Source organism: Pseudophryne corroboree, chromosome 6 (assembly GCF_028390025.1).
Source record: "Pseudophryne corroboree isolate aPseCor3 chromosome 6, aPseCor3.hap2, whole genome shotgun sequence".
Lineage (NCBI taxonomy): Eukaryota > Metazoa > Chordata > Amphibia > Anura > Myobatrachidae > Pseudophryne > Pseudophryne corroboree.
The window spans coordinates 357,238,485-357,520,744 of NC_086449.1; the positions used below are offsets into that span (position 1 = coordinate 357,238,485).

General features: G+C 48.0%; 1 protein-coding gene across 1 annotated transcript; it reads right to left on the reverse strand.

Moving 5' to 3' along the window:
• Positions 1-5,713: 5,713 nt before the first annotated feature.
• CHKB (choline kinase beta) lies at positions 5,714-184,716 on the reverse strand. Its single transcript, XM_063926626.1, has 11 exons — positions 184,145-184,716; positions 134,148-134,256; positions 133,013-133,126; positions 114,362-114,495; positions 113,525-113,629; positions 101,083-101,141; positions 73,739-73,826; positions 69,711-69,819; positions 69,302-69,399; positions 59,223-59,304; positions 5,714-7,843 (listed from the first exon to the last, which is right to left on the reverse strand). The coding sequence occupies exons 1-11, from the start codon at positions 184,549-184,551 to the stop codon at positions 7,787-7,789; spliced, it is 1,362 nt and encodes a 453-aa protein (XP_063782696.1). The 5' UTR covers positions 184,552-184,716; the 3' UTR covers positions 5,714-7,786.
• Positions 184,717-282,260: the final 97,544 nt, after the last annotated feature.

Consider the following 282,260-nt stretch of genomic DNA (forward strand, 5'->3'; position numbering starts at 1 on the left):
GCTACTTGTTTAGATAAACGTGTGAGCGCTTTATCTACTCTAGGGGGTGTTTCCCAACGCGCCCTAACCTCTGGCGGGAAAGGGTATAGTGCCAATAATTTATTAGAAATTAGCACTTTTTTATCGGGGGAAACCCACGCTTTATCACACACCTCATTTAATTCATCTGACTCAGGAAAAGCTACTGGTAGTTTTTTTACTCCCCACCTAATACCCTTCTTTGTGGTACTTGTAGTGTCAGAAATGTTCAATGCCTCCTTCATTGCCGTGATCATGTAACGTGTGGCCCTACTGGACATTACGTTTGTCTCCTCACCGTCGACACTGGACTCAGTATCCGTGTCTGGGTCTGTGTCGACCCACTGAGGTAACGGGCGTTTTATCGCCCCTGACGGTGTCTGAGACGCCTGGACAGGCACTAATTGATTTGCCGGCTGTCTCATGTCGTCAACAGTTTTTTGTAAAGTGCTGACATTGTCACGTAGTTCTTTAAATACAACCATCCAGTCAGGTGTCGACTCCCTAGGGGGTGACATCACTAATACAGGCAATTGCTCTGCTTCCACATCATTTTCCTCCTCATACATGTCGACACAATCGTACCGACACAGGGATTGCTCTGATAGAGGACAGGACCCCACTAGCCCTTTGGGGAGACAGAGGGAGAGTTTGCCAGCACACACCAGAGCGCTATATATATATATATATATATATATATATATATATATATATATATATATATATATATATATAGGGATAACCTTATATAAGTGTTACTCCCTTTTATAGCTGCTGTTTATAATTTAGCTGCCAATAGTGCCCCCCCTCTCTCGTTTTTACCCTGATTCTGTAGGGACTGCAGGGGAGAGTCAGGGAGCCGTCCTTCCAGCGGAACTGTGAGGGAAAATGGCGCTTGTGTGCTGAGGAGATAGGCTCCGCCCCTTCACGACGGCCTTATCTCCCGCTTTTTTCTGGAAAACTGGCAGGGGTTAAATACATCCATATAGCCCAGGAGCTATATGTGATGTATTTCTTTTGCCATCCTAAGGTATTTCTGTTTTTATTGCGTCTCAGGGCGCTCCCCCCCAGCGCCCTGCACCCTCAGTGACCGGAGTGTGAAGTGTGCTGAGAGCAATGGCGCACAGCTGCAGTGCTGTGCGCTACCTTAGTTGAAGACAGGAACGTCTTCTGCCGCCGATTTCACCGGACCTCTTTGTTCTTCTGGCTCTGTAAGGGGGCCGGCGGCGCGGCTCCGGGACCCATCCAGGCTGAACCTGTGATCGTCCCTCTGGAGCTAATGTCCAGTAGCCTAAGAAACCCAATCCACTCTGCACGCAGGTGAGTTCGTTTCTTCTCCCCTTAGTCCCACGATGCAGTGAGCCTGTTGCCAGCAGGACTCACTGAAAATAAAAAACCTAAAATAAACTTTTACTCTAAGCAGCTCAGGAGAGCCACCTAGCATGCACCCTTCTCGTTCGGGCACAAAAATCTAACTGAGGCTTGGAGGAGGGTCATAGGGGGAGGAGCCAGTGCACACCAGCTAGTTCAAGCTTTTACTTTTGTGCCCAGTCTCCTGCGGAGCCGCTATTCCCCATGGTCCTTACGGAGTCCCAGCATCCACTTAGGACGTTAGAGAAACTCTTTTTTGGTCTGTGTCTAGAATCAGGCCCAAAAAGGTCAGACGCGTTCCAGGTACAAGCTGGGATTTCGGTAAATTGAGAATCCAACCGTGCCTCTGCAACGTCTTCACGGACAGAGACACACTGTCCAGCAACTTCTCCCGAGATCTCGCCTTTATAAGGAGATCGTCCAAGTACGGGATAATTGTGACTCCCTGCTTGCGCAGGAGCACCATCATTTCCGCCATTACCTAGGTGAAAATTCTCGGGGCCGTGAACAGACCAAACGGCAACGTCTGAAATTGGTAGTGACAATCCTGTACTGCAAATCTCAGAAACGCCGGGTGAGGGGGGAAAATCGGAACATGAAGGTACGCATCCTTTATGTCCAGGGACACCATCCAATCCCCTCCCTCCAGGCTGGCGATGACCATTCTGAGCGATTCCATCTTGAACTTGAACCTCTTCAAGTACAGGTTCAGGGATTTTAGATTTAGAATGGGTCTGACCGAACCGTCCGGTTTCGGTATCACAAACAGGGATGAATAATAACCCTCTCCTTGCTGGAGATGAGGAACCTTGATTATCACCTGTTGAATGTACAATTTGTGAATTGCCGCTAACACTAGCTCCCTCTCTGACTGCGAAGCTGGCTGAGACGATTTGAAAAACCGGCGAGGGGGCATGTCTTCGAATTCCAGTCTGTATCCCTGGGAAACAATCTCTATTGCCCAGGGATCCACCTGTGATTGAACCCAGACGTGGCTGAAAAGACGAAGACGTGCCCCCACTTGATCTGACCCCCCCCCGGAAAGCCCCAGCGTCATGCTGTGGATTTTGCGGAAGCAGGGGAGGACTTCTGCTCCTGGGAACTAGCTGAGTGCAGCCGTTTTCCCTTGCCTTTACCTCTGGCAACGAAGGACGATCCACGTACCTTCTTGTTTTTATTGGAACGAAAGGACTGCATTTGATAATGCGGTACCTTCTTAGAATGCTGCGGGGGAACATAAGGTAAAAAATTCGATTTACCAGCCATAGCAGTAGAGACTAGGTCCGAGAGGCCTTCTCCAAACAACTCCTCCCCCTTGTACGGCAATGACTCCATATGCCGCTTCGAGTCGGCGTCTCCCGTCCACTGTCGGGTCCACAAGAGCCGCCTAGCAGAAATAGACATAGCGTTTATTCTAGAGCTTAGTAAACAAATGTCTCTCTGAGCATCCCTCATATACAAGGCAGCATCTCTGATATGCTCCATGGTCATTTGGATGGTATCCCTATCTAAGGTGTCAATCGCCGTAGATAAGGAGTCTGCCCATGCCACGACAGCACTACAAAACCCAGGCCGACGCCATGGCCGGCCTAACTATAGTTCCTGGATGTGTGTAAATGTGCTTCAGGGTGATTTCCTGCTTGCGATCAGCAGGATCCTTAAGGGAAGCTGTATCCGGAGATGGCAGTGCCAACTTCTTGGATAAGCGTGTCAGCACCTTGTGTACTTTAGGCGCAGATTCCCATCGTATCCGATCCTTCTGTGGAAAGGGATACGCCATGAGAATCCTTTTGGGAACCTGTAGTCTCCGATCTGGAGATTCCCAAGCCTTTTCGCATAATTCGCTTAGCTCAAATGAGGACGGAAACGTGACCTCAGGCCTTTTCCCTTTATACATGTGAACCCTCGTGTTAGGGACAGGGGGTTCCTCCGTGATATGCAAAACCTACTTTATGGCAATAATCATGTACCTAATACCTATTGCCACCTTTGGCTGTAATTTTGTATCCTCATAGTCGACACTAGAGTCAGTATCTGTGTCTGTATCTGCGTCAGCGACCTGGGATATGGGGCGCTTTTGAGACCCTGAAGGTCCTGGCTCCCCAGGGACAGGCACGGGCTGGCTACCTGACTGATCCCTAGCTTCAGCCTTGTCTAATCTTTTATGCAGCAGATTTACATTTGCATTCAAGACATTTAGCATATCCACCCAGTCCGGTGTCGGCGTTGCCGACGGCAACCTGACATTCAAGCACTCCCCCTCCACATTTAGCGAGCCTTCCTCATCAAACATGTCGACACACCCGTACCGACACACTGCACACACCCAGGGAAACTTTTTCTGAAGACAGTATCCCCTGAAAGGCCCTTTGGAGAGACAGAGAGAGAGTATGCCAGCACACACCCCAGCGCAACAACCTGGAGACCAACACAGAATGTTTTCCCCCCAGTAGCGCTGTATTATATTGTATCCGCCAATTATGTGCCCCCCCTCTCTTTTTAAACTCCCTTCACCGTGTGTAAGCAGGGGAGAGTCCGGGGAGCTTCCTCTCAGCGTTCTGTGGAGAGAGAAAATGGCGCTGGCGAGTGCTGAGGGAGAAGCCCCGCCCCCTCGGCGGCGGGCTTCTATCCGGCTCAAAATCGTGAAAAAATGGCGGGGGCTCAATTATATACATGTACAGTGCCCAGCTGTACATGTATATACCTATTTGCCATCCAAGAGGTGTAACTATTGCTGCCCAGGGCGCCCCCCCCTGCGCCCTGCACCCATACAGTGACCGGAGTGTGTGAGGTGATGTGGAGCAATGACGCGCAGCTGCAGTGCTGTGCGTTACCTCTGTGAAGCTGAAGGCTTCTGCCGCCTGAGACGTCTTCTTGCTTCTGCTCTTCTGGCTCTGTGAGAACGGCGGCGCGGCTCCGGGGGTGGACGCCCAGGACGAACCTGTGTTCACCACCTCTGAAGCTAATGGTGTTCAATAGCCGAGGCAGCAGATCCCATCAGTTAAGTAGGTCTGCCCCTCTCTCCTCAGTCCCTCGATGCAGGGAGCCTGTTGCCAGCAGTGCTCCATGTAAAAAAGTGAAAATCCAAAACAAAAATGCTTTCTATAGCAAAGAACTCAAGAGAGCTCCCTGCAGTGCACCCTTCATCCTCTGGGCACAGGATCTAACTGAGGTCTAGAGGAGGGACATAGAGGGAGGAGCCAGTGCACACCCAGAATCCAAAGCTTTCTTAAAGTGCCCTATCTCCTGCGGAGCCCGTCTATCCCCCATGGTCCTTACGGAGTCCCCAGCATCCACTAGGACGTTAGAGAAAAATTCTAACAATCTAGGGTGTCGTGATTCAAAAAAGTTTGGGAACCACTGGTGTAACCTACAGTATAACGGTAAAATCCCAAAGCTACAGTAGTGACACAATGGTGAGATAGGCAGTAAAATACTCTGCGGGTCACAGCTAGGGAGTGCGGTGATGAGTGGGAGTTTTGAAAGCTGTGCGGTGTACTGATTTGGGTGTGGTGTGTTCAAACTGAAATCTAAGTGTAAAAATTAAGCAGCCAGTATTTACCCTGCACAGAAACAATATAACCTACCCAAATCTAACTATCTGCACATGTTATATCAGCCCCCACCTGCAGTGCAACATGGGGGGTAATTCTGAGTTGATCGCAGTAGCAAGAAAGTTAGCAATTGGGCAAAACCACGTGCACTGCAGGTGTGGCAGATATAACATTTGCAGGGAGAGTTAGATTTGGGTGGGTTATTTTGTTTCTGTGCAGGGTAAATACTGGCTGCTTTATTTTTACACTGCAATTTAGATTGCAGATTGAACACACCACACCCAAATCTAACTCGTCTCTGCACATGTTATATCTGCCCCCCCCCCACCTCCCCTACAGTGCACATGGTTTTGCCCAACTGCTGCGATCAACTTGGAATTACCCCCATGGTTTTGCCCAATTGCTAACTTTTTTTGGTTTGTGCAGTATCTCGCTACTCACGCAAGATCCCATGCGCAGTTGGGAGCCGAAACCCGCCAAAGCAAGGGGCAGTTCTGTCCCTGCTGAGGAGATAGGGCATAGACAGCTGCAGGTATTGGAACAGTCAGACCCTCATATTGCTGTGCTATCTGTTAGATCGCAGCGCCAATATGGACAGGGGCTATGCACCCCTGTCACTGAGACCACACCGCCCCGGTAATACATGGGGGAGAAGCGGTATCAGTGCACATAACGTGCGCTGATACTGCTTCTCCCCATAGCGACATAATACATTTATCCCATAGTGCTTTATATAGAACAATGAAAATATAAGTAAAGAGACAAGAAAGTTATATTTATAGGTCATATTTTTTATTGACTAAAAATGCTGAATAAATTATACTGGCATAATCATACAGTACATCAGTTAGGATGCTGCTGAAGACTGAGGATTAATGAAATAGTGTATATATTTTACTGTATAATGCAGTACAGTAGCTTCAGGAGTCCTTTCAAACTGGCAAATAAGACTAATCTCACAAACTATTTCCAAACAGCCATCAGCATACTGGCTTCCTAGATTTAGTAAATTTATTTTTACAATAAAACCAAAATAATGCAATTTAACCGTAAGAATTCTATGTAGATAAACACGCTTGAAATGGACAGTGTTACATAACCGGTGAGTCCATGGCAATAACAGTATCTCAACATGGCTAGGTCAGAAATGTATATGGAATTATTATCTTTGTATAACTAAAATAATTAACAATAAAATAGCATTCAATTGAAAAATTCTAGAAATTAGTGCAAAATGTGAATACTAGTAACATAAGAGATGTACAGAAGGTGAATACTTAGAAAACAAAGACGTTTGTAACTGAATGAAGCCAAAAAGAATGATGGCAAAAGGAAGGTAAGGCAAAAGAAGGTCGAAGGTTTCAAATTAGAGATGTGCGGTTTGGTCCTACAGAAATCCAAATCCACCTAATTTTGTGGACCTGAACCAAACCAAAACCCAGTTCAGATCTTCCAGCGGTTTGGAATTTGGATTTTATATCCGATGTTTGGGTTTGAGATTGCAAAAACTTTATGATTTTATCTGTTTGCTGCTAATTTTTAGCAATGATCAGTTTTTTTTTTTTTTCCGGTAAAACAAAAACACTGTTGTTTTGCCCAAACCAAAACACAATGATGAATTAAGGTGGCCATACATTAAGCCAAGGTATCGCATGAACTTGGCAACTCCCCGCTGGCAGCTATATCGCATATGACACATCGTATGCCGTTATTTTGCATGCGATCCAACTGCTCCAGGATACAATATATCAGAGCTGGCCAAACCAGTCCTCAAGATCTACCAACAGTTCACATTTTCCAGAACACCTAGCTGGTGCTCAGGTGTAGTCATTACTAATTAAGATGTGCTGCATTCATTCCTAACTGACAATTCTACAGATCTCCAGGAGGACTGGAAAACATGAACTGTTGGTAGATCTCGAGGACCGGTTTGGCCAGCCCTGCAATATATCCTTGATGCAGCAGCGACAATCTCCGGATCTGGTCCAATGCGCACGGGACCGCACATCGGATCGGAAGTCAATGACACACTTTTTGACACTTTTCACACAACTTATCGTCTCGATGGGTCGAAATAGAGTAGAAAAAGGCCATACTAGTGTATGGGGCCTTTAGATCCAAAACCACAACACAGGGATCCACTCACATCTCTAGTTTAAATATCAGATAGCAGTCAGTACAAGATCAGGAGTGAGTGTAGTGCAAGGCCTGAGATGTACGGACGACAGTGAAAGTTACAGTGGTGTGATTTCTGAAGCACTGGTGCACATGGGAATGCACTTCTCTACCATAATGGTTCTCATTAATAAATGATCTCTGCCTGCTCTGAACTGGTGCAAAATTCAAGTCTTTTCACGGAGTAGGAATAACTGTGAACCCATTTAAATATTAAGAAATGGACCTTTAAATGCACCCACTACACTGCTCTGTATTTTAATAATCTCTTACGCAAGATAAAATCATATTTATGTACTGCTCAGCGAATTGAGAATCAGTGGCGCCGACTCAATACATGATTTGGAACAGATTATCTCCATTTCTCTTCTCTGCCTGGCATTGCAAAAAAGGATGATTTGCGCTTCGTAATTGAGTCTGTGTATACCAGTTGGAGTAGTGAATATATAGGGAATGTTAGGAGATAAATATGAAAAACAGGATGGAAGTTTTAGGCTCACTAAATATTATTGAATACATGTTGGGCTGGAGTCAGGTGTTTAAGGAACAGTGGGATCAATTGCAAGCAGGAAGCACATTCTTTGGTGTGACTATTAATTGCAACATCAGGAAAAAAAAGAGAAAAGAATACGGAAGGATAACCATATGGATGGACGTCCATTTGAAATTCAAGACCAGAGGAGTTTCTGTTCAAAGTACGCATCAAATCGTGAGAGGGCATAATCCTGTAATAAAAAAAAGAGAGAATGTTAAAAGAAAAGATCCAAGTAACCTTTGGCTACTCCATAGCTTTTGTGAAACTACAAGTCTCAGAAGTGTAACTTAGGACTTGCAGTTCTAGAACAGTTTGAAAGCCACAGGCTGCTCATCTCTACTATAAAATCTGCACCTAGGATCACCAGCCTCTGTGGAGTGATACACACTCCCCACGCTATTATATTTTCAGTAACGGATTCACAATCTGGAAGTTTTCCTGCTATGACTTTTAGTCAATTCAGATATGTACAAGGATTCCACACACCTGCTGAATCTACTTTACACAGCGCACTGTGTCTAGATGGCCCTCCCAGAGTGCTACCAATCTCTGCTCTCAGGAAACACTGCCACTATCTACACCTGCTTTCTTTTGCCAGGAGGTAGGACAACACCAAGAAGCACAGCGTCCAAAATCCTGTGACAGTCCAACCTATGCTCGATTTAGTCTCATTATTAAGGCTAAATTATAACAAGGGGACAGTGCTGCTTTTTATTACATGTGCTGTTTTTTTACATAAGGCAAAGTGCACCTAACAATATGCCTCTCCAAATTATAGGCAGAGAAGCTTTAGACGTAAAGGATCTGATGTCTCCAGCTCAGGGATGCTATAGAAATCATATTCTTTTCTCCAGCACTTTCAATAATCGTCTCGCGAGTGCATAACTACTACGGAGCAACCGCTCTACCCAGTCCTGCAAACATAAATGAGGTCTAGTATGTTTTATATATTTTCTTGCATTCTCTCCTCTAAATCACAGTATGCATAAGATAAATTCATTACAGTGCAAGCTCATCAGGGCAAGGCCTTCATTAATCATGTCTTTTTTATCCCTTGCACTTCTTGTAATCCCTGCTGAGCTCATGTCATTTGGTAAATCCTCTTATTTTGTACAATCTCAGAAAGACGCAGAGTACCTCTTATAGCAGACACTCTCATATATAGTTAATACCAATTTGGGAACATGAGGCCCCATCCTATCAGTAGTAACCATGCATGATTCATTAGGTGTACGGAATCTGCAAATACTTGCATACAGGTGCATGGAACCACCATGGTCTGAAAGAATCTCACAATTTAACAGTCTGAGATAAACTTAGAAGAACTGTTCTACTAGTTAGTGAACCCAGATGGAATCTTATACTAATTATTCTGGTAATGGAAAACTCTTAATCAGATTATACAGCAAAACAAAATTTGGAAATGTAAACAATTTCTTGATGTTTGTTAAAATAGAATCAATAATAGTAATAATTACCACACAACAAATGCATATTTAAATAGGCAATGTGAAAGCTAAGTACAAACATGTTCATGCTTGCCCTTTTATTAACGAGTTTTAATAAGTTATGATAAATGATGCTCTAGCCAATCAGCTCCTGTCATGCGTTGAAAAATTAGTCTATAGTTTGAAATAGCTAAAACTCGTTGATAAATGGCCCCCTTAGTCTGCTAAATATCCTGAACACCTCAGTTGTGTTTATAAATATCTTCAATCTCATGTTTCTCCATCAGGGTCCACAGTAGATCCACAGGACATACATTGGGTTATTAGTGGCGTTAGAGTATTGGCACCAAACGGTTAAAGCTTTTGGACTCCCAGGAAGTTCCGGCCCAGCCTCCTTATAACCCTGCCTCCTGGCCCAGGAAGTCATTTGCTTGTTTTGTGCGGCAGCAGCCGGACCACTGTAGACGGTGTGGTTGTGTTTTTTTGCAGCCATAAGCTTTACACTCTCCAGTATCCAGACCCGAACACCTCACAGAAGGTACCATGCGGCCCTCACACCCCACCAGAAGAGGCCAGCACAGAGCACAGGAATCCTGGCCAGCAGAGCTGTTGCCATGTAACTGCCTGCAACAGAGCTGGACCCGGAAGAGCAGGAACACACTTGTGCCGTACAGTTAGTATGTGTGAGAGGCTGCGCCCACACTGCCTACAGTTAGCTTACCTATTAGGGCACATCCTGCCAGGCAATAAGTGTCGTATCCTTGGGGCCCAGTACAGGTGTCCCCTTTGACCCCCCCCCCCCTCCGTCGGCCCTGATAACTGGAGCAGCATCAAATAATCGTCCGTCTGCTTCTCCCCATATATCCTTCTATCTCCTGTGGGCTACATATAGGGCGGAGGCCGCCTTTCAGTTATCTATTCTGCGTGTGACCATGAGTAGCGCTGTTCCATATTGTGTAATTACTGATGCTTGGACATCTCGGAGGGCACCAGGGCAAGTACAGTAATTGGAAGAGTGGAGTGCTGGACTTTTTCTCATTCTCCCCACAGAAGGAAAGTGGTTTGGCCCCATGGGGTTACTCGAAGGCCGATGGTGCGACTGTTTGCACAGCGCAGTGGGTTACAGCCGCAGCTGGTGGGCGTCTCAGTAGACAACCCATCACCTGCCTCTTTAGTGCCCCACTCAGAATCAGGCCTTATGTACTTATACAAATAATACTCTGTCTCCCTTTAAAACCCATAAAAGGACTTTGGATGGGATGTACTAAAGTGATTCCCATATGTACCAAGCTCTGGAAAGAGATACTCTCCAGAGCTTGGACCCTGTAAGCAATGTCATCTGTAGCTAGCCTTGCCTAAGAGAAGCCTATGGGCTTCTTATTGATTCCTGAGAAAGCTCTAAATGGATCCCTCCCAGTGTCCCCTGCGGTACAAGCATCATTCTGTGCATGAGCAGAAGGACTCCTGGGTCCTAAACTCGGAAGTCCAATCATTGCACTTACTGAGTGTAGAGAATGATCTTGTCAGAATCACCCTATTTCTTTACTGGATCCATAATACACTGCTCAAAAAAATAAAGGGAACACTTAAACAACACAATGTAACTCCAAGTCAAATCACACTTCTGTGAAATCAAACTGTCCACTTAGGAAGCAACACTGATTGACAATCAATTTCACATGCTGTTGTGCAAATGGAATAGACAACAGGTGGGAATTATAGGCAATTAGCAAGACACCCCCAATAAAGGAGTTGTTCTGCAGGTGGTGACCACAGACCACTTCTCAGCTCCTATGCTTTCTGGCTGATGTTTTGGTCACTTTTGAAAGCTGGCGGTGCTTTCACTCTAGTGGTAGCATGAGACAGTCTACAACCCACACAAGTGGCTCAGGTAGTGCAGCTCACCCAGGATGGCACATCAATGTGAGCTGTGGCAAGAAGGTTTGCTGTGTCTGTCAGCGTAGTGTCCAGAGCATGGAGGCGCTACCAGTAGACAGGCCAGTACATCAGCAGACGTGGAGGAGGCCGTAGGAGGGCAATAACCCAGCAGCAGGACCGCTACCTCCGCCTTTGTGCAAGGAGGAACAGGAGGAGCACTGCCAGAGCCCTGCAAAATGACCTCCAGCAAGCCACAAATGTGCATGTGTCTACTCAAACGATCAGAAACAGACTCCATGAGGGTGGTATGAGGGCCCGACGTCCACAGGTGGGGGTTGTGCTTACAGCCCAACACCATGCAGGACGTTTGGCATTTGCCAGAGAACACCAAGATTGGCAAATTCGCCACTGGCGCCCTGTGCTCTTCACAGATGAAAGCAGGTTCTCACTGAGCACATGTGACAGACGTGACAGAGTCTGGAGATGCCAAAGAGAACGTTCTGCTGCCTGCAACATCCTACAGCATGACCGGTTTGGCAGTGTGTCAGTAATGGTGTGGGGTGGCATTTCTTTGGGGGGCCGCACAGCCCTCCATGTGCTCGCCAGAGTTAGCCTGACTGCCATTAGGTACAGAGATAAGATCCCCAGACCCCTTGTGAGCCCATATGCTGGTTCTGTTGGCCCTGGGTTCCTCCTAATGCAAGACAATGCTAGACCTCATGTGGCTGGAGTGTGTCAGCAGTTCCTGCAAGACGAAGGCATTTATGCTATGGACTGGCCCACCCGTTCCCCAGACCTATGTCCAATTGAGCACATCTGGGACATCATGTCTCGCTCCATCCACCAATGCCACGTTGCACCACAGACTGTCCAGGAGTTGGCGGATGCTTTAGTCCAGGTCTGGGAGGAGATCCCTCAAGAGACCATCCGCCACCTCATCAGGAGCATTCCCAGGTGTTGTAGGGAGGTCATACAGGCACGTGGAGGCCACAGACACTACTGAGCCTCATCTTGACTTGTTTTAAGGACATTACATCAAAGTTGGATCAGCCTGTAGTGTGTTTTTCCACTTTAATTTTGAGTGTGACTCCAAATCCAGACCTCCATGGGTTAATAAATTTGATTTCCATTGATAATTTTTGTGTGATTTTGTTGTCAGCACATCCAACTATGTAAAGAACAAAGTATTTAATAAGAATATTTCATTAATTCAGATCTAGGATGTGTTTTTTTAGTCTTCCCTTTATTTTTTTGAGCAGTGTATTTGCAGGTACCCCCAAAAAACACACATTAATAAATATACCCCTTACAACCCTCTGACTCAGGCTGCTTTCACCCCCCTCTTTGTGAGAACAGATTAAGGAGCATTGTACAAACCCCTTTAATCCCATTTATAGCTGTAGCCTTGCTGATGCTGCCAATTATAAGTATCTGTGCCCGCATATCTGGGGGCGAGTTATAAAACAGCAGTGCTAAAGGTGATTTCTTATTTTCATTGCCTTCTTTTATTTTTGAAGTCTTTTGTCAATGCAGTTCACCCTAAGAGAGATTTAAGGATTGATTTACTGCTTTGCTCAAAAAGTAAACCCTGTGTGTACATACATCTCTGATGTTTTTAGATATACGCATGTGCAGATCAGGGAGTGCGATGCCGCAGCGACAGGCAGCGTTGCAGAAAATGGGGGCATGTTGCACAGTGTCTAATCACCGCTGCTCTACAGCAGAGCAGCGATTGATAGGAGCCTCCCAACTGCCTGCAAAGTGTCAGTTGAAGACGACGGGAGGGGTCACTGAGGCAACAAGGCCTGGAGGATAACATGCAGAAGGTAAGTTACCATACTTGTATAATTGTGTGTGTGGTGGGGAGTATTGGGAGCACAGTACAAAACAGAGACTATGGTGGGGGGGGGAGCGGACAATACAAAACAGGCAGATAGAGGCAGCTCAGTGTAGGACATACAGTTGGTGTTCACCGCCCCCTTGCAAACTATAGATTTGAGCCCTCTCATATTTGTCAAGTGACAGCAAGCGGCCTGAAAAAGGGGTGTGATCTCTCAGAGAAGGGGCGTGGCCACAAAATAGTACTTCCAATTAAAATTACACGGCACAAAAGCACAATCTTATTCACATTACACCACACGTTGTGCCCCTGATTCATAGTATGCCACATAGTAGTGTCCCTTATTCACAGTACGTCACACAGTAGCGCCCTCTAGTAAAATTATGCCACACAGTAGTGCCCATTAAACACAATGCCCACAGTAATAATGCCCCTTATACACATAATGCCCATAGTAGTAGTGCCACTTATATGCATAATGTCTTCGGCAGTAGTGCCCATCATGCATATAATGCCCATAGTAATGGTGTTCCATATACACATAATGCCCATAGTAGTAGTGTCCCTATACACAATGTCCACAGTATTAGTGCCCCATTACACATAATGTCCACAGTAGTAGTGGCCCTTGTACATAAATGCCACACATTAGTGCCCTTTATACATAATGCTTTATACAAAATGCCCATAGTAGTGCCACTTATACATAATGTCCACAGTAGTGCCCCTTATACACATAAGGCCCATAGTAGTAGTGCCCTTATACATAATGCGCACAGCAGTAGTGCCCCTTATACACATAATGCCCACAGTATTAATTCCCCTACATTGTCCTATCACTAGGGAAAATAAAAACCTGGAGCAGATAACTTGGGTCTCTATGAGATAGTCCGTAAAATAGATAAAATTGCAAATTAATAAAATGTAAAAGTACATAACAAAATGTAGTAGTATAATTATACACATGGTATGTCTGACCAAGAAATTCTGGTTGTTTAGATCCTCATCTGGCAAAGTTCTGGCAAAGAGATTTGCAGAGTGTCGGGTGACTGGCAAAGAGATCTGCAAAGTGTCAGTTGAAGACGACGGGAGGGGTCGCAGAGGCAGCAAGGACTGGAGGATACCATGCAGAAGGCAAGTTACCATACTTGTGTAATTGTGTGTGTGGTGGGGGTATTGAGAGCACAGTACAAAACAGAGACTATGGTGGGGGAGAGTGGACAATACAAAACATGCAGAAGGGGGCAGCTCATTATGGAACATACAGATGGTGTGGGGGCAGGAGCGGTGCTAGGGTGTCCAATGCCCCCCTGCAAATTATAAATTTGAGCCCTCCCATACTTTGTGACAGCGAGCTGGCTGAAAAAAGGGGTGGGGTCTCACAAAGGGGTGTCACCCCACAATAGTACTCCCAATTAAAATTACGCCACACAAAAGCACAATCTTATTCACATTACACCGCACGTAGTGCCGCAGATTCATAGTAGTGTCCCTTATTCACATTACGTCACACAGTAGCGCTCCCTAGTCACGTTATGCTATACAGTAGTGCCCATTATACACAATGCCCACAGTAGTAATGTATATTACAAATAATGCCCAAAGTAGTAGCGCTGCTTATACACATTATGCCGACAGTAGTGCCCCTTATATGTATAATGTCAACAGTAGTAATGCCCCTTATACACATGATGTGCACAGTAGTAGTGCCTCTTATACACATAATGCCCACGGTAGTAGTGCTCCTTATATGCATAATGCCCACAGTAATAGTGCCCCCTATACACATATTGCCCACAGTAATAGTGCCCCCTATACACATAATGTCCACAGTAGTAATGCCCCTTACAAATAATGTCCACAGAAGCACTGCTTATACACATTATGTCCACAGTTGTGCCCCTTATATGCATAATGTCAACAGTAGTAATGCCTTTTATACACATGATGCGCACAGTAGTAGTGCCACTTATACACATAATGCCCACAGTAGTAGTGGGGAGCCTGTTTTTCTCCGTTTGTTTCCCCTAATTTCAAAACTGGAACAGCCGCTCCTCTGGAGATCGTGAAATGGGTGACCATTTTATCAATGAACCGGAGGCATATATATTAAGCCTGGAAGAGTGATAAAGTGGAGAAAGAAAAACTAATAACCAATCAGTTACTATCTGTCATTTTTCAAACTCAGCCAGTAACAGGGCAGTTAGGAGCTAAATGGCTGATACTTTATCTCTCTCCACTTTAACACTCTGCACAGCTTAATACATCTCCCCCATAGAATAACCAAATTATGAAATGGGACAAAATGGTATTAATGATGTAAAACAGAGCTGTAACAAGTGACTATTTCCCTATCTTTGCATATAATAAAGGTGATATAGCCTTTTTCCTAGAGTCCTTTTGCTTACCGCACAGGGGACCTGATTCAGATTTGGACGCAAAGCTGCTGTTGCATGCAAGTGGCTCAATGTTTTTTCACTGTGCATGCGTGTAAGCTGCACTGCGCACAAGATGCGATCAAGCTCACATAGAGGATCCCATTGCAAAGTGACTGACAGGAAGTTGGCATTTGGGGTGGTAACAGGGGTGGCTAACTGTACACAGGCGTGTCAGTTCTGTTCAAACACCTTTCCGTGTGCGTGTATAAATTACACATTGTGACCCGTGTTGCTGCTGGAGAGACCTCTGTGTCTAGGAGACTTCCTCAGCCTACGACTGCTCACACTCACTCATGGTAGACTGCGATGCAATTGCGAACGGCTATAGATTAAAGCAACGATCGCTTTAACAGCTACAACTGAATCAGACTCACAATTACACCATTATATTTTACAATTTTATCACATTTAACAACTAAGGGGTCAATTTAATTAGGTGCAAGTTTTGTCTTACAACAGCCGCACTTTCTGGCAGCCCAAACTCGCTCAAAAGTGCCCGCAACCCTATCTGGCCACGAAGAGTGCGAGTTTGGGTGCTGTTGTCAATGATGAAACATCGCAGAGAAATGTTACGTCCTAGAGGATGCTGGGGACTCCAAAAGGACCATGGGGTCTATACCAAAGTTCCAGACCGGACGGGAGAGTGTGGACGACTCTGCAGCACCGATTGAGCAAACATGAGGTCCTCATCAGCCAGGGTATCAAACTTGTAGAACTTAGCAAAACTGTTTGAACCCGACCACGTAGCTGCTCGGCAAAGCTGAAGTGCCGAGACCCCTCAGGCAGCCGCCCAAGATGAGCCCACCTTCCTGGTAGAATGGGCCTTCACTGACTTCGGCAACGGCAATCCAGCCGTAGAATGAGCGTGCTGAATCATATTACAAATCCAGCGTGCAATAGTCTGCTTGGAAGCAGGATTTCCAATCTTGTTGGAAGCATACAGGACAAACAGAGCCTCCGTTTTCCTAACAAGAGCCGTTCTGGCGACATAAATTTTCAAAGCTCTTACGACATCGACAGATTTTGGCACCGCCACGGCATCCGTAGCCACAGCACCACAATAGGTTGATTTATGTGAAATGAAGAAACCACCTTCGGCAAAAATTGTTGACGAGTCCTCAATTCCGCTCTATCCACATGGAAAATCAAATATGGGCTCCTGTGAGAGAAAGCCGCCAATTTCCGACTCCCGTCTGGCGGACGCCAAGGCCAAAAGCATGACCACTTTCCAAGTGAGAAATTTCAACTCAACCCTTTTGCAAAGGTTCAAACCAGTGAGACATAAGAAATTGTAACACCACGTCAAGATCCCACGGGTGGCACAAACGGAGGATGGATATGCAGCACTCCCTTCACGAAAGTCTGAACTTCAGGAAGGGCGGCCAATTCTTTTTGAGAGAAAATAGATAAAGCCGAAATCTGCACTTTGATGGAACCCAATTTCAGGCCTGCATCCACGCCTGCCTGCAAAAAATGGAGGAAACAACCCAGCTGAAACTCCTCCGCAGGAGCTTTCTTGGCTTCACACCACGACACATTTTCTCCAAATACGGCGATAATGCTTCGCCGTGACCTCCTTTCTAGCCTTAAGGAGAGTGGGGATGACTTTCCCGGGAATACCCTTTCGAGCTAGGATTTGGCGTTCAACCTCCACGCCGTCAAACGCAGCCGCGGTAAGTCCTGAAATACGCATGGCCCCTGCAGTAACAGGTCCTCTCTGAGAGGAAGGGGCCAAGGATCTTCTATGAGCAATTCCTGAAGATCCGGATACCAGGCCCTCCGTGGCCAATCTGGAACGACGAGTACTGCCGGAACCCTTGTTCGTCTTATGATCCTCAACACTTTTGGAATGAGAGGAAGTGGAGGGAACACATATACCGACTGAAACACCCACGGAGTTACCAGGGCGTCCACTGCACTGGCTTGGGGGTCCCTTGACCTGGAACAATACCTCGGAAGCGCTTCTTGTTGAGGCGAGACGCCATCATGTCTATTTGAGGAATTCCCCAATGCCTTGTCACTTCTGCAAATACCTCTTGATGAAGAGCCCACTCTCCTGGGTGGAGATCTGCTAAGGAAGTCTGCTTCCCAGTTGCCCACGCCTGGAAGGAAGACTGCTGACAGAGCACTCACGTGCTTTTCCGCCCAGCAGAGAACTCTTGTGGCCTCCGCCATCGCCACTCTGCTCCTTGTTCCGCATTGATGAATCGACACTCTTGCCTGTTTCAGAATCTCCTTGACCATGCATTGGATTTCCAGAGCTTTTTCCGCTGGAAGAAACACTCTTTGCAGTTCCGTGTCCAGGATCATGCCCAAGAAAGGCAGCCGAGTTGTCGGAATCAACTGAGATTTTGGCAAATTTAGGATCCAACCATGATGTTGCAGAACCGTCAGGGAGAGTTCCACATTTCTTAGCAACTGCTCCTTCGATCTCGCCTTTATCAGGAGATCGTCCAAGTACGGGATAATTGTGACACCTTGCTTGCGTAGGAGTACCATCATTTCAGCCATCACCTTGGTGAAGACCCTCGGGGCCATGGAAAGCCCAAACGGCAACGTCTGAAATTGGTAATGATAATCCTGCACCTCAAATCTCAGGAAAGCGTGATGTGGAGGATATATCGGGAAGTGTAAGTAGGAATCTTTTATGTCGACTGACGCCATAAAATCCCCCCCTTCTAGACTGGAGATCACTGCTCGAAGAGATTCCATCTTGAAATGGAAAGTTTTCAAATACAGATTGAGGGATTTCAGGTTCAGGATCGGTCTGACCGAGCCGTCCGGCTTTGGAACGACAAAGAGGCTCGAATAAAACCCTTCTCCCCGTTGGGACGGGAGTACCGGGACAATGACACTCTGTTGACACAGCTTCTGTATCGCAGCGCTCACTACTGCCCTTTCTGGGATAGAAACTGGCAAGGCTGATTTGAAAAATCGGTGGGGGGAGGGGGCACCTCCTGAAACTCCAGCTTGTACCCTTGGGACACTATGTCTAACACCCAAGGATCTAGGCCCGAGCGAAACCAAACCTGACTGAAGAGTCTGAGACGCGCCCCCACCGGCACGGACTCCCGTAGGGGAGCCCCAGCGTCATGCGGTGGACTTGGCAGAGGCCGGGGAGGACTTTTGGTCCTGGGAGCCTGACACAGCAGGCGCCCTTTTTACCCTTCCTCTACCTTTTGAAGCAAGGAAGGACGAGCCTCTTCCTTTTTTGTATTTATTAGGCCGAAAGGACTGCATCTGATAATGGGGTGCCTTTTTCTGTTGTGCTGGAACATAAGGAAGAAAAGATGACTTACCCGCTGTAGCGGTAGACACCAGGGGGTATATTTACTAATATTCGTGTTTTAGCCGTTTTTAAGGGTGTTTGAATTCGAATGGTATCGGGTGCATTTTACGGCAACTTTTTGAATCCTGATACGGTCATTTACTAAGCTGCCGAGTTTGCAACATTCGTCTTTTCCGATGTCGATGTGATTCGTAATGTCAGGCAGTGTTTTACGGGAGTGATGAGTAAAACACTGCCTGACAAAACACAAGGAATTCCGTCCGGATCTGTGAGATCCGTGCAGGGCTTCATTGTGCACCTTTAAAAAAAAAAAATTTAAAGTGTTAAAAATCAAGAAAAAAATTGCATGGGGTCCCCCCCCTCCTAAGCACAACCAGCCTCGGGCTGTTTGAGCAGCACCGGGCTCCAGTAGTCAGAGAGATAATGCCACAGCCGGGGGACACTTTTATATAGGTCCCTGCGGCCCTGGCATTAAATCACTAACTAGTCACCACTGGCCGGGGTACCCTGGAGTGGGGACCTCTTAAATCAAGGGGTCCCCCCCCTCCAGCCACCCAAGGGCCAGGGGTGAAGCCAGAGGCTGTCCCCCCTATCCAAGGGCTGCGGATGGGGGGCTGATAGCCATGTGTAAAAATAAGAATATTGTTTTTGTAGCAGTACTACAAGTCCCAGCAAGCCTACCCCGCAAGCTGGTACTTGGAGAACCACAAGTACCAGCATGCGGTGGAAAAACGGGCCCGCTGGTACCTGTAGTACTACTACAAAAAAATACCCAAATAAAAACAGAACTCACACACCTTGAAAGTAAAACTTTATTACATACATGCACACCTACATTCACACATACTTACCTATGTTCACACGAGGGTCGGTCCACTTCTCCAAGTAGAATCCATGGGGTACCTGAAAATAATAGGATTTTGGTACTTACCAGGTAAATCCTTTTCTTTGAATCCATAGGGGGCACTGGAGTACTCTTGGGATATGGACGGCTTAGCAGAAACAAAGGCACTGAATATTTAAATTTAGAACTCTCCACCCCTCCATATCCCAGAGTACCTCAGTGTACGACCTCAGTGTTTTTTACTGAGCGAACAGGAACTATAGAGAGGTTGACAATGGAGAATTCCTATAACATAACGGACAACAACAAAGTTGACACATAACGTTACTGTCAACTAAACAGTTGACACCATAACCGATAGACCTTTATAAATTGAACCAATCGGTGAAAATAAGATTTTACTTACCGATAAATCTATTTCTCGTAGTCCGTAGTGGATGCTGGGGACTCCGTCAGGACCATGGGGATTAGCGGCTCCGCAGGAGACAGGGCACAAAAATAAAGCTTTAGGATCAGGTGGTGTGCACTGGCTCCTCCCCCTATGACCCTCCTCCAAGCCTCAGTTAGGATACTGTGCCCGGACGAGCGTACACAATAAGGAAGGATTTTGAATCCCGGGTAAGACTCATACCAGCCACACCAATCACACCGTACAACTTGTGATCTGAACCCAGTTAACAGTATGACAACGTAGGAGCCTCTGAACAGACGGCTCACAACAATAACAACCCAATTTTTTTGTAACAATAACTATGTACAAGTATTGCAGACAATCCGCACTTGGGATGGGCGCCCAGCATCCACTACGGACTACGAGAAATAGATTTATCGGTAAGTAAAATCTTATTTTCTCTAACGTCCTAGTGGATGCTGGGGACTCAGTCAGGACCATGGGGATTATACCAAAGCTCCCAAACGGGCGGGAGAGTGCGGATGACTCTGCAGCACCGAATGAGAGAACTCCAGGTCCTCTTTAGCCAGGGTATCAAATTTGTAGAATTTTACAAACGTGTTCTCCCCCGACCACGTAGCTGCTCGGCAGAGTTGTAATGCCGAGACCCCTCGGGCAGCCGCCCAGGATGAGCCCACCTTCCTTGTGGAATGGGCCTTGACAGATTTAGGCTGTGGCAGGCCTGCCACAGAATGTGCAAGTTGAATTGTGCTACAAATCCAACGAGCAATCGTCTGCTTAGAAGCAGGAGCACCCAGCTTGTTGGGTGCATACAGTATAAACAGCGAGTCAGATTTTCTGACTCCAGCCGTCCTTGAAATATATATTTTCAATGCCCTGACAACGTCCAGCAACTTGGAATCCTCCAAATCGCTAGTAGCCGCAGGCACCACAATAGGCTGGTTCAGGTGAAACGCTGACACCACCTTAGGCAGAAAATGAGGACGCGTCCGCAGTTCTGCCCTGTCCGAATGGAAAATCAGATATGGGCTTTTATACGATAAAGCCGCCAATTCTGACACTCTCCTGGCTGAAGCCAGGGCCAGTAGCATGGTTACTTTCCACGTAAGATATTTCAAATCCGCCGATTTGAGTGGCTCAAACCAATGGGATTTGAGAAAATCCAAAACTACATTAAGGTCCCACGGAGCCACTGGGGGCACAACCGGGGGCTGTATATGTAGTACTCCTTTTACAAAAGTCTGGACTTCAGGAACTGAAGCCAATTCTTTCTGGAAGAAAATCGACAGGGCCGAAATTTGAACCTTAATGGACCCCAACTTGAGGCCCATAGACAATCCTGTTTGCAGGAAATGTAGGAATCGACCCAATTGAAATTCCTCCGTGGGGGCCTTCCTGGCCTCACACCACGCAACATATTTTCTCCAAATGCGGTGATAATGTTGTGCAGTCACCTCCTTCCTGGCTTTTACCAGTGTAGGAATGACCTCTTCCGGAATGCCTTTTTCCCTTAGAATTCGGCGTTCAACCGCCATGCCGTCAAACGCAGCCGCGGTAAGTCTTGGAATAGACACGGTCCCTGCTGAAGCAGGTCCCGTCTTAGAGGTAGAGGCCACGGATCTTCCGTGAGCATCTTCTGAAGTTCCGGGTACCAAGTTCTTCTTGGCCAATCCGGAGCCACGAGTATCGTTCTTACTCCCCTTTGCCGTATAATTCTCAGTACTTTTGGTATGAGAGGCAGAGGAGGAAACACATACACTGACTGGAACACCCACGGCGTTACCAGAGCGTCCACAGCTATTGCCTGAGGGTCTCTTGACCTGGCGCAATACCTGTCCAGTTTTTTGTTGAGGCGAGACGCCATCATGTCCACCTTTGGTTTTTCCCAACGGTTCACAATCATGTGGAAGACTTCTGGATGAAGTCCCCACTCTCCCGGGTGTAGATCGTGTCTGCTGAGGAAGTCTGCTTCCCAGTTGTCCACTCCCGGAATGAACACTGCTGACAGTGCTATCACATGATCTTCCGCCCAGCGAAGAATCCTTGCAGCTTCTGCCATTGCTCTCCTGCTTCTTGTGCCGCCCTGTCTGTTTACGTGGGCGACTGCCGTGATGTTGTCCGACTGGATCAACACCGGCTGACCCTGAAGCAGGGGTTTTGCCAGGCTTAGAGCATTGTAAATCGCTCTTAGCTCCAGTATATTTATGTGAAGAGATATCTCCAGGTTTGACCATACTCCCTGGAAGTTTCTTCCCTGTGTGACCGCTCCCCAGCCTCTCAGACTGGCATCCGTGGTCACCAGGACCCAGTCCTGTATGCCGAATCTGCGGCCCTCTAACAGATGAGCACTCTGCAACCACCACAGAAGAGACACCCTTGTCCGTGGCGATAAGGTTATCCGCTGATGCATCTGCAGATGCGATCCGGACCATTTGTCCAGCAGATCCCACTGAAAAGTTTGTGCGTGGAATCTGCCGAATGGAATCGCTTCGTAAGAAGCCACCATCTTTCCCAGGACTCTTGTGCATTGATGCACAGACACTTTTCCTGGTTTTAGGAGGTTCCTGACAAGTTCGGATAACTCCTTGGCTTTCTCCTCCGGAAGAAACATCTTTTTCTGAACCGTGTCCAGAATCATTCCCAGGAACAGCAGACGTGTTGTCGGGGTCAACTGAGATTTTGGAAAATTCAGAATCCACCCGTGTTGTTGCAGCACTACTTGGGTTAGTGCTACTCCGTCCTCCAGCTGTTCTCTGGACCTTGCCCTTATCAGGAGATCATCCAAGTAAGGGATAATTAATACGCCTCTTCTTCGCAGAAGAATCATCATTTCGGCCATTACCTTGGTAAAGACCCGAGGTGCCGTGGACAATCCAAACGGCAGCGTCTGAAACTGATAATGACAGTTTTGCACCACGAACCTGAGGTACCCTTGATGTGAAGGGCAAATTGGGACATGCAGGTAAGCATCTTTTATGTCCAGGGACACCATAAAGTCCCCTTCTTCCAGATTCGCTATCACTGCTCTGAGTGACTCCATCTTGAACTTGAATTTTTGTATGTACAGGTTCAAAGATTTCAGATTTAGAATAGGTCTTACCGAGCCGTCCGGCTTCGGTACCACAAATAGTGTGGAGTAATACCCCTTTCCCTGTTGTAGGAGGGGTACCTTGACTATCACCTGCTAAGAAAACAGCTTGTGAATGGCTTCCAATACCGTCGCCCTGTCTGAGGGAGACGTTGGCAAAGCAGACTTTAGGAACCGGCGAGGGGGAGACTTCTCGAATTCCAACCTGTAACCCTGAGATACTACCTGCAGGATCCAGGGGTCCACCTGTGAGCAAGCCCACTGCGCGCTGAAATTCTTGAGTCGACCCCCCACCGCTCCTGAGTCCGCTTGTAAAGCCCCAGCGTCATGCTGAGGGCTTTGCAGAACCCGGGGCTGGCTTCTGTTCCTGGGAAGGAGCTGCTTGCTGCCCTCTCTTACCCTTTCCTCTGCCTCGGGGCAGATATGACTGTCCTTTTGCCCGCTTGTTCTTATAGGACCGAAAGGACTGCGGCTGAAAAGACGGTGTCTTTTTCTGTTGGGAGGGGGTCTGAGGTAAAAAGGTGGATTTTCCGGCAGTTGCCGTGGCCACCAGATCCGATAGACCGACGCCAAATAATTCCTCCCCTTTATACGGCAATACTTCCATATGCCGTTTGGAATCCGCATCACCTGACCACTGTCGCGTCCATAAACTTCTTCTGGCAGATATGGACATCGCACTTACTCTCGATGCCAGAGTGCAAATATCCCTCTGAGCATCTCGCATATAAAGAAAAGCATCCTTTAATTGCTCTAAAGTCAATAAAATACTGTCCCTATCCAGGGTATCAATATTTTCAGTCAGGGAATCCGACCAGACCACCCCAGCACTGCACATCCAGGCTGAGGCGATGGCTGGTCGCAGTATAACACCAGTATGTGTGTATATACTTTTCAAGGTAGTTTCCAGCCTCCTATCAGCTGGATCCTTGAGGGCGGCCGTATCAGGAGACGGTAACGCCACTTGTTTTGATAAGCGTGTGAGCGCCTTATCCACCCTAGGGGGTGTTTCCCAGCGCGCCCTAACCTCTGGCGGGAAAGGGTATAATGCCAATAACTTTTTTGAAATTAGTACTTTTCTATCTGGGGTAACCCACGCTTCATCACATACATCATTCAATTCCTCTGATTCAGGAAAAACTACAGGTAGTTTTTTCACACCCCACATAATACCCCTTTTTGTGGTACTTGCAGTATCAGAGATATGTAAAGTCTCCTTCATTGCCGTGATCATATAACGTGTGGCCCTACTGGAAAATACGTTTGTTTCTTCACCGTCGACACTAGATTCAGTGTCCGTGTCTGGGTCTGTGTCGACCGACTGAGGTAAAGGGCCTTTTACAGCCCCTGACGGTGTCTGAGACGCCTGGGCAGGTACTAACTGGTTTGCCAGGCTTCTCATGTCGTCAACTGATTTTTGTAATGTGCTGACATTATCACGTAATTCCATAAACAAAGCCATCCATTCCGGTGTCGACTCCCTGGGGGGTGACATCACCATTACCGGCAATTGCTCTGCCTCCACACCAACATCGTCCTCATACATGTCGACACACACGTACCGACACACAGCAGACACACAGGGAATGCTCTATTGAAGACAGGACCCCACTAGCCCTTTGGGGAGACAGAGGGAGAGTTTGCCAGCACACACCCAAGCGCTATAATATATATGGGAACAACCCTATATAAGTGTTGTATCCTTATAGCAGCTTAAATATAGTAATATCGCCAAAAAAGTGCCCCCCCTCTCTGTTTTACCCTGTTTCTGTAGTGCAGTGCAGGGGAGAGTCCTGGGAGCCTTCCTCACAGCGGAGCTGAGCAGGAAAATGGCGCTGTGTGCTGAGGAGAATAAGCCCCGCCCCTATTTCGGCGGGCTCTTCTCCCGGAGTTTGTGAGATCTGGCAGGGGTTAAATACATCCATATAGCCTCAAGGGCTATATGTGATGTATTTTTAGCCATAAAAAAGGTATTATACATTGCTGCCCAGGGCGCCCCCCCCAGCGCCCTGCACCCTCAGTGACCGCTGTGTGAAGTGTGCTGACAACAATGGCGCACAGCTGCAGTGCTGTGCGCTACCTCATGAAGACTGAAAAGTCTTCTGCCGCCTGTTTCTGGACCTCTTCAATCTTCGGCATCTGCAAGGGGGGTCGGCGGCGCGGCTCCGGGACCGGACTCCATGGCTGGGCCTGTGTTCGATCCCTCTGGAGCTGATGGTGTCCAGTAGCCTAAGAAGCCAATCCATCCTGCACGCAGGTGAGTTCACTTCTCTCCCCTAAGTCCCTCGATGCAGTGAGCCTGTTGCCAGCAGGACTCACTGAAAATAAAAAACCTAAAAACTTTTTCTAAGCAGCTCTTTAGGAGAGCCACCTAGATTGCACCCTGCTCGGACGGGCACAAAAACCTAACTGAGGCTTGGAGGAGGGTCATAGGGGGAGGAGCCAGTGCACACCGCCTGATCCTAAAGCTTTATTTTTGTGCCCCGTCTCCTGCGGAGCCGCTAATCCCCATGGTCCTGACGGAGTCCCCAGCATCCACTAGGACGTTAGAGAAAATGTGGTACCATAAGCTCCTCTGAGCTTAATACAACCCAGGTAAAACTGCTCTGGGTGGGCGTCCAGTGCCCCCTATGGATTCAAAGAAAAGGATTTACCTGGTAAGTACCAAAATCCTATTTTCTTTTTCATCCACTAGGGGTCACTGGAGTACTCTTGGGACGTACCAAAGCTTCCCTCGTGGGCGGGAGAGCTGTTTGACACCTGTAACAGTAGGCGGCCAAAGCTAGATGCTGATGCCGCAAACGTTTCAAAACTTGTAAACGCGCACAAACGTGTGCACTGAAGACTATGTAGCCGCGTCGTAGAAGCTCCACGACCAGCTGGTCATGACATTCCCACAGAACCTGTGGGATGAGCTATTACGGACGTAGGCGACTGTAACTTAGCCTTAAGGTAAGCCTGACGTGTAGTCAGTTTTATCCAACTGGATGATGTCTGCTGAGAAACTGGCTAACCCCAGTTGGCAGCATCATAGAGAACAAACAACGTATCCGTATTACGAACTGTAGACGTTCGGGACATATAAACGCGTAATGCGCGTACCACATTCAGAATTCTAGAATGTGCTGTCAACACAGGAAACACTATTGGTTTATTGATGTGAAAAATAAGAAAATCGGAATTCGTCCGAAGTTCCGCTCTGTCATGAGGAAACCCAAATACGGTGGCTTGGAATACAAGGCACCCAAATTTGAAAACAAAACCCTTGCCGAAGCTAAGGCTAGAAGAAAAACGTTTTCCAAGTGAGAAACTTAATCCCCATTTGTTGTAAGGGTTCAAAATATGAAAACTGTAAGAAATTTGAACCCAGCTTCAAGTCGCATGGCTCTGTAGGTGGGATAAATGGAGGCTGCCCTCTGATGACACCTTGTAGAAAGGTGTGTACCGACGCAATAAAGTCAAACGTCTTTGAAAATAAATTGACAACACAGATACCTGCACCCTCAGTGTAGATAAACGCAGTTCTCCATCCCACCCAGTCTGTAAAATAACAGAATACGGGTAACTTGAAAGATGATGTCGGAAACTTCCGAGCTTCACACCAACCTATATAGGCACACCAAATTCTGTAATAATGAGCTGCCGTAACCGGCTTCCTAGCTCGTAACATGGTTGGTATAACCGATACTGTAATGCCCTATCTCTTTTCTTAAGAGGGCGGTCTCAACCACCACCCCGTCAACCGCAGCCGCGGTACATAGGTAAATAGGGGTAAAAGAACGGTCCCTGTTGTAACAGGTTGGACGTAGTATGAGCGGGCAAGGATCGTGTGCGAGTATTCCTTGGAGATTCGAGAAGCAAGCTCTCCGAAACCCATGAGATATCACTAGTATGACTGTGACGAACTGTCTTATGATCCGTTTTAGCAACGGAGAGAGCAGCGGAAAACGGTGGAAACAGATACACGAGGCTGTACGACCACGCGAATGTGAGAGCCTCCACCGCCACTGCCCTTGTGATCTGTCGTTCTGTACACATACTGAGCGTTTGTAATTGTGGCGAGATGCCATCATGTACACCTGAAGGTAACCCCACCTGTGGACCCACATGTGAAACACCTCTGGATTTAATGCCCAGTTTTCTGGATGAAAATCCTGACGGCTAAGATCATCTGTCTAACAGATGTCCACTCCCGGAATGAACCCCGTCGACAATATCACCTTGTGGTATTCTGGGCAATTGAGGATTCGAGCTACCTCCCGCATTGCCATGCGGCTACTCGGTCCTCCCTGGATGTTGTGTATGCAACTCCCGTTGCGTTGTCTGACTGCACTTGGACAGACTGAAAGCGAAGCATGTAGTGCATTGTAAATTGCACGGAGTTCCAGGACATTTATAGACAGCAATCTGTCGTGATCCGTTTTAGAACCCCTGTCGCTGACCTTTTTAACTACAACTCCTCAACCTCTGAGACTCTCGCCCAGAGTATAGACACCCTCGCCCCCCTGTGGGAAACGCGAGTGAAACCCGGCGAACTAAAGCGCTTCGAAAACACATCATTGTTCCTAATAGGCGAATACACCAATGTACCGCTAGTGTGCGTGGCTTTTGCACTAATTGTACTAGATGGTATAATCTGTTCTTCCTGGTGTAGTAGGTAAATCTCTTTGATTTACCGTATCTATACTCATACCTAGGAATTGAAGTCGTTCAGACGGAATTAGATGCGATTGTTTTTGAACTTGACACTGCAACCGTGGTGTACGTTAGTAGCGCAAGTAAGAGGAACCTCTGTTGAGACAGAGTTCTTATGAGCAGATCGTCTAAGTATGGAACGATTGTCACTGCCAGGGCTCTGAGATGAGCTATCATCACCAACCTCACTTTGGTGAATACCCGAGGCGCTGACAAGAGGCCAAACGGTAGAACCTGAAACGGTTAATGGTTGTGGCGTATTGCAAAACGCAAGACCTGTGATGTGGTGACCAAACCGGAATGGGTAAATACGCATCCTGAAGATCAAGCGCAATCATGCAATCTTGTGGCTCCAAATATGCAAATACTAACCGCAGAAAATCCATTTTCAAACTGTAGTAAGTGACTTGCTGATTGAGACTGCGACGGAGCCCTCCGGCTTCGGTACCCCAAACAGAGGGAAATAAATAACCCTGACTCTGTTGGTGTACCAGGCCTGGAAATAAAAACAGCTGAAACCAGCAGAGACTGAATGGCAACCTGCCAAAACGCCTAATTTCGTCCGACAGAGGCAGTCTTGTCTTTTAACCTTTAAATGGCGGATACATCCATGAGTGGATGTCTGGAAACCCGGCAAATGTAACGTGTAACGGCGCGCTTCCACAATTGGAAATTCGATATGGCCTAAGAGGCCGTCAAGCCACTGGCTTGTTGACTTTAGCGCCCTGGCGTTACAAGTCGTGACTGTTTTTGTACCCCAGCCTTGAAAAGACTGAAGTCTAAAGGCTTTAAAGGCCGGACCAAAGTATTTCCGTTTTGATACCGGAGGAGGCAATGGCTAGACATTCACCCCCCCCCCGCCTTGGCCTGAATATCAAATTTAGGACCAAACAACTTCTGGCCTTGTCGTGCTGAAACTAGCGACGATGAAAAGCGAGAATCGAGGTAACAGGCGTCAGCAGAAGCTTTACAGAGATACTCTGCAGCTTCTCATTAACGATAAGTCTAACGTGATCGTCATTGTTTCCATACATAGAGCGCCTAGTGACCCAAATGTATCTTGGGTTTTTATAATGTTTGACACAGACGAATTCACCAATGGCGGATTCTCCCATTTAGATGTGGAAACGGGTAAATAGAGTAAATCTTAGTCAGATATTCTAAATAAGAAACTCATTGAAGATCTGTCGTTTATTAAATTCGACGGATTAGATGTTAGAGTCTCCTTAGTCTCTGTAAACATTGAGACATTGACTCACTGGTCATTAGCAATGTATGGTTGTCAAAACCCGCACTACCTGACTGCTGGTTTAATGTGCCCTTCTCACTCGTAGTTATCGCTGTGAGGTTTGACATAGAATTGTCAGACTGCATCAAATTATAAGACCAGTTAAATTAACAGGGAAGTTGGACCTTTGGAAAGGCTGAGACTCCTCCGTTAGAGCTGGCGGAGTAACTTCCGAGACTCCGATCATACCGCTCCTGTCGAGCGGAGTCAATTTGAATTGCCAATGCTTAACATAGGATCTGGGACTGACACGGCTTCCGGAGTGGAAACCTACAAAACAACTGAATCTGTGGTAGATTTATGTACAGACATTGTAGTAAACCTTATATTTAGTCTGTGTTGGAGCCTTACCCCTTATACAGACAGACACCACAATAGCCAAAGAACAGACACTTGCACGACTCAGTAAAATCTTTACTTAAGGTGCGTAATATATATATATATTTATGGGCGAAATACAGTTCACATGGGCAGCCTATGTGAAACCTGAACCAAAATTCCCACTAACACCCCTGCGCCTCCGGTGGCGTAGAGATGTAGGGCAGGAATGTTCTGGAATTACCACTGGAAGAAACAGGAAACATGATTAAAATGGCCCCCATGTGCTTACACTGATACTCACAGGACAGGTTACAATACCTGCTGCAGTTAATATAGGCTCATAGATTATTATACAGTGATAATCACAGTCTAGTACACACTGATAATCACAGTCTAGTATACACTGATAATCACATGCAGGTTACAATACAATCACAGGCAGGTCACCTTTAATATAAGCTCTGCCTGCAGTTAATTTTGTATTAATATCTTCTATAGATATGGCAGCCTGTTAATATTAATATCTTTTATAGATATGGCAGCCTGTTAATATTAATATCTTCTATAGATATGGCAGCCTGTTAATATTAATATCTTCTACAGATATGGCAGCCTGTTAATATTAATATCTTCTATAGATATGGCAGCCTGTTAACATATATATAGGCTCAACAGCCTATTATACAGTGTTTTTCCCCTTGCAGCATTAATACCTTCTGGCAGCTGCAGCCACGCTGTAATCAGCCAGGTCCCCCACCCCCCCCTTCCCTGTACTCCCTGTAGCGCTGTGTCTCAGCGGGGAGCCAGGAAGCTCATTGCAGGGAGGCGAGGGACACATAGTTCAGAGCAGCTGAGGTCGGCTGGCCGGAGCGCGGCGTCGCTAGGCAAGCTGCGGCGGGTCTCCCTCTCTGAGCGGTGTACCGCTGACGGAGCGCCTGGCGGGAGGACGGAGCGCCTGGGGCGGGCGGTCGGAGCGCTAGACGGAGCGCTGGACGGAGCGGCTGGGGCGGCTATCACGGCAGTGAGCGGTCGGCTTTACCCACGGACCCCACACAGCGGGGCGGCAGCCTGCGCTGACCGCCCCGTTTCCCCAGCATACCTTTTGTAGGGAGGTCTGCGACGCTTTCCGGTCATGGCTGCGACGGGGCTTCTATCTGTAAGCTCCGTCCAGCTCCTCAGGTCATGGCTGCGACGGGGCTTCTATGTGTAAGCTCCGTCCAGCTGTTGCAGGAGACAGTGGGCTGCCTGTGGCTGTGAGGGTGCTCTTTGTGAGGACCGACACGCCATGCGCTGCCCGTGCAGCGGCACTATCCCGGACCCATGTTTTTCCAGAAACTGGGAAGGGATGTGCTATAGTAAAAAGTAAAAATGAAAAATTAATAAAATCTTCCACCAAGTGTGGGAAGTCCCCACAAGCATTGTTATTGCTGTGAGCACGGAAAAAACACTGAGGTCGTACACTGAGGTACTCTGGGATATGGAGGGGTGGAGAGTTCTAAATTTAAATATTCAGTGCCTTTGTTTCTGCTAAGCCGTCCATATCCCAAGAGTACTCCAGTGACCCCTAGTGGATGAAAAAGAAAAAATTATACTCCCAAAAATCCAGTGTAGATCGGTCCTCTTCTGAGCTTGTAATCCACGTACTTGGCAAAAAAAACAAAACCGAAAAACCCGAACCACGCACTGAAAGGGGTCCCATGTTTACACATGGGACCCCTTTCCCCGACCCCCCGTGACTCCTGTCACAGAGGGTCCCTTCAGCCAATCAGGGAGCGCCACGTCGTGGCACTCTCCTGATTGCCTGTGCGCTCCTGAGCTGTCACTCAGGCTGCGCACGGCAGAGATACAATGTAGCGCATAGGCGTTCCATTGTATCCAATGGTGGGAATTTTGAGGTCAGCGGTGAGGTTACTCGCGGTCAACCGCTGACCGCAAAGTTCCCACCATTGGATACAATGGAGCGCCTATGCGCTACATTGTATCCCTGCCGTGCGCAGCCTGAGTGACAGCTCAGGAGCGCACAGGCAATCAGGAGAGTGCCACGACGTGGCGCTCCCTGATTGGCTGAAGGGACCCTCTGTGACAGGAGTCACGGGGGGTCTCGGCAGTCGGGAAAGGGGTCCCATGTGTAAACATGGGACCCCTTTCAGTGCGTGGTTCGGGTTTTTCGGTTTGTTTTTTTGCCAAGTACGTGGATTACAAGCTCAGAAGAGGACCGATCTACACTGGATTTTTGTGAGTATAATTTTATTTTCAGGTACCCCATGGATTCCACTTGGAGAAGTGGACCGACCCTCGTGTGAACATAGGTAAGTGTGTGTGAATGTAGGTGTGCATGTATGTAATAAAGTTTTACTTTCAAGGTGTGTGAGTTCTGTTTTTATTTGGGTATTTTTTTTTGTAGTACTACTACAGGAACCAGCGGGCCCGTTTTTCCACCGCATGCTGGTACTTGTGGTTCTCCAAGTACCAGCTTGCGGGGCAGGTTTGCTGGGACTTGTAGTACTGCTACAAAAAACAATATTCTTATTTTTACACATGGCTATCAGCCCCCCATCCGCAGCCCTCGGATGGGGGGGGGGGGCAGCCTCGGGCTTCACCCCTGGCCCTTGGGTGGCTGGAGGGGGGGGGGGGGGACCCCTTGATTTAAGAGGTCCCCACTCCTACAGGGTACCCCGGCCAGTGGTGACTAGTTAGTGATTTAATGCCAGGGCCGCAGGGACCTATATAAAAGTGTCCCCCGGCTGTGGCATTATCTCTCTGACTAGTGGAGCCTGGTGCTGGTGTTAAAAATACAGGGGATCCCTACGCTTTTTGTCCCCCGTATTTTTGGCACCAGGACCAGAGCCCGGTGCTGGCTGTTAAAATATGGGGGAACCCCTGTCAATTTTCCCCCCATATTTTTGCAACCAGGACCGTCTCAAAGAGCCCGAGGCTGGTTGTGCTTAGGTTGGGGACCCCACGCAATTTTTTTTTTTTAAAGTTTTTACACTAAACAACCCTTTCCCATAGATAACCATGCACAGATCTCACTGATCCGTGCATGATTATCCAAACTCGCCAGGAAAAAGCAAGTCTATTTTTTTGCTGCTTTTTTTAACGAATCGCAAAAAAAAAAAAACACCCGCACTTGAGCATTCAGAGACTAACACCCAAATACGAATTAATAGTGAATACCCGTGTTGTATGAAATAACAGCAGCATTTGACCGATGGTCTATTCATTCGTATTTCTGAACTTAGCCTTGAAAACCATAACGAATAGCCCAAACACTGCCGAGATTTGTGCTTAGTGAATTCCCGTGTTGGGACTTAGGAAAAAAAAACATAAATCGTTCAAACTAGGATTATTAGTAAATATAGGCCCAGGTCAGCGAGGCCGTCACCAAACAAGACACTACCTTTATAAGGGAGAGCTTACATAGCTTTCTTGGAGTCGGCATCAGCATTCCATTGATGAATCCACAGCGCTCTCCTGGCCGAGACTGCCATGGCATTGGCCCTTGATCCCAAGAGGCCAATATCCCTCGCCGCATCCTTTAGGTAGGCTGCAGCATCCCTGATATAACAGAGTCAAAAGAATGTTATCCCTATCCAGGGTATCCATGTCAGGTGCTAAATTATCAGCCCACTTAGCAATAGCACTACTCACCCATGCCGACGCCACGGCGGGTCTGAGGAGTGCACCCGTAGTGACATAAATGGCCTTTAATGTCGTTCCCTGCTTACGATCCGCAGGGTCCTTGAGGGCAGCAGTGTCGGGAGACTGAAGCGCCACCTTCTTGGACAGCCGGGACAGGGCTTTGACCACATTGGGAGATGACTCCCACTTTTCCCTGTCATCAGATGGTAAAGGATATGCCATAAAAATTCTCTTGGGAATCTTCCACCTTTTGTCAGTCAATTCCCACGCTTTTTCACAAAGAGCATTCAGTTCATGTGTTGGGGGAAACGTCACCTCAGGCTTTTTTCCCTTATATAAACAAACCCTTGTATCTGGAACAGCAGGCACTTCAGAAATATGTAAAACATCTTTAATTGCCACAATCATGTACTGAATACTCAACCACTTTTGGATGTAAACTGGCCTCACTAAAGTCGACACTGGAATCAGAGTCCGTGTCGGTATCAGAATCCGCCATCTGGATAAATGAACGCTTTTGTGACCCTGAGGGGGCCTGTACCTGGGATAAGCTGCACCTGTATACGCTATGCATCCCGCTTCCAGTAGTGAGGTTATATAGTAATAATATCTACCTTAGAGTATGTGTAGATTGTATACATTCATTTGCTAACGCATTAATACTTTTTTCTCATTGTGATGTCTGCTAGTGCTGCTGTCTGACTTTAAACTAATCTTTTAGTCTCTCGCTATCCCTCTGTTTTTTCATACCCTCAATGCTGGTGTACATGGGGTAGGGTTCTGATTGTACTTCACTTTGATGTTTCATAAGTGTAGACTATCACATCACATAACTTTTATTACACTATTGTGTGAATATTGGCCCTCATTCCGAGTCGTTCGCTCGGTAAATTTCATCGCATCGCAGTGATTTTCCGCTTAGTGCGCATGCGTAACGTCCGCACCAAGTAATTTTGCAATGAAGATAGTATTTTTACTCACGGCTTTTTCTTCGCTCCGGCGATCGTAATGTGATTGACAGGAAATGGGTGTTACTGGGCGGAAACGGGCCGTTTTATGGGCGTGTGGGAAAAAACGCTACCGTTTCCGGAAAAAACGCGGGAGTGGCTGGAGAAACGGAGGAGTGTCTGGGCGAACGCTGGGAGTGTTTGTGACATCAACCCAGGAACGACAAGCACTGAACTGATCGCAGATGCCGAGTAAGTCTGAAGCTACTCTGAAACTGCTAAGAAGTTTGTAATCGCAATATTGCGAATACATCGTTCGCAATTTTAAGAAGCTAAGATTCACTCCCAGTAGGCGGCGGCTTAGCGTGTGCAATACTGCTAAAATCGCCTTGCGAGCGAACAACTCGGAATGACCTCCATTGTTACCATGTCCTCACAAGGCAAAGATAACGATTTAGCACCTATATTAACATCTTGTTTGTCCTGTAAAGCAGGATTGGGTCCTCAGGACTCAGTGTAGGATGGGTTATGTGCAAACTGTTTTAGGCTCATTCAAAGCCTCAAACAGGTTGAGCAATCGACTTCAAGTCAGGAATCAGTGCAAACGGAACCCCCTTGGGCTTCATTTGCAAAAGTTCTGTCAAATATAGCGGATCGCTTGTCGATTCCAGCTATATGTCTCGTTTTGGGATATTCACAAAATTCTGCTGCATTTATATCCATGGTTGAATATGATGCCCCTCCCAGTTCAAGATTTGCCTCAGACCTCGGCTGCCTTTCAGATGTTATCGGCAGATAAGCCCAGGGATTTGAATAAGGGTGGACATGAGGTATCTCCCTCACAGTCTACTTATGTTTCAGAATCTGAGGACACTGCAGATGAAGCTGAATCCTCTCTCTCCGAGTCGGTTTCAAAAGAGGAGCAACATACCTCAGTAGATATACCAGAGTTAATTGGTGCAGTAAAATCTATACTATCTATGGAGTGTCGAAGTCGAAAAATATTGCAGTACACACATCACGTACAAACTACACACAGATGGCCTCCATGCGCGTACTTGTTCTGCCGTGCGTGCGCATATTCGCAATTTGCGTATGGTCGCTCCCGCGGTCCTGCGTATTAGCGCGTGATATGAGTAATTATGGTAGTGTTTGTAGTCGCATGGAAAAGCCATAAAAACACATTACATATTTAATCCAAATAGTGCACAATGTACACAGTCTCCCTGCACCACACCAGCAAGTTACACTAGTTTAAATGGTATAAGAACAAAGAGATTCCCCTTTACAGGATAGGAGGGGACAGAACTAAGGTTATAAGGTGGTGTTTGGTATCCAGCTGTAGGGTATTTGAAGAGCAATATTTTGGTGTTAGTTTGCAGAAGATCGCACGCTCCTGCGAATAGTTATGCGCAGGAGCAGAATATAGGTATAAACTGTATTTACTGTACAATTGATATGCGGCGGGAACCCAGAGGAGACCATCTGCAAGTGCACCTTGAACAGACATCGCCCACCTATTCAAACTGACCTATGACCTCTCCTGTACTGTAAATGACCATCCCTGTGTCCAATGGACAAAGAGATTACAGTTTCCATTGTGTTATGGTTTGGACTATTGTATAAAAAGCCAGATGCATGCCCGGTCACACACAGACTCTGAAGGTCATCTCCCTTGATGACTGAGGACCAGACGGGAAGCGCAGGCGAAACCAAAACGTATGTACCATTGACTGTAGCCATTTTTCTATTGTATTGTGGTTTATTGTAACCCCCCTTTCAGCAATTATATGTTGGTGTGTCGGAACCCAGCATCTTCAATACAATCTGGTGTTGTGTCTCTTTTCCCTGCTAAGGTTATAAGTGTATTTCAGAGTGCTCACGGCGTGTCTTTGGGTGTGTACGCACTGCGTGTACTTTGTACGGCCAGCGCGGCGTTTGTATGCAAAGTACGTACACAGTACGGGGCTTTGTACGCTAATGGTGTAAAAAGTACGTAGGCTAAGGTTGATCACAAACGGTCGCAGCGGCTCCATTTTAAAGTGTATTTAATGTGTTTCTAAAGTGTTGCTTTTAGTCCTGTATGTAAAATCGACGTTTACAGGAGGAAAATGAAGAGCCTATACTGAAAAAGTCTAAGGCTCCAGTTTTCAAACGTCCCAAAACAATTAAAACTGAATTTCCTAACTCAGATCAGTTGACAGAAATTATACAAGAGGCATGGTTGACACCTAGTAAAAGGTTTAATGTACCAAGAAAATTGATCTCTTACTATCCTCTTCTACCTGTGGACTGTTTAAAAAGGGAAGTTCCTCCCAAAGTAGATGCTCATGTAGCTCGATTGGTACGCAAATCTACATTACCTCTGCCTTCAACATCATTAATACCCCTTTCACACCGCAGCTTTAACCCGGTAAATTGCCGATTTTTCAGCCTTCCTAAACGGTTCTAGCTGCGATGTAAAAGGGCCACCTTGAATTTACCGTTTTCAAAATACTGGTATTTTGAAACGGTTAAAAAGCAGGGTCCTACCCGGTTCAGAACCGTTTCACTGTGCAGTGTGAAAGGCTCTGAAACGGTATTTCCAAGCCACAGGAGGTGATAGGCTGTCTCCATGTGTGATGTCACCAGGCAGAAGCAGGAAGCTGGAGGAAAAACACATCAGACACATGAGAGTTGCTTTTGAAGCGTTTTCTTACTGCAAATATATTATACAATGGCAACTTGGAGTGATGAAGAGGTGAGGGAGCTGCTAAGAATCAGAGTGGATAAGGAAATCTGTAGACAAATAACTGGGACAGTCAAGGATGCACTCATATATAAAAACATGGTTAAAATGCTTCAAGCTGCTGGGTTCCATCGTACGACTATCCAAATTATTAATAATTAATTAATAATTATTAATAATGTGTGGGCCAGAAAAGTCCATTTATAATGACAACCACTGTTTCCTATGGGTGAAACGGGTTCAGTGTGCAAGGTACCAAAACGGTAATGAAATGGTAATATACTGGTCAGTGGCGGAACAAGCGAGCGGTGGGCCCAGGTGCGACAAAATGCTTTGGGCCCCCCCCCCCCACATATCCCCACACACACACATCCCATCCAAGTCCACCCCCTCACCCCTGGAGAGGATCTGGTGAGGGGGACCTGCTCAGGGCCAGAGAAATGGATACCTAGCAACAGTGCCGTAACTAGACATTTTAGCACTGTGTGCAAGAAACGGCATCGGAGCCCAACCCCTGCATGTAAAACAGGGGCAGTGCGCGCCGTAGGCGCGCGCAAAAATACATAGTGGCGTGGCTTCGTGAGGAAGGGGTGTGGCCACAAAATAATACCATTTCATAAAACGGTACACAGTAGTCTCCATTATTCAAATTACGTCGCACAGTAGCACCACTACACCAGGTAGAGACCCTTTTACACCTTACAGCGGACAGATTCCTCTTTTTACACATTACAGCAGACAGCGTGCACTTTTTACACATAACGGCAGACAGCGTGCCCTTTTTACACATAACGGCAGAGAGCGTCCCCCTTTTTACACATAACGGCAGAGAGCGTGCCCTTTTACACATAACGGCAGACAGCGTGCCCTTTTTACACATAACGGCAGAGAGCGTCCCCCTTTTTACACATAACGGCAGAGAGCGTGCCCTTTTACACATAACGGCAGACAGCGTGCCCTTTTTACACATAACGGCAGAGAGCGTCCCCCTTTTTACACATAACGGCAGAGAGCGTGCCCTTTTACACATAACGGCAGACCGCGTGCCCTTGTTACACACAGCGGCAGACAGCGTACGCTTTTTACACATAACGGCAGACAGCGTGCCCTTGTTACACATAACGGCAGACAGCGTACACTTTTTACACATAACGGCAGACCGCGTGCCCTTGTTACACATAGCGGAAGACAGCGTCCCCTTTTTACACATAACGGCAGACAGCATCCCCATTTTTACACATTGCGGCAGGCAGATTACCCCTTTGTACACATAGCGGCAGGCAGATTACCCCTTTGTACACATTGCGGCAGGCTGAGTCCCCTTTTTACACATTACGTCAGGCAGTCCCCCCTTTTTACACATTGCGGCAGCCAGATTACCCCTTTTTACACATTGCGGCAGGCTGATTCCCCCTTTTTACACATAGCGGCAGGCAGTCCCCCACTTTTACACATAGCGGCAGGCAGTCCCCCACTTTTACACATAGCGGCAGGCATTCCCCCCTTTTTACACATAGCGGCAGGCATTCCCCCCTTTTTACACATAGCGGCAGGCATTCCCCCCTTTTTATACATTGCGGCAGGCATTCCCCCCTTTTCATACATTGCGGCAGGCATTCCCCCCTTTTTATACATTGCGGCAGGCATTCCCCCCTTTTTATACATTGCGGCAGGCATTCCCCCCTTTTTATACATTGCGGCAGGCATTCCCCCCTTTTTATACATTGCGGCAGGCATTCCCCCCTTTTCATACATTGCGGCAGGCATTCCCCCCTTTTTATACATTGCGGCAGGCATTCCCCCCTTTTTATACATTGCGGCAGGCATTCCCCCCTTTTCATACATTGCGGCAGGCATTCCCCCCTTTTTATACATTGCGGCAGGCATTCCCCCCTTTTTATACATTGCGGCAGGCAATCCCCCCTTTTTATACATTGCGGCAGGCATTCCCCCCTTTTTATACATTGCGGCAGGCATTCCCCCCTTTTCATACATTGCGGCAGGCATTCCCCCCTTTTTATACATTGCGGCAGGCATTCCCCCCTTTTTATACATTGCGGCAGGCAATCCCCCCTTTTTATACATTGCGGCAGGCATTCCCCCCTTTTTATACATTGCGGCAGGCATTCCCCCCTTTTCATACATTGCGGCAGGCATTCCCCCCTTTTTACACATAGCGGCAGGCATTCCCCCCTTTTTACACATAGCGGCAGGCATTCCCCCCTTTTTACACATTGCGGCAGGCATTCCCCCCTTTTTACACATAGCGGCAGGCATTCCCCCCTTTTTATACATAGCGGCAGGCATTCCCCCCTTTTTATACATTGCGGCAGGCAGGCCCAAGAAAGAAAGAAAGTAAAAAAAAGAAAGAAAGAAAAAGAGAAAAAGAAAGAAAGAAGAATTATACTTACCCTCTCCGCCGGCTCAGGCTCCTCGGTGCAGCGTCTGACGATTCCCGGGCTGTAGAGAAGAAGGAGGAGGGAGGTGGTGGAGGGAGCCGCAGCAGCGCTTTGTTACTGGTGGAGGCGCTGCTGCTGCTGCTGCTCCTCTGCTTCCCTATAGGCTGTTCTCGGAAGACAGCCTACAGGGAAGCAGAGGAGCAGCAGCAGCAGCGCCTCCACCAGTAACAAAGCGCTGCTGCGGCTCCCTCCTCCGGCTCCCTCCTCCTTCCCCCGTCCGTGCCGCTGGCCCGCTGCTCCTCTCCTCTCCTCTCAGGGCGGCTGTGCGCTGCGGGCAGCGGTTGCCTGCAGCGCACAGCGGCATGTAATGAGTCAGTTTGACTCATTACATGCTTGGGCCCCTGGACAGAGGCGGGCCCCAGTGCAGTGCACTGCCGGTAGTTCCGCCTCTGATACTGGTTACAACATGCGATGTGAAGGGGGTTTAACTGCTAAGACCTGTTTTAAGAACCATTTAAAGAACCGTTTCAAAAGCAGGTTTTGCGATGTGAAAGCAGCATAAATGATGTAACGGACAGAAAGATTGATGGCTATCTTAAAACTGTGTTTTACCTAACAGGAGCAAGTACAAAACCAGCTATGGCCACAGCATGGGTGGCGAAAGCCTTAACAGGCTGGGCAGAAGCCTTGGAAATTTATCTTTCAGTTCAGGGAACAAGAGAACAGATATCCCATATAACAAATATAAAACAGGCAGCTGCGTATATGGAAGAAGCAGCTCTAGATATGGGGGTATTAGCTTCTCAGGCTTCAGCTTCCTCAGTAGCAGCTCACAGAGCATTATGGCTACGTTCATGGAAGGCTGATTCGGAATCCCTACCCTTTGTTGGAAATATTCTGTTTGGAGATAAATTGTATGAGATTCTAAAGTCTGAAGCAGACTTTAAAAAAAACTAATAAATCAGGGTTTCCTTCAACATCAACACCTAAACAGAGATTCCCTGCTTTCCGGTCCTTTCGGCCTCAAGGTAAAGCAAAAGTCTTAGTTTAATAGAACTGTTAAAAATAAGGCCAAACAGGTTTGGTCAACCAGATGCCCTACTGCTAAACCAGAAGATAAGCCCTTTGCCTGATGGCGTGGGCCTCCACCTGGGGGATCCCAGGGTGGGATGCAGACTTCTTCAATTTGCATAAAAATGGCAACATTCCACCACAGATGCCTGGGTGCAAGAAGCGGTGTCTCAGGGGTAGCACCCTCAAGAAGCACCCTCCAAATCAGTTATTTTGTACCAGCCCGCCCTTAGTGGCAACAAAGGCCAGGGATCTACAAGAGGTAACACAGAAATTGCTACTGTCAGGTGTGACAGTATCAGTGCCCTCAGCACAACGAGGTCTGGGGTTTTATTCTACTCTGTGACGGTTACAGAAACCAAATGGGTCATACCGGCCCACTCTCAATCTCAAGGTGCTAAACAAATACATTTAGGTGTCGTGATTCCATATGGAAACACTACGGACTATTATTCTGGCAATAGAGCCGGGGGTTTTTATGGTGTCTTTAGAAATTCAAATGCTTACCTTCATGAACCGATAGCAGTCTCCCATCAGCGTTATCTCAGGTTTGCAATCCTCCAGCAACAATTTCAGTTTCAGGCCCTACCATTTGGACTCGTTACAGCTCCAAGGGTGTTTACCAAAATTATGGTGGTGATGGCAGCTCACTTGCATCGTCAGAGAATAAGGATTTTCCCTTACTTGGACGACCTATTAATCCTGGCACAATCTCAAGAATCCCTCCTCTGCCATCTACAGGTGACAATAGCCTGCCTACAGGATCACAGCTGGCTCATAAATTTGACAAAGTCCTCCCTAGTTCCATCTCAAAGGATGACACACCTAGGGGCTGTATTGGATATCAGTCTACAGAGAATCTTTCTACCTCTGGACAAAATATCCAAGATACAGATGAGAATCCGAAGATTACTTCAAAGTCGGAGAATATCCATACATGCAGCAATGAGGATAATGGGATCAATGTGGTAGAATATGCCCAGTTCCACTCAAGACCTCTTCAACATCTGATTCTCTCCAGGTGGAATGGACAGCATCAGACAATAAAAAGACAGACAATGATGCTTCCGCAGGAAGTACGCCAGTCATTAGCCTGGTGGCTACAAACGTCTCACTTAAACAAAGGTCGACCTTTTTGGGTTCCAGACTGGAAGCTGCTGACAACCGATGACAGCCTCAGAGGGTGGGGAGCCGTAGCAAGACAGTTCTCTCTTCAGGGCCCTTGGACCAGGGAAGAGAGTTGTCTGCCAATCAATCTCCTGGAACTTTGGGCTGTCTATATGGCCCTCATCAAAGCAAAAGAAATGCTTCAGGGCAAACCGATTCAGATTTGGTCAGGTAAAGCAACAGCAGTAGCGTGCCTCAACCACCAGGGAGGCACACAAAGTCGGATGGCAATGTAGGAAGTAAGCCGCACATTAGGCAGAACTTTATCACCCGGCCATATCAGCAATATTCATACCAGGAGTACTAAATTGGGAAGCAGACTTCCTCAGCCGGCAGGACATTCAGGCAGGCGAATGGGCTCTGCACCCAGAAGTCTTTCAGATTCTGGTAAACAAATGGGGATTGCCAGAACTGGACCTTATGGCTTCACGACAGAACAACAGGGTACCCGTATACGGGTTAAGAACACAGGATCCCGACGCATTCTTTGTGGATGTGTGGTCAGTAAAACGAAAATTCCACCTGGCATATGTCTTCCGACCAATCGCTCTGTTGTCCAGGGTAATTCGGAAATTCAAGCAGGAAGGAGGCTCCGTGATATTAATAGCACCGGCGTGGCCCAGACGAAATTGGTACACAGATCTGCAAAGGCTATCCGTGGACATTCCGTCCTTCTGCCTCAACGACCAGATCTACTGAGTCAGGGTCCCTGTCTCTACGCACACCTGGAATGGCTGTCTTTGACGGCGTTACACTTGAAACATCCATCCTAAAAGCTAAGAGTATTACACAGGCAGTAATTCAAACGATGCTTAAAGCAAGGAAACCATCCTCAGCTTGCATCTATTACCGAATATGGCATGCTTATTTTCAATGGTGTCTATTAGAAAGTATGACCCAAGGTCTTTCAGAGTGTTAAGAGTGTTAAGAGTCTTAGCATTCCTTCAAGCTGGAACAGACCAAGGTCTCCACCTAACCTCCCTGAAGGTACAAGTGTGAGCATTGAACGTAGGTTGAACAAAGGAAGATAGCAAATCTACATGTTGATCGCACTTTTTTCCAGGGAATGCTTCACATTCAGCCTCTGTTTGTATCTCCAACTGCTCCTTGGGACCTGGGAATAGTCCTCAAAGCACTTCAGGGTGCTCCATTTGAACCTATGAAAAAGGTGGACCTCAAATGGTTGACAGCAAAAAGAGGATTTTTGTCTTACCATGGTAAACCCTTTTCTTTAAGTCCATAGGGGGCACAGGCGAAGGCTTAACGCTGGGTATAGGCTGGGCTGGGAGCAGGCTGACACCAAAAGGGTTACTTAAAAGTACCCAGCAGGCCTTGCCTCCCTTGTCCTCTATACCCCGCCCCCGGGCCCACCAGTTTTAGTAGCAAGCCCAAGGCAGGAGTGGAAGGAGATGAAGGAAGAACACCACACACAGAGAGACACTGCGAGGATGGTTGGCCACACACCATCCATACAGGAACTCAGATCCGCATTACAGGGGAGGGCGTCTTCTATGTGTCCCCTATGGACTCAAAGAAAGTATATACCAAGGTAAGACATAAATCCTCTTTTCTTTTTCGTCCACTACGGGGCACAGGAGAAGGTTTAACGCTGGGACGTCCCAAAGCTATCCCCCAAAGAGTGGGGACGCTCCTGGACTGTGCTCAGGACCCTACACCCGAAGGCAGCGTCATGTGACGCAAAGGTGTCGAATGTATAGAACTTAATGAAGGTCTGGGCAGAGGACCGCGTAGCAGCTTTACAAAGCTGTTCAGCTGAGGCCCCACGAGAGGCCCAGAAAGCACCCACAGCCCATGTGGAATGCGCTTTGACCACCTGAGGTGGGGGAAGGTTCGCCGCCGTATATGGTCAACCGAAGCCATCTGGTCAAAGTCTGTTTGGACGCCGGCCACCCTCGATTGTGTTACTGGATTCACACAAACAGGGAGTCCGAGCGGTGTATATCCTTGGTTTTGTACACATAAATGCGAAGAGCGCGGACTACATCCAAGGAGCCGCTGTTAAGGCCGGCACCACGATTTCTTGATTCAGATGGAATCAAGACACTACTTTAGGAAGAAAACCGGGCCAAGTGCGAAGGACCAGGCACTGAGATCAGAAACTCTACGCGCCGAAGAGATAGCCAAAAGGAACAAGGTCTTCCACATGATCCGCCGAGTCCATGGGTTCAAAAGGAGCCCTATGCAATGCCCAGAGGACCAGGGAAAGGTCCTACGGAGCTACTGGAGGTACAAATGGCCGCTGCACAGGAAGCACGCCCTGAAGGAAAGTCCTGACCTCTGGAATGCTCGCAAGTTGTTTTTGAAAGAGCACAGAGACCTGGACCTTCAAGGACGACAAGCGGAGTCCCAGATCCAAACCTGATTGGAGAAAGGCCAAAAGTCTAGGTAATCGAAAGGACCGAAGGCTGAAGTGACAGGTATGCTTTCCAGATATGGTGATAGACCCTGGCAGATTATGCTTTCCTGGCCTGATGCATTGTTTTGATGACCGTCCTGGAAAACCCCTTTCGTCTCAGGACGGATGACTCAATAGCCACGCCGTCAAAGCGAGGCGTATGGGGTCTGGATGTACACAGGGTTCCTGTGACAGAAGGTCCGGGCGTACTGGAAGACGCCATGGGGTGTCTATGGACAGACTGAGAAGATCCGCATACCACAGGCGACATGGCCAATCTGGAACCACCAGCATCATCATGCCTCCCTGTTGCTTGAATTTCCAGAGGAGTCTTGAGAATCATGGAAATCGGAGGGAAGGCATACACCAAGGGAAACGACCAATGGGCTGTTAGGGCGTCCACCAGGAATGCTTGAGGATCTCTCGTGCAAGAACTGAACAGCGGACCTGCCTGTTGTGGCGGGATGCCATGGGGGTTATGTCCGGTAATCCCCACTGAGACACCAACTGGTCGAACACCTACGGGTGGAGTTTCCACTCTCCCGAGTGAACGTCTTGACAACTTAGGAAGTCCGCTTCCCAGTTGAGTACCCCTGGAACGAACACTGCTGATAAGAGCCAGAAGATGTTGTTCGGCCCACAGGAAAATCTTGGTTACCTCTTGCATGTCCCCTCGACTCCAAGGGGACATGCAACTCCGAGCCCTGGCGGTTGATGTATGCCACCGCCGCCACATTGTCCGACTGGACGTTGACTGGCCGACCGCAGAGTAGTGATTGAGCTGAAAGTAAGGTGTTCAGTATTGCTCTTAATTCTAAGACGTTGATGGGGAGCTCGCTTTCATGGGCAGTCCAGCAACCTTGGAACGTGAGAGTCTCGGAGACTCCTCCCCACCCTCGAAGACTGGCGTCGGTGGTGATCACGGTCCTGTCTTGAATCCAAAAGGATCGTCCCTTGTCGAGATTTGCTTGTATAAGCCACCATGTGAATGACAGCCGAACCTCTGGGGTGAGGACAATGATCTGTGAGCGAATGTGGAGAGGAAAACCGTACCATTTGCGAAGGACTTCCAATTGCAGAGGGCAAGAGTGGAACTGGGCGTATTTCACCATGTCGAACACTGCCACCATTGAACCCAGAACTCTCATACATGCATGAAACGATACGGTGCGCAGACGGAAAAGTGCTCGGATTCTGGTCTGGATGACCTTGATTTTGTCCGGAGACAGGAACACTCGTTGGACTTTGAAATTTAACAACGTCCCTAAATGAAGGATTGTCTGCGAGGGTGTCAAGGATGATTTTTTTCCAGTTGATTTTTCTAGCCGTGAGATTATAGAATCTCCACTGCTGCCTGAACGTGTTCCGAGAGCGTCTCCTGGGACTGTCCCAGAAGCAGAAGGTCGTCTAAGTAGGGTAGTATCCGTATTCCGATGAGTCTGAGATGGGCAGCAATCCCTGCAATAACTTTTGTGAAGACCCGTAGAGCCGTGGATAGGCCGAAAGGCAAGGCTCGAAATTGGTAATGATTGTCCTTGATTGCAAACCGGAGATACCTTTGGTGGCATAGTCGGATTGGAATATGTAAATATGCATCCTGGATATCTCACGATGCCATATAATCCCCAGGTTCCAGAGCCAAGATTATAGTTCTGAGAGATTCCATGCGGAATTTGGGGACCCTCAGGTAAATATTCAACTTCTTAAGGTTGAGCATGGGTTGATACAAAGCGTCCAGCCTCTGAACCAAAATTAGCGAAGTGTAAAAACTGTGTCCCCGTTGTTCCGGTGGTACTGGAACGACGACTTTGGCAGCAAGAAGGGAGCCGACTGATTGTTGTAACACTGTTGCCTCTCCGGGATCCCCGTTGTGAAGAATCTTCTTGGAGGGCGGCGCAAAAACATCAGACCATATCCATGAGCGACAAGTTCCCTGACCCAGGCGTCTGTTGTGATGTCCAACCATCTTGGGGCAAAGGACAGCAATTTATCCCCCAGGGGAAGGCCCGCCGCGTCACGCTGCAGGCTTATCAGCAGGTTTGGTGGTTGGACATCTGGTAGCCCAAGGCTGTTTTGTGCGAGATTTGGAACCTTTCGCTGGGGCCTGGTAATGGGAGGAGGCCTGGCCCTTAGACCTTCCTTGAAAACGAAAGGAAGGTTTCGGTTTAGGGGCTGCTGCTGATGAAAGGAAGGCAGTTTTAGCGGTCTCCAGTGAGGTTACAATGTCATTTAATGCTTTGCCAAACAAGGTATCTCCTGCGAAAGGTAAAACTTTCCAGAGCTTTCTTGGAGGATGCATCCGCTCTCCAAGTATGGAGCCATAATGAGCGTCTGTCCGCAAACGTCGAAACCTTAGACGTAAGGATAGCTGTATCCAGGGCAGCTTCGCCAAGGTAGGTATTGGCCTTCTGAATATTTCCCACCAGAACCAACAACTGTTTTCTACTAACAGTAGTCGACAGACCCTGGTGCAGTTGCTCCGTCCAACAAGCTATAGCCTTAGTTATCCAGGCTGAGGCCAACGCAGGCCTTCTAATTGCACCTGCACGTGTGTAAGCGGTTTTGAGGAACGTGTCTAACTTACGATCCGTGGGCTCTTTGAGAGAAGAGGTATCTAGAATTGGCAGCACTGATGAACGTACCTGGCATGCCACTTGTGCGTCCACTGGTGGGGTGTTCTCCACCTTGGACCTGTCCTTAAATGGAAACAGGTAGAATGACTGATATCGTTTGGAGAGTTGAAACAGTTTATCTGGTTTGGCCCAAGCTCTCTCCAACATATCCTCCAATTGCGCTGAGGAGGGAAATTGTGTGGAATCTTTCTTCGTTTTTTTGAAAACCGGTGTCTTGGACGTGGGAGCTAGATCCTCATGTTCAATATCCAGGACCAGATGTACCTGTTTGACCAGAGCTTCCACCTCTGCCACCAAAAGGGAGTCTTCCAGACCGGAAGAGGTGTCCAGATCAGAACCCCATCACCCACTCTCCTGATCTGAATGAGGGGACTGTAACTCTGAATCCCCGTCTGAGAGAGGTGTAACCGTATCGCTATAGGCATGAGCTCGTCTGGGATGTCTGTCCCTGTCCATAAGCTGTTGCATGGAGGCTGAGAACTGAGAAAGGCCCTGAACCGACTGAGTCAATGTGTGAACCGAAGGTGGTTCAACCTGGGTGGGGAAGGAAGCGTATAGGACTGACCTGTTACAGAGGGACCAGGCGGTGCTGGAAACGGTGGAGACACTTGTGGCGTAGCTGAGCGAACCACCAGTTGCGACATAACTTGTGTGAGGGTGGTCGACCAAGCCGGTTCTGGTATGACAGGTGCAGGTGTCGGATACTCTCGTGGTGGAGCTCCCGCACATGCAGTGCAGAGGTCCACAGAATCCTGTGAAGAGAGAATATTGCAGCACACACGACAAGTGAGAGGCTCAGGTGTAACAAGCTTTTTGGCTCTGGATGACATTGTCAAAATGAAACAGAGACACACTTGTATACAATTCAAGGTGACAATGAGGAAGCACTCAACCCAGGTAATTTACACAGTAAGCAAGCTAGGCCGTCACTGGGGCACCCCCTACAGACCCAGGATCTGTATATAGGATGAGAAGCCAACCACATGTACTGCAGTAGCACACCCACACACACTGAGCCACACAATACTTGAAATAAAACAAGAAAAAGTGGGCCAAGATACTCAACTGTCCTATGGTAAAACCAGTAGGCAGGAGAAACAGACTAAACTGGCCAGTGGAGCGGGGTACAGGGGAGAATGAGGCCAGACATTACTCTCTCGGCAAGTCCCAGCCAGCATGTGAGCTAAACTGGCTGCTCAGCATTTTCTGGGAGGGACTGAGAGAGGAAGGAGGAGTAACAGCCCTGGGGCAGACCCTCAGCACAGCTACTAGTGAGCCCTAGGGGTGTGGGAGGAGCAGTAGGCTGGGCACCCTCCGCCTCAGATGTTGGACCCCAGGGACAGTGCCCACCTGCCCTGCGGCTATTACCTTGGTGGTCTAGTGGAATAAGACGCAGTGCACCTGGGCCCCCACTCATCTGCCCTCCCGCTGTCTACCTTCAGCGGCAGGGGATCGCCGCTCGTCGGGGCTCCCTGGATGCAGGCAGCAGGTCAACTCACCCTCCAGGTCCGGACGCGGCTGCAAGAGGAGGCGGAGCGCTGCCTGGCTGGCCGGGGTGGAAGACCCCGGCCCTGTTACCGGAGCTGCCGCCCGCGGACACTGGGTGTTGGAGCGGGCATGCTGGGCGCGAAGTGCGCCAGCATCCTGATCTCTTCGCTGCGGCACTAATCTAAAAAAAAAAAGGTAACCTAGCTGTTTAAAAACAGCTTCTACATGAGAGGTGCCGTGCTCCTGCCTTGGCACAAAAAAAATAAAAAATAAGATTTTAAACCTACCGGTAAATCTTTTTCTCCTAGTCCGTAGAGGATGCTGGGGACTCCGTAAGGACCATGGGGTATAGACGGGCTCCGCAGGAGACATGGGCACTATAAAGAACTTTAGAATGGGTGTGCACTGGCTCCTCCCTCTATGCCCCTCCTCCAGACCTCAGTCAGAGAAACTGTGCCCAGACGAGATGGACAATACGAGGAAAGGATTTTGTTAATCTAAGGGTAAGATTCATACCAGCCCACACCATCCACACCGTATAACCTGGAATATACGCAACCAGTTAACAGTATGAACAAAAAACAGTATCAGCTAAAGTAGGGGTGGGCAACGTGCGGCCCGCGAACCGATTCTACCTGGCCCCGCTGTCTCACACCAGTGTGCAATGACAAGCGGCCCGACTGGCTGAGCCGCTCTTCATTGCGCTACATAGCTCCCAGACGCGGCGCCGCAGAGGAAATCCCGGTCACGTCACAGGGTCTGCTGACCGGGATTTCCACTGTGACGTCAGGCGCTGGGCGGCACGGGGGGCGGGGCCATGGCAGGAGTGGGCAGCAGGCAGCAGCCGCAGCAAATCGGTGCGGCACAGCGGGCATCCGGCAGCAGATCATCTGGGCAGCGGATCTGCCACTGTGTAAAAAAGGTAAAGGGTTCTGTGGATAACTTTAAAAGACTGCTTTATTGGTTCGGGGGGGGGGGGGGGGGGAGGAGAGGGAGGGAGATTAGGGACTGATATACGGGTTTAGGGGAGGGGGGTGAAGAGGTGTTGGGACTGCTATATGGGTCGGGGGGTAGAGACTGCTATATGGGTCCGGGGGGGGGGGGGGAGCTAGTAACTGTGCCCAGGGAGAGACAGGAGCTGTGAATACCAGCATTACACAGGATGCCGTTTTGTTTTCAGCACTGTTTTTTATTTATTTATTATATGTGTTTTTTTTAGACATTTTGCATTTGCCTGTAAAAAAACTACGTATGTAATGTATATTGTGGTGTATGTTTTATATATATATATATATATATATATATATATATATATATATATATATATATATATATATATATATATATATATATATATATATATATATACACACACACACTATGTTTTTATAGTTATATAAAATAAATATATATATATATATATATATATATATATATATATATATATATATATATATATATATATATACACTATGTTTTTATAGTTATACTGTGGGCCTAATTCGGACCTCATCGCTAGCAGGCAATTTTTGCACTGCTGCGATCAGGTAGTCGCCGCCTACAGGGGGTGGGGGGTAATCGCTGTGCAGGGGTGTTATCACATCTGCAGAGAGCTGCACAAACAGAAGTTTGTGCAGTTTCTGCACAGCTCAGGACTTACTCTTCCAGTGCGATGATCGGGAGCGGAGCGGACGTCAGAAACCCTCCCTCCAAACGCCTGGTCCCTCCTTCATTTTTGCGGACACTCCTCTAAAACGCCCAATTGCCACCCACAAACATCCTCTTCCTGTCAATCACTGTGCGATCGCTTTGATCGTACCATCCCGACGCTGCAGACAGACGCGCCTGCACATTGCGGTGCATGCGCAGTTCAGACCCGATTTTACAAGATATTTTGTGTGTGGCCCTCGACTATTCACTGGAAGTGTTAAGCGGCCCCCCAGCTGAAATAATTGCCCACCCCTGAGCTAAAGACTGATCTCAACTGTAACATAACCCTTATGTAAGCAACAACTATATACAAGCCTTGCAGATTTTGTCCACACTGGGACAGGCGCCCAGCATCCTCTACGGACTAGGAAAAAAAGATTTACGGGTAGGTTTAAAATCTTATTTTCTCTTACGTCCTAGAGGATGCTGGGGACTCCATAAGGACCATGGGGTTTATACCAAAGCTCCAGACCGGGCGGGAGAGTGCGGACGACTCTGCAGCACCGACTGAGCAAACGCAAGGTCCTCATCAGCCAGGGTATCAAACTTATAGAACCTTGCAAAAGTGTTTGAACCCAACCAGGTAGCTGCTCGGCAAAGCTGTAAAGCCGAGACGCCTCGGGCAGCCACCCAAGAAGAGCCCACCTTCCTAGTGGAATGGGCCTTTACCGAATTTGGTAACGGCAATCCTGCCGTAGAATGAGCCTGCTGAATCGTGTTACAGATCTAGCGAGCAATAGTCTGCTTCGAAGCAGGAGCGCCAACTTTGTTGGCTGCATACAGGACAAACAGTGCTTCTGTTTTCCTAACCCGAGCCGTCCTGGCTACATAGATTTTTAAAGGCCCTGACTACATCCAGGGACTTGGAATCCTCCAAGTCATCCGTAGCCACAGGCACCACAATAGGTTGGTTCATATGAAATGAAGAAACCACCTTAGGCAAAAATTGAGGACGAGTCCTCAACTCTGCTCTATCCACATGGAAAATCAAATAGGGGCTCTTGTGAGACAAGGCCGCCAATTCGGACACCCGCCTTGCAGATGCCAAGGCCAACAACATGACCACCTTCCAAGTGAGAAATTTTAATTCAACCGTTTGAAGAGGTTCAAACCAGTGAGACTTCAGGAACCGTAACACCACGTTAAGGTCCCATGGTGCCACTGGGGGCACAAAAGGAGGCTGGATGTGCAGCACTCCCTTTACAAAAGTCTGGACTTCTGGGAGAGAAGCCAATTCCTTCTGAAAGAAAATAAGACAGGGCCGAAATCTGTACCGTAATGGAGCCTAATTTTAGGCCCATATCCACTCCTGTCTGTAGAAAGTGGAGAAAACGGCCCAGATGGAAATCTTCCGTGTCACGATCCGGGTATCTGGACGCCATTATTTACCTTTCAGGTGTCTCCTAAGGCTGGCTCAGCGTCCTAGGCCCGGTTCCCAGCTATGTTGCTAGCATTCATATGTCATGTCTCATCTTTGCTGATCCGTGGATATTGTCCTTCCATTGCGCGGGCGACTGGCATGGCGTCACCTGCCGGCGGGGCCTCGGGCATCGTCTCCTATTCTCAATGCACTACAGGGTATGTGGCACTCTTCACCTATTGCGGCCGCGGCCATCCATGCTGGAGGTGGGGGAGGCGCAAGTCGCCGTTCTCTGTGTTCACCGCCGCCATTACAGAGGAATCTCCATGTGGTGTTACAAACAAGGTTTCCCTCCACTGGCCGGTATGGGCGCAGCCATCTTAGTTCTAGTCACATGATCCTGACCTCCAATCCATAGCTCCGCTGAAGTCTGCCTAATTGCTCATCCAATCCCTGCATACCTAAGGGTATAAAGGGATTGAGCCTGCACCAGGAAATCGTCAGTGCTTTGGTTGTCAAACCTTGTTTCCAGTCTCTCTCTCCTGTGGTTGTTTTCATTCCAGGTTTCCAGCTCCTGTTTCCAGTTACCACTAAGAGACCCGCACCTGCTTACCACCTTGTGGTGCAGCCTGACTCTGCAGTCTTCTGTGTTTGCTCCAGCTTCCAGCTACAGTTTCATCTGCTTCCAGCAGTCAGCTTCCAGCAGTGATCAGCTTCCTTAAAGAGCCGGTGCGTCTCCAGCGGTTACCTGCATACCATCGCTACCCGCACACCATTGGTTCCTATATCCTCGCTCCCTAGCTTCATTCTACTATTTGGCTGGTTCCATCCAGCATCCACTCCATGTTTTAACACCGGGCTGGTTCCATCCAGCGTCCACAGCAGCTACCTCAACTACAGTGTTACCGGCTTCCAGTGATACATCTGCTGGTGTGTTCCTTGGCTACACTTAATACTACGGATGGGTCTGGTAAGGACATTCCATCTCTGGGACATTAAGAACTGTACCTACTGCTACCAGTACCCTGTGGCCATTGCCAAACCCATAGTTATCCAGGAACTGTTTTATCATATCTGCTGTATATCTTCATTCATTTATCACTGCTGTGAATACATGGAGTTCTGTTAATAAACTTTTATTGACTTTTAATCCTGGTTGTCATGGTCACGCCTTCGGGCAACCTTTCTACATCCTACTCATATGTCCAGGGGTCTGATTAAACCTCCGAAGTTCAGCTTCACCTCAGCCCCCACAACTGAGGCTTCCTCTCGTCAGCTCAGGCCCTCAGTTGTGACATTCCGTAGGAGCATTCATGGCTTCACACCAAGATACATACTTCCTCCAGATACGGTGATAATGTTTCGCCGTCACCTCCTTCCTAGCCTTTATCAGAGTAGGGATGACTTCCTCCGGAATACCTTTCCCAGCTAGGATTCGGTGTTCAACCGCCATGCCGTCAAACGTAACCGCGGTAAGTCTTGGAACACGCAGGGCCCCTGTTGCAACAGGTCCTCCCTGAGAGGAAGAGGCCACGGATCTTCTGTGAGCATCTCCTGAAGATCTGAATACCATACCAGGCCCTTCGAGGCCAATCTGGAGCAATGAGTATTGTTTTCACTCTTTTTCGTCTTATGATTCTCAATATTTTTGAGATGAGAGGAAGAGGGGGGAATACATAGACCGACTGAAACACCCATGGTGTCACCAGGGCGTCCACCACTACTGCCTGAGGGTCCCTTGACCTGGCACAATACCTCCGAAGCTTCTTGTTGAGGCGGGAAGCCATCATGTCTATGTGAGGAATTCCCCAAAGACTTGTTATCTCTGAAAAAACTTCTTGATGAAGTCCCCACTCTCGTGGATGGAGATCGTGTCTGCTGAGGAAGTCTGCTTCCCAGTTGTCCACTCCCGGAATGAAGACCACTGACAGAGCGCTTACGTGATTTTCCGCCCAGCGAAGAATCCTGGTGGCTTCCGTCATTGCCACTCTGCTCCTTGTCCCGCCTTGGCGGTTTACATGAGCCACGGCTGTGACGTTGTCCGATTGAATAAGAACCGGTAGGTCGCGAAGAATAGTCTCCGCTTGTCGTAGGCCGTTGTATATGGCCCTCAACTCCAGTACGTTGATGTATAGACAAGCCTCCTGGCTTGACCATAGCCCCTGAAAATTTCTTCCTTGTGTGACTGCTCCCCATCCTGGAAGGCTCGCGTCCGTGGTCACCAGAACCCAGTCTTGAATGCCGAACCTGCGACCCTCTAGAAGGTGAGCACTTTGCAGCCACCACAGGAGAGACACCCTGGCCCTGGGGGACAGGCTTATTTTCTGATGTATTTGTAGATGGGACCTGGACCACTTGTCCAGGAGGTCCCACTGAAACGTCCTTGCATGAAACCTGCCGAAGGGGATGGCCTCGTAGGCTGCCACCATTTTCCCCAGAACACGAGTGAATTGATGAACAGACACTCTTTTTGGTTTTAGCAGGTCTCTGACCATGTTCTGGAGGTCCCGGGCTTTTTCCATCGGGAGAAAAACCCTCTTCTGATCCGTGTCCAGAATCATGCCTAGGAATGATAGTCGAGTCGTTGGAATCAATTGTGACTTTGGCAGATTGAGAATCCAACCGTGTTGTTGTAGCACTCTCAGGGAGAGCGACATGCTCCTCTGCAATTGATCTCTCGATCTCGCTTTTATCAGGAGATCGTCCAAGTATGGGATAATTGTGACTCCCTGCCTGATCAGGAGCACCATCATCTCCGCCATCACCTTGGTGAAAATCCTCGGGGCCGTTGAAAGCCCAAACGGCAACGTCTGAAACTGGTAATGACAGTCCTGTACAGCAAATCTCAGGTACGCCTGATGAGGAGGATATATGGGGACATGAAGGTTTGCATCCTTTATGTCGAGTGACACTATAAAATCCCCCCCCCCCTCCAGACTGGAGATCACCGCCCGGAGCAATTCCATCTTGAATTTGAACTTTTTCAAGTACAGGTTTAGGGATTTTAGATTTAAAATGGGTCTGACCGAACCATCCGGCTTCGGGACCACAAACAGGGTTGAATAGTACCCTTTCCCCTGTTGGACTAGGGGAACCCCGACAACCACTTGCTGTTGACACAGCTTTTGAATTGCAGCTAACACTACTTCCCTTTTTGGGGGAGAAGCTGGCAAGGCCGACTTGAAAAATCGGCGAGGGGGCACCTCTTCGAATTCCAGTTTATAGCCTTGGGATACAATATCCATCGCCCAAGAATCCACGTCTTACAGAACCCAGACCTGGCTGAAGAGTCGAAGACGTGCCCCCACCGGTGCGGACTCCCTCAGTGGAGCCCCAGCGTAATGCGGTGGATTTAGTAGAAGCCGGGGAGGACTTCTGCTCCTGGGAACTAGCCGGAGCAGGTGTTCTCTTCCCTCTACCCTTACCTCTGGCGAGGAAGGATGAGCCCCGACCTCTTCTGGACTTATGCGACGGAAAGGACTGCATCTGATATTGTGGAGTTTTCTTTTGCTGTGGAGGAACAAAAGGCAAAAAAGTAGATTTACCCGCGGCAGCTGTGGCAACCAGGTCCGCGAGACCTTCCCCAAATAAAACTTCACCTTTGTATGGTAAAACCTCCATATGCTTCTTTGAGTCTGCATCATCCGTCCATTGGCGGGTCCACAGGGCTCGCCTAGCAGAAATCGCCATGGCGTTGGCTCTCGAACCTAGCAGCCCAACGTCTCTTTGAGCGTCTCTCATATATAAGACTGCATCTTTAATGTGACCTAAGGTCAACAAAATAGTATCCCTGTCTAGGGTATCAAGGTCAGCTGACAAGGTATCTGTCCAAGCTACAACTGCGCTACATACCCATGCCGATGCTATTGCCGGTCTGAGTAAAGCACCCGTATGTGTATAAATAGATTTTAAAGTAGTTTCCTGTCTGCGATCAGCAGGATCCTTGAGGGCTGTCGTGTCTGGAGACTGTAGCGCCACCTTCTTGGACAGGCGCGTTAAAGCCTTGTCCACCCTGGGTGAGGATTCCTAACGTACCCTGTCTTGTGCAGGGAAAGGATACGCCATAAGAATCCTCTTGGGAATCTGCAGCTTTTTGTCTGGAGTTTCCCAAGCTTTTTCAAATAACTCGTTAAGCTCATGAGATGGGGGGAAAGGTTACCTCAGGTTTCTTTTCCTTATACATGCGCACCCTCGTGTCAGGGACAGAGGGGTCATCGGTGATATGCAAAACATCTTTTATAGCAATAATCATAATGAATACTTTTGGCCACCCTTGGGTGTAACCTCGCATCATCGTAGTCGACACTGGAGTCAGAATCCGTGTCGGTATCAGTGTCTGCTATTTGGGATAGGGGACGTTTTTGAGACCCAGAAGGGCTCTGTGACACAGTCGAAGCAGTGGATTGACTCCCTGCTTTTTCCCTGGACTCTGCTTTGTCCATTCTCTTATGTAATAAGGTCACATTTGCATTTAAAACATTCCACATGTCCAACCAATCATGAGTCGGCGTTGCCGACGGAGACACCACAATCATCTGCTCCACCTCCTCAGATGAGCCTTCCGCATCAGACATGCCGACACACTCGTACCGACACCCCCACACACACAGGGATATAGTTATAAGGAGACAGTTCCCCAATAAGGCCCTTTGGAGAGACAGAGAGAGAGTATGCCAACACACACCCAGCGCCAACTGACACTGGAAACAATTTTATATATAATTAACTGTGTAATACACTCACTGCGCCTTACAAGTGCCCCCCCCCCCCCTCTTTTCAGCCCTGTGTCACCGTGTTCAGCAGGGGAGAGACCAGGGAGCCAGCTTCTCTGCAGTTCTCTGTGGAGAAAATGGCGCTGGTTAGTGCTGAGGGACCAAGCTCCGCCCCCTCGAGCGGCGGGCTTCGGTCCCGCTCAAATGTATAAAACTGGCGGGGGATTTTTATAATTACTGCCTCCGCAGCCTATATACATATAAATGCCAGACTTAAAAGGTTTATATTACTGCCCAGGGCGCCCCCCCCCCCTGCGCCCTGCACCCATCAGTGCCTGCTAGGGTGTGTTGTGTGTGGGAGCAATGGCGCGCAGCGTTACCACTGCGCGCTTACCTCAGGGAAGATCTGAAGTCTTCTGCCGCCTAAGAAGTCTTCTTTTCTTCTTATACTCACCCAGCTTCTATCTTCCGGCTCTGTGAGGAGGACGGCGGCGCGGCTCTGCGACGAACGGCGAGGGTGAGATCTGCGTTCCGACTCCCTCTGGAGCTAATGGTGTCCAGTAGCCTAAGAAGCAGAGCCTATCAGTTAAGTAGGTCTGCTTCTCTCTCCTCAGTCCCACGATGCAGGGAGCCTGTTGCAAGCAGTGCTCCCTGAAAATAAAAAACCTAACAAAATTCTTTTTCAGAGAAACTCAGGAGAGCTCCCCTGTAATGCACCCAATCTCCTCTGGACACAGGAACTAACTGAGGTCTGGAGGAGGAGCATAGAGGGAGGAGCCAGTGCACACCCATTCTAAAGTTCTTTATAGTGCCCATGTCTCCTGCGGAGCCCGTCTATACCCCATGGTCCTTACGGAGTCCCCAGCATCCTCTAGGACGTAAGAGAAAAAACTGGCGGGCCCGGGGGTGGGGTATAGAGGACAAGGGAGGCAAGGCCTGCTGGGTACTTTTAAGTAACTCTTTTGGTGCCAGCCTGCTCCCAGCCCAGCCTATACCCAGCATTAAGCCTTCTCCTGTGCTCCCTAGTAGACGAAAAAGAAAGTTCAGTGTACTGGCAATTGCTTCAGCTAGCAGAGTATCAGATCTAGGGCACTATTGTGTCGCTCTCCATTTCTGATATTTCATCCAGACAGAGCGGTTCTCCAAACCAAGTCTGGATATCTTCCTAAGGTGGTCTCAAAATTCCATCTTAATGAAGAAATAATAGTTCCGGCCTTCCAATTGCTGGATCTGTCTGTGGGATGCAACATTGGACGTAGCTCGCGCTCATAGGATCTATGTGCATCGTACCAGTTCCATCAGAAGAACAGACACTCTCTCTTTGTCTCTTGTATATGGATTTCACGAGAGGATGGCCTGCCAATAAGCAAACATTGGCTAGATTGCTTCGGATGACTATCGCACAAGCATATTCTCGAACCAATCTCCACATCCCAGATAATATCTCTGCCCATTCTACCCATTCAGTAGGTCCTTCATGGGCAGCCCATCGTGTTGCCTCAGCTGAGCAACTCTGTAAGGCAGCCACATGGTCTTCCATAAATACGATTATCAGACATTATGCCTTTGATACCTTTGCCTCTCAGGATGCAGCGTTTGGGCGTGGGATTCTCCTGTCAAATCAGGAGCGTTCTCTCCCTAAAATATTGCTTTTGGACATCCCAATGTATATCCTGTGGATCTACTGTGGACCCCGATGAAGAAAACTAGAGTTATAGTAGACTTACCATAGTTAACTCCGATGTTTCTCCGATGTCCACAGTATCCACAGGGAACCCACCCTAACGCACTTGATTTGAAAATCTTTACACTTACTAATTACTTCCCTTCCTCTGGCATGGAAGTGTGTGTATGTTTATCTCATCTGAATAGGTCTTCGTCCTTGATATAATTCTGCTCCTGCCTTAAGCTTTGTGAGAAACTGACTTCCTGGGCCAAGTGTTGGAGTTATAAGAAGGCTGAACCGGAACTTCCTGCAAGTCCAAAAGCTTTAACCATTTGGTGCAGATCCTCTAACGCCACTAACAACCCAATGTATATCCTGTAGATACTGTGGACCTCGGAGAAACAGAGTTAACTATGGTAAGTCTACAATGACTAGTTATTCACTATATTCTCAAAATGTATTTTTGGAACCTTATAACATGTTAGCTCTCTGCAGTTTACCTATATGGAATGTGTTTTACACAAGCTTATTAAAGTTACCTAAATATTCCTCCTGCTTGGTTTGGAAGGGCACCCTCTGTGACCCATTCCCTTGTTTTTTCGGAAATTCATTTTTCTGAAGGCTTTGCCACTTCCTTTTGTGTAAGGGCTGTACTGCATACATCCCATAATTTTAACAAACAATATTGTTTAAATGGGTGTAGTATGCAAGGTCGAACACACTTAGGTCGACTGTGTCTAGGTCGACCACTATTGGTCGACTGTAAGTAGGCCGATAGGGACTCTAGGTCGACATGACAAAAGGTCACCATGTGTTTTTTCACTTTTTTTGGTGCAGCACCCCCCCCCCCCCCCAAATAAAATCCGCCACTGCTGAGACAGATGCAGTCTGTGAGACTGCACTGGCTTCACTACGACTGTCAGTGGCTTCCTATTGGAGGTCCTACCTGCCAGTCACCTGCAGGACAGGTAGTCCCATTGGGAGGCGTTTCCTCTGGGACTGCCAGACTGGGCTGAGATTAGCACACAGAAGCTTCCTGTATGAAGCTACTCCCAGTTCATCGTCAGACCTACCTGGCTCCTATGGGCTGCTACCGATGCAGTCCATAGAAGCCAGGAGTTTGCGCATGCGCAGTCAAGCCGCCGCATGTGCAAGTCCCGGCTCCTGTCAGTTCCACCGTACAGGTGCTGGGACCCGGCTGACGGCAGGGACCAGAGCAACACATCAGAGGGAGGGGATTAGGCAGCATTGCCAGCGGCAAACCCCCTCCACCGCCCAATTGAAGATGATGCTATGGTATCTTTAATACTGTAGTCAGCCACTAAATAATTTTAATTCAACTTATTCCATTAGTTTTACCTAGCGCAATATGTATATACAGGTTGAGTATCCCTTATCCAAAATGCTTGGGACCAGAGGTATTTTGGATATCGGATTTTTCCGTATTTTGGAATAATTAGATACCATAATGAGATATCATGGTGATGGGACGTAAATCTAAGCACAGAATGTATTTATGTTACATATACACCTTGTACACACAGACTGAAAGTAATTTTAGCCAATATTTTTTATAACTTTGTGCATTAAACAAAGTGTGTGTACATTCACACAATTCATTTATGTTTCATATACACCTTATACACACAGCCTGAAGGTCATTTAATACAATATTATTAATGACTTTGTGTATTAAACAAAGTTTGTGTAAATTGAGCCATCAAAAAACAAAGGTTTCACTATCTCACTCAAAAAAGTCCGTATTTCGGAATATTCCGTATTTCGGAATATTTGGATATGGGATACTCAACCTGTATTATAAGTGCTTTGTGTGCATGCTGTTGGAATTTATTTAGGATTATTATATTACTGCAGAAATAATCTGGCATTGACACATCACAGGTCTTTAGCCCCAGAAATGTAGATATTCCACTTTCCCCTATTGGGCACAGCAGGTAGTGCAAGACAGCCAGGAACACGATTTACACTGCCTGCTATAAGGCTACATGCAGACTAATGGTACACATAAACACAGAGTTCAGTATGCAGGTGCAACATTATCAGTAATACGGGTATATGTCATACTCACCAGGTACCCAAATTCGATAGTAGACATTTTTGCTTGTACAATTGACCAGAGACCCCACAAAAAATGTGAAGCCAAGGCAAACCTAAAACAGAAAATAAAACAGAACACAAGAAAAAGGATAATGTGTAGGGTGGATATAATGCCTTAGGGCTATACTGTATATGACTACGGAAGAGCAGCACCTACTGTATGCACAGAATACTGTTAACAAAACATGATTAAAGATCATACTCTTAGAAGTTAACGCACCTTCTGCATTCGAAAAAAAAGGGCTTGATTCAATATTGTTTGGAATTGCACAGCTGCTGTATCTTGGTATGCAGTGGCTGTGCTCAAATATGTAAAGGCCGTAGGAGGAGTCTTGTGTTAATAGACGCCTCCTGCCGACTCCTGTGATCCAATGCTGCATACGAGGACGCAGCATCTGATCACTCTGCCTTACCATCGTTCATCTGACCATGCAACTGACGCCAGTGAAGCACCGTCCATGTATGCAGCCACTGGCTTAAGCACACCCAGAAAATGGGGGCGACGTCCCCGTTTTCTGCAATGCTGTCCATCGCCACCCCCGTTTCGCTTCCAAACAGCCACAGCCTGTCAATCAAGCTGTGGCTTGGGGAAACTGCTTGAGACCTCGCAGAGTGAGATCTGCAAGTGCGCAATGTGGCATCTGTGCATGTGCAGATCTCTCACCATCGAGGTTGTACGCAAAACATTGGATTTGCATACAACTCTAAAGAAGGCCCAATCTCAGTCAATGAATTGCAATGTGAACAAAGATGCATTGGCAATGGTCTCAATTTGACTAAAAGTGCATACACACTAGACGATTTTGAGCTCAAAGTAGCTCACTTTTGGTGTTCTGAGATATTTTAAGCTCAAAATCTCCTAGAATGTATGGTCGGAATATGAGCAGTGAGTGCTTATGCGCGCTACCGCATCATCGCTGGCCGCCGCTGACCGTCGGCCTGTTTTACCAGCAGTGTGAAACTCTTTCCAGTCTCCTACTGTGTGAAAGTGGTTCACCCCCGTGAACATCGCTGGGCCGGGTGAAAATCGCTCAGTGTGTATACATCATTACACTGAGCTCATCACCAACAGCTCATTACAAGCAGCCAGTGTACAAAAACAGTTTTAATCATTTAGCAGCAAGCGTACTCAATGAGGCTTATTCAGGTGCAGTTGTTCTTGCTGCCGACATTGCTAGGTTTTGCCAAACACAATTGCGATTATATGCTAGTATGGACAGAAGCTAACCTGGGCATAGGGACACCAGCGACTTTTGCATTGTTTTAGTGACCAACGGTGTTAAATTGCTGAAACATTGGTCCCATTTTTGCAAATTGGGTAATGTCTGAGAGTTGAGTGCCTCTGAAGATGCGCAGGCTCAGCTGTTCTCCTGGGACACTGAGGGCTCTCCAGTAGCAAGTAAGAGCACATCTGCTAATTTATACATGCCCAAAAAATAACATCTAAACTGCCATGACACCTGCGTTTACCCAACCACTCCCAGTTCCCACCCCAAAATACTGTCTTCCTGTCACTCACTTTGCGACTAATTCCCCGATGCAATCGCAATTTACTCACTGCGTGTGCAATAAAAAAACATCATGCGCATACAATAGCCGCTTTGCCACTGCACCTGAATGAGTCTCTATGTGCACTAAGAGCCTAATTCAGATCTGAGCGCAGCAGCAAATTTGTTAGCTAATGGGCAAAACCATGTGCACTGCAGGGATTGGGGAGGGGGGGGGGGGGGGGGGGGCCACAAATGTAACATGTCCAGAGAGAGTTAAATTTGGGTGGGGTGTGTTCAAACTGAAATCTAAATTGCAGTGTAAAAAATAAGAATTTACTTACCGATAATTCTATTTCTCGGAGTCCGTAGTGGATGCTGGGGTTCCTGAAAGGACCATGGGGAATAGCGGCTCCGCAGGAGACAGGGCACAAAAAAGTAAAGCTTTACTAGGTCAGGTGGTGTGCACTGGCTCCTCCCCCCATGACCCTCCTCCAGACTCCAGTTAGGTACTGTGCCCGGACGAGCATACACAATAAGGGAGGCATTTTGAATCCCGGGTAAGACTCATACCAGCCACACCAATCACACCGTACAACTTGTGATCTAAACCCAGTTAACAGTATGACAACAGAAAGGGCCTCTTAAAGATGGCTCCTTAACAATAACCCGAATTAGTTAACAATAACTATGTACAAGTATTGCAGATAATCCGCACTTGGGATGGGCGCCCAGCATCCACTACGGACTCCGAGAAATAGAATTATCGGTAAGTAAATTCTTATTTTCTCTATCGTCCTAAGTGGATGCTGGGGTTCCTGAAAGGACCATGGGGATTATACCAAAGCTCCCAAACGGGCGGGAGAGTGCGGATGACTCTGCAGCACCGAATGAGAGAACTCCAGGTCCTCCTTTGCCAGGGTATCAAATTTGTAAAATTTTACAAACGTGTTCTCCCCCGACCACGTAGCTGCTCGGCAGAGTTGTAATGCCGAGACCCCTCGGGCAGCCGCCCAAGATGAGCCCACCTTCCTTGTGGAGTGGGCTTTTACAGTTTTAGGCTGTGGCAGGCCTGCCACAGAATGTGCAAGTTGAATTGTGTTACAAATCCAACGAGCAATCGACTGCTTAGAAGCAGGTGCGCCCAACTTGTTGGGTGCATACAATATAAACAGCGAGTCAGATTTTCTGACTCCAGCCGTCCTTGCAATGTATATTTTTAAGGCTCTGACAACGTCCAACAACTTGGAGTCCTCCAAGTCGCTAGTGGCCGCAGGCACCACAATAGGTTGGTTCAGATGAAATGCTGATACCACTTTAGGGAGAAAATGCGGACGAGTCCGCAGTTCTGCCCTATCCGAATGGAAGATTAGATAAGGACTTTTATAAGATAAAGCCGCCAATTCAGATACTCTCCTGGCAGAGGCCAGGGCTAGTAACATAGTCACTTTCAATGTGAGATATTTCAAATCCACCTTTTTCAATGGTTCAAACCAATGGGATTTGAGGAAATCTAAAACTACATTTAGATCCCACGGTGCCACCGGAGGCACCACAGGAGGCTGTATATGCAGTACTCCCTTGACAAAAGTCTGGACCTCAGGGACAGAGGCCAATTCTTTTTGGAAGAATATTGACAGGGCCGAAATTTGAACCTTAATGGATCCCAATTTGAGACCCATAGATAATCCTGATTGCAGGAAATGTAGGAAACGACCCAGTTGGAATTCCTCCGTCGGAACCTTCCGATCCTCGCACCACGCTACATATTTTCGCCAAATGCGGTGATAATGTTTCACGGTAACTTCCTTCCGTGCCTTAATCAAGGTAGGAATGACTTCTTCTGGAATGCCTTTCCCTTTTAGGATCTGGCGTTCAACCGCCATGCCGTCAAACGCAGCCGCGGTAAGTCTTGAAAAAGACAGGGACCCTGCTGTAGCAGGTCCCTTCTCAGAGGTAGAGGCCACGGTTCGTCCGTGAGCATCTCTTGAAGTTCCGGATACCAAGTCCTTCTCGGCCAATCCGGAACCACTAGTATTGTTCTTACTCTTCTTTGCCGTATGATCTTCAATACCTTTGGTATGAGCGGCAGAGGAGGAAACACATACACTGACTGGTACACCCAAGGAGTTACCAGTGCGTCCACAGCTATTGCCTGTGGATCTCTTGACCTGGCGCAATATTTGTCCAGTTTCTTGTTGAGGCGAGACGCCATCATGTCTACAATTGGTCTTTCCCAACGGTCTATTAACATGTTGAAGACTTCTGGATGTAGACCCCACTCTCCCGGATGAAGATCGTGTCTGCTGAGGAAGTCTGCTTCCCAGTTGTCCACGCCCGGGATGAACACTGCTGACAGTGCTATCACGTGATTCTCCGCCCAGCGAAGAATCTTGGCAGCTTCTGCCATTGCACTCCTGCTTCTTGTGCCGCCCTGCCTGTTTACATGGGCGACCGCCGTGATGTTGTCCGACTGAATCAACACCGGCTTTCCTTGCAGGAGAAGTTCCGCCTGGCTTAGAGCATTGTAGATTGCTCTTAGTTCCAGAATGTTTATGTGAAGAGACTTTTCCAGACTCGTCCATACTCCCTGGAAGTTTCTTCCTTGTGTGACTGCTCCCCAGCCTCTCAGGCTGGCGTCCGTGGTCACCAGGATCCAATCCTGAATGCCGAATCTGCGGCCTTCTAATAGGTGAGCCTTCTGCAACCACCACAGAAGTGACACCCTTGTCTTTGGTGACAGGGTTATTCGCAGGTGCATCTGCAGATGCGACCCTGACCATTTGTCCAACAGATCCCTTTGGAATATTCTTGCATGGAATCTGCCGAATGGAATTGCTTCGTAAGAAGCCACCATTTTTCCCAGGACTCTTGTGCATTGATGTACTGACACTTTTCCTGGTTTTAGGAGGTTCCTGACCAGATCGGATAACTCCTTGGCTTTTTCCTCTGGAAGGAAAACCTTTTTCTGAACCGTGTCCAGAATCATTCCTAGGAACAGCAGACGAGTTGTCGGGATTAAATGGGATTTTGGAATATTCAGAATCCACCCGTGTTGTCTTAGCACCTCTTGAGATAGTGCTAAAGCTGTCTCCAGCTGTTCTCTGGACCTTGCCCTTATTAGGAGATCGTCCAAGTATGGGATAACTAATACGCCTTTTCTTCGAAGAAGAATCATCATCTCGGCCATTACCTTGGTAAAGACCCGAGGCGCCGTGGACAATCCGAACGGCAGCGTCTGAAACTGATAGTGACAGTTTTGAACAATGAACCTGAGGTACCCCTGGTGTGCGGGGTAAATCGGAACGTGTAGATACGCATCCTTGATGTCCAAGGATACCATAAAGTCCCCTTCTTCCAGGTTCGCTATCACTGCTCTGAGTGACTCCATCTTGAACTTGAACTTTTTTATGTAGAGGTTCAAGGACTTCAGATTTAGAATAGGCCTTACCGAGCCATCCGGCTTCGGTACCACAAATAGAGTGGAATAATACCCCTTTCCTTGTTGTAATAGGGGTACTTTGACTATCACCTGCTGAGCGTACAGCTTGTGAATGGCTTCCAACACCCTCTCCCTTTCGGAAGAGACGGTTGGTAAGGCAGACTTCAGGAAACGATGAGGAGGATCCGTCTCTAATTCCAACCTGTACCCCTGAGATATTATCTGCAGGATCCAGGGGTCTACCTGCGAGTGAGCCCACTGCGCGCTGTAATTTTTGAGACGGCCCCCCACTGTCCCCGAGTCCGCTTGAGAGGCCCCAGCGTCATGCTGAGGTTTTTGCAGGAGCCGGGGAGGGCTTCTGTTCCTGGGAAGGAGCTGCCTGTTGGTGTCTCTTCCCTCTTCCTCTGCCTCGTGGCAGGTACGACAAGCCCTTTGCTCTCTTATTTTTGTAGGAGCGAAAAGGCTGCGGTTGAAAGGTCGGTGCCTTTCTCTGTTGGGGAGTGACTTGAGGTAAAAAAGTGGATTTCCCGGCAGTAGCCGTGGCCACCAAGTCTGATAGACCAACTCCAAATAACTCCTCCCCTTTATACGGCAAAACCTCCATGTGACGTTTTGAATCCGCATCGCCTGTCCACTGTCGTGTCCATAAGGCTCTTCTGGCTGAAATGGACATAGCACTCACCCGAGATGCCAGTGTGCAAATATCCCTCTGTGCATCACGCATATAGATAAATGCATCCTTTATTTGTTCTAACGACAGTAAAACATTGTCCCTATCTAGGGTATCAATATTTTCAATCAGGGATTCTGACCAAACTACTCCAGCACTGCACATCCAGGCAGTTGCTATAGCTGGTCGTAGTATAACACCTGCATGTGTGTATATATTCTTTTGAATAACTTCCATCTTTCTATCTGATGGATCCTTAAGTGCGGCCGTCTCAGGAGAGGGTAACGCCACTTGTTTGGATAAGCGTGTGAGCGCCTTGTCCACCTTAGGGGGTGTTTCCCAGCGCGCCCTAACCTCTGGCGGGAAAGGGTATAATGCCAATAACTTTTTTGAAATTATCAACTTTTTATCAGGAGCAACCCACGCTTCATCACACACGTCATTTAATTCTTCTGATTCAGGAAAAACTGTTTGTAGTTTTTTCACACCATACATAATACCCTGTTTTACGGTATCTGTAGTATCAGCTAAATGTAACGTCTCCTTCATTGCCAAAATCATATAACGTGTGGCCCTACTGGAAAATACGTTTGAATTTCTACCGTCGTCACTGGAATCAGTGCCCGTGTCTGGGTCTGTGTCGACCGACTGAGGCAAAGGGCGTTTTACAGCCCCTGACGGTGTTTGAGGCGCCTGGACAGTTCTAAATCAGGTAAGGCCCCCGGCCCAGATGGGATTCCGGGAAATGTTATCAAGACATGTGCTGAGCAGTTGGCTGGGATTTTTACTATAATTTTTAACCTTTCTCTTGCCACTTGTCATGTGCCTAAGTGTTTTAAGTCATCTATTATTGTCCCGGTCCCCAAAAATGGTAAGGCCAGTGAGCCAAACGATTACCGACCAATTGCTCTGACATCTCTTATAATGAAGGCCTTTGAAAGATTGGTTATGGGACACATAAAAAAAAGTATCCCAGCCAATCTGGATCCTTTTCAATTTGCATATAAAGCAAATAGGTCGACAGATGACGCTGCTATCACCTTGATTCATCGTGTGGCTACCCATCTAGAATCCACATGTTCCTCTGCGAGAATTTTGTTCGTGGATTACAGTTCGGCATTTAATACAGTAATCCCAACATCATTAGTGTTTAAATTATCTGAGTTGGGATTGAATAACTTTGTATGTAGATGGATCTTGGATTTCTTGACTAACAGGCCCCAATCTGTTAGATTGTACAATTCCCTGTCAAGCGAACTTGTAATCAGTACAGGGGTGCCTCAGGGTTGTGTACTGAGTCCCCTGCTGTACTCTCTGTTTACCTATGATTGCCATTCAAATTCGGAGTCAGTTCACATTATTAAATTTGCCGATGATATCGCAGTCGTAGGTTTAATAAGTAAGGACGATGAGTCAGAATATAGATCTGAGGTCGCTAGGTTAGAAGCTTGGAGTCAAACTAATCACTTAATTTTAAATGTAAAAAAAACAAAAGAAATGATTGTAGATTTTAGGAAAATTCACATGCAGCCTTCTTGTCCCCTAGTCGTAAATAACCAGGTTGTGGAGACAGTTGAGTCCTTTAAATTCCTGGGTATTAACATCTCCAATGACCTGTCTTGGGGTATCCATACACGATGTGTTGTTAAAAAATCTCAACAACGCCTGTTTTTATTGAGGAAAATGCGCATGGCAGGGATACGTAAGGAGATTTTAGTAAACTTTTATTCAGCAATTTTAGAGAGTGTCCTCACATACGGAATTATAGTATGGTTTGGAAACTGTACTGCTATAGAACGTAAGTCCCTTCAGAGAGTGGTTAAAACTGCAAGTAGAGTAATTGGAGTCAGCCTGCCCTTTATTCAGGATATATATGAAAAAAGGCTCCTCACTAAGGTGAAAAGTATTCTGGGAGATCTATCTCATCCAAATGGGGGGATGTTTTCTGTGTTGCCATCTAATAGGCGTTACCGTTCTATTCTTTGTCGGACAAACCGGTTAAGGGGTAGTTTTTTCCCAAAAGCAATAAACATGTTAAACCAGATAGGACCGAGATAAATTGACAATTGGGAATGTCTTGGGTTTAGGAGTGCTCTCTTCGTTCTGTTCTTATGGTCTCTGTATATGCTTGCTTTTTAGTTTCGTTGATTGTTCATTGAACTATTGATGACAATAAAGTATTATTATTATTATTATTATTATTATTAATTGATTGTCCGGCCGCCTCATGTCCTCAAGTGACTGTTTAAGGGAAGATAAACCATCACGTAATTCCACAAATAAAGGCATCCATTCTGGTGTCGACCCCCTGGGGGGTGACATCTGCATATTTGGCAATTGCTCCGCCTCCACACCAATATCGTCCTCATACATGTCGACACCACGTACCGACACACACCGCAAACTCACAGGGAATGCTCTAATGAAGACAGGACCCACTAGCCCTTTTGGGGAGACAGAGGGAGAGTCTGCCAGCACACACCACAAAGCGCTATATATACAAGGGATATCCTTATATTAAGTGCTCCCTTATAGCTGCTTTAATATATATATATATATATAGCCATTAATGTGCCCCCCCTCTCTGTTTTACCCTGTTTCTGTAGTGCAGTGCAGGGGAGAGACCTGGGAGCCGTTCTGACCAGCGGAGCTGTGACAGAAAATGGCGCCGTGTGCTGAGGAGATAGGCCCCGCCCCTTTTTCGGCGGGTTCTTCTCCCGCTATTTTTCCAGTCAGGCAGGGGTTAAATATCTCCATATAGCCCCTATGGGCTATATGTGAGGTATTTTTAGCCTTGTATAAGGTTTATATTTGCCTCTCAGAGCGCCCCCCCCCAGCGCTCTGCACCCTCAGTGACTGCCCAGTGAAGTGTGCTGAGAGGAAAATGGCGCACAGCTGCAGTGCTGTGCGCTACCTTATGAAGACTGAGGAGTCTTCAGCCGCCGGTTTCCGGACCTCTTCACGCTTCAGCATCTGCAAGGGGGTCGGCGGCGCGGCTCCGGGACCGGACTCCACGGCTGGGCCTGTGTTCGATCCCTCTGGAGCTAATGGTGTCCAGTAGCCAAGCAGCAAATCCACTCTGCATGCAGGTGAGTTTACTACTTTCCCCCTAAGTCCCACGTTGCAGTGATCCTGTTGCCAGCAGGACTCACTGTAAAGAAAAAAACCTAAACTAAACTTTCTCTAAGCAGCTCTTTAGGAGAGCCACCTAGATTGCACCCTTCTCGTTCGGGCACAAAATCTAACTGGAGTCTGGAGGAGGGTCATGGGGGGAGGAGCCAGTGCACACCACCTGACCTAGTAAAGCTTTACTTTTTTGTGCCCTGTCTCCTGCGGAGCCGCTATTCCCCATGGTCCTTTCAGGAACCCCAGCATCCACTTAGGACGATAGAGAAATATAGCAGCTAGTTTGCTGCTGCGATCAGATCTGAATTAGGCCCTATGTGCACTTGGGTTTTTTTTTACTGAACAGTTTTTTTTTTGGACAGTGACAAAGAAAGAAAGAGAGAAAGAAAGAGAGAGAAAGAGAGAGAGAGAAAGAAAGAAATAACTTTTTTATATTATACAGAGGGTGCAATTTTAAAATATTGTGTATAGGGACCACTGAGGTCAAAACATCTGTGATCACTTGTAGCTCTCCACTGATCAGATACATGTTTTCTTTTTGTACAAGTGATTGATAGTAACCTCTGCTCAGACCACAGACGCCCCCCTAGTTCATTTATTTAAGCCAGGATGCAAACATTGTAATTTAATTTAAAGCACAGTACCCTTTCCTGAGCTTATCTTCCCCTCCTCTCTTTCTCTGAGGTCACACGCATAGCAAGAGAGAAAGTCCGTTCTTGCTGTACTGCACCCAGCAACGCTGGGTTGTAGCACTACAGCTGGTTACAACATGTACTACTTCCTGCTGATTGGGGTAACGCTCCCAATTAGCAGAGCAGCGTGTTGTTGGCTTGACCTGCTCTTGACTCCTATGCACACATATAAACGAGTCTGGTGTGAATCGTATCTGTGTGTACAAGCTTCTATGGGATCGGGTGGTCGGACCCCTAAAAATTAAACTACATAGGATTCGACCACCCATCCCGGCCGGTGCAAGAGGGTTGTAAGCCATTTATCAGCCGATGCTCCTGCATCAGCATTGGATACACACCTATACTTCGCTGGCATGTACTTTCGATATCAGGAAAATGTGCCAACAATTGCATAGGTGTGTACCCGCCTTTAGCCATCTGACTGCACCAGCAAATTTAATGGCAATTTAATGATAATGACAGAGACTAGTAGAGATTGCACCCAGGGCTAATGGGCAAATACAACCTGTACTGCTATGCTCCAAGGCACGATGGATATGGTCAGAAGAACACATGGAAAGCGGGTAAAATAAGTAAGTACAGAACATCTAAAACAGTGCAACAATTATATATGGGGAGGTGACGTCCTCTTACCGGTTCACTTCGGTAAACATGGTCTCCTCCTGCACATGTCGCTCCTCCTCGCTGAGCTCTGGGTAAATCTCCAACAGGTACGGTCGGAAAAAGTGAAGCTATCATGAAACAGAGAATGAATACAAAGAGCATAGCATCAGAAAACTAGAGAAGGGAATGAAATGATTGTTAACAACCTAAGCCTTTATTTCTAAAATGAGTTTTATTTTAATGTCCCCAAGACATTGGATACGTTTACACATTTACAGTAGTCTGGGATCCCTGTCAAATATGAGCTACAGCATAATGACTCCAAATAAAAAACATCTCTGTTCTTTTTGCCAGAAAACTGTGGAATAATACAACGAGAAGGTGAGCAGTAAAGTGGATTTCAATTAACCTTTTAGCTACTGTAGGTACAGTACTGTACCTGTTGGTCCTTTGTAGGGTAGTCCCTCATTTGTGCTTTGTAGAACGGCCACTCATCATGATGATAATTATATACCCACTCACAAAAGTGATTACCTATGTCAAATCCTCTGTGGGGAGAGGAAAGGAAATGCAGAAAAAATCAGCATACTGTGTATTGGCACATGCATAGAACGTCACACAAATTGCAATGCTAAAAATAGATATTAGCGGAAAAATAATCCAGTTCTCTAGTAGGTTATGAGCAAGACTTTCCAGGATTACGGGGAATGTATATAATGAGAAGTTATTGACTAAAGGTGGGTACACACTGGACGATATAGATCGCACGATCCGGCTGATATTGGCCAGATCATACAATATATTGTTCACATCGTCTAGTGTGTATGTACTATGTCGCCGACGGCATCCTCCGTTGGACCATGCAGGTCCGACGGGCTACACTGCCAGCGATGGCCATGCTCCAAAAACGCAGCATGGACCCCACTACCCCCCACCTCCCCACTATATTTTCATTTTTATTGAGAAAAGAAACAATAAAGTTGTACTAGCATAGTTTCCCAGGGTTCTATTCACACAGAAGAAATGTTACTGCAAATCAATCTTTTATTCAGGTTACACACACACATATACAGTAGAGGACCCAAGACCAGGTATTCCCAACCTTGGTCCTCAAGGCACACCAACAGTGCAGGTTTTAGTGATATCCAGGCTTCAGCACAGGTGATGTAATTAGTACCTCAGTTATTTTGATTTAACCATATGTGCTGAAGCCTGGATATCACTAAAACCTGCACTGTTAATATGCATTGAGGACTGAGGTTGGGAATGCCTGCTCTAGACTAATAATACAACCACTGTTCAGTAACACAATTGTTGTTATTAAAGAATAGCCAATGTAAAAGCCAATCACAAAGTTGCATGAAATGATGGTGGCTATATTTTCTGCTATCACTGTTAATCACACTTATTCATATTAATACTTCCATCTGCTGTGTAAACAGAACCAGCATCATATCCTGTTATCGGAAAGCGACAAGTCACATGTGCTTTTCATGATTCAGAAAGACATGTGCACTGAAAAAATCCACTTGAATACATGTAATGAAAAAGCACAGGAGTAAACAAATAACGCAAAGCCATGCAAACCAGCAGCACAGGCACATGACGATAGATATGAGAAATAAACATGCAATGAATGACTGACTTTTCTGCTACTCTACATAGGGGTATATGCAATTGCGGTCGAATTCCCGAAATTGTCGAATTTCGGGAATTTTTCGCCCCCCAAAAAAAAATCGTCAATGCAATTCAGTACTTTCCGCCAAAAAAAACGGACTTTCAAAATTCGACTTTTTGAAATTCGACTTTTGTCAAATTCGACTTTTCTGCAATGATACAAGTGCTGCAATTCGACCAAAGTCTAATTAATTGAAGTTTGGAAATTCGACAACAGTGCTTTTAGACAGTAAATTCGACATTTTCAATCCGCCACACTTTGGTGGGTGAAACTAATAAAAAAAATTTAAAACATGTTTTTTTGTGTGTTTTTTTTATTGATAATAGCATATCTATTTATATTAGAAGGGATTAGGTACTTGGTTTGGCTTTTTTGGAGGCACAAGTATTATTTATATATTTTTTAAAATAATATATATATATATATATATATATATATATATATATATATATATATATATATATATATATATATATATATATTTTTTAGATGGAATGGTAAAATTCAGAAAAAAAATGGCGTGGGGTCCCCCCTCCAAAACATAACCAGCCTCGGGCTCTTCGAGCTGGTCCTGGTTCTAAAAATGCGGGGGGGGGAAAATTGACAGGGGATCCCCCGTATTTTTAAAACCAGCACCGCGCCCTGCGCCTGGTGCTGGTGCAAAAAATACGGGGGACAAAAAGAGTAGGGGTCCCCCGTATTTTATACACCAGCATCGGGCTCCACTAGCTGGACAGATACTGCCACAGCCAGGGGTCACTTTTATACAGTGCCTTGCGGCCGTGGCATTAAATATCCAACTAGTCACCCCTGGCCGGGGTACCCTGGGGGAGTGGGGACCCCTTCAATCAAGGGGTCCCCCCCCCCCAGCCATCCAAGGGCCAGGGGTGAAGCCCGACGCTGTCCCCCCCATCCAAGGGCTGCGGATGGGGGGCTGATAGCCTTGTCAAAATTGAAAGAATATTGTTTTTTTCCAGTAGTACTACAAGTCCCAGCAAGCATCCCCCGCAAGCTGGTACTTGGAGAACCACAAATACCAGCATGCGGGAGAAAAACTGGCCCGCTGGTACCTGTAGTACTACTGGGAAAAAAATACCCAAATAAAAACAGGAGACACACACCGTGACAAGTACAACTTTATTACACACTGCCGACACACACATACTTACCTATGTTGACACGAAGCAGTCGGTCCTCTTCTCCAAGTAGAATCCACGGGTACCTGAAAATAAAAGATAATTATACTCACCTCAATCCAGGGTCCAGAGATAAATCCTCGTACTTGGCAAAACAAATAAACGAACACCCGTACCATGCCGGACTGAAAGGGGTTCCATGTTGACACATGAGACCCCTTTCCACGAATGCAGACACCCCCGTGACAGCTGTCACAGAAGTGTCTCTTCAGCCAATCAGCGAGTGCAACGTCCTTGCACTCTGCTGATTGGCTCTGTGTGCGTCTGACCTCAGACAGCGCATCGCAAAGCCTCTCCATTATATTCAATGGTGGGAACTTTGCGTCAGCGGTGAGGTCACCCGCGGTCAGCGGCTGACCGCGGGTTAACCCCACCGCTACCCGCAAAGTTCCCACCATTGAAAGTAATGGAGAGGCTTTGCGATGCGCTGTCTGAGGTCACACGCGCACAGCCAATCAGGTAAGCGCCACGGAAGTAGCGCTTCCTGATTGGCTGAAGGGACCTCAGTGACAGGAGTCACGTGGTGTCCCGGCATTCGGGGAAAGGGGTCTGATGTGTAAACATGGGACCCCTTTCAGTACGGCATGGTACGGGTGTTCGTTTTCTTTTTTTAACAAGTACGTGGATGATCTCCCGGACACTGGATTGAGGCGAGTCTAATTTTTTTCACAGGTACCTCGGATCGTCGGAGACTGTGGCAGTCGGCGTGTCAACATAGGTAAGTATGTATGTGTGTCGGCAGTGTGTAATAAAGTTGTACTTGTCACGGTGTGTGTCTCCTGTTTTTATTTGGGTATTTTTTTTCCAGTAGTACTACAGGTACCAGCGGGCCCGTTTTTCTCCCGCATGCTGGTACTTGTGGTTCTCCAAGTACCAGCTTGCGGGGGAGGCTTGCTGGAACTTGTAGTACTATTGGAAAAAACAATATTCTGTCATTTTATTCAAGGCTATCAGCCTCCCATCCGCAGCCCTTGGATGGGGGGGGACAGCCTCGGGCTTCACCCCTGGCCCTTGGTTGGCTGGGGGGGGGACCCCTTAATTGAAGGGGTCCCCACTCCCCCAGGGTACCCCGGCCAGGGGTGACTAGTTGGATATTTAATGCCACGGCCGCAAGGCACTGTATAAAAGTGACCCCCGACTGTGGCATTATCTGTCCAGCTAGTGGAGCCCGATGCTGGTGTAAAAAATACGGGGGACCCCTACTCTTTTTGTCCCCCGTATTTTTTGCACCAGCACCAGGCGCAGAGCCCGGTGCTGGTTTTAAAAATACGGGGGATCCCCTGTCAATTTTCCCCCCGCATTTTTAGAACCAGGACCAGCTCGAAGAGCCCGAGGCTGGTTATGCTTTGGAGGGGGGACCCCACGCCATTTTTTCCCCGGGTTTTTCCCCGTTTTCTTAAATCGCGTCAAAATCCGGCAAATCGGCCGTTTTTCGCCCGCGGGACTGTCAAATTCGTTTTTCATTGAATATGGTGAATTCCGGAAGCCACCTGCCGGAATTCACCTGTCGAATTGTGTCGAATTAAAAAACGGCGATAATTTGCCGCGATTCGCCGCTAATTGCATATACCCCATAGTGTGCGTTGGCCTGACCTGTAATTGTAGCTGCTGTACTCAAAGTCAATTAGCATGAGCTTGTCAGATGGGTGGGAGGAACGGGATGACAGGAGAAGGATGTTTCCTGGAAGAGAGATGTGTCAATAATACAGTGAGAGAAAACACTACTTACTACAATCTGGTATGCACTGAACACAACAAATGATACACAATTATGCAAAGACAGAAAAAAAAAAAAAAACAACAACGAGGCCAACTAAAATTGCTTCATTGTTCTTATCCAATTGGCAATGGGATTTATGGTCTTTCCTGGATAAATCCTTTTCTTTGAGTCCATAGGGGACACAGGGATGACGCTGGGTATAGGCTGGCTGGGCTGGAGTCCAGGCACCAATGGGTTACGTCAGCCCTCCGATCTCCAGTCCCATATACCCCGCCACCAGTCGAGGCCCACCAGTTTAGCTAACAAGCCCATGGCAGGTGAGAGGAAGTAAGAGGAAGGAAGACAAAAAGGCACACAGATACATCTACAGCTGACAGGCAGACACACACTCAGCAATATAGGAACAAAAATAATATTTTAAACCTACCTGTAAATCTTTTTCTCCTAGTCCGTAGAGGATGCTGGGGACTCCGTAAGGACCATGGGGTATAGACGGGCTCCGCAGGAGACATGGGCACTACAAAGAACTTTAGAATGGGTGCGCACTGGCTCCTCCCTCTACGCCCCTCCTCCAGACCTCAGTTAGAGAAACTGTGCCCAGAGGGAGACTGACAGTACGAGGAAAGGATTTTGTTAATCCAAGGGCAAGATTCATACCAGCCCACACCATCCACACCGTATAACCTGGAATATATGAACCAGTCAACAGTATGAAACAAACAGCATCAGTCAGAGACTGATCAAAACTGTAACATAACCCTTATGTAAGCAATAACTATATACAAGTTTGCAGAATTTAGTCCGCACTGGGACAAGCGCCCAGCATCCTCTACGGACTAGGAGAAAAAGATTTACCGGTAGGTTTAAAATCTTATTTTCTCTCATGTCCTAGAGGATGCTGGGGACTCCGTAAGGACCATGGGGATTATACCAAAGCTCCAGATCGGGCGGGAGAGTGCGGATGACTCTGCAGCACCGATTGAGCAAACAGTAGGTCCTCATCAGCCAGGGTATCAAACTTGTAGAATTTCGCAAAAGTGTTTGAACTCGACCAAGTCGCCGCTCGGCAAAGCTGTAATGCCGAGACGCCTCGGGCAGCCGCCCAAGAAGAACCCACCTTCCTAGTGGAATGGGCCTTTACTGAATTTGTTAACGACAATCCAGCCGTATGTCAAAGTCGAAAAATATTGCAGTACACACATCACGTACAAACCACACACAGATGGCCTCTGTGCGTGTACTTGTTCTGCCGTGCGTGCACATAATCACAATTTGCGTATGGTCGCTCCCGAGGTCGTGCGCATCAGCGCGTGGTATGGGTATTTACGGTAGAGTTTGTGAACACATGGAGAGCTATCAAAACACATTACATATTTAATCCAAATAGTGCACAATGTACACATAGTCCTCCTGCAATACATATTAAATAAACAACAGTTTAAATGGTTTCAGAACAAAGGGATTCACCTTTACAGAATAGGAGGGGACAGAACAAGGTCATAAGGTGGTGTTTGGTATCCAGCTGTAGGGTATTTTAAGGGTAACATTCCGGTGTTGGTTTGAGGAAGATCGCATGTTCCTGCGGATAGTTATGTGCAGAAGCAGGATATAGATATAAACTGTATTTACTGTACATTATGTATGCGGCGGGAATCCAGGGGAGACCACCCACAAGAGCAGTTGGGAAAGACATCGCCCACCTATTCAAACCGACCTATGACCTCTCCTGTACTGTAAAAGTGCATTCCTGTCAATGGACAAAGGGATTACAGTATCTATTGTATTGCTTTTGGAAGAAGTGTATAAAGAGAGCCTGCTTCTGGCCTGGTAAATCACAAGACTCACAAAGTTATCTATTTGATGACCGAGGACCGCACCGGGAAGCGCAAGCGAATCTACTCCTCAAGTATGTATCATTGAATGTAGCCATTAACTCTGTTATATTGTATTGTATTATTTGTATTGTAACCCCCTTTCAGCAATAATCCACTGTGGTGTCGGAACCCAGCGGTTAAATCACAATTGGTGTCGTGTCTTCATTGCCCTGCTAAGGTTTAAAGTGTTTTATCATTGCATTGCATTACTGTGAAGGTTTAAAGTGCATCTCTGGGTGTGTGCGCGCTGTGTGTACTTTGTACCCCCAGCGCAGAGTTTGTAAGCTAAGTCCGTACAGTGATACGGGACTCCGTACGCAAACAGTGTATAAAGCACGTAGCGTGTGTACTAAGTTTAGCGGCCGCAGCGGCTCCATGGTAAAGTGTATTCTAAGTGTGCATAAGGTATAGCTTTCTTTCCTGTAAGATAATCGACATTATCAATTGGGGGCTCTCCGGTTTTCCACATACTCACTACCTAATAGGTCACAGCAGACGTAATCTATCAGCAAAGGGTGGGAAGTTATCCTACATATCCTTTTCTTGGTCGATGGATGCACTGAAAACCCTATTTAATTACGGATTAGATGGCGTCTGCTCTGTATGGTTTGTAGGGATGCTGGTAGAACTCGTAAGGTAAACAGAAAAAAAGCTATTTAAAATCTGTGAAATTTCTTTTGGTGCCAAAAGCATACACAGCACCCATACTCTTTGCATACTCTCTCACAGTGTTGCCATAACATTCAGATTGCTAGATTCATTTAAACTTGTGTGAAACCGGAGATATTTGTTGCTATATAGTTAAAACTAAAATAAATGTTAAGGAAGTAAGTGTAAGACACACACGCAGCCTGGCCTAGTTATAAAGGTTTATACAGAAAGAAACTGTGTGTTGTGTTAAGTGAGCAATTATAGTTGGTATTGCTCACATTTATAGAAGTTGTGGAATTTGTTTAATTGCGGACGTACGGTTTTGTACACGTGTCTCGGACAAAGTACGGGACTGCGTACGCAGCGTAAGAAGACACGCACGATCGCGTGCTTACGCAAATTGCGTAAGAAATACGGTCGCCAAGTACAAATTACACAATAGTTTGTTTATTTTAAAGGCGGGACAGTAGCTACGCTACAATAGCACCAAAATACCTGGTTTCTAAAGAAATTTTATAAAAAAAAAATTTAGTATAAATATTTTTATTTTTTTTAAATTGCCTCTGGGGGTAAAGCTGCCAACTTGAATGAATCCTAATTTTCTGTACAGAAAAGAAAAATAACGTGTATTTGAGTGAGCGAATGCAGGAGTGAGTGGATACTGAACCCAAAAACTAAGTGGTCTAAGTGGACACACTGGGTTAGTAGAGGCCCAGTGGCGTAGGGTTCGCAACCCTGCGTTATTAACTAGGTGGTCTTAGTGGACTGGAGTGGTATCCCAAACAACTCTAAGTGGTCTAGGTGGTCTACAGCAATCGTAGGGCATATAGATAACTAGTATCTATAGGCTGTGCTATTGCATCACATGTCCGTTTGTTCAGCACAGAGCAACGTGATATTATTGTGTCATATGCGCTGTGAAAGAGCATACGCAGACGTGATTGTATAGACAAAGGGGTTTTTCTTTGATAACTTCGGGAAATCTCCCTGATGGGCTTCACTGGAAAGGGTGAAAGATGGTTATCTAATTTCTCTGTTTTTCACCCTACAAACAATTCCAGTTGAAAGATACCGAAAAGGAAATTTTCACTGCCTCTCTCAGGAAAATTTCCAAACAGGACTTCCACCGAAAGAAATTACGGTGTAAGGTCTGATAGGAGCCCTAAGTTGGGTACATTGCGATCCGCTATCAACAGTGTATCGTTGTATTGGCCAGCGTGGGTGAGAGCGAGTGGAAGGAGCTCAGGTATACTTCCACCGTCTACTTATATTGAGTATTTTGGTGTTTGTGGGAATTTTTTAAAGATATTAGAAGAGACCCACAAATATGGGAGCCAGTTGCTCAAGTAAGACGTTTAGACAGGGTTCAGGCAGAATTGTGGCCAAAAGGCTCAGCAAGGTTTATCATGTGTGAAAAATATGGTTCACACACAGAAGTTTTATGCAATGAGTGGATATGTATGACTAACAATGATAGGGAACCATTCCCTAGGGTGGGCAGCTTTGAACCAGAGGTATTACAGAACTTAAGGTTAAGGATTTGTCTGATAAAATCCAAGAAACGAAGGATTAAACATACAGATTGTTTAAATTTGTGGCAACAGGAGGGGGATATGCAAAGGGAATTAGCTTGCGCAGCAGGTTCCAAACCTATCGGGAAAACAATGGCGACCGCACCACCACCACCATATATTGTTGGGGAGAAAATGGCTACAGGCAATGATACATTGGTACAGAATAGAAGTGTAATTGCAAAATGTACTAACGCTAACCCTTGCCAGTTGTACCCTGTTTGAAATTTTCCCCAGGACTGCGAACAAGAGGATGAGTCCAGCACGATATCGGCACTCTCTCTAGCAGCCACCATACAAGACACTCAGGTGGGCACGGCCCAACCAGCAAGAGCAGTAGTCAGGCCCCCTAGTGGAGGGATAAGTGAGGTCGTGTCCACAGGTAAGTACGGTACCGTACATTATGCAGAAACCATAGCACCTCACATTGTAGAGTCAAATCAAAATGATGTAATTGAATTAAATCCTGTCAGGGTGATCGCAGTCCCCAATGGGAAGACTGACGCTCAGGGAATAACTCCCGTCAGGAACATTGCCATGCATTGTTCCTGGTCCAGGACAGAATTAAGGTCAATTATGTCAGAATTTCCCGATCCCAGAAAAGATCTAGTCGCATGCCAGAGGTTTATTAAAGAGTTAGGTAATGCCACCGAACCCACAAACAAAGATTGGCGAACAGTGCTACGGGTATGTTTACCCTCAAATATTGACCCCGCGAAATTTATAACTGATTGCAACTTAGACGCAGAAGTACCTCTCACTGATGAGTACACTCAGGAGAATGTACGACAAATCAATCTGCAATTAGGAATATATTTCCCTACTGTTGTCAAATGGAATAAAATCTTTTCCATAAGACAAAAGGAAGGTGAAACGGCTTCCGAATATTTCCATCGAGCACTGCAGGAAATGGCTAGATACACTGGGATCGAGGACATTAGAGACAATGTACATCACAGGGAGGTAGCTGTTTCAGTATTAATGGACGGGTTGAAGGAGGCACTCAGAACAAGGGTACAGACTTCTCTACCAAACTGGAGAGGTATCTCGGTGGCTGCATTGAGAGAGTCCGCTATCGAGCATGATAGGAACATCATTAAACACAGGGAGTCACAGGGGGAAAAACTGATGACTAAGTATACAGGCCCTTACGGCAAAACCCCATCAGCCAAAAACCCGGACCCCTGTTGTTTTGGACAGACCTAGAACATGTTACACTTGTAGGAAGGAAGGGCATTTTGCCAAAGACTGTAAAAGTAGTAGAGCGCATAGCCAAGATAGACCCCTAGACAGAAAATACGAACCACACTACTACTCACATAATTGGGATCAGGGACCACATAGGAGAAGTTACGAGCCACATGCAGGGGAAACAAGGAGGTACCCACCAAGGAGAGATGGGCAGACCTCCGAAAATTCTCAGCTACCTCCCCCACATATCGTAACTGCCAATGCGCTGCGGGAGGGGCTCACCACACAATAGGGGTTGGGCCACATCTGTAGTCTGCAGCCAGTGAAGTTGATTGCTAGCCTTGGTAGTGAACCCGAGGTCACGGTTGATGTAGCTGGTGTACCATTAAATTTTCTTGTAGATAAAGGGGCGGCCAGGTCAGTGCTAAATGCGACTGTAGGTATAGAAACCACGGGTAAAACAATTTCGACAATGGGAGTAACAGGAACGGTGCAACACTACCCTTTGAGTAGACCGGCATAGATTACGATAGGGCCCCTGCAGACCAAACTCTCTTTTCTGCTGGCTGCATCGGCTCCGACTAATCTGCTCGGCAGAAATTTATTGTGTAAAATGCGGTGTGTCATATATTGTACTCGTTCAAGAAGTGCAAGATATATTAGACACCACTCAAAGGCTAATGTCGCACTCTGCTGTTATAGACAAGTGTCCATCAAAGGTAGAGGAAATGATCTCACAAATACCGGGTTCCCTTTGGACCAAAGATGGACAAGACACTGGATTGATGGCGAATGTAGCTCCAGTAGTAGTCCAAGTAAAAGATGGTAGGATAGCTCCAAAAATCCCTCAGTATCCTCTGAAGCCAGAGGTAGAATTAGGAGTGTACCCCGTCATAGAGCGGTTGATACAACAGGGCATCCTAGTCAGGACGTCCAGCACTGCCAATAGTCCCATCTTCCCTGTGAAAAAGAGTGGGGGGAGGGGTTACAGGCTAGTGCAGGATTTAAGGGGGATAAACAAGATAGTTGAGAGCCAATTCCCCGTAGTGCCCAATCCAGCTGTCATCCTCATGCAAATTCCCCCTACTGCAAAATTTTTCACTGTTATTGACCTCTGTTCTGCTTTCTTTTCTGTCCCTCTGCACCCTGACAGCCAATACCTCTTTGCATTTACATACAGGGGAGTACAGTACACCTGGACTCGTCTCCCCCAAGGTTTCATTAACAGCCCAAGTATTTTCTCCCAGGCTTTTGCATGACTGTTTACAATCCTTTCAACCTGAGAGTGGATCAGTGCTAATACAGTATGTCGATGACTTATTGTTGTGTTCTGATTCACTCGAATCGTCCTTGAAAGACACGAAACAGCTTCTGTTTCATCTTTCCCAAACGGGACACAAGGTTTCAAAGGATAAGTTGCAGTTGTGCCGGACCAGGGTAAAACATTTGGTACATTGCTTGACTCAAGGACTTAAGACACCTCACCGCTGATAGAATACAGGCGATTCGCGACATGACTCTGCCACAAACCCAGCAACAGATCCGCACTTTCCTTGGAATGTGTGGGTACTGCCGAAACTGGATCCCAGGAGTCTCCATACTGGCTTTACCTTTGCAAGAGATGTTCTCTTCGAACAAACCAGATCGGATCTCGCACACAGATGAGTCCGAACTGGCATTTGGGAGACTCAAACAGTGCCTAACACAGGCACCTGCATTAGGTATGCCAGATTATGGGAAGCCCTTTGAATTATACGGTACAGAAAGTGCAGGGTGCGCAGCAGGAGTTTTAACCCAGAGACATGGTGATGCCAGCAGGCCGGTAGCTTACTACAGTGCACAGTTGGACACCGTAGCGCGGTCTCTCCCCACATGCTTGAAGTGTTGCAGCGATAGCTTTGCTAGTAAGTAAAAGCGAAGACGTAGTGTTAGGACACAACCTGACCATCCATACACCTCATGCTCTATCAGCCTTACTGAACTCCGCCCAAACCAGACATGTCTCATCCGCGCGGTTTACAAGGTGGGAATTATCACTGATGGCCCCTGTAAACATCAACATTAAGAGATGCAGCGCACTAAATCCTGCAACTTACTTGCCAAGTGTGCCTGGACAGGCACAAAGTGTGGAGGATGAGAATGATGGTGAAGGAGGATTTAGTGCAGACACTGATACGCATGACTGTATGGAATACCTGAATCAGACTTTCACTGCGAGACCTGACATTAGTGACAACCCACTGGAAGGCGTAGATTTTACCTTTTACACTGACGGTAGTTGCCACAGACAGACGGACTCGGGAGACCTGTGTACTGGATACGCAGTTGTAGACGACAGAGGTATCATAGAAGCTGAATCCCTGGGCCCACTGCACTCAGCACAAGTTGCTGAGTTGGTCGCCCTAACCAGAGCGTGTGAATTGGCCAAGGGTAAGTCAGCTAATATATACACAGATTCTAGGTATGCCTTTGGAGTGGTGCATGATTTCGGGGCCCTATGGCGCCTCAGAAATTTCATGACGGCAGCTGGCACACCTGTAGCGCATGCGTTCCACCTAACAGCGATACAGGAACCAGAGTGGCTGTTATCAAGTGTAAAGCACATACTTACAACCAAGACCCAGTTTCACTTGGTAACAGCCGGGCAGACGAAGCTGCTAAATCAGCAGCCAGCACCCCCATACAAACGAACATCACATCACTGATGACATTTAACACGATCAATACACAACAATTAGATGAAATGCAAGATTTGTGTTCTTCACAGGAAAGGGCAGTCTGGAGGTCAAAGGGATATGGCCAGGAACCCTCGGGACTGTGGACAGGTGGACAAGGTAAGCCAGTAGCCCCCAGAGCATATCTTCCAAGCTTAGCTGAGGCGGCACACGGTCTGACTTATCTGGATAAAGAGGGTATGTGTAAGCTGGTGAGAGCCTACTGGTGTGCGCCAGGATTCTCTTCTCATGCAGGTAAGAGAGCAATGACATGTTTTACGTGCTTGAGGAAGAATATTGGAAAGTCAATACCAACAGAGCCATCCCATATCCCGGTCCTTTTCAGGTAATACAAATCAATTTCATACAGTTACCACCCTGTAGGAATTAAAAATATGTGTTAGTTTGTATTGACGTATTTTCAAATTGGGTAGAAGCGTTCCCTGCTGCCACAAATACTGCTACGTTCACTGCAAAGAAAATTGTGCAGGAATTTGTGTGTAGATACGGTATCCCTAGAATAATTGAAAGTGATAGGGGTACCCATTTTACAGGTGAAGTCTTTCAGGTCATGTGCAAACTGATGGGAATTAATAGCAAGCTGCATACTCCGTACCGTCCACAGGCGAGTGCAAAGGTGGAGAGAGTGAATAGCACTATTAAGAACAAGCTGAGAAAATTAATGGTTAGAACTGGATTGTCATGGCCAGAAACTTTGCCACTAGTGTTGTACAGCATCAGAACCACTCCCAGGTCTCCCCTTAACCTATCACCCTTTGAAATTCTTTTTGGTCGACAACCTCATGTAATGATAGACCCCCAGGATGATCTGAAATGTAATAATGAAGTGACTGTGAAATATTTGGTTGGGATGAGAAAGCAGCTGAGAAATCAACAAAGAAATTTAAAGCTGATGATTCGTGACCTGCCGAACAGTAATTGTCATGACATTGAACCTGGGGATTATGTGATTCGAAATTTCTTACGCTCAGGTTGCCTCATAGACAGGTGGGAAGGACCATATCAAGTCTTGTTAACCAGCACAACAGCATTGAAAGTCGCCGAAAGAGAGACGTGGATCCACACGTCCCACTGCAAGAAGGTCGCTGACCCGGAGAGAACTCATGACAAAGAGCAGAGTGTAGAGAATCTCGTATCACTGGAGTGTCTGTTCCGGGAAAGTTGAGAGGCAGGACTGTTGAAAGGCATCTGAGCACAGAGAGTAACAAGAGCTAGAACGGTTGTCGTACCACTTTATTTTTTTCACCTCCCCCTGCATTTTTCCTTTCTTTTCTCCTTCTTATTTCCCTCATTTCCCCTAACGAAATGGATCGATTACAAGAGACTGCGTTTCGGGCTCTGTTAGTAATTCTGGTTTTGATAAGGACAGTTTGTTCTGGTGAGGGTCCCAGAGAGGTCGAGCAGGGATCTGGAATGGGTTCTGATGGCAAGTACGAATTTGTAGGATCTCAGGATCAGCACATCATTTTGGTACAGGCTGGCATCAGTAAGCGCTCTGGTAGTCAAGGAGCTCGGAGACACTGTGAGGGGTTATTGTCTGATGAATATTGTATTTGTAGGAATTGTGAGAATATAGTTGAGGATGGGTGCATCCAGAGATGTCAGTCCAACCTTAATATCGACATGGACCGGCATCCGTTGAGTGATTACCACTCACTAGTGGGTAAGGTCTTAAAGCAGACAGAATGCTGGGTGTGCTCACAGGTACCTCAAGGTCAGAGCAAGTCAGGATTAGTACAATACCCTTTAGCAATAGATGAGGTACTCGAATTACGGGGTGGGAGACCGGTGGACAAGAAATTCAATATTTCTAGGCCCCCTAGTTTGAAGCTCCACCAGTATCATGTAGATAGATCCTTATTATGTTTTAATATTTCCAATTACCGAAAACCGGGAAATTGGGAAGTGACGTGGAATAACCAGACAATGACCTTTTCACACAGAGCTGATAGGATACCCATAGACTCTGAACTTGTACGCCAAATAGCCAACAGTGGGAGGTATTTTCGGTATAGGTACACTCGTGGAAGCAAGACCATGTGGGTTGGAAAAGTATCGCCAGGGTATTGTGCTCATATCATCCAGCCCGATACTTGTACTGTGCAGATGGGAGAACTAGGGATGGGTTTCTTTACTTGGAAAGTTTGTAATATGGTGAGGTTATATTTTGTCCCCTATGTTCTCCCAGATGATGCCTATTTCATATGTGGGAGGAAGGCGTACAAGTGGATTGCCCCGAGCTCAGAGGGATTGTGTTATATTGGGAGAGTACTGCCAGAGGTCATGACCATAACCCATGATAAGATGAAAGACGTTCACCGCAGTGCTCAGGCTCCTTATACTCATACTCACTATTAACACATCGTCAAGAGACACCTCATAGATAGGACAGAGCACGCAGCCTCTGATTTGAGCCACAAATCCACCGGGATTCAATTCCTTCTCGCATTAGACATCACCCGTACTGCCAGAGGAATTATAAATTATAGGTATATTCATGCGCTAGCGAACTTGATAGATAATATCACTGAGATGTATGACGACACCTTCAGGTATACGGGAAGGGAGTTACAAGCTTACAAGAAGGAACTGATTCAGCACAGGATGGTCCTGAATTATATCACAGCCGTGACAGGTGGGTACTGTGTTACTCTGGCAACTCAATATGGGGTAAAGTGCTGTACGTATATTACAAACAGCACTGATGACCCAACGGAGATTATCGATCAAACGATGGACGATATATTACAGTAGAAGTGGGAGTTCAGGAGGAAACACAACCTTACCTAGGCGACTGAGTAATGAACTGACCGGCTGGGTCTCATGGTTGAACCCACGAAACTGGATCTCAGGTTTAGGAGAGTGGGCTCAAAATGTTATTATGAGTGTAGGGAAGTATCTCCTTTGTATCCTGGGAGTCGTCATAATTATTGGTTTGATATTTAGGTGTGTTCGAATTCTGACGCGGCGCAAGCACGGCACAAAATTGATGAGTCTAAGGAGCAAGAGTGCTGTTATAGCAGCAGATTTAATTTATGACCCATCCATAGAGACGGTGTTATGATAAGGATTGTAAATGAATTTCATGGCCTGTTTCTTTCACCCGTTTCTCTTGCGTTTCCCCCTCTGCCCAGATACATCCATCCGAAAAAGACATCTGCCCTACCCAAAATGTTTATGTGAATGTATTTTAGATATGTGTCTTATCTTCATCTCTGCAACCTCGAGTTGATAGCACACATAGTCGATAGGTGATATCCACATATACTAGCACTCACATATGTCTCCCCTCCGTGTATTATCAACTAAATGTGCACCCCATTTGTTGGAACAATCTGACAAGAGCTCGGTAGTGTTTGTTGGCCCATTTACAGACCCTTAGTACGGGATGAGAAGGATTTAATGTATACTTCGCAATACCTCGAAGCTTATTTAGAACATATACGGCACAATGATACATGCCCCTCAGACACGGATTCATACATACATACATGCTTTTTACTATCCCACTAGGTCATACATTTCCTACCTACCCTTCTCCCGACTATCCAAACTTCTGTAGATATTGTGTAGATATTTTTCTATTTAGTAATTAGATAGTGGCAGTTATTGGTGACTGCCAACTGTCGTGTCCCCGCCGCGGCCGCCGGGTTTGTCCCTCCGAGGCTGCTGGCTGCCCGGGCGGCCGTCCCCGCTGGCGGTTTCCGTCGTCCGGCGCTCCGTCCGGCGTCCATAGTGTGGACGTCGCGGGCGCGTCAGACGTATCTGGGGACGGGTGACATCATCAGCGCCTAGCCAATCAGGGGCTGGCGGGAAGTATGAATCTAGACGCCGGGTAGAGCTCCGGCGCCTGAGTATCATCGCTACTACTGTACCTGTGATCTCCAGAGCTCCCGTGCTTCCAGCGTCCCGTGCTTCCCAGCATCTCCGTGCCTCAGCACTCAGCATCTCCGTGCCTCCAGTGTCTCCGTGCCTCAGCACCTCCGTGCCCCAGCACCTCCGTGCCTCAGCATCTCCGTGCCTCAGCATCTCCGTGCCTCAGCACTCAGCACCTCCGTGCCACCAGTGTCTCCGTGCCTCAGCACCTCCGTGCCTTCAGCACCTCTGTGTCTCCAGCACCTCTGTGCCTCAGCACTTCCGTGCCTTCAACACCTCCGTGCCTCAACACCTCCGTGCCTCAACACCTCCGTGCCTCCAGCACCTCCGTGCCTCCAGCACCACCGTGCCTCCAAGCATCTCAACGTCTCTAAGCGCCTCAGCGCCTTCAAACACCTCAGTACCTCTAGCACTTCGGTGCCTCTAGCACCTCAGTGCCTCCAGCACCCCAACATCGCTCGCAGTAAGCTTTTGGTACTCTCCACCAATTCATCAGCACCTTTACAAGTCTTGTCTTTCAGGAGACCTTCAAGCATTCACCCGTGCCTCCTGCCTACCGTCCTAACCCTGTATGAGGAAGACCTACATCCGGCCATCTCTACTGCGACCCAGTAGCAGTTCCTCTTCCCGGTCACCGGAAGAAACCCCGAGTCCACCACACTTCCCAACCAGGTCAGTGATAGTATACTCAGGCCCCATGGACCCGGGGAATCGGAACAAAGAGTCGAGCGCCATCCAAAGTTTGGCTTCCCGAGTTCAGTCTCAAGAGGCGACGCAGGGTCAGGTAATGCAATATCTCCAGGAATTGTCCGGCCGATTGGATCAAATCCAAGCATCCTTAGCCTCCGCAATTCCGGCTCCAGCTCCCGTAACTGCTCCAGTTGCTGTTTCCAGTAATGTCCAACCTCCGGCCGGTACCAGGTCACGCCTTCAGCTTCCTACTCCTTCCCGCTATAATGGGAACCCAAAGAATTGCCGTGGTTTTCTAAATCAGTGCGAGGTGCACTTCGAGCTGCTCTCTCATAACTTCCCTACGGATCGCTCTAAGGTAGCGTATATCATTTCCCTGCTTGAAGGGTCAGCGTTGGTTTGGGTGTCTCCGTTGTGGGAACGATCTGATCCCGTGGTTTCCAACTACACCAACTTCATCACGTCCTTTCGAAGAATCTTCGACGAGCCCGGCAGGATGACCACTGCTTCTTCTGACTTGCTCCGTGTTAGTCAGGGCTTCCTTTCCGTGGGTCAGTACGTGGTTCATTTCCAGACCATTGCCTCTGAATTGCGCTGGAATAATGACGCTCTGAGAGCTGCCTTCTGGAACGGTCTCTCTGACCGGCTGAAAGATGAGTTGGTCACAGGGGATCTGCCGGATCCATTAGAAGAGTTGATTTCCCTTTGCGTCAAGGTGGATCTTCGGATGCAGGAGCGTGGAAGAGAACGTAGCCGTTCAGAACGTTCCAGGTTCCGGAATCCTACTCCTAGACCGGTGGCTGTGCCTAGCTCGGACGAGCCCATGCAAATTAACCGATTCCGACTGTCTCCGGAAGAACGACAGCGTCGTCGTGAGGGTAAACTTTGCCTTTACTGTGGAGCCGCAGATCATTTCCTCAAGTTTTGTAAATCCCTTCCGGGAAACGGGCAGGCCTAGCTTGTTCCGGAGGAGTCAAGCTGGGGGTCACGACAAAATCTTCTCCAATTTTGGACTGTTTGCTTCCTGTAACCTTAGTTACCGATTAAGCCTCCAAGTCTTGTGAAGCCCTGTTGGATTCCGGAGCTGCGGGGAACATCGTTTCTTCCTCCTGTGTCCAAAGCATGGATTTAAAGTTACGGCCTATCGAGCGGCCTATTTCGTTGACGGCTATCAACGGTACTAGAATTTCCAAGGGTCTCATAATGTGGAGCACGGAGCCAGTTAAGCTGCAGGTCGGGGCTCTACATCAAGAAAGTCTGGAACTCTTGGTGATTCCAGAAATGCATCACGATCTGGTCCTTAGAATGCCTTGGCTGAAAATTCATAATCCCCACATTGACTGGAAGTCTTCTCAAATTCTGTCTTGGAGTTCCTTTTGTCATGCTGTCTCACTCCCGTTTGTCCGCTCCGTGTCTCTTCTAAGGCGGATGAAGAGCGTATTCCGGAGGCCTATCAAGGGTTCAAGGATGTGTTTTCGGAACAGGCAGCTGATCTGTTACCACCTCATAGGCCTTGGGACTGCCCTATTGACCTTGTCCCAGGGAAGACGCCACCTCGTGGTCGCACATATCCCCTGTCACTTCCCGAGACTCAAGCTATGTCGGAATATATTAAGTCCAATCTGCTCAAGGGATTTATTCGCCCCTCTTCCTCCCCTGCTGGAGCGGGCTTCTTTTTCGTGAAGAAGGACGGGGGGTTGAGACCATGTATCGACTACCGCGGCTTAAACGATATCACTATCAAGAATAAATGCCCCTTGCCACTAATCACAGAGTTATTTGCTAGGGTTCGTGGCGCCCGCGTTTTCTCCAAACTCGACTTGAGGGGAGCTTATAATCTTATACGCATCCGAGAAGGGGATGAATGGAAGGCCGCCTTCAATACCCGGGATGGGCATTACGAATACCTGGTGATGCCGTTCAGTCTTAGTAATGCTCCTGCTGTTTTCCAGGGATTCGTCAACGAAATCTGCCGAGACATGTTATATCAGAGTGTTGTGGTATATTTGGACGACATACTGATTTTTTCCAAAAATCTTGTTGAACACAGAACTCAAGTCAAAGAAGTGCTCCACCGTTTACGAGAGAATCATCTCTATGCTAAGCTTTCCAAATGTACCTTTGAAGTAACATCAATTCCGTTCCTCGGTTATATCATCTCGGGGACGGAGCTTCGCATGGATCCGGAAAAGCTCTCTGCCATTCGTGACTGGACTCAGCCTCTCTCTTTAAAAGCAATACAAAGATTCCTGGGCTTTGCGAATTACTACAGGAAATTCGTTAGAGGTTTCTCCACCATTGTTGCGCCCATTACTGCCTTGACGAGAAAGGGCTCTAATCCGAGTTTGTGGCCTCCCGAAGCCATTGAGGCTTTTTCCCACTTGAAGTTAGCTTTCATGTCCGCTCCAGTTCTCCAACAACCAAATTTCGATGAACCTTTCTTCCTAGAGGTTGACGCATCTTCAGTCGGGGTTGGGGCCGTTCTCTCTCAGTACTCCTCTGATAAGAAATTACATCCGTGTGGCTTCCACTCTCGTAAATTCTCTCCGGCCGAACGAAATTACACTATTGGAGACTAGGAACTTTTGGCAATTAAATCCGCCTTGGAAGAGTGGAGATACCTTTTAGAAGGGGCTAAACATGTGTTTACCATTTACACGGATCACAAAAATTTGTTGTACATCAAATCCGCACAATGCTTGAATCCTCGCCAAGCGAGATGGGCACTTTTCTTTACTCGATTTTCTTTTGTTATCAAGTACCGGGCCGGGACTCTCAATATTAAAGCGGATGCGCTGTCCCGTTCACAAGTTTCCACAGACAAGGATGAATCTTTTGAGCGGAGTTTAATTCTAAATCCAGTTTCTGTCTCCGCTGCTTTAACTACTCCAGCTCCTCCTCCTGGAAGAATGTCCGTACCAGCTAGATTCCGGCCAAGAATATTACAGTGGGCCCATAACTCCAAGTTTTCCGGTCATCCCGGTGCCCAGAAGATGTACAAGTTTCTGCAAAGGTCTTACTGGTGGGACACCATGAGGAAGGATGTACAGGATTACGTTAATTCTTGTCCACAGTGTACACAACATAAATCTCCTCGCCTGCCTCCTGCTGGGTTGCTTCGTCCTTTGCCTATTCCTGTGAGACCCTGGACTCACATTTCCATGAACTAAAAACACAAATCACAGCGCTTGTTAAAAAGATATGTACCTTTATTAATACAATATAAAAAATTCAATAATTAATAATAACAACAATCTCATCCTGCGTTCCGGTCGATCCTGCAGAGCATTAAACACAAATGCGATTGTAACTCCCAGCCTTATTAGTATGGTTAGTATATAGGCTTTTCAGACTCAGCTGGTTAGTCAGTCTCTTGACTTTAAATGGTAAGAAATAATTAGCAGTGCAGTAGTTAGTATCACTGATATTGACTGATTAGTTGCAACAATTGTTTAGAGTTAATGTTTAGTAGTTAGTACAGCATGCTGTTCTCTTTAACTTTGGAACAATGGCAGTGATCCACACAAGTAGGTAAATAAAAACCTGTTTTAACCTCTGGTTCAGTGTATTGGTGTCTCCCGGCTCCTGGTGCTTTATCATCCCATTAACGGTGCCATATCTTCTCTGAGGAAGCCGCTGAATGCACTAAAGGCGGAGAAACGCGTAAGAGACCCCCAATACTTGTCCAGTACCGGTCGGTCTTTGCAATTACCTGCAGGCATCTTTCCAATTACTTGGACACTCCAGATATGGCACCGTTACTGGGATGATAAAGCATCAGGAGCCGGGAGACACCAATACACGGAACCAGAGGTTAAAACAGGTTTTTATTTACCTACTTGTGTGGATCACTGCCATTGTTCCAAAGTTAAAGAGAACAGCATGCTGTACTAACTACTAAACATTAACTCTAAACAATTGTTGCAACTAATCAGTCAATATCAGTGATACTAACTACTGCACTGCTAATTATTTCTAACCATTTAAAGTCAAGAGACTGACTAACCAGCTGAGTCTGAAAAGCCTATATACTAACCATACTAATAAGGCTGGGAGTTACAATCGCATTTGTGTTTAATGCTCTGCAGGATCGACCGGAACGCAGGATGAGATTGTTGTTATTATTAATTATTGAATTTTTTATATTGTATTAATAAAGGTACATATCTTTTTAACAAGCGCTGTGATTTGTGTTTTTATTTTTTGTCATTCAAGGGTGGAGTACTCTCCCTTTCAACAGCTGCTATTGATTAGTGTGTTCCTTTATGTTGATTTTAATTTATGTGTACTTATCTATACCCAGCAAATAGCGTCGAGACATCTCGTTGTGTAAGTTTTCACATTTCCATGGACTTCATCACTGACTTGCCCTGTTCCAAGGGTTGCAACACCGTCTGGGTGATCGTCGACCGTTTTTCGAAGATGGCAAACTTCGTTCCATTGAATGGTCTACCGACAGCTCCGAAACTAGCTCTACTATTCATCCAAGAACATTTTCGGTTGCATGGGTTGCCTCAGGAAATAGTCTCTGATCGTGGGGTACAGTTCACCGCAAGGTTTTGGAAAGCCCTCTGCTCGGCTTTACAGATTAAACTTACGTTTTCATCCGCTTATCATCCCCAAACGAATGGACAAACGGAACGAGTCAATCAAGATCTAGAGACTTTCCTTCGTCTTTATCTCTCCCCTTCACAGGACAACTGGGTGGAGTTGTTACCTTGGGCGGAGTTTGCCCATAACCATTCGTTTCATTCTTCCACTGGTGAATCTCCATTCTTCGTCAACTACGGGTTCCATCCACGTGTTCCGGAATTACCAAGCCTTCCGATAGAAGAGGTTCCAGCTGTAACGTCCACTCTACTACACTTCGGACGAATTTGGCGTGGGATACATGCTAGTCTTAAAAAAGTTTCTGTCCGATACAAGTTCTTCGCCGATAAGAAACGACGAGCCGCTCCTCAATACAAGGTTGGCGATCTGGTATGGCTGTCCACACGTAATCTCCGCTTAAAGGTGCCCACTATGAAGTTTGCTCCAAGATTCATCGGTCCTTACCCTGTGCTACAAGTCCTGAATCCTGTGGTCTGTAAGTTGGGTTTACCTTCTCACCTGCGTATTCCGAATGCCTTTTCGGGTTTCTCTTCTTCGCCCTCTTGTCCTTAATCGTTTTCATTCAAAGTCCTCTAGTCCCACCTCGGTGGAAGCTGAAACAGGAACAGACTTCGAGATCAAAACAATTCTGGACTCTCGTTATCTTCACAAGAATCTGCAATATCTGGTGGAATGGAAAGGGTACGGTCCGGAGGAGAGAAGTTGGATAAAGGCTTCTGAGGTCTTGGCTCCTCGACTAATCCGGATTTTCCATTCTAGACATCCTACAAAACCAGGGAAGTGTCCAGGGGCCAATCCTAGAGGAGGGGGTACTGTCGTGTCTCAGCATCTCCGTGCCTCAGCACTCAGCACCTCCGTGCCTCAGCACTCAGCACCTCCGTGCCTCCAGCACCTCCGTGCCTCCAGCACCTCCAAGCATCTCAACGTCTCTAAGCGCCTCAGCGCCTTCAAACACCTCAGTACCTCTAGCATTTCGGTGCCTTTAGCACCTCAGTGCCTCCAGCACCCCAACATCGCTCGCAGTAAGCTTTTGGTACTCTCCACCAATTCATCAGCACCTTTACAAGTCTTGTCTTTCAGGAGACCTTCAAGCATTCACCCGTGCCTCCTGCCTACCGTCCTAACCCTGTATGAGGAAGACCTACATCCGGCCATCTCTACTGCGACCCAGTAGCGGTTCCTCTTCCCGGTCACCGGAAGAAACCCCGAGTCCACCACACTTCCCAACCAGGTCAGTGATACCAAAGGGTGGACTGTCAAAGTCGAAAAATATTGCAGTACACACATCACGTACAAACCACACACAGATGGCCTCTGCGCGTGTACTTGTTCTGCCGTGCGTGCACATATTCGCAATTTGCGTATCGTCGCTCCCGTGGTGGTGCGCATCAGCGTGTGGTATGGGTATTTACGGTAGAGTTTGTGAACGCATGGAGAGCTATCAAAACACATTACATATTTAATCCAAATAGTGCACAATGTACACATAGTCCCCCTGTACCACATATTAAATAAACAACAGTTTAAATGGTTTCAGAACAAAGGGATTCGCCTTTACAGAATAGGAGGGGACAGAACAAGGTCATAAGGTGGTGTTTGGTATCCAGCTGTAGGGTATTTTAAGGGTAACATTCCGGTGTTGGTTTGAGGAAGATCGCATGTTCCTGCGGATAGTTATGTGCAGAAGCAGGATATAGATATAAACTGTACTTACTGTACATTATGTATGCGGCGGGAATCCAGAGGAGACCACCCACAAGAGCAGTTGGGAAAGACATCGCCCACCTATTCAAACCGACCTATGACCTCTCCTGTACTGTAAAAGTGCATTCCTGTGTCCAATGGACAAAGGGATTGCAGTATCTATTGTATTGCTTTTGGAAGAAGTGTATAAAGAGAGCCTGCTTCTGGCCTTGTAAATCACAAGACTCACAAAGTTAATCTATTTGATGACCGAGGACCGGGCCGGGAAGCGCAAGCGAATCTAATCCTCAAGTATGTATCATTGAATGTAGCCATTTACTCTGTTATATTGTATAGTATTATTTGTATTGTAACCCCCTTTCAGCAATAATCCACTGTGGTGTCGGAACCCAGCGGTTAAATCACAATTGGTGTCGTGTCTTCATTACCCTGCTAAGGTTTAAAGTGTTTTATCATTGCATTGCATTACTGTGAAGGTTTAAAAAGTGTATCTCTGGGTGTGCGCGCGCTGTGTACTTTGTACACCCAGCGCGGAGTTTGTACGCCAAGTCCGTACAGTGATACGGGACTCCGTACGCAAACAGTGTATAAAGTACTTAGCGTGTGTACTAAGTTTAGCGGCCACAGCGGCTCCATGGTAAAGTGTATTTTAAGTGTGTATAAGGTATAGCTTTCTTTCCTGTAAGATAATCGACATTATCACGTAGAATGAGCCTGCTGAATCGTGTTACAGATCCAGCGAGCAATAGTCTGCTTAGAAGCAGGAGCGCAAACCTTGTTGGTTGCATACAGGACAAACAGAGCCTCTGTTTTCCTAACCCGAGCCGTCCTGGCTACATAAATTTTCAAGGCCCTGACTACATCCAGGGACTTGGAATCCTCCAAGTCCCCTGTAGCCACAGGCCACACAATAGGTTGGTTCATATGAAACGATGAAACCACCTTAGGCAAAAATTGAGGACGAGTCCGCAATTCTGCTCTATCCACATGAAAAATCAAATAGGGGCTTTTGTGAGACAAAGCCGCCAACTCAGACACCCGCCTTGCAGATGCCAAGGCCAACAACATGACCACCTTCCAAGTGAGAAATTTTAATTCCACCGTTTGAAGTGGCTCAAACCAGTGAGATTTCAGGAACTGTAACACCACGTTAAGGTCCCATGGTGCCACTGGAGGCACAAAAGGAGGCTGTATGTGCAGCACTCCCTTTACAAAAGTCTGGACTTCCGGGAGAGAAGCCAATTCCTTCTGAAAGAAAATTGACAGGGCCGAAATCTGTACCTTAATGGAGCCTAATTTTAGGCCCATATCCACTCCTGTCTGCAGAAAGTGGAGAAAACGGCCCAGATGGAAAACTTCCGCAGGAGCATTCTTGGTTTCACACCAAGATGCGTACTTCCTCCAGATACAGTGATAATGCTTCACCGTCACCTCCTTCCTAGCCTTTATCAGAGTAGGGATGACTTCTTCCGGAATGCCCTTCCCAGCTAGGATTCGGCGTTCAACCGCCATGCCGTCAAACGCAGCCGCGGTAAGTCTTGGAACAGACAGGGCCCCTGTTGCAACAGGTCCTCTCTGAGAGGAAGAGGCCACGGATTTTCTGTGAGCATTTCCTGAAGATCCGAATACCAGGCCCTTCAAGGCCAATCTGGAACAATGAGAATTGTCTGCACTCGTTTTCTTATGATTCTCAATTTCTTTGAGATGAGTGGAAGAGGAGGGAACACATAGACCGACTGAAACACCCACAGTGTCACCAGGGCGTCCACTGCTACTGCCTGAGGGTCCCTTGACCTGGCACAATACCTCCGCAGCTTCTTGTGGAGACGTGACGCCATCATGTCTTTTTGCGGAAGCCCCCACAGACTTGTTATCTCTGCAAAGACTTCTTGATGAAGTCCCCACTCCCCTGGTTGGAGATCGTGTCTGCTGAGGAAATCTGCTTCCCAGTTGTCCACTCCCGGAATGAAGACTGCTGTCAAAGCGCTTACATGATTTTCCGCCCAGCGAAGAATCCTGGTGGCTTCCGCCATTGCCACTCTGCTTCTTGTTCCGCCTTGGCGGTTTACATGAGCCACGGCTGTGACGTTGTCTGACTGAATCAGAACCGGAAGGTCGCGAAGAAGATTCTCCGCCTGACGCAGGCCGTTGTATATGGCCCTTAATTTCAGTACGTTGATGTGTAGACAAGCCTCCTGGCTTGACCATAGTCCCTGGAAGTTTCTTCCTATTGTGACTGCTCCCCATCCTCGGAGGCTTGCGTCCATGGTCACCAGAACCCAGTCCTGAATGCCAAACCTGTGACCCTCTAGAAGGTGAGCACTCTGCAGCCACCACTGGAGAGACACCCTGGCCCTGGGGGATAGGCTGATCTTTTGATGAATGTGTAGATGGGACCCGGACCACTTGTCCAGAAGGTCCCACTGAAAAGTCCTCGCATGGAACCTGCCGAAGGGAATGGCCTCGTAAGACGCCACCATTTTCCCCAGAACTCGCGTGCAGTGATGGACCGACACACTTTTCGGTTTCAACAGGTCCCTGACCAAGTTCTGGAGTTCCTGGGCTTTTTCCACCGGGAGAAAAACCCTCTTTTGTTCCGTGTCTAGAATCATGCCCAAGAAAGTCAACCGGGTCGTTGGAACCAACTGTGACTTTGGTAGATTGAGAATCCAGCCGTGTTGATGCAGCACGCTTAGGGAGAGCGACACGCTTTTCAGCAATTGTTCTCTCGGTCTTGCTTTTATCAGGAGATCGTCCAAGTATGGGATAATTGTGACTCCCTGCTTTCGCAGGAGCACCATCATTTCCGCCATTACCTTGGTGAAAATCCTCGGGGCCGTGGAAAGCCCAAACGGCAACGTCTGAAACTGGTAATGACAGTCCTGTACAGCGAATCTCAGGTACGCCTGATGAGGCGGATATATGGGGACATGAAGGTATGCATCCTTTATGTCTAGTCATACCATAAAATCCCCCCCTTCCAGGCTGGCGATAACCGCCCTGAGCGATTCCATCTTGAATTTGAACTTTTTCAAGTACAGGTTTAGGGATTTTAAATTCAGAATGGGTCTGACCGAGCCATCCGGTTTCGGGACCACAAACAGGGTTGAATAGTACCCCTTCCCCTGTTGAAGTAGGGGAACCCTGACAACCACTTGTTGATGACACAGTTTTTGAATTGCAGCTAAAACTACCTGCCTTTCTGGGGAAGAAGCTGGTAAGGCCGATTTTAAAAACTGGCGAGGAGGCACGTCTTCGAATTTCAGCTTGTAACCCTGGGATACAATTTCCATTGCCCAGGGATCCACCTCTGATTGAACCCAGACATGACTGAAGAGTCGAAGACGTGCCCCCACCGGGGCGGACTCCCTCAGTGGAGCCCCAGCGTCATGCGGTGGATTTAGTAGAAGCCGGGGAGGACTTCTGCTCCTGGGAACTAGCCGTAGCAGGCAGTTTTTTTCCCTCTACCTTTACCTCTGGCGAGAAAGGAAGATTCCCGACCTCTTCTGGACTTATGCGACCGAAAGGACTGCATCTGATATTGAGGTGTTTTCTTTTGCTGTGAGGAAACATAAGGTAAAAAAGTAGATTTACCTGCAGTAGCTGTGGAAACCAGGTTCCCAAACAAGTCCTCACCCTTGTAAGGCAAAACCTGCATATGCCTGTTTGAGTCGGCATCACCCGTCCATTGGCAGGTTCACAGGGCTCACCTGGCAGAAATCGCCATGGCGTTGGCTCTCGAACCCAGCAGGCCAACATCTCTCTGAGCATCTCTCATATATAGGACTGCGTCTTTAATGTGACCCAAGGTCAATAAAATGGTATCCCTATCCAGGGTATCAATGTCAGCTGACAAGGTATCTGTCCAAGCTGCTACAGCGCTACAAACCCAAGCCGACGCTATTGCCGGTCTGAGCAAGGCACCCGTATGTGTGTAAATTGACTTCAAGGTAGTTTCCTGCCTGCGATCAGCAGGATCCCTGAGGGCTGCTGTATCTGGAGACGGCAGCGCCACCTTTTTGGACAAGCGCGTTAACGCCTTGTCTACTCTGGGCGAGGATTCCCACCGTACCCTGTCCTTAGCCGGGAAAGGATACGCCATAAGAATTCTCTTGGGAATCTGCAGTTTCTTGTCTGGAGTTTCCCAAGCTTTTTCAAATAACTCATTCAGCTCATGAGATGGGGGGAAAGTTACCTCAGGTTTCTTTTCTTTAAACATGTGTACCCTCGTGTCAGGGACAGAGGGGTCATCTGTGATATGCAAAACATCTTTAATTGCAATAATCATATAATGAATACTTTTGGCCACCCTTGGGTGTAACCTCGCATCATCGTAGTCGACACTGGAGTCAGACTCCGTGTCGGTATCAGTGTCTGCTACTTGGGACAGTGGACGTTTCCGAGACCCCGAAGGGCCCTGTGACACAATTAAAGCCATGGATTGAGTCCCTGCTTTATCTCAGGACTCTGCTTTGTCCAACCTCTTATGTTATAAAGCCATATTTGCATTTAAAACATTCCACATATCCAACCAGTCAGGTGTCGGCGTTGCCGACGGAGACACCACAATCTGCTCCACCTCCTCCCTAGAAGAGCCTTCCGCTTCAGACATGCCGACACACACGTACCGACATCCCCACACACTCAGGGAAATTTCTATGTGGAGACAGTTCCCCAATAAGGCCCTTTGGAGAGACAGAGAGAGAGTATGCCAGCACACACCCAGCGCCAACTGACACTGGAAACAATTCCCAGATAAACAGCGCTTTTATATACTATATAACAATATACACTCACTGCGCCAATTATAAGTGCCCCCCCCTCTTTTTGCCCTCTGTCACTGTGTTCAGCAGGGGAGAGTCCGGGGAGCCAGCGTCTCTGCAGTGTACTGTGGAGAAAATGGCGCTGGTTAGTGCTGTGGTACCAAGCTCCGCCCCCTCAGCGGCGGGCTTCGGTCCCGCTCCAATTTACAAACACTGGCGGGGGATTGTATATCTACTGCCTCCGCAGCCTATATAATATATTAGCCAGTCCTAGAGGTTTATTATCGCTGCCCAGGGCGCCCCCCCTTGCGCCCTGCACCCATCCATGCCTGCAGTGTGTCTTGTGTGTGGGAGCAATGGCGCGAAGCATTACCGCTGCGCGTTACCTCAGAGAAGAACTGAAGTCTTCTGCCGCCTTTGAAGTCTTCTTTCTTCTAATACTCACCCGGCTTCTATCTTCCGGCTCTGCGAGGAGGACGGCGGCGCGGCTTCGGGACGAACGGCTAGGGTGAGACCTGCGTTCCGACCCTCTGGAGCTAATGGTGTCCAGTAGCCTAAGAAACAGAGCCTATCACTTAAGTAGGTCTGCTTCTCTCTCTTCAGTCCCACGATGCAGGGAGCCTGTTGCCAGCAGTGCTCCCTGAAAATAAAAAACCTAACAAAATTCTTTTTTCAGAGAAACTCAGGAGAGCTCCCCTGTAATGCACCCAGTCTCCTCTGGGCACAGGATCTAACTGAGGTCTGGAGGAGGGGCATAGAGGGAGGAGCCAGTGCACACCCATTCTAAAGTTCTTTGTAGTGCCCATGTCTCCTGCGGAGCCCATCTATACCCCATGGTCCTTACGGAGTCCCCAGCATCCTCTAGGACGTAAGAAAAATCCCACAAGCCAGGTGCGTCAGGGAGGGCGCCCTGTGCCCCCTATATGTCTCCCAATAGCGGAGTGGATCGCTGCATCGTGGCAGGTCCCTGACTGCATGGAGCCAGTCTACTCACCTCCTGGCACGGCTGCGGGCTTCCAAAGCACTACTCCCCTTTGGAGTCCCGCGGCGGAAGTCACCGACCTGGCTGCCGGCTGTACCGCCACTTTGATTCTTCTTTAAAAAAAATAAAAAAGTAACCCGGGAGCTATGTTCATTAGCTCCCCTCTAAAGAGTGCCTGAATAGAAAACTGGCGGGCCTCGGCCGAGGGCGGGGTATAGGGGAATGGAGATCGGAGGGCTGCTGGGAACAAAAGTTGTAACCCGTTGGTGCCCAGATTCCAGCCCAGGCAGCATATACCTAGCGTCATACCTGTGCCCCCTAGTGGATGAATAGATAAATAAAAAAAAAATTCATGCAATAACCCCTGCAACTCAATGGTGCAAAAAGGAGAAGGTGCCTGCTTTTACTAATTACTGATGCTGATTTATGGGATAGGGCATAGTTTGCATAGGATATTAGAGGTCATTGAGAAGTTCCATCACCATATAAAGTGTATGGGGTGATATTTTTAACTACTTTTTAGATGCCATTTTGTCCATGTGCAACTCAATTTTGTATATGTATGACCTCATTGCTTTAGTTATGTACTTTTTATTAGGAGTAGTGCTTTGCAGACATATATGCACCAGTTAAAAATATAGTCTCACGTTAAACTCCACAGCTGTCTTTCACCTTTGACCTAGTATGAAAGATATAGTGAGTGGGAAAGTGTACAAGCCTTTAGGCTGGCTGATTATAATAAATATATGTTCCTATTATCAGTATCTCAGATGGAAACTGTCTAGTAAGATGTTTGGGGTATTGTATTCGTAAGTAGCTGAAAGGGTACAGTTGTCCAGGATAACAAATTTTATGTTATACTGAATAACTACTGCACCCAGCTTCACAGACCCTGAATGTAATATCCGTTACGACAAGGATAGCGTATCCTTGCAGGTGTATAAAGCCTAGAGATTTACACATAGCAGATTAGTTCCGATCGAAGCTAGGTCTGTCTGCAGCAGACCTAGACTTCTACAAACCCACCTCAGTTTAATAAATTCAGACAGTTATTAAAGCGGTACCCTGACGGCGACTGAACTACATTATTTAAACTAGTTAAATCGATGACCATCATCTGGGACAGATCTTAAACCATCTGAGCTAAGAGCAGAGTATTCTAATTTGTTCTTGTTATTACTGTAACTGACTATAACGTGTTACTTGCATGTTTTCATTATTGTAACTTAGATAAATAAGTGCTTATCCTTTTTAATGTGTCCTGTGTCAATCTCCATATTTAACACATTGTATCCCAGAACCTGGTCGCTTGAGATTTTCAACTGACAACATAAAAGGCATAAGGTTACAGACCAAGTGATTCTGTTCTGATCACGGTAACTGCACGTAAAGAATAATAATAATAATTATTAAATAAATAAATATATATATATATATTACAAAGGAATGCATCAAAGAAAGTTTAACTATTTCTACACACATACAGATGTGTCCTCATATCTAGCCTCAATACACCATGTGCCACGAGATGCCTGGCGCGAGTGAGCTAGCAGTAGTTCTCGTGTAAAACTCTGCTAACGTAGTGTGTCTTATTTGCAAAATGTGTGTGTTATTTGCATCGCTGTGTGAATAAGACGCACAAGCAGGCACCGTTGAGCAAAATGATATGCGGCATGTGTATACTGTGAGCGTGACTTCGAATGTATCTGAATATGAAATGCTGTGTTAGTGTTTACAAGGAATTATTAATGCGAACAAGATGCATTTTCGGGGAGGAAAAATGCACAGAAGGGCTGTTTTTAACGTGACTGCACCAACAATGAGAGAGAGAGAGAGAGAGAGAGAGAGAGAGAGAGAGAGAGAGAGAGAGAGAGAGAGAGAGAGAGAGAGAGAGAGAGAGAGAGACAGACATCTATATATTCATTCTATGTTGGGCCAACTGAATTACATAATAACAACATTTGCTCATAAAATAGTGCACTTGTGACTAGGGTACATGGGATCACTGAACAGCTTCCATGTGATGCACACATGTAACCTCAGGGGCTAACCAGAAATTACATGTGCTAGCAATAAGACACTGGTGATGTATGTGCCCACATTATATTCTATTCATGTAATTGGTATCAGAAGTTGAGTGTCTAACAGGTACAGTATTATAACTGGAGTTTTGGAATGGAAACAAAAAAGCTCAGGGTTCAGTCATTTCCAAAAAACAGATGCCAAAAGAGCTCATGACCCACCCCGTGTTTAGGGAAATTATAGCTTGTACCTCAACTTCATCAGTCAGGACTGACAGGTCCTATGAAACATGAAAAACTGAACCTGTTTGAAGCTAACAGAGAGCAAGACTAATCTTCTCTTAACTGTTGTACTAAAAATACAAAACATGTTTAAGAAAATGATGAAACAAAGCTTCCTCTTTACATTCCAATCACCGGGCACTGCAAGCACACTATGTGAAATCATATAGAACCTGCTCACAGCCCATGTTTACACTGCTTGGAGAAAAAACACAGCAGATGGCAATAGACTAAAGACGGGAAAGCACAGGGAGTTGGTGTCATACCTTCCTGAACATCATTGTGGCAGAACACAACAGGAGATGGTGTGGATTCCAGCAGGCATCTATACAGATGGGAGTCAAGAGTGTAAAAAAATAAGAATTTACTCACCGGTAATTCTATTTCTCGTAGTCCGTAGTGGATGCTGGGAACTCCGTAAGGACCATGGGAATAGACGGGCTCCGCAGGAGACTGGGCACTCTAAAAGAAAGATTAGGTACTATCTAGTGTGCACTGGCTCCTCCCTCTATGCCCCTCCTCCAGACCTCAGTTAGGGAAACTGTGCCCGGAAGAGCTGACACAACAAGGAAAGGATTTGGAATCCAGGGTAAGACTCATACCAGCCACACCAATCACACCGTACAACTTGTGATAACTATACCCAGTTAACAGTATGAACAAAAACTGAGCCTCATTCAACAGATGGCTCATAACAATAACCCTTAAGTTAAGCAATAATTATATACATGTATTGCAGAGAGTCCGCACTTGGGACGGGCGCCCAGCATCCACTATGGACTACGAGAAATAGAATTACCGGTGAGTAAATTCTTGTTTTCTCTGACGTCCTAGTGGATGCTGGGAACTCCGTAAGGACCATGGGGATTATACCAAAGCTCCCAAACGGGCGGGAGAGTGCGGATGACTCTGCAGCACCGAATGAGCGAACTCAAGGTCCTCCTCAGCCAGGGTATCAAACTTGTAGAATTTAGCAAATGTGTTTGAACCCGACCAAGTAGCAGCTCGGCAAAGCTGTAAAACCGAGACCCCTCGGGCAGCCGCCCAAGAAGAGCCCACCTTCCTCGTGGAATGGGCTTTTACTTATTTAGGATGCGGCAGTCCAGCCGCAGAATGTGCCAGCTGAATCGTGCTACAGATCCAGCGAGCAATAGTCTGCTTTGAAGCAGGAGCACCCAGCTTGTTGGGTGCATGCAGGATAAATAGCGAGTCAGTTTTCCTGACTCCAGCCGTCCTGGAAACATAAATTTTCAGAACCCGGACTACGTCCAGCAACTTGGAATCCTCCAAGTCCCGAGTAGCCGCAGGCACCACAATAGGTTGGTTCAAATGAAACGCTGATACCACCTTTGGGAGAAATTGGGGACGAGTCCTCAATTCTGCCCTGTCCATATGGAAGATCAGATAGGGGCTTTTACATGACTAAGCCGCCAATTCTGACACACGCCTAGCTGAAGCTAAGGCCAACAGCATGACCACCTTCCACGTGAGATACTTTAGCTCCACGGTCTTAAGTGGCTCAAACCAGTGGGATTTCAGGAAATCCAACACAACGTTAAGATCCCAAGGTGCCACTGGAGGCACAAAAGGGGGCTGAATATGCAGCACTCCCTTAACAAACGTCTGAACTTCAGGCAGTGAAGCCAGTTCTTTTTGAAAGAAAATAGACAGGGCCGAAATCTGGACCTTTATGGACCCCAATTTTAGGCCCATAGTCACTCCTGACTGTAGGAAGTGCAGAAATCGACCCAGCTGGAATTCCTCTGTTGGGGCCTTCCTGGCCTCACACCAAGCAACATATTTCCGCCATATGCGGTGATAATGTTTTGCTGTCACATCCTTCCTAGCTTTTATCAGCGTAGGAATCACTTCATCTGGAATGCCCTTTTCCGTTAGGATCCGGCGTTCAACCGCCATGCCGTCAAACGCAGCCGCGGTAAGTCTTGGAACAGACAGGGCCCCTGCTGTAACAGGTCCTGTCTGAGAGGCAGAGGCCATGGGTCCTCTGAGATCATTTCTTGTAGTTCTGGGTACCAAGTTCTTCTTGGCCAATCCGGAACGATGAGTATTGTTCTTACTCCTCTCTTTCTTACTATCCTCAGTACCTTGGGTATGAGAGGAAGAGGAGGGAACACATAAACCGACTGGTACACCCACGGTGTCACTAGTGCGTCCACAGCTATCGCCTGAGGGTCCCTTGACCTGGCGCAATATTTTTTTTTATTTTTTTTGAGGCGGGACGCCATCATGTCCACCTGTGGCCGTTCCCAACGATTTACAATCTGTGTGAAGACTTCTGGATGAAGTCCCCACTCTCCCGGGTGGAGGTCGTGCCTGCTGAGGAAATCTGCTTCCCAGTTGTCCACTCCCGGAATGAACACTGCTGACAGTGCTAGCACGTGATTCTCCGCCCATCGAAGAATCCTTGTGGCTTCTGCCATCGCCATTCTGCTTCTTGTGCCGCCCTGGCGGTTTACATGGGTGACCGCCGTGATGTTGTTTGACTGAATCAGCACTGGTTGGTTTTGAAGCAGGGGCTCTGCTTGACTCAGGGCGTTGTAAATGGCCCTTAGTTCCAGTATATTTATGTGTAGTGAAGTCTCCTGACTTGACCACTGTCCTTGGAAGTTCCTTCCCTGAGTGACTGCCCCCCATCCTCGGAGGCTTGCATCCGTGGTCACCAGGACCCAGTCCTGTATGCCGAATCTGCCGACCTCGAGAAGATGAGCACTCTGCAGCCACCACAGCAGAGACACCCTAGCCCTCGGGGACAGGGTGATCAACCGATGCATCTGAAGATGCGATCCGGACCATTTGTCTAACAGATCCCACTGAAAGATCCTTGCATGGAACCTGCCGAAGGGAATTGCTTCGTAAGAAGCCACCATCTTTCCCAGGACTCGCGTGCAGTGATGCACCGACACCTGTTTTGGTTTCAGGAGGTCCCTGACCAGAGATGACAATTCCTGGGCCTTCTCCACCGGGAGAAACACCTTCTTCTGTTCTGTGTCCAGAATCATGCCCAGGAAAAGCAGACGCGTCGCAGGAATCAGCTGCGACTTTGGGATATTCAGAATCCAGCCGTGCTGTTGCAACACTTCCCGAGATAGTGCTACGCTGACTAACAAGTGCTCTCTGGACCTCGCCTTTATAAGGAGATCGTCCAAGTACGGGATAATTATAACTCCCTTCTTCCGAAGGAGTATCATCCTTTCGGCCATTACCTTGGTAAATACTCTCGGTGCCGTGGACAGACCAAACGGCACCGTCTGGAATTGGTAATGACAGTCCTGTACCACAAACCTGAGGTACTCCTGGTGAGGTGGGTAAATGGGGACATGCAAGTAAGCATCCTTGATGTCCAGCGACACCATAAAATCCCCCTCTTCCAGGCTTGCAATAACCGCCCTGAGCGATTCCATTTTGAACTTGAACTTCCTTATATAAGTGTTCAAGGATTTTAAATTCAGAATAGGTCTCACCGAACCGTCTGGTTTCGGTACCACAAACATTGTGGAATAGTAACCCCGTCCCTGTTGAAGGAGGGGAACCTTGATTATCACCTGCTGGAGGTACAGCTTGTGAATTGCCGCCAGTACTACCTCCCTTTCCCTGGGAGCAGCTGGCAAGGCTGATTTGAGGTAATGGCGAGGGGGAGTCGCCTCGAACTCCAGCTTGTATCCCTGAGATACAATTTGTACCGCCCAGAGATCCACCTGTGAGCGAACCCACTGGTTGCTGAAGTTCCGGAGACGCGCCCCCACCGCACCTGGCTCCGCCTGTGGAGCCCCAGCGTCATGCGGTGGACTTAGTGGAAGCGGGGGAGGATTTTTGTTCCTGGGAACTGGCTGCCTGGTGCAGCTTCTTCCCTCTACCCCTGCCTCTGGGCAGAAAGGATTCGCCTCTGACCCGCTTGCCTTTATGAGGCCGAAAGGACTGTACTTGATAATACGGTGCTTTCTTAGGCTGTGAGGGAACCGGAGGTAAAAAAGTCGACTTCCCAGCTGTTGCGGTGGATACGAGGTCCGAGAGACCGTCCCCAAACAATTCCTCACCCTTATAAGGCAAAACCTCCATGTGTTTTTTAGAATCAGCATCACCTGTCCACTGCCGAGTCCATAATACTCTCCTGGCAGAAATGGACATTGCATTAATTCTAGATGCCAGCAGGCAAATGTCCCTCTGTGCATCCCGCATATATAAGACGATGTCTTTTATATGTTCTATGGTTAGCAAAATAGTATCCCTGTCGAGGGAATCAATGTTGTCTGACAGGGTATCAGTCCATGCTGCTGCAGCACCACACATCCATGCTGAAGCAATAGCAGGTCTCGGTATAGTACCAGAGTGTGTATACACAGACTTCAGGATAGCTTCCTGCTTTCTATCAGCAGGCTCCTTTAGGGCGGCCGTATCCTGAGACGGCAGTGCCACCTTTTTTGATAAGCGTGTGAGCGCCTTGTCCACCCTAGGGGATGTTTCCCCACGTAACCTGTCCGTTGGCGGGAAAGGGTACGCCATCAGTAACCTCTTAGAAATAAACGTTATGGTAAGAACTTACCGTTGATAACGTGATTTCTCTTATGTCCACAGGTATCCACAGGATAACATTGGAATATTGTCGAGCGACAGCGAAAATGGCACCAACACGGTCACGAGCTTTCTGGCCTCCCAGGATGCATTGGGGCCTCCACTATATAGTCCCGCCCACTGACTCAGTCAGATCAGTTCTTTCCACAGCGATTATAGGCAGGAACATTAGGTAGAGACCTGTACAGGCGATAAGAACACACATGCACACCCTTCCATACAAGAAGGAAGAGGTTTTTAGTGTTTGTCTAGATCCTCAAATCAGATGCGTCCGGGTGGGATCCCTGTGGATACCTGTGGACATAAGAGAAATCACGTTATCAACGGTAAGTTCTTACCATAACGTTTATTTCTCTGGCTGGGTCCACAGGATTATCCACAGGACAACATTGGGATTCCCAAAGCCATTTTAGTGGTGGGGACGCTCCTGATTGCACAGGAGGACCTTTCGCCCGAAGTCTGCGTCATGAGAGGCAAAAGTATCCAAGGCATAATGTCTGATGAATGTGTTTATGGAAGACCATGTGGCTGCCTTACATATCTGTTCTGCTGATGCACCCTGTTGTGCTGCCCAAGAATGACCTACCTTACGTGTAGAGTGTGCAGAGACATTAGCCGGAATAGGGAGATCTGCATGAGAATAAGCTTCAGATATTACCACTCGGAGCCATCTCGCCAGCGTCTGTTTACTAGCAGGCCAACCTCTCCTATGGAATCCGTAGAGGATGAAGAGGGAATCTGTTTTCCTGATGGCACTAGTACGATCTATATAGATTTTTAAAGACCGGACCACGTCCAGTGACGCTTCTCCCGCAGATAGTCCCGATACCTGAAAAGCTGGGACTACAATCTCTTCATTCAGGTGAAACTTTGACACCACCTTTGGAAGATAACTAGATCTCGTTCTGAGAACTGCTCTGTCTGGAAAAAAACTTAGGAAAGGAGACTTACATGATAATGCTCCTAAATCTGACACTCTTCTGGCTGACGCCATTGCCAGTAAAAAAAAAGAACTTTAATCGTTAACCACTTAAGATCCGCTCTCTCAAGTGGTTCAAACAAAGGACCCTGGAGAAATTTAAGAACTAAATTCAAATCCCAGGGAGCTGCAGGAGGAACAAATGGAGGTTGAATATGTACTACTCCTTGGAAAAACGTACGTACATCCTGTAGGTCAGCAATCTTCTGCTGAAACCATACAGTCAATGCTGAGACTTGCACCCTCAAGGAAGCAACCTTCAACCCCTTATCCAATCCTGCCTGCAGAAAATCCAAAATTCTAGCTACTTTAAAGGCTCTTGGATTGTAATTTTTTCCAGAACACCAATGAATATAGGCTTGCCATATTCTATGATATACACGGGCCGAAGAAGGCTTTCTTGCTCTAAGCATGGTTTGGATTACTTGCTTTGAAAATCCTTGAGCCTCTAAGATAGAGGTTTCAACAGCCACGCCGTCAAAGACAGGCGATCCAGATGACTGTGACAACAAGGACCCTGCATTAACAGATCTGGACGTTGAGGGAGCAGTATCGGTGCTTCCACGGACATTCTCCACAGATCTGTGTACCAATGCCTTCTTGGCCAAGCTGGAGCTATTAGAATGATTGCTCCTTTTGCCTGTTTTATCTTTCTCACTACTCTGGGTAACAGAGATATTGGAGGGAACAGATATGCCAGCTGAAACCTCCATTCTACTGACAGTGCGTCTACCAGGACTGCTCCTGGGTCCCTTGTTCTTGATCCGTACCTCGGAACTTTGTTGTTTAGACGAGACGCCATAAGGTCCATCTCCGGTAGACCCCATCTGTTCACCAGTGTCTGAAACACTTCTGGGTGTAGTGCCCATTCGGTTTCCTGAATGGTGTGCCGACTGAGAAAATCCGCTTCCCAATTTAGTACATCCGGGACAAATACTGCTGACAATGCTGGGAGATGGAGTTCTGCCCACTTTAGAATGGGAGTTACTTCCTCCATCAGACTCTTGCTGTGAGTCCCTCCTTGATGATTTAGGTATGCTACTGCCGTCGCATTGTCTGAGCGGATCTGGACTGGTCTTCCTTGTAGATTGTCCTTTGCCTGAACTAGGGCCAAGTAAATGGCTCTTATTTCTAACAGATTTATCGGCAGGCGACTTTCCCTTGCGGTCCATTTTCCCTGGAACCATAGGCTTCCGAGTACCGCCCCCCAACCTTGCAGGCTGGCATCTGTCGTCAGGACTTGCCACTCTTTTATCCAAAAGGGTCTCCCCTTGTTTAAATGGTCTGTCTGTAGCCACCATGCTAGAGACCTTTTTACATTTACTGGAATCTTTATCATCTGCTTCTTTATTGTTTGATGATTTCCGTTTCATTTTGTCAAAATGAGATGCTGCAATGGTCTGGAGTGGAATTGCGCATATTCCACCATGTCGAACGTTGATACCATCAGACCCAACAGTAGCATTGCTGCATGGACTGACATTGTCTGGGCTTGCAACGCTTCCTGAGCCATGACCTGCACCTTGACTATTTTCTTCTCTGGTAAGAGAACTCTCTGTAGGTCTGAATCCAATATGGCTCCCAAATGAACCATCCGCTGTGATGGATTCAGGGACGACTTCTCCCAATTTATGAGCCACCCGTGTCTCTGTAAACAAACTATCGTCTGTTGGAGATGGCTCAACAGTAAATCTTGCGACTGTGCTAAGATTAATAGGTCGTCTAGGTATGGGAATATCCTTATCCCTTGTTTGCGCAGACAAGCTGCCATAACCACCATGATCTTGGTAAACACCCTGGGTGCTGTAGCTAGCCCGAAGGGCAGAGCTTGGAACTGGAAGTGTTCCTTGAGGATGGCAAACCTGAGGTAACACTGATGTGATAGTGCTATAGGCACATGTAGGTAAGTATCCCGCACATCCAGAGATACCATATAGTCTCCCGGTTCCATAGCCAACATTATGGAGCGTAACGTCTCCATGTGGAACTTCGGGATCCATATGTAATTGTTCAACATCTTCAGATTTAGAATTGGTCGATATGACCCATTTGGTTTCTGGATTAGAAACAGATTGGAGTAATACCCCTGTCCCTTTTGTGATGGAGGTACTGGGACAATCACACCTGACTGCAGTAATTTTTGGACTGCTTCTTGCAGGGCATTGGCCTTCGACTCTATACGAGACGGGCTGGTGCAAAAAAAATCTTTGAGGAGGCTGCCTCCTGAATGGGAACCCATACCCCTGAGATACTACCTTCTGCACCCAGGTGCCAGCGAAATGAGCGAAATTTTAAACCCTTGGACTTAGGGTTGTAGGTAGCCGGAAATCTGACCTTCTTCGATTCAGCCTCTGACTCTAGGATATCCGATAAAGGTTTTCCAAATAATATATTACCCACGAAAGGCAATGCTTCCAATTCCTTCTTGGACTCCGCATCTGCCTTCCAGGTCCGTAGCCAGACTGCTCTGCGAGCGACTACTGCCAGGGCTGAAGCTTTAGAAGCAACAGTGCCTACATCAATGGCTGCTTCTTCTAAATACTGGGCAGATTGTCTTAAACGGCAAAGACGATCCTCTTGCTCCCTAGTAGGAGAGGGGATGTCATTCTCTAGTTCCTCTATCCATTCGCCCATTGCCTTTGCTACCCAGGCCGAAGCCATAGCAGGTCTTACCACTGCACCCACAAGAGAAAAAATATTTTTCAATAGGCTCTCTACCCTCCTGTCTGTGACATCATTCAAAGAGGTAGATGACAGTGGCAAAGCAGATTTGTGCACTAGTCGCAGAACATGTGCATCTACTTTTGGAGGAACTTCTCTCTTCGAACAATCTCCAGCAGGAAATGGATAATAAGAATCCCATCTCCTAGGAATCTTATACTTTTTACCGGGCGCTGCCCAAGACTCATCCATCATTTCCGTCAACTCCTCTGACGCTGGAAATTCAGCTTTCACTGACTTTGTTCGTTTGAATACAGGTGCTTTTGCTTTTAACGCTGTCTTGGCTGGTTCTTCCAGAGAAAGCACAGCCTTTACTGCATTAATGAGTTCAGCTACATCATCTGAACTAAAGCTCTGCGACTGATCATCATACGGAGTTGAATCTATTGTTTCCGCATCATCATCCGATGTATCCTCTTGTGTAGTCTGCCATACAGACGTATCTGTCTTAGTCTTACCTACCCCTTGGTTGCTTGTAGAGGCTACTGGAACCAAACCATAGGAAGGGAGCTGCATGTATGGGTTCATAGTGTAACCTAACCCTTGAGGTGGTGCTACTGGAGCTAACCTGTCCGCTATTGAAGACAGTCTTTGCGAACATATTCCATGGTGGCTCTACTGGAGGTTGAACTAACTCCTGTTTTTTACTTAGCTGAAAAGCGAAACAGTTTGCACACAAACCCTCATAAGTGACCAATTGAATCATATCAATTACCCCTGACTTACAAGATAAGCATGTTAGGGCTGTAGGAGTGCTTGACAAATTCTCCTCATCACTTTTGCCGCTCACAGACATTTTTTCTGATATTGACTACACAATTTTGTGACTGAACCACACCCTATAATCAGTATATAGAGGTGAAATCAATCTGACCACAGTGCACCTGATTTGAGGGTCAGAACAGGACTGACATTACACAAAAAAGTTAGCACACATACTAGCAGTCAGTCACATGTTAAAGCATTAGACATTGTCATATGAGAATACAACCTCCATAATAACTTATACATAAGTAGGAAAATTGTACTTCTGTTTAACTGGTTCTTTTTCAACATAACATGCAGAAAACACAGTAATATACAGGTCTCATATGCAATAGGTACTAAAAATTAACAGTGCACACTAAGAAGTAGAAGGAATTTTTAGTACTGTATACCCTGCCTCCAGGGAGCGGGATACAGGGAGACTCACCACACTTCCATATCCAAGCAAAGACGCTCGATAGACGCTGAGTGGATTCAGACGCTACTGGTGTACACTGCCGCTCTTGGTAACTGATAACGGACACGGACGCTCACCAACGGACACGGACGCTGAGCGACTCCACGTGCATGCAGACACTAAAGGCCTGCGACTCGGTCTGGGCGGGTTTATGGCCCTCATTCCGAGTTGTTCGCTCGGTATTTTTCATCGCATCGCAGTGAAAATCCGCTTAGTACGCATGCGCAATGTTCGCACTGCGACTGCGCCAAGTAACTTTACTATGAAGAAAGTATTTTTACTCACGGCTTTTTCTTCGCTCCGGCGATCGTAATGTGATTGACAGGAAATGGGTGTTACTGGGCGGAAACACGGCGTTTCAGGGGCGTGTGGCTGAAAACGCTACCGTTTCCGGAAAAAACGCAGGAGTGTCCGGAGAAACGGTGGGAGTGCCTGGGCGAACGCTGGGTGTGTTTGTGACGTCAACCAGGAACGACAAGCACTGAACTGATCGCACAGGCAGAGTAAGTCTGGAGCTACTCTGAAACTGCTAAGTAGTTAGTAATCGCAATATTGCGAATACATCGGTCGCAATTTTAAGAAGCTAAGATTCACTCCCAGTAGGCGGCGGCTTAGCGTGTGTAACTCTGCTAAATTCGCCTTGCGACCGATCAACTCGGAATGAGGGCCAATATCCAGTGTACACAACCGCAGCGTCTAAGCTGCGACAGAGTACCCTCGTGGTAGCGTCTGAGCCGGAAGTGAGGTCATTCAGTTCATGAAACGAGAGACCCGCGGGAACTGGCAATGAACTCGGAGGAGGGACGGCCAGGAGAGCGTCTGAAACCCCCTGTTGACTTAAACTCCCAGGATTGCGGCCTCACCTAGTCCTGGCGCCTATGATCCCCGGAGCGTAGCGCTGTCACACTCGAGATGTTCGGCGCATCAACACGCTGTTTGTAGTCTCCACCAAATCAGCGTAGCTGTGTCCTGACCCCTCTAGTAAGAGGAAGTCCATATACTCACTGTCTCCCCATGCTCCGGCCACAGCCTGGTAACGTCTGCTGGACCTGCTAGAACATCCGACACAGACGCCCGTCGAGACAGCACTGTACCGTGAAGGTAAGCGTTGTTGCGACCCGGTGGGGAGTTGTTGGAGCGACTTTTTCTAATACACGTTTAAGACGCTGTTAAGAGAAGTCGCTCAAACCAAAACAGTAAGTCTATAAAAATAAAGTAATGAAAACTTGAGGCTGCTTTCACAGCAGCCCTGTGACCATGCGGCTTCCTGCCGCACCAAGCAAAAAACTGATCTGACTGAGTCAGTGGGCGGGACTATATAGTGGAGGCCCCAATGCATCCTGGGAGGCGAGAAAGCTCGTGACCGTGTTGGTGCCATTTTCGCTGTCGCTCGACAATATCCCAATGTTATCCTGTGGATAATCCTGTGGACCCAGCCAGAGAAATCACTAGTTTCTTATCAGGGGTACTCCACGCTTCTTCACACAATTCATTTAATTCATCAGATGGGGGAAAAGTCACTGGCTACTTTTTCTCCCCAAACATAATACCCTTCTTGGTAGCAACCGGGTTAACATCAGAAATGTGCAATACATTTTTCATTGCAGTAATCATGCATCGGATGGCCTTTGTAGACTGTACATTTGTCTCATCCTCATCTACACTGGAGTCAGACTCCGTGTCGACATCTGTGTCTACCATCTGAGCTAGCGGGCGTTTATGAGCCCCTGATGGCCTCTGAGATGCCTGGGCAGGCGCAGGCTGAGATCCCGGCTGTCCCAAGGCTGCTGCGTCATCGAACCTTTTATGTAAGGAGTTGACACTGTCGGTTAAGACCTTCCACATATCCATCCAATCCGGTGTCGGCCCCGTCGGGGGCGACACCACACTTATCTGCCCCTGCTCCGCCTCCACGTAACCCTCCTCATCAAACATGTCGACACAGCCGTACCGACACACCGCACACACACAGGGAATGCTCTGACTGAGGACAGGAGCCCACAAAGTCCTTTGGGGAGACAGAGAGAGAGTATGCCAGCACACACCACAGCGCTATATAACACAGGGATTTACACTATAATGAGTGATTTTTCCCAATAGCTGCTTATTATCTTATTTGCGCCTAAATTTATGTGCCCCCCACTCTCTTTTTTACCCTTCTTGTATCAGGATACTGCAGGGGAGAGCCTGGGGAGCGTCCTTCCAGCGGAGCTGTGAAGAGAAAATGGTGCTGGTGTGCTGAGGAAGAAGGCCCCGCCCCCTCAGCGGCGGGCTTCTCCCGCGTTTTGTATAAGTTAATGGCGGGGTTTTTTACACATATACAGTTTTCCAGACTGTATTATGTGTATTTAGTGCCAAAAGGTATTATAATTGCTGCGCAGGCCCCCCCCCCCCCCAGCGCCCTGCACCCAACAGTGACCGGAGCGTGTGGTGTGCTGTGGGAGCAATGGCGCACAGCTGCGGTGCTGTGCGCTACCTTAATGAAGACAGGAGTCTTCAGCCGCCGTTTTCGTCTTCTCTCTTCTGCAAGGGGGACGGCGGCGCGGCTCCGGGAACGGACGATCGAGGTCAGGCCCTGTGTTCGAACCCTCTGGAGCTAATGGTGTCCAGTAGCCTAAGAAGCACAAGCTAGCTGCAAGCAGGTAGGTTTGCTTCTCTCCCCTCAGTCCCTCGTAGCAGTGAGTCTGTTGCCAGCAGATCTCACTGAAAATAAAAAACCTAACAAATACTTTCTTTTCTAGCAAGCTCAGGAGAGCCCACTAGGAGCACCCAGCTCTGGCCGGGCACAGATTCTAACTGAGGTCTGGAGGAGGGGCATAGAGGGAGGAGCCAGTGCACACCAGATAGTACCTAATCTTTCTTTTAGAGTGCCCAGTCTCCTGCGGAGCCCGTCTATTCCCATGGTCCTTACGGAGTTCCCAGCATCCACTAGGACGTCAGAGAAATAACTAATATAACTAGGGACATAAGTGATAAAACATATACAGTACTTATTAAAGCAAATACGGGCTGGTACAAGGTATTGAAGCACAAATAATTATCATTATTAAAAATACCCTTCACTGCTACCTCCACATCCCCCCTTTAAGTCTTTATTAGTCACGCACAAACAGTACTGTAATAAACGCAAGCTTAGAAACTGTCATCATAAAAAGGAATGTAGATCGCAACCACACTGATATAAGAGCGGTCTTACCTCAGACTTTGCATTTCTTCCTCCAAATTAAAACTCTTCAGCTTGTTGAACTTCTCCACAAGAGCAGGTTGTGTAAAGGAGAGAGAGGAAATCTGAGTCATGTACCTAGAAAGGAATACAAGGCAGAACATGCATATTACAAAACTGCACAACACAGAAGAAACACAGACTGGAGGTGCTGTGGGGAAAGAAACACAAGCGGGTGAAAGGCTGATTGAGGAGCATAGCCTGCGATTCCCTCTGAGTGGGTGTTTACTACTTTAGGCATTTAGTATGAGTGACCGGCGGCGGCGGGATCCCAGCTGCTGGATGGCCGGCGTAGGGCTGAGCGGAACAAAGCCCCTTGCGGGCTCAGTGGCTCGCCACAGCTTATTTTCCCACTCTATGAGTGTCGTGGACACCCACGAGTGGGAATAGTCCATATTGGTTGACATGCCAACCATATGGATTTTCAGATGCAGAGATCCCGGCATCTGTATTGTGAGACTGCCGGTCACATAAACGTAACTCTACTTTAGAACTACATTTATTTTAAATCACTGTCTTTTAAAAAGTTAAATGCTATACAAATACAAACACAATTCCTCAGCATGTGCGGATGCGGTTTACATTATGTCATTGGTGAAAACAGCCACTACTAAATTCAGTGGGAAAATCTAGTTCTCGTTGCAAAATAGTTGTTCAGTTGCCAGTAATGATCTCACTGATGTGTCATGGCAGTAAATATTGCAATAATGTGATACTGAAAGTCAGGACAATTGGTGAAGCAATATTTATTATGGAGTCACAAGGAGGTGAGAAGAGTGTGTATACATTTTGCAATGCTCAAGAACTTACTTCTCCATAGTCCTGAACAACCACACTGGTTCCTTGTTGAAAGGCATCTCCATCTTGTGGAATCTGGCCAACTTTTCTGCTATCTCACTGGACACATCTGGGACACTAAGATCGGAAGTCGCCAGTCGCCGGCTCTGGATACAGGGAAATACAAACAAGGGCAATAAAAGATCATGTTCAAGGGTTTATTTTTCCAGTAAACAAAATAACATCCCCATTTTCTAGACAGTTTCTCCACTTCCATGCTTCTAGTTATTATTTTCCTGTCGTCATAACCATATACATTTATTATCGCCACATACAGCCCACTATCTTGGGGTGCAGAATTCTAGAATTCTTTATTTTGAATAGTCATCCAAAATAGGAGTAAATACAGAAAAAAGGACAACAAGATCCCATGGAAACAGAATTCAAGAGGAAACATCATTCGTTGCAACTGGGGTCCACTTATGAGGGTAGTGCTCAGACAAGGAAAGGGACAGAAGTCTACACTCTACAAACAATCAAGGGGGGAATTCAATTGTTTAATCGCACCCGATCTCCCATCTAAAGTCACGCTGATCGCACCCATACGAGTCAGGTTTAGGCGCATAAAGTGCCAAAACGTATGGGCGAAATGCGCATTTCAGCTCACCACCTCCGTGGCAGCAAGCTAAAATTAAGTTATCGCGCCCGTCGGCAGCAATATTCGAACAGCTGCTGGCAGGCAGGTTCAGGACCCGCATAAAGAATTTAATCTCGTCCAAGGAGCCCAAACTTGGGTATAAACAGATATCCATCTGTGGAGATACAAAATATGATCATTCTCATACATTTACTTTGCTGCTGTAGTTGAATACAAAAGCAGAGGTTGGCATTATATTCAAAAATAGGATTTTAAATACCTACCGGTAAATCCTTTTCTCGTAGTCCATAAGGGATATTGGGGGAAACTAGTACGATGGGGTATAGACGGGATCCAAAAGGAGCCAGTGCACTTTAAATTTCTTCAACTGGGTGTGCTGGCTCCTCCCTCTATGCCCCCACCCACAGGCAGTTATAGGTAAAACAGTGCCTGAAGGAGAAATGACATACTTGAAAGAAGGAACATAACGAGAGGTGTGGTGAGATTTATACACCAGCACACCATAATATAACTGGGCCAGCAACTACTGACAACATAAACAGCAACAGCTGAACAGATAACACGCAACAGAGAACCTGCAGAAAGTCACCGCAGAGAGGCAGGCGCCCTATATCCCTTATGGAATAGGAGAAAAGGAATTACCGGTAGGTATTAAAAATCCTATTTTCTCTAGCATCCATAAGGGGTATTGGGGACACATTAATACGATGGGGATGTCCCAAAGTTTCCAGAACGTGCAGAGACATCTGCAGCACCACCTGCCCAAACTGGGTATCCTCTTTGGCCAGGGCATCAAACTTGTAGAACTTCACAAAGGTGTTCTCCCTCGACCAGGTATCCGCTCGGCACAGTTACAGGGCCGAGACTCCACGGGCAGCCGGAAGACCCCACAGATTTTGTAGAGTGGGCCTTCAGAGACTGTGGAACAGGTACGGCTGCCAACACATAGGCTTGCTGAATAGTGAGCCGAAGCCAACGAGCAATGGACTGCTTTGAAACAGGGCAACTCTTTTTCTGTGCATCATATAGTACGAACAAGGAATCAGTCTTTCTGACCCGAGCCGTCCTCTTGACATAGATCTTCAATGCTCGCACAGCATCCAATGCCTCCGGAGGGGCAGAAGCGCCAGAACTTGACGGGATCACAATAGGTTGATTCAAGTGGAACGCAGAAATGACCTTTGGCGGGAACTGCTGCCTAGTCCCGAGCTCCGCTCTGTCCTCGTAAAAGACCAAGTATGGACTTTTATACGATAAGGCCCCCAATTCTGAGACACGTCTAGCAGAAACCAGGGCCAGTAACATCACCGTCTTCCACGTGAGGTTCTTGTCCTCTACCGTCATCAGCGGTTCAAACCAGGAGGACTGTAGAAATCGTAATACCACATCCACATCTCAAGGTGCCGTAGGCGGCACAAACGGAGGTTGGATGTGAAGCACCCCTTGCAAGAAGGTCTGAACTTCAGGCAGTAGAGCAAACTTCTTTTGGAAGAAGATTAAAAGAGCTGAAATCTGAACTTTAATGGATCCCAGATGTAAGCCTTGATCCACTCCAGCCTGCAGGAAACGAAGAAATCTTCCCTAGTGAAATGCGGCAGCTGGATATGTGCATTCCTCGCACCAGGAGACATATCTCCGCCAGATATTACGATAGTGTTTTGACGTCACAAATTTCCTGGCTTGCACCATAGTGGCAATGACCTTTTTGGAAAGTCCCTTGTGAGCTAGGATGTTCCGCTCAACCTCCATGCCGTCAAACGAAGCCTCCGTAAGTCAAGGTAGACGAAAGGTCCTTGTTAAAGAAGATCTCTTCTGAGTGGTAGAGGCAAAGGGTCTTCGACGGACATGTCCAGAATATCCACGTACCACGCTCTGCAGGGCCAATCCGAGGCAAGCTGAATTGCTTGTACCCCTTGATGCCGGATCCTCTTGAGCAGCGTCGACGTCAGTGCATCCACTGCGCACACCTGAGGGTCTCTGGTTCGCGAGCAATAGCAGCAAAGTATCTTATTGAGGCGAGACGCCATCATGTTGACTCAGGAAGTCTGCTTCCAGTTGTCTACTCCCGGAATGAAGATTGCGGACAGTGCTATTGCATTTTTTTCTGACCAGGAGTATTCTTGATACTTCTCGCATGCAGGCCTTGCATTTTGTCCCTCCTTGTCGATCGATGTACGCCACAGCCGTGGCGTTGTCCGACTGGACCTGGATTGCCTGATCCCGGAGCAGAAGGGAGGCCTGAATCAGAGCATTGTAGATGACCCGAAGTTCCAGGATGTTGTTGAAGTAGGGCCTCTTGGGCAGACCGCCTGCCCTGAAACTGCACCCCTTGGGTGACAGCCCCTCAGACTCACATCCGTCGTGAGGAGAATCCAATCCTGAATACCGAAGCGTCGACCTTCCCGGAGATTGGAAGACTGCAGCCATCACAGGAGTGAAATCCTGGCCTGGGGTGACAGTTACATCACCCGGTGCATCTGAAGATGGGAACCGGACTATTTGTTCAGGATGTCCAACTAAAAGGGTCTGGCATGGAATCTTCCATACTGAATGGCCTTGTACGAGGCTACCATCTTTCCCAACAATCTTATGCAAATATGATTGGAAACTCAAGTCTGTCGGAGAACCATGCTAACCATTTCCTGGAAAGTTCTCACTTTGTCCTCTGGGAGGAACACTTTCTGTGCTACAGTATCCAGTATCATTCCCAGAAACCGGAGCCTCTGAGATGGCTCCAGGTGGGACTTTTGTAGATTGAGGATCCACCCGTGGTGTGACAGAAGTTGGATAGTGCGATCTATATGGAGCAGTAGGAGCTCCCTGGAAATCGCCTTTATCAGGAGATCATCCAGGTAAGGGACCACGTTGTCCCCCTGGACCCTGAGCTGGAACATCATTTCCGCCATCACCTTCGTGAACACCCTCGGAGTGGTAGACAGGCCAAAGGGTAACATCTTGAACTGGTAGTAATCGATCAGCACAGCGAACCTCAGATAGACCTGATGAGGAGGCCAAATTGGGATATGGAGGTAGGCGTCCTTGATATCCAGGGACACTAGGAATTCCTGAAGTTCCAGGCCTGCGATCACTGCTCTCAAATATTCCATCTTGAATTTGAAAACCTTTAGGTAAGGATTCAAGGACTTCAGATTCAAAATTGGCCTCACAGACTCGTCTGGTTTTGGCACAACTAACAGACTGGAGTAGTAACCTTGTCCTTGCTGTTGCAGGGGTACTGGAACAATGACTTGGGACTGGACCAACTTTGTGATGGCCTGTAGTAGCATAACACGCATATTTTCCAAAGCTGGTAAGCTTGATTTGAAAAATCGTTGGGGAGGAACACAGTCAAACTGCGGCTTGTAACCCTGAGAAATTAGGTCCCTAACCCAGGCGTCCTGGCAGGAACTTTCCCAGATGTGGCTGAAGTGACGTAACCGGGCTCCACCTCAAGATTCTCCCAGGGTGGACGGGCACCGTCATGCTGAGGTTTTTGCGGAAGCTGAACTGGTGCTCTGTTCTTGAAAGCCGGTAACGACTGGTTTCTTAGGTTTACCCCTGGTGCCTCTTGCTGCATTTGGTGCACCCCTGGCCCTAGATCGAAATCTGGTTGACCGAAAGGACTAAGTAGACGGTCCCGGGTAGGTACATCTAGCAGGCGGAGCCCCCAAGGGAAGAAACGCGGATTTCCCAGCAGTAACTTTGGAGATCCATGCGTCCAATTCGCCTCCGAAGAGACTCCACAAAGGGAAGAGATTCCACATTGCGTTTGGAGTCAGCGTCTGCAATCCACTGGCGCAACCATATGGCTCTGCGCGCAGACACAGCCATAGAAGTGGTCCTAGCGTTAATATTGCCAATCTCCTTTAGGGAGTCACAGAGCACTCTTGGCGTGTCTTGAATGTGTTTTAGGAAAGTCACCATAGTAACCAGGGTCATGTCACCCGAGAGACCCTCCTGAATTTGAGTAGCCCAGGAGTGAATTGCATGGGTCATCCAGCAACCTGCAATGACCGGTCTTTGAGCTACACCTGCAGCAATGTAGATAGATTTCAGTGTGGTCTCAATTTTTCTATTCCCCCGGGTTCTTTACTATAAAGGAGCCCGGAGCCAGGAGCACCGCCTTGAGACATCTACATGCGGAGATTCCTCCCAGAATTTTCTGCCCTCAGGGGCAAAGGTGAATGTATGCAAAAACCATTTTGACACCTGATACTTCTTATCTGGATTTTTCCAGTCAGTTTGTCTTGTGGGAGGAAAAAATAAGAATTTACTTACCGATAATTCTATTTCTCGTAGTCCGTAGTGGATGCTGGGAACTCCGTAAGGACCATGGGGAATAGCGGCTCCGCAGGAGACTGGGCACAAAAGAAAAGCTTTAGGACTACCTGGTGTGCACTGGCTCCTCCCCCTATGACCCTCCTCCAAGCCTCAGTTAGGATACTGTGCCCGGACGAGCGTACACAATAAGGAAGGATTTTGAATCCCGGGTAAGACTCATACCAGCCACACCAATCACACCGTACAACTTGTGATATGAACCCAGTTAACAGCATGATAACAGAGGAGCCTCTGGATAGATGGCTCACAACAACAATAACCCGAATTGTTAACAATAACTATGTACAAGTATTGCAGATAATCCGCACTTGGGATGGGCGCCCAGCATCCACTACGGACTACGAGAAATAGAATTATCGGTAAGTAAATTCTTATTTTCTCTGACGTCCTAGTGGATGCTGGGAACTCCGTAAGGACCATGGGGATTATACCAAAGCTCCCAAACGGGCGGGAGAGTGCGGATGACTCTGCAGCACCGAATGAGAGAACTCAAGGTCCTCCTCAGCCAGAGTGTCAAATTTGTAAAATTTTACAAAGGTATTTGACCCTGACCAAGTAGCAGCTCGGCAAAGTTGTAACGCCGAGACCCCTCGGGCAGCCGCCCAGGATGAGCCCACCTTCCTTGTGGAGTGGGCATTTACAGATTTTGGCTGTGGCAGGCCTGCCACAGAATGCGCAAGCTGAATTGTATTACAGATCCAGCGCGCAATGGTCTGCTTAGAAGCAGGAGCACCCAGCTTGTTGGGTGCGTACAGGATAAACAGCGAGTCAGATTTTCTGACTCCAGCCGTCCTGGAAACATATATTTTCAGGGCCCTGACAACGTCTAGCAACTTGGAGTCCTCCAAATTCCTAGTAGCTGCAGGCACCACAATAGGCTGGTTCAGGTGAAACGCTGACACCACCTTAGGGAGAAACTGAGGACGAGTCCTCAATTCCGCCCTGCCCGAATGGAAAATCAGATAAGGGCTTTTACAGGATAAAGCCGCCAATTCTGACACGCGCCTGGCCGAAGCCAGGGCCAACAGCATGACCACTTTCCATGTGAGATATTTTAAATCCACAGATTTAAGCGGTTCAAACCAATGTGATTTGAGGAACCCCAAAACTACATTGAGATCCCAAGGTGCCACTGGAGGCACAAAAGGAGGCTGTATATGCAGCACCCCCTTGACAAATGTCTGAACTTCAGGAACTGAAGCCAGTTCTTTCTGGAAGAAAATCGACAGGGCCGAAATCTGAACCTTAATGGATCCCAATTTGAGGCCCATAGACACTCCTGTTTGCAGGAAATGCAGGAATCGACCTAGTTGAAATTCCTCCATTGGGGCCTTCCTGGCCTCGCACCACGCAACATATTTTCGCCAAATGCGGTGATAATGCTTTGCGGTTACATCCTTCCTGGCTTTGATCAGGGTAGGGATGACTTCCTCCGGAATGCCTTTTTCCTTCAGGATCCGGCGTTCAACCGCCATGCCGTCAAACGCAGCCGCGGTAAGTCTTGGAACAGACAGGGTCCTTGCTGGAGCAGGTCCCTCCTTAGAGGTAGAGGCCATGGGTCCTCTGTGAGCATCTCTTGAAGTTCCGGGTACCAAGTCCTTCTTGGCCAATCCGGAGCCACGAGTATAGTTCTTACTCCTCTCCGTCTTATAATTCTCAATACCTTGGGTATGAGAGGCAGAGGAGGGAACACATACACTGACTGGTACACCCACGGTGTTACCAGAGCGTCCACAGCTATTGCCTGAGGGTCTCGTGACCTGGCGCAATACCTGTCCACCTTTGGTTTTTCCCAACGGTTTACAATCATGTGGAAGACTTCTGGGTGAAGTCCCCACTCTCCCGGGTGGAGGTCGTGCCTGCTGAGGAAGTCTGCTTCCCAGTTGTCCACTCCCGGAATGAACACTGCTGACAGTGCTATCACATGATTTTCCGCCCAGCGAAGAATCCTTGCAGCTTCTGCCATTGCCCTCCTGCTTCTTGTGCCGCCCTGTCTGTTTACGTGGGCGACTGCCGTGATGTTGTCCGACTGGATCAGCACCGGCCAATCCTGAATGCCGAATCTGCGGCCCTCTAGAAGATGAGCACTCTGCAACCACCACAGGAGAGAAACCCTTGTCCTTGGTGACAGGGTTATCCGCCGATGCATCTGAAGATGCGATCCGGACCATTTGTCCAGCAGGTCCCACTGGAATGTTCTTGCGTGGAATCTGCCGAATGGGATTGCTTCGTAAGAAGCCACCATTTTTCCCAGGACCCTTGTGCATTGATGCACTGAGACTTGGCCTGGTTTTAGGAGGCTTCTGACTAGCTCGGATAACTCCCTGGCTTTCTCCTCCGGGAGAAACACCTTTTTCTGGACTGTGTCCAGGATCATCCCTAGGAATAGAAGACGTGTCGTCGGGATCAGCTGCGATTTTGGGATATTGAGAATCCAACCGTGCTGCCGCAACACTACTTGAGATAGTGCTACCCCGACTACCAACTGTTCCCTGGATCTTGCCCTTATCAGGAGATCGTCCAAGTAAGGGATAATTAAAACTCCTTTCCTTCGGAGGAGTATCATCATTTCGGCCATTACTTTGGTAAAGACCCGGGGTGCCGTGGACAATCCAAACGGCAGCGTCTGAAACTGATAGTGGCAGTTCTGTACCACAAACCTGAAGTACCCTTGGTGAGAAGGGTAAATTGGGACATGGAGGTAAGCATCCTTGATGTCCAGAGACACCATATAATCCCCTTCTTCCAGGTTCGCAATCACCGCTCTGAGTGACTCCATCTTGAATTTGAACCTCTGTATGTAAGTGTTCAAGGATTTCAGATTTAAAATAGGTCTCACCGAGCCGTCCGGCTTCGGTACCACAAACAGCGTGGAATAATACCCCTTTCACTGTTGCAGGAGGGGTACCTTGATTATCACCTGCTGAGAATACAGCTTGTGAATGGCTTCCAGTACCGCCTCCCTGTCGGAGGGAGACGTCGGTAAAGCAGACTTTAGGAAACGGCGAGGGGGAGACGTCTCGAATTCCAATTTGTACCCCTGAGATACCACCTGAAGGATCCAGGGGTCCACTTGTGAGTGAGCCCACTGCGCGCTGAAATTCTTGAGACGGGCCCCCACCGTGCCTGAGTCCGCTTGTAAAGCCCCATCGTCATGCTGAGGACTTGGCAGAAGCGGGAGAGGGCTTCTGTTCCTGGGAACTGGCTGTTTGCTGCAGCCTTTTTCCTCTCCCTCTGCCACGAGGCAGAAAAGAGGAGCCTTTTGCCCGCTTGCCCTTATGGGGCCGAAAGGACTGCGCCTGATAATACGGCGTCTTCTTATGTTGAGAGGCTACCTGGGGTAAAAATGTGGATTTCCCAGCCGTTGCCGTGGCCACTAGGTCTGATAGACCTACCCCAAATAACTCCTCCCCTTTATAAGGCAATACTTCCATATGCCTTTTGGAATCCGCATCACCTGACCACTGCCACGTCCATAACCCTCTTCTGGCAGAAATGGACAGCGCACTTACTCTTGATGCCAGTCGGCAAATATCCCTCTGTGCATCACGCATATATAAAAATGCATCTTTTAAATGCTCTATAGTCAGTAATATACTGTCCCTATCTAGGGTATCAATATTTTCAGTCAGGGAATCCGACCAAGCCACCCCAGCACTGCACATCCAGGCTGAGGCGATTGCTGGTCGCAGTATAACACCCGTGTGAGTGTATATACATTTTAGGATATTCTCCTGCTTTCTGTCAGCAGGTTCCTTTAGGGCAGCCGTATCAGGAGACGGTAGTGCCACCTGTTTAGACAAGCGTGTGAGCGCTTTATCCACCCTAGGGGATGTTTCCCAACGTGCCCTATCCTCTGGCGGGAAGGGGTATGATGCCAATAACCTTTTAGGAATTATCAGTTTTTTATCGGGGGAAACCCACGCTTCATCACACACTTCACTTAATTCTTCAGATGCAGGAAAAACTATAGGTAGTTTTTTCTCACCAAACATAATACCCTTTTTAGTGGTACTTGTACTATCAGAAATGTGTAAAACATTTTTCATTGCCTCAATCATGTAACGTGTGGCCCTACTGGAAGTCACATTCGTCTCTTCATCGTCGACACTGGAGTCAGTATCCGTGTCGGCGTCTGTATCTGCCATCTGAGGTAACGGGCGTTTTAGAGCCCCTGGACAGGCACAAGCTGAGTAGCCGGCTGTCTCATGTCATCAACCGTCTTTTGTAAAGAGCTGACACTGTCACGTAATTCCTTCCATAAGCCCATCCACTCAGGTGTCGACTCCCTAGGGGGTGACATCTCCATTACAGGCAATTGCTCCGCCTCCACATCATTTTCCTCCTCATACATGTCGACACAATCGTACCGACACACAGCACACACACAGGGAATGCTCTGATAGAGGACAGGACCCCACTAGCCCTTTGGGGAGACAGAGGGAGAGTATGCCAGCACACACCAGAGCGCTATATATATATATACTGGGATAACACTATACAGAGTGTTTTTCCCCTTATAGCTGCTGTTTATATTATTACTGCGCCTAATTAGTGCCCCCCCCCCCTCTTGTTTTACCCTTTTCTGTAGTGCAGGACTGCAGGGGAGAGTCAGGGAGACGTCCTTCCAGCGGAGCTGTGAGGGAAAATGGCGCCAGTGTGCTGAGGAGATAGGCTCCGCCCCCTTCTCGGCTGACTTTTCTCCCGCTTTTTTCTGGAATCTGGCAGGGGTTAATATACATCCATATAGCCCTGGGGGTTATATGTGATGTATTTTTGCCAGCCAAGGTGTTTTTATTGCTGCTCAGGGCGCCCCCCCCCCAGCACCCTGCACCCATCAGTGACCGCAGTGTGAGGTGTGCATGAGGAGCAATGGCGCACAGCTGCAGTGCTGTGCGCTACCTTGTTGAAGACTGATGTCTTCTGCCGCCGATTTTCCGGACCTCTTCTTGCTTCTGGCTCTGTAAGGGGGCCGGCGGCGCGGCTCTGGGACCGGACTCTGAGGCTGGGCCTGTGTTCGGTCCCTCTGGAGCTAATGGTGTCCAGTAGCCTAAGAAGCCCAAGCTGGCTGCAAGCAGGCAGGTTCGCTTCTTCTCCCCTTAGTCCCTCGATGCAGTGAGTCTGTTGCCAGCAGGTCTCACTGAAAATAAAAAACCTAAAACTATCTTTTTTCTAAAGAGCTCAGGAGAGCCCCCTAGATTGCACCCTGCTCGGTCGGGCACAAAAATCTAACTGAGGCTTGGAGGAGGGTCATAGGGGGAGGAGCCAGTGCACACCAGGTAGTCCTAAAGCTTTTCTTTTGTGCCCAGTCTCCTGCGGAGCCGCTATTCCCCATGGTCCTTACGGAGTTCCCAACATCCACTAGGACGTCAGAGAAAAAAGACTGCGGATTAGTAGTGTCATCTAGGGAGAGCTTTAGCACATCCTTTATAGCCAAAATGAGGGGTTCAATACCCTGTGCAGGGGTGGAATCCCCACTTATGGGATCCACATCATCCTGTAAATCATCATCAGTATCTGATAGAAGTGCAGGTAAAGTACGTTTATGCGCACCTGTAGTAGACAGGGGGAGATGGGGAACATCAGCCCTGGCAGCTAGATCTGCTACTGCTTGCTGCAGTTCTTGTGTTTTGTTGGCATTTGCAATGAGTTGAGATGACATATCAGATATCATAGTTTTGACAGCCCCCAGCCAGGAGGGCTCCTGACTCTCCCCCACATTGTCCTCAGCATTTTGTGATCACTGACTACACTGCTCACATGATATGGAACCAGATGAGAGTGGGGAGAATCTGGTATTACATACACTGCATAACTTGTGTTTTACCATTATGAAGTACACACAATACACATACAACACAGACTGATTTACAATGTAAGCCTGACCTATTGCATGTGAGAGGAGACACAGAAGAAGAGAGAACACCAGCACACCCAACGCTGCAGAGCCCCAGTGAGGCTGCCAGCGTTTTTATATACATCAGTGAAAACTGTTTAGATAATGAATCCCCTTAGAGGAATAATATCTGCGCACAAATAGCGTCTCTCCCCCAACTACACCCTGTAGTGATCCACCGTGTGACAGTCTGGAGAAGCTATGTGAGGCTGCTGCTGCTTATGCAGAGGAAGGCGCCAAAATGCAGCCGAGCCCGCTCTGATGTAGCCCCGCCCCCCGTAATGGCGCCGTGGCTACAGATATATATTTATACTGGCCATGTCTCCTAATCATGCTGTAGCATCACATAAATGTTAAGTACAGCCATCGCAAGCCAGTTTCACGCAGGGGCTATAGCGGGGCCCCCCCCAGAAGGGACCCGTATGCCTCACCCGCGCTTTTGCCGCACCAGGAACCGGGAGACCCCTCCAGCGGTTTGTACTCACCACCAACGATCACCTTCAGGCAGTGTTAGGGGTGTGCGGCGTGCTGCAGTTGCGACAGCCAAGATGCAGGGAGTGTTGAACAAACAACCCCTGAGGACGTTGGTCCTGAAGCGGGGAAGCAATTCTGCACCTTGCGAGGCCGGTGACCCCCCCCCCCCCCCCCCCCCCCCTCCTAAATCCCATGGCGCAGGTATGCTGTTACCCAAACAGCATACCTAAAAATAAGATTTTACTCACCGGTAAATCTATTTCTCGTAGTCCGTAGTGGATGCTGGGAACTCCGTAAGGACCATGGGGAATAGCGGCTCCGCAGGAGACTGGGCACAACTAAAGAAAGCTTTAGGACTACCTGGTGTGCACTGGCTCCTCCCTCTATGACCCTCCTCCAGACCTCAGTTAGGATACTGTGCCCGGAAGAGCTGACACAATAAGGAAAGGATTTTGAATCCCGGGTAAGACTCATACCAGCCACACCGTATAACTCGTGATACTATACCCAGTTAACAGTATGAAATATAACTGAGCCTCTCAACAGATGGCTCAACAATAACCCTTTAGTTAAACAATAACTATATACAAGTATTGCAGACAATCCGCACTTGGGACGGGCGCCCAGCATCCACTACGGACTACGAGAAATAGATTTACCGGTGAGTAAAATCTTATTTTCTCTGACGTCCTAGTGGATGCTGGGAACTCCGTAAGGACCATGGGGATTATACCAAAGCTCCCAAACGGGCGGGAGAGTGCGGATGACTCTGCAGCACCGAATAAGCGAACTCTAGGTCCTCCTCAGCCAGGGTATCAAACTTGTAGAATTTAGCAAATGTGTTAGACCCCGACTAAGTAGCTGCTCGGCAAAGTTGTAAAGCCGAGACCCCTCGGGCAGCCGCCCAAGAAGAGCCCACCTTCCTCGTGGAATGGGCTTTGACAGATTTAGGATGCGGCAGTCCAGCCGCAGAATGTGCAAGTTGAATCGTGCTACAGATCCAGCGAGCAGTAGTCTGCTTTGAAGCAGGCGCACCCAACTTGTTGGGCGCATGCAGGATAAATAGCGAGTCAGTCTTTCTGACTCCAGCTGTCCTGGAAACATAGATTTTTAGGGCCCGGACTACGTCCAGCAACTTGGAGTCCTCCAAGTCACGAGTAGCCGCATCCTTTGGGAGAAATTGGGGACGAGTCCTCAATTCCGCCTTATCCATATGGAAAATCAGATAAGGGCTTTTACAAGACAAAGCCGCCAATTCTGACACACGCCTGGCCAAGGCCAACAGCATGACCACTTTCCACGTGAGATATTTTAGTTCCACGGTTTTAAGTGGTTCAAACCAATGCGACTTTAGGAAATCCAACACCACGTTGAGATCCCAAGGTGCCACTGGGGGCACAAAAGGGGGCTGAATATGCAGCACTCCCTTAACAAATGTCTTAACTTCAGGTAGTGAAGCCAGTTCTTTTTGGAAGAAAATCGATAAGAGCCGAAATCTGGACCTTAATGGAACCCAATTTTAGGCCCATAGTCACCCCTGACTGTAGGAAGTGCAGAAATCGACCTAGCTGAAATTCCTCCGTTGGGGCCTTCCTGGCCTCACACCATGCAACATATTTCCGCCATATGCGGTGATAATGGTTTGCGGTCACTTCTTTCCTAGCTTTAATAAGCGTAGGGATAACTTTCTCCGGAATGCCCTTTTCCTTCAGGATCCGGCGTTCAACCGCCATGCCGTCAAACGCAGCCGCGGTAAGTCTTGGAACAGACAGGGCCCCTGCTGCAGCAGGTCCTGTCTGAGCGGCAGAGGCCATGGGTCCTCTGAGATCATTTCTTGAAGTTCTGGGTATCAAGCTCTTCTTGGCCAATCCGGAACAATGAGTATAGTTCTTACTCCTCTCCTTCTTATTAGTCTCAGTACCTTGGGTATGAGAGGCAGAGGAGGGAACACATACACCGACCGGTACACCCACGGTGTTACCAGAGCGTCCACAGCTATCGCCTGAGGGTCCCTTGACCTGGCGCAATATCTTTTTAGCTTTTTGTTGAGGCGGGACGCCATCATGTCCACCTGTGGCCTTTCCCACCGGTGTACAATCATTTGGAAGACTTCTGGATGAAGTCCCCACTCTCCCGGGTGGAGGTCGTGTCTGCTGAGAAAGTCTGCTTCCCAGTTGTCCACTCCGGGAATTAACACTGCTGACAGTGCTAACACATGATTTTTCGCCCATCGGAGAATCCTTGTGGCTTCTGCCATTGCCATCCTGCTTCTTGTGCCGCCCTGTCGGTTTAAATGGGCGACCGCCGTGATGTTGTCTGACTGGATCAGCACCGGCTGGTGTTGAAGCAGGGGTCTTGCCTGACTTAGGGCATTGTAAATGGCCCTTAGTTCCAGAATATTTATGTGTAGGGAAGTCTCCTGACTTGTCCATAGTCCCTGGAAGTTTCTTCCCTGTGTGACTGCCCCCCAACCTCGAAGGCTGGCATCCGTGGTCACCAGGACCCAGTCCTGTATGCCGAATCTGCGGCCCTCTAGAAGATGAGCACTCTGCAGCCACCACAACAGCGACACCCTGGTCCTTGGAGACAGGGTTATCAGCCGATGCATCTGAAGATGCGATCCGGACCACTTGTCTAACAGATCCCACTGAAAGATCCTTGCATGGAACTTTCCGAATGGAATTGCTTCGTAAGAAGCCACCATCTTTCCCAGGACTCGCGTGCAGTGGTGCACCGACACCTGTTTTGGTTTTAGGAGGTCTCTGACTAGAGATGACAACTCCTTGGCCTTCTCCTCCGGGAGAAATACTTTTTTCTGTTCTGTGTCCAGAACCATCCCCAGGAACAGTAGACGCGTTGTAGGAACCAGCTGCGACTTTGGAATATTCAGGATCCAGCCGTGCTGTTGTAGCACTTCCCGAGCCAGTGCTACACCGATCAACAACTGTTCCCCCGGACCTCGCCTTTATAAGGAGATCGTCCAAGTACGGGATAATTAAAACTCCCTTTCTCCGAAGGAGTATCATCATTTCGGCCATTACCTTGGTAAATACACTCGGTGCCGTGGACAGACCAAACAGCAACGTCTGGAATTGGTAATGACAGTCCTGTACCACAAATCTGAGGTACTCCTGGTGAGGAGGGTAAATGGGGACATGCAGGTAAGCATCCTTGATGTCCAGTGATACCATGGAATCCCCCTCGTCCAGGCTTGCAATCACCGCCCTGAGCGATTCCATCTTGAACTTGAACCTTCTTATATAAGTGTTCAAGGATTTTAAATTTAAAATGGGTCTCACCGAACCGTCCGGTTTCGGTACCACAAACATTGTGGAATAGTAACCCCGTCCTTGTTGAAGGAGGGGTACCTTGATTATCACCTGCTGAGAATACAGCTTGTGAATCGCCTCCAGCACTGCCTCCCTGTCCGGGGGAGCTGTCGGCAAGGCAGATTTGAGAAAACGGCGAGGGGGAGACGTCTCGAATTCCAGCTTGTACCCCTGAGATACTACTTGTAGAATCCAGGGATCCACCCGTGAGCGAGCCCACTGGTCGCTGAAGTTCTTGAGACGGGCCCCCACCGTACCTGGCTCCGCCTGTGGAGCCCCAGCGTCATGCGGTGGACTTAGAGGAAGCGGGGGAGGACTTTTGTTCCTGGGAACTGGCTGTATGTTGCAGCTTTTTCCCCTCTACCTCTGCCTCTGGGCAGAAAGGACGCGCCTCTATCCCGCTTGCCTTTCTGGGGCCGAAAGGACTGTACCTGATAATACTGTGCTTTCTTTGGCTGTGAGGGAACATGGGGTAAAAATGCTGACTTCCCAGCTGTCGCTGTGCAAACGAGGTCCGAGAGACCATCCCAAAACAACTCCTCACCCTTGTAAGGCAATACTTCCATGTGCCTTTTAGAATCTGCATCTCCTGTCCACTGCCGAGTCCACAATCCTCTCCTGGCAGAAATGGACATTGCGTTTATTTTAGATGCCAGCCGGCAAATATCCCTCTGTGCATCTCTCATGTACAAGACAGCGTCTTTAATATGCTCTACGGTTAGCAATATAGTGTCCCTGTCTAGGGTATCAATGTTTTCCGACAGGGAATCTGACCACGCAACTGCAGCACTGCACATCCATGCTGAAGCAATAGCCGGTCTCAGTATAATACCTGAGTGTGTATATACAGACTTCAGGATAGCCTCCTGCTTTCTATCTGCAGGCTCCTTTAGGGCGGCCGTGTCCGGAGACTGTAGTGCCACCTTTTTTGACAGACGTGTGAGCGCTTTATCCACCCTAGGGGATGTCTCCCAACGTGACCTGTCCTCTGGCGGGAAAGGGTACGCCATTAGTAACTTTTTAGAAATTACCAGTTTCTTATCGGGGGAAGCCCACGCTTCTTCACACACTTCATTTAATTCATCAGATGGGGGAAAAAACACTGGTAGTTTTTTCTCCCCAAACATAATACCCTTTTTTGTGGTACCTGGGGTAATATCAGAAATGTGCAACACATTTTTCATTGCCGTAATCATGTAACGTGTGGCTCTATTGGAATGTACACTAGTCTCATCATCGTCGACACTGGAGTCAGTATCTGTGTCGACATCTGTGTCTGCCATCTGAGGTAGCGGGCGTTTTAGAGCCCCTGATGGCTTTTGAGACGTCTGGGCAGACACGGGCTGAGAAGCCGGCTGTCCCACATCTAATATGTCGTCAAACCTTTTATGTAAGGAGTCGACACTGTCGCGTAATTCCTTCCACATAACCATCCACTCAGGTGTCGACCCCGCAGGGGGTGACATCACATTTATCGGCACCTGCTCCGCCTCCACATAAGCCTCCTCATCAAACATGTCGACACAGCCGTACCGACACACCGCACACACACAGGGAATGCTCTGACTGAGGACAGGACCCCACAAAGCCCTTTGGGGAGACAGAGAAAGAGTATGCCAGCACACACCAACAGCGCTATATAAAACACAGGGATTAACACTATAACTGAGTGATTTTTCCCAATAGCTGCTTGTATACACAATATTGCGCCTAAATTTAGTGCCCCCCCTCTCTTTTTTACCCTATGTAGTCTGGAAACTGCAGGGGAGAGCCTGGGAGCGATCCTTCCAGCGGAGCTGTGAGGGAAAATGGCGCCAGTGTGCTGAGGGAGATAGCCCCGCCCCTTTTTCGGCGGACTTCTCCCGCTTTTTTCTATGTATATCTGGCAGGGGTATTTTACACATATATAGTCTCTATGACTATATTATGTGTTATTTGCCAGCCAAGGTACTCAATATTGCAGCCCAGGGCGCCCCCCCCCCAGCGCCCTGCACCCATCAGTGACCGGAGTGTGAGGTGTGCATGGGAAGCAATGGCGCACAGCTGCAGTGCTGTGCGCTACCTTGATGAAGACCGAAGTCTTCTGCCGCCGATTTCCAGGACCCTCTTCTTGCTTCTGGCTCTGTAAGGGGGACGGCGGCGCGGCTCCGGGACCGGACGACCGAGGCTGGGCCTGTGTTCGATCCCTCTGGAGCTAATGGTGTCCAGTAGCCTAGAAGCCCAAGCTAGCTGCAAGCAGGTAGGTTCGCTTCTCTCCCCTTAGTCCCTCGTAGCAGTGAGTCTGTTGCCAGCAGATCTCACTGAAAATAAAAAACCTAAAATAAACTTTCTTTTTCTAAGAGCTCAGGAGAGCCCCTAGTGTGCATCCAGCTCAGCCGGGCACAAAATTCTAACTGAGGTCTGGAGGAGGGTCATAGAGGGAGGAGCCAGTGCACACCAGGTAGTCCTAAAGCTTTCTTTAGTTGTGCCCAGTCTCCTGCGGAGCCGCTATTCCCCATGGTCCTTACGGAGTTCCCAGCATCCACTAGGACGTCAGAGAAAAAAAAAATTAAGTTTTAAAATAAACTGAAGAAAACTCTGGAGCTAGCAGAGTGTGCATCCTCTCCTGAGGGCACTTTTTTCTAAAGTGCATGTGGGAGGGGGCATAGAGGGGAGTAGCCAGCACACCCAGTGAAGAAATTTAAAGTGCACTGGCTCCTTTGGACCCGTCTATACCCATCATACTGTGTCCCCAATATCCCTTATGGATGCCGCCCATCGTTGGGTAAGGCCGCCCAGCATGCTGACCGGCGCCTCCCCTCCTTCATGAAGCAGAAATTGCTATCGCCTCGCAATTTCTGCTTCATCGTAAAAATTATTGACGTCTCCTGCCAGCGCAGCTTAGCTGTGGCAGCAGGAGACTCGGCACAATCGTACCCATCGCGGCGGCTGCCTGTGATGTCACACAGCCTCCGCGATCATGCCCCGACACCAAATCCCACCCCGCCCCCGTTCGGCCGCCTCCGCCCTTGCAACGCTCCGTCTCCTCCATGGAAACAGAGCGTTGCCCGCCTCTGTCTGATTGACAGGCAGAGGCGAACACATTTTCTGCGGCCGCCCATTAGAAAATGTGGGCGCATGCACAGGACCGGCGCTGCGCATGCGTCCGCATCTTTTTCTTATAAATTGCGGTTGGATTGCTTATTGAGATCCAACCTGAATTAGCCCCTATATACGGAGCAGAATAGAACTGTTCTGTATTGGAAAAAACTGCAGCTGCTACATTGTACCACTTTGTATACAGAAATATAGACTCAGACTCACACAGATATAAAAGTGTCATACAGAGGTAGCCACACTCCTCTATGCTGCATGGATGGCGCAGCTAGTGTGCACGTTAATTAATGTGCGTACCTATTAACGAACGCCGGTTGCTACCAGTCACAGCACGGCATTCGCAGAATCTTGCCACGATGTGTATGCCAGTGTGTATGCATCGTGGCAACGATGAGTGGCTACATCTGTATAATGAAATTAATCAGCAGTCTCCTCATGCATACTTGTCACATTGCATCTATCACACATTTTTCAGCAAAAAAAAAAAAAAAAAAAAGACACCCGACACTAAAAGATTCTCACGCAACGTGGTGTGCCTGTTTGGCGTCACTGCAGCAAACAATGTATGTATGAGGACATATCTGTATGAGGATTACCCATATATTAAAATTTGACCTATATGAATTAATAAACCTATTACCATATAAATTCACTCCAAATAGCCTAAAGTCACAAGAGTAATATTGAACAGGAAAACCCATATCCTTTCATCCACTTGCCATGTGTTTTGTCTTCTACACTACAGCTACCAAACCCAAGCAGATGTGTTTGTAAAAATAAAAAGCAAAAACAAAACAAAAATATATATACTGAGTCAGTTAAATTTCAGACAGGTATAATGATACCAATGCTCGAAGCCCTCCCTTTTTCCTCCAGGTTTAGCTTCTCACCGGAATATACTCCTCTAGACGCCCTTGTGGAAACACGCCATACAGCTGTGGGCCTAGTGAACGCTCAGCAAGGATTGCAAACATAACGCTCTCCAGAACGAGAGAGTCCACACCCTGCAAGAAGTACAGCAAAAAGTTAAATACAACTCTAATGGATAGCAAATACCTCACTGCTGGCACATCAAGACCCCATTTAGCAACTAACATTTGCAGAAGGAAATAGCTATTAAATACTTATGAAATTACTATACAAATATATGGTATATTTCAGCACAAAACAATTTACAGAACTGTGGGGTAGATATCTGAAGAGTCGATATGGGGGAGAAGTTCCATTAGCGTTTCATACATCTACCCCACAGTTCTGTAGATTATGTTTTGTGCCAGTTGCGCTGATACCATTTCTCCCATGTATGTAGAATAAGAAGTGTGCAAGTGTGACCAGGGCGCTTGCACCCTGGAGCCGGCCGGGCAGGGAGACACAGTGCATCAGCACTAGGCTGATGCGCTATGGGTTCGGGTGTGGTTCATTAGGTCGACATGAGTTAGGTCTACATACGTTTGGTCGACATGATCACTAGGTCAACATGTGCTAGGTCGACATGGAAAAAGGTCGACATGAGTTATTTTACACTTTTTTGGGTGTCTTTTTCTTCGAAAAGTGACGGGCAACCCCAATTAGTGCACCGCGACCCCCCTCGCATGGCTCACTTCACTCGCCATGCTTCGGGCACGGTGCCTTGCTCTGTTACCGCTGCGCTCAGCACAGGTTACTGTTCCCAATTGTACTCCACGTGGATCGTTAAGTATGAAAAGTTAAAAAAATGTAAAAAAAAAATTGTGAAAAACTCATGTCAACCTAATGATCGTGTCAACAAAATGTATGTCGAACTAATGACCGCCATCCATGGGCTCTAGCAGGGATGTCTGGAGAGCGGAGTTTTTATTCCTCCGCTCCGGCAAACGAGATGTTCTTACATCTTGATGATGTACCGTCTTGCTTTGCCTCGGTAAAGATGCAAAGCAGGAAGAGTTATAGCGGCATGATATGTGCCACTAAAGTACATCTATCCCTGAATCATATTTCAAAAACAGAATAACGCATATGGACACGAGATGCAAACCAATACATCACCTGCAGGATGGCTCCATAAATCCGCAGAAGAACTTGCCGTGGTTCAGTGGATTGAGTTTGTACTGCATCTATGAGACTACACTTGTATAGCAGGTTACTGAGCCCACCACTGAAAGATAAATTATACAAAACAGTGATAAATATATTACAGCCAACTGAGCAAAAATATTGTAAATACAGGGTGAGGCAAAAACCCCTCAGATGTTAAAGGTTAACAGAAAAGCCTTGGTATATACTATTCAAAATTTTAGTACATAACCTAAAAGTGCATGGAATACAGCTTATTTTTAACTGGTTTTAGATAGAATATCGTCCAGATCATGTCCTGCGTTATCTCTGCAATTTTTTGACAAAGCTCATTTTCATTTGTCTGGCTACGTTAACAAGCAGAATTTTCCTTACTGGGCGGAAAACAAATCTCAACTACTCCATGAAAGGCCTCTACACAGTCAGCAGGGCCACCTGAAAGCGGAGGTCTTTAAACATCGACCAAGAACCTTTAATGAACTGAAGACTGCCACATGTCAAGAAAACCAATTGAAAATAAACTGTATTCCATGCACTTTTAGATTATGTACAAAAAAACTGAATAACATACTGTGCCTTTTTTGTTAACTTTTAAAATCTGGGAGATTTATACAATTTTTACACCGCCATCATATAACACGGGTTATTGCACATGAATGTGCATAACCAGTGTTGCAGTTTGGCGTAAAATGGTCGTGTCAGGCTCCCAGCTGCGACCCACAGTATTGGGTGTAAGAGCAGTATTATTTGCATTACCCTGTATGAGTGAGTGCTCGAATATAAAATTTCCCACTTTCAGCAGGATACAAAATTTAAAATGTTACAGTATTTCTTTAAAATATATAAATATTTTTCAAATAAATCTCAAAACTATAATATCTAAAAAATAAAGGAGCAAAGGAATGTAAATATATATTGCAGGCAACTAAAAAGCAAGAACAGTTCAGGTACATCACATCTACGACAGTGTGAAACATATGTTTTGAAACTAAAGGTCATCATTCTCTGTAAACACTGGTGGCCCCTACTTGCTGTAGTTTTCCCAGCCAATCAGTGTGTGTGTGTGCACAAAGCTACTACTCTTTAATGGGAACATTAGGGGGTATGCCGGGCTGCCCGATCAACAGTTATCGGATGAACGGCAGGCACTGGGGAAGAGAACAGGACACAGAGGGTCCAGGAGGTACCTCGGTGATCAGTAGCTGCTAGAAAATTCTCTACTAATGTTCTACCATCACGCCAGGCAAGTGGTTAAGAGTGTGGTATGACTAGGTGACAGTCATTATTATTATCTATTATTTATATGGTGCCACAAGGGATCCGCAGCGCCCATTAGAGTACATAAACAAATGAGCAAAACAAGAAAAAAAAGCCCTTACAGTTTGAAACAATATAGGACATGTACAACATATATACATGAGAATGCTGACTGTGTCGAATGGCCAACATACATTATACAATATCTTCTTGGATGATAGGTTTCGGTGATGAACAATCAATAAACCGTGGTGGCCTAGTGAACTCTTACCCTCTCTTGGCGGCAGTGTCATCTACTGGGTCCCAGTGGTCATGTGAGGATTAGTTCTGGTGAAGGCATCCGAAGATCAGGTCTGATGAGTGTTTCTCCCCATATCAAAAACCCTAATCCTAACCTCCGCACCACAGCCTAACCCTAATGGTGGCTCATAACCTTAACAGTGGTCATCCTCCATGCAGATGTTGTAATTAGGAACCTGTCGGTTCCTGTCGACTGTTTGAATCATGTTGGCGTTCTGATGTCAACCTTATGAATGTCAATATGATTACTGCTGACCATTCTACTGGACACAAATTGGGAGAGAAAAAAATAAGAATTTACTCACCGGTAATTCTATTTCTCGTAGTCCGTAGTGAATGCTGGGTACTCCGTAAGGACCATGGGGAATAGACGGGCTCCGCAGGAGACTGGGCACTCTAAAAGAAAGATTAGGTACTATCTGGTGTGCACTGGCTCCTCCCTCTATGCCCATCCTCCAGACCTCAGTTAGGGAAACTGTGCCCGGAAGAGCTGACACTACAAGGAAAGGATTTGGAATCCAGGGTAAGACTCATACCAGCCACACCAATCACACCGTACAACTCGTGATAACTATACCCAGTTAACAGTATGAATAACAACTGAGCCTCACTGAACAGATGGCTCATAACAATAACCCTTTAGTTAAGCAATAACTATATACAAGTATTGCAGACAATCCGCACTTGGGACGGGCTCCCAGCATCCACTACGGACTACGAGAAATAGAATTACCGGTGAGTAAATTCTTATTTTCTCTGACGTCCTAGTGGATGCTGGGTACTCCGTAAGGACCATGGGGATTATACCAAAGCTCCCAAACGGGCGGGAGAGTGCGGATGACTCTGCAGCACCGAATAAGCAAACTCAAGGTCCTCCTCAGCCAGGGTATCAAACTTGTAGAATTTTGCAAACGTGTTTGACCCCGACCAAGTAGCAGCTCGGCAAAGTTGTAATGCCGAGACCCCTTGGGCAGCCGCCCAAGAAGAGCCCCCTTCCTCCTGGAATGGGCTTTTACTGATTTAGGATGCGGCAGTCCAGCCGCAGAATGTGTAAGGTGAATCGTGCTACAGATCCAGCGAGCAATAGTCTGCTTAGAAGCAGGAGCACCCAGCTTGTTGGGTGCATGCAGGAGAAACAGCGAGTCAGTATTTTCTGACTCTAGCCGTCCTGGAAACATAGATTTTCAGGGCCCGGACTACATCCAGCAACTTGGAAGCCTCCAAGACCAGAGTAGCCGCAGGCACCACAATAGGTTGGTTCAAATGAAACGCTGATACCACCTTAGGGAGAAATTGGGGACGAGTCCTCAATTCTGCCCTGTCCCTATGGTCTTTCACACGACAAAGCCGCCAATTCTGACACACGCCTAGCCGAAGCCAAGGCCAAATATATATATGACCACTTTCCACGTGAGATACTTCAACTCCACGTTCTTAAGTGGCTCAAAACAATGTGATTTTAGGAAATCCAACACTACGTTGAGATCCCAAGGTGCCACTGGAGGCACAAAAAATAAGAATTTACTTACCGATAATTCTATTTCTCATAGTCCGTAGTGGATGCTGGGAACTCCGTAAGGACCATGGGGAATAGCGGCTCCGCAGGAGACTGGGCACAAAAAGTAAAAGCTTTAGACTAGCTGGTGTGCACTGGCTCCTCCCCCTATGACCCTCCTCCAAGCCTCAGTTAAGATACTGTGCCCGGACGAGCGTACATAATAAGGAAGGATCTTGAATCCCGGGTAAGACTCATACCAGCCACACCAATCACACCGTACAACTCGTGATCTGAACCCAGTTAACAGTATGATAACCGTAGGAGCCTCTGAAAAGATGGCTTCCAACAATAAACAACCCGATTTGTTTGTAACAATAACTATATACAAGTATTGCAGACAATCCGCACTTGGGATGGGCGCCCAGCATCCACTGCGGACTATGAGAAATAGAATTATCGGTAAGTAAATTCTTATTTTCTCTGACGTCCTAGTGGATGCTGGGAACTCCGTAAGGACCATGGGGATTATACCAAAGCTCCCAAACGGGCGGGAGAGTGCGGATGACTCTGCAGCACCGAATGAGAGAACTCCAGGTCCTCCTCAGCCAGGGTATCAAATTTGTAGAATTTAGCAAACGTGTTTGCCCCTGACCAAGTAGCTGCTCGGCAAAGTTGTAAAGCCGAGACCCCTCGGGCAGCCGCCCAAGATGAGCCCACCTTCCTTGTGGAATGGGCTTTTACAGATTTTGGCTGTGGCAGGCCTGCCACAGAATGTGCAAGCTGAATTGTACTACAAATCCAACGAGCAATCGTCTGCTTAGAAGCAGGAGCACCCAGCTTGTTGGGTGCATACAGTATAAACAGCGAGTCAGATTTTCTGACTCCAGCCGTCCTGGAAACATATATTTTCAGGGCCCTGACTACGTCCAGCAACTTGGAGTCCTCCAAGTCCCTAGTAGCCACAGGTACCACAATAGGTTGATTCATGTGAAACGCTGAAACCACCTTAGGGAGAAATTGAGGACGAGTCCTCAATTCCGCCCTATCCGAATGAAATATCAGGTAAGGGCTTTTATAGGATAAAGCCGCCAATACTGATACGCGCCTGGCTGAAGCCAGGGCCAACAGCATTACCACTTTCCATGTGAGATATTTCAAATCCACTGTGGCAAGTGGTTCAAACCAATGTGATTTTAGGAACCCTAAAACTACATTGAGATCCCAAGGTGCCACTGGAGGCACAAAAGGAGGCTGTATATGCAGTACCCCTTTGACAAACGTCTGAACTTCAGGCACTGAAGCCAGTTCTTTCTGGAAGAAGATCGACAGGGCCGAAATTTGAACCTTAATGGATCCTAATTTTAGGCCCATAGACAATCCTGCTTGCAGGAAATGTAGGAAACGACCCAGTTGAAATTCCTCCGTAGGGGCCTTCTTGGCCTCACACCACGTAACATATTTTCGCCAAATGCGATGATAATGTTTTGCAGTTACATCCTTCCTGGCCTTGATCAGGGTAGGGATGACTTCATCTGGAATGCCTTTTTCCTTCAGGATGCGGCGTTCAACCGCCATGCCGTCAAACGCAGCCGCGGTAAGTCTTGGAACAGACAAGGTCCCTGCTGGAGCAGGTCCATCCTTAGAGGTAGAGGCCACGGGTCCTCCGTGGGCATCTCTTGCAGCTCCGGGTACCAAGTTCTCCTTGGCCAATCCGGAGCCACGAGTATCGTTCTTACTCCTCTCCTTCTTATGATTCTCAGTACTTTTGGTATGAGAGGAAGAGGAGGGAACACATATACCGACTGGAACACCCACGGAGTTACCAGAGCGTCCACCGCTATTGCCTGAGGGTCCCTTGACCTGGCGCAATATCTGTCCAGTTTCTTGTTGAGACGGGACGCCATCATGTCCACCATTGGTTTTTCCCAACGGTTTACAATCACTTGGAAGACTTCTGGATGAAGTCCCCACTCCCCCGGGTGGAGGTCGTGTTTGCTGAGGAAGTCTGCTTCCAAGTTGTCCACTCCCGGAATGAACACTGCTGACAGTGCTATCAGATGATTTTCCGCCCAGCGGAGAATCCTTGCAGCTTCTGCCATTGCCCTCCTGCTTCTTGTGCCGCCCTGTCTGTTTACGTGGGCGACAGCCGTGATGTTGTCAGACTGGATCAATACCGGTTGACCCTGAAGCAGAGGCCTTGCTTGACTTAGGGCATTGTAAATGGCCCTTAGCTCTAGGATATTTATGTGAAGAGACGTTTCCATGCTTGACCACAAGCCCTGGAAATTTCTTCCCTGTGTGACTGCTCCCCAGCCTCTCAGGCTGGCATCCGTGGTTACCAGCATCCAATCCTGAATGCCGAATCTGCGGCCCTCTAGAAGATGAGCCTTCTGTAACCACCACAGGAGAGATACCCTTGTCCTTGGAGATAGGGTTATCCGCTGATGCATCTGAAGATGCGATCCGGACCATTTGTCCAGCAGATCCCACTGAAAAGTTCTTGCATGGAATCTTCCGAATGGAATCGCTTCGTAAGAAGCCACCATTTTTCCCAGGACTCTCGTGCACTGATGCACTGACACTTGTCCTGGTTTTAGGAGGTTCCTGACTAGCTCGGATAACTCCCTGGCCTTCTCCTCCGGGAGAAACACCTTTTTCTGGACTGTGTCCAGAATCATCCCTAGGAACAGTAGACGTGTTGTTGGAATCAGCTGTGATTTTGGGATATTTAGAATCCACCCGTGCTGACGTAGCACTACCTGAGATAGTGCTACTCCGACCTCTAACTGCTCCCTGGACCTTGCCCTTATCAGGAGATCGTCCAAGTAAGGGATAATTAATACGCCTTTTCTTCGAAGAAGAATCATCATTTCGGCCATTACCTTGGTAAAGACCCGTGGTGCCGTGGACAATCCAAACGGCAGCGTCTGAAACTGATAATGACAGTTTTGTATCACAAACCTGAGGTACCCTTGGTGAGAAGGGTAAATTGGGACATGGAGATAAGCATCCTTGATGTCTAGAGATACCATATAGTCCCCTTCTTCCAGGTTCGCTATCACTGCTCTGAGTGACTCCATCTTGAATTTGAACCTTTTTATGTAAGTGTTCAAAGATTTTAGATTTAAAATTGGTCTCACCGAGCCGTCCGGCTTCGGTACCACAAACAGCGTGGAATAACACCCCTTTCCCTGTTGTAGGAGGGGTACCTTGATTATCACCTGCTGGGAATACAGCTTGTGAATAGCTTCCAATACTGCCTCCCTGTCGGAGGGAGACGTTGGTAGAGCAGAGTTCAGGAACCGGCGAGGGGGAGACGTCTCGAATTCCAATTTGTACCCCTGTGATACTACCTGCAGGATCCAGGGGTCCACTTGCGAGTGAGCCCACTGCGCGCTGAAATTTTTGAGACGGCCCCCCACCGTGCCCGAGTCTGCTTGCAGAGCCCCAGCGTCATGCTGAGGACTTGGCAGAAGCGGGGGAGGGCTTCTGCTCCTGGGAAGAGGCTGCATGGTGCAGTCTTTTTCCCCTTCCTCTGCCCCGGGGCAGGAACGAGCGGCCTTTTTCCCTCTTGCCCTTATAGGGACGAAAGGACTGGGTTTGAAAAGACGGTGTCTTTTTCTGCTGAGAGGTGACCTGGGGTAAAAAGGTGGATTTTCCAGCCGTTGCTGTGGCCACCAGGTCCGATAGACCGACCCCAAATAACTCCTCCCCTTTATACGGCAATACTTCCATATGTCGTTTGGAATCCGCATCACCTGACCACTGTCGCGTCCATAACGTTCTTCTGGCAGAAATGGACATCGCACTTACTCTAGATGCCAGGGTGCAAATATCCCTCTGTGCATCTCGCATATATAGTAATGCATCCTTTAAATGCTCTATAGTTAATAATATACTGTCCCTATCCAGGGTATCAATATTTTCAGTCAGGGAATCCGACCAAGCCACTCCAGCGCTGCACATCCAGGCTGAGGCGATCGCTGGTCGCAGTATAACACCGGTATGTGTGTATATACCTTTTAAGATATTTTCCAGCCTTCTATCAGCTGGTTCCTTGAGAGCGGCCGTATCAGGAGACGGTAACGCCACTTGTTTTGATAAGCGTGTGAGCGCCTTATCTACCCTAGGGGGTGTTTCCCAACGTGCCCTAACCTCTGGCGGGAAAGGGTATAGTGCCAATAATTTATTAGAAATCAGCAGTTTTTTATCGGGGGAAACCCACGCTTTATCACACACCTCATTTAATTCATCTGACTCAGGAAAAACCACTGGTAGTTTTTTCACACCCCACATAATACCCTTTTTTGTGGTACTTGTAGTGTCAGAAATGTTCAATGCCTCCTTCATTGCCGTGATCATGTAACGTGTGGCCCTACTGGACATTACGTTTGTCTCGTCACCGTCGACACTAGATTCAGTATCCGTGTCAGGGTCTGTGTCGACCATCTGAGGTAACGGGCGTTTTAGCGCCCCTGACGGTGTCTGAGACGCCTGAACAGGCACTAATTGATTTGTCGGCTGTCTCATGTCGTCAACAGTTTTTTGCAAAGTGCTGACATTGTCACATAATTCTTTAATTACTACCATCCAGTCAGGTGTCGACTCCCTAGGGGGTGACATCACTAACACAGGCAATTGCTCTGCTTCCACATCATTTTCCTCCTCATACATGTCGACACAATCGTACCGACACCCAGCACACACACAGGGAATGCTCTGATAGAGGACAGGACCCCACTAGCCCTTTGGGGAGACAGAGGGAGAGTTTGCCAGCACACACCAGAGCGCTATATATATATACAGGGATAACCTTATATAAGTGTTACTCCCTGTTATAGCTGCTGTATTTATATATATTAGCTGCCAATAGTGCCCCCCTCTCTGTTTTACCCTGTTTCTGTAGTGCAGGACTGCAGGGGAGAGTCAGGGAGCCGTCCTTCCAGCGGAGCTGTGAAAGAAAATGGCGCTTGTGTGCTGAGGAGAAAGGCTCCGCCCCCTTCACGGCGGCCTTTTCTCCCGCTTTTTTCAGGAAACTGGCAGGGGATAAATGCATCCATATAGCCCAGGAGCTATATGTGATGCATTTTTTTTAGCCATATAAGGTTTTTATATCGTTTTTATTGCGTCTCAGGGCGCTCCCCCCCAGCGCCCTGCACCCTCAGTGACCGGAGTGTGAAGTGTGCTGAGAGCAATGGCGCACAGCTGCAGTGCTGTGCGCTACCTTATTTGAAGACAGGAACGTCTTCTGCCGCCGCTTTCTCCAGACCTCTTCGCTCTTCTGGCTCTGTAAGGGGGCCGGCGGCGCGGCTCCGGGACCCATCCAGGCTGAACCTGTGATCGTCCCTCTGGAGCTAATGTCCAGTAGCCAAGAAGCCCAATCCACTCTGCAGTCAGGTGAGTTCGCTTCTTCTCCCCTTAGTCCCACGATGCAGTGAGCCTGTTGCCAGCAGGACTCACTGAAAATAAAAAACCTATTTAAACTTTTACTTCTAAGCAGCTCAGGAGAGCCACCTAGCTTGCACCCTTCTCGTTCGGGCACAAAAATCTAACTGAGGCTTGGAGGAGGGTCATAGGGGGAGGAGCCAGTGCACACCAGCTAGTCTAAAGCTTTTACTTTTTGTGCCCAGTCTCCTGCGGAGCCGCTATTCCCCATGGTCCTTACGGAGTTCCCAGCATCCACTAGGACGTCAGAGAAAAGGGGGCTGAATATGCAGCACTCCTTTAACAACGTCTGAACTTCAGGCAGTGTCTTTCCTAGCCTTTAACAGCGTAGGAATCACTTCATCTGGAACGCCCTTTTCCGTTAGGATCCGGCGTTCAACCGCCAAGCCTTCAAACGCAGCCGCGGTAAGTCTTGGAACAGACAGGGCCCCTGCAGTAACAGGTCCTGTCTGAGAGACAGAGGCCATGGGTCCTCCAAGATCATTTCTTGTAGTTCCAGGTACCAAGTTCTTCTTGGCCAATCCGGAACTACGAGTATAGTTCTTACTCCTCTCTTACTTACTATCCTCAGTACCTTGGGTATGAGAGGAAGGGGAGGGAAAACATAAACCGACTGGTACACCCACGGTGTCACTAGTGCGTCCACAGCCATCGCCTGAGGGTCTCTTGATATCTTTTTAGCTTTTGTTGAGGCGGGACGCCATCATGTCCACCTGTGGCCGTTCCCAACGGTTCACAATCTGCGTGAAGACTTCTGGATGAAGTCCCCACTCTCCCGGGTGGAGGTCGTGCCTGCTGAGGAAGTCTGCTTCCTAGTTTTCCACACCCGGAATGAACACTGCTGACAGTGTTAGCACGTGATACTCCGCCCATCGGAGAATCCTTGTGGCTTCTGCCAACGCCATCCTGCTTCTTGTGCCGCCTTGTCGGTTTACATGGGCGACAGCCGTGATGTTGTCTGACTGAATCAGCACCGGCTGGTTTTGAAGCAGGGGTTCTGCTTGCCTTAGGGCATTGTAAATGGCCCTTAGGTCCAGAATATTTATGTGTAGGGAAGTCTCCTGACTCGACCATTGTCCTTGGAAATTTCTTCCCTGAGTGACTGCTCCCCATCCTCGGAGGCTTGCATCTGTGGTCACCAGGACCCAGTCCTGAATGCCGAATCTGCGGCCCTCGAGAAGATGAGCACTCTGCAGCCACCACAGCAGAGACACCCTGGCCCTCGGGGACAGGGTGATCAGCCGATGCATCTGAAGATGCGATCCTCACTTGTCTAACAGGTCCCACTGAAAGTTCCTTGCAAGGAACCTGCCGAAGGGAATTGCTTCAAAAGAAGCTACCATCTTTTCCAGGATTCGCGTGCAATGATGCACCGACACCTGTTTTGGTTGCAGGAGGTCTCTGACCAGAGATGACAACTCCTTGGCCTTCTCCTCCGGGAGAAACACCTTCTACTGTTCTGTGTCCAGAAACATGCCCAATATCAGCAGACGCGTCGTAGGAACCAGCTGCGACTTTGGGATATTCAGAATCCAGCCGTGCTGTTGTAGCACTTCCTGAGATAGTGCTACTCCGATCAACGACTGCTCCTTGGACCTCGCCTTTATAAGGAGATCGTCCAAGTACGGGATAATTATAACTCCCTTCTTTTGAAGGAGTATCATCATTTTGGCCATTACCTTGGAACACACCCTCGGTGCCGTGGACAGACCAAACGGCAACGTCTGGAATTGATAATGGCAGTTCTGTACCACAACCTTGAGGTACTCCTGGTGAGGTGGGTAAATGTGGACATGTAGGTAAGCATCCATGATGTCCAGTGACACCATAATATCCCCCTCTTCCAGGCTTGCAATAACCGCCCTGAGCGATTCTATTTTGAACTTGAACTTCCTTATATAAGTGTTCAAGGATTTCAAATTTAGAATGGGTCTCACCGAACCGTCTGGTTTCGGTATCACAAACATTGTGGAATAGTAACCTCGTCCCTGTTGAAGGAGAGGAACTTTGATTATCACCTGCTGGAGGTACAGCTTGTGAATTGCCGCCAGTACTACCTCCCTTTCCTTGGGAGTAGCAGGCAAGGCTGATTTGAGGTAACGGCGAGGGGGAGACGTCTCCAACTCCAGCTTGTATCCCTGAGATACCTGTAGAACCCAGAGATCCACCTGTGAGCGAACCCACTGGTCGCTGAAGTTCCGGAGACGGGCCCCCACCGCACCTGGCTCCACCTGTGGAGCCCCAGCGTCATGCGGTGGACTTAGTGGAAGCAGGGGAGGATATTTGTTCCTGGGAACTGGCTGTCTGGTGCAGCTTTTTCCCTCTACCCCTGCCTCTGGGCAGAAAGGACGCACCTCTGACGCGCTTGCCTTTCTGAGGCCGAAAGGACTGTACTTGATAATACGGTGCTTTCTTAGGCTGTGAGGGGACCTGAGGTAAAAAGGTCGACTTCCCAGCTGTTGCTGTGGACACGAGGTCCGAGAGACCATCCCCAAACAATTCCTCACCCTTATAAGGCAAAACTTCCATGTGCCTTTTAGAATCAGCATCACCTGTCCACTGCCGAGTCCATAATACTCTCCTGGCAGAAATGGACATTGCATTAATTCTAGATGCCAGCCGGCAAATGTCCCTCTGTGCATCTCTCATATATAAGACTACGTCTTTAATATGCTCTATAGTTAGCAAAATAGTGTCCCTGTCAAGGGAATCAATGTTATCCGACAGGGAATCAGACCATGCTGCTGCAGCACTACACATCCATGCTGAAGCAATAGCAGGTCTCAGTATAGTACCTGACTGTGTATACACAGACTTCAGGATAGCCTCCTGCTTTCTATCTGCAGGCTCCTTTAAGGCGGCCGTATCCTGAGACGGCAGTGCCACCTTTTTTGATAAGCGTGTGAGCGCTTTGTCCACCTTAGGGGATGTCTCCCAGCGTAACCTATCCGTTGGAGGGAAAGGGTACGCCATTAGTAACCGCTTAGAAATTACTAGTTTCTTATCTGGGGAACACCACGCTTCTTCACACAATTCATTTAACTCATCAGATGGGGGAAAAGTCACTGGCTGCTTTTTCTCCCCAAACATAATACCCTTTTTTGTGGTAACCGGGTTAATGTCAGAAATGTGTAACACATTTTTAATTGCCGTAATCATACATCGGATGGCCCTAGTGGATTATATATTTGTCTCATCCTCGTCGACACTGGAGTCAGACTCCGTGTCGACATCTGTGTCAGCCATCTGAGGTAGCGGGCGTTTTTGAGCCCCTAATGGCCTCTGAGTTGCCTGGGCAGGCGCGGGCTGAGATGCCGGCTGTCCCAAAGCTGCGTCATCGAACGTTTTATATAAGGAGTTGACACTGTCGGTTAATACCTTCCACATATCCATCCACTCAGGTGTCGACCCCGCAGGGGGTGACATCACACTTATCGGCACTTGCTCCGCCTCCACATAAGCCTCCTCAAACATGTCGACACAGCCGTACCGGCACACCGCACACACACAGGGAATGCTCTGACTGAGGACAGGACCCCACAAAGTCCTTTGGGGAGACAGAGAGAGAGTATGCCAGCACACACCACAGCGCTATATAATCAGGGATTTACACTAACACAAAGTGATTTTTCCCTATAGCTGCTTTACATATACAGTTTCGCGCCTAAATTTAGTGCCCCCCTCTCTTTTTTACCCTTTGAGCCTGGAAACTGCAGGGGAGAGTCTGGGGAGTTGTCTTCCAGCGGAGCTGTGAAGAGGAAATGGCGCCAGTGTGCTGAGGGAGATAGCCCCGCCCCCTTCTCGGCGGACTTCTCCCACTCTTATATTTATATTATGGCGGGGGATTTTTGCACATATATAGTTTTTTAGACTATATTATGTGCTGTTTGCCAATGTAAGGTACTCTAATTGCAGCCCAGGGCGCCCCCCCCCCCCCAGCGCCCTGCACCCATCAGTGACCGGAGTATGTGGTGTGCATAGGGAGCAATGGCGCACAGCTGCAGTGCTGTGCGCTACCTTAATGAAGACCGGAGTCTTCAGCCGCCGATTTCCAGGATGTTCTTCTTGCTTCTGGCTCTGCAAGGGGGACGGCGGCGCGGCTCCGGACGACCGAGGCTTGGCCTGTGTTCGATCCCTCTGGAGCTAATGGTGTCCAGTAGCCTAGAAGCCCAAGCTAGCTGCAAGCAGGTAGGTTCGCTTCTCTCCCCTAAGTCCCTCGTAGCAGTGAGTCTGTTGCCAGCAGATCTCACTGAAAATAAAAAACCTAACAAATACTTTACTAGAGGCTCAGGAGAGCCCCTAGTGTGCAACCAGCTCGAGCCGGGCACAGATTCTAACTGAGGTCTGGAGGAGGGGCATAGAGGGAGGAGCCAGTGCACACCAGATAGTACCTAATCTTTCTTTTAGAGTGCCCAGTCTCCTGCGGAGCCCGTCTATTCCCCATGCACCTTACGGAGTACCCAGCATCCACTAGGACGTCAGAAAAAAAAAAAAAAGGACGACAGTATAGAACAGGGGTAGGCAATATTTTCTCATTGGGCCCCAAACATTCAACATTATAAGACGGAGGAATCACAAGGGGTGTGCGGACTGCACCCAGGTGTCACCCTTCCAGGAGGTAACACCAAAATGCCGGCTCCTCCAGTGACAGGGAGCTAGGTACTATATGGTTACTTTATCGTGCAGCATCCGGCCTCTGTCACAGAGGAGAAGCCAGCAGTGCAGGAAGTCTCTGGGAGCAGCTCAGCATCTCTGGGAATACTGACCATGCCAGAGTAATGTAAACGGGGTACTTCCACAAGACCACGTCCCTTTTTTTAGGCACGTGCGGGCTATCAGCAAAACCCAATGTCAGAGTCTCCAGTTGCCCTCACTGTTTACAAGCCAAACATGTTTTCAATGCCACCATCATTTTAACATATACAAATATTTACAAAGGTAAGATGGTACAAAAAAAAAAAAAAAAAAAGATTTTACTTACCGGTAAATCTATTTCTCGTAGTCCGTAGAGGATGCTGGGCACTCCGTAAGGACCATGGGGAATAGACGGGCTCCGCAGGAGATAGGGCACTTTAAGAAAGACTTTGGATTCTGGGTGTGCACTGGCTCCTCCCTCTATGCCCCTCATCCAGACCTCAGTTAGGGAAACTGTGCCCAGAGGAGACGGACAGTACGAGGAAAGGATTTTAGTTAATCTAAGGGCAAGATTTATACCAGCCACAGCAATCACACCGTACAACCTGTGATAACTATCCAGTTAACAGCATGAACAACAACATAGCCTAGGTTCAAACCTATGAAGCTATAACATAACCCTTATGTAAGCAATAACTATATACAAGTCTTGCAGAAGAAGTCCGCACTTGGGACGGGCGCCCAGCATCCTCTACGAACTACGAGAAATAGATTTACCGGTAAGTAAAATCTTATTTTCTCTAACGTCCTAGAGGATGCTGGGGACTCAGTAAGGACCATGGGGATTATACCAAAGCTCCCAAACGGGCGGGAGAGTGCGGATGACTCTGCAGCACCGATTGAGCAAACAGGAGGTCCTCCTCAGCCAGGGTATCAAACTTATAGAACTTTGCAAAGGTGTTTGAACCCGACCAAGTAGCAGCTCAGCACAGCTGTAGTGCAGAGACCCCTCGGGCAGCCGCCCAAGACGAGCCCACTTTCCTAGTGGAATGGGCCTTGACTGATTTAGGCAACGGCAACCCTGCCGTAGAATGCGCTTGCTGAATCGTGTTACAGATCCAGCGAGCAATAGTCTGCTTTGAAGCAGGGGCACCAATCTTGTTGGTCGAATACAAGATAAACAGTGCATCTGTTTTTCTGACTCTAGCCGTCCTGGCTACGTAAATTTTCAAAGCCCTGACCACATCAAGTGACTCGGAATCCTCCAAGTCACGCGTAGCCACAGGCACCACAATAGGTTGGTTCATATGACAGGATGAAACCACTTTTGGCAGGAATTGAGGACGGGTCCGCAATTCCGCTCTATCCATATGGAAAATCAGATAGGGGCTTTTATGTGACAAAGCCGCTAATTCCGACACTCGCCTAGCCGAAGCCAAGGCTAATAACATGACCACCTTCCAAGTGAGATATTTAAACTCCACCGTTTTAAGTGGTACAAACCAGTGTGACTTAAGGAACTTAACACCACGTTAAGGTCCCAAGGCTCCACCGGAGGTACAAAAAGGAGGCTGAATATGCAGCACTCCCTTCACAAAAGTCTGAACTTCTGGGAGAGAAGCCAATTTTTTTTTTTTAAGAAAATGGATAAGGCCGAAATCTGAACCTTAATGGAGCCATATTTAGGCCCAAATTCACTCCAGTTTGTAGGAAGTGAAGGAAACGCCCCAGATGGAATTCTTCCATAGGAGCATTCCTGGCCTCATACCAAGAAACATATTTTCGCCATATACAGTGATAATGTTTAGAGGTTACGTCCTTCCTAGCCTTTATCAGCGTAGGAATGACCTCATCCGGAATACCTTTTTTTCCCCGCTAGGATCCGGCATTCAACCGCCATGCCGTCAAACGCAGCCGCGGTAAGTCTTGGAACAGACATGGGCCCTGTTGCAACAGGTCCCGTCTTAGAGGAAGAGGCCACGGATCTTCTGTAAGCATTTCCTGCAGATCCGGATACCAGGTCCTTCGTGGCCAATCTGGAACAATGAGGATTGTTCTCAATCCTCTTTTCCTTATTATTCTCAACCCTTGGGTATGAGAGGGAGAGGAGGAAATAATAAGAATTTACTCACCGGTAATTCTATTTCTCGTAGTCCGTCGTGGATGCTGGGTACTCCGTAAGGACCATGGGGTATAGACGGGCTCCGCAGGAGACTGGGCACTCTTAAAAGAAAGATTAGGTACTATATCTGGTGTGCACTGGCTCCTCCCTCTATGCCCCTCCTCCAGACCTCAGTTAGGGAAACTGTGCCCGGAAGAGCTGACATTACTAGGAAAGGATTTGGAATCCAGGGTAAGACTCATACCAGCCACACCAATCACACTGTACAACTCGTGATAACTATACCCAGTTAACAGTATGAACAATAACTGAGCCTCTATCAACAGATGGCTCATACAATAACCCTTTAGTTAAGCAATAACTATATACATGTATTGCAGAGAGTCCGCACTTGGGACGGGCTCCCAGCATCCACTACGGACTACGAGAAATAGAATTACCGGTGAGTAAATTCTTATTTTCTCTGACGTCCTAGTGGATGCTGGGTACTCCGTAAGGACCATGGGGATTATACCAAAGCTCCCAAACGGGCAGGAGAGTGCGGATGACTCTGCAGCACCGAATGAGCAAACTCAAGGTCCTCCTCAGCCAGGGTATCAAACTTGTAGAATTTTGCAAAAGTGTTTGAACCCGACCAAGTAGCAGCTCGGCAAAGTTGTAAAGCCGAGACCCCTCGGGCAGCCGCCCAAGAAGAGCCCACCTTCCTCGTGGAATGGGCTTTTACTGATTTAGGATGCGGCAGTCCAGCCGCAGAATGTGCAAGCTGAATCGTGCTACAGATCCAGCGAGCAATAGTCTGCCTTGAAGCAGGAGCACCCAGCTTGTTGGGTGCATGCAGGATAAATAGCGAGTCAGTTTTTCTGACTCTAGCCGTCCTGGAAACAAAGTTTCAGGGCCCGGACTACGTCCAGCAACTTGGAATCCTCCAAGTCCCTAGTAGCCGCAGGCACCACAATAGGTTGGTTCAAATGAAACGATGATACCACCTTAGGGAGAAATTGGGGACGAGTCCTCCATTCTGCCCTTTCCATATGGAAGATCAGATATGGGCTTTTACATGACAAAGCCGCCAATTCTGACACACGCCTAGTCCAAGCTAAGGCCAAAAGCATGACCACTTTCCACATGAGATATTTTAGCTCCACGGTCTTAAGTGGCTCAAACCAGTGGGATTTTAGGAATCCAACACACGTTAAGATCCCAAGGTGCCACTAGAGGCACAAAAGGGGCTGAATATGCAGCACCCCTGTAACAACGTCCGAACTTCAGGCAGTGAAGCCAGTTCTTTTTGAGAGAAAAAGGGATAGGGCCGAAATCTTGGCCTTTATGGATCCTAATTTTAGGCCCATAGTCACTCCTGACTGCAGGAAGTGCAGGAATCGACCCCCCTGGAATTCCTCTGTAGGGCCTTCCCAGCCACACACCAAGCAACCTATTTTCGCCATATACAGTGAAAAAGTCTTGCTGTCACGTCTTTCCTAGCCTTTATCAGCGTAGGAATAACTGCATCCGGAATGCCCTTTTCCGCTAGGATCCGGCGTTCAACCGCCATGCCGTCCAACGCAGCCGCGGTAAGTCTTGGATCAGACAGGGTCCCTGTTGCAACATGTCCTGACTGAGAGGCAGAGGCCATGGGTCCTCTGAGAGCATTTCTTGCAGTTCCGGGTACCGAGTCCTTCTTGGCCAATCCGGAGCAAAGAATATTGTTCACACTCCTCCGTTTATTACAATTCTCAGCCCTTGGGTCTGAGAGGAAGAGGAGGGAATATATAGACCGACTAGAACACCCACGGTGTTACTAGTGAGACCACAGCTATCGCCTGAGAGTCCCTTGACCCAGCGTAAAACCTTTTTTATCTTTTTATTGAGGTGGGACGCCATGTAGTCCACCTGAGGCAGTTTCCATCAATTTGCAAAACTGCGTGAAGACTTCCTGATGAAGTCACCACTTTCCCGGGTGGAGGTCGTGTCCACTCCCGGAATGAACACTGCTGACAGTGCGCTTACTTGATTCTCTGCCCAGCGAAGAATTCTGGTGGCTTCTACCCTCGCCACCCTGCTCCTTGTGCCGCCCTGGCGGTTTACATGAGCCCCTGCGGTCTGACTGGATCAGAACCGGTTGGTCGCGAAGCAGGTACTCCGCTTGACTTAGGGCGTTGTATATGGCCCTTAGTTCCAGGATATTGATGTGAAGGCAAGTCTGTTGGCTTGACCACAAACCTTGGAATTTTCTTCCCTGTGTAACTGCCCCCCACCCTCGGAGGCTTGCATCCGTGGTCACCAGGACCCAGTCCTGAATGCCGAATCTGCGGCCCTCGAGAAGGTGAGCACTCCGCAGCCACCACAGGAGAGACACCCTGGCCCTGGGGAATAGGGTGATTAACCGATGCATCTGAAGATGTGATCCGGACCACTTGTCCAGTAAGTTCCATTGTCCTTGCATGGAACCAGCCGAAGGGGATGGCCTCGTATGATACCATCATCCTTCCCAGGACTCGAGTGCAGTGATGCACTGACACCTGTTTTGGTTTTCAATGGATTCCTGACCAGTGTCAAGAGCTCCTGAGCTCTCTCTATCGGGAGATAAACCCTCTTCTGGTCTGTGTCTAGGATCATGCCTAGGCGAGGCAGATGAGCTGTAGGAACCAACTGCGACTTTGGAATATATAGAATCCAGTCGTGTTGCCGTTTCACTTCCAGAGAAGGTGATACGCTGTCCAGCAACTGCTCTCTTGATCTCGCTTTTATGAGGAGATCATCCAAGTATGTGATAATAGTGACACCTTGCTTCCGCAGGAGCACCATCATATCCGCCATTACCTTGGTGAAATTGGTAATGACAATCCCGTACCGCAATTCTGAGGTACGCCTGATGAGGTGGATAAATGGGGACACGAAGGTATGCATCCCTTATGTCCAGATTCATTTCAGGCATGCAATGACCGCTCTTAGCGATTCCATCTTGAACCTGAACCTTTTCAGGTATATGTTCAGGGATTTTAATTCAATACGGGTCTAACCGAACCGTCTGGTTTTGGGATTATAACATGGTCGAATAATAACACCCTCTTGTTGAAGGAGGGGACCCTTGACCACCACCTGTTGAAGATACAATTTACGAATTGCAGTTAACACTGGCTCCCTCTCTTGGGGGGAAGCCCGCCGGGTCCTCGGTGAGGGGGCATCTTCTCACAGTCCAGCCTGTATCCCTGCGATACAATTTCTATTGCCCAGGGATCTAACAGGCAGTGAACCCACTTGTGGCTGAATTTACGAAGGCGTGTCCCCACCGGGCCTAGCTCCGCCTGTGGAGCCCCAGCGACATGCGGTGGATTTTTGTAGAGGCCGGGGAGGACTTCTCTTCCTGGGGACTAGCTGTGTTGTACAGCTTCTTTCCTCTGCCCCTGGCTCTGACAAGAAAGGATGCACCTCAGACTTTCTTGTTTCTTTATTCGAAAAGCTGCATTTAATAATGTCGTGCTTTCCTAGGCTGTGCAGGAATATAAGGCAAAATATCAGAATTACCAGCTATAACTGTGGAGACCAGGCCCAAGAACCTTTCTCCACACAATCCTCAGCCTTCCATATGCCTCTTAAGTCGGCATCATCTGTCCATTGTATATTCTACAGGACACGTCAAGCAGAAATCGACATAGCTTTTGTCTCTAGGACCCAGTATACTCATGTCCCTTTGGGCATGCTTTATAATTATATATCTATCACTTAAGACAGCATCTTAAAATATTTATATGCATACTAGGGTCTCAATCTCTGCTGATAAGGTACCTGTCCACACTGCCACAGCGCTATAAACCCATGCCGACACAATCGCCGGTCTGGGTAGTATACTAGAATGTGCACGCTATCTGCAGGATCCCTGAGAATAGCTAGTGCAAACAGGACACCCAAGGGGAAGATTCTCAACACATCCTGGCCCTAGTGGGGAACGGATACAGCCTGAGAATTCTCTTGTGGGAAGCTGCCGTCTCTTGTCTGGAGATTCCCGCTCTTTTTCCTCATGAGAGGAGGGAAATTTACCTCAGCATTCTTCCCCTTAACATGTGTACTCTCGTGTCAGGGACAGATGAGTCATCAGTGATATGCAAATCATCTTTTATTCCAATAATCATATATTGAATATATTTTAGCCCTCTTGGCTGTAACTTTGCATTATCGTAGTCGACAGTGGAGTTAAACTCCGTGTCTATACTTTGTTATTTTGGATAGTGAACATAGAGAGAGACTCTGAAGGACTCTGTGACATAGGGACAGACCAGGGTAGATTTCCTTTCTGTTCCCTAACCTTTTGTGCAATAATTTTACCTCAGCACTTACACATATCCAAACAGGTGTCGGCGTTGTTGACGGAGACACCCTCCCACACACTTATCCGCTCGATCACCTCCTTAGAGGAGCCTTTTACCTCAGACATGTCGACACATGCGTACCGACACACCACACACACAGGGGATGCTCTATTTGAAGACAGTTCCCCCACCAGGCCCTTTGGAGAGACAGAGAGAGAGTATGCCAGCACACACCACAGCGCTATATGATACAGGGATGTACACTATACTGAGTGATTTTTTCCCTATAGCAGCTTATATACACAGTTTTGCGCCTAAATTTATGTGCCCCCCCTCTCTTTTTTACCCTTTGTGTACCAGGATACTGCAGGGGAGAGCCTGGGGAGCTTCCTTCCAGCTGAGCTGTGAAAAGAAAATGGCGCCGGTGTGCTGAGGAAGAAGGCCCGGCCCCCTCAGCCGCGGGCTTCTGTCCTTTTATGTACTTTAATGGCGGGGGTTAATGCACATATACAGTTTATCAGACTGTATTATGTGCTTTTCGCCAAGTAAGGTAATCTAATTGCTGCCCAGGGCGCCCCCCAGCGCCCTGCACCCATCAGTGACCGGAGTGTGTGGTGTGCTAAGGGAGCAATGGCGCACAGCTGCAGTGCTGTGCGCTACCTTAATGAAGACCGGAGTCTTCAGCCGCCGATTTTCAACTTCTCTTCGTTCTTCTGGCTCTGCAAGGGGGACGGCGGCGCGGCTCCGGGACCGGACGACCGAGGACTGGGCCTGTGTTCGATCCCTCTGGAGCTAATGGTGTCCAGTAGCCTTAGAAGCCCAAGCTAGCTGCAAGCAGGTAGGTTCGCTTCCCTCCCCTCAGTCCCACGTAGCAGTGAGTCTGTTGCCAGCAGATCTCACTGAAAATAAAAAACCTAACAAATACTTTCTTTTCTAGGAAGCTCAGGAGAGCCCCTAGGGTGCATCCAGCTCTGGCCGGGCACAGATACTAACTGAGGTCTGGAGGAGGGGCATAGAGGGAGGAGCCAGTGCACACCAGATATAGTACCTAATCTTTCTTTTAAGAGTGCCCAGTCTCCTGCGGAGCCCGTCTATACCCCATGGTCCTTACGGAGTACCCAGCATCCACTAGGACGTCAGAGAAATATAGACTGACTGGAACACCCACGGTGTCACTAGGGCGTCTACCACTACTGCCTGCGGGTCTCTTCACCTGGCGCCATAACTCTGCAGCTTTTTGTTGAGGCGGAACGCCATTATGTCCATCTGTGGCAATCCCCACCGAATTGCAATCTGTGCGAAGACTTCCTGATGAAGTCCCCACTCTCCAGGACGTAGGTCGTGTCTGCTGAGGAAGTCTGCTTCCCAGTTGTCCACTCCCGGAATGAACCCTGCTGACAGTGCGCTTACATGATTCTCCGCCCAGCGAAGAATTCTGGTGGCTTCCGCCATCGCCACTCTGCTCCTTGTGCCGCCTTGGCGGTTTACATGAGCTACTGCGGTGACGTTGTCTGACCGGATCAGAACCGGTTGGTCGCGAAGTAAGGTCTCCGCTTGACGTAGGGCGTTGTATATGGCCCTTAGTTCCAAGATGTTGATGTGAAGACAAGGCTCTTGACTTGACCAAAGACCTTGGAAATTTCTTCCGTGTGACTGCTCCCCAACCTTGAAGGCTCGCGTCCGTGGTCACCAGGAACCAGTCCTGAATGCCGAACCTGCGGCCCTATAGAAGGTGAGCACTCTGCAGCCACCACAGGAGAGATACCCTGGCCCTGGGGGATAGGGTGATCAACTGATGAATCTGTAGATGTGACCCGGACCACTTGTCCAGTAGGTCCCATTTGAAAGTCCTCGCATGGAACCTGCCGAAGGGAATGTCTTTCCCAGGCCTCGAGTGCAGTAATGCACGAACACCTGTCTTGGTTTCAACAGGTTCCTGACCAGAGTCATGAGTTCCTGGGCCTTCTCTATCTGAAGGTAAACCCATTTCTGGTTCGTATCCAGAATCATATCCAAGAAGGGCAGACGAGTCACAGGAACCAACTGTGACTTCGGGATATTGAGAATTCAGCCGTGTTGCTGTGACACCTTCAGCGAAAGTGACACGCTGTTCAACAACTGCACTTTTGATCTCGCCCTTATTAGGAGATCGTCCAAGTATGGGATAACTGTGACTCCTTGCTTGCGTAGGAGCACCATCATTTCCGCCAATTACCCTGAAATTGGTAATGACAATACTGTACCGCAATTCTCCGGTACGCCTGATGGGGTGGATAAATGGGAACATGAAGGTATGCAGCCTTTATGTCTAGCTACACCCTAAAATCCCCCCCCTTCTAGGCTGGCGATGATCGCTCTGAGCGATTCCACTTTAAATTTGAACCTTTTCCAGTATAGGTTCAGAGATTTTAATTTTAAAATAGGTCTGACCGAACCGTCCGGTTTCGGGACTACAGCCAAGGTTGAGTAATATCCCCTTCCTTGTTGCAGGAGGGGAACCTTGAGCACCACCTGTTGGAGATACAATGTGTGAATTGTATTTGATATTATTTCCCTTTCTGGGGGAGAAGCCGGTAGGTCCGATAAGGAAAACCGGCGAGGAGGCACCTTTCGAATGCCAGCTTGTAACCCTGAGAAACAATTTTTATTGCCCCGGGATCCACCTGCGAGTGAACTCAGATGTGGCTGAAGAGTCGAAGACGTGCTCCCACTGGGACGGACTCCCTTAGCGGAGCTCCAGCGTCATGCGGTGGATGTAGTAGAGGCCAGGGAGGACTTCTGTTCCTGGGAACTAACTGTGCCCTTACCTCTGGTAAGAAAGGACGCTCCTTGTACTTTCTTGTTTTTCTGCGACCGAAAACACGGCATTTGATAATGTCGTGCTTTCTTAGGCTGTGAGGGAATATAAGGCAAAAGATCCGAATTACCAGCTATAGCTGTGGAGACCATGTCCGAGAGCCCTTCTCCACACAATTCCTCAGCCTTGTAAGGTAAAATCTCCATATGCCCCTTTTAGTCGGCATCACCTGTCCATTACATGTTCCACAGGACACGTCTAGCAGAAAACGACATAGCGTTGACGCTAGAACTCAGTAGACTAATGTCTCTTTGGGCATGTCTTATATACAAGACAGCATTATATATATATATATATATATATATATATATATATATATATATATATACACATACACACACACACACACACATATATACATACACACACACACTAGGGTCAATAACATGGTATCCTTATCTAGGGTTTCAATTTCCGCTGATAAGGTATCTGTCCACGCTGCTACAGCGCTATAAACCCATGCCGACACAATCGCCGGTCTGAGTAGTGAACCAGAATGTGTGTAAATGGACTTCAAAGTACTTTTACTGCATGCTATCTGCAGGATCCCTGAGGATAGCTGTTAAGTCAGCGCTACCTTTTGGGTAAACGTGTCAATCCACCCCAGGGGAAGATTCCCATCGTATCCTGGCCCTAGTAGGGAAGGAATACTCCCTGAGAATTCTTTTTGGGAATCTGCAGTTTCTTGTCTGGAGATTCCCGCTCTTTTTCTTCATGAGGAGGGAAATTTACCTCAGCTTTCTTCCCCTTTAAACATGAGTACCCTCGTGTCAGGGACAGATGAGTCATCAGTGATATGCAAAACATCTTTTATTACAATAATCATATATTGAATACTTTTCTGCCAGTTTTGGCTGTACTTTGCATTATCGTAGTCGACACTGGAGTCAGACTCCGTGTCGATATCAGTGTCTATTATTTTGGATAGTGAGCGTTGTGAGACTCTGAAGGTCCCTGCGACATAGGGACAAACATGGGTAGATTCCCTGTCTGTTCTCTAATCTTTTGTGCAATAAATTTACCTTAGCACTTAATTTCACATATCCAAACAGGTGACGGCATTGTCGACGGAGACACCACACACACACACACACACACACACACACTGTCACGATCCGGGTATCTGGACGCCATTACTTACCCTTCAGATGCCTCCTAAGGCGGGCTCAGCGTTCCAGGACCGGATTCCGCTGTTCCTGAGTTTCCACATGCAGAGTGGTCTTTTCATCAGCCGCGGCCTCCGCTGTGCCCGCGTGGTTAAATGTGCATCTATCAGCCTGGCGTCTCCTGTCTCCGGTGGCCGGCGCCGCCATTACTGTTTCCCAGACCACATGGATTACAAACCAAACTTCCCTCCAAGTGTCTGCATGGGCGCAGCCATCTTGGATTCTGTCATCTGATCATTTCCACCAATCTGCTGTCTGTGTTGTTGATTTGCATAATTGCCTAGCCAACCCCTTCCTTGCTGCAGGTATAAGTAAGCTGTACCTGAGCAAGGAAGACGTCAGTGCTTTGGTTGTCAAACCTAGTTCCTGTTTGTCTCTCTTCTATGATTGTCTTCCAGGTTCCAGCTCCTGTCTCAAGACTTCCACCATAGAGACCCGCACCAGCATTCCACCTGCGGTGTAGCCTGACTCTCCAATCCATTGTGGATTCATCTGTTTCCAGCTACAACACTACCTGCTTCCAGCCTCAGCTTCCAGCAGAGTACAGCTTCCCTTAAAGGGCCGGTGTCCTTTCTACACTTTACCACTCTCCACCGGAATTATTATTTCTCCGCTCTCAAGTTCTACATTTCAGTTCACATTTCATCGCTCCCAAAGTTCATTTATTATTTAACTGGTTCCAGCGAGTATCCACTCCGTGCTAACAACAGTCTGGTTCCAGCCAGTATCCACAGCAGCTGTTTTACCTTCAGCAACCCAGCTCTTCCTGGAACACCAGCTGGTACAATCCTGGGTTATCTCCATTGCTACAGCTGGGCCTGGTAAGGACTTTCCATCTAGAAGATCATAAGAACTATCTCACACTACCAGTGCCCTGTGGCTCCTGCCATGCTGTAGTACTCAGGAACTGTATTTATTCTTTGCTGACTTTTACGTTTTCTTTTATTGCTGCTGTGATGCGGAGTTGTCATAATAAACATCATTGACTTTTATCTAAGTTGTCGTGGTCACGCCTTCGGGCAGTTATTATTCATGTTACTTACATGTCCAGGGGTCTGATACAACCTCCCAGGTTCCGGTACATCTCAGCCCCTACAACTGAGGCTGCCTCCCGTCAGCTCAGGCCCTCAGTTGTGACACACACACATTTTCTCCATCTCCTCCTTAGGAGAGCCTTTTACCTCAGACATGTCGACACACACGTACCGACACACCACACACTCGGGGAATGCTCTTCTGAAGACAGTTCCCCCACAAGGCCCTTTGGAGAGACAGAGAGAGAGCTTGCCAGCACACACCCCAGCGCTATATGACCCAGGAAAAAACACAGCAATTTAATGTTTACCCAGTAGCGCTGTTATTATCTGCGCCGAATTATGTGCCCCCCCTCTTCTTTAAAACCCTCTCTTCTACCGTGGTATAAGCAGGGGAGAGTCCGGGGAGCTTCCTCTCAGCGGTGCTGTGGAGAAAAACATGGCGCTGGTGAGTGCTGAGGGAGAAGCCCCGCCCCTTCGGCGGCAGGCTTCAGTCCCGCTAAAAGTGTAAAATTGGCGGGGGCTCATGCATATATACAGTGTCCAGCTGTATATATGCTATACTTTTGCCAAAAAGAGGTTTATATTGCTGCACAGGGTGCCACCCCCCCCCCCCTGCGCCCTGCACCCTTACAGTGACCGGAGTGTGTGAGGTGTAGCGGAGCAATGACACACAGCTGCAGTGCTGTGCGTTACCTCTGTGAAGCACCGAAGGCTTCTGCCGCCTGAGACGTCTTTTGTCTTCGTTTCTTCTGGCTCTGTGAGGAGAACGGCGGCGCGGCTCTGGTTTGAACGCCCAGGACGAACATGTGTTCATTCCCTCTGGAGTTAATGGTGTCCAGTAGCCGAGGAAGCAGAGCCTAACATTTAAGTAGGTCTGCTCCTCTCTCCTCAGTCCCTCGATGCAGGGAGCCTGTTGCCAGCAGTGCTCCCTGAAAAAGAGAAAAAATCCTAACAAAAATGCTTTCTAAACAGGAAACTCAGGAGAGCTCCCTGCAGTGCACCCATTCTCCACTGGGCACAGTCTAAAACTGAGGTCTGGAGGAGGGGTATAGAGGGAGGAGCCAGTGCACACCCAGAATCCAAAGTCTTTCTTAAAGTGCCCTATCTCCTGCGGAGCCAGTCTATTCCCCATGGTCATTACGGAGTGCCCAGCATCCTCTAGGAAGTTAGAGAAAAAAAATTACAATGGCTTCCCTGTCTTCCCTTTTTCAAGCTATTTTTTTTCAGGTTAGGTTGAAAATTTGTAGTCTAGAGGTAAAACAATACTTGATTCAACTGTGAGCAGGATTAACGGTGGCAGTGTTCATTAGAGGCCAGGCTTCACTGGGTATGCAGGCCATGCATAGGTTTTCCAGGATGAATAGTGGCTAGCGCACCAAAAAGGTTTCTTCTGGGAGAAGGAGGTGGAAAAGGGTAGAAGCAGTGCAACACGTCCAGGAGAGGAATTAACCTTGTGGGTGCAACTCAAACCATCTTTGATTGCCACCGTTAGGCACTTGTGCCAAGATTTGCCCGACCCCCGTATAGAAGATAGAATGACACATGAATTACAGTATACACGCCTTTTGAAACAGCTCTGTAAACCAGAAGTGCGTCTGTGCAAAGAGGTGACTGTGCAACCTCCTACCACTTCAGTACAACCTCTTTCTTTCAATTAAACTTTTCAATTTTTCTCCTGGAATACTTCTCAATTGATTTAAATTACAAAGGTGTGAAGGGGTATAAATGTCTTTATTACATGTACCAGGTTTGCATGTGTTTAATTATAATTCTTGGAATGTATCTAGAAATCCAACTCTCTGGAGGAACAAACAAGCATCAGTGAAAGCACAGGAAAAGACCTGTAGTATAATGTTGAGCTTGTACATCCGTCCTTTTGTAGGGTGAATATAGCGGATGCCCTCCACAAAGCAAGACATGCCCCAAAATATGTACCCTCACCACATCTTTTATCACAAATCCATCCTCCAAAGGAAATCTACAAAACGTGTGGTATATATTTCCATGCAGAATGGTGGCATTCATTGTGTCTATACGTTCAGAATGTCAACGTTTAACATGTCCACATGTACAAAATGACATGTTAGCAGCCACAATGTCGATAGCACTATTTTTTTTTAAAATTCAATGCTTTTTATTGAAATTTTTCAATTTTGCTTTAACATTTCACACAAACAACACACAAACATTATCCACACCCAACATGTGTAGAGACAGCAGTACATGCATGCAGTCTATAATGCATCTAGTAAACATTATTACTCGTATAACGTATAATCACAAAGCAACGATGTCTTAGTTCAACACATCCTAAACATAACAGTTCCCTTAAACTCATAAGCATAGCAGAGCTGGCATATTATAGTACGCATATCATAGCAAGACAAGACCGGCCGCGGGGGGGCCCCTCTCCCACAACATCCCAGACTGATACACGAGGAAGAATACAGGTCTAGCTGTATCTCTCTTTGTAATACTTAGAGTCCATCCATCTACCCCATATTGTGGACCATTTCCTCTCCACCTTCCTAGCCAGAAACACAAATTTTTCATGCGCAATTGTTTCGTTGACCAGGGAAATCCACGCCCTAGACGCCGGGGCCTCATTGGCCAGCCATAGCCGGGCAATACAAACCCTAGCTAAAGCGCATAAATTAATAACATATCGCCTACTAGGTGGGTCTAAAGCTTCCTCGTCCACAATCAGCAGTGCACAAAGCGCAGGAGTACATACGAAGGAGGGAATACCTGTGTCACACAGGATACGTATAACCGCCGTCCAAAACACAGACACGCCAGGGCACAACCACAGTAAGTGCCAGAAATCTGCATCCACGGCTCCACATCTAGGGCATTGCGAGCTATGAGCGCCCCCGATATGCGCTAACCTCAACGGGGTCATATACACCCTGTGTAGAATGTACAGTTGTATTTGCTGGTATCTAACAGAGGAAGTGGAGATCCGATGAGCTCCCATAGCAGTATTCCATGCATCATCCGATAGCGTTCCCACATCTGATTCCCATCTACCCCGAAGAGCCGCGAGAGGGTCATTGTGGTGCATTTGCAGGATACGACCATATATCCTAGAGACTAAGTGTCCCGAGTCTATCGTTTGCAACATTGTTTTAACCGGGGAGTCAGCCAGGACTGGAGGGCCATTTGGGAACTGGGCTGCCAGCGCATGTCTCAACTGTAGGAATTGAAAAAAGAACCTTGAGGGAATGTTGTGTGCACGCTGAAGTTGTTGGAATGAGTTAAGAATCCCATCACTATATAACTGGCCCAAAGATGATACTCCCCATCTCCCCCAAACTTCTCGGACCTGAAGATGACACAGTTCCGGTAACCCATATGTGTTATCCAGTGGGGTGTCCGGGTCAACGCCATGGCCCCGCATCACCGAGTGTACCATTTTCCATATTAGAAGAGATTGCTTAATAAGCGGTATTGTGGACATTTTAACGCTGCCACAGAGAAGAAGCTGTAATGGGGAGCCCCCCGGGTAGTCGTGATGCAGCATCAGTGAATGCAGAGCCAGGGCATCGAGGTCATTAACCCACTCCCAGATATGCATCAATTGCGCCGCGTAGTAGTAGAAACGGAAGTTGGGGAGGGCCAGACCCCCCATTTCACGTATTCTGGTCAAGGTATCTAGTTTTAAGCGTGCTCGTTTACTGGCCCACACCAGGGAGGAAAGCAACCCGTCTATTTGTTTAAAAACCTTCTGTGGAATATAGACAGGAGATTGCTGCAAGACATATAGAAGTTTGGGCTGGAAGACCATTTTAACCATATTAACCCTCCCCGTGACTGCTAAAGGCAATTTACCCCACGTCTGCACCCGGCCGCGGAGATACATTATTTGAGGGGTAATATTAAGAGAAGAGAATTTTTGAGGGTTATTAGACACCCAAATACCCAAATATTTGAAGGATTCCACCCACTTCAATGGAAGAACCGCCAACGGGGAGGCAGGGACTTCGCCTTTAAGTGGGATAATAAAGGATTTCTCCCAGTTTATCAGTAGACCAGAGTATCGCCCGAACCCAACAATAATTTCCAAAATCCTAGGCATAGACTCAGCATAGCGATCCACAAACAGCAGAACGTCGTCAGCATATAGGGCCACCCTGTCTTCCCGAGTACCCACTTTAAGTCCATAAATACCCGCATCTGTTCTCAGAAGACATGCAAGAGGCTCGATGGCCATAGCAAACAGGGTAGGGGACAAGGGGCAACCCTGTCGCGTGCCTCTAGATAAGGGAAAGGAGTGAACCGCTACCCTTGCCGAGGGAGAGGAGTACAGCAGCCGAACATATTTAATAAATTTCGGGCCAATACCAAATCTATGCATAACTTCCCATAAATATTCCCACTCCACAGAGTCAAAAGCCTTAGCGGCATCCAGCGAAACGATTATGGAGGAGGAAGGGTCCGCCCGGGGGATTTGTAGGTGGGTAAACAGACGTCTGAGATTAATGGAGGTAGATTTATTAGGCATAAATCCCGTCTGATCCGGGTGTATAATGTGGGAAATAACTGTATTTAATCTGCCAGCCAATATCTTAGCCAAAATTTTAATGTCAGTGGGTAGGAGGGATATAGGACGGTAGGACTCCACTTTCTTAAGATCCTTGTCAGGTTTAGGGAGAACCACAATCACTGCCTCCGCCATAGACGGAGGGAGAGATTCCTGTATAAAAATCTGACTATATAATTCAAGTAGGCGGGGGACAAAAAAATCCAAGTTATGCTTATAGACCTCAGAGGGTATTCCATCCAAGCCCGGGGCTTTACCACTAGGGGAGGCCTCAATTGCTGCCCTAACTTCATCGGGGGAAATAGGCGCCTCCAAAAGGTCACAAGCCTCCCTGGACAAGGTGGGAAAACAGACACCGTCCAAATAATCATTCATTTGCGATGAGGTACAATCCAATTTAGATTCATATAAGCGACTATAGAAGGATACAAATTCAGCCGTCATTTGTGGAGTCTGGGTCAGGTGAACACCTTCAGCGCTCACAATCTCTACCACTACACTAGTAGGTCTGTCTCCCCGAGCCAAAGAGGCCAGGTATGTCCCCGGCCTGTCCCCCGTAGCGTATAAGGTATGGGATGAGAAAAGGAGTCTATGCTGAGTCTTTTCCATTAGGTAGTCTCTCCATTCCCTCTGAGCCGACAACCAGGCTGACCTGGAACTGATCAAAGAGTCCTGCAAGTATTGTAGCTCTGCAGCGGCGCTCCGGGCCTCCAACTCAGCCTCCCTTCTCCTATAGAAGGATTTTAAATCAGACACCCGTTTAATCAAACTCCCCCGTAAAAAGGCCTTAAATGTGTCCCATAAATTAGAAATAGCCTGGTCGGCACTATTCAGTGCAAAGAACTCCCGCCATGCGGCCACCAATTCAGATCCATCCCCCATGTGAACAAGCCAGAATGGATTAAATTTCCACACAGCTTGGCCTCTATCGCAATTAAAGTCTAAATTAAAGGTCAAAGGGGAGTGGTCTGATATACCTCTAGTCTCATACCTAATATTACCGACGCGGGGAGCCATGTCGCTCGAGAGGAGGGCCAGGTCAATCCTAGAGAACGAAGAGTGGGAGTGTGAGAAACACGAATATTGTTTAAGAGAAGGGTGTCTCAATCTCCACGGATCGACCAGGCCCAACCCCGACACCACGTCTGCAAACCCAGATCTCCCAGGACCTGCAGCAGACGGAGACATGGAGAGCCTATCCATTACCACGTCTAATACATTATTGAAGTCCCCTAGGCAGATAACAGACACCCCGGGGGATAAGGCCATGAACCCAGCAACCCTCTTAAGAACATCGGGAGAGTATGGAGGTGACACATAGACAGCTAGCAGGAGGACAGGAACATAAAATAATCTACATTTCAAAAACACATATCTCCCCCATGGGTCCGTTTGTATAGATTCCATTACAAAAGGGACGGTCCGCTTAATAAGGACCGAAACCCCGCGTGAGGCGGATGTGTGCATAGAATGGTATGCCCAACCCACCCAGGGCCTCTTCAGTGATAGAATCCTACTCCCCACCAAATGTGTTTCCATAAGACAGACAATGTCAGCGGCATAGTGTTTGATCTGTCGGAGTACAAGAGACCTCTTAACTTTATCATTGAGCCCTCTCACATTCCACGATAACACCGTAATCCCCGTCATAATACAACAAAGACATAATCAGTGCATCACCCCGCGGCCGGTCAGCCCCGCCACGTACAGATTCAGTAACCAGACACCATTGCTTATAGTGCACAGTAGTAAACCATGTACTTTCACAACATACATTTCCGCTCAAAAAGTAAATATAACCCAACATCCCCCCCTTCCCCCCTCCCTGTATACCACCCCCAACATGCAGCATACCTGGATCCCAGAACTGAGTGTACATACCTTAAAATTAAAGTAAACCAAACTTTATTGCACCATCGGCCAGTGCAAACACTCCTTAATCGGGGCCAAGAATGTAATGACTCTCGGGGATAGAGAACAACTAGGAAACAGCAAAATTAGGAGGTAGCTCCCAGCCACCAGCCTTTCCCCCCTCGAAAACAAAAACAAATGAGGGGGGATCATAGAGATCCGCCCCCTAGGTCCATCTAATACCCAAGATAAACACATACTCGGATATCATAAAACCACCTATATCAGGTCAAATGTTTAGCAATCCCCACCTCCCATCCAGAGACCAATAGTATAGCAGGAAGAAAAGAGAGCAAAAACAAACAACAAATCCCCCCAAGGTATAATCATAACAAGAACATACCAAGTACATCATGGCTGACTTAAAGAGTATACATATATCCTGTCTGAACTGCGATAATAATGTAGCGGGGGCTAAAGGAAGCAATAACAGCACTCATACAGGCCCGCATCCTATCACCTCGCAATATCTAACACATGTATCTAATGCTGCATTCACACCGCAAATGCCGGGTCCTACCCGGTAAGACAAACGTGTACTTACCGGGTGGGATCCGGCATTTGCGCTCCGTTGCAGGCTTCCCGACCCGGCAATATACCGGGTCGGTTGCCATGACAACGGAGGCCGCAGCAGCAGCAGGGGCGGGGGTAGAGGCGGCGTCGGGAGATGAGCTCATCTCCAGCGCCGCCTCTCCCTATCTTGTGAATGGGAACCGTGTCGCATCGACACGGCTCCCATTCACACCGCACCTGACCCGGTAATCAACCCGGGTAAAACCCTTCTTTTTTACCGGGTTGATTTACCGGGTCAGGCGACCCGCTAAATCACCCAGTGTGCTTTCACATCGCACACTGACCCGGTTCGACACGGCAATATGCCGTGTCGGTACCGGGTTATTTGTGCGATGTGAAAGGGGTATAAGACAGACAAAATAAGTAGCCAGAAAAGGAGAACAGGAGAAAATCAGCTTCCATGATCAGCCGGATAGTCACTAATCCGCAAGGGCACGTCTCGCCGGGAATCGCCTGTCCAGCCACACCATGGCCTCACGAGGGGTCGTGAAAAACTTTGTTTCCCCATCCGCCACTACCCGCAGTCGGGATGGGAATAGCATGGCATACGGCAGGTCAAGTTCACGAAGTCTCCTCTTGACAGGTGTAAACTGAGCCCTATCTTTTTGTACATCCACCGCAAAGTCCGGAAATACCGATATTGGCGATCCATTCCATTTCAGAGGGCCCTTAGTACGAGCCAACCTCAGAATTGTGTCCCGATCACGGTAATGAAGGAACCTAGCAATAAAGGTACGGGGTGGAGCCCCCGGCGGCATTGGGCGCATTGGGACTCTATGGGCCCGTTCAACAGTGAAATAAGGCGAGAATTCCTCAGATCCGAAAGAATCACGAAGCCATTTTACGAGAAACTCTTCGGGAGCGGAGCCCTCTTCTTTCTCAGGCAGGCCAATGAAGCGGACGTTATTGCGCCGCAGACGCCCCTCCACATCCGTGAGCTTTTTGCGCACATCATTCATCTGAGACTCCAAAGCATCAGTGCGACGACCCAGCGGGCCAACGGTATCTTCGACATTGGAAATACGGGTCTCTGCTTCTCCCACTCTCTCTCTCACCCGCTGGAGGTCTTGATGAATAATGGAGAGGTCGGACTGCACCTGCCCGATTTTATCAGCCAGGCGCACTTCACTGGCAGTTACCGCGTCCAGTACTCTCTGTAGTGCCGCATCCGGAGGGTCAGAGGAGACCGAGCTATGAGCAGGAGATGGGGGCGATGCCTCGGATCTTGTAGCCTCCCCTCTCCGCTGCTGGGGCCCCCGGTCACTAACAAACTTATCCATCGCTCCCGCCGCCGCGCCGGTCTGGCGACCCTTCACCATTTTGGACAGCACGGTGTCGGTTCTCCCGGTCTGCAGGACGTATCAAAGCAAATATAGGCAAAGAAAAGGGGGAGTGCCCACCCCAGCCGGCAAACGGACGTCAGGCAAACTATAGATATGTATAAATAGCCAGCAGGGTCACAAACTCCGGGTGTAGTGCAACGTGACCAACCACCTCAGCAGGGGTACAGGGATTATCACTTCCAGCCAAAGCTGCAGAACATATAATATCAATTCCCGGTACTTCCCCGCCAGCAAGCTTGCGGATTATAATAGAAGGAGGGAGAGAGTCATATGCATCACAGTATCCACAACTTCCCCAGCACCTTGGATCCAGTGTAACAGAGGGAGTCCAGAAAATGGCCGCCAAGACAGTTACCCCGTAGAAATTCAGGGGGCCCCACACACTTCCAGATCTCCCCCACAGGTGCAGGGGTGCCTTACATATAGATACCAACCGCCCAAATGTGCCCCGTCAGGATGGTGCAGGCGGCGGCGAACAGCGGAGCCGCACTTCCGGTTTCGCGGGCAGCGCGTCCCCGCAGCAGAGGAGACGGTTCAGGGAGTTTCGCCCGCGGCTCCCCCCGGACCTCACAGGGGATCAGCACTCAGCAGGGCAACAGTAGAGCTCACGGCACCCTCAGCTCCCCGGCGCTCCGGACGGCCGCAGCGAGCGGCAGATGATACAGGCGCAGAGCCGAACTTCCGGTCCCCACACGAGGCAGCGGCTCACGACACGGACCAGTGCCCGCCGGCGTCCAGAGCTCCCGGGCCTCCAGCAACTGCAGCAACAGGTCTATATTCACTCCAGGGGGGAGCAGGGAGCCTTTATGTACCGGTGGCTGTAAAGTTGGACCCAGAGGGGGAAGCAGGATATAATTACAGGATGAAGTGGCTGGAGAGCTGCACAGTACGAGTGCTACTCCATGCCCGTCCTGGCCACGCCCCCGATAGCACTATTTAAGCCTAAAACAAACCCTAACTCGAATGACAGCCTAACCTTATTTTCATGTGTCAAGAATGTTAAAGTCGACATTCACAATGTCAGCATTCTAAACATGTCAACATCTTGAAGGCACCAGCTCAGGGCAATAAAAGTTTACCTTGCTCGAAACATCCTCCCTTCACCCAATTCCTCCACAAAACCTGTGCAACCTTTTGCTCCCATTTAAATCCATGCATCTTGAGTTAGTTGCAGAGCGGATGCAAGTCTCAATTTGCACTGCACAGTATAGATTCTCTGCTTTGTAAATGCCCTCTGCTCTGCACTACTTCAACTTAATTTCTTGCTACACATAGGGGGGCATTTACTAAGCTGTGATAAGAGCAGAGAACTGAGCCAGTGGAGAAGTTGCCCAACCAATCAGCACTGAAGTAACATCTATAATTTGCATACTATAAAATGATACAGAGCAGCTGATTGATTGATGGGGCCACTTCTCCACTCTTATCACTGCTAAGTAAATATCTCCCATAGTTTCTCACAGGAACCCAAGGCCGCCATCAGAAGCATATGGGAAGGGGGGCTGGCGGTGGTACACCCTAAGAATAGCAGGCAAGTACAATCGAGGGGATATGGGCCCTACCTTTTTCATTTGTGCTGGGCACTTTAAGCTACTTGAAGTAGCAAGAAGGGAAATGTTTATGTATGACTTGTTATTAAAAATACTACTTAAATGGCACTGACAATATTTGTATCACACAATTTTACAGCAAACTTTTAGGGGCACAAGGGATAACATGTCTTGACTCAATTTTTTTACATTTACAGAACTGCCAGTGTTCCCTGTCTAACTTTCCATATTTAAGCTTTGTATTCATAACAAATGAATAGGACAGTTGTGTTTTGTGCAAACTTTTGCTTCCCTGTAAATCTATGAGTTAGGTGCAGAGTGGATGCAAGTCTCAATTTGCACTGCACAGTATACATTTTTCTGTTTTGTAAATAACCTCTGTATCCATAACAAATGAATAGCCCAGTTGTGTTTTATTTCCAGTAATTCAAAATCTACACCCTGAACAAGCAGGGCTGGAGAGAAAAAACAAAAAACACAACTTTTGTTTTTTTAAACCAATTTTTTTTTTGCATTAATGTTTTAATGACATTTTTTTTTTAGCATGTATTAGAAACCTCGATCAACCATGTTTTACTTCTACATGATGACTGCATAGTGTGTACAGGAGCAAATATTTAATGTCATCGTTCAAATGACACCCGTGTGTGTATGCTAGAAAAAGTGTTTTATGGGACTATATGAATAAAACCAATTTTGTACAGCTTATTATTCCTATTACATCTGAATATATGTATATAGACTAAGGCTATATGTAGAGAGACTGAATATATGTAGATTCAATAAGCCTTTACTAGTAAAACATTGCAGAAGACAGAAATAAGAATTTGTGCCAGGTTAATTATACTAGGTAACAGCAGGGATTTCTGGACATTGGATGCTGATAGTGCATGACCTATGGAAATACCTGATCAGCAATCTGTAATCTTTGTACCTGCCTTGTAAACAAAAGATAAAACCAAATGCGCAATGTGAAAACTGGGAAATCAGTAGATATAGCAGTATGCCACGTAGCAGGTACTAGATTGACTAGTAATATTGGTTACCGGGCAGCAAGTGGAGTTGGAAAAGATAATGTAAATGGAGGGAATTTGACAACTAGATAATTAATGCAGATAATCATATGGGTAGAAAGTATTTAACTGTAGAATGGTCACTATACCAAACATATTTTCTTTATGATTTTTTTCTGCAGCATAACAGCAACAGAATTAAATTGATTTTTACCATCACTGATGGTGCTTTGGTCCACAATTAGAAATATGCCACACAGCTGTGGGCCAAGGGCGGCAGGGTGACATTGACAGAAGCTAAAAAAAATAAAAAAATAAAAATATGCCCCTTCATACTATGTAGATATGCATGTTTGTCCTGTAGGCAGAGCTGTTCACTCCAAGGTTTATTAGGAGGGGTGCAGGCATATTATAAATATATAATATAATTGTAGACAATACATGATTCTATCGAATAATATAATGAAATATGACAATGTATTGGGGTCTTTGAGGAGGGTGAAAATGCAAAGCATATGGCTACAGAATGTTAAATAGATCTGTCCAAATCGGGGTGTATGGTGTTTATGTACTTCTAGATGGGCCACTGCCACTCACAAACAAGGCAGAGCCGGCGGAACCCGCTCAGCAAGAGTATGCATTGCAGGAAGGCGCTGGCCAGGAGAAACGCTCTCCCCGCTCTGCTACCCTGCTGCTGAGTCCACCGTTGCTGGCGGCTGCTGCTGCGCTTGTCAGACTGACAGGCGGCGGCGCTGGCAATGCGGCTCCTCCTAGTTGCTGGCAGCAGGGATTGCTCTGTCACCGACGTCTGACCTGCTGGGGGTTTCCGCGCCGGTGCCTGACATCCACTTCCTGGATGATTCTGCTGACAGGGAGCTGACCCTTCCTTTATGGTAGGAGCCAGGGCGGGCATGTGTTCAGCTGAGCTGCAGCAGGCAATCCAGGCAGTACTTTAATTAGTTATCAGACTGTTGCCAGTGCCGCTGCAGAGTTCCCTATAGTCTACAACATCAAAGGCAGGAAAGAGGAAGAAACTTACAGTTCTTCGGCCGCGGAGGCATCATGGCAGGATGTCATTCACAGCTCTGGCCTGGCCTCTGCATGTGAGTGAGGATGCAGTGTGCAGAGTATGCTCACCGTGCAGTGAAGCAGCTCACTGCCGAGCCGGGGAGAGTGAGCTAAAGTACCTGGACTTCAGTCTGATGGAAGACTCTAGGACAGCAATAGCCAGAAGGTACTGTAGTGTAACCCTAATTCTAACCCTCCCCCCACAGACTAATCCCCCCGCAGCCTAACCCTAACCCCCCACAGCCTAATCGACCCCTCCCGCCACCTAACCCTTCCTCTGCAGCCTAACCCTATCCCTCCCATCCCACAGCCTAACCCTAACCCTCCCCAGCCAATCCTTCAGTATTTCGGTGCTGGCATTCTGACAGATGTTGGGATTCTGGCGTCGGTCTCCTGACGGCCAGCGTCACATACGTTGAGATGTCAACTACATCCCACTGAAATGAGGGTAGGGGGTTACTGCATAGCCCCTATATGAAAAAAATGTTTACATTTTTAGGTTTTACCTGTGGTATAAAGAAAACAAAAGTTGAAAAAAGTAAAAAAGAAAAATGTAAAAAGAAAAAAATAAGAATTTACTCACCGGTAATTCTATTTCTCGTAGTCCGTAGTGGATGCTGGGGACTCCGTCAGGACCATGGGGATAGCGGCTCCGCAGGAGACAGGGCACAAAATTTAAAAGTTTGACCACTAGGTGGTGTGTACTGGCTCCTCCCCCTATGACCCTCCTCCAAGCCTCAGTTAGGATACTGTGCCCGGACGAGCGTACACAATAAGGAAGGATTTTGAATCCCGGGTAAGACTCATACCAGCCACACCAATCACACCGTACAACTTGTGATCTGAACCCAGTTAACAGTATGATAACGTAGGAGCCTCTGAAAAGATGGCTCACAACAATAAACAACCCGATTTTTTTGTAACAATAACTATGTACAAGTATTGCAGACAATCCGCACTTGGGATGGGCGCCCAGCATCCACTACGGACTACGAGAAATAGAATTACCGGTGAGTAAATTCTTATTTTCTCTGACGTCCTAGTGGATGCTGGGGACTCCGTCAGGACCATGGGGATTATACCAAAGCTCCCAAACGGGCGGGAGAGTGCGGATGACTCTGCAGCACCGAATGAGAGAACTCCAGGTCCTCCTTAGCCAGGGTATCAAATTTGTAGAATTTTACAAACGTGTTCTCCCCTGACCACGTAGCTGCTCGGCAGAGTTGTAATGCCGAGACCCCTCGGGCAGCCGCCCAAGATGAGCCCACCTTCCTTGTGGAGTGGGCATTGACAGATTTAGGCTGTGGCAGGCCTGCCACAGAATGTGCCAGTTGAATTGTGCTACAAATCCAACGAGCAATCGTCTGCTTAGAAGCAGGAGCACCCAGCTTGTTGGGTGCATACAGTATAAACAGCGAGTCAGATTTTCTGACTCCAGCCGTCCTTGAAATATATATTTTCAATGCTCTGACAACGTCCAGCAACTTGGAATCCTCCAAATCGCTAGTAGCCGCAGGCACCACAATAGGCTGGTTCAGGTGAAACGCTGATACAACCTTAGGCAGAAAATGAGGACGCGTCCTCAATTCTGCCCTGTCCGAATGGAAAATCAGATATGGGCTTTTATACGATAAAGCCGCCAATTCCGACACTCTCCTGGCTGAAGCCAGGGCCAGTAGCATGGTTACTTTCCATGTAAGATATTTCAAATCTACCGATTTGAGTGGCTCAAACCAATGGGATTTGAGAAAATCCAAAACTACATTGAGATCCCACGGTGCCACTGGGGGCACAACCGGGGGCTGTATATGTAGTACTCCTTTTACAAAAGTCTGGACTTCAGGAACTGAAGCCAATTCTTTCTGGAAGAAAATCGACAGGGCCGAAATTTGAACCTTAATGGACCCTAATTTGAGGCCCATAGATAATCCTGTTTGCAGGAAATGTAGGAATCGACCCAGTTGAAATTCCTCTGTCGGGGCCTTCCTGGCCTCACACCATGCAACATATTTTCTCCAAATGCGGTGATAATGTTGTGCAGTCACCTCCTTCCTGGCTTTGACCAGGGTAGGGATGACCTCTTCCGGAATGCCTTTTTCCCTTAGGATCCGGCGTTCAACCGCCATGCCGTCAAACGCAGCCGCGGTAAGTCTTGGAATAGACACGGTCCCTGCTGAAGCAGATCCCTTCTTAGAGGTAGAGGCCACGGATCTTCCGTGAGCATCTCCTGAAGTTCCGGGTACCAAGTCCTTCTTGGCCAGTCCGGAGCCACTAGTATCGTTCTTACTCCCCTTTGCCGTATAATTCTCAGTACCTTGGGTATGAGAGGCAGAGGAGGGAACACATACACTGACTGGTACACCCATGGTGTTACCAGAGCGTCCACAGCTATTGCCTGAGGGTCTCTTGACCTGGCGCAATACCTGTCCAGTTTTTTGTTGAGGCGGGACGCCATCATGTCCACCATTGGTCTTTCCCAATGGACTACAATCATGTGGAAGACTTCTGGATGAAGTCCCCACTCTCCTGGGTGAAGATCGTGTCTGCTGAGGAAGTCTGCTTCCCAGTTGTCCACTCCCGGGATGAACACTGCTGACAGTGCTATCACATGATTTTCCGCCCAGCGAAGAATCCTTGCAGCTTCTGCCATTGCCCTCCTGCTTCTTGTGCCGCCCTGTCTGTTTACGTGGGCGACTGCCATGATGTTGTCCGACTGGATCAACACCGGCTGACCCTGAAGCAGAGGTTTTGCCAGGCTTAGAGCATTGTAGATTGCTCTTAGTTCCAGTATATTTATGTGAAGAGACGTTTCCAGGCTTGACCACACGCCCTGGAAGTTTCTTCCTTGTGTGACCGCTCCCCAGCCTCTCAGGCTGGCATCCGTGGTCACTAGGACCCAGTTCTGTATGCCGAATCTGCGGCCCTCTAACAGATGAGCACTCTGCAACCACCATAGCAGAGAGACCCTTGTCCTTGTCGACAATTTTATCCGCTGATGCATCTGCAGATGCGATCCGGACCATTTGTCTAGCAGATCCCACTGAAAAATTCGTGCATGGAATCTGCCGAATGGAATCGCTTCGTAAGAAGCCACCATTTTTCCCAGGACTCTTGTGCATTGATGCACAGACACTGTCCCTGGTTTTAGTAGGTTCCTGACGAGTTCGGATAACTCCCTGGCTTTCTGCTCCGGAAGAAATACCTTTTTCTGAACAGTGTCCAGAATCATCCCTAGGAACAGCAGACGTGTCGTCGGGATCAGTTGGGATTTTGGAAAATTCAGAATCCACCCGTGCTGTTGGAGCACTACTTGAGTTAGTGCTACTCCGACCTCCAGCTGTTCTCTGGATCTTGCCCTTATCAGGAGATCGTCCAAGTAAGGGATAATTAATACGCCTTCTCTTCGAAGAAGGATCATCATTTCGGCCATTACCTTGGTAAAGACCCTGGGTGCCGTGGACAATCCAAACGGCAGCGTCTGAAACTGATAATGACAGTTTTGTACCACGAACCTGAGGTACCCTTGGTGTGAAGGGCAAATTGGGACATGAAGGTAAGCATCCTTGATGTCCAAGGACACCATAAAATACCCTTCTTCCAGATTCGCTATCACTGCTCTGAGTGACTCCATCTTGAACTTGAATTTTTGTATGTACAGGTTCAGAGATTTCAGATTTAGAATAGGTCTTACCGAGCCGTCCGGCTTCGGTACCACAAATAGCGTGGAGTAATACCCCTTTCCCTGTTGTAGAAGGGGTACCTTGATTATCACCAGCTGAGAATACAGCTTGTGAATGGCTTCCAATACCGTCGCCCTGTCTGAGGGAGACGTTGGCAAAGCAGATTTTAGGAACCGGCGAGGGGGAGACTTCTCGAATTCCAACCTGTAACCCTGAGATACTACCTGCAGGATCCAGGGGTCCACCTGCGAGTGAGCCCACTGTGCGCTGAAATTCTTGAGGCGACCCCCCACCGCCCCTGAGTCCGCTTGTAAGGTCCCAGCGTCATGCTGAGGCCTTTGCAGAAGCCGGGGAGGACTTCTGCTCCTGGGAAGGGGCTGCTTGCTGCAGTCTCTTACCCTTTCCTTTGCCTCGGGGCAAATATGAATGTCCTTTTGCTCGCTTGTTCTTATAGGAACGAAAGGACTGCGGCTGAAAAGACTGCGTCTTTTTCTGCTGGGAGGGGACTTGAGGTAAAAAGGTGGACTTCCCGGCTGTTGCCGTGGCTACCAAATCCGATAGACCGACCCCAAATAATTCCTCCCCTTTATACGGCAATACTTCCATATGCCGTTTGGAATCCGCATCGCCTGACCACTGTCGTGTCCATAGACTTCTTCTGGCAGATATGGACATTGCACTTACTCTTGATGCCAGAGTGCAGATATCCCTCTGTGCATCTCGCATATAAAAGGAATGCATCCTTTAATTGCTCTATAGTCAATAAAATACTGTCCCTATCCAGGGTATCAATATTTTCAGTCAGGGAATCCGACCAAGCCACCCCAGCACTGCACATCCAGGCTGAGGCGATTGCTGGTCGCAGTATAACACCAGTATGTGTGTATATACTTTTTAGAGTATTTTCCAGCCTCCTATCAGCTGGATCCTTGAGGGCGGCCGTATCAGGAGACGGTAACGCCACTTGTTTGGATAAACGTGTGAGCGCCTTGTCCACCCTAGGGGGTGTTTCCCAGCGCGCCCTAACCTCTGGCGAGAAAGGGTATAACGCCAATAACTTCTTTGAAATTAGCAGTTTTTTATCAGGGGTAACCCACGCTTCATCACACACGTCATTCAATTCCTCTGATTCAGGAAAAACTACAGGTAGTTTTTTCAGACCCCACATAATACCCCTTTTTGTGGTACTTGCAGTATCAGAGATATGCAAAGCCTCCTTCATTGCCGTGATCATATAACGTGTGGCCCTACTGGAAAATACGTTCGTTTCTTCACCGTCGACACTAGATTCGGTGTCCGTGTCTGGGTCTGTGTCGACCGACTGAGGCAAAGGGCGTTTTACAGCCCCTGACGGTGTTTGAGACGCCTGTACAGGTACTAACTGGTTTGCCGGTCATCTCATGTCGTCAACCGACTTTTGCAGCGTGCTGACATTATCACGTAATTCCATAAACAAAGCCATCCATTCCGGTGTCGACTCCCTAGGGGGTGACATCACCATTACCGGCAATTGCTCCGCCTCCACACCAACATCGTCCTCATACATGTCGACACGCACGTACCGACACACAGCAGACACACAGGGAATGCTCTGATAGAAGACAGGACCCCACTAGCCCTTTGGGGAGACAGAGGGAGAGTTTGCCAGCACACACCAAAGCGCTATAATTATATAGGAACAGCCTTATATAAGTGTTGTTTCCTTATAGCTGCTTAAATATATATAATATCGCCAAAAAATGCCCCCCCTCTCTGTTTTTTACCCTGTTTCTGTAGTGCAGTGCAGGGGAGAGCCTGGGAGCCTTCCTAGCAGCGGAGCTGTGTAGGAAAATGGCGCTGTGTGCTGAGGAGATAGGCCCCGCCCCCTATTCCGGCGGGCTCTTCTCCCGGTTTTTCTGAGACCTGGCAGGGGTGAAATACATCCATATAGCCTCATGGACTATATGTGATGTATTCTTTTTAGCCAGAAAGGTATTAACATTGCTGCCCAGGGCGCCCCCCCCAGCGCCCTGCACCCTCAGTGACCGCCGGTGTGAAGTGTGCCTGAGCGCAATGGCGCACAGCTGCAGTGCTGTGCGCTACCTCATGAAGACTGAAAAGCCTTCAGCCGCCGGTTTCTGGACCTCTTCTTACTTCGGCATCTGCAAGGGGGTCGGCGGCGCGGCTCCGGTGACCCATCCAGGCTGTACCTGTGATCGTCCCTCTGGAGCTAGTGTCCAGTAGCCTAAGAAGCAAATCCATCCTGCACGCAGGTGAGTTCACTTCTTCTCCCCTAGGTCCCTCGTTGCAGTGAGCCTGTTGCCAGCAGGACTCACTGAAAATAATAAAACTATCAAAACTTTTACTCTAAGCAGCTCTTTATGAGAGCCACCTAGATTGCACCCTGCTCGGACGGGCACAAAAACCTAACTGAGGCTTGGAGGAGGGTCATAGGGGGAGGAGCCAGTACACACCACCTAGTGGTCAAACTTTTAAATTTTGGGCCCTGTCTCCTGCGGAGCCGCTATCCCCATGGTCCTGACGGAGTCCCCAGCATCCACTAGGACGTCAGAGAAAAAAAGGTTTCAGACAAGCATGCGTCTCTCTCTCTCTGGGGGGGGAGGGGGGGGGGGGGGGGTAAGGTGGTCTGAGCAGGAGAAGCTATGGTGACAGTCTGTATACTGAAATGGTTTGATTCCAGTGCGTTTACTGGCACCCGATACAGTGGGCATTATGTGCATAAGGTGCACTACTACTGTCAGCATTGTGTATAAGGGGCACTACTGTATAGCGTAACCTGCATAAGGAGCACTACTGTGTGTCATAATGTGAATAAGGAGCACTACTGTGTGCCATAATGTGAATAAGGAGCACTACTGTGTGCCATAATGTGAATAAGGAGCACTACTGTGTGCCATAATGTGAATAAGGAGCACTACTGTGTGCCATAATGTGAATAAGGAGCACTACTGTGTGCCATAATGTGAATAAGGAGCACTACTGTGTGTCATAATGTGAATAAGGAGCACTACTGTGTGCCATAATGTGAATAAGGAGCACTACTGTGTGCCATAATGTGAATAAGGAGCACTACTGTGTGCCATAATGTGAATAAGGAGCACTACTGTGTGTCATAATGTGAATAAGGAGCACTACTGTGTGTCATAATGTGAATAAGGAGCACTACTGTGTGTCATAATGTGAATAAGGAGCACTACTGTGTGTCATAATGTGAATAAGGAGCACTACTGTGTGTCATAATGTGAATAAGGAGCACTACTGTGTGTCATAATGTGAATAAGGAGCACTACTGTGTGTCATAATGTGAATAAGGAGCACTACTGTGTGTCATAATGTGAATAAGGAGCACTACTGTGTGTCATAATGTGAATAAGGAGCACTACTGTGTGTCATAATGTGAATAAGGAGCACTACTGTGTGTCATAATGTGAATAAGGAGCACTACTGTGTGCCATAATGTGAATAAGGAGCACTACTGTGTGCCATAATGTGAATAAGGAGCACTACTGTGTGCCATAATGTGAATAAGGAGCACTACTGTGTGCCATAATGTGAATAAGGAGCACTACTGTGTGCCATAATGTGAATAAGGAGCACTACTGTGTGCCATAATGTGAATAAGGAGCACTACTGTGTGCCATAATGTGAATAAGGAGCACTACTGTGTGCCATAATGTGAATAAGGAGCACTACTGTGTGCCATAATGTGAATAAGGAGCACTACTGTGTGTCATAATGTGAATAAGGAGCACTACTGTGTGTCATAATGTGAATAAGGAGCACTACTGTGTGCCATAATGTGAATAAGGAGCACTACTGTGTGCCATAATGTGAATAAGGAGCACTACTGTGTGCAGTGATCGCAAATACTCGCTATAAGCAGTAAGGGACCCGGTTTTCAAAAATCAGCGGGTCCAACAGGACGCGCATGTGATTACCGCTGCACACCGCGACCAGCCAGTGCAATAATCCTCCTGCTGCCTCCCCTTCCAATCGGTGCTGCGCTGCCATGAGCTCTGCACCACCTAGCCCCCCCCCCCCCAGGTCACTGATAGACAGGGAGGGAGCGTGGTTGGTGCCGCCTCCCCGTCCCCTTCCAATTGGTGCTGCGCTGCCGTGAGCTCCCCCCCCCCCCCCGGGTCACTGATAGACAGGGAGGATGGAGCATGGTTGGTGCCGCCTCCCCGTCCCCTTACAATTGTCTGTTGTGCTGCCGTGAGCCCTCTCCCAGTCACTGATAGACAGGGAGGGTGGAACATGGTTGGTCCCGCCTCCCCGTCTCCTTACAATTGCTGCCGTGAGCTACCCGTCCCCCCGGGTCCCTGATAGACATTGCTGCCGCCTCCCCTCACGCACAGCCGGCGCCCAGAACGGATCAGTGATTACCTGGCGGCGGGGGCAGGACAGCATGTCAGGCACAGTGTCTATGGAGCTCGGGCCTGGGGGCGGGCAGCAGGAGACGCGGAGTGGAAAGAGCTCTGTTCCCGGCTAATTCCTTAATCCGCAGCTACTCCCAGGTTGTGACCTTATCGTCATGGATCCCCTGCCATTCTCAGCACCCAGCAACAGGGATGGGCAGCTTGTGTTTGTGTCTGTTTATATACATGTGTGTCGATGTTTGTGTACTTATAATAAGTATGTGTGTGTCTGTATGCATGTGTACATGTGTATAATAACGTGCTCTGCCTGGTGCAAGGTGTATAATAACGTGCTCTGCTAAAAAAAATCCTGCTGCGATCAACTTGGAATTACCCCCAATGTGTATAATAACGTGTTGCACCTGGAGCAATGGGAGTAATTCTGAATTGATCGCAGCAGAAAGTTTGTTAGCAGTTGGGCAAAACCATGTGCACTGCAGGTGGGGCAGATATAACATTTGCAGAGAGAGTTAGATTTGGGTGGGTTATTTTGTTTCTGTGCAGGGTAAATACTGGCTATTTTTACACTGCAATTTAGATTTCAGTTTGAACACACCCCACCCAAATCTAACTCTCTCTGCACATGTTATATCTGCCCCTCCTGCAGTGCACATGGTTTTGCCCAACTGCTCAAAAATTTGATGCTGCGATCAACTCAGAATTAGGCCCATTGTGTATAATAACATGCTGTACCTGGAGCAAAGTGTATAATAACGTGCTGTACCTGGAGCAAAGTGTGTAATAACGTGCTGTACCTGGAGCAAAGTGTATAATAACGTGCTGTACCTGGAGCAAAGTGTATAATAACGTGCTGTACCTGGAGCAAAGTGTATAATAACGTGCTGTACCTGGAGCAAAGTGTATAATAACGTGCTGTACCTGGAGCAGTGTGTATAATAACGTGCTGTACCTGGAGCAAAGTGTATAATAACGTGCTGTACCTGGAGCAAAGTGTATAATAACGTGCTGTATCTGGAGCAAAGTGTATAATAACGTGCTGTACCTGGAGCAAAGTGTATAATAACGTGCTGTACCTGGAGCAAAGTGTATAATAACGTGCTGTACCTGGAGCAAAGTGTATAATAACGTGCTGTACCTGGAGCAAAGTGTATAATAACGTGCTGTACCTGGAGCAAAGTGTATAATAACGTGCTGTACCTGGAGCAAAGTGTATAAAGTGCTCCTTCTGTCGCAGTGTGTATAGGAGGTTCTACCTGGTGCAAGGTGTATAAGCGGCACTACTGTATGGTGTAATGTGAATTGGCACTATTATGTGGTCACGCCCCGTCCCCATGAAGCCACACCCCTAAAAAAATTCGGCGCGCACCGCCTATACTTTGCAGTCTGGGAGGTGGAACACCAATTCACTTTCTGCCTAAGGGCACCAAAATGTCTAGTTACACCTCTGGTGCAGGGTGTCCTGCATGCTACACAGCCCAGCAGCATTGTCACCCCATCACCCTCACCTTGCAACACTTTTGTAGTGTCCAAACAAGATTAAGATTAATACGAACCTTCATTCCAATGGGACCCAGAAAAAGACCGGTAGGACCCCAATTTTTTAAAAGTGAGGGGTCCCTGGGACCCACTTTTTTTTTGGCTCAGCGCGATCACTGGTGTGTCATAATGTGAATAAGGAGCACTACATATGAACTGTATATTAACATAAAGAGGATTATATTCGTATGTAGGGATGGTCATGGAAACAAGTAGTTTTTCTAACACAGCCCATAAAATGACAGTAAGGAGGTGATTGGTTGGTACTTTAGATTTCTCCAAGCTTTGATAAATCCCCATAGTGACCCGGTTTAGCTTAGTGAAGCAGCAATCCCATGAAAAATATAAATCATTGTAGCAGGCTATAAAGGGGGAATTAAATTGTTTTATTGCAGACGCAGCTCCCATCGCGCTATTCAAAATTGTGTGTCACTGATGTCCATTATTCCAGTTTGCACCCTACTGAGCTGGCAAGAAGAAATCTGGCAAAGTTGGGATTTGGGCGCCCATATACACAGTGCCAAGTAGTTTGCATGGGTTTAGCTGCTTTACACATCTAAACCCAGTGCAATTGAATATTCCCAGACACTTTAGACGGGAGCTGTTGGTGCAAGAAACAATTGAACCCCTCCCCTAAGAATATACTTTGTAACTAGCATTTATTCTCGGTTTATTTCTTTAGGCTGCTAAGAGTGAAGTATAATTCAGTGTCATGTGATTACCATGGTAACCAGAGTAACATGGCACATGACGTGGTAAGCAGAGAGAAACTGTAGCAGTGACGTGCGGTGGGGTGAGGCAGAGCCTTTCCTGTCATACTAATGTTTGCGCTAGAGTTTTCACTGTATAAAATATATGAAAAATACAAAGAATATATTAGAAACTAGGTGATTCATATCGCCCTACGGGCGCTCTTCACACCATCACAAGGGGCTACGCCCCCTTAACCCTTGCACGCCCTTGGAGCGTGCAATATTTTTATTATATGGAGTATCACCTCCAATCATAATTTTGTGAGTGGTTAAATATTGCACGGACAAAGGGCGTGCGATGGTTAAGGGGACGTAGCCCCTTGTGACGGCGTGAACAGCGCACGATGAATGACCTAGTAGGTGCTGTGGTTGGGGGAGACGCGGATGGGGTGCAGGGGTGCTGCGGGTGGGGGAGAGGCAGTTGCAGGGGTGCCGCGGGTGGGGGAGGGGCGGGTGTGGTGTTGCGGCGGCTGGCTGGGGGTGGGTAGGGTGCAGGGATGCCACGGGTGGGGAGGGAGTCCTGAGCCATCGCGGGTGGGGAGGGACGGGTGCGGAGTTGCTGAGGGGTGCCGTGGGTGGGCGAGGGGCGGATGAGGGATTGCTGCGGGTGGGGGAGGGGTGGGTGTGGCGATGATGCAGGTAGGGAAGGGGCGGGAGAGGGGGTGCCGTGGGTGGGGGAGGGGCGGTTATACACACACACACACACACACACAGAGCAGGGGCACACAGCGCCAGCACTGCGAGCATGGGGACCGTGGCCACACAGAGAGAAGGGAGACAGGGCGGCCGCTGAGGAGTGAGAGGGGGATTGGTGTCTCACTTACATCCACAGGCCGGAGGAGCATAGATCAGGGCAGCCAGGTGCTTCCAGCGTGTGGCCGGACAGTGCTGATCCACGGGCAGCGGGGCACGTCCGCCTGGAGGGAGTCATGATTTCAAAAGATGAGCCACGATGGAGGCGGGAGTAGTGTATCCGCAAGGATATGCCGTTCTTCTAGTGACAGACACTCCCCCATTGTGACTGTAAGGCTGTGCAGCAGCGCTCAGCGGCAGGAGTCCCACCCTCCATGTGTAGCGCAGGCCACCACTCCTCCCTCTGCTATGTGGCTGTGCGGCTATGCGATTGTGGAGTACTCCAGTTTAATTAGCAGAGTGTGGGGGCCCTTAATGTGTGGTGGCCCCGGGATGGGCACCCCTGTAGCCCCTTCTATTATCCGGACTTGGCTCTGGTCCTATCCCTGCCGTATACATAGTACATACATACATACATACATCTCCTATCTGTGACTCGTGTACTAACGCAGCTGTGGACTGGGTGTGATAGACCTGCCGCTGATCCAATGAGAGCTCCTAGCCACGCCCAGCGTTATCCACACAGTCAGAGATCTAGGCTATCATATAGGAGATATCTTCTTTGTATTATTCTAATCATTTTTATAGTCAAAACTCTGGAGCAAAAAGTCTAATACCTGCTTATCTTTTCCACCCATCTCTGAGCAAAACTCACCAAATTTCCAAGAGTTTACACTGCTGCACCTTTGCATAATGCCCATTTGAACCCTTTGGCTTGGGTATAAGCGACCGGCGATTGGGATACCGCTGGTCACCGAACAGATGCCGGGATCCTGAGGTTTATGTTGCCCCGGGGGGGCGCAACGAAGCCACAGGTTCTACTCCCACTCTATGGGTGTCGTGGACACCCACGAGTGGGAATAGTCCCCGTTAGTCAGCATGCCGAATGTCGGGATTTCACCCGTGCGGGATACCGGCGTCGGTATACTGACCAGCGGTCACATATAACTGCTTCCCTTTGGCTCATATATTGTGTATAAACATGGCTCTGGTACTAGCCAGTGCCTTCTGAGAAATTGAACTCACCGCACATCCCATGTAGCACACCACGGAACTATACCTGCACTGTTAAATCCTCCCCCTCCTTTCCATGACACGCAACGGGATGGATTTGTTGTGCATTTTTTCCACTATTACAGTAGACAGATTCTGCGGTCGCCTCTATAGGCTGTGAGCAGAATCTGTCTTCTGGAGTTAGCGCGTGGAAGCTGCAATAACCGTGCAGGCGGCATCGCCTAAGAGTCTGTGAGGAGAATGATTCAAGCTTTTTAAAGATTGGACAACTTGCTAATAGCAACCAAAATGCTTCTAGCTAGCATTTATCAAGTACATTCTACAAAATGATAGGTAGAAGCTGCTTGGTTACTATGGACAACTTCTCCATTTGAAGACTTGATACATCTCACCATTTAGGGAGGAGTTCAATTATCAGTGAGGTATGACTGCACCAGTCATCAAAAATTATTTGGATATGTCCCCGCTAGGCTGGCTCTTATTCAGCCAGTGTACCGCCAACACCCAATCACTGTAGCATGCAACAGTAGCACCTGCTCCCCACCACTCTACTGTGTACAGCAGTGGAGAACGGGATGAACCTCCCTAAGGCTGTGTAGCCCCCCCCCCCCCCCCCCCAAATAAAATAAACGTCTGTAAACCCTTGTTCAGACATATTGCATCGGCTATGTAGCACAGGCGATGGCTGATATACACAGGCGGATGGCTGCAGGTCTGCCGACGTGTCGGTCAGGTGTGTACCCAGCCAAACCAACAACCCAATTGGGATTATGCAGAGTTCTCAAACCAGGGCTGCCCAGCTGACATCTAGACAGTTGGAAGGTACAGTATGCCACTATCTGCAGAGAGTGATTTGTGGAGCTAGGCCAGTAGATTAAAATACGAGAAGCTATTGCACTGCCATCTCTAGCATTGTACAGCACCAGCAAATGCTCTGAACAGGACAGTGGGACATGTAGGATCTGGCACATAGTTTCGGTATGTTATGTGCATATACAGAATTGTATTATTTTGTGTAGAACAAATCTGGAATTGTCCCTGTGAAATTCCTGTACATGACCCTCACAGGCCAGTGGTATCAGTATATTATGCCTGCTGCCAGCGAGCCCACTCTCCCAGTGAAGCCATTTACCTGACCACAGACACTCGCATCTGGTGCGGCTGGATGCTCCGCCAGACCCCCCTCAGGTACTCTCTGCATAAAGTGAACGCTCTCATCTGCAAGTCTTTGCTCGGCTCCAGTCGTCGCTTCTCGGGGGACTGTTGTTCCGCACTGGGCCGGGGAGACTCCTTATTCGGAGGAAGCATGGTATCCGCTAGCTGCGGGGGGTTGGAGGGAGCACAGCAGGCAGCCCCCGCTTCTCTATTACAGGACACACTGGCGGCACTAATGGGCCCTTTCATGGCATCTCTTTGGTCCAATGCCCCCACTTCTTGCCGCTGATGGGGAGCGCCCTCTTCGGCTGGCGCTTCCTCCTGACCCGTTACATTCTGCCCGGCATCTGGGCGGCTGGCGGTGCCTCCTGTTGCGCCAAGCATTGTGCTAATGCCCTCCAATCACACTGCCCCAGCACTCTCCGGGCCCGCCCCCGGGGAACCACACAGGCAATGTCTGGAAGCGGCTAATCATAGACGGGTGTTGATGGTAACATTACTGGACGAGGCTTGCTCCAGCAAGTTGCAACAGTATATACACAGAACACGCCGGCTCTGGGCTTAGACACTAGTCACCTCCCACAAGACGATGCCGGAGAGACTGACTGACACTTCGTCCGGCCAATCAGGCTGCCCTCTTCCAGTTCTTCATAGTCAGCTGCTAGAGATCCGGCGTTACGAACGTAAGTAATGATAGATTGCTTGTCGTACTACTGGCAAGACCCTGCAAATCTGATTGCTGCAGCCACAAAGAAGCATCTTCGGCGCCTGCAGCCATTTTTATGAAGACCCAGTCTATAACCGGCGCAATAGAATTTCCCAGTTCAGAACGTCTTACTCTCGCCGCTGCCATCATTGAAATGGGCATGTACAGTAACATGTGGTGTGCATGTGGATAGACTCTAGAGTGACGAATTTTTTGTTTGCCTTGTCTGGCGGGAGATTTCCATACAGAGAGGTGAGCGCATCTTGCTGTGACTGGCTGCGTGTTCTGTACATGGCAATGGTGTGTGCAGACACATGTTATTGTACATGGATATGATGGGGTATATATTTACTACGCTGAGAGGTTTTTTTTAGAAGTGGAGATGTTGCCCATAGCAACCAGATTCCACTTTCAACATTTATCTAGCTGCTTCTAGAAGATAATAGCTAGAATCTGATTGGTTGCTATGGGCAACATCTCTACTTCTAAAAAAACCCACACTGTGTAAATATACCCCAACGTGTACAGATACATGCTCTTGAACGTGGTAAGTGCAGATACATGCTCTCATACATGGCCATGGTGTGTGTAGATACTGTACATGCTATTATACATGGCCATGGTGTGTGTAGATACATGCTAGTATTATACATGTACGTAGTGTGTGCAGATACATGTTATTGGACGTGGTGTGTGCAGATACATGCTATTGTACGTTGTGTGTGTAGATATACTGTACGTTATTATACATATACATGGTGTGGGCAGATACATGCTATTATACATGTATGTGGTTTGTGCAAATACATGTTATTGTACATGGACATGATGTGTGCAGATACATGCTATTGTACGTGGTGTGTGGAGATACATGCTATTGTACATGGGAAGGTGTGTGCAGATGCATGTTATTGTACATGGGCATGGTGTGTGCAGATACATGCATGCTATTGTACATGGTGTGTGCAACTATACATTATACATGCAGATAGTGTGTGCAGATACATGTTATTGGACTTTGTGGCAGATGTATTAAGCCTGGAGAAGTGATAAAGCAGTGATGAGTGAAAGGCGATAACGCACCAGCCAATCAGCTCCCAACTATCAAATTACATATTGGAGCTGATTGGCTGGTGCGTTATCACCTTGCATTTATCACTTCTTTATCCCTTCTCCAGGCTTAATACATCTGCCCCATGCTGTGGGCAGATACATGCATGGACGTGGTGTGTGCAGATATATGCTCATACATGGCCATGGTGTGTGCAGATCCATGCTATTGTACGTGTATGTGGTGTGTGCAGATCCATGCTATTGTACGTGTATGTGGTGTGTGCAGATACACGTTATTATACATGTGCATGGTGTGTGCAGATACATGTTATTGTACATGGACATGATGTCTGCAGATACATGCTATTGTACATGGTGTGTGCAGATACATGCTATTGAATCAGAATCCGCTTTATTGGCCAGGTGTACTCACGTACTCTAGGAATTCTTTGTGGTACAATGCATCGCCAAGCAGCAACATGAACGGGGAATACATAGCATAAGAAGGGGGGAAAACGTAGCATACATTACACGTATGAGTTCATAATGCACATTGCAACTGTACGCTAGACTCGACATATTATACATGTAAGACTAAAAACGGAGGGGTACACTGGGCTCCACAAGGAATTACATCGGGGTGTAGAGTAGGATCTTGATCCGAGGCACCAACAGGCTCAAAGCTTTTGACTGTTCCCAAGATGCACAGCGCCACCTCCTCTATAACCCCGCCTCCATGCCAGTGAGCTCAGTTTGTAAGTTGGTGCCTTGCAGTATGCAGGCACTTAACAGGAGGCTGCCCTAAGCAGTCTTTTCAGAGCTTCGTTTTACAGTATGAAAAAAGAAAAATGTGAAGAAGGCTTTCAGGGCTGCTGCAGGCACAGTCTAATAGACTTTACTGCGTACAGCTCCATCACCCTCAGAGGCGCTGTATACTCCCGCACCGCGGTTGCCCGGTCACTACAGCGGAGGCGCCGGCTTCTTCCATCCTAACGTGAGTCCCACACACGCCACCATCTCCCGGATTGCGGGGCCGCAGACAAGGGGGAGGTAAGGGGCTTCTGTGCCGCACTTTACCGCGATCCAGCGCGGCTGTAGGAGGCGGGCCGCGCAGATTACTGGGTTGATGTTCCACTAGCCACCAGGGTTTATATTATGGGCACAGGTCAAGGGGGATGTTGTACCAAGTTCCCCCCGCTTTATCTTTACTGCCTGCACACCCGGTGGGGATGCCAGCAGGGGGAGCAGGTCGGACCTGAGGCCCCAGGGCGCCATTTCAGCAATGTTCCCGCCCTGGAGCTGCTTCCCTCTCATTCCTGATCAGCAGCCATAATAAACAGCCTTGCGGTTTCCTGGGATTGCTGGGGCAAATCCTCCTCTGTGGAACCGCCTGACTGCCAGTGCTGTGCTTCCTACAGGACACTTGAGTATTCTACCTGTCACTGGGACTGTTAGTTAAGGAAGAGTGCATACTTTAAGGGTTGTGTGGTACAAACACCCTGTGATATACATTCAGTACCTACTGTGCTTTGTTATATCTATTGTTAACACACATAGCCATACTGAGTATTACTTTGTATTGCTAGTCCAGTACAGTTTATGGTACATAGTCACAAGCATACCATGCAGAAATTATCTGTGTGTGGTTGCCTTATTGCAGGGTATTTCACTCAGCGTGTAATTCCTATATTGCTATACCTGAGAGGGCCAAGTGTTTCAGGTTTTTCTCTGCAAATAATATAGGATTGTTTCACAAGATATGCTAATGGGGTATTTTTACTTGTGATTTATAGTCACCATATATTCTATATCTATTGAACTCCGAGTCTGTGCCTTCTTCGGCTCATTCTCTGAGAGTTTTCGTTAGGTATAGTGCTGCTAGATTTTGTACCGGGTTGCCCATTACTGTGCACATAGTTATGTCTGCTACACGTGGCAACGACGTTGGGGTCTCTCCCACACTGCGTGGTTGTGAGGCCGCGGACGTACTGGAGGATAATTGAACAGCTGAGAGTTCAGGTTCAGGGGGTTCCTTACCCCCCAGTGGGTCGGTAGTGCTCGGGGCATCACAAGACACACCTTGGGCTACATTCTCCACATTGTTAAACACGCTTGTGACTAAATTGACGCCCCCTGTGTGGTCCACCTGTGCCACTACCACAGTTTATGGTTCCCGCTGTGAACCCGCCATGGGCGGATCAGCTTTCCACTCAATTACAGCATTTGAACCGATCCATGTCCAAATCTAAGGGTCACTCTCGCCCACATAAGACTAAGTCGTCTTCTAGAAGGGCGATTACCTCCTCCCAACCCAAGGTTTTGACCGACACATCTTCTGAGGAGGACGGTGCATATACTGACCCCGCTGACACTGACGCTGATGTTTCAGATGGGGAAGGGATGTCATCCGTGGATGTCTCTGATTTGAATGAGGCGATACGGCTCATTCTTCAAGTGTCTGATGATTCTGAGCCTGAAACCGTCTCTAAGAAATCGGATAGATTTAAGCGTAAGAATGTGGTTAAACAAGTTTTACCCTATTCTAAACACCTGTTTGACATACGTCAGGAATCCTGGGAAAATCCGGGAACTAAATTTACACCGAATAAGAGACTGTTGGCTCGCTATCCTCTCTCTGCGGAGGTGTGTAAAATTTGGAAAACTCCTCCGCCTGTAGATTCTTTCTCATGTGGCGCGTATGGTTGTTTCCTCTGCTCTGCCAGTAACTACCGTCGCCTCTCTGAAGGAACCGACGGATCGTCGTGTGGAGGGCTGTTTAAAAGCAATTTATACCCTTTCGGGGGCTGTGCGAAGGCCAACTATTGCAGCGACTTGTGCTGCTGAAGCTGTTGAGGCGTGGGCTCAGGAGCTCGAGGCGGAACTGCCCTCCGATGCATCTGAGCATGCTCGACAATGTCTCTCATATATTGCCACGGCTTCTCTGTACCTTAAGAAGGCGGCCTCCGATGCCGGGGTGCTCGCGACCAAGGCTGCTACTGCATCCGTTTTGGCCAGACGTATCCTTTGGTTGAGATCCTGGTCGGTGGATTTGGATTCCAAGAAAACCCTGGAGGTGCTTCCTTTCAAGGGAGATATTCTCTTTGGAGAAGACCTCAATAAGATTGTGGCTGATCTGGCTACGGCTGAAACAGCTTGCGTACCTAGTATGACTCCTTCAACACAGAAGGCTAAAAGTACTTTCCCTCGGCCCTTTCGTACTCCAGGTAGAGCAAAAGGTCAGGCGTACCCAAAGCAAACTTGTGCTTCCAGACCTGCCAAGCCCAGACCGAAGCATGCCTTGGCAGCCCGTCAGCCAGCTTCCAAAATTGACAAGCCTGCCACATGACAGGGCGGGTCTCCCTCTGGGGGATCCCAGGGTGGGGGGCCGGCTTCTAGGTTTTACCCAGGAATGGTTAAAGACCACTTCAGATACCTGGGTGAGGGAAGTCCTTGCTCGAGGTTACACCATACCCTTCAAGAATCGTCCCCCTCATCGATTTTGCCCGACAGATGTGCCTCTGGATCCGGCAAAAGCAAACACGTTGCACTCGGTGGTACATTCCCTCCTGTCCACAGGAGTGTTGGTACAGGTGCCTCTGACTCAGAGGGGCACGGGGTTCTATTCACCGCTGTTTCTAGGCCCGAAACCGAACGGGTCCTCGTGGCACATTCTCAATCTGAAGTCCTTGAACAAGCATGTGCGGATCTCCAAGTTCCGTATGGAAACGCTGTGCTCTGTTGTTCTGGCTATGGAATCTGGGGACTATATGGTCTCCCTGGACATACAGGATGCCTACCTACATATTCCTATTGCGGTATCTCATCAGCAGTACCTGCGGTTTGCGGTGGGCAACCTTCATTACCAATTTCGGGCGTTACCCTTTGGTTTGAGAACGGCTCCGCGAGTTTTCACCAAAGTAATGGTGGTCATCACGGCTACACTCCACCGTCAAGGGGTCAAGATACTACCGTACCTAGACGATTTGTTGATCCTGGCGAGTTCCCCAGAAATTGATCTGACGGTCCAGAGCATGCAAGCCCACGGGTGACTGATCAACTGGAAGAAATCCTCCCTGGTTTCGGCTCGGAGTATGGTACACCTGGGAGCGTTGTTGGACACTCACAACCAGCGGTTGTTCTTGTCTCAGGAGAAAGTCCTGAAACTTCAGGACAAGATCCGATGCTTCCTATCCCCTCCGCTAGTGTCGATCCATTCGGCGATGCAAGTGTTAGGTCTCATGGTGTCGGCTTTCGACATGGTGACGTATGCTCAATTCCATTCTCGCCCTCTACAGAAGTTGATTATGTCCAAATGGGACGGCCTGCCTCGCCGGATCAGATCTCACATGATCTCCCTATCTCCGGAGGTCCGCCTGTCACTGAGCTGGTGGCTGCAGGACCAACAATTGAGCAGGGGTCGTCCCTTCTGGATATCCATCTGTGTCCTGCTGACGACGGATGCCAGTCTGAGAGGTTGGGGTGCGGTGTTGGAGCAACACTCTCTTCAGGGTCGGTGGACCAAGGAGGAGTCACTACTCCCGATAAACATTCTGGAACTGCGGGCAGTGTTCAATGCGTTGACAATGGCCCAGCATCTCATACAGAACAGACCTGTTCAAGTACAATCGGACAACGCCACCACGGTGGCAATGAAGGAAGTATCAAGGATTCTTCAGTGGGCAGAATTCCATCTGCCGGCCATATCAGCAGTGTTCATTCCGGGCGTTCTGAACTGGGAGGCAGACTATCTCAGTCGTCGGGACATACACGCCAGAGAATGGAGCCTACATCCAGAGGTGTTTCAACTTCTCGTGGACATGTGGGGCCTCCCAGATGTGGACCTGATGGCGTGTCAAAACAATCACAAGGTTCCGGTCTTCGGAGCAAGGACAAGGGATCCTCAAGCAGCGTTCGTGGATGCTCCTGTCAATCCCGGCTACCGTATGTGTTCCCCCCGGTGTGACTCCTGCCCAGAGTAATATGGAAGTTCAAGCAAGGAGGAAACCTTCTTCTAGTCGCTCCAGCTTGTCCCATACGGCACTGGTTCTCCGATCTACAGGGCCTCTCGTTGGATCGTGCCCTTCTACTTCCACAACGACCAGACCTCCTCGTTCAGGGCCCGTGTGTTTACCAGGATTTGGCCCAGCTGGCTTTGACGGCATGGCTCTTGAGGTTTCCGTCCTGAGGGCCAAGGGTTTTTCTGAGGCGGTCGTTCAAACTATGTTGAAGGCCCGTAAGCCGGCTTCTGCCCGGATATACCATAGGGTCTGGAATGCTTACTTTACTTGGTGTGCGTCTCACAATCATGACGTTTTCAAGTTTAGTACGGCCAAACTATTGGCCTTTCTACAACAGGGCCTGGACTTAGGCCTGCGTCTGGCCTCCCTCAAGGTTCACATATCTGCCTTGTCTGTTTGGTTTCAGAGAAAAATTGCTACCCTACCTGATGTACATACATTCACTCAGGGTGTGTTGCGAATTCAGCCTCCTTATGTGCCACCTGTGGCCCTTTGGGACTTGGCGGTTTTGGAAGCCTTACACGAGTCTCCGTTTGAGCCTCTTGCCTCTGCTGACCTTAAGTGGCTTTCCCTTAAGGTGCTATTCTTGCTGGCGATTGCTTCAGCTAGAAGGGTCTCGGACTTGGGTGCCTTATCCTGTAAGTCTCCCTATTTGATTTTTCACTGTGACCGGGCGGTTCTTAGAACGCGGCCAGGTTATTTACCTAAAGTGGTGTCTTCCTTCCACCTTTAACCAGGAGATTGTGGTTCCGGCCTTTAATTCTCCTGAGTTGTCTACCAATGAACGGTCTTTGGATGTATCTATATGAAGAGACCTTCCTCCATTAGGAAATCTGATTCTCTTTTTGTACTGTTTGGTTTTCACAAACGTGGCTGGCCTGCTTCCAAGCAGACTTTGGCCAGATGGATTAGAATGGTGATTGCACATGCTTATGTACAGGCTGGTCGTCCGGTTCCTGCTACCATTAAAGCCCATTCTACTCGGTTGGTTTGACCTGCTTGGGCGGCCCACCATGGTGCGACCCTTGAACAATTGTGCAAGGTGGCGACGTGGTCCTCATGGAACACTTTTATAAGGTTCTATGCCTTTGATACTTCCGCCTCCCAGGATGCTTCCTTTGGACACCGGGTTCTTGTGCCCGCTACAGTACGTCCCCTCCCAAATGGAACTGCTTTAGGACACCCCCGATGTTAATCCTTGTGGAGCCCAGTGTACCCCGCAGCAGAAAACGGGATTTGTGGTAAGAACTTACCGTTGTTAAATCTGTTTCTGCGAGGTACACTGGGCTCCACAAGGCGCCCACCCTGACGCACTTAGCTTCTTTGGGTTGGTATTGGCATTAGCCGCTGTCACGCTCTCCTGTGGTGTAATTGGCTACGAGCGATTGTCGTCTCTGGTACCTGCTACTGCATTGGGCTGGTTAACTAAACTGAGCTCCTGTGCATGGAGGAGGGGTTATAGAGGAGACGGCGCTGTGCATCTTAGGAACAGTCAAAAGCTTTGAGCCTGTTCGTGCCTCGGATCAAGATCCTACTCTACACCCCAATGTTAATCCTAGTGGAGCCCAGTGTACCTTGCATAAAGCGATTTAACATCGGTAAGTTCTTACCATAAATCTCGTTATTATTTTCAAAGAGCTACAACGTAGCACTCGTCATCTATCTTGTGAATGTGTGGTTAGTCATACGGACATTTTGAGAATTTAGTCTACATGACACCCCTACGAGATTCAGATGTTGCGACACCTGACTGAGGATGACCCGGAACGTCGGAAGGTGTTTGCACACTGGATAACACAGCAACTTCAACTGAACACTCATGGATTTCCACACTTATGGACCACACTCATGGGTTTTTACACTTATGGACCACCCTATATATCTGCCTCATATCTATCTATCTATCTATCTATCTATCTATCTATCTATCTATCTATCTATCTATCTATTTATTTCATATCTCTCTATCTAAGGGAGATGACTAGATGTGCCAAATGGTTCTTATCTGCCGTCATATTCTGTTTCTATATTGTTAAACTTTTTTTTTAAATTGTTTTTCTTTTGTTCTTATTATGTTTAGATGCCACGAAACGTGGAAGTGAAGGCAAGGATCCATGACTGGGCACATACCCTTCAAGTGTGTCAGCAGCTGAGTAAAAGTAATGGGGAGAAAATTTTGCAAAGAGATATTTTCTTCAACACCACACAAGGTCGTCTCAAACTTAGAGACTTCGAGGTTTGACCATCTATCCCTGATTGTCTACTGTAATCCGTCATTGTCAAGCAAACCACTGTCCCACTTATTTTCCTGTCTTTTGACAATTTCTTCTTCTGAAAGATCATGTTTCCTACTTGCTACTTCTATACAGTTTTGTCACCAAGAATAGTGGGGGTAATTCCAAGTTGATCGCAGCAAGATTTTTGATAGCAATTGGGCAAAACCATGTGCACTGCAGGGGAGGCAGATATAACATTTGCAGAGATAGTTAGATTTGGGTGGGTTATTTTATTTCTGTGCAGGGTTAATACTGGCTGCTTTATTTTTACACTGCAAATTAGATTGCAGATTGAACACACCCCACCCAAATCTAACTCTCTCTGCACATGTTATATCTGCCTCCCCTGCAGTGCACATGGTTTTGCCCAATTGCTAACAAAAATCCTGCTGCGATCAACTTGGAATTACCCCCAGTGTTCTCATGTGTCTTTCATACCTTCTACGTAGCTTCTTCCATTCATTTGCTGTTGTCATCTCTTGACTTTACAAATAATATTGCTAGTAGGCAAACTTCATCTCTGGGTTGCATTCTTGCTTTGTCAATTTTTCTCTGACGTCCTAGTGGATGCTGGGAACTCCGTAAGGACCATGGGGAATAGCGCCTCCGCAGGAGACTGGGCACAACTAAAGAAAGCTTTAGGACTACCTGGTGTGCACTGGCTCCTCCCTCTATGACCCTCCTCCAGACCTCCGTTAGAATCTTGTGCCCGGCTGAGCTGGATGCACACTAGGGGCTCTCCTGAGCTCCTAGAAAAGAAAGTATATTTTAGGTTTTTTTTTCAGTGAGATCTGCTGGCAACAGACTCACTGCTACGAGGGACTAAGGAGAGAAGAAGCGAACCTACCTGCTTGCAGCTAGCTTGGGCTTCTTAGGCTACTGGACACCATTAGCTCCAGAGGGATCGAACACAGGGCCCGACCTCGATCGTCCGGTCCCGGAGCCGCGCCGCCGTCCCCCTTACAGAGCCAGAAGCATGAAGATGGTCCTGAAAATTGGCGGCAGAAGACTTCGGTCTTCAACAAGGTAGCGCACAGCACTGCAGCTGTGCGCCATTGCTCCTCATGCACACCTCACACTCCGGTCACTGATGGGTGCAGGGCGCTGGGGGGGGGGGCGCCCTGAGCAGCAATATTAACACCTTGGCTGGCAAAATATTCACAATATATAGTCCCAGAGGCTATATATGTGAAAAATACCCCTGCCAGGATCCATAAAAAAGCGGGAGAAAGTCAGCCGAAAAAGGGGCGGGGCTATCTCCCTCAGCACACTGGCGCCATTTTCTCTTCACAGTGCAGCTGGAAGACAGCTCCCCAGGCTCTCCCCTGTAGTTTTCAAGCTCAAAGGGTTAAAAAGAGAGGGGGGGCACTAAATTTAGGCGCAAATCTGTGTATTATAGCAGCTATAAGGGAAAAAATCACTGTGGGTAGTGTGAATCCCTGCATTATATAGCGCTCTGGTGTGTGCTGGCATACTCTCTCTCTGTCTCCCCAAAGGACTTTGTGGGGTCCTGTCCTCAGTCAGAGCATTCCCTGTGTGTGTGCGGTGTGTCGGTACGGCTGTCTCGACATGGTTGATGAGGAGGCTTATGTGGAGGCGGAGCAGATGCCGATAAATGTGATGTCGCCCCCTGTGGGGCCGACACTAGAGTGGATGGATAGGTGGAAGGTATTAACCGACAGTGTCAACTCCTTACATAAAAGGCTGGATGACGTAACAGCTGTGGGACAGCCGGCTTCTCAGCCCGCGCCTGCCCAGGCATCTCAAAGGCCATCAGGGGCTCAAAAACGCCCGCTACCTCAGATGGCAGACACAGATGTCGACACGGAGTCTGACTCCAGTGTCGACGAGGTTGAGACATATACACAATCCACTAGGAACATCCGTTGCATGATCTCGGCAATGAAAAATGTGTTACACATTTCTGACATTAACCCAGGTACCACAAAAAAGGGGTTTTATGTTTGGGGAGAAAAAGCAGACAGTGTTTTGTTCCCCCATCAGATGAGTGAATGAAGTGTGTGAAGAAGCGTGGGTTCCCTCGATAAGAAACTGGTAATTTCTATAAAGTTACTGATGGCGTACCCTTTCCCGCCAGAGGATAGGTCACGTTGGGAGATATCCCCTAGGGTGGATAAGGCGCTCACACGTTTGTCAAAAAAGCAGGAGGCTATACTGAAGTCTGTATATACACACTCAGGTACTATACTGAGACCTGCAATTGCCTCAGCATGGATAGTGCTGCTGCAGCGTGGTCTATTACCCTGTCAGGACAGGGATACTATTTGCTAACCATAGAGCATATTAAAGATGTCGTCTTATATATGAGGGATGCACAGAGGGATATTTGCCGGCTGGCATCCAGAATTAATGCAATGTCCATTCTGCCAGGAGGGTATTAGGGACCCGGCAGTGGACAGGCGATGCTGACTTTAGAAGGCACATGAAGATTCTGCCTTTATAAGGGTGAGGAATTGTTTGGGGATGGTCTCTGGGACCTCGTATCCACAGCAACAGCTGGGAAGGAAAAAAATTTACCTCAAGTTTCCTCACAGCCTAAGAAAGCACCGTATTATAAGGTACAGTCCTTTCGGCTTCAGAAAAGCAAGAGGGTTAAAGGCGCTTCCTTTCTGCACAGAGACAAGGGAAGAGGGAAAAAGCTGCACCAGACAGCCAGTTCCCAGGATCAAAAATCTTCCCCCGCTTCCTCCGAGTCCACCGCATGACGCTGGGGCTCCACAGGTGGAGCCAGGTGCGGTGGGGGCGCGTCTCGGGAACTTCAGCGACCAGTGGGCTCGCTCACAGGTGGATCCCTGGGTTCTGCAAGTAGTATCACAGGGATACAAGCTGGAGTTTCGGGGCGACTCCCCCTCGCCGTTACCTCAAATCAGCCTTGCCTACTGCCCTCGAGGATAGGTAGTACTGGCGGCAATTCACAAGCTGTACTTCCAGCAGGTGATAATCACGGTACCCCTCCTTCAACAAGGCCGGGGTTACTATTCCACAATGTTGGTGGTACCGAAACCAGACGGTTCGGTGAGACCCATTCTAAAATTGAAATCCTTGAACACTTATATACGAAGGTTCAAGTTCAAAATGGAATCGCTCAGGGCGGTTATTGCAAGCCTGGACGAAGGGGAATATATGGTATCACTGGACATCAAGGATGCTTACCTGCATGTCCCCATTTACCCTCCTCACCAGGAGTACCTCAAAATTGTGGTACAGGACTGTCATTACCAATTCCAGACGTTGCCGTTAGTCTGTCCCCGGCACCGAGGGTATATACCAAGGTAATGGCCGAAATGATGATACTCCTTCGAAAAAAGGGAGTTATAATTATCCCGTACTTGGACGATCTCCTTATAAAGGCGAGGTCCAGGGAGCAGTTGTTCGTCGGAGTAGCACTATCTCGGGAAGTGCTACAACAGCACGGCTGGATTCTGAATAGTCCAAAGTCGCAGCTGGTTCCTACGACGCGTCTACTGTTCCTGGGTATGGTTCTGGACACAGAACAGGAAAAAGGGTTTCTCCCGGAGGAGATGCCAAGGAGTTGTCGTCATCTCTAGTCAGAGACCTCCTAATACAAATACAGGTGTCGGTGCATCAATACACGCGAGTCCTGGGAAAGATGGTAGCTTTTACGAAGAAATTCCATTTGGTAGGTTCCATGCAAGGATCTTCCAGTGGGATCTGTTGGACAAGTGGTCCGGGTCGCATCTTCAGATGCATCGGCTGATAACCCTGTCTCCAAGGGCCAGGGTGTCGCTGTTGTGGTGGCTGCAGAGTGCTCATCTTCTAGAGGGCCGCAGATTCGGCATACAGGACTGGGTCTTGGTGACCACACATGCCAGCCTTCGAGGCTGGGGGGCAGTCACAGGACTATGGTCAAGTCAGGAGACTTCCCTACACATAAATATTCTGGGACTAAGGGCCATTCACAATGCCCTAAGTCAGGCTAGACCCCTGCTTCAACACCAGCCGGTGCTGATCCAGTCAGACAACATCACGGCGGTCGGCCATGTAAACCAGCAGGGCGGCACAAGAAGCAGGATGGTGATGGCAGAAGCCACAAGGATTTTCCGATGGGCGGAAAATCAGGTGTTAGCACTGTCAGCAGTGTTCATCCCCGGAGTGGACAACTGGGAAGCAGACTTTCTCAGCAGGCACGACCTCCACCCGGGAGAGTGGGGACTTCATCCAGAAGTCTTCAAAATGATTGTACACCATTGGGAAAGGCCACAGGTGGACATGATGGCGTCCCGCCTCAACATAAAGCTAAAAAGATATTGCACCAGGTCAAGGGACCCTCAGGCGATGGACGCTCTGGTAACACCGTACCAGTCGGTGTATGTGTTCCTTCCTTTGCCTCTCATACCCAAGGTATTGAGAATACTAAGAAGGAGAGGAGTAAGAACTATTCTCGTGGTTCCGGATTGGCCAAGAAGAGCTTGGTACCCAGAACTTCAAGAAATGATCTCAGAGGACCCATGGCCTCTGCCGCTCAGACAGGACCTGCTGCAGCAGGGGCCCTGCCTGTTCCAAGACTTACCACGGCTGTGTTTGACGGCATGGCGGTTGAACACCGGATCCTAAAGGAAAAAGGCATTCCGGAGGAAGTCATTCCTACGCTGATTAAGGCTAGGAAAGATGGGATCGCAAAATATTATCACCGCATATGGCAATAATATGTTGCTTGGTGTGAGGCCAGGAAGGCCCCAACGGAGGAATTTCAACTGGGTCGATTTCTGCACTTCCTACATTCAGGAGTGACTACCGGCCTAAAATTGGGTTACGTTAAGGTCCAGAATTTGGCTCTGTACATTTTCTTCCAAAAAGAACTGGCTTCACTGCCTGAAGTTCAGACTTTTGTTAAGGGAGTGCTGCATATTCAGCCCCCGTTTTGTGCCTCTAGTGGCACCGTGGGATCTCAACGTGGTGTTGGATTTCCTGAAGTCGCATTGGGTTGAGCCACTTAAATCCGTAGAGCTAAAATACCTCACGTGGAAAGTGGTCATGCGGTTGGCCTTGGCGTCGGCCAGGCGTGTATCAGAATTGGCGGTTTTGTCATGCAAAAGCCCTTATCTGATTTTCATATGGATAGGGCGAAATTGAAGACTCGTTCCCAATTCCTTCCTAAGGTGGTATCCGCTTTTCATGTGAACCAACCTATTGTGGTGCCTGCGGCTACGTGGGACTTGGAGGATTCCAAGTTACTGGACGTAGTCAGGGCCCTGAAAATATATGTTTCCAGGACAGCTGGAGTCAGGAAAACTGACTCGCTATTTATCCTGTATGCACCCAACAAGCTGGGTGCTCCTGCTTCTAAGCAGACTATTGCTCGGTGGATCTGTAGCACAATTCAACTTGCACATTCTGCGGCTGGACTGCCGCACCCTAAATCTGTAAAAGCCCATTCCACGAGGAAAGTGGGCTCTTCTTGGGCGGCTGCCCGAGGGGTCTCGGCTTTACAACTTTGCCGAGCTGTTACTTGGTCGGGTTCAAACATTTTTGCAAAAGTCTACAAGTTTGATACCCTGGCTGAGGAGGACCTTGAGTTTGCTCATTCGGTGCTGCAGAGTCATCCGCACTCTCCCGCCCGTTTGGGAGCTTTGGTATAATCCCCATGGTCCTTACGGAGTTCCCAGCATCCACTAGGACGTCAGAGAAAATACGATTTTACTCACCGGTAAATCTATTTCTCGTAGTCCGTAGTGGATGCTGGGCGCCCGTCCCAAGTGCGGATTGTCTGCAATACTTGTATATAGTTATTGCCTAACTAAAGGGTTATTGTTATGAGCCATCTGTTAGTGAGGCTCAGATATATTTCATACTGTTAACTGGGTATAATATCACGAGTTATACGGTGTGATTGGTGTGGCTGGTATGAGGGTTACCCGGGATTCCAAATCCTTTCCTTATTGTGTCAGCTCTTCCGGGCACAGTATCCTAACTGAGGTCTGGAGGAGGGTCATAGAGGGAGGAGCCAGTGCACACCAGATAGTCCTAAAGCTTTCTTTAGTTGTGCCCAGTCTCCTGCGGAGCCGCTATTCCCCATGGTCCTTACGGAGTTCCCAGCATCCACTACGGACTACGAGAAATAGATTTACCGGTGAGTAAAATCGTATTTTTTTTTCTTCTTTATGCAGAATGGTAAAGGTCAGCTGATATATTATGAGCGTCCAGATCTTCTTGGGCCAAAATTATCAAACTACTCGATCTCTAATACAGCTGACCCTCTGGGTCTTGAGGTATGATTGCTTCACATTTCATGAAACCATGTTTGTGCAAGACAGGGAAAAGAATGCAAATTGTCTAGCATTAGTATAAATATATAGGGCTTAATTTAGAGTAGGGAATATGTTTATTTAATGAAATACTTCAACATGCGATGTCCATTTCCTGTGTTTTGTTTAAAATTTTGGTTACATGTGGAATGCATGTTCCAGCGGGCCCTTAATGTCCAGGCAAGCTGGCACTTGTAGGTGGACAAGTTCCCTCGTGCCCGGGCAGACTTGCTGGAACCTGTAGTCCATCTGTAAAGAACAACATTATTTCAACTTGAATTACTCTTTCTGCTGCGGGGTACACTGGGCTCCACAGGGAATGACATTAGGGTGTAGAGTAGGATCTTGATCCGAGGCACCAACAGGCTAAAAGCTTTGACTGTTCCCAGAATGCATAGCGCCACCTCTTCTAGAACCACGCCTCCGTGCACAGGAGCCCAGTTTTGTAGTTGGTGCCATGCAGTGCAGGCATACAACAGGGGGGCTGCTCCAGCAGCCCTGAGAAGAGCTTTTTAAGTGAAAAATGAAGACTTCAAGGGCTGCAGCAGAGGCACTGTAAGTGTTAGATGTCAGTCAGACATATCCTGCTGCAGCTCCATAACCTCCCCCAGCGGCGCTGTACACTCCCGCTCCCTGGTTGTCTGGTACATACAGCGGAGGCTCCGGTTTCTCTCAAGTTAGTCACACACACCACCGCTGCTCTCCAGGATCGCGTGGCCGCACTCAGGGAGGAGGTAAGTGGGTCCCTCAGACGGGACCCGCTGGAAATCGCGATCCCGCACGGCCAGGGGGAGGCGGCCCGCACGCACTGGCGTGGACACTGTGGTAGTTCAGGGACCCCACTAGAACACCAGGGCAAGGGCACAGGTCGGTTTTGATAAAAAAACGTTTATTATATAGCCCACAGTACCCGGTGGTGAAGTCCAGCAGGGGGATAAGGCTTATTATTATTATTATTATCCTTTATTTATATGGCGCCACAAGGATTCCGCAGCGCCCAATTACAGAGTACATAAACAAATAATCAAACAAGAAAACAGCAACTTACAGTTGACGACAATATAGGACAAGTACAGGGTAAATAAACGTTGCTACATCAGCAGATGACACTGGAATAAGTATCAGGTGGCAGAAGACTGCTGGATTTGGTGCAGTTGAAGATTATTAAAGTAAGAAAAGGGTAAGCACATGAGGGAAGAGGGCCCTGCTCGTGAGAGCTTACATTCTAACGGGGAGGGGTAGACAGACAGGGGTGAGACAGATGGGGTACATAAAGAGCGTGGAACAGAGGTTTAGGATGAGATTTGGCTGGGTTTGGTGTAGAAGTGGGTCTTGAGAGCCCGTTTGAAGTTTTGTAGAGAGGTGGAGAGTCTGAGGGGGAGAGGTAGGGAATTCCAGAGAAGTGGTGCAGCGCGTGAAAAATCTTGGAGGTAGGAGTGGGAGGAAGTAATCCGTAGGCAGGAGAGTCGGCGAGCATTAGCAGAGCGAAGAGGACGGGTGGGAGTGTAAAGCGAGATAAGATCAGAGATGTAGATGGGAGAGGAGTGGGTGAGGGCTTTGTAAGCAAGTGTGAGAAGCTTGAAATGGATTCTGAAAGGGAAGGGGAGCCAGTGAAGGTCTAGTAAGAGAGGAGAGGTGGACGTAGTGCGTTTGGTGAGGAAAATGAGCCGGGCAGCAGCATTGAGGATAGATTGGAGTGGAGAGAGGTATTTGTCAGGAATGCCAGTCAGGAGGAGATTACAGTAGTCCAGTCTGGAGATGACCAGTGAGTGGATAAGAGTCTTAGTAGCATCCTGGGTCAGAAAGGGTCTGATCCTGGAAATATTTTTTAGATGAAAACGGCAGGTTTGTGAGAGGTGCTGAATGTGAGGTTTGAAGGAGAGGGAGAAGTCAAGGATTACTCCAAGACAGCGCACTTGGGGGGTAGAGGAGATAGTAGTGCTATCAATAGATAATGAGATTGTAGGAGGTGAGGTTATGCGGGAGGGAGGGAAGATGATCAGCTCGGTCTTAGACATGTTAAGTTTAAGAAAGCGCTGGGACATCCAGGAAGAGATAGCAGAGAGACAGTTGGAGATACGAGTGAGGAGAGTAGGGGAGAGGTCTGGAGAGGAAAGATAGATTTAAGTGTCATCAGCATAAATATGATATTGGAAACCAAAAGAACTAATGAGCTTACCTAGTGAGGACGTATAGAGAGAGAAGAGAAGAGGACCAAGGACAGAACCTTGGGGTACCCCTACAGTTAGTGGAAGTGAGGGGGAGGTGGAGTCATGAGAGGAGACAGAGAATGAACGGTTAGAAAGGTAGGACGACAACCAAGAGAGGGCAGTGTCACGCAGACCAATGGAGTGAAGGATTTGCAGTAGGAGAGGATGGTCCACAGTGTCAAAAGCAGCAGAGAGATCAAGTAGAATAAGTAGAGAGTAGTGTCCCTTAGATTTAGCAGCATGGAGGTCATTGCATACTTTTGTAAGGGCAGTTTCAGTGGAGTGGAGAGGACGGAAGCCAGATTGGAATGGGTCAAGCAGTGAGTGTGAGGAAAGAAAGGAAGTAAGGCGGTTGTAGACAATACGCTCAAGGAGTTTGGAGGCAAAAGGGAGGAGAGAGATGGGTCGGTAGTTGGAGAGAGTGTTTGGATCAAGGGTAGGTTTTTTAAGAATAGGAGAGATGAGTGCATGCTTGAAGGCAGAGGGGACAGTGCCTGATGATAGGGAGAGATTGAGAAGGTGGGAAAGATGGGAACAAGCAGAAGAAGAGAGGTAGCGGAGGAGGCGGGAGGGGATAGGGTCAAGTGGTGAGGGGACAGGAACGAATGAGGGCCATGACTTCCTCTCCAGATGCATGGGAGAAAGATGACAGAGTTGGTGCGAGGGATGGGGAGGGTTGGTAAGGGATGGGAGAAGGCTGGTTACTGATGGTCTGGTGTAATGTGATGTCCTGACGTATGGAGTCAATTTTGGATGTGAAGTAAGTGGCAAAGTCAAGAGCAGAGAGTGAGGAAGGGAGACGAGGTGGAGGTGGGCAGAGGAGTGAGTTGAGAGTGGCAAAGAGGCGCCGGGGGTTGGAAGACTGGGAGGAGATGAGGTTCTTGAAGTATGACTGTTTAGCAAGAGAAAGGGCAGCACTGAAGGATGAAAGCATAAGTTTGAAATGGAGGAAGTCTGCCTTAGAGCGTGATTTCCTCCAGTGTCGCTCAGCAGTACGTGAGCATTTTTGCAGATATCTGGTGCATTTAGTGTGCCAGGGTTGAGGTGTTAATTTGCGAGGGTGAATAGTGGTTGGTGGAGCAACAGAGTCAAGAGCAGAAGTAAGGGAAGCATTGTATGTGGAAGTGGCTTGTTCAGGGCATGAGAGAGAGAGAATAGGAGAGAGAAGTGAGTCAAACAGGGAGGAAAGGAATGTGGTGTCAATAGCTTCAATGTTACGCTTAGTGATGGTAGCCTTAGGAGGTAGAGATGGGGAAGTCGAGAGAGATAGGTTAAAGGAGAGCAGGTGGTGGTCAGAGAGGGGAAATGGGGAGTTGGAAAAATCAGAAATATCACAGCGGTGAGTGAAGACCAGATCCAGTGAGCTCCCATTCACATGGGAGGGTGAGGAGGTCCACTGGGAGAGACCAAGTGAAGAGGTGAGGTTAAGGAGTTTAGAGGCAGGGGATTGTGTGGGGATGTCAATAGGGATGTTGAAATCGCCTAGAATAATGGTGGGAATGTCAGAAGAGAGGAAGTGAGGAAGCCAGGAAGCAAAGTTGTCGATGAATTTGGAAGCAGTGCCAGGGGGGGCGGTAAATGACAGCTACTCTAAGATGGACTGGTTGGAAGAGGCGTATGGCGTGGACCTCAAATGTAGAGAATATAAGGGATGGTTCTGGTGGTATGAGTTGGTAGGAGTAACCAGAAGGTAAAAGGACCCCAACACCACCCCCATGGCGACCCCCAGGTCGGGGTGTGTGTGTGTGAATGTGAGGCCCCCAGCAGAGAGAGCAGCAGCAAAAGTAGTGTCAGAGGGTGTAATCCAAGTTTCAGTAATGGCTAGTAGGTGTAGGGAGTTGGAAATGAAAAGGTCATGAGTGGGGACCAGTTTGTTACAAACAGATCTGGCATTCCAGAGTGCACAGGATAGGGGGTATGAGTTTGTGGGAGAGATGTGAATGAGATTTTCAGGGTTGCTGTAGCGATGAGGTGGGATTAACTTTGAGGGCAGGGATGATGAGAGAGTAGTGATGGTACGGGTGCCTGAGCTAGGAGGGGAAACTGCAGGAGGTGGGCAGGGAGGGAGGTCAGTGTGATGTGGATGGGGGTGTGGGCAGGTGACAGGGAAGGGAGAGAGGGAGCAGGGCTGAGTTGTGGGGTAGCAGGACCATGGGGCAGAGGTGAATGAAAGTGGGGTAACAGGAAAGGTGGGGGAAGGAAACAGAGGGATGGAGGGGAGACAGAGGAGGAGGTGTAGGAGACTAGGGGGGGAAGGATAAAGATACATTATTAGGTAGACACTGAGTGATGTGGGGAGTATAGGAAAGCCTTGACATAGTGTTAAGTAGGTAAATACGTTGAGGGAAAGTGGAAGTAGGAGAGGAGACTGCAAGTGAATCCAAGCAGAAGATTTGCTGAAATGCAGGTGAGAAAAGCAGTGTAGGCTCAAGGGGTGTAGATTTAGTATGAATAGAGTCAAAAGCGTAGATAAAGTGGTTGCAGAAATGTATTTGGAGTGTAAGAAATGAAAGGATTGTGAGAGGTTTAAGAAGCAATGGTAATTATGTTAGTTTTTTTTTAAGTGTTTGCAGGTTAAATTGCATTGGTGCAGCTGTGCTTAAAAAACAAAATTACAATACAGATACAAGCATTAGTAGGTGAAATGGACGGTTTTTGAAATGTCCAAGTAAGGTATTTCCGTGCTATTTAATCAGATGCAACAATCAGGAGGTAAGTGATCTGAGGAGTAAGTGACTCACATTTGTTATTAGTTCTTCAGTTTTCTTTATTTTGTTTGATTGGTGTGCTTCTGTATTCCTTCTTTTTCACTTTGATTGAACGCTGATTGAACGCTGCTGTTATGTGTCAATTTTATCACGCTTTGATAAAAAGCACGCTTCGATACTAAATGCACAGCCAAACGGCTTTGCACAGCCTACACCAGTGGACTTAAGTAGAAGACTTGACCTGTAGCCCCTCCCCCAGCCCCAGGGCGCCATTTAGAGTAAATGTTTCCACCCTGGAGCTGCATCTCTCTCTCTCTCTCTCTCTCTCTCTCTCTCTCTCTCTCTCTCTCTCTCTCTCTCTCTCTCTCTCTCTCTCTCTCTCTCTCTCTCTCTCTCTCTCTCTCTCTCTCTCACTCACTCACTCCCTGTCAGCGTTTGGGTGGCATTATATCAAGCAGAGCTGATCCTGGGACTGTTTGGATAAATACTCCTCTGTTAAGCCACCTGCATGTCGGCGCTGTGCATTTTACAGGACTCTTAAGTATTCTACATGTCTGCTGACAGTGTTCGTTAAGAAAAAGTGCATTTAGGGTTATATAGTACAAGTATCCTGTGATATGCATCCAGTCTTTACTGTGCATTGTTATATCTATTGAGTGTATAGCTATACCGAAGGCTAAGAGTACTTCCTTTCGTCCTTCAGGGAAAGCAAAGGTCCGGCGTACCCAAAACAGGCTCGCACTTCCAAACCCAATAAGCCCAAACCCAAACGGGCCTGGGCTGCCCGTCAGCCTGCTTCCAAGACTGACAAGCCTGCCGCATGACGGGGCGGGCTTTCCTCTGGAGGACCCCAGGGTGGGTAGGGGGCCGACTTCTAGGGTATACCCAGGAATTGTTGAAGACCACTTCCGATGCCTGGGTACGGTGGAAGTCGTCACTCGAGGTTATGCCGTATCCTTCAAAAATCATCCCCCTCATCGATTTTGCCTGACAGACGTCCCTCCGGATCAGGTGAAGGCAAAAACTCTTCATTCGGTGATACAGTCCCTCCTGGACACAGGAGTGGTAGTACAGGTGCCTCTGGCTCAGAGAGGCAAGGGGTACTATTCACCGCTGTTCCTAGTCCGAAACCGAATGGGTCATCCCGGCCTATTCTCAACCTCAAGTCCTTGAACAAATTTGTGAGGGTCTCCAAGTTTCGTATGGAAACTCTTCGCTCTATTGTTCTGGCATTGGAAATTAGGGATTATATGGTCTCCCTGGACATACAGGATGTTTACCTGCATATTCCCATTGCAATGTTGCATCAGCAATACCTGAGGTTTGCGGTTGGCAACCTCCATTGCCAATTTCGGGCGTTACCTTTTGGTTTGACCACGGCTCCACGAGTCTTCACCAAGGTCATGGCGGTAATGACGGCTGTGCTCCGTCGTCAAGGGATCAGGATCCTACCATACCTGGACGACTTGTTGATCCTGGCAAATTCCCCAGAAATTCTCCTACGCCATCTGGATCTGACTATCCAGTTTCTGCAAGCCCACAGGTGGCTCATCAACTGGAAGAAATCTTCCCTGGTCCCTGCTCAGAGCATGGTGCACCTGGGGGCGTTGTTGGACACTCACAACCAGCGGTTGTTCTTGTCTCAGGAGAAATTCCTGAAGCTTCAGGACAGGATTCGATGCTTCCTATCTCATTGGCAAGTGTCGATACATTCGGCAATGCAAGTGCTAGGTCTCATGGTGTCGGCTTTCGACATGGTGGAGTACGCTCAATTCCATTCCCGCCCTCTGCAGAAGCTGATTCTTGCCAAGTGGGACGGCCTGCCTCACCGGATCAGGTCTGAAATGATCGGCTTGTCTCCAGAGGTCCGCCTGTCACTGAGCTGGTGGCTTCAGGACCAACGATTGAGCAGGGGTTGTCCCTTCGGGATCTCCAACTGGGTCCTTCTGACTACGGACGCCAGTCTGAGAGGTTGGGGCGCAGTGTTGGAGCAACACTCCCTTCAGGGTCGGTGGACCGAGTCTCTCCTCCTGATGAACATTCTGGAATTGCGGCCCGTGTTCAACTCATTGAACTTGGCCCAGCATTTAATACAGAACAGACCTGTTCCAGTACAGTCAGACAACGCCACCACGGTGGCATACATCAATCATCAAGGCGGCACTCCAAGCCGCATGGCAATGAGGAAAGTATCAAGGATTCTTCAGTGGGTGGAACGCCATCTGCCAGCCATATCGGCAGTATTCATTCCGGGGGTCCTAAACTGGGAAGTAGACTTTCTCAGTCGTCGGGACGTACACGCCAGAAGTGTTTCAACTCCTCGTGGATAGGTAGGGCCTTCCAGATGTGGACCTGATGGCGTCTCAACACAATCACAAGGTTTCGGTCTTCGGAGCAAGGACAAGGGATCCTCTAGCAGCGTTCGTGGACGCACTGGAAATTCCATGGAACTTTCAGCTGCCATACGTGTTTCCTCCGGTGTCACTCCTGCCCAGAGTAATAAGGAAGTTCAAGCAAGAAGGAGGATTCCTACTTCTGATCGCTCCCGCGTGGCCCAGACGACGTTGGTTCCCAGACCTTCAGGGTCTCTCGATAGAGCGTCCTCTTCTACTTCCACAGCGCCCAGATCTCCTCGTTCATGTGTATATCAGGCTTTAGCACGGTTGGCTTTGACGGCGTGGCTCTTGAAGCTTCCGTCTTGAGGGCCAAAGGATTTTCTGAGGCGGTCATTCAAACCATGTTGAAGGCCCGGAAACCGGCTTCTGCTCGGATTTATCATAGGGTCTGGAATTCTTACTTTGCTTGGTGCGCACCTAACAATCATGACGCTTACAAGTTTAGTACGGCTAAACTTTTGGCCTTTCTACAACAGGGCCTGGTCCTGGGCCTTCATCTGGCCTCCATCATGGTTCATATTTCTGCATTGTCGGTTTGGTTCCAGAGAAAAATTGCGACGTTACCTGATGTACATACGTTCACTCAGGGTGTGTTGCGGATTCAACCTCCCTATGTCCGGCCTGTGGCCCCTTGGGACTTGTCGTGGTTTTGGAGGCGTTGCAAGGGTCTCCGTTTGAGCCTCTTGAATCTGCAAACCTTAAGTGGCTTTCTCTTAAGGTGTTGTTTCTGCTGGCTATTGCCTCTGCTAGACGGGTGTTGGATTTGGGTGCCTTATCTTGTAGGTCACCATATCTGATTTTTCACTGTGATCGGGCGTCCCGGGTATTTACATAAGGTGGTGTCTTCTTTCCACCTTAATCAGGAGATTGTGGTTCCGGCCTTTGCCTCTACTGAATTGTTTTCCAAAGAGCGGTCTTTGGATGTGGTACGGGCTCTCCGTATCTACGTGTAGAGAACTGCCTCCATCAGGAAGTCGGATTCTCTTTGTTCTGTTTTGGTTTTCACAAACGTGGCTGGCCTGCTCACAAGCAGACCCTAGCCAGATAGATTAGAATGGTGATTGCACATGCTTATGTACAGCCTACTACATAAAGGCCCATTCTACTCGGTCGTTTGGACCTTCTTGGGCGGCCCGCCGCGTTGCGACCCTTTGACAATTGTGCAAGGCGGCTACGTGGTCCTCAGTGAACACGTTCATAAGGTTCTATGCCTTCGATACTTCCGCCTCCCAGGATGCTTCCTCGCCGAGTTCTTGTGCCCGCTACAGTGCGTTCCCTCCCATAAGGAACTGCTTTAGGACATCCCCAATGTCATTCCCTGTGGAGCCCAGTGTACCCCGCAGCAGAAAACGAGATTTATGGTAAGAACTTATCATTGTTAAATCTCTTTCTGCGGGGTACACTGGGCTCCACAGGGCGCCCACCCTGACGCACTTAGCTTTTTTGGGTTGGTATTGGCATTAGCCGCTGACACTTTCTCCTGTCGTGAGAGTTTGGTGTATGTGGCTACTAACCGTTGCCGTCTCTTTTGCCTGCTACTGCATTGGACTGGTTAACAAAAACTGAGCTCCTGTGCACGGAGGCGGGGTTATAGAGGGGGCGGCGCTATGCATTCTGGGAACAGTCAAAGCCTTTAGTCTGTTGGTGCCTCGGATCAAGATCCTACTCTACACCCTAATGTCATTCCCTGTGGAGCCCAGTGTACCTCGCAGAAAGAGATTTAACAACGGTAAGTTCTTACCATAAATCTCGTTATTATCTTCACACCCAAAGCCCCAGCGGTGCAGAGAAGTGCCGTGGGATTTTAGCCCAGGGTTAGTTGTCCTTGGTGAGGGTGAATCCCATCTATGTTTTTAGTTTTGTTTTTTGCGGGGGCGGGCATATGCCTAGGGAGTCCAGTCCTGTGCTGACCAGTTTGGGCCTGGTTGCCGTTATGGCAGGGTAACTCCGCTATGTCCCACCCTGATATGACGTCGGCTCCCCAGCTGGTTCAGCCAAGTGCAGGTTATTGGAAAGTAGGGGGTATCGCACAGTTTTTCTCTTAGGTCCTAGGGGATTCTGGAAATCCATTTAGCACCATGGGGTATAGACGGGTCCACTAGAAGCCATGGGCACTATAGAAGTTTGATTGTGTGTGCTGGCTCCTCCCTTTATGCCCCTCAGACTCAGTTTAGAAAATGTGCCCGGAGGAGCCGGTCACGTCTCTGGAAGCTCCTGAAGAGTTTTCTACATTTATTTTTAACGTTTGTTATTTTCAGGCAGGACTGGCTGGCACCAGGCTGCCTGCTTCGTGGTAATCAGAGGGGAGGGGGGGGGGGTTACCTCTCAACTTACCTCAGCGGTACCAGTGGCTTATAGCAGGGGGGAGCAGTTTACAAGTGTACGAAGTCCCTAATCTAGATACTTAGTCTGCGACCCGGCTACGATTGGCATTAGCGTCAAGGGCGCCGTGTGCTGGTTCCATATTCTCTCTGTGTCTCTCTGGAAGGGCTCTTTGTGGGTTAATTGTGCTTTTAACAGTTTCCTGTGTGTGTGCTGTCACTGTCACAGTATGTCAGACAAAGATTGTGTTTCATGTAAGGCACAGTGTTCCTCTTCTCCAGGGGGTTCACTAGTGTGTACTCCATGTATTATGCCTTCCCAGGCTAGCGGGGCAGAACCAGCGTGGCTGGACTCCATTAGGGAAATGATTTCCACAATTTCTACAAAATTATCTATTAATGAGAAGGAGACGCAATACTTAAGGCAGTCTATGGCTGAGTTTATGGAAAAGGACTCAGTACCCAGAGAGGCCTTATTTGGAGATGAACTCGACAAATGGATCTCCCGAGCTACTGCGGGTAAGTCCACATACCTAACTTCTGCAGCTCCGCCAGCTAGGAAGGCTTGGACTGCCAAGTTTAGGGGCAAGGCCAGAGGTTCTAATACTGCCGCCAGAGGTGCTAGAAGTAAACCACACAAACCAGCGACTGCTGGTTCACAGGAACAGGGCTCAGGCTCTGCTTCCTCAAAACCTTCCGCATGACGGTGGACCGTGATGCCTGGAAGACAAGAGGGTGGGAGCCTGGCTAAAATTCTTCAGTCACATCTTGACAGGATCGTGCCATGATCCCAGGGTCATAGACCTTATATCCCCGGGCTACAGGCTGGAGTTCCAGGAGCTCCCACCTCGCAGATTCTTCAAATCTGGCTTACCAGTTTCACAAGAGACGAGAGTAAACTTACACAACGCCATTCAAAAACTGTTACAGACCCAGGTCATTGTTCCAGTTCCACCTCATCTACAAAACAAGGGTTACTATTCAAGCTTGTTTGTAGTACTGAAACCGGACGGTTCGGTAAGACCGATTCTGAACCTCAAGTCATTGAACCCTTACTTACGACTGTTAAAATTCAAGTTGGAGTCGTTGAGAGAGGTGATCTCCGATCTGGAGGAGGGGGAATTCCTAGCGTCTCTGGATGTCAAGGATGTGTACCTTCACATTCCGATCTGGCTGCCTCATCAGGTTATCTACAGTTTGCACTGCAGGACTGTCACTACCAGTTTCAGGCCCTGCCATTTGGTCTCTCCATGGCACCGAGGGTGTTCACCAAAGTGATGGCAGAGGTGATGATGTTGTTCTGCAGACAGGGAGTGAACATAGTTCCGTACCTGGACGAGTTTCTGATAAAGGTACCGTCCAGGGAACAGCTGTTGGAGAACATTGCCCTCTCAACCAGACTACTCCTGGATCAGGGGTACATTCTGACCCTACCAAAATCTCACCTAGAACCAACGCAGAGGCTTCATTTCCTGGGAATGATACTGGACACAGAGTCTCAGAAAGTGTTCCTTCCCTTGGAAAAGGCAATGGTAATCCAGTCGATGGTTCGGGCCGTCTTGAAGCCGACCCGAATCTCAGTGCATCTCTGCATACGCCTTCTGGGGGAAATGGTGGCTTCTTACGAAGCAATTCAGTGCGGAAGGTTTTATGCGAGGCCCTTCCAGCTGGATCTGTTGGACAAATGGTCCGGATCGCATCTTCACATGCACCAGAGGATTCGTCTGTCACCAAAAGCCAGGATCTCCCTCCTGTGGTGGCTACAGACTTCTCACCTAGTCGAGGGTCAGTGGTTCGGGATTCAGAATTGGATTCTGCTAACCACAGATGCAAGCCTCAGAGGTTGGGGAGCACTCACCCAGGGGTACAGTTTCAGGGAAGATGGTCAAGTCAGGAAGTTGACATCCTGGAACTCAGGGCTGTCTACAACGCCCTTCTGCAGGCCTCATCTCGTCTTCAGAATCAGGCCATTCAGGTCCAGTCGGACAATGTGACGGCAGTAACGTACATAAACTGACAGGGCGGAACGAAAAGCAGAGCCGCAATGTCAAAGGTGTCAAGAATTCTCTGGGCGGAAAAACATGCCGTGGCATTGTCGGCGATCTTCATTTCGGGAGTGGACAGCTGGGAAGTAGACTTCCTCAGCAGAAACGATCTGCACCCGTGGGAATGGGGCCTCCACACGGAGGTGTTCCGGTGGTTGACACGTCGGTAGGGGTATCCACAAATTGACATGATGGCCTCTCGACTCAACAAGAAGCTCCAGAGGTATTGGTCAAGGGACCCACAGGCAGTAGCGGTAGATGCCCGGAAGACTCCGTGGGTTTACCAGCTGGTGTACTTGTTTCCTCCCATTCCTCTGATCCCAAGAATTATAAAAAGAAAAAAAAGGGAAAAGGTACAAGCAATCCTAATGCTCCGGACTGGCCAAGAAGGGCCTGGTATGCGGATCTTCTTGAGATGCTGATCGAAGATCCGTGACCTCTGCCTCTTCGAGAGGATCTTCTGCAGCAGGGCCCGTTTGTCTATCAAGACTTCCCACGGCTACGTTTATGGAAGTTGAACGGTTGATTCTAGCCAAGAGAGTGATTCCTGACAAGGTCATCCGACTATGATCCAAGCCAGAAAGGGGGTAACTGCTAAACATTACCATCGTATCTGGAAGAAATATGTCTCTTTGTGTGAGAGCAGACATTATTCTACAGTGGAATTTCATCTGGGACGTTTCCTGCTTTTTCTGCAGTCGGGAGTGGATGTGGGCCTACGTTTAGGCTCCATTAAAGTTCAAAATTCGGCCTTGTCTATTTTCTTCCAGAAACAATTGGCTTCTCTCCCTGAGGTCCAGACATTCTTGAAAGGTGTTCTGCACTTACAACCTCCCTTTGTGCCACCTTCGGCACCTTGGGATCTCAATTTAGTACTACAGTTCCTTCAATCGGACTTGTTTGAACTGTTGCAGGAGGTAGACGTAAAGTACCTTACTCACAAGAGCCCCTACTTAATTTTCCATGAGGACAGAGCTGAACTCGGGACTCGTCAGCAATTTCTTCCTAAGGTGGTGTCCGCGTTTCATATCAACCAACCTATTGTGGTTCCGGCTGTTACGGACGCCTCTGCTACTTGAAAGTCTTTGGATGTCGTAAGGGCTTTGAAGGTCTATGTGAAGAGAACGGCTCGTCACAGGAAATCGGACTCGCGCTTCTTCTTTATGATCCTAATAAAATTGGGTGTCCAGCTTCGAAGCAGTCCATTGCACGCTAGATCAGGCTCACTATCCAGCATGCTTATTCTGCGGCAGGTTTGCCGATTCCAAAATCTGTTCAAGCCCACTCTACTAGGTCGGTGAGTTCCTCTTGGGTGGCTGCCCGGGGTGTCTCTGCTTTACAGCTCTGCCGAGCAGCTACTTGGTCAGGTTCCAACACATTTACTAAGTTTTACAAGGTCGATACTTTGGCCTCTGAGGAACTTCAGTTTGGTCAATGAGTTCTGCAGAAACCTCAGCACTCTCCCACTAGGTTTGGGAGCTTTGGTACTTCCCTGTGGTACTAAATGGATTCCCAGTATCCCCTAGGACATAAGAGAAAATAGGATTTTAATTACCTACCGGTAATTCCTTTTCTCGTAGTCCGTAGGGGATACTGGGCTCCCGCCCAGTCCTTTGTTCTTCCTGCTCTGTTACTTGGTTAAGTAATGTTGTTTGGTTCAGTTGTTGCTGTCCCTATTTGCAATTTGGTTAGCATGGCTTTCCTCTTGTGCTGGTTCGAAATCTCACCACTTTCCTTTTCTATATTCTTCTCTCAAAGTATGTCCGTCTCCTCGGGCACAGTTTCCTAGACTGAGCCTGGTAGGAGGGGCATAGAGGGAGGAGCCAACACACGTAATCAAACTTCTATAGTGCCCATGGCTCCTAGTGGACCTGTCTATACCCCATGGTACTAAATGGATTCCCAGTATCCCCTACGGACTACGAGAAAAGGATTTACCGGTAGGTAATTTAAAATCCTATTTTTTCCTCTTTTTCCAATACCAGTGTAGGCTCAGAGGCCGGGTCTGGTTATGGATTCGGGGGGAGGTGGGACCTCGGCCTTTTGTTTCTATTTTTAATCATTTGTACACTTTTTATACCTACAAAGCCTTCACAGATCATAGTAGCCTGTGCAGTACTTCACCTCTGCAGCAGTGTGACAGTGGGTTTGCCATCAGATCAACTGCGGTATGGGGGTTTGAAATCCGACGGGTATTAAAAATGCTTAGTAAATTTACCCCCTAAATAGTTGGTCGTAGAAATCTGCTCTGCTAAATATTCAGTCAGTACAGTGCATTTAGAGTTGTGCTATAAACTGAGAGCCTGTGATGTATAAAGTAATTTGAGACTTGTATGTAAGTAACGCTTTAATATATATAAAAATAACTGGGACTCATGCACAATATACCTTATATTCAGGAAGTCCTGGCACAAGCTCTAGGAGTCCGTGGTAAAGTTGTGAAGGAGCGTTTCCTCTTCCTGGTGGGACAAACCCGGATTCATCTCGACAGAGTACAGGATTTAGGAGACTTTTTAGAACTGGAGGTAAGATGTCAACTATGAGAAGGCAATAGTATTGGGGTAAGTGGGACCTCAAATTGCAGAATTGTGCAAACTATATAAAATATTTTACGCCTTCCCAAAATGCCTGAAGATCCAGACACTGCCACCAGATGTGTAGGTTCCAGCTTTTAAAAACATTTTTTTTAAATAACCTTGGATTAGAAAAACTGCATGACCTTTTACAGGCATACGTCCGCTGCACACTTTAGTGCTGTACATTGCTTTTCATTTAAATAAAAACAAAATTAACAATACAAAATAAATACTCCTATAACACTCTGCAGCGTCAGCGACCCCACCCCCAGTATGCCCAGCATGGCTACGTGGTACTCAAGCTCAAATACCACCTATTCAGCATACATACGTGATTTCCCGGAAATATTTACCCAGTGTGTGTTGCGCATGTGCTGTCATGTTCTTATGAATGCCACGGACTGACCCGCCTGAAGTCCCGTTACATATCCTCGCAGAACTTTGAAAGTACTGGAGACCCAGCTCAGTTGTTAACTGAGCATGTTTAGGTGTAAAAGTGATATTAAATGTAAGAAAATAAAGTGTTTCTATTTCAGTCGTTATCCCCATGGCGACATGATGCCTGTGGATCTCACATTTCTCGGGTATGCGCATTCGTGTAAAGTCTGCGACTTTCATGAACCAAATTCACAGACTCACACCGAGGCCTAGATTTATCAAGCCTTGGAAAGTGATAAATAGCACGGTGATAAAGTGCCAGCCAACCAGCTCCTAACTGTCATTTTTCATACACAGCCTGTAACATGGCAGTTAGGAGCTGATTGGTTGGTACTTTATCACCGTGTTATTTATCACTCTCCAAGGCTTGATAAATGGGGGCGCTAGTCTTTTACATTACCTCAAAGTACACCATCACTTGGAGGTGTTTGCATGTCGTTTTCCAAATATAAGTGTGACAGTGTGTGTCAGTTTCAGCTAATACCTGGAGTGGTGGATAGGGGGAATCTGGTTTTCCAATCCCCCAACTCTCCCCATCATAGGATTATCTAAACTCTGGACCCTATTCAGTACAGATCACAAAATTGAGAAAAAGCAATCCGGCAATTATCCAATGACTGCGCATGTGCAGCGTTCGCATTGCATGTGTGCACCTGCGATTTGAAATTGTTTCTGCGAACACGTGCTACAATGCAGTGTGATTTTGATTGACAGCCAGCGCTTAGGGGAGGAAACATGGCGTTTTATGGATGTGTTTATGAAAACGCGAGAGTGGCAAGCCATTTTTCGGGTGGGTCTCTGACATCAGCGATGACCACTTCCAGCCTCTTGCGTATGCAGAATTGTGGATGACTTTGCCTGGCGCAGATGGAGAAACTCTTTGATGTTCCAGGATTTACGTATGGTTATGCGGTCACATCGCGCATTGCGATGCGATTGCAATTTCTGCAATGGGCAGTTTTTCTTTTTATCTGGGTGGCAACTGTTTGATTGCAGCAACTGCTTTTTAGCAAGTTTTGCGATCTGTGCTGTATAGGGTCCTCTGTCTTTTTATTTATTTTTATTTCTTTAGCGTGTATAACCAGGGTGAGAAACAGGGACAGAACTTCCACTCTGTGTGTTTAGGTGAAACCCTTGGCACACTGGTTGCCTAAAACACTGATTTACTGACAAAACGGTATTCATGAAGTGTCTTTTCATGAAGGGCAGTACCCAACAGCCTTTTTATCTCTGAAGCTGCCAGGTGCTGCTGCTTCATATTGGTAGTGGGCCTATCCTTGATGGCAGTAATCAGTGCTCATATACAGAAGAGTCCTTTTACATTCTTGCTGCAGTCATGCTAAACAGCCTTTCAAGTTGCGCCATTCTGTGGCAGGACTCTGTAGCGCCGAACGTCTTTTATTTGTATCTTTCCCCCCGCAAAAATGCATCTAAGTTGCAAAGTAATGCAAAAGGAATCGCAAGCAGATCCTGCTGTCTATAATTCTATGTGTAATTGCGGCTGTATCCGCATCCGAAATGCCACGTTGCATAGCATTTTGTATGCAATTCTAGTCACACACAGAATATAGGCATGCTGCATATCACTTTAATCGACAGAAGCTGCTCGTGTGTCATTGCATTACTTTGCGCAGGAAAAACGCACAGACACTCACTGCTACCGAGTCACACAGCACTCATGCGTTATATGTGAGGCGACTTGTGATGTAAGAGGATACATCTGTATGGCATGTATACCTTCACCCCTGCTGCTGGGCAAAGGCCAAGTGTTCACACTTTAATTGGCGATGACATGTTTAATGCACAGAACTAATAATCCATATGTCATGGTTTTCTCAGTCACCAAATCTGACGGCATTCTAGTATATGTGACAGCAGTTTCCTCTAGTGGAAGGTGCTGTATCCCTCTTGTACAATTCCTGACATTTATATAATCCATATTAAAGGCAAAACCGTAAAATATTACTATACGGAGCGCATAACTGAATCATTAATACTATATTTATTAAAAAGAATTTCTGTTTTATTCACAAAAAGTATATAAGACAACAATACTGTACATTCACTCACTTATTTATATCCCTCTGGATTGGATAATATTACTAATCATCAGTTCCCTGTTAATCATAACCAGTGCAAAGTTAATTTAATAGTGCAAAGTTCTTTCAAAACAGTGCCAGGCAACCTCAAGAAACAATCCATATTTACGGTTCAGTCAATTTAGGAGCATGTCTCTTTAAATTTTAAATAGTAATTACTGGTGCAGTTTGCAAACGGGAGAGCGTTACCTGGTTCACCAGTATGCGTCGTGCTCGATCCTCATTCCCAGTTGCTGACGGAGCAACCCAGCAGCTTCTGGGGGTGCCTGACAGAGAGAGGGCACTTAATGATTAGTGTACAGTTTTGTGCTGTCCTCAACCTCCTGATGGCCTCATCGATGGTAAATTTAAACACAGTAGTTCTTACCAGTGTCCCCGGCCGCAAGTGAAGCGTCGTCTGCCTGCGGTTCATCAACACTTATATAAGCACTTTCCTTTAGTCCAGGTTTGTTTTCTCCAGGGATTGTATATTTGTAGAGTGCCAGAGAGACCATCTTTGGATCCTTACTCATTTTTCCTTCCCGGTATGTGCTGACAGTTTCTTCAGAGGATATGTCCATATATATCATTGCTTCTGGAATTGACTGTCAAGCCCGATCTGTCAACACCACAATAATGCGTTGTCTGAATCACTAAGAGAAAGTGGGGGTTATTCAGCGCTTCATCGGCACGGGTAAAATTGGGGTGGATCGGCAGCGTTTTCAGTCCACTGCATGATGTCACTGATCCTTTAAAAGGTGGCGGACCTCCTGCATACGCAGCCTAGCAGCAGCTGCAGGGGGTAGTCCACAGTTGCTGTGACTGCAATAAAATTGTGGTTGCAGCTGCAGGGTAGGCCATTCTGGATGCTGGGCGGCCTTTGCCTGTGATGGGCGGCCCCCAGCATGCGAAAGAACTGATTGCAGAGTCTGCTTTTTAGCACAATCTGCATTCCGTACTAAATAACCCCCCATGTGGTCTCAATACATACTTGCCTACTTTTGAAAACTAGTTTCAGGGAGATTTGCGCCGTTAAGGGAGCATGGCACGCTCCACCCAAAGGGTGTGTCTATCTCCACCTACGGGTGCGTCCTGCAGTGGCAGGTGAAAACTAAAGTATTAAGCACAGCGTGTGGCATGTACAGTTGCAAAAATAATTAAGTCATCATTGGCACCGTGTCCGAGTCAGAATAACCCTTTAGTATGTGATACTGGTTGACTCAACCAAAATGAGTCATATGATAATAGATTTCTAAAATCTCCACTGTTTTGGTCTGTGTAGGAATTAGGAATAACAAAAAAAACTTTCTCCATCCATTAAATAAATGTATATTTCTGATGCACACTCAGTATTAAACATTGGACCTTATTCAGCTTCAGTTGCTGTTTTGCTATTTTAGCAAAACTGCAACTGGCTGCGATTGCATGCTGTGGGCCGCCCACCACAGGGCAAGGCTGCCCAGCATGCTAATACCCGGCAGCGATGCGATCACAGTTCAATTGCGATCGCATTGCTGAATTGTGGATGCCCTTTGCCTCTGTAGCCTAGCTGCAAAGACAGGCGGACCGCCGCCATTTTTCTAATCTGAGCGGCTGTGTGTGTTGTCGTCCTGATAACGCTCCGGGCACGCCTGCATTTTTGACGAAATGCCCACCGCTGTCAATCATACTGGGAATAACTGCACTGCAGGTCGAAGTCCTGCTGTGCAGTTATTGTCTCTCAACTCCTGGCGATCAGTGCCAGGCGCAACCTTCTGTTTTCATGGAGCACTGGATCTGCAACAGTACTGATAGTGGTTGCCGACTCCTCTGAGCTGCTTCCCAGTCAGGTGGTGTGTATGTGGGGGAAACAGCGGGCTGGTGTCTAGGTCCCAAAGCACACTGAGGTCCACTTGTTCATGCCCTGCCCTCCACCACATTTGAACTTGCGGGCGTGTTATTTGGGTTCACAACCAGGCAGTGGGGAATCTGGGTGCTTTGTTTAACTATGCGTGGCAACGAGAGAGTCCACATTTGAATTGGGAGTCTCCCCCAGGATGCGGGAGGGTAGGCAACTGTGATCTGCTATGACAAGTGATGCACCCACATTGTGCTCAGTTAATACTGTGTGGATAATGGTGATGCCATTACTTACTGTATCTGCAATATAAGCATGGGCAGTGCTGTAGCAATAGCTCCTGCAGACCCCGTGGTGGCTTGGGGGCACCAGTGCTGACTGGCACAGGCATTGGAGCTGAATGGAATGATGCTGGCTGACCACAATGTAGTCATCTTCACACCCAGAGTTCAGTGAGCGGCTCTGCTAAGCAGCAGCTACAGCAATGCAGACTCCCACAGCTAAGCTTCTGTATGTAGGAACAGACTACCCATAGAAAAATGCTGCATGCTATAAGGGGGCATCTGTAGTAATTTAGCACCGTGGACATCAAACCAGAGTAATGTGCACTGTATATACCCCCCCCCCCCCCCCCCCATCAGCATGATGCCTGCAAGGGTGTACACAAGACAGCAAATCAGCACAAACCTCAGCTGATTTGTTTGTATTTTTTGTTAAAACCTGTAAGGGTGGCCAGATAGGGGCATATATATTCAAAACATGGCTACCTGCTAGCTCAGAGACTGGGAAGGAGTACGGGGGAAAGAGGAACTTAAAAGTCCTAAAAACCAATTAAAGTAGCCATCTAAATGTTATTTCCCATAACGTCATCCCTCCCACCTACAGCACCCACACTGACTGATCACCTTCCTAACTCACATCTAAAATAAATAAATAATTGCATGCAATGGAAATGGTGAATACAAACAATGAGCTCTTACCCGTAGGAGCTCTGTACTGTAACGGTTCAGTGGAACCTCATAGTATGATGTGGACTTTGAGGAGGAGAAATCGTGGGATGCAGTAGGGGCGGGGCCTGTGTGAGGGGCGGGGATTCGGCTGTGGGATGGCTGCCACTGCTGCCTGAGCCTGTACCAAGGAGAAAACTTTTCCCATTTCTGTGGGGTGGGGGGAAGGAAGATCTGACCAGGGGGATCGGCACTGAAGGGTCTTGACACCGCTGTCCTTCAACAGCTAATACTGCGGAGCAGGAAGAGCGCCTCTCTAACATGGCGTGTCCCTGTATTGCTAAACCTCCCAGCCCTCGGGCCTCTCACAGTGCATATCCTGGACTGTAATTTACCTGTGGCAGGATCCAGTCTCTACCTGCAGCACTGAGGCTGGCTGCAGTGAAGACATTGAAGAGCCTCTCCTCAGACTGCCTCTGCACGGCGCTACACACAACGGCAGTGACATCTCCCGTGCAAGCCTCGCCCCCAGAATTTCTGGACTTGCACATGCACAGTACAGTGAGACCCTGAAAACCGGGAGGCAAAGCAAGGTTAGCGGGGTAGCGGGAGGCTCAATTAAAAATCGTGAGCCTCCCGCTAAATGCGGGAGGATAGGCAAGCCTGTCTCAATACTGTGGGGGAGATGTACTAAGCAGTGAAAAGACAGGAGAGGTGAGCCAGTGGAGAAGTTGTCCATGGTAAACAATCAGCTGCTCTGTATAATTTTATAGTATGGGCAACTTCTTCACTGGCTCACTTCTCCACTTTTTTCACTGTTTAGTACATCTACCACTAACTCTGATTGCCGAGCATACTCAGCTCGCAGTTACTGTTGCATAAACAGAAAATGAAGAAGCACATTAGTTGACAGATGCTAGGATTGGGATCTTGATGAGTGTTGAGGAAGATCAGAAGATGAACAGGTAAGCAACCGTGATGTTGAGGAGTTTCTTCAGGGGGATCTGCCTTGTCAAATCTCCCTATCCGAATCTGGTATCTGCAAGGTATCTCTATTTTGTTCTGGTCTTTGCAGAAGATGTCTTTTGAGCTCTTGTGCAATGTTACCTTACTGTTGCCATGTTTGTGGCTCAGTCTAGGAATTTCTAATTTACTTTAAGAAATTATCCATATGCATTCCTTCCTTAGACATTATAGACATTATCAATACAAAAGTATTTATCATTTCAAGATCATTTAGTATACTGGGTGGCCACATGGTCTTCAGCCCATATACTTTCCCTTTCTTTGTTGTCTTGCTTTATTTGTCTTTGCAGGCACTTACTTTGGTAGCATGTACAACAGGCAGTGTTTATTTTTCATCCACTAGGGGTCACTGGAGTACTCTTGGGATATGGATGGCTTTAGCAGAACAAGGCACTGAATATTTAAATTTAGTAACTCTCCTCCCCTCCATATTCCCAGAGTACCTCAGTGTTTTTTCTGTGCTCACAGCAGTGACAAGCACGAGTGCTAGCTCTGCAGCACATATACTTATTTTATTTTTTATTTTATTTTCTCTAACGTCCTAGTGGATGCTGGGGACTCCGTAAGGACAATGGGGAATAGACGGGCTCCGCAGGAGACTGGGCACTCTAAGAAAGAATTAGTACTACTGGTGTGCACTGGCTCCTCCCTCTATGCCCCTCCTCCAGACCTCCGTTAGAATCTGTCCCCGGAAGGCGCTGGGTGCATTTTAGTGAGCTCTCCTGAGCTTGCTATTAAGAAAGTATTTTAGTTAGGTTTTTTTATTTTCAGAGAGCTTCTGCTGGCAACAGACTCTCTGCTACGTGGGACTGAGGGGAGAGAAGCAAACCTACTAACTGCGGCTAGGTTGCGCTTCTTAGGCTACTGGACACAATTAGCTCCAGAGGGTTCGAACACAGGATCTTAACCTTGGTCGTCCGTTCCCGGAGCCGCGCCGCCGTCCCCCTCGCAGAGCCAGAAGACAGAAGCCGGCGGATGAAGACGTCAAAATCGGCGGCAGAAGACTCCTGTCTTCACATGAGGTAGCGCACAGCACTGCAGCTGTGCGCCATTGCGCCCACACTAAACCACACACTCCGGTCACTGTAGGGCGCAGGGGGGGCGCCCTGGGCAGCAATTTGAGTACCTCCTGGCAAAAGTAGCATATATACAGCTGGGCACTGTATATATGCATGAGCCCCCGCCATTTCTCTATCGTCCTTGTGGATGCTGGGGTTCCTGAAAGGACCATGGGGAATAGCGGCTCCGCAGGAGACAGGGCACAAAAAGTAAAGCTTTCCGATCAGGTGGTGTGCACTGGCTCCTCCCCCTATGACTCTCCTCCAGACTCCAGTTAGATTTTTGTGCCCGGCCGAGAAGGGTGCAATCTAGGTGGCTCTCCTAAAGAGCTGCTTAGAGAAAGTTTAGCTTAGGTTTTTTATTTTACAGTGAGTCCTGCTGGCAACGGGATCACTGCAACGAGGGACTTAGGGGAGAAGGAGTGAACTCACCTGCGTGCAGGATGGATTGGCTTCTTGGCTACTGGACATCAGCTCCAGAGGGACGATCACAGGTACAGCCTGGATGGTCACCGGAGCCGCGCCGCCGGCCCCCTTGCAGATGCTGAAGTAAGAAGAGGTCCAGAATCGGCGGCTGAAGACTCCTGCAGTCTTCTAAAGGTAGCGCACAGCACTGCAGCTGTGCGCCATTTTCCTCTCAGCACACTTCACACGGCAGTCACTGAGGGTGCAGGGCGCTGGGAGGGGGGCGCCCTGGGAGGCAAATGAAAACCTTTTTTGGCGAAAAATACCTCACATATAGCCCCCAGAGGCTATATGGAGATATTTAACCCCTGCCAAGATTCACTAAATAGCGGGAGACGAGCCCGCCGAAAAAGGGGCGGGGCCTATCTCCTCAGCACACAGCGCCATTTTCTCTCACAGAAAGCCTGGAGAGAAGGCTCCCAGGCTCTCCCCTGCACTGCACTACAGAAACAGGGTTAAAACAGAGAGGGGGGGCACTGATTTTGGCGATATTGAGATATATATAAAGATGCTATAAGGGAAAACACTTATATAAGGTTGTCCCTATATAATTATAGCGTTTTGGTGTGTGCTGGCAAACTCTCCCTCTGTCTCCCCAAAGGGCTAGTGTGGGTCCTGTCCTCTGTCAGAGCATTCCCGGTGTGTGTGCTGTGTGTCGGTACGTGTGTGTCGACATGTATGAGGACGATGTTGGTGAGGAGGCGGAGAAATTGCCTGTAATGGTGATGTCACTCTCTAGGGAGTCGACACCGGAATGGATGGCTTATTTAGGGAATTACGTGAGAATGTCAACACGCTGCAAGGTCGGTTGACGACGTGAGACGGCCGACAAACTATTAGTACCGGTCCAGGCGTCTCAGAAACACCGTCAGGGGCGTTAAAAACGCCCATTTACCTCAGTCGGTCGACACAGACACAGACACGGACACTGAATCCAGTGTCGACGGTGAATAAACAAACGTATTTCTCATTAGGGCCACACGTTAAGGGCAATGAAGGAGGTGTTGCATATTTCTGATACTACAAGTACCACAAAAAAGGGTATTATGTGGGAGTGAAAAAACTACCTGTAGTTTTTCCTGAATCAGATAAAATAAAATGAAGTGTGTGATGATGCGTGGGGTTACCCCGATAGCAAATATTGGCGTTATACCCTTTCCCGCCAGAAATTAGGGCGCGTTGGGAAACACCCCTTAGGGTGATAAGGCGCTCACACGCTTATCAAGTGGCGTTACCGTCTCAAGATACGGCCGCCCTCAAGGAGCCAGCTGATAGGAAGCTGGAAAGATATCCTAAAAAGTATATACACACATACGGTGGTTATACTGCGACCAGCGATCGCCATCAGCCTGGAGATGCAGTGCTGGGTTGGCTTGGTCGGATTCCCTGACTGAAAATATTTTATTCATATAGAGCATTTAATAGGATGCATTCTATATATATGTACGTGAGATGCACAGAGGGATATTTGCTCTCTGGCATCAAGATAAGTACGTTGTCCATATCACCCAGAAGATGTCATGGACACGACAGTGGTCAGGTGATACAGATCCCATACGGCACATGGAAGTATTGCCGTATAAAGGGAAGGAGTTAGTTGGGGTCGGTCCATCGGACCTGGGGACCACGGCAACAGCTGGGAAATCCAACCTTTTTACCCCAAGTTACATCTCAGCTGAAAAAGACACCGTCTTTTCAGCCTCAATCCTTCCTTTCCCATGAGGGCATGCAGGCAAAAGGCCAGTCATATCTGCCCAGACATAGAGGTAAGGGAAGTAGACTGCAGCAGGCAGCCCCTTCCCAGGAAAAGAAGCCCTCCACCGCGTCTGCCAAGTCCTCAGCATGACGCTGGGGCCATGCAAGCGGACTCAAGGTGGGGGGGTAGTCTCAAGAGTCTCAGCGCGCAGTGGGATCACTCGCAGGTTGACCCCTAGATAGTACAAGTATTATCCCAGGGGTACAGATTGGAGAGTCGAGACATCTTCTCCTCGCAGGTTTCTGAAGTCTGCTTTACCAACGGCTCCCTCCGACAGGGAGGCAGCATTGGAAACAATTCACAAGCTGTATATCCAGCAGGTGATAATCAAAGTACCCCTCCTACAACAAGGAAAAGGGTATTATTTTTCCACACTATATTGTGGTACTGACGCCAGACGGCTTTGTGAGACATAGTCTAAACTGAAATCTTTGAACACTTACATAAAAGGTTCAAATCGAGATGGAGTCACTCAGAGCAGTGATAGCGAACCGGAAAAAAGGGGACTATATGGTGTCCCTGGACATCAAGGATTACCTCCATGTCCAAATTTGCCCTTCTCAACAAGGGTACCTCTGGTTCGTGGTACAGAACTGTCAATATCAGTTTCAGACGATGCCGTTTGAATTATCCACGGCACCCCGGGCCTTTTACCAAGGTAATGGCCGAAAAGATGTTTCTTCAAAGAAAAAAAAAAGGCATCTAAATTATCCCTTACTTGGACGATATCCTGAAAAGGGCAAGTTCCAGAGAACAGTTGGAGGTCGGAAGAGCACTATCTAAAGTAGTTCTACGACAGCACGACTGGATTCTAAATATTCCAAGAATCGCAGCTGTTTTCCGACGATACGTCTGCTGTTCCTAGGAATGATTCTGGGCATAGTCCAGAAAAAGGTGTTCCTCCGGGAGGAAAAAGCCAAGGAGTTATTCGACCTAGTCAGAAACCTCCTAAAACCAGGCCAAGTATCAGTGCATCAATGCACAGGAGTCCTGGGAAAAATGGTGGCTTCTTACGAAGCGATTCCATTCGGCAGATCTCAGGGGATTTGCTGGACGAATGGTCCGGATCGCATTTTCAGATGCATCAGCGGATAATCCTGTCTCCAAGGACAAGGGTGTCTCTTCTGTGGGGGCTGCAGAGTGCTCATCTTTTAGAGGGCAGCACACTCAGCATTCAGGACTGTGTTCTGGGGACCACGGATACCAGCCTGAGAGGCTGGGGAGTAGTCACACAGGGAAAAAATTTCCAAGGAAGTGTGGTCAAGTCTGGAGACTTCTCTCCACATGAATATACTGGAGCTAAGGGCAATTTACAATGCTCTGAGCCTAGGAAGACTCCTGCTTCAAAGTCAACCGGTGCTGATCCAGTAGGACATCATCATGGCGGTCGCCCACGTTATCAGACGGGGCGACACAAGAAGCAGGAGGGCAATGACAGCAAGGATTCTTCGCTGGGCGGAAAATCATGTGATAACACTGTCAGCAGTGTTCATTCCGGGAGTGGGCAACTGGGAAGATTTCCTCAGCATAAATGAATTCCACCCGGAAAAGTGGAAACTTAATCTGGAAGTTTCCACATGATTGTAAACCGTTGGGAAAGACCAAAGGTGGTTATGATGGCGTCCCACCTGAAGCGCCAGGTCAAGAGACACTCAGGCAATAGCTGGGACGCTCTGGTAACACCGTCGGTGTACCAGTCGGTGTATGTGTTCCATCCTCTGCTTTTCATACCCAATGTATTGAAAATGATAGGAAGGAGAGGAGTAAGAACTATACTCGTGGCTCCGGTTTGGCCAAGAAGGACTTGGTTCCCGGAACTTCAAGAGATACTAAGAAGGGTCTTGATTCGGCAAGAACCGTGTCTGTTCCGGGACTTACCGCAGCTGCGTTGACGCCAAGGCGGGTGAACGCCGGATCCTAAGGGAAAGAGGCATTCCGGAAGAGGTCATCCCTACCCTGGTCAGAGCCAGGAAGGAGGTGACCGCACAACATTATCACCACTTAGGTGAAAATATGTGCCAGGGTGTGAGTCCAGGAAGGCTCCACGGAAGAATTTCAACTAGGTTAATTTCTACATTTCCTGCAAACAGGAGTGTCTATGGGTCTCAAATTGGGTCCATTAAGGTTCAAATTTCGGCCTGTTGATTTTCTTCCAGAAAGAAATTGGCTTCAGTTCCTGAAGTCCAGAAGTTGTTAAGGGAGTACTGCATATACAGCCCCTTTGATGTCTCCAGTGGCACTGGGCGATCTCAACGTAGTTTTGGGATTCCTAAAAAATCACATTGGTTTAAACAACTCAAATCTGTGGATTTGATATATCTCACATGGAAAATGACCATGCTGTTGGTCCTGGCCTCGGCCAGGCGAGTGTCAGAATTGGCGGCTTTATCTCACAAAGCCATATCTGATTGTCCATTCGGACAGAGCAAAGCTGCGGACTCGTCCCCAGTTTCTCCTTAAGGTGGTGTCAGCGTTTCACCTGAACCAGCTTATTGTGGTACCTGCGGCTACTAGGGACTTGGAGGACTCCAAGTTGCTGGATGTTATCAGGGCCCTGAAAATATAGTTTCCAGGTTGGCTGGAGTCAGGAAATCTGACTTGCTGTTTATCCTGTATGCACCCAACAATGCTGGGTGCTTCTGCTTCTAAGCAGTCGATTGCTCGTGGGATTGGTAGCACAATTCAACTTGCACATTCTGTGGCAGGCCTGCCACAGTCTAAATCTGTTAAGGCCCATTCCACAAGGAAGGTGGGCTCATCTTGGGCGGCTGCCCGAGGGGTCTCGGCATTACAACTTTGCCGAGCAGCTACGTGGTCGGGGGAGAACACGTTTGTAAAATTCTACAAATTTGATACCCTGGCAAAAGAGGACCTGGAGTTCTCTCATTCGGTGCTGCAGAGTCATCCGCACTCTCCCGCCCGTTTGGGAGCTTTGGTATAATCCCCATGGTCCTTTCAGGAACCCCAGCATCCACAAGGACGATAGAGAAAATAAGAATTTACTTACCGATAATTCTATTTCTCGGAGTCCGTAGTGGATGCTGGGCGCCCATCCCAAGTGCGGATTATCTGCAATACTTGTACATAGTTATTGCTAACTAAATCGGGTTATTGTTGTTGTGAGCCATCTTTTCAGAGGCTCCGCTGTTATCATACTGTTAACTGGGTTCAGATCACAGGTTGTACAGTGTGATTGGTGTGGCTGGTATGAGTCTTACCCGGGATTCAAAATTCCTCCCTTATTGTGTACGCTCGTCCGGGCACAGTACCTAACTGGAGTCTGGAGGAGGGTCATAGGGGGAGGAGCCAGTGCACACCACCTGATCGGAAAGCTTTACTTTTTGTGCCCTGTCTCCTGCGGAGCCGCTATTCCCCATGGTCCTTTCAGGAACCCCAGCATCCACTACGGACTCCGAGAAATAGAATTATCGGTAAGTAAATTCTTATTTTTTTACACCAAATCGCGGGACAGAAGCCTGCCGCTGAGGGGGCGGGGCTTCTTCCTCAGCAGTCACCAGCGCCATTTTCTCTCCACAGCTCCGCTGAGAGGAAGCTCCCCAGGCTCTCCCCTGCAGACTCACGGTAGAAAAAGGGTAAAAAGAGAGGGGGGGCACATATATTTAGCGCAATAATCATATATACAGCAGCTACTGGGTAAACACTAAGTTACTGTGTGATTCCTGGGTCATATAGCGCTGGGGTGTGTGCTGGCATACTCTCTCTGTCTCTCCAAAAGGCCTTGTGGGGGTCCTGTCCTCATATAGAGCATCCCCTGTGTGTGTGGTGTGTCGGTACGCTTGTGTCGACATGTTTGACGAGGAGGGCTATGTGGAGGCAGAGCAGGTGCAGTTGAATGAGGTGTCCCCGCCGACACCTGATTGGATGGATATGTGGAAGGTGTTAAATGATAATGTAAACTCCTTGCATAAAAGGTTGGATAAAGCTGATGCCTTGGGACAGTCGGGGTCTCAGCCCATGCCTGATCCTACAGCGCAGAGGCCGTCAGGGTCTCAGAAGCGCCCACTATCCCAAATTGTTGACACAGATATCTACACGGATTCTGACTCCAGTGTTGATGGCGATGATGCAAAATTGCAGCCTAAAATGGCTAAAGCCATCCGCTACATGATTATAGCAATGAAGGATGTATTGCACATATCAGAGGTAAACCCTGTCCCTGACGAGAGGGTTTATATGTTTGGGGAGAAAAAGCAAGAGGTGACTTTTCCCCCTTCACATGAGTTAAATGAGTTATGTGAAAAAGCGTGGGATTCTCCTGATAGCAAAGTGCTAATTTCCAAAAGGTCACTTATGGCGTACCCTTTCCCGCCAACGGACAGGATGCGCTGGGAATCCTCCCCTAGGGTAGACAAAGCTCTGACACGCTTATCTAAGAAGGTGGCCCTGCCGTCACAGGATACGGCCTCCCTAAAGGATCCTGCGGATAGGAAGCAGGAAGGTATCCTGAAGTCTGTTTATACACATTCAGGTACTCTGCTGAGGCCGGCAATTGCGTCGGCCTGGATGTGTAGTGCTGTAGCAGCATGGACAGATACTCTGTCTGAGGAACTGGATACCTTGGACAAGGATACTATTTTACTAACCCTGGGGCATCTAAAAGACGCTGTCCTATATATGCGGGATGCCCAGAGGGACATTTGCCTACTGGGCTCTAGAGTAAATGCAATGTCAATTTCTGCCAGAAGGGTCCTGTGGACTCGGCAATGGACAGGTGATGCCGACTCTAAAAAAAACACATGGAGGTTTTACCTTATAAGGGTGAGGAATTGTTTGGGGACGGTCTCTCGGACCTAGTTTCCACAGCTACGGCTGGGAAGTCAAATTTTTTGCCATATATTCCCTCACAGCCTAAGAAAGCACCGTATTACCAAATGCAGTCCTTTCGTTCACAAAAAAGCAAGAAAGTCAGAGGTGCATCTTTTCTTGCCAGAGGCAGGGGTAGAGGAAAGAAGCTGCACCATGCAGCTAGTTCCCAGGAACAAAAGTCTTCCCCGGCCTCCACTAAATCCACCGCATGACGCTGGGGCTCCACAGGCGGAGCCAGGAGCGGTGGGGGCGCATCTCCGAAATTTCAGCCACCAGTGGGTTCGCTCACGGGTGGATCCTTGGGCTATACAAATTGTGTCTCAGGGATACAAGCTGGAATTCGAAGCCCCCTCACAGTTACCTAAAATCGGCCCTGCCGGCTTCTCCCATGGAAAGGGAGGTAGTGTTGGCGGCAATTCACAAGTTATATCTCCAGCAGGTGGTGGTGAAGGTTCCCCTTCTTCAACAGGGAAGGGGCTACTATTCCACAATGTTTGTGGTGCCGAAACCGGACGGTTCGGTCAGACCCATTTTGAATTTAAAATCCCTGAACATTTATCTGAAGAAATTCAAGTTCAAAATGGAATCGCTCAGAGCGGTCATTGCAAGCCTGGAAGAGGGGGATTTTATGGTGTCGCTGGACATCAAGGATGCTTACTTGCATGTCCCCATTTATCCACCTCATCAGGAGTACCTCAGGTTTGTGGTACAGGACGGTCATTACCAATTCCAGACGTTGCCGTTTGGCCTGTCCACGGCACCGAGAATATTTACAAGGTAATGGCGGAGATGATGGTACTCCTTCGAAAGCAAGGAGTTACAATTATCCCATACTTGGACGATCTCCTCATAAAGGCGAGGTCCAGGGAGCAGTTGCTGATCGGCCTAGCACACTCTCCGGAAGTGTTGCAACAACACGGGTAGATCCTGAATATTCCAAAGTCGCAGCTGATCCCTACGACGCGTCTGCCCTTCCTGGGCATGATTCTGGACACAGACCAGAAGAAGGTGTTTCTCCCGGCGGAGAAGGCTCAGGAGCTCGTGACTCTGGTCAGAGACCTCCTAAAACCGAAACAGGTGTCGGTGCATCACTGCACGCGAGTACTGGGAAAGATGGTGGCGTCATACGAAGCCATTCCCTTTGGCAGGTTCCATGCGAGGATTTTTCAGTGGGATCTGTTGGACAAGTGGTCCGGATCGCATCTTCAGATGCATCGGCTGATCACCCTGTCCCCCAGGGCCAGGGTGTCTCTTCTGTGGTGGCTGCAAAGTGCTCACCTCCTCGAAGGCCGCAAGTTCGGCATACAGGACTGGGTCCTGGTGACCACGGATGCAAGCCTCCGAGGATGGGGGGCAGTCACTCAGGGAAGAAACTTCCAAGGGCTGTGGTCAAGTCAGGAGACTTGTCTGCACATCAATATCCTGGAACTAAGGGCCGTATACAACGCCCTGAGTCAAGCGGAGCCTCTGCTTCAAAACCAACCAGTGCTGATTCAGTCAGACAACATCACGGCAGTGGCCCATGTAAACTGCCAGGGCGGCACAAGAAGCAGGGTGGCAATGGCAGAAGCCACCAGGATTCTTCGTTGGGCGGAGAATCACGTACTAGCACTGTCAGCAGTGTTCATTCCGGGAGTGGACAACTGGGAAGCAGACTTACTCAGCAGGCACGACCTCCACCCGGGAGAGTGGGGACTTCATCAAAAAGTCTTCACGCAGATTGCAAATCGATGGGAACTGCCACAGGTGGACATGATGGCGTCCCGCCTCAACAAAAAGCTAAAAAGGTATTGCGCCAGGTCAAGGGACCCTCAGGCGATAGCTGTGGACGCACTAGTAACACCGTGGGTGTTCCAGTCGGTCTATGTGTTTCCTCCTCTTCCTCTCATACCCAAGGTGCTGAGAATTGTAAGAAAAAGAGGAGTAAGAACAATACTCATTGTTCCGGATTGGCCAAGAAGGACCTGGTACCCGGAACTGCAAGAAATGCTCACAGAGGACCCATGGCCTCTGCCTCTCAGACAGGACCTGTTGCAACAAGGGCCCTGTCTGTTCCAAGACTTACCACGGCTGCGTTTGACGGCATGGCGTTTGAACGCCGGATCCTAGCGGAAAAAGGCATTCCGGATGAAGTTATTCCTACGCTAATAAAGGCTAGGAAGGACGTGACCGCTAAGCACTATCACCGTATATGGCGAAAATATGTTGCTTGGTGTGAGGACAGGAAGGCCCCTACAGAGGAATTCCAGCTGGGCCGGTTCCTGCACTTCCTACAGTCAGGAGTGACTATGGGCTTAAAATTGGGGTCCATAAAGGTCCAGATTTCAGCCCTATCCATTTTCTTTCAAAAAGAACTGGCTTCTCTTCCTGAGGTTCAGACGTTTGTTAAGGGAGTGCTGCATATTCAGCCCCCTTTTGTGCCACCAGTGGCACTTTGGGATCTCAACGTGGTGTTGGGTTTCCTGAAATCCCACTGGTTTGAGCCACTTAAGACCGTGGAGCTAAAGTATCTCACGTGAAAGGTGGTCATGCTATTGGCCTTAGCTTCGGCTAGGCGTGTCTCAGAATTGGCGGCTTTGTCATGTAAAAGCCCCTATCTGGTTTTCCATATGGACAGGGCAGAATTACGGACTTGTCCGCAATTTCTGCTGAAGGTGGTGTCATCCTGTGGTGCCTGCGGCTACTCGTGACTTGGAGGATTCCAAGTTGCTTGATGTAGTCAGGGCTTTGAAGATTTATGTAGCCAGAACGGCTGGAGTCAGGAAAACTGACTCGCTGTTTATCCCGTATGCATCCAACAAGCTGGGTGCTCCTGCTTCAAAGCAAACTATTGCTCGCTGGATTTGTAACACGATTCAGCAGGCTCATTCTGCGGCTGGCTTGCCGCATCCAAAATCAGTAAAAGCCCATTCCACAAGGAAAGTGGGCTCTTCTTGGGCGACTGCCCGAGGGGTCTCGGCATTACAGCTTTGCCGAGCTGCTACTTGGTTGGGTTCAAACACCTTTGCAAAATTCTACAAGTTTGATACCTTGGCTGAGGAGGACCTTGTGTTTGCCCATTCGGTGCTGCAGAGTCATCCGCACTCTCCCGCCCGTTTGGGAGCTTTGGTATAATCCCCATGGTCCTTACGGAGTCCCCAGCATCCACTAGGACGTTAGAGAAAATAAGATTTTACTCACCGGTAAATCTATTTCTCGTAGTCCGTAGTGGATGCTGGGAACTCCGTAAGGACCATGGGGAATAGACGGGCTCCGCAGGAGACTGGGCACTCTAAAATAAAGATTAGGTACTATCTGGTGTGCACTGGCTCCTCCCTCTATGCCCCTCCTCCAGACCTCAGTTAAGGAAACTGTGCCCGGAAGAGCTGACACAACAAGGAAAGGATTTGGAATCCAGGGTAAGACTCATACCAGCCACACCAATCACACTGTACAACTTGTGATAACCATACCCAATTAACAGTATGAACAACAACTGAGCCTCAGGAACAGATGGCTCATAACAATAACCCTTGAGTTAAGCAATAACTATATACATGTATTGCAGAGAGTCTGCACTTGGGACGGGCGCCCAGCATCCACTACGGACTACGAGAAATAGAATTACCGGTGAGTAAATTTTTATTTTCTCTGACGTCCTAGTGGATGCTGGGAACTCCGTAAGGACCATGGGGATTATACCAAAGCTCCCAAACGGGCGGGAGAGTGCGGATGACTCTGCAGCACCGAATGAGCAAAGGCAAGTTCCTCCTCAGCCAGGGTATCAAACTTGTAGAACTTAGCAAATGTGTTTGAACCCGACCAAGTAGCAGCTCGGCAAAGCTGTAATGCCGAGACCCCTCGGGCAGCCGCTCAAGAAAAGCCCACCTTCCTTGTGGAATGGGCTGTTACTGATTTAGGATGCGGTAACCCTGCCGCAGAATGAGCTTGCTGAATCGTGTTACAGATCCAGCGCGCAATAGTTTGCTTTGAAGCCGGAGCACCCAGTTTGTTGGGTGCATGCAGGATAAACAACGAGTCAGTTTTCCTGACTCCAGCCGTCCTGGCTACATAGATTTTCAAAGCCCTGACTACATCCAGCAACTTGGAAGCCTCCAAGTCCCGAGTAGCCGCAGGCACCACAATAGGTTGGTTCAAATGAAACGCTGACACCACCTTTGGGAGAAATTGGGGACGAGTCCTCAATTCTGCCCTGTCCATATGGAAGATCAGATACGGGCTTTTACATGACAAAGCCGCCAATTCTGACACACGCCTAGCTGAAGCCAAGGCCCACAGCATGACCACCTTCCGCGTGAGATACTTTAGCTCCACGGTCTAAAGTGGCTCAAACCAGTGTGATTTCAGGAAATCCAACACAACGTTAAGATCCCAAGGTGCCACTGGAGGCACAAAAGGGGGCTGAATATGCAGCACTCCCTTAACAAACGTCTGAACTTCAGGCAGTGAAGCCAGTTCTTTTTGAATGAAAATAGATAGGGCCGAAATCTGGACCTTTATGGATCCTAATTTTAGGCCCATAGTCACTCCTGACTGTAGGAAGTGCAGGAATCGACCCAGCTGGAATTCCTCTGTAGGGGCCTTCCTGGCCTCACACCAAGCAACATATTTTCGCCATATACGGTGATAATGTTTTGCTGTCACGTCTTTCCTAGCCTTTATCAGCGTAGGAATAACTTCATCCGGAATGCCTTTTCCGCTAGGATCCGGCGTTCAACCGCCATGCCGTCAAACGCAGCCGCGGTAAGTCTTGGAACAGACAGGGCCCCTGCTGTAACAGGTCCTGTCTGAGAGGCAGAGGCCATGGGTCCTCTGTGATCATTTCTTGTAGTTCTGTGTACCAAGTTCTTCTTGGCCAATCCGGAACGATGAGTATAGTTCTTACTCCTCTCTGTCTTACTATCCACAGCACCTTGGGTATGAGAGGAAGAGGAGGGAACACATAAACCGACTGGTACACCCACGGTGTCACTAGTGCGTCCACAGCTATCGCCTGAGGGTCCCGTGACCTGGCGCAATATTTTTTTTAGCTTTTTGTTGAGGCGGGACGCCATCATGTCCACCTGTGGCAGTTCCCAACGATTTACAATCTGTGTGAAGACTTCTTGATGAAGTCCCCACTCTCCCGGGTGGAGGTCGTGCCTGCTGAGGAAGTCTGCTTTCCAGTTGTCCACTCCCGGAATGAACACTGCTGACAGTGCTAGCACGTGATTCTCCGCCCATCGAAGAATCCTTGTGGCTTCTGCCATTGCCATCCTGCTTCTTGTGCCGCCCTGGCGGTTTACATGGGCGACCGCCGTGATGTTGTCTGACTGAATCAGTACAGATTGGTTTTGAAGCAGAGGCTCTGCTTGACTCAGGGCGTTGTAGATGGCCCTTAGTTCCAATATATTTATGTGTAGAGAAGACTCCAGACTTGACCACTGTCCCTGGAAGTTTCTTCCCTGAGTGACTGCCCCCCATCCTCGGAGGCTTGCATCCGTGGTCACCAGGATCCAGTCCTGTATGCCGAACCTGCGTCCCTCGAGAAGATGAGCACTCTGCAGCCACCACAGAAGAGACACCCTGGCCCTTGGGGACATGGTGATCAACCGATGCATCTGAAGATGCGATCCGGATCATTTGTCCAACAGATCCCACTGAAAGATCCTTGCATGGAACCTGCCGAAGGGAATTGCTTCGTAAGAAGCCACCATCTTTCCCAGGACTCGCGTGCAGTGATGCACCGACACCTGTTTTGGTTTCAGGAGGTCCCTGACCAGAGATGACAATTCCTGGGCCTTCTCCTCCGGGAGAAACCCCTTCTTCTGTTCTGTGTCCAGAATCATTCCCAGGAAAAGCAGACGCGTCGTAGGGATCAGCTGCGACTTTGGGATATTCAGAATCCAGCCGTGCTGTCGCAACACTTCCTGAGAGAGTGCTACGCTGATCAACAACTGCTCTTTGGACCTCGCCTTTATGAGGAGATCGTCCAAGTACGGGATAATTATAACTCCCTTTCTTCGAAGGAGTATCATCATTTCGGCCATTACCTTGGTAAATATTCTCGGAGCCGTGGAGAGACCAAACGGCAACGTCTGGAATTGGTAATGACAGTTCTGTACCACAAACCTGAGGTACTCCTGGTGAGGTGGGAAAATGGGGACATACAAGTAAGCATCCTTGATGTCCAGCGACACCATAAAATCCCCCTCTTCCAGGCTTGCAATAACCGCCCTGAGCGATTCCATTTTGAACTTGAACTTCTTTATATAAGTGTTCAAGGATTTTAAATTCAGGATGGGTCTCACCGAACCGTCCGGTTTCGGTACCACAAACATTGTGGAATAGTAACCCCTGCCCTGTTGAAGGAGGGGGGCCTTGATTATCACCTGCTGGAGGTACAGCTTGTGAATTGCCGCCAGTACTACCTCCCTTTCCCTGGGAGCAGCTGGCAAGGCCGATTTGAGGTAACGGCGAGGGGGAGTCGCCTCGAACTCCAGCTTGTATCCCTGAGATACAATTTGTACAACCCATAGATCCACTTGTGAGCGAACCCACTGGTTGCTGAAGTTTCGGAGACGCGCCCCCACCGCACCTGGCTCCGCCTGTGGAGCCCCAACGTCATGCGGTGGACTTAGTGGAAGCAGGGGAGGATTTTTGTTCCTGGGAACTGGCTGCCTGGTGCAGCTTCCTTCCTCTACCCTTGCCTCTGGCCAGAAAGGATGCTCCTCTGACCCGCTTGCCTTTCTGAGGCCGAAAGGACTGCATTTGATAATACGGTGCTTTCTTAGGCTGTGAGGGAACCTGAGGCAAAAAAGTCGACTTCCCAGCAGTTGCTGTGGATACGAGGTCCGAGAGACCGTCCCCAAATAGTTCCTCACCCTTATAAGGCAAAACCTCCATGTGTTTTTTAGAATCTGCATCACCTGTCCACTGCCGAGTCCATAATACTCTCCTGGCAGAAATGGACATTGCATTAATTCTAGATGCCAGCAGGCAAATGTCCCTCTGCATCCCGCATATATAAGACGACGTCTTTTATATGTTCGATGGTTAGCAAAATAGTATCCCTGTCGAGGGAATCAATGTTGTCTGACAGGGTATCAGTCCATGCTGCTGCAGCACTACACATCCAGGCTGAAGCAATAGCAGGTCTCAGTAGAGTACCAGAGTGTGTATACACAGACTTCAGGATAGCTTCCTGCTTTCTATCCGCAGGATCCTTTAGGGCGGCCGTATCCTGAGACGGCAGTGCCACCCTTTTAGATAAGCGTGTTAGCGCCTTGTCCACCCTAGGGGATGTTTCCCAACGTAACCTATCCGTTGGCGGGAAAGGGTACGCCATCAGTAACCTCTTAGAAATCACTAGTTTCTTATCAGGGGAACTCCACGCTTCTTCACACAAATCATTTAATTCATCAGATGGGGGAAAAGTCACTGCCTGCTTTTTCTCCCCAAACATAATACCCCTTTTGGTGGTAACCGGGTTAATATCAGAAATGTGCAATACATCTTTCATTGCAGTAATCATGCATCGGATGGCTTTTGTAGACTGTACATTTGTCTCATCCTCATCCACACTGGAGTCAGACTCCGTGTCGACATCTGTGTCTACCATCAGAGCTAGCGGGCGTTTATGAGCCCCTGACGGCTTCTGAGTTGCCTGGGCAGGCGCGGGCTGAGACCCCGGCTGTCCCAAGGCTGCTGCGTAATCAAACCTTTTATGTAAGGAGTTGACACTGTCTGTTAAGACCTTCCACATATCCATCCAATCAGGTGTCGGCCCCGTCGGGGGCGACACCACATGTATCTGCCCCGCCTCCACGTAACCCTCCTCATCAAACATGTCGACACAGCCATACCGACACACCGCACACACACAGGGAATGCTCAGACTGAGGACAGGACCCCACAAAGTCCTTTTGGGGAGACAGAGAGTATGCCAGCACACACCACAGCGCTATATAACACAGGGATTTACACTGCTAATAAGTGATTTTCCCAATAGCTGCTTGTTTTTATCGATTTGCGCCTAAATTTATGTGCCCCCCCTCTCTTTTTAACCCGTCTTGTACCTGGATACTGCAGGGGAGAGCCTGGGGAGCGTGCTTCCAGCGGAGCTGTGAAGGGAAAATGGCGCTGGTGTGCTGAGGAAGAAGGCCCCGCCCCCTCAGCGGCGGGCTTCTGTCCCGCGTTTTCTTTAACTTAATGGCGGGGGTTTTTACACATATACAGTCAGCTGACTGTATTATGTGTATATTTAGCCAAAAGGTAATATAATTGCTGCCCAGGGCGCCCCCCCCCCCCCCAGCCCCCTGCACCCTACAGTGACCGGAGTGTGTGGTGTGCTGTGGGAGCAATGGCGCACAGCTGCAGTGCTGTGCGCTACCTTAATGAAGACCTGAGTCTTCTGCCGCCAATTTCTTCTCCTTCTTCTGGCTCTGCAAGGGGGACGGCGGCGCGGCTCCGGGAACGGACGATCGAGGTCAGGCCCTGTGTTCGAACCCTCTGGAGCTAATTTTCTCACTGAAAATAAAAAACCTAACAAATACTTTCTTTCTAGCAAGCTCAGGAGAGCCCACTAGGAGCACCCAGCTCTGGCCGGGCACAGATTCTAACTGAGGTCTGGAGGAGGGGCATAGAGGGAGGAGCTAGTGCACACCAGATAGTACCTAATCTTTCTTTTAGAGTGCCCAGTCTCCTGCGGAGCCCGTCTATTCCCCATGGTCCTTACGGAGTCCCCAGCATCCACTACGGACTACGAGAAATAGATTTACCGGTGAGTAAAATCTTATTTTTTCTAAACTTTATTTACACATCCCTTCCCCCCTTACCAAAAGGCGTTGGTCCGGGATAGTGGAAGCTGCTACAAGCAGCTTCTGGCGTGTCGGTCCTCACTAAAAGAGCACCCTCACAGCCAAGAGCAGATCATTCTGCAGAAAGGCTGGACGGAGCTTACAGAAGAAGCCCCGTCATAGCCCCTCACCACAGGAGTTCAGGTATGCGGGGGGGACGGGGCGGTCAGCTCACGCTGCCGCCCCGCTGTGTGGGGAACATTGTTTATGTGCGCGCCATTGCTCCCTGCTAACTGCCGCCCGCCGCCGCTGGTTTGTGTAACAGCGTCCCGCCAGAGCTGTCCGCCGCCGCTATACACACGCTGCTCACAGCTCTCCCGGCACCCGCTCCCCGATGGAAGACCACAGCCGCCGCGTCCCGCCGCTATACAGAGCGCTCCCCGGCTCCCTGCACCAGATCTCCGGTTCACTGTAATAACGGTACACGGAGCACAGGGGGGGGGGGGGGGGGGGGGGGGAGTCTCCTCACAGCAGCGCAGCTGCAAAGGGGGGGAGAGGTGTTTGTTTTACATAGGAAAGGCTGCTGGGTTGTGGTATAATTACATAGGCTGTTAAGCCTATTTTAACAGGGTTGACTTTTGTTTAACGTGTTAGTTACAGGTTATAGACTTTACATATGTGTGTGTGGGGGTGTCGGTACGCGTGTGTCAGCATGTCTGAGGCAGAAGGCTCTTCTAGAGAGAAGGTGGAGCAGATGATTGTGGTGTCTCCGTCGGCACCGCCGACACCTGATTGGTTGGACATGTGGAATGTTTTAAACGCAAATGTGACCTTGTTATATAAGAGATTGGACAAATCGGAGTCCAGGGATAATACGGGGAGTCAATCAATGGCTTTGACGGTGTCACAGGGCCATTCAGGGTCTTAAAACGTCCCCTATCCCAAATAGCAGACACTGATACCGACACGGATTCTGACTCCAGTGTCGACTACGATGATGCAAGGCTACACCCAAGGGTGGCCAAAAGTATTCATTATATGATTATTGCAATAAAAGATGTTTTGCATATCACAGATGACCCTGCTGTCCCTGACACGAGGGTACACATGTTTAAGGAAAAGAAACCTTGAGGTAACATTTCCCCCATCTCATGAGCTGAACGCGTTATTTGAAAAAGCTTGGTAAACTCCAGACAAAAACTGCAGATTCCCAAAAGAATTCTTATGGCGTATCCTTTCCCTGCACAGGACAGGGTACAGTGGGAATCCTCGCCCAGGGTGGACAAGGCTTTGACGCGCTTATCCCAAGAAGGTGGCGCTACCGTCCCCAGACACGGCAGCTCTCAAAGATTCTGCTGATCGCAGACAGGAAACGACTTTAAAATCAATTTATACACATACTGGTGCTTTACTCAGACCGGCTATAGCATCGGCTTGGGTCTGTAGCGCGGTAGCAGCTTGGACAGATACCTTGTCAGCTGATATTGATACCCTAGATAGGGATACCATTTTGTTGACCTTAGGCCACATCAAAGACGCAGTCTTATATATGAGAGACGCTCAGAGAGACGTCGGACTACTAGGTTCAAGGGCCAACGCGATGGCGGTCTCGGCTAGGCGATGATAAAGCTAAATATTTATCGTATATAAAATATTTTAAGAGGTCTAAGAACACTGTACGCTATCTACGTAAGAAGTACCGTAAGGGTACGCAAGTTGTGTAGCGATCGCTCAACCGTAGTCGAGACGCTCAAGCGTCACGTTCGCTTACGGCCCAGTGATCACAGGCAGACACGCTATTGGCTGCCGACTAACGTAATGATTCGCTATAGCGTAGCGTACGCTCGGGACCACGAGGAGATCACCAGCGGTGCAGACGCTTGCAACGTTTAAACCTTTATATCTATACCTTTAACAACAAAATATACAGTATACCTTAGTGTAGAGACAGAGTGTAAGTGCAACCTGGTGTAACCTGATTAACTACAAAGCTGCTAGTGCGTCACCGACGCTCAGAGAATACTTAACCCTATAAAGAATACACAGATACCTGGGCTTAGGGTCCAAAACCTATTATATGTATTATAACTATTATACTTGCAAAAGGAATCACAGTACAAATGATACACTACAATATAACATAAACCAACTAACCAGATAACTACACAGGAAATACAATACAATACAATAAAGGGAAAATATTAGAGAGATAGAGGAGGGAGAGAGAGAGATGGCTCACAGTAAGACAATATGATTACGGAGAAAACTTACGCACAAAGGGAAACGATCGCATGCGCCTCGATATCCAGCTCCCGATTATCAGCAATGAGAACCGTTGAAGAGAGTGAACTGGATACGGTCGGCCTGCCTATTTATGCCCCACACACAATACAATTCAATGGTCCCTACAATCTCATTGTCCATTGGACACAGGAATTCGGCTTCGCATTATAACAAAAGGTCATAGGTTGATTCATACAGGTGGGCTGTGACTATTTCCAACTGCTCAGGTGGGAGGGAAACTGGGTTTCCCGCCGCATGGGTAATAAAGTGCAAATAAAGTAAATGTTCATAAACTTCTTATGTCCATAACTATTCGCACGAGCGATTGATCTGCTTCAAACCAACACCGGAATATTTCTAATTAAATATTCTTCCGATGGATACTAAACACCACTGTATTACTCCTGTCTGACCCTTCGTATCAAACAAAGAGGGATTTCTCTGTTCATGAACATTCTATATTAATCAAACTTTCAGAATCTATCAAAGGGACCATGATCTACAAAATACATTATTACTGAAAATATGTTACGATTGAGTCGCACGCTACGATCGCATAAACTCTACCGTAAATACGCATACCATGCGCCTGCGGGTGCCCGCGACTGTGAGTATGCGCACGTACGGGAGAGCGTACGCATGCGCAGCACGGACCTGTGTGAGGTGCAAATATGGTAGTGTGCATAGAGATATTTTTCTGACTTTGACAGTCCACCCTTTGGCAGTCAATAATAACTGCCACTTCCTGAAAACATTTCAAAAGGAGAAAAATATATGTTAGGGGTTAATTCATTTCCATGGTTGGGTAAGGGAGGAGAGAGGAGTAGGTGGGAAGAGGGTATGACCTAGTGATATAGCAGAAGCATGTGTGTATGAGTCCATGTTTGGGGGGGTCATGTATCATCGTGCCGTACGTGTTGTAAATCAAGCTCCGAGGTATTGCGAAGTATACATTTGAATTCCTTCTTATCCCGTGGTACGGGTCTGTGGATGGGCTGTCAAACTTTACCGAGCTCTTTTCGGATTTTGAACAAAATGGGGAGCACATTTTAGTTGATGATACATGAATGGGGGAATATGTGATTGCTGATATCTGTGCCTGTATTCCCTATACTATGTGTGTCGTTAACTGAGGGCTGTAGAAATGAAGAAAAGACATAATTACGGTAAATGTGGTGGTATTCTATGTCAGGTTAATGTACATCTGTCGGTTGAAGTTTTGTTCGGTATCAGTTGAAAGTCGTCTTCTTTGCGCTGTGTTGCCCATTAGGTGTGAGCAAGAAGCTTTGTCAATGCCATTAGATTTACAAAAAATGTTGGGCTAGCGTAAGTTTAAGAATTCTAGGGAAACTGGGGATCCATGGCAAAGTTCATCAAATGTCCATATCTCAAGTGGTCAAAACTTCTTCTTTGGTCTATCCGTTGTCTGTATAGCGTCTCGTCAACTTCCTCGTCCAAGTGGGTCTTTTTATCTTGGAGAAAAACCAGAAAAACAGGTGAAAGAAACGGACCGTAGAAATCGCATTTTCATTACATCATTATTTCTATCATTGGGTCATAAATCAAATCCAGGTTAATTACAGTTTCTTCACTCCTCAAACTCATTACCCTGGTACGATGTTTGCACTTCATTAAAGCCTGACCGCATCTAAATATCAAGCCAATTGATATGACAACACCTAAGATACATAGGAGAAACTTCCCAACATCCATTATGACTCCTTGAGCCCAGTCTCCCAAACCGGAGAACCAATTTCGCGGGTTCAACCATGACACCCAACCAGTCAGCTCATTACCTACAGCAGCAAGAGTGAGATTGTGTTTTCGGCGAAATTCCCACTTCAATTGGAGAATATCGTCCATCTTTTGGTCTATGACCTCGACCGGATCCTCGGTGCTATTCGTGATATACGTGCAACACTTCACGCCGTACTGTGTTGCCAATGTAACACAATATCCGCCTGTCACTGCTGTGAGGTAATTAAGAACCATTCTATGCTGCACCAGTTCTGTTTTATAAGCTTGAAGTTCCCTTCCAGTATATCTAAACGTGTCATCATACATTTCAGTGATATTATCTAACAAATTTGCGAGCGCCGATATGTATTTATAATTTAGCACTCCTCTAGCGGTGCGGGTGAAATCTAACGCGATTAAGAATTGAATCCCGGTGGATTCACTTATCAGATCAGAGGCCGGATGCTCTGTCTTCTCTATCAGGTGTCTTTTAACAACGTGCTCGTAATGGGTGTGAGTATAAGGAGCTTGGGCACCACGATGTATGTCTTTCATTTTGTCATGTGTTACAGTCATTACTTCAGGCAATACTTTTCCAATATAACACAATCCTTCAGAGTTTGGGGCAAGCCACTTGTACGCCTTTCTCCCGCATATGAAATATGCATCATCGGGGAGAACATATGGGACGGAGAAGGACATAACCATATTACACACCTTCCAGGTGAAATCTCCTAACCCTAATTCTTCCATCTGCTTAATACACGTATCAGGTTGTACGATATGTGCACAGTATCCTGGTGATACTTCTCCAACTCTCGTAGTCCTATTTCCTAAGGTGTACCTATACCGGAAAGATTTTCCTCTACTGGCTATGTGGCGTACAAGCTCTGTATCTGTAGGCATTCTATCTGCTCTATGCGAAAAGGTCATGGTGTGGTTACTCCATGACACTTCCCAATTTCCCGGCTTTCTGGGATTGGAGATGTTGAAACATAATAGGGACCTATCCACATGGTATTGGTGGAGCTTCAAACTAGGAGGGCTGGAGATATTAAACCTCCTGTCCACCGGTCTCCCACCATTTAACTCAAGTACCTCCCCTATCGTTAAAGGAAATGGTACTAGCCCTGATTTGCTATGACCTTGAGGTACTTGAGAGCATACCCAACAATCTGTTTTGTTTAACACATTACCCACTAAGGAGTGATAGTCACTCAATGGATGCCGGTCCATATGGATATTAAAACTGGATTGGCATTTCTTAATGCACCCATCTTCAATGACATTGTTACAGAGCCTACAGATACAGTTTTCCTCAGCTAACAATCCGTCACAATTTTTTCTATGGTCAATGCTATCGGATCGTTTTCTGATACTCGCCTTTGCTTGTTGGTTAGGTTGATCTTGGAAAACTACGCCTCCATCTTTATCATCAGAACCCATTCCAGAACCTCTATCGACCTCCATGGTACTCTCGCCAGAACAGACTGCTCTGGTCAACATCATGGTCAACAGGAAAATCCGGATCACAGTCTCTTGGGGCAAGTCCATCTTATAGGAGGAAACGGAGAAGAATGAGAAGGAGGAAAAAGAAATTTGAGGGAGAGGGGATGGGAAGTGGAGGAAAATAATAAAAGGGAGTGGGGAGTCGACAACAGCTCTCGGTCTTCAAGGCTCAGGTGCCGCCTCAGTCCTCCTGGAACAGACACTCCAGTGATACAACCTCTACCGTCTGTTCCTTATCACGGGACTTCTCTGGATCAGCAACCTTCTTGCAGTGGGATGAATGGACCCAAGTCTCTCTCTCAGCAACCTTTAATGCTGTAGTGCTAGTCAATAAGACCTGGTATGGTCCTTCCCATCTGTCAATAAGGCAACCTGAGCGTAGAAAATTCCGTATCATTACATAATCCCCAGGTTCAATGTCATGACAATTACTATCAGGTAAATCAGGAATCACCAACTTCAGATTATCATTTTGATTCCTTAACTGTTTACTCATGTTAATCAAGTACTTTACAGTTACTTCATTGTTACATTTCAAATCATCCTGAGGGTTAATCATGGCATGCGGTTGTCGACCAAACAAGATTTCAAAGGGAGACAGATTAAGAGGGGACCTGGGAGTGGTTCTGATACTGTACAATACAATGGGTAAAGCTTCTGGCCATGTCAATCCTGTCTCTGCCATCACTTTACTCAATTTATTTTTAATAGTGCTGTTCACTCTTTCGACCTTCGCACTCGCCTGTGGCCGGTACGGAGTGTGCAGCTTGCTATCAATTCCCATCAACTTACACATTCCTTGAAAGACATCACCTGTAAAATGGGTACCCCTATCACTTTCGATAATTCTAGGGATACCATATCTACATACAAATTCCTGCACAATTTTCTTAGCAGTAAACATAGCGGTATTTGTAGCCGCAGGAAATGCTTCGACCCAATTTGAGAAAACATCTATACAAACAAGTACATATTTCAAATTCCGACAAGGGGGTAATTGTATAAAGTCAATTTGTATTACCTGGAAAGGGCCGCCGGCAGGTGGGATATGGGATGGTTCTGTAGGTATTGCCTTTCCAATATTCTTTCTCAAACAGGTAAGGCATGACATTGCTCTTTTACTCGCATGAGAGGAGAATCCTGGGGCGCACCAATATGCTCTCACCAATTTGCACATCCCTTCCTTGCCTAGATGAGTCAGCCCGTGAGCTGCTTCAGCCAGACATGGAAGATATGCTCTGGGGGCCACTGGTTTACCATATCCATCCGTCCAGAGTCCTGAGGACTCCTGGCCATATCCCTTTGCCTTCCAGACTGCCTTTTCCTGTGTGGAACACAAATTTTGCATTTCACACAACTTCTGTGTGTTAATGGTATTAAATACCATCAATTGTGTGGTGTCTGTCTGTATGGGGGTAGCAGCTGCTAACTTAGCAGCTTCGTCTGCTCGGCTGTTACCAAGTGATACCGGGTCTTGGCTATATGTGTGTGCTTTACATTTGATAACAGCCACTCTGTCGGGTTCCTGTATCGCTGTTAGAAGCCTTTTTATGTGAGCTGCATGCGCTACCGCTGTACCAGCTGCCGTCATGAAATTTCTGAGGCGCCATAGGGCTCCGAAATCATGGACTACCCCGAATGCGTATCTAGAATCGGTGTAGATATTGGCTGACTTACCCTTAGCCAATTCACATGCTCTGGTTAGGGCGACCAGTTCAGCAACCTGGGCTGAGTGAGGTGGGCCTAGCGGTTCCGCTTCTATGGTGTCTTGGTCATCTACGACTGCGTATCCAGTACACAAGTCTCCCGAGTCTGACTGTCTATGGCAACTACCGTCCGTGTAGAACGTGAGTTCTGCATCTTCCAGTGGGTTGTCACTGATGTCAGGCCTTGCGGTAAAATTTTGGGTCAAATATTCCATACAATCATGTGTATCTTCCTTTGTATTAAATCCTCCTTCCCCATCACTCTCACCTTCCACCCTTTGTGCCTGACCAGGCACACCTGGGAGATACGTTGCAGGATTTAATGCACTGCATCTCCTTATGGTGATGTTTACGGGGGCCATTAGTGCCAATTCCCATCTTGTAAACCTCGCTGATGAGACGTGTCTGGTTTGGGCAGAATTCAATAAGGCTGATACTGCATGTGGCGTATGGATTGTGAGGTTGTGGCCTAGCACGACATCTTCGCTTTTTGTCACTAGCAATGCTATCGCAGCAACGCTTCGCAAGCATGTGGGGAGGGATCGCGCTACCGTGTCTAGCTGAGCGCTGTAGTATGCAACTGGCCTACTGGCATCACCGTGTTTTTGGGTTAGTACACCTGCCGCGCAACCAGCACTTTCTGTTCCGTATAGTTCAAAGGGTTTCCCATAGTCTGGCATACCTAGTGCTGGTGCCTGCGTTAGGCACTGTTTGAGTCTCTCAAATGCTGTTTCGGACTCGTCTGTATGCGAAATCCTATCAGGTTTGTTTGAGGAGACCATTTCCTGCAAAGGTAACGCCAAAATGGAAAACCCTGGGATCCAATTACGGCAATACCCACACATTCCTAAAAACGTTCTGATCTGTTGCTGGGTTTGTGGCAGAGTCATGTCTCTAATTGCTTGGATTCTATCAGCGGTCAGGTGTCTCAGTCCTTGTGTTAGACAGTGTCCCAAATATTTTACCTTAGTTTGGCATAATTGTAACTTGTCTTTGGACACCTTGTGTCCTGTGTCTGAAAGATGAAACAGGAGCTGTTTCGTATCCTTCAGAGATGCTTCCAGTGAATCTGAACACAGTAGTAAATCGTCCACATACTGTATCAATACTGATCCACTGTCTGGTTGGAAAGACTGTAAACAATCATGCAAAGCCTGAGAAAATATACTTGGACTATCTATGAAACCTTGGGGTAATCGAGTCCACGTGTATTGGACTCCTCTGTATGTAAATGCAAACAAATATTGGCTGTCAGGGTGCAGAGGTACCGAAAAGAAAGCGGAGCAGAGGTCAATAACAGTGAAAAATTTGGCAGTGGGAGGGATTTGCATTAGGATGACAGCTGGATTTGGCACTACGGGGAACTGACTCTCAACTATTTTGTTAATCCCCCTTAGATCCTGCACTAGTCTGTAACCCCTCCCCCCACTCTTTTTAACAGGGAAGATGGGACTATTGGCAGTGCTGGACGTTCTTACCAGAATGCCCTGTTGTAGCAAGCGCTCTATTACTGGGTAAACTCCTAACTCCACCTCTGGCTTCAGAGGGTACTGTGGATTTTTGGAGCTATCCTACCATCTTTTACTTGTACAACTACTGGAGCTACGTTTGCCATTAATCCAGTGTCTTGTCCGTCTTTTGTCCAAAGTGACTCTGGTATCTGAGATGTCATCTCTTCTATTTGGGATGGATTCCTATTTGTCATAATGGTATGTGACATTAATTTTGATGGGGAGTCTAACATGTCTCGCACTTCCTGAGCGTGTTTCTCAGGTATGTCCAAGAATACACCTTCAGGAGTACAATAAATGACGCACCCCATTTTACACAGTAAGTTTCTTCCCAGGAGATTGGTTGGTGCCGATGCAGCCAGCAAAAAGGAATGCTTGGTATGCAAAGGCCCTATTGTAATCTCGGCTGGTTTGCTAACAGGGTAGTGCTGGACTACTCCTGTTACTCCCATGGCTGGAATTGTCCTACCAGTGGTTCTCATGCCCACTGTCGAATTTATCACTGACTTGGCCGCCCCTGTGTCTACAAGAAAGTTTAAAGTTTTACCAGCTACATTAATTGCGATCTCGGGTTCACTTCCAAGGTTGGCAATTAATTTTACTGGCTGCAGATTACAGGTATGGCCACACCCCTATTGGGTATGGTGACCTTCCTGAATCCCGCTGGCAGCAACTACTTGTGAGGGAGTTAGCTGGGAACTACCAGAGGCATGCCAGTCTCTGTTCGGGGGATATCTTTTTGTTTCCCCTGTATGTGGCTCATAACTCCGTTTCTGTGGACCCCGATCCCAATGTCGTGTGTCGTGTCGTTGTCTAGGGGGTTGGTATGAGTTTCGTGGATTCTTTACTCTACAATCTCGTGCCATGTGTCCCTGTTTGTGACAAGAATAACAAGTAACCATACTTGACTTACCCACAGGATTTGGTGATACAAACAAAGGCTGCCTTGTGGTCAGAGCCTGTATACTTACTGACATTAATTTATCACCTTGTTGTTCCCTGTGTCTGGTGATGTTTCTATCGTGATCAATAGCAGCCTCTCTCAAAGTAGCCACAGACAGACCTCGCCAACATGGTTGTGTGGTCTGTACCCTAGTCTTCAATGACTCTTTTAAACCATCCATCAGTACCGATACTGCTACTTCCCGATGGTTTGTGTCTGTTTTAATGTCCTCTATGCCTGTGTATTTTGCCATTTCTAATAATGCTCTGTGAAAATACTCTGCAGCTGTCTCTGACTCCTTCTGTTTAATGGAGAATATCTTATTCCATTTAGCTACTGCTGGGAAATACTCTTTTAACTGCAAGTTTATTCTTTTCACATTATCTTGGTTGTACACATCTGTAAGAGGTACATCATGATCTAGTCCGCAATCAGCTAAAAATTGAGTTGCGTCGACATTTGAGGGTAAACATGCTCTCAGCAATATCTGCCAGTCTTTATTGTTGGGCTCTGCAGTGTTACCTAAGTCTCTGATGTATTTTTGACTGGCAACTAAATCTTTTCTAGGGTCAGGAAATTCAGACACTATGGTCCTTAATTCCATTCGGGAAAATGGGGTGTACATGGCAATGTTCCTAATGGGAGTGGCTCCTGATGTGTCTGTTTTCCCATTTGGCACTGCTATTACTCTAACAGGTGTAATTCTAACAACCTCATTCTGTGTAGATTCTACAGGCTGTGGTGAAATAGTCTCAGCATAATGCATGGTGCCGTACTTACCAGTTGATACGACCTCACCTATCCCTCCGCTAGGGGCCTTTACTAATCTCGTGGGTGGAGCTGTGCCTACTGTGGTCTCTGCTATGGTGGCTGCTAGAGAGAGCGCTGAAATCGTTGCCGATTCGTCCTCTTGATCACACTCCTGAGGAAAGTTCAAAACGGGGTACAACTTGCACGGGTTAATACTTGCATGGGTTAATGGGTTAACATTATCATTAACATTTACACAGTTACTAAGTGATTTTGTGTTACACCTTAGTGCGTCTTTCTCCGCAATCAACTTCTCTCCTGATATATATGGTGGCGGTGGGGCCGTGGCAATCAGTTTTCTGTTAGAGCCAGATCCCGCCGCCTGAGCCAAACCTCTCTGTATCTCACCTTCCTGTTGCCACAACTGTAAATAATCATAATGCTGGATTCGTCTCTTTGTTGATTTTATGAGACATATCCTCCTCCTTAAATTTTGTAACACTTCTGAGCTGAAGCTACCTACTCTTGGGAATTTCTCTCCGTCATGTACAGTCATTCTCTCCCATTCATCACATAAAGTTTCTGTGTGACTTCCATATTTCTCACACATTATATACCTGGCCGACCCAATTGGTCGGACCACTGAATCAACCCGAACCGAGGTTGATCGCCCCCTACCTGAACAAGTGGCCCCCATAGTTCGAAAGTGTTGCTTTATTTAGCCAACTCTTACGCAAAACCAAATGTCCACAATAGGCTGACGGTGGCGGTTTACCGAGTACCCCACTCACTCGCCCACGCCGACCAATACGACCTGATCACACCGATATGGTGCTGGCGTACTCGACCTAGGGCCCCTGCGACCTGAACCTCTATTTACTGGAACCTGCGAGGGTTATCCGAAGAACACTTACTCTTTCCAGTAACTATTGGTTGCTGGATAGTTCCTGAGTGAGCAGCAAACTTCCCTTAAAATAAAAAAAAATTACACAAATCACGTTAGAGTGTACAAATAGCGTTTGTGACCCCTTTACTCTAATGGTATTAGGTCAGATTACTAACTAGTGTACACACTTACGTGCGGTCCAGTCGTTCAGTACACAAACAACTAAGCTTATGTACGGAAAGACCAATGGAATCGAAACTTACGACTGCGAATTCCTTCAGCCAGAGCTTATATGGCCTATATGGGTGTTGCACCAACCCTTTTCGGTGTTGTGCCTGTGAACTGTATAGCGGACTTCCTTGTCGGCTGTACCTGGACCTCCTGGTCTGCTATGACCTCCTGGTCTTGTTACAGTATGACCTCCTGGTCTGCTATACTCTAATGCTCAAAATTGTATATTTAACCAGAGATGCCTCCCTAGCCACCGTGCACGTCACTTACACGCATGTACCTCACGAGTACTCGACTTTTCTTGTGGTTCAACCTTTAAAAATTGTAAAAACACTCACTCATCACATGTACACTTTTGTTTCTATTTCTATTTCTGCGCAGAAATTTTTCTTTAGATCAGGTGTGTTACCAATTAGGAGCAGGATCTGTTAATTAAATTTCGGACACCCAAAAATAGACTTGCGTTATTTCTCGCCTCGCGTTATTTATCGCTTTGCGTTATTTATCGCTTTGCGTTAAAAATCAACTTATCGTGACTTGAGCTACGTGGGCGTAACCGGACGCTCCGTTGCGTAATATACGCTGCGTGCGTCGGCCTTTGGATTGCGTACGCAAGTCTTTGTTAGAGACACGTATCCGCAAAGCAAAGATCCACCGTAACACAATTTATACTTTTATCAATGTAGATGATCCTTGATCATCTACCACACAACACACTGACTTCGCCTTATCTCCCAGGCAAAACTGTGTGTTTGTCTATCCTTTAACTATGTTATCTATTCTTAAACTATGAAATAACGGCAACTCTTTTAGCACTTTTATCAACTATAAAACTGGCAGACAGGAGAGTGATATACGAAAATGAAAAAGAAAAAGAAATGCAGATATATATATATGTGTGCGTGCGTGTGTACGCAAGACAGAAAAATAAACAGTTTTAAAAGACACTAGCGTTTTGTTCTTACCTCCGGTTCCCGGATTCCTTCAGCACTCTTTACCTAAGCGAAGCAGACGCTTATCCTGTCAGCACTACGAGGGATACAACCTCCCGCCCTTTGCTGAGGGATAATGTCTGCTGATCTACCTAGTGCAGATATGTGAAGGACGGGCGAGCCGCCAATTGATAAAGCTAAATATTTATCGTATATAAAATATTTTAAGAGGTCTAAGAACACTGTACGCTATCTACGTAAGAAGTACCGTAAGGGTACGCAAGTTGTGTAGCGATCGCTCAACCGTAGTCGAGACGCTCAAGCGTCACGTTCGCTTACGGCCCAGTGATCACAGGCAGACACGCTATTGGCTGCCGACTAACGTAATGATTCGCTATAGCGTAGCGTACGCTCGGGACCACGAGGAGATCACCAGCGGTGCAGACGCTTGCAACGTTTAAACCTTTATATCTATACCTTTAACAACAAAATATACAGTATACCTTAGTGTAGAGACAGAGTGTAAGTGCAACCTGGTGTAACCTGATTAACTACAAAGCTGCTAGTGCGTCACCGACGCTCAGAGAATACTTAACCCTATAAAGAATACACAGATACCTGGGCTTAGGGTCCAAAACCTATTATATGTATTATAACTATTATACTTGCAAAAGGAATCACAGTACAAATGATACACTACAATATAACATAAACCAACTAACCAGATAACTACACAGGAAATACAATACAATACAATAAAGGGAAAATATTAGAGAGATAGAGGAGGGAGAGAGAGAGATGGCTCACAGTAAGACAATATGATTACGGAGAAAACTTACGCACAAAGGGAAACGATCGCATGCGCCTCGATATCCAGCTCCCGATTATCAGCAATGAGAACCGTTGAAGAGAGTGAACTGGATACGGTCGGCCTGCCTATTTATGCCCCACACACAATACAATTCAATGGTCCCTACAATCTCATTGTCCATTGGACACAGGAATTCGGCTTCGCATTATAACAAAAGGTCATAGGTTGATTCATACAGGTGGGCTGTGACTATTTCCAACTGCTCAGGTGGGAGGGAAACTGGGTTTCCCGCCGCATGGGTAATAAAGTGCAAATAAAGTAAATGTTCATAAACTTCTTATGTCCATAACTATTCGCACGAGCGATTGATCTGCTTCAAACCAACACCGGAATATTTCTAATTAAATATTCTTCCGATGGATACTAAACACCACTGTATTACTCCTGTCTGACCCTTCGTATCAAACAAAGAGGGATTTCTCTGTTCATGAACATTCTATATTAATCAAACTTTCAGAATCTATCAAAGGGACCATGATCTACAAAATACATTATTACTGAAAATATGTTACGATTGAGTCGCACGCTACGATCGCATAAACTCTACCGTAAATACGCATACCATGCGCCTGCGGGTGCCCGCGACTGTGAGTATGCGCACGTACGGGAGAGCGTACGCATGCGCAGCACGGACCTGTGTGAGGTGCAAATATGGTAGTGTGCATAGAGATATTTTTCTGACTTTGACAGCGAGCACTGTGGACCTGCCAATGGACGGGTGATGCTGACTCAAAGAAGCATATGGAAGTTTTACCTTACAAGGGTGAGGTTTTATTTGGGGAAGGTCTCGCGGACCTAGTTTCCACAGCTACCGTGGGTAAATCTACTTTTTTGCCTTATTTTCCCCCACAGCAAAAGAAAACTCCACAGTATCAGATGCAGTCCTTTCGGTCGCATAAGTCCAGAAGAGGTCGGGCTCTTCCTTCCTCGCCAGAGGTAAGGGTAGAGGGAAAAGAATGCCTGCTATGGCCAGTTCCCAGGAACAGAAGTCCTCCCCGGCTTCTACTAAATCCACCGCATGACGCTGGGGCTCCACTGAGGGAGACCGCACCGGTGGGGGCACGTCTTTGACTCTTCAGCCACGTCTGGGTTCAGTCGGACGTGGATCCTTGGGCGATGGAAATTGTATCCCAGGGCTACAAGCTGGAATTCAAAGAAGTGCCTCCTCGTCGATTCTTCAAATCGGCTTTACCAGCTTCTCCCCCAGAGAGGGAGATAATTTTAGCTGCAATTCAAAAGCTGTGTCAACAGCAAGTGATTATCAAGGTTCCCCTAACACAACAGGGGAAAGGGTACTATTTAACCCTATTTGTGGTCCCGAAACCGGATGGCTCGGTCAGACCCATCCTAAATCTAAAATCCCTGAACCTGTTCTTAAAAAGGTTCAAGTTCAAGATGGAATCGCTCAGGGCAGTCATCTCCAGCCTGGAAGGGGGGGATTTTATGGTGTCATTAGACATAAAGGATGCATACCTTCACGTCCCCATATATCCTCCTCATCAGGCATACCTGAGATTCGCTGTACAGGACTGTCATTACCAGTTTCAGGCGTTGCCGTTTGGGCTTTCCACGGCCCCGAGGGTGTTCACCAAGGTATTGGCAGAAATAATGGTGCTCCTACGCAGGCAAGGAGTCACAATTATCCCATACTTGGACGATCTCCTGATAAAAGCGAGATCAAAGGAACAGTTGCAGAAAAGCGTGTCGCTCTCCCTGAGAGTGCTACAGCAACATGGATGGATTCTAAATCTACCAAAGTCGCAGTTGGTTCCAACGACTCTGCTGTCTTTCTTGTGTTTGATTCTGGACACAGAACAAAAGAGGGTTTTTCTCCCGAGGGGAAAAAGCCCAGGAACTCCAGAACATGGTAAGACCTGTTAAAACCGAAAAGAGTGTCAGTCCTTCAATGCACTCGAGTACTGGGGAAAATGGTGGCGACCTACGAGGCCATCCCCTTCGGCAGGTGTCAAGCGAGGACGTTTCAGTGGGACCTTCTGGACAAGTAGTCCTGGTCCCACCTTCAAATACATCAGAAAATATCCCTGTCCCCCAGGGCTAATGTGTCTCTCCTGTGGTGGCTCCAGAGTGCTCACCTAGAGGGTTGCAGGTTCGGCATTCAGGACTGGGTTCTGGTGACCACGGACGCGAGCCTCCAAAGATGTGGAGCAGTCGCACAAGGAAGCAATTTTCGGGGACTGTGGTCAAGCCAGGAGGCTTGTCTACACATCAACATACTGGAATTGAGGGCCATATACAACGGCCTACGACAAGCGGAGAATATTCTTCGCGACCTACCAGTTCTGATTCAATCAGACAACGTCACAGCCGTGGCTCATGTAAACCGCCAAGGCGGGACAAGGAGCAGCGTGGCAATGGCGGAAGCCACCAGGATTCTGCGCGGGGCAGAAAATCACGTAAGCGCTCTGTCAGCGGTATTCATTCCGGGAGTGGACAACTGGGAAGCAGACTTCCTCAGCAGACACGATCTCCATCCAGGAGAGTGGGAACTTCATCAAGAAGTTTTTGCAGAGATAACAAGTCTTTGGGGACTTCCTCAAATAGACATGATGGCGTCACGCCTCAACAAGAAGCTTCGGAGGTATTGTGCCAGGTCAAGGGACCCTCAGGCAGTAGCGGTGGACGCCCTCGTGACACCATGGGTTTTTCAGTCGGTCTATGTGTTCCCTCCTCTTCCTCTCATCTCAAAGATACTGAGAATCATAAGACGAAAAAGAGTGCAGACAATACTCATTGTTCCAGATTGGCCTCGAAGGGCCTGGTATTCAGATCTTCAGGAGCTGCTCACAGAAGATCCATGGCCTCTTCCTCTCAGGGAGGACCTGTTGCAGCAGGGGCCCTGCGTGTTCCAAGACTTACCGCGGTTACGTTTGACGGCATAGCGGTTGAACACCAAATCCTAGCTGGGAAGGGTATTCCGGAAGAAGTCATCCCTACTCTGATAAAGGCTAGGAAGGAGGTGACGGCGAAACATTATCACCGTATCTGGAGGAAGTATGTTTCTTGGTGTGAAGCCAAGAATGCTCCTACGGAAGACTTCCACTTGGGCCGGTTTCTCCACTTTCTACAGACTGGAGTGGATATGGGCCTAAAGTTAGGCTCCATTAAGGAGGCGGGTGTCCGAATTGGCGGCCTTGTCTTGGTGTCATCGTTTCATATAAACCATCCTATTGTGGTGCCTGTGGCTAAGGGAGACTTGGAGGATTCCAAATCCCTTGATGTAGTCAGGGCCTTAAAAATTTACGTAGCCAGGACGGCTCGAATTAGGAAAACAGAATCTCTGTTTGTCCTATATGCAGCCAACAAGGTTGGCACTCCTGCTTCTTAGCAGACTATTGCTCGCTGGATCTGTAACACGATTCAGCAGGCTCATTCTACGGCTGGACTGCTGGTACCAAATTCGGTAAAGGCCCATTCCACTAGGAAGGTGGGCTCTTCTTGGGCGGCTGCCCGAGGCGTCTCGGCTTTACAGCTTTGCCGAGCGGCTACTTGGTCGAGTTCAAACACTTTTGCTAAATTCTACAAGTTTGATACGCTGGCTGATGAGGACCTCATGTTTGCTCAATCGGTGCTGCAGAGTCATCCGCACTCTCCCGCCCGGTTTGGAGCTTTGGTATAATCCCCATGGTCCTTACGGAGTCCCCAGCATCCTCTAGGACGTAAGAGAAAATAAGATTTCTCTAACGTCCTAGTGGATGCTGGGGACTCCGTCAGGACCAAGGGGATTAGCGGCTCCGCAGGAGACAGGGCACAAAAATAAAGCTTTAGGATCAGGTGGTGTGCACTGGCTCCTCCCCCTATGACCCTCCTCCAAGCCTCAGTTAGGTTTTTGTGCCCGTCCGAGCAGGGTGCAATCTAGGTGGCTCTCCTAAAGAGCTGCTTAGAAAAAGTTTTTAGGTTTTTTATTTGCAGTGAGTCCTGCTGGCAACAGGCTCACTGCATCGAGGGACTTAGGGGAGAGAAGTCAACTCACCTGCGTGCAGGATGGATTGGCTTCTTAGGCTACTGGACACCATTAGCTCCAGAGGGATCGAACACAGGCCCAGCCATGGAGTCCGGTCCCGGAGCCGCGCCGCCGACCCCCCTTGCAGATGCCGAAGATGGAAGAGGTCCAGAAGCAGGCGGCAGAAGACTTTTCAGTCTTCCTGAGGTAGCGCACAGCACTCCAGCTGTGCGCCATTGTTGTCAGCACACTTCACACAGCGGTCACGGAGGGTGCAGGGCGCTGGGGGGGGCGCCCTGGGCAGCAATGTATAATACCTTTTTATGGCTAAAAATACATAACATATAGCCCTTGAGGCTATATGGATGTATTTAACCCCTGCCAGATCTCACAAACTCCGGAGAAGAGCCCGCCGAAATAGGGGGCGGGGCTTATTCTCCTCAGCACACAGCGCCATTTTCCTGCTCAGCTCCGCTGTGAGGAAGGCTCCCAGGACTCTCCCCTGCACTGCACTACAGAAACAGGGTAAAACAGAGAGGGGGGGCACTTTTTTTTTGGCGATATTACTATATTTAAGCTGCTATAAGGATACAACACTTATATAGGGTTGTTCCCATATATATTATAGCGCTTGGGTGTGTGCTGGCAAACTCTCCCTCTGTCTCCCCAAAGGGCTAGTGGGGTCCTGTCATCAATAGAGCATTCCCTGTGTGTCTGCTGTGTGTCGGTACGTGTGTGTCGACATGTATGAGGACGATGTTGGTGTGGAGGCTGAGCAATTGCCGGTAATGGTGATGTCACCCCCCAGGGAGTCGACACCGGAATGGATGGCTTTGTTTATGGAATTACGTGATAATGTCAGCACATTACAAAAATCAGTTGACGACATGAGACGGCCGGAAAACCAGTTAGTACCTGCCCAGGCGTCTCAGACACCGTCAGGGGCTGTAAAACGCCCTTTACCTCAGTCGGTCGACACAGACCCAGACACGGACACTGAATCTAGTGTCGACGGTGAAGAAACAAACGTATTTTCCAGTAGGGCCACACGTTATATGATCATGGCAATGAAGGAGGCTTTGCATATCTCTGATACTACAAGTACCACAAAAAGGGGTATTATGTGGGGGGTGAAAAAAATACCTGTAGTTTTTCCTGAATCAGAGGAATTGAATGATGTATGTGATGAAGCGTGGGTTAACCCAGATAGAAAAGTGCTAATTTCAAAAAAGTTATTGGCATTATACCCTTTCCCGCCAGAGGTTAGGGCGCGCTGGGAAACACCCCCTAAGGTGGATAAGGCGCTCACACGCTTATCAAAACAAGTGGCGTTACCGTCTCCTGATACGGCCGCCCTCAAGGATCCAGCTGATAGGAGGCTGGAAACTACCCTAAAAAGTATATACACACATACTGGTGTTATACTGCGACCAGCCATCGCCTCAGCCTGGATGTGCAGTGCTGGGGTGGTCTGGTCGGATTCCCTGACTGAAAATATTGATACCCTGGATAGGGACAGTATTTTACAGACTTTAGAGCAATTAAAGGATGCTTTTCTTTATATGCGAGATGCTCAGAGGGATATTTGCACTCTGGCATCGAGAGTAAGTGCGATGTCCATATCTGCCAGAAGAAGTTTATGGACACGACAGTGGTCAGGTGATGCGGATTCCAAACGGCATATGGAAGTATTGCCGTATAAAGGGGAGGAATTATTTGGCGTCGGTCTATCGGATTTGGTGGCCACGGCTACTGCCGGGAAATCCACCTTTTTACCTCAGACCCCCTCCCAACAGAAAAAGACACCGTCTTTTCAGCCGCAGTCCTTTCGGTCCTATAAGAACAAGCGGGCAAAAGGACAGTCATATCTGCCCCGAGGCAGAGGAAAGGGTAAGAGAGGGCAGCAAGCAGCTCCTTCCCAGGAACAGAAGCCCTCCGCGGGTTCTGCAAAGCCCTCAGCATGACGCTGGGGCTTTACAAGCGGACTCAGGAACGGTGGGGGGTCGACTCAAGAATTTCAGCGCGCAGTGGGCTTGCTCACAGGTGGACCCCTGGATCCTGCAGGTAGTATCTCAGGGTTACAGGTTGGAATTCGAGAAGTCTCCCCCTCGCCGGTTCCTAAAGTCTGCTTTGCCAACGTCTCCCTCAGACAGGGCGACGGTATTGGAAGCCATTCACAAGCTGTTTTTTCAGCAGGTGATAGTCAAGGTACCCCTCCTACAACAGGGAAAGGGGTATTACTCCACGCTATATTGTGGTACCGAAGCCGGACGGCTCGGTAAGACCTATTCTAAATCTGAAATCTTTGAACCTGTACATACAAAAATTCAAGTTCAAGATGGAATCACTCAGAGCAGTGATAGCGAATCTGGAAGAAGGGGACTTTATGGTGTCCCTGGACATAAAAGATGCTTACCTGCATGTCCCAATTTGCCCTTCACATCAAGGGTACCTCAGGTTCGTGGTGCAAAACTGTCATTATCAGTTTCAGACGCTGCCGTTTGGATTGTCCACGGCACCTCGGGTCTTTACCAAGGTAATGGCCGAAATGATGATTCTTCTGCGAAGAAGAGGCGTATTAATTATCCCTTACTTGGACGATCTCCTGATAAGGGCAAGGTCCAGAGAACAGCTGGAGGACGGAGTAGCACTAACCCAAGTAGTGCTGCAACAACACGGGTGGATTCTGAATTTTCCAAAATCTCAGTTGACCCCGACAACACGTCTGCTGTTCCTGGGAATGATTCTGGACACGGTTCAGAAAAAGGTGTTTCTTCCGGAGGAGAAAGCCAAGGAGTTATCCGAACTTGTCAGGAACCTCCTAAAACCAGGAAAAGTGTCTGTGCATCAATGCACAAGAGTCCTGGGAAAGATGGTGGCTTCTTACGAAGCAATCCCATTCGGCAGATTCCACGCACGAACTTTTTAGTGGGATCTGCTGGACAAATGGTCCGGATCGCATCAGCGGATAACCTTATCGCCACGGACAAGGGTGTCTCTTCTGTGGTGGTTGCAGACTGCTCATCTGTTAGAAGGCCGCAGATTCGGCATACAGGACTGGGTCCTGGTGACCACGGATGCCAGTCTGAGAGGCTGGGGAGCGGTCACACAGGGAAGAAACTTCCAGGGAGTATGGTCAAGCCTGGAGATGTCTCTTCACATAAATATACTGGAGCTAAGAGCGATTTACAATGCTCTAAGCCTGGCAAGACCCCTGCTTCAGGGTCAGCCGGTGTTGATCCAGTCGGACAACATCACGGCAGTCGCCCACGTAAACAGACAGGGCGGCACAAGAAGCAGGAGAGCAATGGCAGAAGCTGCAAGGATTCTTCGCTGGGCGGAAGATCATGTGATAGCACTGTCAGCAGTGTTCATTCCGGGAGTGGACAACTGGGAAGCAGACTTCCTCAGCAGACACGATCTACACCCGGGAGAGTGGGGACTTCATCCAGAAGTCTTCCACATGATTGTGAACCGTTGGGAAAAACCAAAGGTGGATATGATGGCGTCTCGCCTCAACAAAAAACTGGACAGGTATTGCGCCAGGTCAAGAGACCCTCAGGCAATAGCTGTGGACGCTCTGGTAACACCGTGGGTGTTCCAGTCAGTGTATGTGTTTCCTCCTCTGCCTCTCATACCCAAAGTACTGAGAATTATACGGCAAAGAGGAGTAAGAACGATACTCGTGGCTCCGGATTGGCCAAGAAGAACTTGGTACCCGGAACTTCAGGAGATGCTCACGGAAAATCCGTGGCCTCTACCTCTAAGACGGGACCTGATTCAGCAGGGACCGTGTCTATTCCAAGACTTACCGCGGCTGCGTTTGACGGCGTGGCGGTTGAACGCCGAATTCTAAGGGAAAAAGGCATTCCGGAAGAGGTCATTCCTACACTGGTTAAAGCCAGGAAGGAGGTGACTGCACAACATTATCACCGCATTTGGAGAAAATATGTTGCGTGGTGTGAGGCCAGGAAGGCCCCCACAGAGGAATTTCAATTGGGTCGATTCCTACATTTCCTGCAAACAGGATTGTCTATGGGCCTCAAGTTGGAGTCCATTAAGGTTCAAATTTCGGCCCTGTCGATTTTCTTCCAGAAAGAATTGGCTTCAGTTCCTGAAGTCCAGACTTTTGTAAAAGGAGTACTACATATACAGCCCCCGGTTGTGGCCCCAGTGGCTCCGTGGGACCTTAATGTAGTTTTGGATTTTCTCAAATCCCATTGGTTTGAGCCACTCAAATCGGCGGATTTGAAATATCTTACATGGAAAGTAACCATGCTACTGGCCCTGGCTTCAGCCAGGAGAGTGTCAGAATTGGCGGCTTTATCGTATAAAAGCCCATATCTGATTTTCCATTCGGACAGGGCAGAACTGCGGACGCGTCCTCATTTTCTGCCTAAGGTGGTGTCAGCGTTTCACCTGAACCAGCCTATTGTGGTGCCTGCGGCTACTAGCGATTTGGAGGATTCCAAGTTGCTGGACGTTGTCAGGGCATTGAAAATATATATTTCAAGGACGGCTGGAGTCAGAAAATCTGACTCGCTGTTTATACTGTATGCACCCAACAAGCTGGGTGCTCCTGCTTCTAAGCAGACGATTGCTCGTTGGATTTGTAGCACAATTCAACTTGCACATTCTGTGGCAGGCCTGCCACAGCCTAAATCTGTCGAGGCCCATTCCACAAGGAAGGTGGGCTCATCCTGGGCGGCTGCCCGAGGGGTCTCGGCATTACAACTCTGCCGAGCAGCTACGTGGTCGGGGGAGAACACGTTTGTAAAATTCTACAAATTTGATACCCTGGCTAAAGAGGACCTGGAGTCCTCTCATTCGGTGCTGCAGAGTCATCCGCACTCTCCCGCCCGTTTGCGAGCTTTGGTATAATCCCCATGGTCCTGACGGAGTCCCCAGCATCCACTAGGACGTTAGAGAAAATAAGATTTTACTTACCGATAAATCTATTTCTCGTAGTCCGTAGTGGATGCTGGGCGCCCATCCCAAGTGCGGATTGTCTGCAATACTTGTACATAGTTATTGTTACAAAAAAATTGGGTTGTTCTTGTTGTGAGCCGTCTGTTCAGAGGCTCCTACGTTGTCATACTGTTAACTGGGTTCAGATCACAAGTTGTACGGTGTGATTGGTGTGGCTGGTATGAGTCTTACCCGGGATTCAAAATCCTTCCTTATTGTGTACGCTCGTCCGGGCACAGTATCCTAACTGAGGCTTGGAGGAGGGTCATAGGGGGAGGAGCCAGTGCACACCACCTGATCCTAAAGCTTTATTTTTGTGCCCTGTCTCCTGCGGAGCCGCTAATCCCCTTGGTCCTGACGGAGTCCCCAGCATCCACTACGGACTACGAGAAATAGATTTATCGGTAAGTAAAATCTTATTTTTAAACCTACCGGTAAATCTTTTTCTCGTAGTCCGTAGAGGATGCTGGGCGCCCGTCCCAGTGCGGACATATTTCTGCATGACTTGTATATAGTTGTTGCTTACATAAGGGTTATGTTACAGTTAAGATCAGTCGTTGGCTGATACTGTTTTGTTCATACTGTTAACTGGTTGCGTATATTCCAAGTTATACGGTGTGGATGGTGTGGGCTGGTATGAATCTTGCCCTTAGATTAACAAAAATCTTTCCTCATACTGTCCGTCTCCTCTGGGCACAGTTTCTCTAACTGAGGTCTGGAGGAGGGGCATAGAGGGAGGAGCCAGTGCACACCCATTCTAAAGTTCTTTATAGTGCCCATGTCTCCTGCGGAGCCCGTCTATACCCCATGGTCCTTACGGAGTCCCCAGCATCCTCTACGGACTAGGAGAAAAAGATTTACCGGTAGGTTTAAAATCTTATTTTTTTCCTTCACGGTTTTTCTTTTATATAACCGGTCTTCTAGAGCAGTGGTTCTCAACCTCGTTCCTCAAGTACCTCCAACAGTTCATGTTTTCCAGGTCACCTAGCAGTTGAACAGGTGTATTCATTACTCACTGACACATTATAAAAGACCCACAGGTGGAGCAAATTATTTCACTTGCAATCCTGTGAGGAGATCTGGAAAACATGAACTGCTGGGGGTACTTGAGGACCGAGGTTGAGAACCACTGTTCTAGAGGATTGAGAAAAACCTTCAATTGTAACGTGCCTGAGAGAGAGAGATTAGCAAATTAAAAATCTCCATTCATCTTGACTGACACCTCACATGTTTGTGTGAGATCCGTGTGCATTAACGTTATGAGAATCAATGATATGATCTCATGCAGAATTAAGGGTTCACTAAAACAAGGGACTGCTTCTGAAATCTACTTTGTTTTTATATTTATTTTCCTCCAGTTTCTGTATTTTTGTTTTCACTATCCTGGTGAGGCCACCACTTTCTGATTATTATTGCCCTCAAAAATGATGCTTTAAATTTAGGAAACACATTTATCCCGGGGCACTTGGCTAGGGGTTAAGCATGATAAATTGACATGTTAATCATTAGAAAGGGGGGTGGAGCAGATTATGCACAACATAAGAAAAATAAGATCAGATATTATGCCCAACTATCTACATAATAATTTATGTATGTAATAAATAATAGATCCCGGTGTTGGTGGATGGTTACAGTTTATCTTTTGCAACAGTATAATTTTTTTTTCAGACCTTCCAAATAAAGGCGTCGATCCTATTAGCATCCGATATCATCCGGCAGTGGCTGTACTTTACGGCGGGCCATAGAGCTCCGAGCACTTTGGTGGGAATTCAGCCTGAATCCAGCCGGCGAAGGGTGCGAGATCAGGTGCTGTTGCTGGCTTTTAGACGCAACGGCACATCGCAGCCTTTGCGGGTAATAGGATTGACCCCAAATACTTTGACTGATCACCTATAAGAGGAGCTTTTTTTGTTTGTTTTTTATTTAGCAAATTCTTTATTTCTAAGTAAATTGTCGATGTTGTTAACTCAAATAGTACAATCAACATGTCAGACATAAATAATACATAGGTAATCCGCTGCCAAACATTGCAAACATAGCAGAAATAAAATATACACAGCTGAGTTTGGACAAAAACACAGTAAGTTGACATAAATGCACGGAAATAAAGTCTTAAGCAGCAAAAAAGAATAATAAAAAGAATAGTGAGGAAGAAAGAGTGGACGAAGCATTGTGAAAGGAAGAGTAAGACTGAAGGTAACACACACACACATGCAGATACTAAGGTATCCCGAGGCGGACAGCGCACATCATCCAAAAAAAGAAGAGAAAAGTAAAAAGAAAAGGTAGAGAAAAGGGAATTCCTCAAAGAAAAACCATATCTAAAAAAAATAAAAATTAGGACACTGAAGATTTAAAAGCAATCCATCAAAACCATAATGCCACAAACTGCTTGTTTTTCTGGGGCTGAGAAAAAGATATTGGGGGCTAATTCAGAGTTGATCGCAGCAGCAAATTTGTTAGCAGCTGGGCAAAACCGTGTGCACTGCAGGAGTGGGGGGGGGGGGGGGAGATATAATATGTGCAGAGATAGTTAGATTTGGGTGTGGTGTGTTCAAAGTGAAATCTAAAATGAAGTGTAAAAATAAAGCAGCCAGTATTTACCCTGCACAGGAACAAAATAACCCACCTAAATCTAACTCTCTCTGCACATGTTATATCTGCCCCCCCCCCCCCCCCCCCCTGCAGTGCACATGGGGGGTAATTCTGAGTTGATCGCAGCAGGAATTTTGTTAGCAGTTGGGCAAAACCATGTGCACTGCAGGGGAGGCAGATACAACATGTGCAGAGCGAGTGAGATTTGAGTGTGGTGTGTTCAATCTGCAATCTAAATTGCAGTGTAAAAATAAAGCAGCCAGTATTTACCCTGCACAGAAACAAAATGACACACCCAAATCTAACTCTCTTTGCACATGTTATATCTGCCTCCCCTGCAGTGCACATGGGTGGTCATTCTGAGTTGTTCGCTCGGTAAATTTCTTCGCATCGCAGCGATTTTCCGCTTATTGCGCATGCGCAATGTTCGCACTGCGACTGCGCCAAGTAAATTTGCTATGCAGTTAGGAATTTTACTCACGGCATTACGAGGTTTTTTCTTTGTTCTGGTGATCGTAATGTGATTGACAGGAAGTGGGTGTTTCTGGGCGGAAACTGGACGTTTTATGGGAGTGTGTGAAAAAACGCTACCGTTTCTGGGAAAAACGCGGGAGTGGCTGGAGAAACGGAGGAGTGTCTGGGCGAACGCTGGGTGTGTTTGTGACGTCAAACAAGGAACGACAAGCACTGAACTGATCGCACTGGCAGAGTAAGTCTCGAGCTACTCAGAAACTACACAGAGAAGTCTTTTCGCAATATTGCGAATCTTTCGTTCGCAATTTTGATAAGCTAAGATTCACTCCCAGTAGGCGGCGGCTTAGCGTGTGCAAAGCTGCTAAAAGCAGCTTGCGAGCGAACAACTCTGAATGAGGGCCATGGTTTTGCCCAACTGCTAACAAAATTCCTGCTGCGGTCAACTCAGAATTACCCCCATGGTTTTGCCCAACTACAAATTAATTTGCTGCTGCGATCAACTCTGAATTACCCCCATTGTCCATAGACATATAGAAATCAAGGCATTAACACCATTCCTATGCTGTAGGGGCAATTTGAGAGCACCAGTGAACTGGAAGTACTACCTTGGCAGCATTGTTGATGTGCTTAAGAAGTGACTTTTTATACTGAGAGACAGGAGTGGCCGAGAAGGGAAGAAGTCAGGGCTGGAGGGTGCCGAATAACCCAATATCTCTGAAGCCAATGCAATTATAGGATCTATTATTATATAAGTACATTTATGATATAATCTGGCTCAAGATGAGCAGCTGTACATCTAAATATTATTAAACATAGCCTTTATTGGAAATAGAAGACAGCTGTGACATTATATATACATAACCCCTTTATACTAGCTAAGTCTTGAATTAATAGCAGTGTAACATCTCTGTATGAAAAGTATAATAAAATATTATTCGAGGCTCTAACTATACCATTCACTGGGGGCCGATATGATTATATCCATGATCACTAAAATTGTTACATTGTTCTCATGAAGGCTTTGATGTATTTGTACTAATGCTGGGCATAATAAATGTACCCCACTGCTGAGAAAAGAGAGATTAATAATAATAATTATTATTATTATTATTTATTGAATATCCAATATAGAAATGTTGCACCTATAGGACAGAGATCATTGAATTTTCTCACCATATTTTCACTCTATGTATCAGCAAATCCTTCTATTTAATCACAATTTTGAGTGTCCATATTTGAACACTATCACAATCCAATAATGATAACATACTGTACATACTCATTTAATATTTTAATGGTGTTTATAATAAAAATTAATTGGAAATAATACACCATATATAGGGGCAGATATAACAACGAGTGATAATTCTTGTTCTCGCTCGTTATGAGTGATCTGCTCCTAACATTTTTCAAACACATGACCAGAGATGATTGGCTGAAGCACCATTTATCATTCGTAACAAGTGAGAACAAGAATATCACTCTTTTTTTTTTTAAAATCTGCCCTATAATATTAATCATGCCCCAGGAACCATTTTCTCTTTTTGCTTCATCTAATAGGTCCTACACACTTGGCGATGTAACTGAAAGATATGAACGATCTCGTTCATTAATGAACGAGATGCCGTTCATATCTGTTAGTGTGGAGGCACCAGCGATGAACGATGCGCGGCCCCGCGCTCGTTCATCGTTGCTGCCCCGTTGGCTGTGCATACAGGCCAATATGGATGATCTCGTCCATATTTGCCTGCATTTGTATGGAGCCGTGTGACAGGGGGAGTGAAGAAACTTCTCGCCCCCCGTCACTGCCCCCCAATCCCCCTCGCGCGCCGCCGGGTCGCCCGTCTGCCATATCGGCGGTCGGGCAGCTCAGCGGCGTATCGCAGTGTCTGTAGGGCTTATTGACACTGATGAATTGTCAACATAGTAAGAATGATGACAATGTGGTTTTAAGGGCAGTCTAAAGGCCCATACACACTAGAAGACATGACTAATGTGGAAGATGAGCAATTTCCCTTGAACTTCCCAGAGCCCTGACAAACATAATTGAGTGTACACACTATTGGCCCCTACACACTGCCCGACGGCTGATAGGGCTGTCGGACGACCCGGCGGCAAGGTGGCGGCAAAGTTTCTTCACTCCCCTTGTCACCCGGCCCCATAGCCCTGCGTGCATATATGGACAATATTGTCCATATTGGCCTGCAGGTACGAACAAGCCGGCACCAACGATGAACAAGCGCGGGGCCACGCATCGTTCATCGTTGGTGCATACACACTGAAAGATATGAACGATATCTTGTTCATTAATGAATGAGATTGTTCATATCTTTCAGTGTAATCGCTAAGTGTGTACTAGGGAGGCCAATCCTGGGCCGTTTTTTCAATCATAGATGATCTGTTAATTTTTTGGCAGGATGACATCTGTCTTGTCCTCTATTATAGAAAAACAAAATATGTCAAAGAACCCGATTTAAGTTTACCATGACCAGTAGTGTCCATGCAATCTGCTTTTTAGATATTTATATACAGATTAAGGACAATCAGATTGTGACTTCTTTATACACAAAACCGACTGATCGAAATACTATTTTACATGCCAATAGCTTTCACCGCAAAACCACCACTCGGGGGCTCCCATATTCGCAATTTTTGCGAGTATGAGTCCACAATGACTCTAAGAAGGCTATGAGGCTCTGCCCTACAAGGGTGGAGTTTTTTCCCTTTTTTCTCTAACGTCCTAGTGGATGCTGGGGACTCCGAAAGGACCATGGGGAATAGCGGCTCCGCAGGAGACTGGGCACAAAGTAAAAGCTTTAGGACTAGCTGGTGTGCACTGGCTCCTCCCCCTATGACCCTCCTCCAAGCCTCAGTTAGATTTTGTGCCCGAACGAGAAGGGTGCAATCTAGGTGGCTCTCCTGAGCTGCTTAGAGTAAAAGTTTAAATAGGTTTTTTATTTTCAGTGAGACCTGCTGGCAACAGGCTCACTGCATCGAGGGACTTAGGGGAGAGAAACGAACTCACCTGCGTGCAGAGTGGATTGGGTTTCTTAGGCTACTGGACATTAGCTCCAGAGGGACGATCACAGGCCCAGCCATGGATGGGTCCCGGAGCCGCGCCGCCGGCCCCCTTACAGATGCTGAAGCAAGAAGAGGTCCATAAATCGGCGGCAGAAGACTTTCCTGTCTTCATAAGGTAGCGCACAGCACTGCAGCTGTGCGCCATTGCTCTCAGCACACTTCACACTCCGGTCACTGAGGGTGCAGGACGCTGGGGGGGGGGCGTCCTAGGAAGCAATGAATTTACCTTAGTTGGCGAAAAATACATCACATATAGCTCCTGGGCTATATGGATGTATTTAACCCCTGCCAGTTTTCCAGAAAAAAGCGGGAGAAGAGCCCGCCGTGAAGGGGGCGGGGCCTATCTCCTCAGCACACAGCGCCATTTTTCCCACACAGCTCCGCTGGTAGGAAGGCTCCCAGAATCTCCCCTGCATCCTGCAACTACAGAAACAGGGTAAAAAAGAGAGGGGGGCACTTATTTGGCAAAATAACAGATATAAGCAGCTATAAGGGATAGACACTTATTCTAAGGTTGTCCCTATACATATATAGCGCTCTGGTGTGTGCTGGCAAACTCTCCCTCTGTCTCCCCAAAGGGCTAAGTGGGTCCTGTCCTCTATCAGAGCATTCCCTGTGTGTGTGCTGGGTGTCGGTACGTGTGTGTCGACATGTATGAGGAGGAAAATGATGTGGAGGCGGAGCAATTGCCTATAATGGTGATGTCACCCCCTAGGGAGTCGACACCTGAATGGATGGCCGTAATTAAGGAATTACGTGACAGTGTCGGCACGTTACAGAAAACTGTTGACGACATGAGACAGCCGGCAGCTCAGTTAGTGCCTGTCCAGGCGTCTCAAACACCGTCAGGGGCTATTAAACGCCCGTTACCTCAGTGGGTCGACACGGACCCAGACACAGACACTGACTCCAGTGTCGACGGTGAAGAAACAAACGTATTTTCCAGTAGGGCCACACGTTACATGATCACGGCAATGAAGGAGGTTTTGCACATCTCTGATACTGCAAGTACCACAAAAAGGGGTATTATGTGGGGTGTGAAAAAACTACCCGTAGTTTTTCCTGAATCAGATGAATTGAATGAAGTGTGTGATGAAGCGTGGGTTACCCCCGACAGAAAACTGCTAATTTCTAAAAAATTATTGGCACTATATCCCTTCCCACCAGAGGTTAGGGCTCGTTGGGAAACACCCCCTAGGGTGGATAAGGCGCTCACACGCTTATCAAAACAAGTGGCGTTACCGTCTCCAGAAACGGCCGCCCTTAAGGAGCCAGCAGATAGGAGGCTGGAAAATATCCTTAAAAGTATATACACACATACTGGTGTTATACTGCGACCAGCAATCGCCTCAGCCTGGATGTGCAGTGCTGGGGTGGCTTGGTCGGATTCCCTGACTGAAAATATTGATACCCTGGACAGGGACAATATATTATTGACTATAGAGCATTTAAAGGATGCATTCCTATATATGCGAGATGCACAGAGAGACATTTGCACTCTGGCATCAAGAGTAAGTGCGATGTCCATTTCTGCCAGAAGAGGATTATGGACGCGACAGTGGTCAGGGGATGCGGATTCCAAACGGCATATGGAAGTATTGCCGTATAAAGGGGAGGAGTTATTTGGGGGCGGTCTATCGGACCTGGTGGCCACGGCAACGGCTGGGAAATCCACCTTTTTACCCCAAGTCACCTCGCAGCAGAAAAAGATAGCGCCTTTTCAGGCTCAGTCCTTTCGTCCCCATAAGGGCAAGCGGGCAAAAGGCCACTCATATCTGCCCCGGGGCAGAGGAAGGGGAAAAAGACTACAACAGACAGCTTCTTCCCACGACCAGAAGCCCTCCCCCGCTTCTGCCAAGTCCTCAGCATGACGCTGGGGCCTTACAAGCGGACTCAGGCACGGTGGGGGCCCGTCTCAAGAATTTCAGCGCGCAGTGGGCTCACTCGCAAGTGGACCCCTGGATCCTGCAGGTAGTATCTCAGGGGTACAAATTGGAATTCGAGACGTCTCCCCCTCGCCGTTTCTTGAAGTCTGCTTTACCAACGTCTGCCCCCGACAGGGAGGCGGTATTGGAAGCCATTCACAAGCTGTATTCCCAGCAAGTGATAATCAAGGTACCCCTCCTACAACAGGGAAAGGGGTATTACTCCACGCTGTTTGTGGTACCGAAGCCGGACGGCTCGGTGAGACCCATTTTAAATCTGAAAACCTTGAACACTTACATAAAAAGGTTCAAGTTCAAGATGGAGTCACTCAGAGCAGTGATAGCGAACCTGGAAGAAGGGGACTACATGGTGTCTCTGGACATCAAGGATGCTTACCTCCATGTCCCAATTTGCCCATCTCACCAAGGGTACCTCAGGTTTGTGGTACAGAACTGTCACTATCAGTTTCAGACGCTGCCGTTTGGATTGTCCACGGCACCCCGGGTCTTTACCAAGGTAATGGCCGAAATGATGATTCTTCTTCGAAGAAAAGGCGTCTTAATTATCCCTTACTTGGACGATCTCCTGATAAGGGCACGGTCCAGAGAACAGTTAGAGGTCGGAGTAGCACTATCGCAAATAGTACTACGACAGCACGGATGGATTCTAAATATTCCAAAATCGCAGCTGATTCCGACGATACGTCTGCTGTTCCTAGGGATGATTCTGGACACAGTACAGAAAAAGGTGTTTCTCCCGGAAGAGAAAGCCAGGGAGTTATCCGACCTAGTCAGGAAACTCCTAAGACCAGGCCAGGTGTCAGTGCATCAGTGCACAAGGGTCCTGGGAAAGATGGTGGCTTCTTACGAAGCGATTCCATTCGGCAGTTTCCACGCAAGAACTTTTCAGTTGGATCTGCTAGACAAATGGTCCGGATCGCATCTTCAAATGCATCAGCGGATAACCCTGTCTCCAAGGACAAGGGTGTCTCTCCTGTGGTGGTTACAGAGTGCTCATCTCCTAGAGGGCCGCAGATTCGGCATTCAGGATTGGGTCCTGGTGACCACGGATGCCAGCCTGAGAGGCTGGGGAGCAGTCACACAGGGAAAAAATTTCCAGGGCTTGTGGTCAAGCATGGAAACGTCACTTCACATAAATATCCTGGAACTAAGGGCCATTTACAATGCCCTGAGTCAGGCAAGGCCTCTGCTTCAGGGTCAGCCAGTATTGATCCAGTCGGACAACATCACGGCAGTCGCCCACGTAAACAGACAGGGCGGCACAAGAAGCAGGAGGGCAATGACGGAAGTGGCAAGGATTCTTCGCTGGGCGGAAAATCATGTGATAGCACTGTCAGCAGTGTTCATTCCGGGAGTGGACAACTGGGAAGCAGACTTCCTCAGCAGACACGATCTTCACCCGGGGGAGTGGGGACTTCACCCGGAAGTCTTCCACATGATTGTAAACCGTTGGGAAAAACCAAAGGTGGACATGATGGCGTCTCGCCTCAACAAAAAACTGGACAGATATTGTTCCAGGTCAAGGGACCCTCAGGCAATAGCTGTGGACGCTCTGGTAACACCGTGGGTGTACCGGTCAGTGTATGTGTTCCCTCCTCTTCCTCTCATACCAAAAGTACTGAGAATCATAAGAAGGAGAGGAGTAAAGACTATACTCGTGGCTCCGGATTGGCCAAGAAGGACTTGGTACCCGGAAATTCAAGAGATGCTCACGGAAGACCCGTGGCCTCTACCTCTAAGACGGGACCTGCTCCAGCAGGGACCATGTCTGTTCCAAGACTTACCGCGGCTGCGTTTGACGGCATGGCGGTTGAACGCCGGATCCTGAAGGAAAAAGGCATTCCGGATGAAGTCATCCCTACCCTGATCAAAGCCAGGAAGGATGTAACCGTACAACATTATCACCGTATTTGGCGTAAATATGTTGCGTGGTGCGAGGCCAGGAAGGCCCCTACGGAGGAATTTCAACTGGGTCGAATCCTGCATTTCCTGCAAACAGGACTGTCTATGGGCCTCAAATTAGGGTCCATTAAGGTTCAAATTTCGGCCCTGTCGATATTCTTCCAAAAAGAACTAGCTTCTGTACCTGAAGTTCAGACGTTTGTCAAGGGAGTACTGCATATACAGCCTCCTTTTGTGCCTCCAGTGGCACCTTGGGATCTCAATGTAGTGTTGGGATTCCTAAAATCACATTGGTTTGAACCACTCACCACTGTGGACTTGAAGTATCTCACTTGGAAAGTGGTAATGCTGTTAGCCCTGGCTTCAGCCAGGCGTGTATCAGAATTGGCGGCTTTATCCTATAAAAGCCCTTACCTAATTTTTCATACGGACAGGGCAGAATTGAGGACTCGTCCTCAATTTCTCCCTAAGGTGGTTTCAGCATTTCACTTAAACCAACCTATCGTGGTGCCTGCGGCTACTAGGGACTTGGAGGATTCCAAGTTGCTGGACGTAGTCAGGGCCCTGAAAATATATGTTTCCAGGATGGCTGGAGTCAGAAAATCTGACTCGCTGTTTATCCTGTATGCACCCAACAAGCTGGGTGCTCCTGCTTCTAAGCAGACGATTGCTCGTTGGATTTGTAGTACAATTCAGCTTGCACATTCTGTGGCAGGCCTGCCACAGCCAAAATCTATAAAAGCCCATTCCACATGGAAAGTGGGCTCATCTTGGGCGGCTGCCCGAGGGGTCTCGGCTTTACAACTTTGCCGAGCAGCTACTTGGTCAGGGGCAAACACGTTTGCTAAATTCTACAAATTTGATACCCTGGCTGAGGAGGACCTGGAGTTCTCTCATTCGGTGCTGCAGAGTCATCCGCACTCTCCCGCCCGTTTGGGAGCTTTGGTATAATCCCCATGGTCCTTTCGGAGTCCCCAGCATCCACTAGGACGTTAGAGAAAATAAGAATTTACTTACCGATAATTCTATTTCTCATAGTCCGTAGTGGATGCTGGGCGCCCATCCCAAGTGCGGATTGTCTGCATTACTTGTACATAGTTATTGTTACAAAAATCGGGTTATTGTTGTTGTGAGCCATCTTTTCAGAGGCTCCTTCTGTTATCATGCTGTTAACTGGGTTCAGATCACGAGTTGTACGGTGTGATTGGTGTGGCTGGTAATGAGTCTTACCCGGGATTCAAAATCCTTCCTTATTGTGTACGCTCGTCCGGGCACAGTATCCTAACTGAGGCTTGGAGGAGGGTCATAGGGGGAGGAGCCAGTGCACACCAGCTAGTCCTAAAGCTTTTACTTTGTGCCCAGTCTCCTGCGGAGCCGCTATTCCCCATGGTCCTTTCGGAGTCCCCAGCATCCACTACGGACTATGAGAAATAGAATTATCGGTAAGTAAATTCTTATTTTTTTTTTTACTTTAGTGCAAAATGTATTTATTGAAAAACAGTAGCAATGACAAACGGTTAACATACAGACAATTGCAATAAAAAGTAGTATCGTAATACAACTGCAGGCCCGTCTAGCTTCCATAGCTAATAACAGGAGAGCATGTAAACAATGTGTTGTAACAGCTCAAACTCGTGGGAAGGTATAATTTGATAGTCAAACATGTCTTGTTAACCCTATTAGCCCAAATCAAGAAACAAGATAAAGAAGAAGAGGAAAGAAAAGATACGGAAAGAGGTAGAGGAGAAAAAGAAAGGGGAAAGGATAAGAACCAGAATCAGAATCACCTGGTCCAAAGCGCGAGTCTCTTGCCTACTACACAACGGGAAGCAGTACGTTTAGGTTGGGAAATGTCTAAGAGGACCTAAAGGTTGGGGAATCTTTAAAAAGTAGCCATCAAACCCACGTGTCCCTGAAGGATGAATAACCCCCATCAGCAGATGTCATTATATCATCTAAGTCCATATAAAGATCTACTCTATTCATTCAATCACTAACGGTTGGAGGGGAGGAGGATCGCCAGCGGACAGGAATCACCGCTTTGGCGGCATTGTTGAGATGGCATAATAAAGTATGTTTATAGCTCGAGATGGGTTTAGACAAGTAATGAAACAGCCAACACAGGGGATCCGTTAGTACCTCTTCTCCCGTAATTTACACGGGTGGAGTTTTGTTTGGTGAAGGCCTCGCGGACCTGGTTTCTACAGCTACCGCGGGTAAGTCCTCTTTTCTGCCTTTTGTTCCTCCACAGCAAAAGAAAACGTCTCCATATCAAATGCAGTCCTTTCGGTCGCAGAAATTCCGGAAAGGACGTGGGTCATCCTTCCTTGCAGCAAGAGGTAAGGGAAGGGGAAAAAGATCGCCGGCTGTGGCAAGCTCCCAGGAGCAGAAGTCCTCCACGACTTCTGCCAAATCCACCGCATAACGCTGGGGCTCCCCTGCGGGAGTCCGCACCGGTGGGAGCGCGTCTTCAACTCTTCAGTCAGGTCTGGGTTTTCTCGGGCCTGGATCCTTGGGTACTGGAAATTGTGACCCAAGGTTACAAGCTGGAGTTTCAAGACGTGCCCCCATACCAATTTTTCAAATCGGCCTTGCCAGCTTCTCTTCCGGAAAGAGAGGTAGTGTGTGCGGCAATACAAAAGCTGTGTTAGCAGCGGGTCATTGTCGAGGTTCGGGGAGAAGGGTTTTATTCAAGCCTGTTTGTGGTCCCGAAGCCGGACGGCTCGGTCAGCCCAATTCTGAATTTAAAATGCCTCAATGTGTATTTGAAAAATTTCAAATTCAAGATGGAGTCCCTCCGAGCGGGGGGGGATTTTATGGTGGCAGTCGACATAAAGGATGCTTATCTGCATGTCCCCATTTATTCTCCTCATCAGGCGTACCTGAGGTTCGCTTTTTAGGATTGTCACTACCAATTTCAGACGTTGCAGTTTGGTCTTTCCACGGCCCCGAGGATTTTCACCAAAGTAATGGCGGAAATGATGGTACTCCTGCGCAAGCAAGGGGTCACAATGATCCCGTACTTGGACGATCTCCTGATAAAGGCGAGATCACAGGAGCAGTTGCTAAAAAGCCTTGCGCTCTCCCTGCAGGTGCTGCAACAGCATGGCTGGCTCCTAAATTTGCAAAAGTCGCAGTTGATTCCGACAACTCTGCTGTCGTTTTTGGGCATGATCCTGGACACGGAACGGCAGAGGATTTTTCTCCCGTTGGAAAAAGCTCAGGAAATCCGGAACATGGTCAAGGAACTTCTGAAACCGCCAAGAGTGTCGATTCATCAATGCACTTGAGTGCTGGGGAAAATGGTGGCGACCTACGAGGCCATTCCGTTTGGCAGGTTCCATGCAAGAACGTTTCAGTGGGACCTACTGGACAAGTGGTCAGGGTCCCATCTACAGATGCATCGGAAAATAACTCTGTCCAGGGTTTCTCTCCTGTGGTGGCTCCAAAGTTCTCACCTTCTAGAAGGTTGCAGGTTCGGCATCCAAGATTGGATTCTTGTGACCACGGACGCGAGTCTCCGAGGTTGGGGAGCAGTCACACGGAAATAAATTCCAGGGAAAATGGTCAAGCCAGGAAGCTTGTCTGCACATAAACATTCTGGAATTAAGGGCCATCTACAACGGCCTGCTACAAGCGGAACATCTTCTTCACGACCTGCCCGTCCTGATTCAGTCGGACAACATAACAGCCGCCACGGTGGGACGAAGAGCAGAGCGGCGATGGCGGAGGCCACCAGGATCCTTCGCTGGGTGGAAAAGCATGCAAGCGATTTGTCAGCGGTCTTCATTCCAGGCGTGGACAACTGGGAAGCAGACTTCCTCAGCAGACACTATCTCCATCCAGGAGAGTGGGGTCTTCATCAAGAGGTCTTTGGGAAGTGACAAGTCGTTGGGGACTTCCTCAAATAGACATGATGGCGTCGCGCCTCAACAAGAAGCTGCCGACATATTGTTCCAGGTCGTAGGACCTTCAAGCAGTAGCGGTAGACGCTCTGGTGACACCGTGGGTGTTTCAGTCGGTCTATGTGTTCCCTCCACTTCCACTCATCCCAAAGGTGATAAGGATCATAAGAAGAACAAGGGTCCAGGCGATACTCGTTGTTCCAGATTGGCCACGGAGGGCCCGGTATCCGGATCTTCAGGAATTACTCACAGGAGATCCCTGGCCTCTTCCTCTGAGAGGAGCTGTTACAGCAGGGGCCGTGCGTGTTCCGGGACTTACCGCGATTGCGTTTGACGGCATGGCGGTTGAACGCCAAATCCTAGCCAGAAAGGGTATTCCCGGGGAAATCATCCCCACTCTACTTAATGCTTCACCGTTACCTCCTTTCTAGCCTTATCACAGTATTTGGAGAAAATGTGTCTCTTGGTGTGAATCCAAGAAGGCTCCTACGGAAGAATTTCAGCTGGGTGGGTTCCACCATTATTTGCAAGCAGGTGTGGATGCGGGCCTGAAGTTAGGCTCCATTAAAGTGCAGGTTTCAACATTATCAATTTTCTTTCAAAGGGTGTTGGCTTTGCTTCCAGAAGTACAGACCTTCGTGAAAGGCGTGCTGCACATCCAACCTCCATTTGTGCCCCCAGTGGCGCCGTGGGACCTTAACGTGGTGTTACAGTTCCTTGCGTCACATTGGTTTGAACCTTTACAAAAGGTTGATTTGAAATTTCTCACTTGGAAAGTGGTCATGCTATTGGCCTTGGCATCCGCAAGGCGGGTGTCCGAATTGGCGGCTTTGTCTCACAAAAGCCCCTATCTGATTTTTCATGAGGATAGAGCGGAGTTGAGAACTCGTCAACAATTTCTACCGAAGGTGGTTTCTTCGTTTCACATGAACCAACCTATTGTGGTGCATGTGGCTACTGAAGCCTTGGCTGATTCAAAGTCCATTGATGGGGTCAGAGCTTTGAAAATTTATGTAGCCAGAACGGCTCGGGTAAGGAAAACAGAGGCTCTGTTGGTCCTGTATGCGGCCAACAAGGTTGGCGCTCCTGCTTCTAAGCAGACTATTGCACGCTGGATCTGTAATACGATTCAGCAGGCTGATTCTACGGCTGGATTGCCGTTACCGAAATCGGTGAAGGCCCATTCCACTAGAAAGGTGGGCTCATCCTGGGCGGCTGCCCGGGGCGTGTCGGCATTACAGCTTTGTTGAGCAGCTACTTGGTCGGGGTCAAACACTTTTACAAAGTTCTACAAGTTTGATACCCTGGCTAATGAGGACCTCATGTTTGCTCAATCGGTGCTGCAGAGTCATCCGCACTCTCCCGCCCGGTTTGGAGCTTTGGTATAAACCCCACGGTCCTTTTGGAGTCCCCAGCATCCTCTAGGACGAAGCAGAAAATAGGATTTTAATACCTACCGGTAAATCCTTTTCTTTTAGTCCGTAGAGGATGCTGGGCGCCCGTCCCAGTGCGTACTATATCTGCAGTAATTGTACATAGTTATTGTTTAAGTTACACAAAGGTTGTGTTTGGTAAAGGTCAGGCTGTTGCTGATCTGTTTTGGTTCACACTGTTAACTGGGTTTAGTTGAATGCCATGTTGTACGGTGTGGTGTGGTGTGAGCTGGTATGTATCTCACCCTTAGTTTAACAAAATCCTTTTCCTCGAAATGTCCGTCTCCTCTGGGCACAGTTCCTATAACTGAGGTCTGGAGGAGGGGCATAGAGGGAGGAGCCAGTTCACACCCATTCAAAGTCTTATAGTGTGCCCATGTCTCCTGCGGATCCCATCTATACCCCATGGTCCTTTTGGAGTCCCCAGCATCCTCTACAGACTAAGAGAAAAGGATTTACCGGCAGGTATTAAAATCCTATTATATATAGTCTCTTGGCTACAATTGCTTCTTATTTTAAAGTTTTTTCATTATACTCCTATTAGCCTTAAGTAATTAAATTAAGTATGAGAGCTCTACGGCTTCTGAGCAAATATTTCATATTAAACAATGCAGGTTCTGAGTATACTGCATTTCAAATAACTTGAATCCCTTTTTTTATTTTTTTGCTGTGTGATAGAATACTGGTCTAAGATGATAAACCATGGGCACCTTATTTTGTCTAGGCTAGATGTACAAACATGCTGCATTCAAGATCTAGCATTTTTCAGGTTACATTTCATTACTTTTCCTGTTTTGTTTAGGTGGAAGTGGAGATTACTTTTGTTAGCTTTCAAGACCTTTACCCGCAAATGCAACTACCTGTACTACTTGTCGTCTCTGTCCTATATTAACTAATATGTGTGACTTGCCAGATAGCCTGTCACCACTGTTGTGGTGCATTTATTTCATGCAATGAACACTGAGTAAATTACTGAAATCATTTTTTGCAAACAAAATTATTTCGACAACTGCTATGTGGAAGGAATCCAGTGTATACGTACCAGAATGCACGGTGACTGCACAGAGAGATCCAGGGTCACTTTCTTTTAATTTGTGCTGTTATTCTTTACATTTTATACATGAGCAAAGTTACAAGTGGCCCAGAGGAAAAATGTGCATATAACAACTGTGTCTAGATGATATTTGCTGCCCCGGTTCTTAATCAGTCAGGAACAGATCTGCAGATAGCACGCGTTTTTACTTTATCCCGGCCATGGAAGCCTTTTGACGAATTGCTGATCTCGTAGGCCGGGTACACGCCAAAAGGATAACGACATGATTTGTCATATTGGAACAACAAATCCTGCATATCTTTTTAGTGTGTACACACTACTGCACACTTCTGTGGGTTGCATGCGATATCTTCTAGTTCAGAAGATGTCGTGTGTGACCTGGTTCAGTTTAATGAAGGATGGAACGAGAGCTTGTTCTGGCATTCATTTAATCGCTCAGTGTGTACCAGCAATCTTGGGTGGTTCAGATGTGTACCAGGTCTTAGTGTAATGCTCCTTAAGATATTTGGTTATTTTTAAATATACTTGATAACATATTGACATTTATATTTGGTGTGTATATGTGTGTGTGTGTGTGTGTGTGTGTGTGTATATATGTATGTATATATATATATATATATATATATATATATATATATTTCTCTTACGTCCTAGAGGATGCTGGGGACTCCGTAAGGACCATGGGGTATAGACGGGCTCCGCAGGAGACATGGGCACTATAAAGAACTTTAGAATGGGTGTGCACTGGCTCCTCCCTCTATGCCCCTCCTCCAGACCTCAGTTGATTCCTGTGTCCAGAGGAGACTGGGTGCATTACAGGGGAGCTCTCTTGAGTTTCCTGTCAGAAAGTATATTTGTTAGGTTTTTTATTTTCAGGGAGCACTGCTGGCAACAGGCTCCCTACATCGTGGGACTGAGGAGAGAGAAGCAGACCTACTTAACTGATAGGCTCTGCTTCTTAGGCTACTGGACACCATTAGCTCCAGAGGGAGTCGGAACGCAGGTCTCCCAGAGCCGCGCCGCCGTCCACCTCAGAGCCGGAAGATAGAAGCCGGGTGAGTATAAGAAGAAAGAAGACTTCAAAGGCGGCAGAAGACTTCAGATCTTTCCTGAGGTAAGCGCGCAGCGGTAACGCTGCGCGCCATTGCTCCCACACACGAGCAGGCACTGATGGGTGCAGGGCGCAGGGGGGGCGCCCTGGGCAGCAATATAAACCTCTTGGACTGGCATATAAGTATATATAGGCTGCGGAGGCAGTAGTTATAAAAATCCCCCGCCAGTTATACAAAATTGAGCGGGACCGAAGCCCGCCGCTGGAGGGGGCGGAGCTTGGTCCCACAACACTAACCAGCGCCATTTTCTCCACAGTGTACTGCAGAGAAGCTGGCTCCCCGGTCTCTCCCCTGCTGAACACGGTGACACAGGGCTGAAAAGAGAGGGGGGGGGGGGCACTTGTAAGGCGCAGTGAGTGTATTACACAGATAATTATATATAAAAAAGGGCTATATTATCTGGGAATTTGTTTCCAGTGTCAGTTGGCGCTGGGTGTGTGCTGGCATACTCTCTCTCTGTCTCTCCAAGGGGACTTATTGGGGAACTGTCTCCATTTAAATATATCCCTGTGTGTGGGGGGGTGTCTGTATGAGTGTGTCGACATGTCTGAAGCGGAAGGCTCATCTACGGAGGAGATGGAGCAGATGATTGTGGTGTGTCCGTCGGCAACGCCGACACATGATTGGATGGATATGCTGAATGTTTTAAATGCAAATGTGACCTTATTACATAAGAGGATGGACAAAGCAGAGTCCAGGGAAAAAGCAGGGAGTCAATCCATGGCTTTGACGGTGTCACAGGGCCCTTCAGGGTCTCAATAACGTTCTCTATCCCAAATAGCAGACACTGATACCGACACGGATTCTGACTCCAGTGTCGACTACGATGATGCAAGGTTACACCCAAGGATGGCCAAAAGTATTCATTATATGATCATTGCAATAAAAGATGTTTTGCATATCACAGATGACCCCTCTGTCCCTGACACGAGGGTGCGCATGTATAAGGAAAAGAAACCTGAGGTAACCTTTCCCCATCTCATGAGCTGAACGAGTTATTTGAAAAAGCTTGGGAAACTCCAGACAAAAAACTGCAGATTCCCAAGAGGATTCTTATGGCGTATCCTTTCCCTGCACAGGACAGGGTACGGTGGGAATCCTCGCCTAGGGTGGACAAGGCTTTAACGCGCTTGTCCAAGAAGGTGGCGCTACCGTCTCCTGACACGGCAGCCCTCAAGGATCCTGCTGATCGCAGACCGGAAATTACCTTAAAATCTATTTATACGCATACGCGTGCTTTACTCAGACCGGCAATAGCATCGGCATGGGTATGTAGCGCAGTTGCAGCTTGGACAGATACCTTGTCAGCTGACTTTGATACCCTAGATAGGGATACCATTTTATTGACTTTAGGTCACATTAAAGACGCAGTCTTATATATGAGAGACGCTCAAAGAGACGTTGGGCTACTAGGTTCGAGAGCCAACGCCATGGCGATTTCTGCTAGGCGTGCCCAATGGACGGGTGATGCAGACTCAAAGAAGCATATGGAGGTTTTACCTTACAAGGGTGAAGTTTTATTCGGGGAAGGTCTTGCGGACCTGGTTTCAAGAGCTACCGCGGGTAAATCTACCTTTTTGCCTTTTGTTCCCCCGCAGCAAAAGAAAACTCCTTTCGGTCACATAAGTCCAGAAGAGGTCGGGGCTCATCCTTCCTCGCCAGAGGTAAGGGTAGAGGTAAAAGAACGCCTGCTTCGGCTAGTTCCCAGGAACAGAAGTCCTCCCCGGCTTCTACTAAATCCACCGCATGACGCTAGGGCTCCACTGAGGGAGTCCGCGCCGGTGGGGGCACGTCTTCGACTCTTCAGCCAGGTCTGGGTTCTGTCAGACGTGGATCCTTGGGCGATGGAAATTGTATCCCAAGGCTACAAACTGGAATTCGAAGAGGTGCCCCCTCGCCGATTTTTCAAGTCGGCCTTGCCAGCTTCTCCCCCAGAGAGGGCAGTAGTGTTAGCTGCGATTCAAAAGCTGTGTCAACAGCAGGTGATTATCAAGGTTCCCCTAGTCCAACAGGGAAAAGGGTACTATTCGACCCTGTACGTGGTCCCGAAGCCGGATGGCTCGGTCAGACCCATTTTAAATCTAAAATCCCTAAATCTGTACTTGGAAAAAGTTCAAATTCAAGATGGAATCGCTCCGGGCAGTGATCTCCAGTCTGGAAGGGGGGGATTTTATGGTGTCACTAGACATAAAGGATGCATACCTTCATGTCCCCATATATCCTCCTCATCAGGAGTACCTGAGATTCGCTGTACAGGACTGTCATTACTAGTTTCAGACGTTGCCGTTTGGGTTTTCCACGGCCCCGAGAATTTTCACCAAGGTGATGGCGGAGATGATGGTGCTCCTGCGCAGGCAAGGAGTCACAATTATCCCGTACTTGGATGATCTCCTGATAAAAGCGAGATTGAGAGAACAATTGCTGAAGAGCGTATCGCTCTCCCTGAGAGTGCTACAACAGCACGGTTGGATTCTAAATCTGCCAAAGTCACAGTTGATTCCAACGACTCGACTATCATTCCTAGGCATGATTCTGGACACGGAACAGAAGAGGGTTTTTCTCCCGATGGAAAAAGCCCAGGACCTCCAGAACATGGTCAGAGACCTGCTGAAACCAAAAAGAGTGTCTGTTCACCAATGCACTCGAGTTCTGGGGAAAATGGTGGCAGCCTACGAGGCCATCCCTTTCGGCAGGTTTCATGCGAGGACATTTCAGTGGGACCTTCTGGACAAGTGGTCTGGGTCCCATCTACAAATACATCAGAAGATAAGCCTGTCCCCTAGGGCCAGGGTGTCTCTCCTGTCGTGGTTGCAGAGTGCTCACCTTCTAGAGGGTCGCAGGTTCGGCATTCAAAACTGGGTTCTGATGACCACGGACGCGAGCCTCCGAGGATGGGGAGCAGTCACACAAGGAAGAAATTTTCAGGGACTATGGTCAAGCCAGGAGGCTTGTCTGCACATCAACGTACTGGAATTGAGGGCCATATACAACGGCCTACGACAAGCGGAGAATCTTCTTCGCGACCTACCGGTTCTGGTTCAATCAGACAACGTCACAGCAGTGGCTCATGTAAACCGCCAAGGCGGGACAAGGAGCAGAGTGGCAATGGTGGAAGCCACCAGGATTCTTTGCTGGGCGGAAAATCACGTAAGCACTCTGTCAGCAGTCTTCATTCCAGGAGTGGACAACTGGGAAGCAGACTTCCTCAGCAGACACGATCTCCATCCAGGAGAGTGGGGACTTCATCAAGAAGTTTTTGCAGAGATAACAAGTCTTTGGGGAATTCCTCAAATAGACATGATGGCGTCACGCCTCAACAAGAAGCTTCGGAGGTATTGTGCCAGGTCAAGGGACCCTCAAGCGGTAGCGGTGGACGCCCTGGTGACACCATGGGTGTTTCAGTCGGTCTATGTGTTCCCTCCTCTTCCTCTCATCTCAAAGATATTGAGAATCATAAGACGAAAAAGAGTGCAGACAATACTCATTGTTCCAGATTGGCCTCGAAGGGCCTGGTACTCAGATCTTCAGGAAATGCTCACAGAAGATCCGTGGCCTCTTCCTCTCAGGGAGGACCTGTTACAGCAGGGGCCCTGCGTGTTCCAAGACTTACCGCGGTTACGTTTGACGGCATGGCGGTTGAACACCGAATCCTAGCTGGGAAAGATATTCCGGAAGAAGTCATCCCTACGCTGATAAAGGCTAGGAAGGAGGTGACGGCGAAACATTATCACCGTCTCTGGAGGAAATATGTTTCTTGGTGTGAAGCCAAACATGCTCCTACGGGGGATTTCCATCTGGGCCGTTTTCTCCACTTTCTACAAACAGGAGTGGATTAAGGTACAGATTTCGGCCTTGTCTATATTCTTTCAGAAGGAATTGGCTTCTCTCCCAGAAGTCCAGACTTTTGTAAAGGGAGTGCTGCACATCCAGCCTCCTTTTGTGCCCCCAGTGGCACCATGGGACCTTAACGTGGTATTACGGTTCCTAAACTCTCACTGGTTTGAACTGCTTCAGACGGTTGAATTAAAGTTTCTCACTTGGAAGGTGGTCATGTTGTTGGCCTTGGCATCTGCGAGGCGGGTGTCCGAATTGGCGGCCTTGTCTCACAAGAGCCCCTATCTGATTTTCCATATGGATAGAGCGGAGTTGAGGACTCGTCCTCAATTTTTGCCCAAGGTGGTTTCATCGTTTCATATGAACCAACCTATTGTGGTGCCTGTGGCTACGGGTGACTTGGAGGACTCCAAGTCCCTGGATGTAGTCAGGGCCTTAAAAATCTATGTAGCCAGGACGGCTCGGGTTAGGAAAACGGAAGCACTGTTTGTCCTGTATGCGGCCAACAAAGTTGGCGCTCCTGCTTCGAAGCAGACTATTGCTCGCTGGATCTGTAACACGATTCAGCAGGCTCATTCTACGGCAGGATTCGGTAAAGGCCCATTCCACTAGGAAGGTGGGCTCTTCTTGGGCGGCTGCCCGAGGCGTCTCGGCTTTACAGCTTTGCCGAGCAGCTACCTGGTCGGGTTCAAACACTTTTGCAAAGTTCTATAAGTTTGATACCCTGGCTGATGAGGACCTTGCGTTTGCTCAGTCGGTGTTGCAGAATCGTCCGCACTCTCCCGCCCGGTCTGGAGCTTTGGTATAAACCCCATGGTCCTTACGGAGTCCCCAGCATCCTCTAGGACGTAAGAGAAAATAAGATTTTAAACCTACCGGTAAATCTTTTTCTCCTAGTCCGTAGAGGATGCTGGGCGCCCGTCCCAGTGCGGACTACTTTCTGCAAGGCTTGTATATAGTTATTGCTTACATAAGGGTTATGTTACAGTTGTAATCAGTCTTTGCCTGATACTGTTTTGTTGCATACTGTTGACTGGTTGCGTATATTCCATGTTAAACGGTATGGATGGTGTGGGCTGGTATGAATCTTGCCCTTGGATTAACAAAATCCTTTCCTCGTACTGTCAGTCTCCTCTGGGCACAGTTCTCTACCTGAGGTCTGGAGGCGGGGCATAGAGGGAGGAGCCAGTGCACACCCATTCTAAAGTTCTTTATAGTACCCATGTCTCCTGCGGAGCCCGTCTATACCCGTGTATATATGTGTATGTATGTATGTATATATATATATATATATATATATATATATATATATATATATATATATATATATGTGTAATGTAGTGTGTGTGTGTGTGTGTGTGTGTGTGTGTGTGTGTGTGTGTATATATGTATATATATATATATATATATATATATATATATATATATATATATTATATGTAATCTGTTACGTCCGTGAGGTGAATGGCTGGGGAGGCACACATGAGGATGGGTCTGAATGCTGGCAGCCTGTCTTATGCTCTACTCACTGTAACTCTCCCCTCACTACACTAAGCTGCAGTGTCCATTGAGTCTCTTACCTGTGTCTTCTCTTGCTGCTGCTGACTGAGCTCCACTTCCTGGTCACATGACTCATCCAAGTGTCCATCAGTGCACAAGGCCCA

What these genes read in the sequence shown, in the direction of transcription:
- CHKB (XM_063926626.1), bottom strand. Translation starts at nt 184,551, where the DNA reads ATGCTTGGCGCAACAGGAGGCACCGCCAGCCGCCCAGATGCCGGGCAG. An exon ending in GTCTAGAGGAGTATATTCCG is followed by an intron (nt 114,496 to 133,012) that starts GTGAGAAGCTAA and finishes CCCTGTATCCAG; the next exon opens with AGCCGGCGACTGGCGACTTC. An exon ending in TACAGCAGCTACAATTACAG is followed by an intron (nt 69,820 to 73,738) that starts GTCAGGCCAACG and finishes CTCTCCCCACAG; the next exon opens with AGGATTTGACATAGGTAATC.